The sequence below is a fragment of the Platalea leucorodia genome, assembly GCF_965183815.1.
Source record: "Platalea leucorodia genome assembly, chromosome: 1".
NCBI lineage: Eukaryota > Metazoa > Chordata > Aves > Pelecaniformes > Threskiornithidae > Platalea > Platalea leucorodia.
In genome coordinates this window covers 168,438,183-168,702,061 of record NC_138823.1, presented here as the reverse complement: position 1 = coordinate 168,702,061, position 263,879 = coordinate 168,438,183, and the positions used below count along the sequence as shown (strand labels likewise).

General features: G+C 66.6%; 20 protein-coding genes across 27 annotated transcripts; 14 read left to right on the top strand and 6 right to left on the bottom strand.

Moving 5' to 3' along the window:
* Window positions 1–15,632: 15,632 nt before the first annotated feature.
* On the top strand, window positions 15,633–38,839 carry LOC309598870 (uncharacterized protein). The gene is made up of 14 exons (XM_082329898.1): window positions 15,633–15,675; window positions 16,121–16,247; window positions 17,052–17,156; window positions 17,433–18,462; window positions 18,892–19,087; window positions 24,270–24,359; window positions 27,456–27,567; window positions 27,981–28,109; window positions 28,598–28,702; window positions 29,137–29,247; window positions 30,369–31,735; window positions 36,245–36,416; window positions 37,063–37,121; window positions 37,469–38,839. Exons 1-14 carry the CDS (start codon window positions 15,667–15,669, stop codon window positions 38,546–38,548), a joined length of 4,692 nt encoding a protein of 1,563 aa, XP_082186024.1. The 5' UTR covers window positions 15,633–15,666; the 3' UTR covers window positions 38,549–38,839.
* Window positions 38,840–43,416: 4,577 nt separating this feature from the next.
* On the bottom strand, window positions 43,417–77,577 carry LOC309598867 (SCO-spondin-like; the record flags this gene model as incomplete). Its single annotated transcript, XM_082329880.1, is given in 85 exon segments — window positions 43,417–43,439; window positions 43,529–43,679; window positions 43,788–43,918; window positions 44,055–44,115; window positions 44,230–44,325; window positions 44,413–44,621; window positions 44,782–44,946; window positions 45,032–45,078; window positions 45,183–45,328; window positions 45,636–45,763; window positions 45,911–46,084; window positions 46,192–46,394; window positions 46,498–46,636; window positions 46,898–47,014; window positions 47,114–47,275; window positions 47,358–47,630; window positions 47,840–47,886; window positions 47,974–48,089; window positions 48,733–48,863; window positions 49,239–49,335; window positions 49,535–49,632; window positions 49,832–49,878; window positions 49,958–50,110; window positions 50,607–50,847; window positions 51,739–51,870; window positions 52,393–52,560; window positions 53,089–53,298; window positions 54,185–54,226; window positions 54,795–54,919; window positions 55,709–55,891; window positions 57,368–57,620; window positions 57,717–57,884; window positions 58,010–58,101; window positions 58,187–58,312; window positions 58,430–58,556; window positions 58,855–59,034; window positions 59,626–59,790; window positions 60,133–60,309; window positions 60,370–60,498; window positions 61,590–61,681; window positions 61,767–61,932; window positions 62,034–62,195; window positions 62,330–62,471; window positions 62,559–62,686; window positions 62,778–62,996; window positions 63,114–63,224; window positions 63,324–63,378; window positions 63,474–63,633; window positions 63,703–63,853; window positions 63,941–64,126; window positions 64,237–64,377; window positions 64,480–64,632; window positions 65,410–65,623; window positions 65,725–65,816; window positions 65,920–66,042; window positions 66,152–66,388; window positions 66,517–66,690; window positions 66,771–67,001; window positions 67,195–67,595; window positions 67,703–67,796; window positions 68,263–68,412; window positions 68,628–68,737; window positions 68,846–68,973; window positions 69,095–69,297; window positions 69,389–69,523; window positions 69,601–69,857; window positions 69,935–70,029; window positions 70,282–70,462; window positions 71,391–71,643; window positions 72,585–72,750; window positions 72,841–73,062; window positions 73,198–73,370; window positions 73,466–73,592; window positions 73,723–73,861; window positions 74,047–74,287; window positions 75,103–75,265; window positions 75,342–75,464; window positions 75,573–75,658; window positions 75,798–75,956; window positions 76,079–76,181; window positions 76,431–76,595; window positions 76,598–76,875; window positions 76,992–77,074; window positions 77,207–77,419; window positions 77,498–77,577. Coding segments are annotated over 85 exon segments (12,897 nt in total).
* Window positions 77,578–80,358: 2,781 nt separating this feature from the next.
* On the top strand, window positions 80,359–82,955 carry ZNF467 (zinc finger protein 467; the record flags this gene model as incomplete). Its single annotated transcript, XM_082329868.1, has 4 exons — window positions 80,359–80,383; window positions 80,521–80,592; window positions 80,727–80,825; window positions 81,152–82,955. 4 exons carry the CDS (start codon window positions 80,359–80,361, stop codon window positions 82,543–82,545), a joined length of 1,590 nt encoding a protein of 529 aa, XP_082185994.1. The 3' UTR covers window positions 82,546–82,955.
* Window positions 82,956–87,554: 4,599 nt separating this feature from the next.
* LRRC61 (leucine rich repeat containing 61) lies at window positions 87,555–88,644 on the top strand. The gene has a single exon (XM_082311557.1). It carries the CDS (start codon window positions 87,565–87,567, stop codon window positions 88,381–88,383), a length of 819 nt encoding a protein of 272 aa, XP_082167683.1. The 5' UTR covers window positions 87,555–87,564; the 3' UTR covers window positions 88,384–88,644.
* A 408-nt stretch (window positions 88,645–89,052) lies between these two features.
* Window positions 89,053–90,906, bottom strand: RARRES2 (retinoic acid receptor responder 2). Its single transcript, XM_082311597.1, has 5 exons — window positions 90,569–90,906; window positions 90,006–90,110; window positions 89,696–89,800; window positions 89,473–89,610; window positions 89,053–89,192 (listed from the first exon to the last, which is right to left on the bottom strand). The coding sequence occupies exons 1-4, from the start codon at window positions 90,731–90,733 to the stop codon at window positions 89,497–89,499; spliced, it is 489 nt and encodes a 162-aa protein (XP_082167723.1). The 5' UTR covers window positions 90,734–90,906; the 3' UTR covers window positions 89,053–89,192; window positions 89,473–89,496.
* Window positions 90,907–92,788: 1,882 nt separating this feature from the next.
* On the top strand, window positions 92,789–101,482 carry LOC309590378 (uncharacterized protein). The gene is made up of 5 exons (XM_082311512.1): window positions 92,789–92,930; window positions 94,681–94,849; window positions 96,466–96,574; window positions 97,261–97,374; window positions 97,870–101,482. Exons 2-5 carry the CDS (start codon window positions 94,826–94,828, stop codon window positions 100,611–100,613), a joined length of 2,991 nt encoding a protein of 996 aa, XP_082167638.1. The 5' UTR covers window positions 92,789–92,930; window positions 94,681–94,825; the 3' UTR covers window positions 100,614–101,482.
* A 3,609-nt stretch (window positions 101,483–105,091) lies between these two features.
* On the top strand, window positions 105,092–108,836 carry LOC309590420 (uncharacterized protein). Its single transcript, XM_082311577.1, has 3 exons — window positions 105,092–105,136; window positions 106,090–106,909; window positions 107,688–108,836. The coding sequence occupies exons 2-3, from the start codon at window positions 106,125–106,127 to the stop codon at window positions 107,692–107,694; spliced, it is 792 nt and encodes a 263-aa protein (XP_082167703.1). The 5' UTR covers window positions 105,092–105,136; window positions 106,090–106,124; the 3' UTR covers window positions 107,695–108,836.
* Window positions 108,837–117,828: 8,992 nt separating this feature from the next.
* LOC309590401 (uncharacterized protein) lies at window positions 117,829–121,786 on the top strand. Its single transcript, XM_082311539.1, has 5 exons — window positions 117,829–117,947; window positions 118,391–118,517; window positions 119,220–119,333; window positions 119,773–119,877; window positions 120,212–121,786. The coding sequence occupies exons 1-5, from the start codon at window positions 117,930–117,932 to the stop codon at window positions 121,420–121,422; spliced, it is 1,575 nt and encodes a 524-aa protein (XP_082167665.1). The 5' UTR covers window positions 117,829–117,929; the 3' UTR covers window positions 121,423–121,786.
* A 2,724-nt stretch (window positions 121,787–124,510) lies between these two features.
* Window positions 124,511–130,391, top strand: LOC309590425 (uncharacterized protein). 2 transcript variants are annotated; one of them, XM_082311600.1, is made up of 5 exons: window positions 124,511–125,952; window positions 129,546–129,614; window positions 129,797–129,856; window positions 130,063–130,137; window positions 130,253–130,391. In XM_082311600.1, the coding sequence occupies exons 1-5, from the start codon at window positions 125,860–125,862 to the stop codon at window positions 130,385–130,387; spliced, it is 432 nt and encodes a 143-aa protein (XP_082167726.1). In that variant the 5' UTR covers window positions 124,511–125,859; the 3' UTR covers window positions 130,388–130,391. The 2 variants fall into 2 exon arrangements, with proteins under 2 accessions (XP_082167726.1, XP_082167725.1); XM_082311599.1 differs by having other exon boundaries at window positions 124,511–128,701.
* Window positions 130,392–139,298: 8,907 nt separating this feature from the next.
* On the top strand, window positions 139,299–147,499 carry LOC309590387 (uncharacterized protein). 2 transcript variants are annotated; one of them, XR_014228140.1, is made up of 7 exons: window positions 139,299–139,689; window positions 139,911–140,037; window positions 141,053–141,241; window positions 142,306–142,608; window positions 143,362–143,475; window positions 144,439–146,330; window positions 146,470–147,499. XR_014228140.1 is itself a non-coding variant. In XM_082311523.1 (6 exons), exons 1-6 carry the CDS (start codon window positions 139,426–139,428, stop codon window positions 145,554–145,556), a joined length of 2,115 nt encoding a protein of 704 aa, XP_082167649.1. In that variant the 5' UTR covers window positions 139,299–139,425; the 3' UTR covers window positions 145,557–147,499. The 2 variants fall into 2 exon arrangements, 1 of the variants encoding a protein (XP_082167649.1); XM_082311523.1 differs by having other exon boundaries at window positions 144,439–147,499.
* Window positions 147,500–149,230: 1,731 nt separating this feature from the next.
* Window positions 149,231–154,329, bottom strand: LOC309594876 (zinc finger protein 212-like). Of its 4 annotated transcripts, none has more exons than XM_082321278.1 (5): window positions 154,283–154,329; window positions 153,631–154,011; window positions 152,523–152,649; window positions 151,597–151,716; window positions 149,231–150,779 (listed from the first exon to the last, which is right to left on the bottom strand). In XM_082321278.1, the coding sequence occupies exons 1-5, from the start codon at window positions 154,304–154,306 to the stop codon at window positions 149,728–149,730; spliced, it is 1,704 nt and encodes a 567-aa protein (XP_082177404.1). In that variant the 5' UTR covers window positions 154,307–154,329; the 3' UTR covers window positions 149,231–149,727. The 4 variants fall into 4 exon arrangements, with proteins under 4 accessions (XP_082177404.1, XP_082177402.1, XP_082177403.1 ...); XM_082321276.1 differs by lacking the exons at window positions 153,631–154,011; window positions 154,283–154,329 and adding exons at window positions 152,832–153,330; window positions 153,424–153,623 and having other exon boundaries at window positions 152,099–152,649; XM_082321279.1 differs by having other exon boundaries at window positions 149,232–150,776.
* A 1,396-nt stretch (window positions 154,330–155,725) lies between these two features.
* LOC309594907 (zinc finger protein 783-like) lies at window positions 155,726–159,967 on the bottom strand. 2 transcript variants are annotated; one of them, XM_082321307.1, is made up of 6 exons: window positions 159,851–159,967; window positions 159,209–159,335; window positions 158,160–158,258; window positions 157,718–157,846; window positions 157,491–157,622; window positions 155,726–156,970 (listed from the first exon to the last, which is right to left on the bottom strand). In XM_082321307.1, exons 1-6 carry the CDS (start codon window positions 159,950–159,952, stop codon window positions 156,069–156,071), a joined length of 1,491 nt encoding a protein of 496 aa, XP_082177433.1. In that variant the 5' UTR covers window positions 159,953–159,967; the 3' UTR covers window positions 155,726–156,068. The 2 variants fall into 2 exon arrangements, with proteins under 2 accessions (XP_082177433.1, XP_082177434.1); XM_082321308.1 differs by having other exon boundaries at window positions 155,726–156,967.
* Window positions 159,968–180,530: 20,563 nt separating this feature from the next.
* On the top strand, window positions 180,531–187,209 carry LOC309588384 (uncharacterized protein). Of its 2 annotated transcripts, none has more exons than XM_082307611.1 (5): window positions 180,531–181,207; window positions 181,301–181,950; window positions 183,133–183,253; window positions 184,928–185,029; window positions 185,258–187,209. In XM_082307611.1, the coding sequence occupies exons 2-5, from the start codon at window positions 181,585–181,587 to the stop codon at window positions 185,788–185,790; spliced, it is 1,122 nt and encodes a 373-aa protein (XP_082163737.1). In that variant the 5' UTR covers window positions 180,531–181,207; window positions 181,301–181,584; the 3' UTR covers window positions 185,791–187,209. The 2 variants fall into 2 exon arrangements, with proteins under 2 accessions (XP_082163737.1, XP_082163738.1); XM_082307612.1 differs by having other exon boundaries at window positions 181,286–181,950.
* Window positions 187,210–194,711: 7,502 nt separating this feature from the next.
* Window positions 194,712–199,358, top strand: LOC309590810 (zinc finger protein 783-like; the record flags this gene model as incomplete). The annotated part of the gene is made up of 7 exons (XM_082312271.1): window positions 194,712–194,957; window positions 196,352–196,753; window positions 196,850–196,976; window positions 197,427–197,540; window positions 198,061–198,171; window positions 198,317–198,436; window positions 198,565–199,358. 7 exons carry the CDS (start codon window positions 194,712–194,714, stop codon window positions 199,293–199,295), a joined length of 1,851 nt encoding a protein of 616 aa, XP_082168397.1. The 3' UTR covers window positions 199,296–199,358.
* Window positions 199,359–201,223: 1,865 nt separating this feature from the next.
* LOC309589621 (uncharacterized protein) lies at window positions 201,224–207,494 on the bottom strand. Its single transcript, XM_082309978.1, has 5 exons — window positions 207,475–207,494; window positions 204,905–205,303; window positions 203,310–203,513; window positions 201,570–202,729; window positions 201,224–201,240 (listed from the first exon to the last, which is right to left on the bottom strand). Exons 2-4 carry the CDS (start codon window positions 205,290–205,292, stop codon window positions 201,702–201,704), a joined length of 1,620 nt encoding a protein of 539 aa, XP_082166104.1. The 5' UTR covers window positions 205,293–205,303; window positions 207,475–207,494; the 3' UTR covers window positions 201,224–201,240; window positions 201,570–201,701.
* A 2,550-nt stretch (window positions 207,495–210,044) lies between these two features.
* Window positions 210,045–213,016, bottom strand: LOC309600232 (tigger transposable element-derived protein 3-like). The gene is given in 3 exon segments (XM_082332355.1): window positions 210,045–212,326; window positions 212,328–212,518; window positions 212,801–213,016. Coding segments are annotated over 3 exon segments (2,154 nt in total). The 5' UTR covers window positions 212,835–213,016; the 3' UTR covers window positions 210,045–210,397.
* Window positions 213,017–213,481: 465 nt separating this feature from the next.
* Window positions 213,482–221,686, top strand: LOC309590815 (zinc finger protein 783-like). Its single transcript, XM_082312289.1, has 6 exons — window positions 213,482–213,589; window positions 213,788–214,186; window positions 214,830–214,956; window positions 216,702–216,815; window positions 217,702–217,812; window positions 219,503–221,686. Exons 1-6 carry the CDS (start codon window positions 213,566–213,568, stop codon window positions 220,420–220,422), a joined length of 1,695 nt encoding a protein of 564 aa, XP_082168415.1. The 5' UTR covers window positions 213,482–213,565; the 3' UTR covers window positions 220,423–221,686.
* A 6,550-nt stretch (window positions 221,687–228,236) lies between these two features.
* Window positions 228,237–236,160, top strand: LOC309589918 (zinc finger protein 783-like). Its single transcript, XM_082310637.1, has 6 exons — window positions 228,237–228,332; window positions 229,093–229,485; window positions 230,401–230,527; window positions 231,340–231,453; window positions 232,471–232,725; window positions 234,701–236,160. Exons 1-6 carry the CDS (start codon window positions 228,309–228,311, stop codon window positions 235,789–235,791), a joined length of 2,004 nt encoding a protein of 667 aa, XP_082166763.1. The 5' UTR covers window positions 228,237–228,308; the 3' UTR covers window positions 235,792–236,160.
* Window positions 236,161–241,299: 5,139 nt separating this feature from the next.
* Window positions 241,300–247,385, top strand: LOC309592071 (E3 ubiquitin-protein ligase TRIM7-like). The gene is made up of 7 exons (XM_082315150.1): window positions 241,300–241,709; window positions 243,542–243,628; window positions 244,008–244,238; window positions 244,618–244,640; window positions 244,957–245,072; window positions 245,390–245,422; window positions 246,581–247,385. Exons 1-7 carry the CDS (start codon window positions 241,302–241,304, stop codon window positions 247,090–247,092), a joined length of 1,410 nt encoding a protein of 469 aa, XP_082171276.1. The 5' UTR covers window positions 241,300–241,301; the 3' UTR covers window positions 247,093–247,385.
* Window positions 247,386–249,081: 1,696 nt separating this feature from the next.
* Window positions 249,082–263,536, top strand: CDC25A (cell division cycle 25A; the record flags this gene model as incomplete). The annotated part of the gene is made up of 16 exons (XM_082311224.1): window positions 249,082–249,316; window positions 251,874–251,959; window positions 254,007–254,061; window positions 254,789–254,824; window positions 254,965–255,001; window positions 255,391–255,492; window positions 256,209–256,325; window positions 257,224–257,358; window positions 258,018–258,092; window positions 258,758–258,907; window positions 259,987–260,079; window positions 260,469–260,531; window positions 260,631–260,729; window positions 261,461–261,591; window positions 261,981–262,092; window positions 263,396–263,536. The coding sequence occupies exons 1-16, from the start codon at window positions 249,165–249,167 to the stop codon at window positions 263,534–263,536; spliced, it is 1,584 nt and encodes a 527-aa protein (XP_082167350.1). The 5' UTR covers window positions 249,082–249,164.
* Window positions 263,537–263,879: the final 343 nt, after the last annotated feature.

Genomic DNA, 263,879 nt, shown 5'->3' with positions numbered 1-263,879 from the left:
TTCCTTTTCCTTTACCCTCTTTTACATGAGCCCTGGCCACCTGCAGTTTTCCCACAGCCTCCCAGTCACACCAGTCATCACGAGCCCGTTTATCTGAGAATGCGGGAGGTGAACTTGTTCCGTTTTTTTGTGATCAGTGATGCTACCTGCCGTCCTGCCGGCTACGCCCGTTTGTCACAGATGAGTGGTTGGGTCGCTCAAAGAATTACCGTCAAGGTAAATGTGATTTTAATGGAAATTTATAGAAGTGGGATTGAACCAAGTCAAAGGTACCTGTTAAAAATTCCCCTCGGGCTAAGTGAAACGCTCACTTCAGATGATTGTCTCAAGGGCGAAGGTCGGGCCTCAAGGAACGAGGGGCCCCGGAGTTCAGCCCCGGCCCTGTCGCCAGCTTCGCAAACTGAGGAGCTGGCATCCCTGCGAGGCATCCCGCTCCGAGGGAGGTAACTGGTACCGCTCTTTATAGGGTCGCGAGATGACTGACTTGAGGCATCAGTAAATTTCCATCCTGGCCACAATCGAGTCGGTAATTGCCGGAGGTCTCAAAAATTCCAGCGACGCTGGTACGGATCCACCCGTACCGATCCGCCCGTTACCACCCAGACAGGATTCGTTCCAAGGCTTTCACAGGGCGACTGGTTGTTCCTGGTGCGGTCGGCGCTGCTCCCACCTCGGCCACGCAAGAGTTCCTGGTACGTCAGGGGACGTTCAGCCGCCAAACTCGTTACGCAAAGGCCAAGTCTTGATGGGAATTCCTGAAATCGTAAAGCGGTGCAGGAGCGAGCGGGAAGATGCGCCACCAGGCATTTGTCACTAGCAGAGCCTTCGTGTCATCCGTGATAACCAGATTGTTTGACCGATGGAGCGCAAGGGCGCTCTGCCGTTCCCAGGGGACGCCGCCCGGCACCGCTGCTCGCAGCGGCTGCCCGCACGCTGTCTTCGGCAGCGCCTTCCCGTAGCTTTGTCCGTGCTGTTTCGCTGAAGTAACGCTTACGGCTGGGGAAACTCCGTCACGAATTTCGGAGGGCAATTTCTTCACGGGCACGTGAGATGGAACCTTAATCACCCTCTGCCCCCTGCGCGTTTATCTGTGTCACCGAGGGTTTTTGTCACCGTGTCTCCTGTGTCTTTTCAGGGTCTTCCCTGAGTGTGACGGGATAGCCAAGAGCCGCTTCTTTCCCGCTGTCCAAGTCTGGGGTTTTTCTTCCTCCGGGCTTTGCAGCCCCCAGAGCGAGCCCTTCTACTTTTGCGCAGTCTGGCGAGGTGTCCTTGCGACGTCAGCACCCAGCCGATGCATCGGGATCGCTCCCGCGAGGCGTCCAGCGCCGCGGGGCCCCTGGCTCTGCCTCGCGGCGGGCACCTGCACCGAGCGGGTGCCGCGGTGGCCCGCGACATCTCCGGCGCGCTCCCGGCAGGAGGGGGTGGCACATCCGTGCTCTGCATTCCCTTATTGGCATTCACGTCACGAAGTCTCATCTTCTGGGGAAAGCTAATTACACAAAGGTTAATTGAGATCTCGCCAGAGCGGGAGGCAGGGAGGTGTGATCTTTGGCCAAAAGTACCCGACAAAGAGTTTTGAAACAACTGAGTGCTTTTTCTTTCAATTGATCTATTTTGGTTGCTGGTTGCGACACTGTCCTCCTCTTCTTCTTCTCTGGCACCCCACGTGAAGCGGGCACACGGCTCGTAGCCCTGCGTGAGGCATGGTTTTCTCTGTCCTGAGAAGAGGGACGGCGTACCGCAGGCGTTGCCATCCCATACGTCTTCCTTGCTGCCGCGGCCGGTCCCACGGAGCGTTGTCCCCTGCCACGGCGATGGAGGCGCTGCCTGGGGTTTTTTTCCCCACAGATCAGGAGACGTCGGTACTGGGGAGTCCTAGTGGGTGTGGTTCCTGGGATGAGGTGTTGATGACGTTGATGTTGACATTGACGACGTTGATGATGGAGAAACAGTGTTGGTGCTGCCAGCATCCCTGGGCACCAGCAGCTTTGGTAACTGGGTTTTCTTAGGGAAAGCTGGAAGCTCGCTGCGGGAAGGCCTCCCCACGCCCCTCTGGGTCCGGTAGCAGAGGGCTGTGCAGCGTCCCCGGTAAACGGGAGGGGTACTGCCGGGGAAAACTAACAGTGGAATGCAGGGACCGTTTACCAAGGGCAACGTCACCGTCCATCTTCCATCCCCTCTGGGAATATTTGACCGGTCTTGCTAGTTTTTGTGTGACGGCGGTTGCTTTGTGCTGCAGCTGCCGTAGGGACGCAGGCGCACGCCTCGGCCTGTTGCGGCTGCCTGGGGAGGTGTGGGATCCGCGAGGGCCCTGAGGACGCGAACTGGCGCGCGGACACCGGGGTCGTGCGCCGGAGAGGGTCCGTGCATCGCCTGCTGTCTCAAAGTAAACGCGAGCGTCTCCTTTCAGCATCTCCTCAGCAGGCCGCTGCTGCCGTCGCCCTGGTCCGTCCTGCGCAGGATGCGACCCTGCCCCGGCGTCTGACAGACCAGCGTGGCTCCAACCCCTCCCTGAGCTCGGCAGCCTGGCCTGCCCCGGTCAGGATGGATTTCTCCCACCGCCGCTGCAGGCACCAGCCTGGTGACGGTCTGGTTTTTCAGCGTATTATAAAATCAGAGGAAATGTCCTTTCCAGACATTTCCAGCCTGCGGGTCCTCTGGGTGACAAACGCTCTGCAAAATGGCTGTCCAGAGACCTGGCTCCGCGCGCACCAGGAGATGCCTTTGGGCAGGCCACCTCCAGCCTCTCCTTTTCCTTCAGTGCTTGGTTCACAGTGGAGTAATTGCCGTAATTCTTAGCACTAAGAAAGCGTAGACCCAGAAGTCTGTGTCCTTAAGGGTATTAAGAAGAGGATGATGGACACTCTGCAGTGTCTTAAACTCCTCCAGCTCTTCCAGCTCTGGTCTCATTCCAGAAATATAATTGGGAAAATGTCTCCCGGCCTCATGTATTCATTCCAAATGGCAAAGAAAGAAAAAAGCGAGTTTTGGACTTTTCATGATTTTTTTGAGTCATGAAGCACAAACGAGCGTTCGTGTCCGAGCAAGCCCCCCTTTGCACTCCCGCACTCCCCGGCCCCTCCGCGCCTGACCAGCTCTCGGCCTGGTTACCGGCGGCCGAACCACGTGTACGCCCGGCACGTTGCGGGACGGCGGCACAACTAGGGCATCCCAAAAAAAGCCACCTGGGGCCACGGCGCGTGTCGCGCTCGGAGGTGGCACAGAAAGCGGCGAGAGGGGAAGTGTCTGTGTAATAACCGGCACAAATCACCAGCGGCCCCCGCCGAGCGCCGGCCTGGAAACGCTCCTGCCGTGCCACTGCGGTGCTGAGCACCGGCTCCTCCTGGTCCGGCTGCCCCAGTTCCTCCCGAAGCTTTCTCGCCCTGCCTAACAGCTCCGGAGCAGGGGGTCACAAGCAGATGGGGAGACATGAGGCTGCCTGCGAAACCGAGGGGGGGTCGCTCCTTCTCGGTGACATCATACAAGTGTGAACGCTTGCAATATGTCTCTTTATGCTCGATGCAATCCTTCTGCCTGCTGGGTCTTGAATTCCTCGTACCCCCAGTGCACTGAAGCAGTGCTAGAAACTGAGAAAAATAAAAATCCCCAATTCACGCCTTCGGGATGCCGGAGTGCAGACGCGTGGGGGTCGGCAGGGGTGGTGCGGGTGACGGCTGGAGGACCAGGGTTTCCAGGCCATAGCGCATCTGCCAGCCCCCAGGAAGCTCCCGTTCCCCCGGGAGCGGAGCGCGGGGTGGCTGGTGTGAAGTAGGGCAGCATATGGACCGTGGACCTGCCGGGAGCCGCAGCGGTTCCCTACGCGGTGGTGGTGCGGCGTGCTGCCGTCCCGGGCGAGCACGGCTGTTGTAACCGGCGCCCCGCTGTTCAATGGTCGATGGGGACTCTGGACCCCTACGGGGCTGTGCGCTGTGTGTGGCTACAGGATGACAGCGGGGGTACTGCCGGTTGTCACCGAGTGTCTCCTCCGGGTGTCCCTGCAAGGGGCTGCCTGTCCAGGTCTCTCCGAGCACCCGTCTGTGGGCGAGGAGGTCTCAGGGGTGCTGGGGGTCAGTGCCCAGTGGGACGCAGCCCGTCCCCGCTCCACTCGCTGCTGCCCACCCACTGTCCCCCCCCGGCTCCCTCGGGAACGCCGCGCTCTGTCCTGGAGGTCCCTTCGTCCAGCGCTGGCTTGTGTTTGCGGTGGGCTCGGCCCTCTGGCCTTGGGAGACGCTCCTCTGCTCCAGCAGCACCGAACGGGGGCTCGTCTGCCTGTCTGTCTGTCTGTCCCTGCCCTGGTCAGTGTGTCCAGCCCCGTCACGCTGCTCTGCTGACCTGGGCATCCAAAGGGTCCCGGGCACCGTGGGGAGGGGGCCGTGCCCAGGACCCCCACGGCAGAGGCAGCCGGTGCCAAGCGTGGGCAGCGCCGGGCACCGGGCACCGTGGGCCGGGGCTCTGCGGCAGCGCGGGCACGGCGCCCGTGGGGAGCAGCGTGCTGAGGCGCGTCCCTCGGGGGGACCCCGACCCCCCGGGCCCCCCGGGACTCGTCGGGGCAGGAGGAGCCGGGTGAGGGGGCCCTGGCCACCCTGGCGGCCGGTGGGTGGCCGGACCCGGCGGGGGCTGGCGAGGGTCCCTGTGCCGCTGCCGGGGCCCGGCCCTGGGGGGTCTGCAGCCGGTGCTCTGGGCTGCGCGAGCACCGGCGTTGCACGTAATCGAGAAAACCCTCCAGAGGGAAGAGGAAAAGTCCGGTTTGGCGCACCGACGCTGCAGGGCGCTCGGCGGACGTTCCGCAGATCAAGCGCGCCTTCATGCAAACCGGTGGCACGTTCATCGGGGTGCGTGATTAGTATAAACCCGCCCCAATCCTTGGTCGGTGATTGGCATTTCACACCCTCCTGGTTGACTGTATTTAAATGAGTCTCGCTTGCTATGCAAATCAGCACACATGCTCCTCTCGGCGGGGGGGAATTTTTGGTCCGGAATCGAGTCGGCGGTCGCGATCGCCCCTCACCGCATTTAACTTTCCCCCAGTTCCTGCAGTTTTATCCGACTGCGGCTTCGCTGGCCGCCGTCCAGCCTCTGGCGCCGAGATGTTCCCTTTTATCGCTCCGGTAGCTCTCCTTCAAGGCTGCAGCCGTTGGTTTGCCACGGTTCGTTACTTCGACGAGCACTTCCAGATCTCTTCGCTCCCCCCAGAATGCCTTTCCCGAGGCACAGGTGGTTCAGAGCTTTGCTAACTGGAAAATTCCTCTTTCTGCAGGACATCATTCCCCCCCTTTGGAAGTTTCAAATATCATTATTTGATACTTCCATATTCCCGGAGTGTCATTATTATTCTCACAAACAAAGTTCATATTATTGCCTGTTTTAAGCATCCAGTTATCATCAAAACTATAACTATGATCATGATTATCATCATAAAGCTTCGTACCAGACTTGCCCGCCATCCCGTTACAGACCATCCTCCCAGATGTTGTAAAATTTTATTTATCCAATTCATTTCCTCAGATTCCCGTAATTCCCCGCTACTCTTTGCCACGTTCCTCATTTTGTCAGTTTGAGGCCGTAGACCTTGAGTTACGTTAGGGATACGTGCGCAGCAATGTTCCGAACCCAGCGTGAGATATCCGCACAGTCCGTGTTCTCGAGCTAACCGTAAATCCAAAGCAAATCCATTTTGCATCGCCGTTGCCGAGCTGGCTCGTGCTTGCTTGTTCACTGCCAACAACCCTCGCTCCGTAGCGTTCGCTCAGGTTTTGGCTTGCCGCGTTAGGTTGGCTAACGTCACCCGACTCTCGCAGGCCATTGCACCCGCGGCGAAGAACGTCTGGAGCCCCGTCCTACTCTGCCCGCGGTTCTCGGCTGCCACGGTTCCTCTCTCTCCCTCTTTGTCTTTCCCCACCAGCCGGCACTTAAAGGACTATTCCTCCGTAAAGGACATAAGGTAGGTGCCCCCACAGCGACCTGGTGATCTGGTATGTTCGCTGGTAATCGGTCAGTCCGCATTCCATCGCTCAAGACTCATACGGCGCGTCCTGGTGCGGGTAAAGCCACGGCGTGGCACGGGACGTTTCCTGCGAATCCTACACCCAAATTAGTGCAGTTACACACCCAAATTAGTGCAGTTACACGCCTGAGAGCAATCCCGTTCAGAGGGAAAATGTCCTGGCTTAGGGTGAGGACTCCTTGGTAGCTGCTTGCCTCTGGCGATCCTATTTCTCCTTTCTGTTCAAAACACCAAGGGTTATCATTTACATATTTCCATTTGTCTCCTAATGCTCTATTCCACTCTGGAGGGGGAAGGCCTTTCGTAGCGTGTTCTCTGGCCCGGTTGCCCAGCGTGGCTAGGCAAGTGGCGCTGGAGTTGGTTATCGCTCCCCCCTCAGCTGGTTCGGATTTCGGCAGTAACACTGGTTACATTCTGAAGTCTACCAAACCCTTGAATCAGTCTTAAAATTGTATTATCCTCTACCCCTTCGTTTCCCTCCCAAATGATAAGCAAGATCACACAAATTAAGGGAATTTTGGTTTCCGTATTACAGTCAAAAGAAAGAATAATGTGATAGTTACTACAAAACCTGTCCGTCCTTGGGGCCACTCTAATGCAGTCTACGCTAAACCTTGTTTCCAAGTGCAGTCCATGAACTTACCTTTTTAATCTGAAGACCTAATGGCTTGCCCATAATCGGGGTAACCGCCCGTTGATCTGGTTCCTCTGCTTTCTTCAACCCGGATCAGCGAAGCCGAGGTCCAGCCCCGTGCGGTTGCGCCGCAGCGCGTGTCGGCGGCAGTACCTGGCCTGCTCCCTCCCACCCCTCTGTCAACGGTTCGTCGCTCCGGGCACCAAGGTAGACCTGGTCCCCGGCTTGAAGGTGCGCACGCACGTGCCCAATCTAAGAGGAGCTCTTAGCTGCAAATACCTGTTGACAGAAAACAGTATTTTCCCTAGAGAAATCACATACTTTTTCAAGTATCCTTCTCCTAAGATTGTTACAGATCCTGGCTTTTGATTAGTCGCTTGGTACGGTCTACCGTACCACACTTCAAAAGGCCTGAGCTTTGCCCTAGATTTGGAGTTATTCTAATTCTCAGGAGAGCTAGCGGCAACCCCTCCGCCCATTTCAGCGGAGTCTCCTGACAAGTCTTGCCCAGCTGGCTCTTTAGGGATTGATTCATCCTTTCTACCTGTCCGCTCGACGGAGGTCTCCAGGGAGTCCGTGAATCCCACCCAACAGCTAAAACTAGCTGATTCCTGAATCGCCTTAGCAACAAAACGCAGTCCCTCGCTGACGACGAGCCTGTAGGAATACCGAATGTAGGTACGACTGCCTTTAGTAATACTCTGCTAACTTCCCTGGCCTTGTCGGTTCGGCAGGGAAAAGCTTCTGGCCATCCTGAAAAAGCGTCCACTAACACCAGTAAACACCAGTACCCATTTTGTCGGGGGAGCTCCGAAAAATCTGTTTGCCAATAATCTCCGGGAGCGTTCCCTTTTTTAATTTGTCCTGGGGATGGTCGTGGCTGGATTTGTGGGTTATTCTTCTGACATGGTTCACATTTCTCCACGATGCTTTCAGCCACTCCTCTCATCCCAACACCCAGCATTTGTCATCTCGTCTTACCTACGGAGTTTCTGCTCCCCGGTGGGTACTCCTGTGTCCCCTTCCATCGTTTCCCGTAGCACAGGGTTTGGGGCTGTTCCCCCCTTCTCTTCTGTGCTCCACCACCCTGAATCATTCTGTGCAGCTTTTAACGGTTCCGCCAGGTGCTTTTCTTGTTATATTCAGGAGCTCCCTTTAATTCTCGATATTTGTTGGGTAGCGTTAGTAAAACCTGTCCTTCTGCAGCCCGCCTCGTGGCCCGGTCGGCTCGTCGATTCCCCAGAATCTCCGGGGGATGTCCTTGTTGATGCGCTTCGCAGTGCATTATGGACACGTCTTTTGGTAGCCAAATTACCTTAAGGAGTTTCTGAATGAGTTCCCCGTGCTTAACGGGAGAACCCTGTGATGTTGAGAGTCCTCGCTCTTCCAAAGAGCACCGTGAGCACGTACTATCCCAAACACGACTTTAGAATCTGTCCAAATATTCACTCTTTTTCCTTCTGATGGCTCCAAGGCCCTAATTAGAGCTACCAACTCGGCTTTTTGTGCCGAAGAACTTGACGGGAGCGATCTAGCTTCTCTCTCAAAGTCCTGAGTCACCCCGGCGTATCTGGCTTTTCGAGTCCCATTTTCTACGAAGCTGCTACCAGCCACAAAAATATTCCTATCTGGATCTGGAATAGGGGTATCGCTCGGGTCTGTTCAGCTGGAGCACACCTCTTCGGTTGTCTGGAGGCAATCGTGGGCTTGCTCCTCGTCTCCTGGGGCTGGTAATAAGGTCGCCGGATTTAATGGGGGAGCTACTCAAAGTTCCACGTCATCTTGTTCCAATAGCACAGCTTGATATTTCATCACACGGCTAGGAGACAGCCCCTGTTCTTCCAAAGCTGTGGTACCTGCGTGGGGCACGAAGACTGCCATCTTTTGACCCAGAGTTGGTCTTTGCGCCTCCTGAATAAGAAGAACAGTGGCCGCAACTGCTCTTAAACACGGCGGCCGTCCTTGGCTGGCGCCGTCCAATTGTTTGGAGAAATATCCAGGACCCCGCCTTTTGGCTCAAAACTCCTAAGGCCACACGGAGCCTTTCACGAACACGCAGTTCGAAAGGTTTTTCTCAGTTTGGCAACGCCAAGGCGGGGGCAGCCATCAGGGTCTGTGCCAGGCGGACGAAAGCACCCCGACATTCTGCTGCCCGTCCTCGGAGCTCTCCTGCGCCTTTGGTGGCTTCACGTCAGGCTTTGGCCCTAAGTCCGAAATTGGCAATCCGCAGGCGACACCACCCGGCCGTTCCCAGGAAGGCGCGGATGCTCCCGTCCATTCCGTTCGGGAATTTGGCAAACAGCGGCCTCCCCTCGGCCCAAGGCCCCTCTGCCCCGGCGGCGGTGAACCCCCGGGAGGTTACAGCCTGTGGAGCCACCTGAGCTTCCCTTTTAGACGCCCGCTATCCGGCGGCACCTAGAAACTTCCAAAGATTGATTGGCAATAACACGGATTTCTCTCGGGTCTCTGCTCCCAGAAGGATATCATAGAATCATGGAATTGTTAAGGTTGGAAAAGACCCTGAAGATCCTCGAGTCCAACCGTTAACCCAGCGCTGCCAAGGCCACCACTAAACCATGGCCCCAAGCACCACATCTCCCCGGCTTTTCAATCCCCCCAGGGATGGGGACTCAACCACCTCCCCGGGCAGCCTGCGCCAGTGCCTATCATCCACATACTGAAGCAAGGCGGCTTCTGGATTTTCCTGTTGCCATCCTTCTAGTTCTTCGGCAAGCTGATTTCCAAAGATTCTCATTGAATTTCCAATTTCTTTGGAAATTCTCATTTGTTCTTCATGACATCAAATTACCCCAAACTACCTGTATATCTCACCAGTCCGGATCATGAGCCTCCATTATCGTTTCCACAACCTTGACCGTTTTATCCGCGTCCTCCCTGTGAGTCCCTGCCGTTGCCTTCCACGCTCCCAAACCTGCCGTGGATAACGGGGCCCTCACGCGTACTGGATTGCCGTCCACCCTACCGCTTCTCCCAAAGCTCCCTGCCGCGCCGCTCCCCCTGCCTTGCTCCGTCAGCCACCGGGCCGACAAATCTTCCTCTCCATCTTCACTTTCCTCCTCCAGAGCTTCTCGCAACTTCTTACATCTTTTTCCGATACTACAAGCCGAACAACATCACTTTGGTACCTTTCCATCTCCTTCTTTCTCCGATGCCAACGCAGTAGCATCTTTAGCAATCCAGCCGCAGGCTCTTCTACTGTCGTAATCGTTCCTCAGCCCGAAAAACACGTCACCACGGGCACACCGTCCCATTTACCCTCCCGTCTGCAGAGCGGCATAAGTTGCAAAATGGTGTTATAATTCAGAGTTCCATTTTTAGGCCATTTCTCCCAATCTTCCAAAATATAGAAAGGCCACCGCTGATTACAATACATAATTACTTTTATTTTAGTCAGGGGGTCACCACCAAATCTCTTCCAATCATTTAAAATACATCCTAATGGTGAATTCGTGGTGATTCCGCCTTGGTAGATGACAAGTTACCCATTTCATAACACCCACACAACAAGATGTCTTTTACGATCACAAAAACACCTAGGAGTACTCCGCAACCCAATCCTCGTGCTCCGGTTGTCACCGTAATATCGCACGGGGATAACCCGGGATATTCGGCTTCACGAGACCCTCACGTAAATACTCCACCGATCCGTACCGCGAGCGGATACGAGTTACTCGGGGAGTGAACCCAAAATAAATTGGCAACGTCTTAGTTTTGGGTGTCCGCTAGGTACTCACCGCCCGCCGGGGGATCGCAAGACGGGAGTCCCCGAGGAAAGGCCTCCGGTGCGGCCGGAGCCCGACCCGCGATTCCCTCCGACTGCGGCTTCGCTGGCCGCCGTCCAGCCTCTGGCGCCGAGATGTTCCCTTTTATCGCTCCGGTAGCTCTCCTTCAAGGCTGCAGCCGTTGGTTTGCCACGGTTCGTTACTTAGACGAGCACTTCCAGATCTCTTCGCTCCCCCCCGAATGCCTTTCCCGAGGCACAGGTGGTTCAGAGCTTTGCTAACTGGAGAATTCCTCTTTCTGCAGGACATCACCGAGACCCCCAGGGCTGTCCTGCAGCCCGGGCACCCCATAACGCCCCCCGGCACCCCATAGCACCCCCCGGCACCCCATAGCACCCCCCGGCACCCCAGGACCCCCCCTGCGCTGGCAGTCCCAGCCCCCCCGGCCCCACAGCCCCTGCCCGGTGCCCGGCGTGGGCGGCCCGAGCCGGGCTGGCGCTGGGTGTTTTTGCAGGAGCCGGTGACCTTCGAGGCCGTGGCCGTCTGCTTCTCGGCGGAGGAGTGGAGGGGGCGGTGGGGTGGCAGAAGGGTTCCACAAGGAGCTGATGATGGAGAGCTGCCGGCTGATCGCATCCCTGGGTAAGAGTGCCCCGTCCTGTCCCATCCCATCCCACCCCATCCCCATCCCATCCCATCCCATCCCATCCCCATCCCATCCCATCCCATCCCACCCCATCCCCATCCCATCCCATCCCATCCCACCCCATCCCCATCCCATCCCATCCCAATCCCATCCCATCCCCATCCCATCCCCATCCCATCCCATCCCCATCCCGGGGGCAGGGGGATGCCGTGTGCCCCACATCCAGCCACCCCCTCACCCAGCCCACAGCCCCTCCTGGAGCCGGGACTGCGGGAAGGAGCTGGAGGCTGGCGGGGACAGAGCAGGGATGGTGGCGGTGGCCAGGGGGACAAGGTGTGGCAGGGACGTGGCAGACGGGGGTGGCAGGGGGGCACGGAGGGGGCCTGGGCCCGGCAGGGGCTGCCCCATGGCTCTCCCCTGCCCTGGGCACCCCCTGTGCCGAGCACGAGGCACCCGGCGTCTCCCCAAGGCGTCCGAGCGAGCGGGACGGCGCCGGGGCAGGGGCTGGTGCAGGCGGTGCGGCCGCCCGTGGGGGCTGCAGGGGGTCCGGCTGCTGCGCCGGGGCCACGGGGCGGAGGGGATCCCCCACCATGGACCACGGACCCCAGGGACGGGGAGAGCTCTGTGCCACGGCTCCCGGGACAGGGAGAGCTGTGTGCCGTGGATGCCGGGACAGGGAGAGCTGTGTGCCATGGATCAAGGGACGGGGAGAGCTGTGTGCCACGGATCCAGGGATCGGGAGAGCTGTGTGCCACGGATCCCGGGACAGGGAGAGCTGTGTGCCACGGATCCAGGGATCGGGAGAGCTGTGTGCCACGGATCCCGGGACAGGGAGAGCTGTGTGCCATGGATGCCGGGACAGGGAGAGCTGTGTGCCGCGGATCCAGGGATCGGGAGAGCTGTGTGCCACGGATCCCGGGACAGGGAGAGCTGTGTGCCACGGATCCAGGGATCGGGAGAGCTGTGTGCCACGGCTCCCGGGACAGGGAGAGCTGTGTGCCATGGATCAAGGGATGGGGAGAGCTGTGTGCCATGGATCCAGGGATCGGGAGAGCTGTGTGCCACGGATCCCGGGACAGGGAGAGCTGTGTGCCATGGATGCCGGGACAGGGAGAGCTGTGTGCCGCGGATCCCACGGACACGGGGGAGGCTCTGCCAGGTCCCTCCAGCCCGGATGGGGAAGGCCAGGGCTGCCTGGTCGTGGGCTGGGGATTCCCGAAGCCCAGGCAGAGGCGCAGCCCCACGCTGCCCGTGCCCGGCACGTGAAGCCCTCCTGACCCAGCAGCGCCGGCTCCCCAGGGCTGCCCCGCGCCGCGGGGAACGGGCCGTGGCACCCCGGCACAGGGTAGGTCAGGGATTCGGGGCTTCCCCGTCCTTGCCCAGCACCTCCCAGCTCCTTAGCAGGGCTTTCCCCACTGGAGGACCCTCCTTTTCCCACCCCTCAGCGGTCGGCCCCGCGGGCAGCACCGTCCCTTGCCTCGGGGTGGCACAGGCCACTGGTTCACCCAGGACGCCGCCGGTGGATGCCATTCTCTCCTGGGACGGGCCGGTGGATGCTCGTTCCTCCCGGGACGCACCAGTGGATGCTCGTTCCCGGCACAACCTGCCTGGCACAGCCCCTGGCTGCCGGCGGTGCGGCTGGGCAGGGTTCCCCCCGCGAGCGCTGGAGGGGGGGTCCCTCCCTGGTGGCAGTCGCACCCACCGAGGGGGCAGAGGAGCGGGGCCAAACCCCGCTCTGCCCGGAGACGTTCCCACCCGCATTTCCCCCAGGTCTGGGGCGTGCTCCGAGGGGAGCTCCGGGAGTCACCCCCCGGCTCCTCTCCCCAGGGCATTCCCGGGCCGCGACTGACAGCGAAGCACCGACGGGGCCGGAGCCCGGTCCCGCACCAGCGGCGTGAGACCCTGCGGGAGCCAGCGTGGTTCGGGGCCCGGGGCCCAGGGAGCTGGGGAGCCCGTGGGGCACGGGGGCACGGAGGCACGGGCTTCGGCTGGAGAGCGGCCTCGAGGGCCGTGCCACCCTGGCACAGCGGCCAGCGCATGCCAGGCGCGACGGCAGAGCCTCCCCTGCCACGGGGACCCGCCGCGACCCCAGCGTCTGCCCGCAGCTCCCCGCTTCTCGTGGGGGACGGCACAGGGGCCGCCGCCATCCGCAGCCAGGACACGCCGACCCCAGGGCAGGCCCTGACGAGGAGGGGATGGCCGGCGATGGCAGAGCGGTGCGCGGGCACACGGACCCCTGCCCCGAGCTGCCGCATGGGGGGTCCGGATGGAGCCCCTGGGCCCTGGCCGGTCCCCTCCGTCCCCCCAGGCGGGCAGGAGCTGCCGGCCAGCCCGGGGCTCACCGCGCGCTCCCGGGGCCGGCTGCTCGCTCCTGCCGGTGCCCAGCGCCAATGCTCCCCAAAATGGGGCTGATGCTGCCCGTGCCCGGTGCTCCCCACAGCCGGGGCTGATGCTCCCGGTGCCCGGGGCCGATGCTCCCCATGATTCCCGGGGTCTGCGGCTGCCGGTGCCCGGGGCTGATGCTTCCCGTGCCCAAGGCTCCCCCTGACTGGTGCCGATGCTCCCCATACCCGGTGCTCCCCATAGCCGGGGCTGATACTCCCAGTACCCGGGGCTAATGCTCCCGGTGCCCAGTGCTCCCCATGACCAGTGCCGATGCTCCCGGTGCCTGGAGCTCCCCATAGCCAGGACTAATGCTCCCAGTGCCTGGTACTGGTGCTCCTCGTGATTCCCAGTGCTCAGGGCTGCCGGTGCCCAGGGCTGATGCCCCCAGTGCCCGGTGCTCCCCACAGCTGGGACTGATGCTCCCGGTGCCCGGTGCTCCCAAAGACCGGTGCCGATGCTCCTGGTGTACGGGGCTCCCAGTGCCCGGGGCTGATGCTCCCTGCAATTCCCAGTAACCAGGGCTGATGCTCCCCACCATTCCCGGTGCCCGGGGCCGATGCTCCCGGTACCCAGTGCTGATGCTCCCCGTGATCCTCGGTGCCCGGGGCTGCCAGTACCCAGGGCTGATGCCCCCCGCCATCCCCGGTGCCCGGTGCCGGTGCCCCCGCCATCCCCGTTGCTGATGCTCCCGGTGCCTGGCGTCGATGGCCCCGGTGCTGGTGCCCCCCGCCACCCCGACGCTCGGTGTTGATGCCCCCGGTGCCGATGCTCCCCGCCATCCCCGGTGCCAATGCCCCGGTGCCCGGTGCTGATGCTCCCCGTGATTCCCGGTGTCTGGGGCTGACAGTGCCCAGTGTCGATACCCCTGGTGCCCGGTGCTGATGCTCCCCGCCATCCCCGGTGCCGATGCCCCGGTACCCGGTGCCGGTGCCCCCCGCCATCCCTGGTGCTGATGCCCCCGGTGCCAGTGCCCCCACCATCCCCGGTGCCGATGCTCCTGGTGCCCGGTGCCGATGCCCCCGGTGCCGATGCTCCCCGCCATCCCCACTGCTGATGCCCCAGTGCCCGGTGCCGGTGCCCCCCGCCATCCCCGGTGCCCGGTGCCGATGCCCCCGGTGCCGATGCTCCCCGCCATCCCCGCTGCTGATGCCCCAGTGCCCGGTGCCGGTGCCCCCCACCATCCCCGGTGCCGATGATCCTGGTGCCCGGTGCTGATGCTTCCCACCATCCCCGCTGCTGATGCCCCGGTACCCGGTGCCGGTGCCCCCCGCCATCCCTGGTGCTGATGCCCCCGGTGCCAGTGCCCCCACCATCCCCGGTGCCGATGCCCCGGTGCCCGGTGCCGATGCTCCCCGCCATCCCCGCTGCTGATGCCCCAGTGCCCGGTGCCGGTGCCCCCCACCATCCCCGGTGCCGATGATCCTGGTGCCCGGTGCTGATGCTTCCCACCATCCCCGCTGCTGATGCCCCGGTACCCGGTGCCGGTGCCCCCCGCCATCCCTGGTGCTGATGCCCCCGGTGCCAGTGCCCCCACCATCCCCGGTGCCGATGCCCCGGTGCCCGGTGCCGATGCTCCCCGCCATCCCCGCTGCTGATGCCCCGGTGCCCGGTGCCGATGCTCCCCGCCATCCCCGCTGCTGATGCCCCGGTGCCTGGCGTCGATGGCCCCGGTGCTGGTGCCCCCCGCCACCCCGACGCTCGGTGTTGATGCCCCCGGTGCCGATGCTCCCCGCCATCCCCGGTGCCGATGCCCCGGTGCCCGGTGCTGATGCTCCCCGTGATTCCCGGTGTCTGGGGCTGACAGTGCCCAGTGTCGATACCCCTGGTGCCCGGTGCCGGTGCCCCCCGCCATCCCCGGTGCCGATGCCCTGGTGCCCGGTGCTGATGCTCCCCGCCGCCCCCGCTGCTGATGCCCCGGTGCCCGGTGCCGGTGCCCCCCGCCATCCCCGGTGCCCGGTGCCGATGCTCCCCGCCATCCCCGCTGCTGATGCCCCGGTGCCCGGTGCCGGTGCCCCCCGCCATCCCCGCTGCTGATGCCCCGGTGCCCGGTGCCGGTGCCCCCCGCCATCCCCGGTGCCCGGTGCCGATGCTCCCCGCCATCCCCGCTGCTGATGCCCCGGTGCCCGGTGCCGGTGCCCCCCGCCGCGGTCCCGCCCCCGCCGTCCCCTTCCGGGCCCGCCCCGGCCGCGGCTCGGCCGGCGCCATTCGGGCGCTCCGTGCGGGGCCGTTCCGGGAAGCCGCCGCGGCCCGGGCAGCGATGCAGCCGGTAAGGCCGAGCGGGGCCGGGCGGGGGGCGGTCCCGGTGCCGGTGCCGGTGCCGGTGCCGGTGCCGGTCGCGGTCCCCCGGGCTGCTCCTGAGGCCCGCCGGCCCCGCGGCTCTTGGTCCCGGCGTGCGGGGTCCCGGGCAGCCCCCGGCGCCGGCAGGGAGCGGCCGTGCGGGCACCGAGACCCCGCAGCCGCCGGCGGCCCCGGAGCCCGGTGTCCCGGCGGGGGCTGCGTGCGGCCCCGGCGCTCCGGTCCCGGGCATCGCCCCTCGCCCCGCCGCGGGGGGAACCGGCCCCTCGGGCCCGGGCCTGCCGGGCCCGGCCGGGGTCACCGCAGCCCGGGGGCCCCCGCGCCGGGGCGCTTCGGGAGCCAGGGGCGAGGGGGGGGCGAGCGCGGGGCCAGCGCTGCCGGCTCCCCCGGGCCTCAGCCCCCGCTCCGCTCCGCAGGGCGCGGTGACGTTCGAGGACGTGGCCGTCTACTTCTCCCCCGAGGAGTGGGTAGAGCTGGCGGCCTGGCAGCGGGAGCTCTACCAGGAGGTGATGATGGCCAACTATGACCTGGTTGCCAGCCTGGGTAAGGGTGCGCCCTCGGGGAGCCCGGGCACGCAGCCGGCAGCGCCGCCGGGCTGGGAGCACGTCCCGAGGCTGAGCCGGGGGTCCCGAGGCTGAGCCGGGGGTCCTGAGGCTGAGCCAGGGGTCCGGAGGCTCAGCCGAGGGGTCCGGAAGCTCAGCCGAGGGGTCCGGAGGCTCAGCCGAGGGGTCCCGAAGCTCAGCCAGGGGTCCCGAGGCTGAGCCAGGGGGTCCGGAGGCTCAGCCGAGGGGTCCCGAAGCTCAGCCAGGGGGTCCCGAAGCTCAGCCGGGGGGTCTGGAGGCTCAGCCGGAGGGTCTGGAGGCTTGGCCAGGGGTCCGGAGGCTCAGCCAGGGAGGTCCGGAGGCTCAGCCGGGGGGTCCCAAAGCTCAGCCAGGGGTCCCGAGGCTGAGCCGGGGGGGTCCAGAGGCTCGGCCGGGGGGTCCTGAGGCTGAGCCGGGGGGTCTGCAGCCCGAGCCCCTCCGGCCGGCCGCAGGTGGGCAGAGCCCGACCTGCCGTCTCTCCCCGCAGCGCGGGGCTGCAGCGCGCCCGCTGCCCTCTCCGGGTTTGCCGAGTCCGTCCCCGGTGCGTGAGAAATAACGGCTCCAGGTGCCCCAGCCCCGCTGCTCCCCACCCCGGGGCGCCCCGGTTCGCTGCCACGACCGCGGCTCCCGAGGGCCCTGAACGCGGCAACCCCTTGGCCCCGCCGCTCCCGCAGCCGGCGTCCCCCAGGCACGTCCCCGCGGCCCCGGTGACGGCGGCGCTCCTCGGGCGGCTCCGGGGATGCTGAGGTTTCTCTCTCCCGCACAGGCCCCGAGTTCAAGCTCATCTACAAAATGGAGCCCGCGGAGGAGCCGCGCGGGGGGATCCCCTACGGCGGGGAGAACGGCGGAGCTCCTGACGCCTCTGGCACCTGTGAGTGACCGCGGGGACACCGGGCTGCGAAACTGGTGCCGGTTTAGTAACTTAGGGGTCCCCATACGGGGCCCAGTCTGACATCCTCGCTGGCTGGGTGCGGGGGTCCCACCTCGCGCCCCGGGCCCGGTCGTCCCGTGGGCGCTGCAGGGGCGAGGGGAGGCTGCGGCGGGCGAGGGGCTGGTGCCGCGGGCACGGGGACTGTCGTGGGTCCGTGCTGGCGGTGCCCCCGCGCCGGGACTGCCCCCGCCATGGCCGCGCTCCTGTTCCCGACAGCTGCCTGGGGCGCGACGGCCGGTGAGGACCTGTCTGAGGACGACAACCGGGGACGCTGGGTCCCGTGCGCGTCGCCGGCCGGGGCGACCGAGGAGTTGGGGTGCCCCAGGCTCTGCTCCGGCTGGTGCGACGCGGAGCCGGGGGTCTGGGCCGGGGACGCCCCCCCGGCGCTGCCGGGGTGGGAGCGGGGGGAGCAGCCGCTGGAGGTGCCCGGGGCGGGGGGCGAGGGGCTGCTCATCTGCGGCACCTGCGGGCAGAGCTTCGAGGACAGGGCCGGGCTGAGCGCGCACCAGGGCGAGCACCTGCGCCCGGCGCCCACCTACCAGTGCGGCGCCTGTGGCAAGGCGTTCCGCCACCGCTGCAACCTCCTGACGCACAAGAAGCACCGGGGCCGGCGCCGGCACGCCTGCACGGAGTGCAGCAGGACCTTCTGCTTGAAAGGCGACCTGCTGCGGCACCGGGCGAGCCACGGCGGCGAGGGCGGCTACACCTGCCCGCTCTGCGGGGACGGCTTCCGCCACAAGCGCGACCTGCAGGCGCACCGCAAGGAGCACGCCGGCGACGCGCGCCGCAAGTGCCCCGAGTGCGAGAAACGCTTCGAGGACGAGGCCAGCCTGAGCCGGCACCGGGCCACCCACTGCGGGGAGCGACCCTTCCTCTGCGGGCGCTGCAACCGCAGCTTCAGCTGGAAGGAGAGCCTGATCATCCACCAGCGCAGCCACGCGCAGGAGCGCTCCCACAAGTGCCCCGACTGCGGCCGCGGCTTCAGCCGCAGCGGCAACCTGCTGGTGCACCAGCGCGTGCACACGGGCGAGCGGCCCTTCGCCTGCCCCCAGTGCGACAAGGCCTTCTGCAACAAGGCCAACCTCATCACGCACAAGAAGCTCCACCGGCGCTACAAGACCTTCGCCTGCGCCCAGTGCCGGCTGGGCTTCAGCTCCAAGAGCAAGCTGCTGCTGCACCAGCGGGCGCACGGAGAGGGGGAGCGGGGGGCCCTCGGGGCAGGGGACGGCCCGGCGGGCTGCCAGCAGTAGCTGCGGCCGCTCTCGAGCGCGGGACGGGGCTGATCCCCCCGCGGAGGGGCCCGGGGGCTGCGGCGGGACGGGGGGGCCTCATCCTGCCCCCACGGGACGTGACTTTGCCTGTGCCCGTCGCCTCCTCCCCGGGGCTTGGCCCGGTGCACCTCCAGGACCCGTGAGCCCTGCGCTCCGCACCCCTTCAGACCTCAGAAAAACCCTCCAGGGCGCTTCCCGGTTCTCCCAGTCCCACCAGTGCCTTGCCCCTGCGTGGGGGGGTGTCTCCTTGTCGTCCGTGTTTAAAGCCAGGAGAGAGCGATGCGAGCGTGGGCGCTGGCCTCGTGCAGCGGAACGGAGGGGCCTCATCCTGCGCTGGGGGAGGCAGCCCCAGGGCTCGGAGCCTCTCCCCGCTGCGCAGCGTTTGGCCCTCGGTCTTCCCGCAGAGGGGTGCTGGGGGACGAACAGCACCCTGACTCCCACCCCGACCCGCTCCCCCGGGCGGGCTCGGGGCTCGGAGGGACGGGGCAGCTCCTGGGAGGTCCCTGCGGGGACACGGCTGTCCCCGTGCGGGTGTCCCCGGGGGAGCTGTTTCTGCCCCGTAGCCCTGCCGAAGCGGGGGACGGCCGGCGGGCAGCCGGGGTGGGAGCGGGGAGGGGGCCGTGGGGCTGCGAGCGGGACCCCCGGGCTCTGCTCCCCCGTCCGGTCTCCTGCCGGGGAGCGGAGGGGGGCCGTGGTTGAGGCGGTGAAGTGGGCAGAGCTGGTAGCGTGGCGGAGGGGCTGTGTCGGGCCCCGAGGGGCTGTGTCGGGAGCCCAGGGGCCGGTGGCCTCGCTGGGTGAGGGGCTTCCCGCCCCCCGCAGCACTGCAGGACCCAGTGGGCCGGGGGCGCCGCCGGCGGTGCCGTCTCCCGCGGCGGTCACCGCGCCAGGCCGCTCTCGAGGGCGAGGACGTCTGCGTGTTGGGAAGGCGGCTGCGCGCGGCCGGAGCGCTGGGGGTCCCCTTGCCGGGCAGGGGGGAGGTGGGGGTCTGGCAGGGCGATGGACGCAGGAGAAGCGCCCGGCGTAGGGTGTCGCGAGCGTCCCCCCGTTCCTCGGGCGCCGCAATCCCCCCAGCTGCCGACGCGCCAGGCTCCCGGTGGGACCAGGGCACCCCGCTGCCCCGCCGGGACCCGCCGCCGCCTTCTGAACCGCTCTGGACCTTGGTTTGAAATGGGGGGCAGTGCCGGGGAGCAGGGACCACTCCTCCCAGTTCTAGGGAGCGTGGCCACCCAGTTGGGCTCGTGGCCGGTGGCTTTTCCCTCGAGCGCTACGCAGCACCGGTTCCCCTGTCCCCGGGTAAGCGTAGGGCTCCGTCGGTGCGTTTTGAGTCACGGAGCACCACGTTGTCAGTGTTTTCTCATGGTTTAATAAATCCCTTTTGCAGAAGCGTGACTGTGGGTTTGGGCGAGCGGCCGCCGGTGCCACGGCAGCGCCCTGCGAGCGGCGCGGCCGGGAGCGAGAGGAGCCGGGCGGGGGGCGGCTGCAGGTGGGGAAGGAGCGGCTCCTGGCTGGGGGTGCAGGGGAGGAGGGTTGCTCTCCTCCTCCTCCTCCTCCTCCGGTGCAGGACCGCTCAGCCCAGCCTTACCCGCTCCATGCCCTGGCATTGCCCAGGGACCCCCAAATGTGCCCGTTCCCGGGGGACTCGCTGCGGTTGGACTGAACGGTCGTCGTAGGTCCCTTCCAGCTGAAATGTCCCGTTCCGTTCCCTGTTAATTACGGCCTCGAAGGCGAGGTGCATCGGAGAGAAGCTGCAGCAACCAGTGCTCGCACTGGGGTGACCCCCTGCCCAGGTGGGGCAAGTGCTGGCCCCGCGAGCCCCTGCGCTCGCCCGCTCCCGCCCCGGGAGCCCTGCGGTGGCCGTCTGTGCCCCGGGCTTCTGCGCTGCCGCTCGGGGTCACGTCGGCCCTGCTCCCGTCCTCCTCCCCTCTCCCCCCCAGGGCCGATGGCAGGGGCCGGGGGTGGGAATAAACGGGTCCATGCTGCAGTTGGCACCCGCCCGCCGCCGTTGGCACCAGCTTTCCCCCCGCTGTGGGGCGGCCTCTGGGAGCTGCTGGTGCGGAGAGCTGGGAACGGCCGAGGCCAGCGGGTCGGGGGGTTATCGAAGCCTTGCCAGGAATCAAAATCAGTCTGGGGGGCTGCCCTGGGGGTCCGACCTGCCAGGGCCGCGGGTGCCAGCACGGATGCTCGACCCCCCGCCAGCTGGACAATGCTTCGAAAAGGTAAATATTTCAGAAACGCTCGGCGGAGGAGAGGGCGGCGGGCCGCAGCGGCGGCAGGGCTCCAGCGCCTCGCAGCCCGAGCCGGGGCCCGCGGGCGTCTGCTGCCTGCGAGGAGGAGGAGGAGGCGCACGTGGCGTCAGAGGGCACGCCGGGGCCCGCGGCTCCCGTCCCGCGGCGAGGCTGACCGTGGCTGCGGTGCACAGGGCCGCCCTGTCCCGGCACAGCCCCGGCGCCGTTCCCAGGGACGCCGTCGGGGCCGAGGTCTGGAGCCGGCTGCGTCCCTGCCGCCCTGCGGCACCCGCGCCCGGGGATGGGTGGCACCCGCGCCCGGGCCTCGCTGGAGGCTGCTCCCGGTGCTGGGGGACTTCCCGTGGCGCCGCGGGAGGGACGGGGCGCCTGCACCAGCCCGAACGCTGCGGGGACCCCGCTCAGGCCACGGCATGCCTGAGTTAGCAGAGTCAGCGGGTGGCTGGGGACAGACAGACAGACACCCGAGGGGCTGGTGCCTGGTGGGAGCTGGGAGGGGGAGCAGCCGCCCGCGGGACACCCCGCTCCGCCGCCCCCCGAGCTGCCTCTCCAGGAGCGGGCGCAGGTCCCCGGGGGATTCCCCCTGCCCTGGGCACGGAGCCGCCGGGGCTGAGCCGGGTCCCGTCCTGGCACCCGACACCAGAATTTCCTTTGGTTACTGGGGGTGGAATAATGGACAACGGCAGAAACGCGAAGCCGACGCTGGACTCTGCCGGGGCTGTGAGGCCCCAGCCATGAACTGGCGGGCGCTGGACCTGCACCCCGGCACTGCCAGGGGCTGCGGGGCCCCGGCTGGGGACGGGCACGAGCCTGGAGCCGCTGCCAGCACGGGCCGGTCACCCGGGTGCCCCCCGTGGTTTGGGGGTGCTGGGGGAGAAGCCGGTTAATCGTCCTCACGCAGCCCCGCCGCCCCGAAGCCGCTCGCCCTCGGCGCCGGGCTCCGGGTGCCGACACCTCTGGGCAGCGCAGCTCCCGCATCCCCCTCGCCGTCCCCTCGGCCGCGCGCTGCCTGCGCTGGGGAGGGTGTCCCCGTCCCTGCAGCCCGTCCCCGGACTGGAGAAGCCGAGAAGAGCGGCAGGAGCCGGGGCTCCCCGGGAGCAGGCAGGGAGAGGGGATGAGGAGGAGGCCGGGCTGCGACGCCGAGAGCCAGGTCCTGGGGCTGGCAGGGGTGGGAGCAGAAGGGACGGCGTGCCAGGGCGGCGCGGTGATGCGTGGCGGCGTGGAGCGGCACCGGAGCGGGCAGGGAGCTGGCACACCCCGTGCTGTGCCAGGTGTGGCCCTGGCCCCGCTTTTGTGAGAGCTGAAGCTCACGAAACCTGGCTCGCTGGCACGGTGGCTCGCTCAGTGCCGGGATTCAAACGCCGGCAGCCTGTGGGAGGCGAAGGCTCCGCCACGTTCGGCATCACAGCATCGACGGGACGGGCACCCTCCACCTCGGGTCCTGCTCCTGTCTCCGCAGCAGTGGCCGCCGTTTCCCCTCTGCGGCCCCTTGCCAGAGCCCCCGGCTGCTCCGGAGGCCGCCCCGGCCCCAGCGCCAGGCCGAGGGGCGCAGAGGGAGGCAGAGCAGCGGCGGGGTTTAGGGGGCTCGGGGTGTCGGACACGGCGCCCTGCTCCGGGCTGGTCCCCGCTGCTCCGAGCGCCGCATCCTGCGCTCCTGCCCCCCGGCTCACCCGCCCCTGCCCTGCACCCCTGCCCCGCAGCCCTGCCCCGCACCCCTGCCCCATCGAGGCTGTCCCCAGCCCCGCTGCCGGGCGGGTGGCAGGCCGGCGGCGCGTCCCCCTCGTCCCCTCGCACGGCAGATCTCTCCCTCTGCCCTCGCCGGCACCCAGACCCAGCACCCCCCGACCCTGCGCCCTGCACCCCTTCCCACCAGCTCCGGCGCGGCGTGGCTTCCCCGGCGGCCTCCCCCAGCCGCTCCATCGCACCCGCGTCCCCGTGTCCCCGCGTCCCCTCATCCCACTGCAGTTCATCACCCGCTGCCTCCTCTGCGAGCTGACGTGCGTTACCGTTACGACTGCTTATCGCACACAAGTGTATTGCAGTCCCGGTAACACAGCCTGCGCCCGGTGGCGCTGGCTGCTCCGGGCTGCGCCGCCCCTGCCACGGCCACCCCAGCCCTGGGGGGACAGGGGGGACCCTGGGCTGGGCTCAGCAGCCCACCTGCACCCGCTCTGGACCAGGGTTCACCAGAGCATCCCGGCCTGGGGGGACCGGAGCATCCTGGTGGGCACCAGGGCATCCTGGGACACCGGAGCATGCCGGACTGGGGATACTGGAGCATCCCAGCGGGCACCAGAGCATCCCAGAGGGCACTGGAGCATCCTGGCCCGGGGACACCAGAGCATCTCGGGGGACAGTGGAGCATCCCAGCCTGGGGACACCGGAGTATCCCAGAGGGCACTGGAGCCTGGGGGGCACTGGAGCATCCCGCGGGACACTGGAGCATTCCGGGGGGCACTGGAGCATCCCAGAGGGCACTGGAGCATCCCAGCCCAGGGGCACTGGAGCATCCCGGGGGACACTGGAGCATGCTGGGGGGCACAAGAGCATCCTGTCCTGGGGACACTGAAGCATCCCAGGGGGCACTGGAGCATACTGGGGGTGACACTGGAGCACCCCGGGGGGGGCACTGGAGCATCCCAGGGCCAGGGGCCACCGGAGCAGCCTGGGGCTGCCACAGCAGCCCGGGGGGGCACTGGAGCATCCCGTCCTGGGGACACCGGAGCATCCCGGGGGGGCACTGGAGCATCCCAGGGCCAGGAGCACACCGGAGCAGCCCGGGCACACCGGAGCAGCCTGAGGCCAGGGGCCACCGGAGCAGCCCGGGGCGGGGGGGGGCACTGGAGCACCCCGGGGCCACCGGAGCACCCGGCCTGGGGCCACCAGAGCACCCAGACACACCAGAGCACCCCGGGGCCACCAGAGCATCCTGGCCTGGGGCCACCAGAGCACCCAGACACACCGGAGCACCTGAGCACACCGGAGCACCCCAGCACACCAGAGCACCCGGACACCCCGGCACACCGGAGCACCCGGGCACACTGGAGCACCCGGGCACCCGAGCGCACCGGAGCACCAGGGCACACCGGAGCACCTGGGCACACCAGAGCACCCCGGGGCCACTGGAGCATCCTGGCCTGGGGCCACCAGAGCACCCAGACACACCGGAGCACCTGAGCACACCAGAGCACCCTAGCACACCAGAGCACCCGGACACCCGGGCACACCGGAGCAGCCTGAGGCCAGGGGCCACCGGAGCAGCCCGGGGCAGGGGGGGGGCACTGGAGCACCCCGGGGCCACCGGAGCACCCGGCCTGGGGCCACTGGAGCACCCCAGCACACCGTAGCACCCAGACACACCAGAGCACCCAAACACCCCGGAGCACCCCGGCACACTGGAGCACCCCGGCACACCCCAGCACACCGGAGCACCCTGGCACACCGGCACACCCGGGCACACCCGGGCACCCCGGAGCAGCCGGGCGCACCGGAGCCCCCCGGTGCCGGGCCGCCGCGGGCGGCCCCCCCCCTCCCGGCAGGCAGCGGGGCGGGAGCCCTTTGTCTGCCGGCCCCGCCCCCCGCTCCGCGCGGCCGCGGCCATCGGCGCCGGGACCCTGCGAGCGCCGCCGGTGAGAGCGGGGCGGGGGGGGGGGGGCCGAGCGCCCCCCCGGCCCTGCGGCCCCCGAACCGAGCCCCAGCGCTGGGGGGGGGGGGGGGGGCTCGGCCCGGGCGGGGGTCGGGGGGCGTCGCCGCGGCAGGGCCCGGGGCGGCGGGGGGAGCGGCGAGCACCCCGCGCCCTGCCGCCGCCCCCCGCGGGACGGACCCCGGCTGCCGTCGGGGCGCCGGGCGCGGCCGGCGTCGTCCTGAAGCGTCCGCCGTGGGACCGGGAGGAGCCGCCCCGGGAGACCGGCGCGACGCTCGCCACCGGGCCGCTCTTGGCGAGGGGTGGCCTCTTGCCCGGCTCGGCTGGGCCGGGGCCCGGTGCGAGCCAACGCTTCCAGCCGCAGCCTCGCCGTGCCGCCTCCTTCCCCCGCCGAGCCCCGGACCGCAGCGATGCCACGATGGGCGCGGGGTCCGTGGGCGCAGGGGCTGTGCCATGGGCACGGGGCCAGCGTGGGCGCAGGGGCTGTGCCATGGATGCAGGGGCTGTGCCATGGGCACGGGGCCGGCGTGGGCGCAGGGGCTGTGCCATGGATGCAGGGGCTGTGCCATGGGCACGGGGCCAGCGTGGGCGCAGGGGCTGTGCCATGGATGCAGGGGCTGTGCCATGGGCACGGGGCCGGCGTGGGCGCAGGGGCTGTGCCATGGATGCAGGGGCTGTGCCATGGGCATGGGGACGGCATGGGCACGGGGCCGGCGTGGGCGCAGGGGCTGTGCCATGGATGCAGGGGCTGTGCCATGGGCATGGGGCCGGTGTGGGTGCAGGGGCTGTGCCATGGATGCAGGGGCTGTGCCATGGATGCAGGCGCTGTGCCATGGATGCAGGGGCTGTGCCATGGATGCAGGGGCTGTGCCATGGGCACGGGGCCGGCGTGGGTGCAGGGGCTGTGCCATGGATGCAGGGGCTGTGCCATGGATGCAGGGGCCGGCGTGGGCGCAGGGGCTGTGCCATGGATGCAGGGGCTGTGCCATGGGCATGGGGCCGGTGTGGGCACGGGGCCGGCGTGGGCGCAGGGGCTGTGCCATGGATGCAGGGGCCGGCGTGGGCGCAGGGGCTGTGCCATGGATGCAGGGGCTGTGCCATGGGCATGGGGCCGGTGTGGGTGCAGGGGCTGTGCCATGGATGCAGGCGCTGTGCCATGGATGCAGGGGCTGTGCCATGGATGCAGGGGCTGTGCCATGGGCACGGGGCCGGCGTGGGTGCAGGGGCTGTGCCATGGATGCAGGCGCTGTGCCATGGATGCAGGGGCCGGCGTGGGCGCAGGGGCTGTGCCATGGGCATGGGGCCGGTGTGGGTGCAGGGGCTGTGCCATGGATGCAGGGGCTGTGCCATGGGCATGGGGACGGTGTGGGCACGGGGCCGGCGTGGGCGCAGGGGCTGTGCCATGGATGCAGGGCCAGCACGGGTGCAGGGCCGGCGTGGGCGCAGGGGCCATGCCTTGGGCGCAGGGGCTGTGCCATGGATGCAGGGGCTGTGCCATGGGCACGGGGCCGGCGTGGGCATGGGGCCAGCGTGGGCGCAGGGGCTGTGCCATGGATGCAGGGGCTGTGCCATGGGCATGGGGCCGGCATGGGCACGGGGCCGGTGTGGGCGCAGGGGCTGTGCCATGGGCACGGGGCCGGCGTGGGCACGGGGCCGGTGTGGGCGCAGGGGCTGTGCCATGGATGCAGGCGCTGTGCCATGGGCATGGGGCCGGCGTGGGCACGGGGCCGGTGTGGGCGCAGGGGCTGTGCCATGGGCATGGGGCCGGCATGGGCACGGGGCCGGTGTGGGTGCAGGGGCTGTGCCATGGATGCAGGGGCTGTGCCATGGGCATGGGGCCGGCGTGGGCACGGGGCCGGTGTGGGTGCAGGGGGCTGTGCCATGGATGCAGGGGCTGTGCCATGGGCACGGGGCCGGTGTGGGTGCAGGGGCTGTGCCATGGATGCAGGGGCTGTGCCATGGATGCAGGGGCTGTGCCATGGATGCAGGGCCGGCATGGGCGCAGGGGCCATGCCTTGGGCGCAGGGGCTGTGCCATGGGCACGGGGCCGGCATGGGCACGGGGCCGGCATGGGTGCAGGGCCAGCGTGGGTGCAGGGCCAGCGTGGGTGCAGGACTGGCGTGGGTCACCCTCCCCGGGGCCCAGGAGCGGGGATGGGACGGGACGGGGAGTTGTGGGTTTGTGGTTTAGAGGGTGCCGGTTTCAGGGAGCTGCGTGGGCTCCAGCCGGCTCCTGCCGAAGCTCAGCCGAAATTCCCTGGCCGGGGGCACAGCGGGGTGGGGCAAACCCCAGGGGCAAACCTCTCCCGTTCAGAAACAACCCAACCCCGAGCACCCTGCCCCATCCAGCCCCGGGCACCCTCCGCACCCTCCTGGCCCCCGGCGCTCGTGGGGGTCCCTCAGTGGGACCCCGTCCCGCCGAGCAGGGTGTCCTTGGAGTGGGCAGGCCAGCGCGGGCAGGAGGAGGAGGAGGAGGGCAGCCAGCTGCTCCCGATGCCGCCGGTGCCTTTGGCACGACGCCTGCGTTGGCCTGGCGTGGCAGCCAGCGGCAGAGGGGGCTGCGCGGGCGGCTGCGGGTCCCGGGGGCTGGAAACAAGCGGCCGGTGCCGGGGCTGCCCCCCGTCCCTCCTGGCAGCGGCGCTGGGTCCGACGCTTGCCCCAGAGCGTGAGCAGAGCGTGGCTGGGTCGATGCCCGGCTTTGTCCCAGGGCTGGTCCCAGTGGCTCGGGGCACCAGCGCCGGTCCCAGGCCGCGGGGCCGTGTTCGTGCAGGCAGCACGTACCCCGTACCGCTGCCGCCGCTGCCGGGCTGGAAGGAGCGGCTGTGGCGGCAATTTGGGTGATGATGGGGTGCGCTGGCACCGTCCCGTGCCGCCCTGCGCTGCGGAGCCCCCACGACGTCCTCGGCCCCGCTGCTGGCAGCGGCTTCCCGGGGTGGACGTGAGGTGCTGGGGGTCTGGGGAAGGGATGGAGCGGGGGAATCGGCACAGCCCGGCCGTGCCGGAGCGGGGAGCCCAGAGGTCAGCGCCCGTGGGTCTGCGGGGAGCGGCGGGGCTGGAAGGAGACTTTCCCGTCCCTGGGGCAGGTTCTTCTGGAGGGAGCGCTGGGACCCCCGGCGATGGAGCGAGAGGAGAAGCCGTTTGGGGGGGACCCGCAGCACGCGAGGCTCCGGGGGACGCCCGACACCTGCGGCACAGGTGAGGCTGCCGAAAGCTCCGGCTGGGACCCGGCTGCCCTGGCACCACGGGGGCTTCGCAGCCCCTGCCAGGCCCTGGGACCCCCGGGGCTGAGCTGCCGCGTCCTGCGGCGCCGAGCAGGGCGCTGGCGTGGGGGATGCTGTGCCCAGCGCCGGACCCCGGGATGGTTTCGGCCGGGCCAGGGTCCCGCTGGGCAGCAGGGAGGGACTGGGGCAGTTGCTGCCCGCGGCTGGGTGGGGGTCCGTAGCTCAATCCCCTGCTTTCCCCCCGTAGTGCCCGCAGGGGAGGGATCGTGCCCCGTGCCCGGCTGCAGACGGAGCGTGGAGCCCGTGGCGGCACCGCTCGCAGCCGCCGGTGCGATGCCGGGCTGCCCGCGCTGCCCAGGAACCCGAGAGCAGCTTTGTCTTCCTCAGGAACGGGCTGGGCCGGCGCGAAGCACGAGGTCGTGGTGAAAACGGAGCTGGAGGATGAGTCCTACATCGGCTGTCCCCAGGATGCCACCGTCCCCAGTGTCCCCAGTGTCCCCAGCGCCCCCAGCACTGGTGAGCGTGGTGGGCGGCTGGGGGAGGGCTGGGAGCTCAGCGGGACCCGCAGGGGATGGAGTCCCCTGTCCCGTACCGGGGATGGAGTCCCCTGTCCCGTACCGACGGCTCCGGGTGACATCCGTGCGGGAGCATGGGAAAGGCCATTGCACCGGGGAGCTTTGCTGGGACAGTGCATGCCCAGTGCTGTTCGGTAACTGGGAATTCCCTTCTGGAGGAAAAGGAGCGGTTCCTTGTCTTGCGTAACCAATGTTTAATAACTCCGGGTGTTTCGGATCCCCGCGGTTCCGTGGCTGGGGCACCCCGTGTTTCCCTGGGGATTAGGCGTCCCTGCACGGGGAGACGCCCAGTGGCTGCAGGGAGCTCCTGGGAACCTGGGATTAAAGAGCAAGGAGCCGGATCCGGAGCCGGTGCAGGCAGAGCGCGGGGACGTCCCCAAGCGCTCGGTCCGTCCCGAGCCGGACGCACGGTGTGCCTTCCCTCCCCAGGCATCAAAGCGGAGGTCGTCGTTAAAAGCGAGCCGGAGGACGAGGCGTACGGCGGGTTCTGCCCCGGCCCCCAGGACGGGGACGTGCCCCACCACCCCGCTGCCTGTGAGTGGGGCTGGGGGCCGGGGGCAGCGGGGGGCCGCGGCCGGGGGGGCCGGACGCTTTGCAGGCTGCTGGCGGTGCGGGCACCGGCCGGGCACGGGGGCGTGGAAGAGCCGCCCCCCCCGATCCCCAGCTGCCGCCCGCCCGCACGGTCGCTTCATCCCTTGGTGCCCGCTCCGCCATGGGGGTGCTGCTGCCTGCTCTGCCTGCCTGTAAATGCTGCCTGTCGGGGCCGTCAGAGGCGGCCATCCCGTGCCAGCCGGGGCATGGTGACACTGTCCCGTGCCACCCAGGGGATGGCGAGGCTCCGCGGGAGCCCCAGGAGAGCCCAGCGCTGCCCTCCCTGCCGCTGGTGCTGCCAGCTGGGCTCCAAAGCCCGGCCGCGGTTCCCCTGGCCCTGCCCGCGCCTGCCGCAGCACCGCACGCTCTGCCTGCAGGCGACGCCAAGCCCGAGATCATCGTGAAGGTGGAGCCGGAGGAGGCGTCGTTCATCGGCTGCCCCCCAGGTCTGGGTGACCCGGGAGCTCCCGGCCACCGCGGCGGCGCAGGTGAGCACCGGAGCGGCTCCGGGGGGTCCGGCGGGGCGGGGGGAGGCCTGGGGGGGTCTCCCTGCCAGCCCCAGCTGGAACTCAGCCGTGAACTGGCTGTGGGTGCGGGGAGGCGATGGGCAGGCGGAGGCGGCTGTGCGGGTCCCACCGGTGCCTCATGGGTCCCACCGGTGCCCCGCAGGTGCCACCGCAGCCACCCAGCCACGGGAGCAAGGCCTGCGCCACCGGTGAGCTTGGGGCAGCCTCGCCGCTGGCTTTCAGTGGTCAGGGGAGTCTCCAGGGGCTGGGGCTGTACCCGACAGCGCTCCCACGGCCCCTGCAGACCCCGTCCCTCTCCCAGCCGCATCCCAAACCCGGCAGAAAGCCGCAGGGAGGGTCCCCCGGTGCCGCTGCCAGCCGTCCGGGTGAGCTGCTCGTCGTGCGGGCGCCAGCAGAGCTTTGCACTGCTCTTCTGCCTGTCCAGGCCGCCTCGGCAGCCAGACATCGGTGCACGGTTTGCACGTGTTGCACGAGGGGTCCGAGCACCTCCCCGGGGTCCCTGGGAGCGACGCCGTCCCTGCTGCCGGCGGCGCTGGGGGCGGCAGCCTGCCGTCCCCTACCCCGAGCTCCCGAAACGCACCCGCGGCTGCGAATCCCCCAGGGCTTTGCATCGGTCCCCAGCCTCCTCCGTCAGGAAATCCCAGCGCCGCAGCCCCGGCCCCGTGCTGGCCTCGCCGTCCTCGCTGCTGCCGCTCACCGTGTGCCGGTGCCGCCGGCTCGGGGGCTCTCCTCCTCCCGGGGCTCCGGCGGCACCTCCCGCCGCAGCAAAGGGACTCGGGCTGACGCTGGGGGGGGTCTCGGCAGTTTTGGCTTTGGAGGAGCGATGGCACATGGCACCTTTGGGTGCTCTGGGACCCGGCGGTGGGTCGGAGGGAGGTGTGGGACCCGGCTGGGTGCCAAGGACGGGGCGGCTTCATCCAGCTCCTCCATCACCCAGACGCGCTCGGACGCCTTAACCCAGCCCCGGAGCCAGGACCCTGCGGCTCCCCGCCAGCCTCGCCGCAGTGCCAGGGAGCCGGGTCGGAGCTCCGCAGCAGCCTCGGTGCGGCGAGGTGACAGCGGGGCTCCCCTTCTCTTGGCAGACGGCGATGGTGAGCGGTGTCCCAAGGAGGAGCCCGAGGAGGTGAAACCGGAGGCGGCTGAGCTGGAGAAGAGCCTGGGGGCTGCCTCGAGGGGCTCCCTCGGGCCCCGGCCCCGCGTCAGCCAGTGGACGGTGCGGCAGGCGCAGGGCGCCGTGGCCGAGCTCCGGCGCAGCCCGGCAATGCCCGAGGGGCCGCGGGCCACCCCCGAGCCGCGGGGGCTCGGCCTGGAGAAGGGCACGGCTCCGCTGGCACCGGCGAGCGACGCTGGGCAGAAACCCCCCTCTGCCTGCGGGGCGGGCAGCGCCATGACTCCCGGCGCCGAGCCGGCGCGGCGTCCCCGCAGCCACGCGGCCGAGCGTCCCTTCGCCTGCAGCGAGTGTGGGAAGAGCTTCCAGCACCGGGGGAACCTCATCACCCACCTGCGGGTGCACACGGGGGAGAAGCCCTTCGCCTGCACCGTCTGCGGCAAGAGCTTCAGCCAGAAGGGCGACCTGATGCGGCACCAGCGCATCCACACCGGCGAGAAGCCGTTCGAGTGCACCGTCTGCGGCAAGAGCTTCTGCTCCAAGCAGACCTTCGTCCTGCACCAGCGCATCCACACCGGCGAGAAGCCCTTCGCCTGCACCGAGTGCGGCAAGAGCTTCAACCGCAAGGCCAACTTCATCACCCACCAGAAGATCCACCGCGGCGAGCGCCCCTTCATCTGCGCCGAGTGCGGCAAGGGCTTCTGCGCCAAGAAGACCTTCATCCTCCATCAGAAGATCCACATCGGCGACCGGCCCTTCGGCTGCTCCGAGTGCGGCAAGAGCTTCAGCCGCAACGGCGACCTGACGCGGCACCAGCGCATCCACACCGGCGAGCGCCCCTTCGCCTGCGCCGACTGCGGCAAGTGCTTCAGCCACAACGGCGAGCTGATCAAGCACCAGCGCATCCACACCGGCGAGAAGCCCTTCACCTGCACCGAGTGCGGCAAGAGCTTCAACCGCAAGGGCACCCTCATCACCCACCAGCGCATCCACACCGGCGAGCGCCCCTTCGTCTGCCCCGAGTGTGGCAAGACCTTCAACCTGAAGACCACGCTGATGAAGCACAAGCGCATCCACACGGGCGAGCGGCCCTTCACCTGCCTGGAGTGCGGGAAGAGCTTCAAGTACAAGGGCAACCTCCGGACCCACCACCTCACCCACACGGTGGAGCGGGTCTACCCCTGCACCGAGTGCGGCAAGATCTTCAGCCACAAGAAGGAGCTGACGGTGCACCAGGGCGCGCACACGGAGGAGAGGATCCTCTCCTGCTACCGGGAGGGAGAGTCCTTCAACCCCTTCCTCCCCGTGCACCCGCTCCTCCTCTCCTGCGCCCAGCTCCCGGTGCCGCTTGAAGCCTTGTCCAAGTACAAGTAGAGGGCTGGCAGCGGCGGGGAGAGCCCGGTGCCCTGCCCGTGGCACGTCCCTTGGCGGGAGCGGCGACAGGAGGAGCGATGCCAGCGCTGGAGACTTAGACCTGCGGCGGCGGATTGGGGCCGGTGGTTTCCCCGGCTGTCGGGCGCCGTGGTGGAGGTGCCGGCTGGGGATGCCGCCGGCTTTCGGCGGCGCTGGAGGAGCTGCCCCGCTCTGGCTGGGGCCAGCGGCCACGACACGCGGTCGGGCTGGGACCTGGAGCGAGCGGACCGGTGCTCTGGCATCGCGCCGGCACTGGGTCACGGGGGGCTTTGTCGTCCCCCGCCCGAGAGTCACCGTCTCGCTTGCTGTTTGGAAACCTTTTAAAAGCAAATCGCAAGGGGTGGATGCGAGGACGGGGTCACCTCGCCCCTCCCCGGGCACAGCCCTTTGCCGCGGCGCGCTCCCTGCGGGACGGCTGACCCCGGCTCCGGGACGGCTCAGCACCCCCGGTCGCTTCCCACGCCTCCCACCGCCGTTTCCCGAGCCGCGGGTTTGGGATCCTTCCTTCCCCGGCGCCTGCTGCGCCCCCGGGTTTCTGGCTCCGGCCGGTGCATCCCCCGGGGCTGGCACCGCTCCCGGCCGCCCCTCGCCCTGCGCCCGCCGACACTGCGAAACGGCCGAGAAAAACCTTTTCCTTTTGGCAGCCCCGGCCCCAGCGCAGCTCCCGAAGCTCTGTTTCATTCTCCTGGGAATTACGGAGCCCATCAGCTCCCCTGTCGGCATCTCCAGCACGGGCTGGTCGGAAGGGACCTTCCCCGGCCCCGCGATCCTGGCGCGGGGCAGCAAACGCATTCGCGCCTGGGGAAGGGGCTCTGAGGAAAGATGGGGCTTTTACAGCCTGGGCGAAGGGGCTGCGGGGCCGGGGGCCACGGGTTGTTCCCGGCAAACCTCTTCCCGTGGCCGGTGGCCGGGGGTTCTGCGAGGGGGAATTTTGGAGGGGCCGTGGCAGCGAGAGGCCCTGGGGGCTCCCCAGCAGCCTCGCCGCCTTGCCCTGCGGCTCGAGGCGACGAGCACTTCCTTGCCTCAGTTTCCCCACCTGTAAAATGGGTATTCACCACTTGCTGTTGCCACCTCCCTGGGCAGTGGGAGGGTTAACCCCTTCCTGACCATGCAGAGCCCCGGGGGACGGCGAGTGCTGGGCCGGGGGCCGTCACCGCCGCTGGGGACCGGGGGGGGCTTAGATGGCGCGTGAGAATCCCCCCAGCGAGCCCGGGAGATGCGGCGGGCGAGGACCCCCTCTATTTATAGCCCCACTCTTCTCTTTTCTAATCTAGAAACTAATAAAAAGTGAAACCCAACGTGAGCGAGCCCCTTTGCCTGGCGCAATTTGCTGCTCGTTTTTTCTGCTCGCCGTCCCTCGCCGTGGGAGCTGCGGGACCCCTCGTCCCTCCTTGCCGGGGGGTTCCTGCCGCCTCCGCCTCGCCCCGGCACCCAGCATCTGGCTACCGGTGACCGTCTCGGGAGTCGGTGCGGATGGAGGGCGAGCGCTGGGCGGCCAAAAAGCGTCGCCCTCAGGGCGTGCGGTAGGGACCGGCTTCGGGCTGCCCTGGTCCCGAGGAGGCAAGCGCTGCCGAGACCGGTGCCGAGCTGGCCAGCTCCGCCGGACGCCTGCGGCAGCGTTGGTGAAACCAAAAGCTTGTGTTCTGGTGAGCTTCCTACAGCAGGCAGCGCCCACACCTTTGTACAAGCTTTTGGGACGGAGGGTGCGGGTGACCCAGGCGCCCACGCGTGGGGGTTTGCCTGCGGGTGCCGGGGCTGCCCCACCGAAGCCCGCCGCCACCACAGCAGCTTCCTCCAGGACACGAGGGCTCCGCTCTCCCGCGCCGCCTGAGCTCCGCTGCGTCGCCGGCGCTGGCCGCGCTGCCGGCGCCGCGCGGTGCCCGAGGGCCGTGCGGGAGGCCGTGCCGGGGGTCCGGTGCGCCGACCCCCGCCTGCCCTTCGCTGTTCCCTCCCTTGCGCATCCGCTGCCCGGTCGTGCCGAGTTATCCGTCGTGGTTCAACGCCGGCCGGCAACGCTGCAGCGCCCGGCCGCTCGCTGATGGGATGGCGGAGACCTGGAGGGGTGAAACTGAGAAACTCGCGGGCTGAGGTAAAAACAGTTGAATAAGTGAAAAGAAATAATAATGAAGGATAAAATTGTAAGGAAAAGAGAAAAGAAAATTAACGGAGAGGAAAACAGAGCCCAAGGCAACCGGGGATGCAAGTGGACGGAATGGCTCGGGCCAGGCTGTCCCCTGGCTCGGAGGGCCCGGCCGTGCCCCCCCGGCTCCGGGTGCCCCCACCCGCTCGCAAGAAGCCCCCCCTCCCCCCCCCAGGGGTGACCCCCCTGTGCTGCCGCCCAAGCCACAGCAGGGCACCCGCATCCCCATGGGTGGGTCTGGGGGGGCACCCGCATCCCTGCAGCTGAATGTGGGGGGGCACCCACATCCCCGTGGGTGGGGGCATGGGGGGCACCCGCATCCCTGTGGGTGGGGATGTGGGGGGCACCTGCATCCCCATGGGTGGGTCTGGGGGGGCACCCGCATCCCCGTGGGTGGGATGGATGGGGCCACTGAGGGGGATCTGCATCCCTGGGGGGCGGTCTGGGGGGGCACCCCCATGGGTGGGTCTGGGGAGGCACCCGCATCCCTGCAGCTGAACGTGGGGGGGCACCCACATCCCCGTGGGTGGGGGCATGGGGGCACCCGCATCCCTGTGGGTGGGGGTGTGGGGGGCACCTGCATCCCCATGGGTGGGTCTGGGGGGCCACCTGCATCCCTGCAACTGAATGTGGGGGGGCACCCGCATCCCCGTGGGTGGGGGCATGGGGGGCACCGGAATCCCCATTGATGGGATGGATGAGGTCACTGGGGGGATCTGCATCCCCGTGGGTGGGTCTGGGGGGGCACCCGCGTCCCCATGGGTGGGATGGATGAGGGGGGCACCCGCATCCCTGTGGGTGGGGTCGGGGGGGGGGGGAACGGACCCCATCCCTGCGGGTGGGGGGGGGCACCCGCATCCCCATGGGGGGGGGGGGGGGCACCGGCACCTCCGCGGCTGGGGGGATGGGGGGGAGCCTGCGTCCCCGAGCCCGGCCCAGCAGAGCCCAGCCCAGCCGAGCCGAGCCGAGCCGAGCCCGGCCCCGGGCCCGGACTACACCTCCCGCCCCGCACCGCGGCCTCCGGGGCGGGCGCAGGCGGCGGCTCCGGGGCCGCCGTTGTGGCTGCCCGCGGCCCGGGCGGGCGGCGCGGCCCCGGCGCAGGTAGGGGCGGGGGGCGGCGGGCCCGCGGCACGGGGATGGGCGCTGCCCCCGGGGGCTCCCCGGGCCCCCCCCGCCACCCGCGCCCCCCGGTGCCCGGCCACCCCCGTCTCGCCACAGCCCCCCCACCGCTCCACCCCCCCCCCGGGATCGGGCCCTGCCAGCGCTGACCCCGGGGCCGGTGCTCGGACCCCCCCCCCACCCCGCGCTCCATCCCCCTGCGCTTCTTGGCTACCGGCAGCCGGTTTGGAGCATCCAAAAATGCCGTTTTTCCTTGCCGTTTCTCGCCGTTGCGCCCAGCCGGCGGCTCCGCGGGCAGCGCCGGTTGGGTCGGTGCCGTTACCGGCAGCGTTAAGGCCCCGGGGTGGAAGGGACGCGGCTGCGGGCAGGTGAGTGAGCTCCGGCCCCGGATTTATTAACCGAAATATTGCACCTGGCAGGGCCCGGCTGTCGCCGCTGCGCCGGTGCGGCTGCTCGCAGGACGGCATCTCCCGTGGCAGCCGGGGCATCCCACCTCTATCTTCCCGGATAAATATTTCTGCACGTCTCCGTCTGCCCGCCGACAGCCGGCGGCACGCCGGGCCCCGGGCTGCTGCGGCAAGGTGGGGTCAGGCACCGGCGCTCGCGGTGAACCTGGCCCTGCTCTGCCCTCGCCGAGGCTGTGCAGAGCCCCAGCCGCGGCAGCCGGCGCGCTCCCCAGCTCCGGGGACGCCGTGGGCCGGGATTTCCGTGGTTGGTGCCCCGGCGCGGCGGTGGCAAAGCGCCCGCGGGAGCGGCCGGGCTGGGGGTCCGGTTGCTGCGGGGCGGCGTGGGAGAGAAGCGCTTTGAGACCCGGCGTGGTGCAGGGTGCTCCCGTTGCTGCCCGCTGAGCCGCACCACGGGCAGGAGCGGGCAGGAGCGGGCCTGCTGCCAGGCCTCGTGCCGAGCCTCGTGTGGCGGTGGCGGTGCCGTGCCCTGCCCCGGCGCAGGTCCCTGCTCTGGCACAAGCCGGGGAGGCTGCCCGCCAGCTGCCGGCTCTGCCCCCTCGCCCCGCTGGGGTGGCCCCTGCCCGGGGACCGGCCGAGCCAGCCCCCCCGTGCCACGGTGGCCCCGCCGTGCCGCCTGCCCGTGCCGCCCGCCGCCCTCGCCCTTCCCTTGCGCAGGATGCTCCGAGCTCTCCCGGCGCTGCCCTCGGGATACCGGTGCTGTTGTGCCGGCAGGATTTCGGCAGAGGCGTGCTGAGCCGGGCGCACTTCTCGCTGCAGATGTCGGTGACGTTCGAGGACGTGGCCGTCTACTTCTCCCCCGAGGAGTGGGCAGAGCTGGCAGCCTGGCAGCGCCGGCTCTACCGGGAGGTGATGCTGGAGAACTACCAGGCGGTCGCCTCGCTGGGTGAGGGCTCTCTCCGGCGCCGCTGGCTGGGGTCGAGCCGGGATTCACCTCTTTAACTGAGCCGGAGCCTTGGAAAGCGAAAATCCGGCTGTCACCATTGCTGCCCGGTTGTGATGGCAGGGGCTGCCCGGCCGGGCGGGATGGGGTGGGATGGGATGGAATGGGATGGGATGGGGTGAGATGGGATGGGGTGGGGCGGGATGGGGATGGGGATGGGACGGAGGGAGTGGAATGGACTGTTTCAGCTGGGAGGGACCTACAAGGATCCTCCAGCCCGGCTGCCCGACCAGCTCAGGGCTGGCCAAGGTAGAGCGCGTCATTGACGGCATCGCCCAAACGCCTCTCAAATGCTGCCAGGCTCGGGGCATCGGCCCCCGCCCCAGGAAGCCTCTCGGGGCTCCGACCGCCCTCTCGGCAAAGAATCGCTCCTCCTGCCCGGTCCAAACCCGCCGCGGGGCAGCTTTGGGCCGTCCCCGGGCGCCCCGTCTGCGGGAGAGCGGAGCGGGTGACGGGTGCGGGGAGAGGAGGCTGCGGCGCGGGGAAGGGGAGGCCGAAGGCGAAGCCGTGGAGGGGTGATGCCGGCGGGGCCGGTGCCGCCGTCCCGGCAGCGCGGGAGAGCGGGTGCTTCTCTCTCTGCCCCGGACAGGCTGGACCGCTGTCAAGCCGGAGATCATCTGCAAGATGGAGCGAGAAGAGACGCCATGCGTGCCAGGCCCACCCCGGGCGCGGCGGAGGCGCCGGAGCCCTGTGCCAGGCGGGTACCGGGGGGCTGCGGCGGGGGGCGGGGGGTTCAAGCAGCACCATCCCCTTGGCCCCAGATGCTCCGTGCCCTGGCGCTGCCCGGTGAGCTCTGTCCGTCTGTCCGTCTGCCGTCCCGCGGCGTGGGGAGCTGCCGCGTCCTTCGGCCGGGAGGGGCGGGGGGCTGGCGGGGTGCCGGTGCCGCTCGCGCCCGTCCCGTCCCCAGCGGTGACCCCGGCCTCTGCTCCCCAGCAGCCGGCGGCCCCGGGACGCAGCGGGAGGCCGGGGGGGTCCCCGAGGGGCTGCCGGCACCCACCGCCCCGCTCCCGGGGACGCCGGAGCGGGGCAGGAGGCGGCGGGGGGTCTCGGCCCGCGGCCGGCCGGGCAGGAGCAGGGGGGGCCCGTCGGGACGCCCCCGCCTCCGCCCGCCCCCGGCGCCCCGGCCGCTGGAGAAGCCCCCCCCGACGTGCCCCGAGTGCGACAAGAGCTTCAAGAGCCAGACGGCGTTGGCCATCCACGAGCGGAGCCACACGGGCGAGCGGCCCTTCGGCTGCCCCCGCTGTGGGAAGGGCTTCCCCTCCAAGGGGGACCTCAAACGCCACCAGAAGACCCACGCGGGGAAGCCGGACCCCGCTCGCCCCAGTGCCGGCCCAGGCCTCCCGGCCAAGCCGCTGCCGGCCCGGCTCCCCCGCGGCCCCCTGGCCCCCAGGAGACCCCACGCCTGCGCCGAGTGCGGGAAGAGCTTCGGCAAGAGCCGGGACCTGAAGAAGCACCAGCAGACGCACACGGCGGCGCGGCCCTTCTCCTGCCCGCAGTGCGGCCGCCGCTTTCGGCTGAAGCAGATCCTGGCGTCGCACCAGAAGGTGCACGGCGGGGAGAAGCCCTTCGGTTGCGCCGACTGCGGCAAGCGCTTCGGCCAGAAGCATCACCTGCTGAGCCACCGGCGCGTGCACACCGGCGAGAAGCCCTTCGCCTGCGGCCACTGCGGCCACCGCTTCAGCCAGAAGCACCACCTGGTCAGCCACCAGCGCATCCACACCGGCGAGCGTCCCTTCGCCTGCGCCCGCTGCCCCAAGGCCTTCAGGGACAAGAAGACCCTCACCGTCCACCAGCGCGTCCACACCGGCGAGAAGCCCTACAAGTGCGGCGAGTGCGGCAAGACCTGTAGCCAGAAGCAGCACCTGAAGAGCCACCAGCGGGTGCACCGGGGCTCGCCGGCGGGCGGCCGGTGGGAGGTGGGGGGCCTGTCGCCGGTGGGCGTGTGGGCGGAGGCCAAGCCTTTCCAGTGCGGCAGCTGCGAGAAGCGGTTTCGGGACGAGGGGATCATGCTGGCTCACCAGCGCACCCACGGCATCCCCAGCCCGCGGCCGCCGCCGCAGCCCGGCACCCCCTGAAAGTGCCGCCGAGGGGCCCGCGGGGCGCCGGGGGCTGCGGGGTGTCGCCCACAGCACCGACCTCCGGCTCCGCCGGAGCAGCCACGCACGAGCCGGGAGGGAGCGGTGGTCGCGGCATCCTCGCCGGCGCAGGTGGATCCTTGGCTGCTCCCCGGGAGCCGGCGTCGGGCTCCTCGGTCGGGGGGTTCCTCATCGGTGCCGTGCCGGGCCCCGCGGTGCCGGCAGCTGCCGCGGGTGCAGGACGGGCTGCCAGGGCGGGGGAAATGCGATAAGCGCGTCCCAGCGCAGTCAGAATGGTTTACGGGAGAGAGGGGAAGGTGCCGCTTTGGTTTTCCACCCGGAGAGTGAATAAAAAGCTGCTCGATGCCAACGATAAGCAGTGAGCCCCGCGGCAGCGTGGCGTGTGCCGGGGTTGGGGCCGGCGTCCCCTTGCTCGTCCCTACGAAGCCCCTTCCCCAGCCTGTTCCCCGGGACGCGGCGAGAGGCGGGGGTCTGCGGGGGTCTCCGGTGGGCGGCCGGGGGCGAAGCAGCGGCCCCAGGGAGCCGGAGGGACCTCGGCTCGGCTCGGTGCGAGGTGCCACCCGTACCGGGGCCACCGGAGCTCGCCGGACCCCGCTGCTCTCCCCATCACCTTTTTTAACATTTTTTTTGTTTTTTCAGTCGGCACAGGAGCACGAATTCACTTGGCAGACGGGGATGGCCGGGGGTCCATCCCCTGCCCGACGTCGACCCGTCCCCGGGGCCCGAGGCTTTCCCGGACGCCGTCTCCCTCCCGCGGGTCTCGGCTCCCCCAGACATGGTCGGGCTGAGCGGCCTCGGCTGCATCACCCATGCGAGCCCACCCTCCCCGCGGCCACCTCGGCCCCCCCCGATGGCTACCCAAAACCGCGCTTGCCCCAGGCTCGGCCCCAACCGGTCCCCGCTCGCCGCGAGGGGAATCCCCTCCGGTTGGAGGTACGGCACGAGCGAGAAGCGGAGCAGGACCTGGGATTACTGGGCAGGTCTAGAAGGTCCATGCCAACGGCGAGGCCGCGGGGCCAGTGATCCCCCCAGCCCACTCGCCACCGGCAGCAGCCGCCCCTCTGCGCCGGGGGCTGCGTGACGCCTGCGGGCCCCTGCGGGCTCTTTACTGCCCGGCTCGCTGCAGCCCGCGCCGGGGGCTCAGTGCAAGACGGCAGCGCCGTGGCCCCATCGCTCCCGGCAGCGCAGGCCGTCACCGCCGCCGTCACCGCCAAACCCACCTTGGCCCGTTGTAACGGTGCTGCCTCGGGGGAGCGAGCGATTCCTTCTTTCCAGAACCATCCCATCCCTACAGCCCAGCCCAGCCCTACAGCCCCAGCCCTACAGCCCCAGCCCTACACCCACCCCTACAGCCCCACACCTACAGCCCCACACCTACACCCACCCCTACACCCATCCCTACAGCCCACCCCTACACCCACCCCTACAGCCCCAGCCCTACAGCCCCACCCCTACACCCACCCCTACACCCACCCCTACAGCCCCACCCCTACAGCCCCACCCCTACACCCACCCCTACACCCAGCCCTACAGCCCCACCCCTACACCCACCCCTACAGCCCACCCCTACACCCATCCCTACAGCCCCACACCTACACCCATCCCTACACCCACCCCTACAGCCCCACCCCTACAGCCCCAGCCCTACAGCCCCAGCCCTACACCCACCCCTACACCCATCCCTACAGCCCACCCCTACAGCCCCACCCCTACACCCACCCCTACACCCACCCCTACACCCATCCCTACAGCCCCATCCCTACAGCCCCACCCCTACACCCACCCCTACACCCACCCCTACAGCCCCACCCCTACACCCACCCCTACACCCACCCCTACACCCACCCCTACACCCATCCCTACAGCCCCACCCCTACACCCACCCCTACAGCCCATCCCTACACCCACCCCTACACCCATCCCTACAGCCCCACCCCTACACCCCCACCCCTACACCCATCCCTACACCCATCCCTACAGCCCCACCCCTACACCCCCACCCCTACACCCACCCCTACACCCACCCCTACAGCCCCACCCCTACACCCACCCCTACAGCCCATCCCTACACCCACCCCTACACCCATCCCTACAGCCCCACCCCTACACCCCCACCCCTACACCCATCCCTACACCCATCCCTACAGCCCCACCCCTACACCCCCACCCCTACAGCCCACCCCTACACCCACCCCTACACCCATCCCTACAGCCCCACCCCTACACCCACCCCTACACCCATCCCTACACCCACCCCTACAGCCCATCCCTACACCCATCCCTACAACCCCACCCCTACACCCCCACCCCTACACCCACCCCTACACCCAGCCCTACACCCATCCCTACAGCCCCACCCCTACACCCAGCCCTACACCCACCCCTACACCCACCCCTACACCCATCCCTACAGCCCACCCCTACACCCCCACCCCTACACCCACCCCTACACCCACCCCTACAGCCCACCCCTACACCCACCCCTACACCCACCCCTACAGCCCATCCCTACACCCATCCCTACAACCCCACCCCTACACCCCCACCCCTACACCCACCCCTACACCCATCCCTACACCCATCCCTACAGCCCACCCCTACACCCACCCCTACACCCACCCCTACAGCCCCACCCCTACACCCACCCCTACACCCACCCCTACACCCAGCCCTACAGCCCCACCCCTACACCCACCCCTACACCCACCCCTACAGCCCCACCCCTACACCCACCCCTACACCCACCCCTACAGCCCCACCCCTACACCCACCCCTACACCCACCCCTACACCCATCCCTACACCCATCCCTACAGCCCACCCCTACACCCACCCCTACACCCACCCCTACAGCCCCACCCCTACACCCCCATCCCTACAGCCCCACCCCTACACCCATCCCTACACCCATCCCTACAGCCCCACCCCTACACCCCCACCCCTACACCCACCCCTACAGCCCCACCCCTACACCCACCCCTACACCCACCCCTACAGCCCCACCCCTACACCCACCCCTACACCCACCCCTACACCCACCCCTACACCCATCCCTACAGCCCCACCCCTACACCCCCACCCCTACACCCATCCCTACACCCATCCCTACAGCCCCACCCCTACAGCCCCACCCCTACACCCACCCCTACAGCCCCACCCCTACACCCACCCCTACACCCAGCCCTACACCCATCCCTACAGCCCCACCCCTACACCCACCCCTACACCCATCCCTACACCCACCCCTACAGCCCATCCCTACACCCACCCCTACACCCCCACCCCTACACCCCCACCCCTACACCCCCACCCCTACACCCACCCCTACACCCATCCCTACACCCATCCCTACAGCCCCACCCCTACACCCACCCCTACACCCACCCCTACACCCACCCCTACACCCCCACCCCTACACCCACCCCTACTCCCATCCCACCCCTACACCCTCCCCCTGGGAGCCCAGGGGCCCCTCAGGCCCCGTAGTTTGGGTCCAAACCCCGCAGGTTCATGGCCACTGCTGAGCTCTGTCCGTCCATCTGTCTGTCCCTCTCCCCTGGCACAGCTCACGCACCCGCCGGCCGGTCCCGGCCCCCGGCGCTGCCCCTGGCAAGTGGCCAGGCTCTGTGGCCAGCTCATCACCATCGCTCCCCTTCCCACCCCCAAGCCCCGCGCTGCTCCAAGAACCAAATCCTGTTAAAACCCCACAGCTTTAATGGTAACGGCAGCCTCGTGCCGCCGTGCTCTGCCCGGCATCCCCGGAGAGCCGCCGGCCCGGTGGGCCAGGCTTTGGGAGGCAGCGGGACGTGGGGCAGCCCCGGCCGTGGGTCTGCCGTGGGGCGGCTGCTCCTCGGAGACACCCGCACGCCGGGGCTGGGGCCGGGGCTGCTGCGGCCCCTCGGCCCCCTCGGCCCCGGGCTGGCGGATCAGGCCCTCCCCGGGCCCCCGGTTCCCCCCAAGACCCTCCCGTCCCTCCCGGTGTCCCCCTCTGTCCCCCCAGTCCATCCCCAGTCCCTCCCCAGTTCCCCCTGGTCCCCCCCGAGCCCTTCCCAGTCCCCCCCGGTCCACCTTGAGCCCTTCCCCAGCCCTCCTCGGTCCCCCCCGAGACCCTCCCGGTCCCTCTCCAGTCCCTCTCGGTCTCCCCGAGCCCTCCCCAGTCCCTTCACGGTCCCTCCCAGTGTCCCCCTCCGTCCCCCCAGTCCCTCCCCATCCCCCCCAGTCCATCCCCATTCCCTCCCCTGTTCCCTCCGTCCCTCCTTATCCCTCCCAAGCTCTCCCAGGTCCCCCCAAGCCCCCCCCTGTCCCCTCCGTCCCCCCAGATCCCTCCCCGGTCCCTCCCCAGTTCCCCCCCAGTCCGTCCTGGTCCCCCCCGAGCCCTTCCCCGTCCCCCCGGTTCCCCCGAGCCCTTCCCCATCCCTCCTCAGTCCCCCCTGAGACCCTCCCGGTCCCTCCCTGGTCCCTCTCGGTCTCCCCTGAGCCCTTCCCAGTCCCTTCATGGTCCCTCCTGATGTCCCCCTCTGTCCCCCCAATCCCTCCCCGTCCCCCCCAGTCCCTCCCTGTCCCCCCCAATCCCTCCATGGTCCCTCTTCAGTTCCCCCTGGTCCCCTGAGCTCTCCCAGGACCCCCCAAGCCCTTCCCCATCCCTCCCCAGTTCCCCCTGGTCCCCCCCGTCCACCTGAGCCCTCCCCGGTCCCCCCCGATCCCCCCAGCACCTCCCCGGTCCCCCCCAGTGCCCCCCCATCCCACCGGTGCCAGAGGCGGGGGCTGTTCCCGCAGGTTTATTGCAGACCGGGACAGGGCCGGGAGCACCGGAGCATCCCGGGGGAGAGCGTCCAGCCGGGGGGATCCTCAGCGCCGGGAGAAATCCCCGCCTGCGGGAGAGGGGGTCAGGGGGCTCGGGGGGCTGCACCCCCCCGCCGGGCGGGGGGCTGGGGTCCTGCCCCCCCGGATCCCCGCTCACCCTGGCAGCTGCTGCACTGGCAGCTGTGGATGACGGGCAACACCACGGGCTTGACTCGCCCGTCGGGGCACGGCAGGCGCAGGACGCGGACGGGGCTGCCGGGGTCCAGGCGGTAGCTGCAGCACTCGCAGAGGCTCTGCAGGTACGGCTCCTGCCGAGGGACGCGTGGGTGCTGGGGGGGCCAAACCGGGGAGACTCCCCCTGCTCCTGCCCCCCAGACCCACGGCCGGGCCCAGCCGAGCCCCCCGGCGCCGCTGACCTCGGGGGTGACGGTGGTGCGGGAGCGGCAGCGGCCGGCGCAGTAGCTGACCTCGACGGCGGGCAGGACGCAGGGGCCCTTGGCGATGGTGCGCAGCTCGGTGAAGCGCCGGCACATGGAGGACGGCTCCTCTGCAAGGGGGGGACGCGGCGGTGGGGCTGCCCACGCCGCCCGCGCCACCACGACGCCTTGCCCCAGCAGCGCGTGGGGCCAGGCCGTGGGGTCCCGGTGGGCGCTCAGCCCCACCGTGGGCCGCGGGGACCTTACCCAGCCACTCCTCCCGGCAGACGGGGCAGCAGCTGCCCGGCTCCCGCACCTTCACCGCGCCCTGCCGAGACGGTGGCCTCAGCCCCCTGCCCCTGCGGGCCCCCTCACCACAAAAGCACCCTGCCCACGGGCACCCCCTGCCCACGTGCCCCCCTTCCCCACGAGCGCCCCAGACCTCGGGGCAGGCGAGGGGGGCGCAGCCGGCGGTGCAGGCAGCCTGCCCGTCCACGCAGCGGCACGTCTCGCACTCCTCCTGCCACTCGCTGCCAGCCTGGCCAGGGAGGGGGGACAGGGCTCAGCCCGGCCGGGGGGGTGCAGTGGGGCACCCCCGGCACGAGGGACCCCCGGTACCGCTCACCTGGTGGAGCCGCCCCCGGTGCCGGCACTCGCAGAGGGCGGCCGGGACGCAGTGGCCGGTGCTGTTGCGGTAGCGGCCGGGCTGGCAGGCGCAGCCGGGGGCCAGGGGGCCACTGCAGTTGCGTGGTGGCTCGCCGAAGGTGTCCTGGCAGCTCCGCTCACAGCCGGCCGGCGCGTCGGGGCCCTGCCAGTGCTCACCCGCGGGACAGGCTGCGTGTGGCACAGGGCATGGCACTGTCACCATCACCGGCACAGTACGGGATGCAGGGGTGGCTGCCTCGGCCCCAGGCTGGGGCTGGCACCCTGCGGGTGACAGCTCTGTCCCCTCCCTTGCCACCCCCTGGGGTCGAGGGCCGGCGAGGGGACTCACGGCAGTCGGGGAGGCTGCAGGGGGTCCGGCGGGTGGGGGGCCCCAGGCACTCTGCCCCCTCGTACTGGCGCTGCCGGAGCGGGTGCCGGCGGGAGAGCCGCTCGCCCGTCCCGCACGTCACCGAGCAGGGGGACCAGGGCGACCATGGGGACCACAGGCAGTCCACTGCGGGGGGGGCGAGACGTGGCGGCTGTGGCACGGGGACCACGGCACGGGGCGGGGGCCGGGGCTGGGGCCGGGGGTCTCTCACCGTTGCAGTCCTCCTGGGAGCAGTTGAAGGCGCCGCGGATGCAGACACTGCAGAGAGAGAGAAGGGGGGGATCGGCACCCAGCCGGCCCCCGGCTCGGCCACCCGCGCGGGGTGAGGGTCCCCGGGGCGATGCCGGGGCCGCGGCACCCACCAGCTGTTGCAGCGGAGCTGGAGGCGGCTGCCCGGCGGGTGCTCCTGCTGCTGCTGCGCCCGCGAGAGGTTGTGGGCCCCGGGCAGGGCGGGGGGCAGCCGGCAGCGGCACAGCTCGGGGGGGACACAGGCCCCGTCCTGCAGCACCTGGGGGGCACCCAGGGTGTCCGGGGACCCCCCACCTGCGCCAGGCCCCTCCCGGCCCCCCAGGACCCCCCACCCAGGAGGGGTTTCCTGGGGGAGGCAAGGAGCAGCGTGGCCGGTGGCAGCAGGGTCCCCAGGGTGGAGGTGGGGTCCCCAGGGTGGGTGTTGGGTGTCGGTGGGGTCCCTGGGGTGGCAGCGGGGTCCCCAAGGTGGCCAGGGGCAGCAGGGTCCCCGGGGTGGCAGTGGGGTCCCCGGGGTGGCAGCGGGGTCCCCGGGGGCTGTGGGGGGGCTGAGGGGGGCACAGCCATACCTGGCCAGGCGGGCAGGCGCAGCCGGGCTGGCAGCTCTCCGGCACGCACCGCGTCCCCGGGCGGAGGTGGGCGCAGGCGCGGGGGCAGGCGTTGGCGCAGTCCCCGTACACCTGCCCGCCGGGGCACTCTGCGGGGCGAGGAGGGGGCGGCTGCGGCACGACCCCCCCAGCCCCGGCCGAGTACCTGCCGTCGTGCCGTGGCTCAGCCGGCAAAGCCGCAGCTCCCTGGCTCCCCAAGGGCCCCCACTCCCCCAAACCTGGCTGGGCCCCCCTACCCGGCGAGCAGTTGCGGGCGTTGCAGACACGGAGCAGCAGCAGCGGCAGGAGGGGGCACGGCTCCTCCTGGCTCCCTGGGCCCGGCAGCAGCTCCCGGTGCCGCTCGGAGGTGCCGCCGCCGCAGCTGGCGCTGCAGGGGCTCCATGGGGACCAGGGGCTCAGCCGGCAGCCGGCTGCGGGGGGAGCGCGGGCTCAGCGCCATCCTGCTGTCCCACCATCCCACCATCCTGCCATGCCACCATCCCACCGGCCCACCACCCACCACCATGGCGGTGCTCACCGGGACACAGCTGCGGGTTGCACTCAGCCGTCTCCTCCGTGCCAGCAGCACCGCAGGGCACCCCGCCGGGGCTCTCCTGGCAGTCGCGGTGCCGGGAGGTGTTGCCGCCGCCGCAGCTGCGGGAGCAGGGCCCCCATGGGGACCAGGGCCCGTAGGAGGGACATGCTGCGGCTGGACAGGCGAAGGTCCCGTTCCCACAGGTGCTGCACCGGGAGTGACGCCGGCATCAGCACCCTGCCCAGGGGCTCTGCCACGCGGCACAGCTGTGCCCGTCCTGCCGCCGCGTCCCCCCGCCATGGCACCCACCAGTTGTGGCACTCCAGCTCGGCCGCCTGCCCCGGCCGGAGCTCCCGGCTGCTGTTGGCGACGGGCAGCCCGCAGCGGCACTCGGTGATGGCCACGCATGCCCCGTCCTGCAGCAGCTGCCCCGGGGGGCACCGGCACCCTGTGGGGGCAGAGAGGAGCAGGACTGCACCCGTGGGTGCTGCGGGTGGTCCCGAGCCCCCGGCGGGCAGCGGGGGCTCTGCCGCGGGGATGCACGGAGCGGGGCATGGGTGCACCGGTGTGCCACGGGGCAGCCGGTGCCAGTGCCGCGGGGCAGAGGGGGTGTCACGGCGGCGATGGGGGGTGTGGGGCAGGGGGCTGTGCTATGGGGCGGGGGGCTGCAGGCAGCTGGGGGGGACGGGCAGCGGTGCGGGGCACGTACCAGGCCGGCAGGGCCCCTGCAGGCACTCGACGTGGGGCCAGAGGTCGGCGCAGGCGCGGGGGCAGCCGTTGGCGCAGGACGCGGTGAAGGCCCGTCCCCGCTCCTCGCACGCCTCCCCTGGGCACCGGGCCGGGTGTCGGGGTGCAGCGGGGGCACGACGCCCACCCCGACCCCCCCAGTGCGCGGGGGTGCCCGGGGTGCCGGGGCGGGGGTTACCTGGGCAGACGGCGGCGTTGCAGCTCTCAGTCTGGGAGTGGGCGCCGCGGCACTGCTGGCTGCCCGCCGGGTGCCGGGGCTGGCGCTGGCGCAGGCGGTAGCCCCCGCTGCAGGGGTCCTGGCAGGGTCCCCAGGGACCCCAGGGGCTCCAGAGGCAGGGGTCTGCGGGAGGCGGGTGTCACCGGCCCCGCGGGGACGCCTCCGTCCCGGCACGGTGCCCACAGCATCTGCAGCCCCCCGGTACCTTGGCAGACGTTGGGGTCCGGGCAGAGCCGCTCTTGCTGCAGCTCGGCCGAGCAGGCGGCCCCATCGCCGGCCCAGGGCAGCCCGGTCTGGGGGTCCAGGCAGGTTCGGTAGCGATGCTGCACCGCGGCCAGGGCCGAGACCCCCGCCGGCGTCCCCTCCACCGTCCCCGGCTGGGCCAGCAGCTGGGCGAGGGTGCCGGGGCCAAGCGTGGGCAGGGGCAGGCAGGGGCCGCAGGGCGTCCACTCCGACCAGGGGCTCAGCGGCAGCAGCCCTGGGGGGACACGGAGCCGCTGGGGACCCCCCGGGACGCCCCAGCCGGAGGGACGGGGAGGGGGCAACCCCCACCCGTGTGGGGCGGGCAGGGGCAGAGCGGGGTCCCCACCCCACGGGGGGATGCAGGGGGTCCCTGGGCGGAGGGAAAGGGCCGGGGAGGTGGGGCCGAGGGCGGGGGGCTCTGCGGGGCCGGGGGTCCGCGCTCACCCTGGCAGCCCTCGCCGCTGCACCGCAGGGTCCCGTTCTGGCACAGGCTGGGAGGAGAACAGCGGGTGAGCCGCCTCCGCCCCGGCGCTGCCCCCGGCCCCCCACGCGTGGGGCTGCCCCCCGGCCCCGCTCACCACTGCTTGCAGCCCAGGAGCACGGTGTCGCCGGCAGCCAGGGTCTGGGGGCCGCCGGGGTGCAGGCAGCCGCACTGCGTGGGGGGCACGCAGCCCCCAGCCTGCTCCAGCAGCCCCTGCGGGACGGGGGCCATGAGGGGGGCACGGGGGGACTGGGGAACGGGTGCCCCCCCCTGCAGCCCCCGCCCCTCCTGCCTCTTCGGTGGCAGCTGGACGTGGGCACCCGCGTCTCGCCACGGCCCCGCGGGCTGCAGGCTCTCCTGCCCCCAGCCCATCCCCATCTCCTCCCATCCCATCCCATCCCATCCCATCCCATCGCATCCCCATCCCCATCCCATCCCATCGCATCCCCATCCCCATCCCATCCCATCCCATCCCCATCCCATCCCCATCCCATCCCATCGCATCCCCATCCCATCCCCATCCCATCCCATCCCATCCCCATCCCATCCCCATCCCATCCCATCGCATCCCCATCCCATCCCCATCCCATCCCATCGCATCCCATCGCATCCCCATCCCCTCCCATCTCCTCCCATCCCCATCCCACCCCATCCCATCCCATCCCCATCCCCGTCCCATCCCCATCCCATCCCCATCCCATCCCATCCCCATCCCCGTCCCATCCCCATCCCATCCCATCCCAACCCCATCCCATCCCATCCCATCCCATCTCATCCCACCCCATCCCGTCCCACTCCATCCCCAGGAACCCCCTCCCCGGTGCCGCAGCCCCTGCCCACCCCTGCCCGCTCTTGCCTGCGGGCAGGCGCAGCCGGGCAGGCAGGGGGGCGGCTGCGGGCAGAGCTCAGGGTGCTGCCGGCCGGAGCAGAGCCGGGCGCAGGGGGGGCCGCAGGGGTGGTACTGGAAGGGGGGGGCACAGCTGCCCTCTGCGGGCAGGGGGTCAGGCAGGAGCCCCCCACGGGCAGGGGCACCGCAGGCAGCGCCTGGGACAGGCAGGGGCAGGCAGACCTGCACGGGACAGGCAGGGCAGGCAGGCATGGGGACAGGCAGGGGGAGCCCAGTGAGGGCATGGGGACAGGCAGGAGCAGGCAGGAAGGCCACAGGATGGGCAGGGACAAGGCAGGGAGCGCTCAGGATGGGCGAGGACACGCCAGTGAACGCACAGGATGGGCAGGGCGCGGGCAGGGTGCAGGCAGGGAGCCGGGAAGGGCCGGGGCACCCCGCCGGAGCGCTGGGGACGGGCAGGGCGCAGGCAGCGGGCGCGCGGGGATGGGCAGGACGCCGGCAGCCCCCTCGCTCACCCGAGCACCCCGAGGTGTCGCAGTGGCGGCTCTGCACGTCCAGCCCGGCGCAGCTGGCGGGGCCCTGCCGGTGCCGGTGCCGGTGCTGCCACGGGGCCTGGCAGGAGCAGGGGCTCCAGGGGCTCCAGGGGCTCCAGGGGCAGGCGGCTGCGGCGGGCAGGGAGGGGGTGACGGCGGGCAGGGACCCCACCGAGCCCCCCGCCGCGCCCCGGCACCTCACCTGGGCAGGGGCGCAGGTAACACGCCGACACCTCCCGGCGTGTGCCGTTGCTGGGGCCGGGGCCGCAGGCAGGGCCGGGGGTCGGGCAGGGGCAGGCAGCCTCCCGGGCGGCCAGGCCGGTGCCGCAGGAGCGGGAGCAGGGGCTCCAGGGGCCCCAGGCGCAGCCCCCCGACCCTGGGGGGGACACGGCACGTTACGGGGGACGCGGCACCCCAAAGCCACCGCCGCAGTGCCCGGGGTCCCCTCCATCCCACGGGGCTTGGGGGTCCCGGGGGGTTTGCACCGGCCTCTCCGGCTTTGGGGGGTCACACGGTCCCGGCACCCACGGGGACGCCGGTGCCTCCCCCGGCGCGGCAGCAGGGTGGCCACTCACCGGCACAGGGGACGTCGTGGCACTGGGTGCCCTCGGGGGTGCAGGTGCTGTGGGGGGACACGGTGGGTGGGTGGGTGGGGTGGGGGGGGAGCAGGCGGGCCCCGGCCCCCCGGCCCCGGCACTGACCATCGCCGGCACTCGCCCTGCGGCCAGCTCTCGCCCAGGCGCCGCTCGCCGCCGGCCTGCGGGCAGAGGGGCGGGCAGGGCCCCGCCGCGCAGCCCCGGCTCTGCTCCTCCGGGCCCCCGCACTCGCCAGCCCCCGTCTCCGCGGTGGGGGTCCTGGGGGGACACGGGGGTCACCCACGGCACGGGGGGCCTGCGGGAGCAGGGCCCGCCTGGCACCCGTGGGCGTCACAGCAGCTCCCGCCCCGCAGCCCGTCCCCAAGTGCCGTGTGTCCCCCAGGTGCCGAGTGTCCCCTGGGTGCCATGTCCCCTGGGTGCCATGTGTCCCCTGGGTGCCATGTCCCCCCCCACCAGGTGCCATGTGTCCCCTGAGTGCGACATGTCCCCCCTGGGTGCCATGTCCCCCGGGTGCCACATGTGTCCCCTGGGTGCCCTGTGTCCTGCAGGTGCCATGTCCCCTAGGGGCTGTGTCCCCTCCTGTAGCCCCCCCCCAGGTGCCACGTGTGTCCCCCGGGTGCCATGTCCCCTGGGTGCCGTGTGTCCCCCCACCAAGTGCCGTGTGTCCCCCCGGGTGCCGTGTCCCCTGGGTGCCATGTGTCCGCCCGCCGGGTGCCATGTCCCCTGGGTGCCGCGTCCCCGTGCGCGGTGTCACCTGAAGCGGGCCTGCTGCCCGTCCCCGCAGGTGACGCTGCAGGGCGCCCAGCGGCTCCAGCGGCTCCACTGGCAGGGGGGCGGGGGGCAGCCCCCGCGGCTGCAGCGCAGGCGGCCCCCGGCGCAGCTGCAGTTGTTGCAGCCGTCGCGGTGGCGGCTCCCCGGCACCCAGCCGTGCCCCGCCGCGTCCGTGCACTCGCAGTGGCTGGGGGGCACGCAGCCCCCGTCCTGCTCCAGGGTGCCTGCGGGGACGGGGGGCTCGGGCACAGGCGCAGGGCTGGCACCCCCGGGGCGCACGCGCGTGCGAGCATGCGTGTGCATGCGTGTGCATGCTGTGCCCAGTCACCCTTGGCCTGCTGCAGCCAGCCCCGTGCGGGCAGCTCAGCGCGCCGGCAGCTCTGCCTCTGCTTGCGGTGCATTCCCGGCACTGCATGCGTTTGCAGTGCACGGGCAGCTCTGCATTCCCAGCACTGCGTGCGTTTGCAGTGCACGGGCAGCTCTGCATTCCCAGCACTGCGTGCGTTTGCAGTGCACAGGCAGCTCCGCCTGTCAGCATGTTTGCAGTGCACAGGCAGCTCTGCAAGCGTTGGCAGTGCATTCCTGGCACCGCGTGAGGTTGCAGTGCACGCACAGCTCTGCCTCTGCTTGCAGTGTGTCCCCAGCACTGCAAGTGTCTGCAGTGCACAGGCAGCTCTGCGTTTGCAGTGCATTCCCAGCACTGGATGCAGTGGCAGTGCATGCACAGTGCTGCCTGCCAGCGTGTTTGCAGTGCACAGGCGGCTCTGCAGGCATTGGCAGTGCATTCCCAGCACTGCAAGCGCTTGCAGTGCACGGGCAGCTCTGCGTTTGCAGCGCGTTCCCAGCACTGGACGCAGCTGCAGCACACGGACGGCTCTGCCTGTCGGCGTGTTTGCAGTGCACGCACACCTCTGCCCGCTTGCAGTGCAGGGGCAGCTCTGCCCGCGAGCGCTGGCAGTGCATCCCCACGCCGCCGGCGCTTGCAGCGCAGGCAGGGCCGTGCCCGCGAGCACGGCACCGGTGCAGCTCCCCGGTGCATTCGGTCGATGCCCGCAGCAGGGCCCCCCTCGGGCAGCCCCGGCCCTGGGGACCCCCGCGCCGAGGGCAGGACTCACCGTCGGGGCAGCGGCAGCCGGGCTGGCAGCGCTCCTCCTGCCCGCAGGCCAGGCCCTCCTGCAGGTCCCGGCAGTGCCGCGGGCAGCGGTTGGCACAGGCCACCAGCGCCATGCCGGGCGGGCAGCGCTCCCCTGGCAGACCCGGCCGTCAGCCCCCGCCAGCGCCGTCGTGGCTCCCCAAAGCCCCCCGAGCCTGCCCAAGCCCCCCCAAAGCCCCCTGTAGCCCCCTGAGCCCCCCCATGTCCCCCTGCAGCCCCCCTGAGCCCCCCAAGCCCTCCACAGCCCCCTGCAGCCCCCCATGCCCCCCTTCAGCCCCCTGAGCCCCCCAAAGCCCCCCATGTCCCCCCATGTCCGCCTGCAGCCCCCCAATCCCCCCGTGCCCCCCCATGTCCCCCTGCAGCTCCCCAAGCCCCTGCAGCCCCCCTGCAGCCCCCCACAGTCCCCCATGCCCCCCTGCCGCCCCCCGAGTCCCCCAAGCCCCCTGAGTCCCCCATAGCCCCCCAAGCCCCCCAAGGCCCCCCACAGCCCCTGCAGCCCCCCAAGCCCTCCACAACTCCCCGAGCCCCCCACGTCCCCCTGCACCCCCCATGTCCCCCTGCAGCCCCCCATCACCCCTGCAGCCCCCCGCGCCCCCCCGCGCCCCCCGCGCGGTACCGCAGGGCCGGGGGTTGCAGAGGCGCAGGTGGTGCCGCTCGCCGGGGCAGGGCCGCCCCCCGTTTTTCGGGGGGGGTCGGGTGCAGGAGCGGCTGCGGACGGCGCGGCCCCCCCCGCAGGTCCGGTCACACCGCGACCAGGGGCCCCAGGCCGACCAGGCGCCGTCCACTGCCGCGCCGTGGGGCGTCAAATGGGGGGCACCGCCCGGACCCCACCACGCCGCCCCCCAAGTCCCCCAGAGCCCCCCAGCCCCACATGCTGCCCCCCAATCAGCCCCCTGAGCCCTCCCCAGACCCCAACCAGTCCCCTTCACCCCCCAACCAGCCTCCCCAAGCCCCCATGCTGCCCCAAATCAGCCCCACAGGCCCCCTTCGCCCCCCAACCAGCCCTCCCCAACCAGTCCCCCTCGCCCCCCAACCAGCCCCCCCAAGCCCTCCATGCTGCCCCATAGCCCCCCAACCAGCCTCCCAACCCCCCAACCAGCCCCCCAAGCCCCCCATGCTGCCCCCCAACCAGACCCCCAGACCCCCTTTGCCCCCCAACCAGCCCCCCCAAGCCCTCCATGCTGCCCCACAGTCCCACAGCCCCCCAACCAGACCCCCAGCCCCCCAACCAGTCCCCTGAGCCCCCCAACCAGCCCCCCAATCCCCCCATTCTGCCCCCCAACCGGCCCCCCCGGCCCCCCTCGCCCCCCACCCTTGCAGGCCCGCAGGCTGCAGAAGCGGCGCTGGGCGTTGGCGCTGCGGATGCCGGGGCACCAGCGGCCCCCCGGGCCGGGGGGGGTGTACGCGCGCAGGCGGAGCTGCAGCCCCCCGCCGCAGCTGCGGGAGCAGCCGCCCCACGGCCCCCACGGCGTCCAGCGGCAGTCCCGGCCGGCGCAGGCCTCGTCCGCGCAGGGGGACGCGGCTGTGGGGACACCGGGGGTGGCGACGGCGGCACCCGCAGCCCCCAGAGCCCGGGCGGGGGGCAGAGGGACCCCCCCAGCCCCCCCATGCAGTGGGGCAGGGACCCCCCCATAGCTCCCCATGCAGAGGGGCACGTTCCCCCCCCCATAGTCCCCCATGCAGTGGGGCAGGGACCCCCCCATCCCTGCACAGTGGGGCAGGGACCCCCCCCCCCATAGCCCCGCTGCGCAGTGGGGCAGGACCCCCCATAGCCCCACCTGCACAGTGGGGCAGGGACCCCCCCAAAGCCCCCCAGGCAGTGGGGCAGGTTTCCCCCCGTAGCCCCCCATGCAGTGGGGCAGGCCCCCCATAGCCCCACCTGTGCAGTGGGGCAGGTTCCCCCCCCGATAGCTCCCCATGCAGTGGGGCAGGGACCCCCCCATAGCCCCACCTGCACAGTGGGGCAGGGACCCCCCCAAAGCCCCCAGGCAGTGGGGCAGGTTCCCCCGCCGTAGCCCCCCAGGCAGTGGGGCAGGGCCCCCCATAGCCCCACCTGCGCAGTGGGGCAGGTTCCCCTCCCCATAGCTCCCCATGCAGTGGGGCAGGGCCCCCCATAGCCCCACCTGCGCAGTGGGGCAGGTTGCAGGGCCGCCGCTGGACGCTCTCCCCGCCGCAGCCCCCAGCCCCGCTGCAGGAGCGGCTGCGGCTCTTGGTGGCCGGAGCCTCGGGGCGGGTGCAGGTCTGGGAGCAGGGGGTCCAGGGGGACCAGGGGCCGAAACCCTCCTCTTCCTCGACGCCTGGCCCGGGACGAAGGCTCCGGGCTCAGCCAGGGGCGCGGGGTCCCCCCGTATCCCAGAGACCCTGGGGCCGGGGGTCCTGAGGCAGCGTCCCCCCCACGCAGCCTGTACCTGGGGCGGTGGGGCCGGGCTCCGGCGTGGGGACGGTCACCGCTGCGGGGGGAGAGCAAAGGCGGTGACACCCCCGCACCCCCTGGCCCCCGCTGGGCTGGGGCGGTGGGACCCACAGCCCCGTGGGGCAGAGGGGATGGGGCTGGGACCCACGGCAGGGGGGACAGGGATGGGACTGGGACCCACGGCAGGGGGGACAGGGATGGGGCTGGGACCCATGGCAGGGCCAAGAGGATGAAGGCTGGGACCCATGGCAGAGGGGACAGGAATGGGACTGGGACCCACGGCAGGGGGGACAGGGATGGGGCTGGGACCCATGGTGTGACACGAGGATGGGGCTGGGACCCATGGCAGAGGGAACAGGAATGGGGCTGGGACCCATGGCAGGGCCAAGGGGACAGGGATGGGGCTGGGACCCACAGTGTGACATGAGGATGGGGCTGCGACCCACGGCAGGGGGGACAGGGATGGGGCTGGGACCCATGGCAGAGGGGCCGGGACTGAGGCTGGGACCCATGGCAGAGGGGCCGTGACCCATGGCAGGACACGGGGATGGGGCTGCGACCCACGGCACTGGGGCCGTGACCCACGGCCGCGGGCGCTGACCCACCGGGGCAGTCGGGGCTCTGGCAGAACTTGCTGTCGGTGAGGGGCCCGGCGCAGCCGCGGCCCCCGTTGGCGGGCGGGGGGCTGGCGCAGCCGCGCCGTCGGGTCATCAGCCCCAAGCCCCCGCAGCTGGGCGAGCAGGGGCTCCAGGGGCCCCAGGGCCCCAAACCCCCGTCCCGCCGGCAGCCCGGCTCCGAGCAGCGCAGGCGGCCGTGCAGGCAGGTGCTGGGGCAGGGGCGGCGTCAGGCAGCGCCGCGGGGCAGGGTGACAACGGGTGGTGGGGAAGGGCCGCGAGTGGTGGGGAAGGGCAGCGGGGTGATGGGGAAGGGCAGTGGGGTACGTGGTGGTGGGGAAGGATAGCGGGGTGCCTGGTGCTGGGGACGGGCAGTGGGGTGGTGGGGAAGGGCAGCGGGGTGATGGGTGGTGGGGAAGGGCAATGGGGTGGTGGGGAAGGGCAGAGGGGTGCAGGGTGCTGGGGAAGGACAGCAGGGTGCCAGGCGGTGGGGAAGGGTGGTGGGGTGCTGGGGAAGGGCCGTGGGAGGATGGGGAAGGGCAGTGAGGTGCAGGATGATGGGGAAGGGCCGCGGGTGCTGGGGATGGGCACTGGGGTGGTGGGGAAGGGCAGTGGGGTACGTGGTGGTGGGGAAGGATAGCAGGATGCCAGGCGGTGGGGAAGGGCAGTGGGGTGCTGGGTGCTGGGGAAGGGCAGCAGGGCACAAGGTGGTGGGGAAGGGCAGTGGGGTGCAGGATGATGGGGAAGGGCTGTGGGTGCTGGGGACGGGCAGTGGGGTGCTGGGTGGTGGGGAAGGGCAGCAGGGCACACGGTGGTGGGGAAGGGCCGTGGGTGCTGGGTGGTGGGGAAGGGCCGCGGGTGGTGGGGAGGGGCCGCGGGCACAGGGGCGGGCGCGGGGCGCTCACCAGTTGCCGCAGGCCGCCTGGATGGTGGTGCCCGGGGGCAGCTCCTGGCCCGGGGCGAGGCCGGGGGCGGTGGGGCCGGGGGCGCCGGGGCCGGGGGGGGCGGCCCAGCCCTCTTGCAGCTCCCGCAGCAGCTCCGCCGTCAGCAGGCAGGGGCAATCCTGCGTGCAGCCGCCATCGCGCCCGCTGCGCCGGGGCGCCCACGGACCCGGGGGGCACCCACAGACATGGAGAGCACCCATGGACCCGGGGGCACCCATGGACCCCGGGAGCACCCACCAACCCCCGGAGCACCCATGGAGCTGGGGGGCACCCATGGATCCGGGGGCACCCATGGACCCCGGGAGCACCCACCAACCCCAGGAGCACCCATGGACCCGGGGGGCACCCATGGATCTGGGGGCACCCATGGACCCCAGGAGCACCCCAGGACCCCAGGAGCACCCACAGACCCCCGGGGGCACCCACCACCCCCAGGAGTACCCATGGCCCTGGGGACCCCCCCCAGCTCCAAGAAGCACCCACTACCCTGGAGAGCACCCATGGACCCCCGGAGCACCCATGGACCCCCGGAGCACCCACGGACCCAGCCAGCACCCACCACCCCAAGAAGACCCCACTGCCCCAGGGAGCACCCATGGACCCGGGGAGCACCCCCCACCCCGGGGAACCCCCATGGCCCCCGGGACCCCCCCCAGCCCCAAGGGCACCCATGGCCCCACGGAGACCCCATGGACCCGGGGAGCACCCCCACCCCCGGGAGCACCCCCCACCACCCTTGGCCGCGGGGGTCCGGGGCGGCACCGCGGGGCGGGGGCTCACCGCGAGGCAGGCGCCGCGGTGCAGGTAGGTGCCGGGGGGGCAGTGGCACCCCTCCTGGCAGCCCCCCGCCACGCAGCCCACCCGCCCGGCCAGGTGGGCGCAGCTGTAGGGGCACCCCTCGTCCTGCCGGCACTCGCGGTACAGCCGCCCCGCCGGGCAGCCCGCCTCTGCGCCAGCACCGGGGCTCAGCACCGCGCCGGGGCGGGGGGCAGGCTATGGGGCAGGGGTGTGGGGCAGGGCGGGGGGCCGGCACTCACCCCGGCACACCTGGGTGTTGCAGATCTGGCTCTGCAGGCCCAGCCCCGGGCACGGCGGCCGGTGGCACTGCCGCCGGCGCAGCCGCTCGCCCCCGCCGCAGGAGACGCTGCAGGGCCCCCACGGGGACCACGCGCCCCACGGCGCCTCTGCGGGCACGGGTGGGAGAGCGGGATGGCACCGGGGGCTGCCGGCTCTGCCGGCGATGCACCAGCGCCGACGCCAGCCCTGACACCCAGAGCCCCTGGGAAAAGGGCCCCGGGGGGATCCGCTGCGCCCCACCGCATCGCCCACACTGCACCGCATGGCGCCATGTGGCACTGCCGGCCACCCGCGTCACCCCCTGCTCCGCACGGCACTGCACGGCACAGCGCTGTGCCAGCGCCGCGTCGCCCTGCCGGGAGCCCCCCCGGCGCAGCGGGCACCCCGGGACCCCCACCCAACTCCAGCGCCTCCGCGGTACCTGGGCAGGGCTCCGTGCCGCACACCATGGCCCCGGCCGTGCAGGTGCTGCAAGAGAGGCGGGGGTCAGCGGGGGGGACGCCGGCGGGACCCCTGGGCAGGGCCCGGCGGCCGCATCCGCACCAGTTGTTGCAGGCGTCGAGGGCGGCGGTGTCGCCGGGCCGGTAGAGGCGGCCGCGGTGGTAGCACAGGCAGTGCCCGGGCGGCACGCAGCTCTGGTTCTGCAGCAGGAGCCCGGCCGGGCAGGCGCAGCCGTCGTGGCAAAGCGCGGCACACTCCACGCCTGCGCCCAGGTCCAGGCAGAGCCGCGGGCAGGGCCCCCCGCCGCGCTGGCACTCCTCCGCCGTCCGGTAGACCATGTCCCCCGGGCACCGTGCTGCAAGGAGAGCCACCGGTTGTCTGCCGCCGGTGCTGCTGGGCAGCGGGGCCGGGCATCGGCCATCACCGGCGCTGCCCAGCACGGGGCACCCACCTCGGCAGGGCTGGGTGCTGCAGTCCCGTGTCTGGACATGGGGGCCGGCGCAGTCGGGGCCCCCGTGTGCCGGTGGGGCGCAGGCCCGGTGCCGCCTCTGCTCGCCAGAGCCGCAGGGAGCGGAGCACTCGGACCAGGGCGTCCAGGCGCTCCAGCCGGTGCTGGGCTCTGCCAGGGACAGACAGACACGTGGCACTTGAGCCACCACGGCACTGGGTGTGGGGGTCCCTGGGCCAGCACCGGCACAGCCCCCGCCACCGCCGGTGCTGTCGTGGGGCTCGGTGGGTGCTTACCGGTGCCGCAGGGCTCATGGCACTCCCGCACCTCCCGGGCCTCCCCGGCGCAGGGGTCTCCGCCGGCAGCTGCCGCGGGGTTGGAGGGCGACCTGCGGGAAGGCACCGCGTGGCCGCCCCATCCGTGGGGCACCGCCGCCCCGGTGCCGTGGGGCAGGGTCCCCCCCGGCCCCGCACCTGAACCTCTCCTGCGTCCCCATGCCGCAGCCACCGTCACAGCGGGTCCAGGGCGACCAGGCGGACCAGCCGCAGGCCACGGCGCAGGCCACATCCTCGCACGTCACCGTCCCGTCCTGGCACACACTGGGGACGGGCACCGGGCTCAGCCGTGGCGATGGGCGCAGGACACCCCCGGCGAGCCCGGCCTGCGGGCAGCGCCGGGGTGCAGGCAGGGCGCGGGGTCACGGTGTCGGCGCTCACCACCGGCGGCAGCCCCGCATGAAGACCTCGCCGGGCAGCCGCTGCTCCCCGGGCAGGTGGCACCGGCACCGGCTGGCGTTGACGCAGCCGCCGTCCTGCAGGTACAGCCCCGGCGGGCACCGGCAGCCTGCCCGGTGGCGTGCCCTCAGCACCGGCGGCACCGGCACCGGCCCCCCATGCCGCCCCCAGCCCCGGCACTCACCGTCCTGGCAGGGGCTCGGGCAGGAGCCGTTGGTGCCGAGGTCCCCGCAGGTCGGGGGGCAGGGGGGCACCCGCGCCCCCTCGCAGCCCCCCGCCCGCACAAACACCATCGGGGGGCCGCAGGCTGGGGGGGGGCACGGGGTGCTCAGGGACGGGGCGCTCCCCCCGGCACCCCGCTGCCGGCTGCCTGCGCCCCGGCATGGGGTCCCCCCGTCCCCCCGTACCTGGGGGGTCCCCGCAGGGCTGCAGGTTGCAGGGCTGGTTCTGGAGGGGCCTCCCCGGGCAGGGCGGCCCCCCGTTTTTTGGGGGGGGGTCGCTGCAGCTCCGCTCCCGGCTCCGCACGCCCCCCCCGCACTCGGCATCGCAGGGGGACCAGGACCCCCAGGGCGCCCAGCTGCCGGGCACTTGGGGAGAGCGGGGGGCAAGGGGGGGCACGGGCACCCCCTCACCCGTCCTGCCCCATTGCTCCGCCATGGGACCCCTGCCACCCCCCCACCCTGGGCACGGGCCCCCAGGCCCCCCGCCATTGGGGACCCCCTGCCATTGGGGACCCCCCCGCCATTGGGGACCCCCCGTTGGCCTGGGGATGGGAGGGTCCCAGCCCGTGATGGGGGTCCAGCCTGTGATGGGGGTCCCAGCTTGGGATGGGGGTCCTGTCTCCGGGGTGGGGCGGTCCTGGCTCATTATGGGGGTCCCAGGCCATGATGGGGGTCCCAGCTCAGGATGGGGGTACCAGCTCCGGGAGGGGGGTTCTGGCTCATTATGGGGGTCCCAGCCTGGGATGAGGTCCTGGCCCAGGATGGGGGTCCCAGCCCATGGGGGGTCCTGGACCATGATGGGGGTCCCAGCTTGGAATAGGGGTCCTGGCTCCGGGGGAGGGGGGGGGATGTCCCAGCTCATTATGGGGGTCCCAGCCCAGGATGGGGTCCTGGTCCACGGGGGTCCCGGCCCATGGGGGTTCCCGGCCCACGGGGGTCCCGGCTGGGAGCGGGTACCTGGGCAGGCGCGGAGGAAGCAGGCACGGGTGTCGAGGCGGGGGCGGGCGCAGCCCCCCCCGGGCAGGGCCCCCCGCAGCAGCGCCCGCCGCCGCAGGGTGACCCCCAGCCCGCAGGAGCGGCTGCAGGGACCCCAGCCGCCCCACGGGGACAGGACGCAGTCGGCTGGGGGGGAGACGGGGGTCAGGGCTGCCCTGGGGGGGCCCCACAACCCCGGGGGTCCCTGGCCCCCATCCTCGGACCCCCCCACCCTTCGTGACCCCCGGCCTTGGTGACCCCAGCCTGGGACCCCCAACCTTCATCCTCCCAGCGTTGTTGCCCCCCAGCCTCGGCCCCCCAACCTCGGTGCCCCCCAGCCACCTCGATCCCCCCCAGCATTGCTGCCCCCCAACCCCAAAGCCCCCCGGGCAGGGCAGGCAAGTGGTGGGATGCCGCAGGGCCGGGGGGGCCAGGGGCAGACACCCCGAGACGGGGGGGTCCCCATCGCCGTCCCCCCACCCCGCCTACCGCAGTCGCTCTCGTCGGAGCCGTCGGGGCAGTCGGGGCGCAGGTCGCAGCGCTTTTCGGGGGGCAGGCAGCCCCCGCCGCCGCAGGGGAACTGCTTGGGGGCGCAGGCGGGGGGGACCCCGGCCGGGGGGCTGGCGGAGGCGGGGGGGCCGCCTGCGGAGCGGGCAGGGAGTGGGGCTCAGGGGCAGGGTTGGGGGGGTCCCCGCAGCCGTGGGGGTCCCGGGGGTCCCGGCTCACCGCAGTCGCTCTCGTCGGAGCCGTCGGGGCAGTCCTGGCGCCCGTCGCAGAGCAGGGCCGCATCCAGGCAGCCCAGCGCCCCGCAGGGCACCCGGCCCCCCGGGCAGAGCAGCCGGGGCAGGGCTGGCCCTGGGGAGTCGGGGGGACCCCCGTGTGTGGGGCTGAGCGCGGCACCCGGCCCACGGCACCCCTCAACCCACGGCACCCCTCAACCCACAGCACCCCAGCCCCACAGCATCCCAGCCCTACAGCACCCTCAACCCCACAGCACCCCAACCCCACAGCACCCCAGCCCCACAGCATCCCAGCCCTACAGCACCCTCAACCCCACAGCACCCCAACCCCAACCCATGGCACCCCAACCCCACAGCACCCCAACCCCACAGCATCCCAACCCCACAGCATCCCAGCCCTACAGCACCCTCAACCCCAAAGCACCCCAACCCATGGCACACCAACCCAGGGTGCCCCAACCCCACAGCACCCCAGCCCCACAGCACCCCAGACCCCACGGCATCCCAGATGCCACAGCACCCCCAAACCCATGGCACCCAGCCCATGGCACCCCAGACCCCACAGCACCCCCAAACCTATGGCACCCCCAGCCCCGCAGCACCCCTAAACCCACAGCACCCCAACCCCACAGCACCCAGTCCATAGCACCCCTGGCCCCACAACACCCCCAACCCTATGGCGCCCTGATCCCACAGCACCCCCAGCCCCACAGCCCCCTTGGCCCCGGGTCACCCCCAGCCCCACAGCAGCGAGCCGGGGTGCTGCCCCCCCCGTTGCCCCACGGACACCCACGTCCCACCCCACTCCCCGGGGTGCCCCGTCACGTCCTCGCCCCCCACGCCCCGGGAACCCCTCACCTGGGGGGCTCGGAGACAGGACCCCCGTCGGAGCCAGGGAGGGCGGTGCCGTGGCCCGGGGGGGCACTGGCAGGGGTCCAGCAGAGGGTGGCCCCCCGGGGGGGCCGGTGCCCGTTGGCAGGGTGCTGGGGGGTGGCAAGGTGGCGGGGGGGCCCAGGCGTGCCAGGCCGGCCGGCGCTGGCTCCGTGCCCCCCGGCACCACGGGGCTGGTGGCCCCGGCTTGGGGAGGGCCCTCGGCCGCGGTGGGGGGCTCGGTGCCCTCGGTGCGCAGCCGGGTGCCCGCCCCGGGGGACACCTGCACCGGCACAGACAGCCGTCACCCACTGTCGCTCCCCATCCCCCCCCCACCCCCCAGCCCCCCGGGGCTCACCGTGGCGGGGGGCACCGATGGCAGCTGGGCGGTCGGCACCAGGACGCCGGCTGCCGCAGGGGCCATGGGGCTGGAAGAGGCAGAGCCGGCGATTAGGTGTCACCCACCCCGACACCCCGGCTGCCGCGGGACCCCCACCCTCCCGGCACCGGTACCTGGCGCTGCCGGGGGCCTCGCAGCCGGCCTCATCGGTGCCGTCGGGGCAGTCGGTCACACCATCGCACCTCTGGGATGCCGGGAGGCAGCTGCCGGAGACCGGGCAGGCGAAGCGGGATGGGGGGCACGGCCCGGGTGCCAGGGGGGTCACCGGGGGGGCCAGGCCTGCATGGGGTGGGCAGCGGTGTCAAGGGTGGCCCCCCACGGTGCCGGACCCACGGTGGTGCCGGCCACCTCCCCATGGCACCAGACCCCGCGTTGCTCACCGCAGGGCAGCTCATCCGAGAGGTCGCCGCAGTCGTCGACGCCGTCGCACAGGGCCCCGCCGGGACCCCCGGGGACGCAGCCCCCGTTCCCGCACCGGAACTCCCCCGTGCCGCAGGGGCGCTGGCTTGGTGTCACCGCCATTGTCACCGTCGCCACCGGCGCTGTCACCGGCACCACTGGCACCGTCGCCGGCACGGCCCCGGGCTGGGCAGGGGGCACTTTGGGGAGAGGGCAGTGGTGGGCAGGAGAAGGGGTCCCATGGGGGTGAGGGGGGTCCCCCCTTGCCCCCCCGTACCTGGGGGGCAGCCCAGCAGCTCGGCGCGCAGGACGATGCGGTTGTGGAAGTCCCGGGGGAGGATGCGGACGTGCCGTGCCTGCACCATGCGGCCCAGCAGCCGCACCGCCGGCGTGCCGGCATCCCAGTTACCCTGGAAGAGCTGTGGGGGGACAGGCAGGGGTGTGCAGGCAGGGACGGGCGGAGGGGGGTGCCAGCCCCGCGCACCCCCCAGCGCCCACCCGCGCACCTTGGCCTGGGGCTGGCCGCCGGCGGTGACCTCGCGGTAGCGGTGCCAGCGGGCGCCATCGGCGCTGAACTGCAGCAGGAAGGCGGTGACGAAGGCATCGGAGGAGCCGGCTCCCTGCACCACCACCCCTGCCAGGGGACAGCGCGGCACGTGTCGGCACTGCCACCGCCGGTGACGGCCGGGGCTCTGGACGGGCAGTGCCTGCGGACGGGCACCCACCGGTGATGTTGGTGGGCTCCAGCAGGTCCAGCTGCAGGAAGGGGGGCTCGGAGAGCAGCGCCGGGTAGGCATCGTCCGGGGGGGCCCAGCCCCGCAGCTCCTGCCCGGGGTCGCCGCCGTGCAGGCGGGCAGCGCGGGCAGGGGTCCCCGCCTGCTCCGAGGAGGCGGCGAAGCTGCCGTCGGGCAGCGAGGCGATGCCCAGCGGGCGGTAGCAGGGATCTGCCAGGACGGAGGGCGCGGGGTCGGGGGGGGCCGGCGGGGTGCAGCCCCTGCTCCCCGGCTGCCTGCACCCTGCCTGCAGCCGGCAGCCCCGCGGTGAGGGGGGGTCTCGCTTACCACCGAGGGGAGGCAGCGGGAAGGTGAGGAGGGGGCTGCCGGGGGCCTCTGCCGGCGCGGCAGAGGGAGGCTCCGTCGTCGGCACGGGGGGCACGGCCGTCCCGTTGTCACCTGCAGCGGGGACAGCCATGGTGCAGCCGGTGCTGGGGCAGCCCCCATGCCGTGGGGACCGGACCCCCCCCGCCGCAGCACCCGCTCCCCCCGACTCACCCGCCGGGCTGCAGTAGCAGCAGGAGTCCCCGTGGCCCTCCACCAGCACTTGGCCCTGCGAGACGTCACCGTCACCATCACCAGCACCGGCAGCAGCAGGGAGGGGTCCCCTTGTCCCCCCGGGGATGCCCCAGCACCCCCAGCCCTCACCTGGGGGCAGCCAGCGGGGCGGTGCGGGCAGTAGGGCGAGCACCGGACGGCCAGGCTGGGCAGGCACTGGCAGACATGGCAGGGCCCCACGCGCCAGCGCTCCCCTGGGGCTCGCCGCCGGCCCTGCTGCTGGCACTGCCGGCACGGCGCCGTCTGGCACCTGTGGGAGAAGGGAGGTCGGCGGGGAGCCCACCCAGCTGCTCGCCACCCCCCGCGCCCGCCGCCTCACCTGCGGGCCTTGCGGTAGATGCCGCGGCAGTGCCGGCCGCCGCCGCGGCGGCTGGGGTTGGTGGGGCTGCGGAAGGACCACTGGACGCTCTGGGTGCCGCAGGGCCCCGGGCACTCGCCCCACGCTGACCACGCTGACCAGCCGCAGTGCACTGCCAGCATGGGGGGCACCGGGTTAGCGGGGGTCCCGCCAGGCCCTGCCTGCCATCGCGGTGCTGCCGGCGCGTGCCAGGACCTACCGGTGCAGTCGGGGTTTTGGCGGCAGCGCCGCAGTTGCCCGTCCAGGCAGATGCAGAGGCGGCAGTTCACCTTCACCAGCTGCCCCGGCCGGTACCGCAGCCCCCCGGCCTGGCAGGGGCACTCCCGCGGGTGCACGCACCGGCCGCTGCCGGCGTCCAGCACCAGCCGCGCCGGGCACCAGCACCCTGCCGGGCGGGCGAGCAGCTGGGTGGGTGCGCCGCCGCCGGCCCCTCGCCCACCCCAAGGCCGGGGGTCTCTCAGGGTCCCCGCAGCCCCCTGGTCCCCCCCACCTCACCTGGGCTGCAGGGCCGGTCCTGCCGGCACTCGACGCCGGCGGCGAGCTCGGTGCAGGATGCGGGGCAGGGGGCGCAGGGCCGGGGCCGCAGCCCCCCTGGGCAGGTGGAGGCGTTGGGGCAGCCCCCCGGCTCGCAGGCGCCTGGGGAGGGAGGAGGGGGTCAGACCCCCGCAGCCCACCCGCCCCGCTGGGACCCCCGCAGCCCCGCCAGCCCCTGGAGCCCCCCGCCCCACCGGCACCCACCCATCTGGAAGGCGGCGGGGTCCCCCCCGGGCAGCTCGGCGCAGGGGCGGCCGCCGTTCTGGGGGGGCCGGCAGTCCCGCCGCCGCAGCCGCACCCCGCCGCAGCCCCCCGTGCAGTTGGACCAGGTCGCCCACTCGCTCCAGGCGCCGTCCACTGCGGGCGGAGGGAGAGGCGTGAGGGTGGGCACCCCCTGCCCATACCCCCTACCCGCACCCCCCGGCTCCCCCACCCATGGGACCCCCCAGCCCCCCGGTACTGCTGGCCAAGGGACGCCCCAAATCCCCCCGGCAGTCCCGGGGGTGGGAACCCCAAATCCCCAAAATCACCCCGGCCATGGGACCCCTTGGGCAGCCCCAACCACGGGAACCCCCAAATCCCCCCAGCTGTGGGAACCCCCACATCACTGCGGCCACGGAAATCCCCAGACCCCCCCCGGGCAGAACTTTGGGGTGATCTGGGGGAGTATTGGGGTACTCTACAGAGATATTTGGGTTCTCCAGGGGATAATGGGGTCCTAGAGGGGGTTATTGGGGTGCCCCGGGGGTATGGGGGTGTCCCAAAGGGGACTGGGGTGATCTAGAGGGGTATTGGGATGCTATAGGGGAGTACTGAGGTGTCCCTGGGGGGTACTGGGGACTCCCATGGGAACCCCGAAACTCCCCAGGCACCCTGGCCATGGGAACCCCCATGGGAACCCCCAAATCCCCGGGCAGCCCCAGCTGTGGGAACCCCCAGATCCCATTGAAAGCCTCAGCCACAGGGACCCCCAAATCCCCCAGGCGCCCCAACCATGGGAACCCCCATGGGACACCCCAAATCCCCTGGGCAGCCTCAGCCACAGGGACCCCCAAATCCCCCAGGCGCCCCAGCCACGGGGTCCCCCGTGCCAGCCCCCCGGCTCCCTCGGTCCCCGCCGGCAGCCCTGCTCACCGGGACAGGCGATGCTGAAGCACTGCCGCTCCTGCGCAGCCTGCCCGCGGCACCGGTGCAGGACGCCAGGCCGGCGCTGGTGGCAGCCCCGGACGCGCCGCTGCAGGCCGGGGCCGCAGGAGCGGGTGCAGGCGCCCCAGGGCCCCCAGGGCCCCCAGACCCCGCAGTCCCACTCGTCCCCCCCGGCCCCGCAGTCCGGCACCCCGTCGCACACCTGCGGCACCGGGGCAATGCTGAGCCGGGGTGGGGGCGGCAGCGCCGCAGGGACCCCGCGGCAGCACCGGGAGGGGCGGGGGTCCCCCGTGGCCCCTGTACCTGCTGGAAGGCGACACACTCGCCCCCACCGCAGGCGTATTCGGCGCAGGGACCCCCCGTCCGGTTGCTGCCGCCAGCAGGGACGTGGCTCTCTGCGGAGGGGACACAGGGTGGCCACGGTGGGGTGGCCACCCCTAGCCGCGACCCCCAGCGCTGCCCTCCGCCACCCCCCTCCCGTCACGGGGAGCCCCTCACCACAAGCCAGCTCATCCTCGCCGCGGGGACAGTTGGTGGCACCGTCGCAGACCCTCGACATGTTCAGGCACACGCCGTCGTCGCAGGCAAAGTGCCCCGGGCACGGTGGGATGGCAGTAGAGCCTGCGCCGGGGCCAGGGCACCATCAGGCGGGACGCCGCGGGGGTCCCCCGAGAGCATCCCGCCGCGCCGGTGGGCAGGGGGGCAGCGGGGGGACCCCGCCGTGGCTCACCGCAGTGGTCGGTGCTCTCGTCGGAGCGGTCGCGGCAGTGGGGGACGCCGTCGCAGAGGTGGTCGTAGGGGACGCAGTCGGTGCCGTGGGTGCAGGGGAAGCGGCCGGGCTCGCAGCCGGCGGCGCAGCCCAGCTCGTCGCTGCCGTCGGGGCAGTCGGCCTCGCCGTCGCAGAGCCAGCCCCGCGGCACGCACTCCCCGCTGCCGCAGGCAAAGGCGTAGGGGCCGCACACCGGCGCTGGGGGCGGTGGGTCACCATGGGGTGCCCGGCCGGGTGGTCCCCATCGCACCCCCATCCCCACCGGCTGCCATCCTGGCGCAGAGCCGGGTGCTCCCGGCAAGACCCCCGGCACCGCCACCCCTCACCTGCCGAGCCGTTGGTGGGTGTGGTGAGCACGGCAGCGGGCAGTGCCGCCGCGCACCCCGCCGGGCTCTCGTCCCAGCCGTCCCGGCAGTCGCGGACACCATCGCAGACTGTGGCCTCGTCAATGCAGGAGCCGTCGGGGCAGGGGAGCTGCCCGGGGGCGCAGGTCACCCGTTCTGGTGGGGGACGGTGCCATGGGGCGATGCCGCCGCAGGCAGGGGGTCCCGGCGGGGGGCTCAGCCCCGCTGCCTCTCACCTGGGCAGAAAGCCTCGTCGGTGCCGTTGGCACAGTCGCGGTTGCCGTCGCAGACAGCAGCCGGGGGCAGGCACCGGGCGTCAGGACACTGGAAGTGGCCGGGGGGGCAGACGCAGCCGTGCTCGTCGCTGAAGTCGCCGCAGTCATCGCGGCCGTCGCAGCGGTGTGGGTACGGCACGCACCGGCCCACCGCACAGCGGAACTCGCCCGCCTCGCAGCTCGGGCTGCAGCCTGCGGTGGCAGCGGCAGTCAGGGACCCCCGCCGTGGGGCACAGACCCCCAGGGATGGGGGGCTCAGGCCCCCTCGCCATGGGGCACAGCCCGCCTGCAGCCCAGTCCTGCACCCCACTGCTCCGGGACCCAGGACCCCCGCAATGCCCCCCACCTCCCCGGGGACCCCGGGCGCAGCCGCGGGGCCACTCGCCTGCCTCATCCGAGTCGTCGGCGAAGCCGCAGTCCAGCTCCCCGTCGCAGACGCGTTCCGGGGGGAGGCAGCGGCCGCTGGCGCAGCCGAACTCGGGGGGGGCGCAGGCCGGGGGCGGGCAGCCGCCCTCGTCGGAGCCGTCGGGGCAGTCGGGCACGCCGTCGCAGCGGGCGGCCCAGGCCAGGCACCGCCCGTCGGCGCAGCGGTGCTGGTGCGGGGCGCAGCGCGGGGCGCAGAGCTCGTCCGAGCCGTCCCCGCAGTCCTCCTCGTTGTCGCAGAGCCAGGCGCCCGGCACGCAGCGCCCGTCGGCACGGCAGGCGAACTCCCACTCGGCGCAACGCGGCTCAGCCGGGCAGGGCTCCGGTGAAGGCGGGCAATGCCACCGGCCCGCCGCGCACGTGCTGCGGGGACGGCGATGGCTCAGCCCCAGGGTGCTCCCTGCCGTCCTGGCTGCCGGTGGGTGCCAGATGGCTGCACCGGCCCAGTGCCGTGCCAGGCGGGGACTCACCAGTTCTTGCAGCCCTGCTGCACCGTGGCACCGGCCGGGAAGGCGAAGCCGTCCCAGAAGCACGGGCACTCGGCGGGCTCGATGCAGCCACCCTCTGCCAGCGGGGAGGGCAGGAGGCATCGGACCGCGGTGACCCGGCCCCGGCACGCGGCCGAGCCAGATCGAGCCAGGCTGAGCCGGGCTGAGCCACCGGCACCCAAAGCTGGGTCAGACCCCGCAGCACGGAGCGGAGCCGTGGGCCGGAGGGGGTCGGGGCAGGGTGGGCGCGGAGCCCCACGGCCGGGAGGGGGGAGTCGGGTGCGAGCTCAGCATGGGGCGGCCCCACATCAGCCCCACACTGGCCCCACGCCAGCCCCACACCACCCAGCACCAGCCCCACATCAGCCCCAAGCCGGCCCCATGCCACACAGCGCTAGCCCCACTCCAGCTCCATGCCAGCCCCACACCAGCCCCACACCAGCCCCACGTCATCCCCATGTCATCCCCATGCCAGCCCCACCCCAGCCCCACACCACCCCACACCAGCCCCACGCCAACCCCGCGCCGTCGCCAAGCCTCACCGTGCAGGACCCTCCCCGGGGGGCAGAAGCAGCCCTCCAGGCAGGACAGCCCCCGGCAGTGCTCGGGGGGCTCCCGGCCGAGGCCGCGGCAGGTTGGGGGGCAGGGGGGGCCGCAGGCGCTGTACTCCAGCCCCCGGTCGCACTGCAGGGCTGGAGACAGGGGGATCGGGCTGGGCAGGGACCCCCCTGCCCCACAGCCGCCAGGCCCCGCTCCCTCCCCACAGCCCCACAGTGGGGTCCTGCCCCCCCCCAGCCCCATCGCTCGTCTGGATCAGCCATGGGACCCAACCTGGCCCCCGCCCGGACCCCCCTGGGCTCCCCCCAGCCTCGACCGGGCGCCCAGCGGGACGGGGACGGCGACTCACGGCACAGCTCCTGGCTCCTCCAGCGGATGTGGATGCCGCGCCGGCCGCACTCCTCGGCGTAGGTGGCGATGGCCGTGCACAGGCACTCGCAGTCCCCCCCGGAGTCGCAGCTGCCGGCAACGCGTGGCGGGCGGGCGCCGGGTTTGGTGGCGTGGGGGTGGCGGGACCCCCTTGCCCTGCCTTGGGGACCCCCTGCCCGCTGCCGGCCCCGCACTTACCCGCAGGCATCGAAGACGCACCAGTCGTAGAAGCGCTGGCACGGCACCGCGTCGTGGCACGGCGCGAAGAGCCGCTGCCGGAGGATGCTGCAGCGCCGGCGGGCCCATGGCGCGCGGTGGGGGCTCTCCTGCGGACCGGTGCTGCCGTCAGACGCCGTCCCTCGGCCAGCCGGACGCCGGGGCTGCCCCCCGGCCTGCCTCCCGCCACCGTCCCCGCAGCCGTCCCCGGTTCCCCGTCCCCATCCGTACGGTGCAGGGGTGCAGAGCATCGGCACTGTCAACCTCGGGGCAGAGCAGGCTGAGGCGCCAGGAGTTGCCGAAGAGGTCGGCGGTGGGCTCCAGCACCCCTTGCCGGCTGGCGAAATCGTTCTCGGCGTCGCCATCGAAGTTGCCGCAGAGCCCGGCCACGCGGCCCCGGTGCTGCGGCTCCAGCCGGACGTACACCCGCGTGCCTGGGACGGCACGGCACGGCGCTCGGCACCGGCGGCCCCCCACGGCACAGCTGGCCCGGGGACCCCGCCGAGCCCTCCCGGCGGGTCTCACCTCCGTCCCAGAGCACCGCCAGCCCCAGGCGGGAGAGGAGGAGGAGGAAGAGGCCGGCGCGCTCCAGCGTCAGCCCGGTCCCGCTGTAGACTTTGGGGGGGCGAACCGAGACCCCGTTCACCGTCACGTCCCTCCCTGCTGGGACAGGCCGGGCTGTCAGGGGCGGTGACCCCCGGCACGTCCCCGTCCCCGTGGGCCCCCCGTCCCCTCACCCCGCAGCATGTGCACCACGGTGTTGCCCATCACCACCACCACCGACTTGGTGCAGGTGACGCCGCTGGTGCCGCAGGGGACGTTCTCGGCGGTGACGGCGAAGAGGCCGGCGGTCTCACGCACCAGCAGGTACTCGCAGTCCCCCGGGAAGGAGAAGGCTCGCCCATCGAACGTGACGTAGTGGGGGTCCCCCGTGGCCACGCAGGTCCCTGCGCACTCCTCCCGGCCGCAGTGCCAGTGCTGCCGCCGGCACACGCTGCGGGGGACGGAGCTGAGCGCCGGCACGGCCACAGCACCCTCGGCGTCACCGGGAGGGCTTGGGGGGGGTCTCACCAGGTGTTGCAGTCCCGGACGATGGTGTCGTTGGGCCGGTACAGCCGCCCGCCGTGGTGGCAGGGACACTCCTCCGGGGACACGCAGCGCCCGTCCTGCCGGTGCGAGACCCCCCGGTGAGCCGGGGCCGGGGGGAAACGGGGCTGCCGGCCCCCCAGGGCATGGGGGGCTCTGGGCAGGCACCGAGAGGGGCTGGGACCTCCCAGCGCCCCTCACCAGCCACCTCAGCCACAGCCCTGATGCCCTAAGTCCCCTGGACCCCCAGCCCCCTGGTCCCCCCGGCTCTGGCTCCCCTGGCCCCCAGTTTCCTCTGCCCCCTGGGGCCCCCCCAGGAGGGGGTCACCCACCAGGAAGAGGGTGCCGGGGGGGCAGACGCAGCCATCGGCGATGCCGGCGCAGGTGCCGTTGGGCTCGGCACTGTCGCAGCGGCGCAGGCAGGACCCCGGGGCATGAACCAGCCCCCCAGGGCAGAGGGCGACCGCGGGGCAGGGGGCTTCGGTGCAGCGCCAGGACCCACCGGTGCAGATGCTGCGGGGACAGGAACGGTGAGGGCAGCCCCCCGGCAACCCCGGCCAGGGAGCCCCCCGCCCAGCCGGCCCCACGCCAGGATCCCCGCATGCCCATTGCCCATCCCATCCCCATCCCATTCCAGTCCCCATTCCATCCCAATCCCCATCTCATCCCATCACATCCCATCCCATCCCCATTCCATCCCAATCCCCATCTCATCCCATCACATCCCATCCCATCCCCATCCCATCCCCATCCCCACTCCACCCCATCCCATCCCCATCCCCATCCCATCCCATCCCATCCCATCCCATCCCATCCCCATCCCCATCCCCATCCCCACTCCACCCCATCCCATCCCCATCCCCATCCCATCCCATCCCACCCCATCCCATCCCCATCCCCATCCCATCCCATCCCATCCCATCCCATCCCCATCCCCATCCCCATCCCCACTCCACCCCATCCCATCCCCATCCCCATCCCATCCCATCCCATCCCATCCCCATCCCCATCCCCATCCCCATCCCATCCCCATCCCCATCCCATCCCATCCCATCTCATCCCATCCCATCCCATCCCATCCCATCCCCATCCCCATCCCATCCCATCCCATCCCACACAAAGTCCCCTCCCCAGGAGGGGTCCCCTGGGCTCTCCGGGGTCCACGCCACCGCCCTGGGGCTGGGTCCCCCCCCCAGCGGCACCAGTGGGGCCGGGCTCTTCGTCGGTGGCACCGGCGCCCCGCGGCAGGGACGTTCAATGAAAGCCGCCTATCCCGCGGTGCCGTCCCAAACGGGCCATAGGGGGATTTCATCAGACATCTCCCGCCATCGCCACGTCCCGCAGCACTGGATCGGTGTCCCTTGTCCTGCCTGGCTCCTGCTGCCCCCCGCGTCCCCTGCCCCGGCCCTGCCACCCCCCGAGCACTGGCTGGGCCACGCACCAGGCGTTGCAGCCCCGGCGGATCTGGCTGCCAGGAGGGTAGAGCCCGGTGCCGTGGCGGCAGGGGCAGGAGCCCGGCGGGACGCACTGCCCGCCCTCAGCCAGCACCAGCCCGGCGGGGCAGTTGCAGCCGGGGACGCAGAGCCCATCCAGGTCAGGGCAGGAGCCGGCCCCGTCCTGGTGCAGGTCGGCGCAGGTCCGGCCGCAGGGACGGCCGCACTCTAGGTACAGCTGCCCCCCACCGCACGGCACGCCTGCGGGGACGGACACGGGGACGTCACCGACAGTGGCATCCCTGCCCTGCCCTGCCCTGCCCCGCTGCCTGCACCCCAGCACCCGGCCCTCCCCGCTGGCCCCTGGCAGGTGCGGCAGCATCCCTAACCCATCCCAACCCATCGGATCTATCCCGTCCTCCCCATTCTGTCCCATCCCGTCGCATCCCATCGCATCCTGCCCTATCCCATCCTGTCCTGTCCCATCCATCCCATCTCATCCCATCCCATTCCATCCATCCTATCCCATACCCTCTTGTCCCATCCCATCCATCCCATCACATCCCATCCTGCCTCATCCCATCCTGTCCTGCCCCACCCCATCCATCATGTCCCATCCTACTCCATCCACCTCATTCCATCCATCCTGTATCATTCCATCCATCCCGTATCATTCCATCCATCCCATGACATCCACCCCATCCTCATCCTCATCCCACCCCATCCCACCCCATCTCATCCCCATCCCTGTCCCACCTCATCCCATCACACTCCATCCCACCCCGTCCCATCTCCATCCCCATTCCATCCCACCTCACCCCCATCCCATCCCTTCCCCATCCTCATCCCACCTCATCCCATCCCACCCCATCCCATCCCATCCGACTTCATCCCATCCCATCTCATCCCATCCCATCTCATCCCACCCCATCCCATCCTTATCGCATCCCGTCCCATCCCATCCCACCCCATCCCATCTCCATCCCATCTCCATCCCCATTCCATCCCACCTCATCCCCATCCCATCCCTTCCCCATCCTCATCCCACTTCATCCCATCCCCCCCCATCCCATCCCCTCCCATCCCATCCCATCCCACCCCATCTCATCCCACCCCATCTCATCCCCATCCCATCCCACCCCATCCCATCCCGTCCCTTCCCCATCCCATCCCATCCCATCCCTCCCGCCCCTGCCCCGCACCGCAGAAGCTCTGGTTCCTCCAGGAGAGCTCCGCTCCCTCCTGCCCGCACTGCCGGGCGTAGGCAGCCAGCACGGGGCACAGGCAGCGCTGCCCGCCCCGGCAGGCGCAGGCATCCTGCAGGCAGAGCTGGAGGAAGGGCTCCGGCTCCACGACCTGGTGGCAGGGCTGGGGGCGGGAGGGGCACGTCGGGCCGCGGCAATCGGCACCGGGCACCGGGCATGCCGCGGCCCAGCCGGGGCGGGGGCCATTCGGTACCTGGAAGGCAGGGCCGTGCAGGACGGCGCAGGCGGCCTCGGCGAGCTCCCGCCTCCCGGCAAAGGCACCGCAGGGATCGAGGGGGAAGGGGGCGAGCGCGGGGCAGTCGCTGGACACCCGGTACTTGTTGGCAAAGGCGGTGACGCCGGTCTCCACATCACCTGCCGGCGTGGTGAACTCGTCCTGCTGGTTCCAGTTGTAGGTGCCGCAGAGACCCCGCACCTGCCGCACCGGGACACGGCTCAGGACGGGCCCCACGGGACCCCCGGCGCCAGGGTGCATCCCGACGGATCCCAGCCTGGCTCTGCCACCGGGCACCACCACCGCGGCGCGGCGCAGCCGGAGACGGAGGCTCACCTTGTTGGCGAAGGCAGGCTGGAGGGTGATGTAGGCGGTGGGGGTCTCCAGCCCCCAGAGGACGTGGGCCCCGAAGGTCTGGAGCAGCAGGAAGGAGGAGGACACCCGGCGGACGCTCAGCTCGGCACCAGCGAAGGGCAGCGTCACCTCCCGCCCGTCCACCGTCACCTCGCCTGCGCCGGGAGAGCGGGGGGACATCAGGGCGCAGCCACGGGGCTGGCACCCACCAGCACCCCAGCGGGGTGCGGGGATGGTCCCCGCGGGTCACCTGTGCCGCGGAGGCGGACGGAGTTGCGGCGGGTGCTGACGGAGAGGGACCGGAGGCAGCCGAGGGGCTGGGGGCCATCGCAAGGCTCGTGCTTAGCCGTGATCAGCAGCTGCCCCTCCACGAAGTCCTGGGGGGCAGAGACCCCGCTGAGCCCCCGCACCGGCCTCCCCCGTGGCAGAGACCCCCCCGGGGCATGTCCCCACCGCCCCGGCCACCACCGTGGCCACCATCCCAGCCACCGCGGCGGCCAACCTCACCTGCACCAGGGTGTAGGCGCAGGCGCCCAGGAAGGAGAAGCGCCGGCGGTCGAAGGTGATGTAGTGGCGGCCCCCCAGCACCACGCACTCCCCCGGGCACCGGTCCTGGCTGCAGAGCCAACGCCCGCCCTGGCACGTGCTGCGGGCACAGGAGGGGACGCCGGGCTCGCCGGAGGGACACGCCATGGCCACCGGGCCTCCTGCCATGCCAAAAACTGGGGTGCCATGGGCGTCGTGCCCATCCGTAGGGTTTGTTCCCCGGCGGGTGCGGGGACCCCAGCCCGGCGGTGCAGGATCTGGCCCCAGCGCCCCAGCATTGCTCACCAGTGGTTGCAGCGCTGGCGGATGCTCTGGCCCGGGGCGTAGCGCTGGCGGCGGTGGTGGCAGGGGCAGGCGCTCGGGGGGACGCAGAGCCCCCCGTCCTGGTAGAGCCCCGGCGCACACTCGCAGCCGCCGGCGCAGTCCTCGTGGCACGGCCCCTCCTCGGCGCTGCCCACGGCCGCGCAGCTGGCGGGGCAGGAGGAGACGCAGTCCGAGAACCGCTTCCCCGCACCGCACCGCCGCTCTGCCGGGACAGACGCCGCGCTCAGCACCGGCGGGCTCTGCACCAGTGGGCACAGCACCAGCAGGCACAGCACCACCATGCATGACTGAGGGGTGCACGCACGAGCCTTTGGGGTGCACGCAACCGAGGGGTGCAATCAGGAACCTTTGGGGTGCACAGGACTGAGGGGTGCATGCACGAGCCTTTGGGGTGCACGGGAGCAAGGGGTGCAAGCAGAAACCTTTGGGGTGCACAGGACCGAGGGATGCACGTGCAAGCCTTTGGGGTGCACACGACTGAGGAGTGCAAGCAGAAATCTTTGGTGTGCACGCAGTTGAGGGGTGCAAGTAGAAACCATTGGGGTGCACAGGACCGACGGGTGCACGCACAGGTAATTCGGGGGCATGCGACCAAGGGGTGCAAGCAGGAACCTTTGGGGTGCACAGGGCAGATGGGTGCACGCACGAGCCTTTGGGGTGCATGCAACTGAGGGGTGCAGGCAGAAACCTTTGGGGTGCGCGTGACTGACGGTGCATGCACAAGAAATTGCGGTGCATGCAATTGAGGGGTGCATGCAACTGAGGGGTGCACACGCGAGCCTTTGGGGTGCACAGGACTGAGGGGTGCACGCACAAGCAATTGGGGTGCACATGACCAATGGGTGCACACACAAGAAATCGGGGTGCACGCAATCGAGGGGTGCACGCAGCTGAGGGGTGCAAGCAGAAACCTTTGGGGTGACGTGACTGAGGGGTGCGTGCACAAGCCACCGGGGTGCTCAGCGCGGCGGGGGCAGCAGCGAGGGGCTCGGTGGTGGACCCCCCCCGGGTCCCTACCGCAGAAGCCCGGCCGGCGCCATTTGATGTAGGTTTGGCGGCGGGCGCAGTCCCGCACGTAGGCGGCGAAGGTGTCGCAGACGGCGGGAGGTGGCGAGGGCCCGGCGTCCCCCTCCCGGCACAGCACCTCCAGGCACGCCGCGTAAAAGCCACCGGGGTCGACCTGGCAGAGGGGTGGTGGGTGAGGGCGGCAGTACCGGCACCCCCGGCACCCCCCGGACCCCCGGGTGCCAGCTCACCTCGCCGTGGCACTGGTGGAAGGGCTCGGCCAGCAGCTTCCCGCAGACGGCCTCGGCCGCCCGCTGCACCGCGTCGCCTGCCGCGCAGCCGGGGCCGAGCTCCGCCGCGTCCCTGCAGGCGGGCTGAGCCCGGGGGGGGACCTCAGAGCCGGGGTGACCCCCTAGGGACCCCCAGCTGGACACGGGGGTCGGCAGCCCCAGCCCCGCCAGTGCCCGGCTTTGCCCTGGTACCTCCGAGCTGGTGTCTGGGATCTTCCAGGAGTTGCCAAAGCTGGCAGCAAAGGGGGCCACGTCCCCCCCCGGCTGCAGGAGGTCATCTGGGGGCACAGGGAGGGCCGGGGCAGGCGGGGGGATGAGGCACATGGCCCCGGCACACGGCCTCGGCAAGGCTGCCCCCGCATCGCGTCTCCCCCAGCGTGGGGATGGCGGTGGCATCGCCGGCGAGGTGACGCTTACCAGCAGGGTCATCGTTGTAGGGGCCGCAGAGCCCCCGCGTGCCGCCCCGCAGCTCGGTGCTGACCATCACAGTGACCGCCTGGCGCCCGTCCGAGGTCACCCGCACGCCCAGCCCGCTCGCCACGGCCACCCAGTCGCCCAGCCACGTGACGCTGATCCCTGCCGGCACCGCACCGGGCGGCTCAGCATGGCACAGGGATGGGGATGGGATGGGGACGGGATGGGGACGCAGGACCCTGGGATCGGTGGCAGTGGGGTACAGAGCATCCTGCCACCCTCACCGTTGTGCAGGTATGGCTGTCCCTCTGGCACCGCCACGCCATTCACGGAGATGTTTCGGCCCCGGGCCGCCACCGTGTCCATCCCAAAGGTCATGTGCAGTGCCTGCGGCGGCGCGGCATCAGCCAGGGCTGGGGCTGGCAGCCTGCAGTGTGCCGGGGCCGCCAGGACCTCCCCAGGTGCTGGCAGCCATGGATGCCCGGGAGCACCACAGCCACACCACGAAGCTGTGACGTGCCGTGGGGACAGAGCGATGGCCCCCGCTGCCCCCAGAGCCACTGCCCATGGCGGGAGCAAAGACCCCGGCCAGGCTCCTCCCACCCACGAACACCCCACCGCGGTGGCGGACGGTACCCGGGGATTGCCGGCAGCGATGGAGACGGCCCAGGTGCCATCGGCGGCGGCGGCCAGGCTGTAGGTGCACTCGCCGGAGAAGTGGAAGTGCGTCCCATCGAAGGTGCGGTAGCGGGATCCCGCCCAGGCGAGGCAGTCGGCCGAGGGCCCCCGGTGCCGCAGGGACATGGCAGGCGACGGCCGCGGGGACGCCACTCCTGCGGCGGGGAGGTGATGCCGCTCAGCAAACGCCCCCATGGGACCCCCCACGTCCCCCCCGGGCCCCCAGACCCACCAGCGAGGGGCAGGCGGGTGCAGGCGAGGCAGGGCGCGGCGGAGCCGTTCCTCCAGCTGTGCCCCCAGGGGTGCCGGCAGCACTCGGCCAGGCTCATGGCGGAGAGGTTGCGGCTGCCGGCGGCGTCCTGGCACTGCCACGTGCCGTAGCAGCGCCCCAGCGAGCCTTCGCCTGCGGCACAGGGATGCGCCTCGTCTCCGCCAGTGAGCACCGGGCGCCTCAAAGGCTGGGTGCGGGGTAGCGGGAATGGCACGGCGGTGCCACCGTGCCTCGATGCCCGTCCCTACCTTCGGTGCAGTGGGGCCCGCTCCAGCCCTGGCAGCAGGCACGCACCGTGCGGTTCCACACCACCGGCCGCATCTCCGGGGGCCTGCGGGGCGTGGGGAGCCCCGGTGTCAGGGGGTGCCGGGGATGCGCGGTGCGGGGATGGGTGGCCCCTTCATGCCTCACCGCCCCGGTGTCACCCCCGTGCCGTGCGCTGCACGTCCGCCCCGGTGCTCACTTGTAGATGTAGCAGAGTGGGGTGCCGGAGCCGGGCTGGGTGTCGCGGTGGGGCTCGCCATGGTCCCCGCCGTAGGCCTGGCGCATGCGGTCCCGGTCGATCTGCCAGCCCGCCAGGCTGTAGTGGTAGAGGCTGGCGCAGGGCACCACGTCCTCGCGCCGCGGCGTCACCTCCTCCTCCGCCGTCACCTGCACCGTCCGCTCGCACCACCGCCTGCCACGGCACCCTGTCACCCACGGCACCGACACCCATCCCAGCACCCATCCTGCTCTCCTGGCACAGAGCGCTCACCCGGTAGCCGCTTCTGCCGTGGCCACCCAGAGCAGCAAGGAGGCCAGCACCCAGCCGGGCACCCGCGGCACCACGGCCATGCCGCACCACACCGCGCTGCACCGGCCACCTTGGCAGAGGAGGAGCTGCGTTACCGGTGGAGCAGACCCTGTGGGCGTCACCGTGGCCGGGGGGTCCCCACGGCACCAGAGGTGCCGTGGGGACCCCCCCGGCCACGGCGACGCCGGCATGTGCCATGGGGACAGGGGTACCCTCTTACCCGGTGCCACCCAGACCCCGGCTCTGTCCCGGCTGGCTCCGGCACTGCCACCGCCCCCCCCAGCCGTGGGTTTTATGGGGTGGCACCGGCCGGCGGGGGCCATCTGTGGGGCCGGCGATTGGGCCCAGCTGCCGGCCCCCGCCAGCGCCCCGTCTCCAGGGCGAAGGCCTCAGGACTGCACCGGGGGGAGCCGGAGCCGGATCCTGCATCCGGCACATCTTGGGATTAGGGATTAGGGCTCCCGGCCCCTCCGCGGCACAGACGGACCAGGATACGGCCTGGCTGTGCCCCCCCCCCCCCCGACACGGATGTGCCGTGACCCCCACGTCCTGGTCCTGCTCGTCCCCCCCAGGAACGGCCGGGGGGACCCAGGGCCACCGCCACCCCCCGGGAAAGGGACCCCCACGCCCACCCGCAGCGCCAGGGCCACCCCACAGCCCCCCCAGGGCATCGCCATGTCCCCCTGTGTCCCCAGCTCCCTGTCCCATGTCTCCCTGTGTGTCCCCCGCCTCCATCCCCGCGGCCGTGTCACCCCATGTCCCCATCCTGTGTCCCCTTATGTGCCCCCATCCCCACGGCTGTGTCCCCCCATGTCCCCACACCCGCCTCCATCCCACGGCCATGTCCCCATCCCTGTCCCATATCCCCCCTCATGTCCCCTTGTGCCCCCATCCCCACGGCTGTGTCCCCTCATGTCCCCACACCCGCCTCTATCCCCATGGCTGTGTCCCCCTATGTCCCCATCCCCATGTCCTCTGTCCCCCCATGTCCCCATCTCCCTGTCCCGTGTCCCCCCCCGTGTCCCCCTGCCTGCCCCCATCCCCACGGCTGTGTCCCCCCATGTCTCTCCCTCTCCATGTCCCCCCATGTCCCGTGTCCCTGTGTCCCCCCTCTCCTGTGTCCCCCCTTCTCCCCTCATGTCTCTCCCACTGCGTGTTCCCCCATGTCCCCGTGTCCCCACTCTCCCGTGTCCCCCCGTGTGTCCCCGTGTCCCCGGCTCCCTGTCCCATGCCCCCGTGTCCCCACTCTCCTGTGTCCCCCCATGTCCCGTGTCCCTGTGTCCCCACTCTCCTGTGTCCCCTGTGTCCCCGTTTCCCTGTCCTGTGTCCCCGTGTCCCGTGTCCCTGTGTCCCCACTCTCCCGTGTCCCCCCGTGTCGCCCCGTGTCCCCCCATGTCCCGTGTCCCTGTGTCCCCACTCTCCCGTGTCCCCCCGTGTCGCCCCGTGTCCCCCCATGTCCCGTGTCCCTGTGTCCCCACTCTCCCGTGTCCCCCCGCGTGTCCCCATGTCCCCACTCTCCCGTGCCCCCGTGTCCCCCCGTGTCCCCCCTCTCCCGTGTCCCCCCCGTCCCGGTCCCCACGCCGTGCCCGTGTCCCCGTCTCAGCGGACCCCGCGGCGGGGGGGGGGGGGGGGGGGGGGGCCAGGACCGGCCCCGGTCCCCGGGGGGGTCACGGCTCGGGGCGGGGGGGCCGGGGGCCGCCGGGAGGCGCAGGGTCCCGCTGCCGCTCCCGGTGCCGGTGCCGATCCCGGGGGCGGGGGGGGAGCGGGGCGGGCGGGGGCGGGGGGACCGGCGGCCACCGCGGGTGAGGCGGAGCCCGGCGGCGGCGGCGGCGGCGGAGCGGGAGCGGGAGCGGGCGCAGGTAGGGGCGGCGGGGGGCGGCCCCCGCCCCGGGGCCACGGCGACGGGCGGCACCGGCACCGGCACCGGGACCCCGGGGGGGACGGGGGGGAGGGGGAGGCGGGGGGGGGCAGGAAGGGAGGGGGGAACCGGGAACCGGGGGGGCGGGACAGGATGGGGGGGGGCCGGGAAGCGCAGGGCGGGGCGGGCACTGGGAGGCACTGGGAGGCACTGGGAGGCACTGGGGGGGCTGTGAGCGGCGCGGGGGGACACCCCCCCACCGGTGCCGGCGGTGGGCGACCCCCGGGGCCGCCCGCGGGGCAGGGACCGGCCGCCCCTCCTCGCCGGGGGCTCGGGGCTGCCTGGGGACCCCCGCCCGGCCCCTGCCCGCCCCCTGCCCGCTGCTGGGGACCCCCACCCATCCCCTGCCCGCCCCCTGCCCGCTGCTGGGGACCCCCACCCAACCCCTGCCCGCCCCCTGCCGGGGACCCCCGACCCCCACCCAACCCCTGCCCGGCCCCTGCCCGCCCCCTGCCCGCTGCTGGGGACCCCCACCCAACCCCCGCCCGCCCCCTGCCCGCTGCTGGGGACCCCCGACCCCCACCCAACCCCTGCCCAGCCCCTGCCCACTGCTGGGGACCCCCGACCCCCACCCAACCCCTGCCCAGCCCCTGCCCACTGCTGGGGACCCCCGACCCCCACCCAACCCCTGCCTGCTGCTGGGACCCCCGACCCCCACCCCCCACCCGCCCCCTGCCCGCTGCTGGGGACCCCCACCCAACCCCTGCCCAGCCCCTGCCTGCTGCTGGGGACCCCCACCCAACCCCTGCCCGCCCCCTGCCCGCTGCTGGGGACCCCCACCCAACCCCTGCCCACCCCCCTGCCTGCTGCTGGGGACCCCGGGCCCCGGCTGGGTGGGGGCTCCCCGGTGGAGCCCCCCAGGACCCTCGCCGTTTCCCCCCACCCACAGCGCCAGAGCCGCGCCATGAGGGAGAGCTTCGACGCCTCAGGTACGCGCCCGCCGCTCCCGGGGGTCTCGGCTCCGCTCCCGCCGTGCCGGGGGCCGGGACCACCCGCAGCCCCGGGGTGGGCAGGGGGAGGCACCGGGCGCCGCGGCGGGGGCTCAGCCCGGTCCCCTCCCGTGCAGGTTCCCCCGTGGCCAAGCCGGAGCCGATCCCGCTGGCGGAGGAGATGGAGGCGCCCAGCTGCGACGGCTCAGGTGGGTGCCAGGGTGGTCCTGCCCGTCCCCCTGCCCGTCCCCCTGCCCCCGGGGGTCTCCCGGGGTCCCCGCAGGGCGAGGGGCCGTCCCGGAGCCGGGGGGGGACCCTGGCTTTGCCCCCTTTGCCTTCCCAGCGCGGCTGGTGGTCCCCAAGGCGGAGGCCGTCCCCGAGGGCGACGGAGAGGAGCTGGGGGCTGCGGGGGAGCCGGGGGGCCTGGAGCACGGCTGCTCAGGTGAGGGCACGCACCGGCACGCGGCACACCCGCCGGCCGGCATGGCACAGCCACGCCGCGCACCCGGAGCTCCGGCCACAGCCCCCCAGCTGCTGGGCACGCTGGGGGCACGCGGTGCCGGTCGCTCCGTCCCCAATGGCGGTGCCGGTGCCGCTCGTCCCTAGCGTGGGGTGCGCCGAGAGGTGCCGCGCGTGCCGGGGGGAGCGTGCGCATCCCCAGCGCCCGCCGTCTGTGCCCCGCAGAGGACTGGCTGGTGAGGAAGGTGAAGGTGGAGGAGGAGTACGAGGAGTGGCCGGCCAGCCCCGCCGCCGAAGCCCTGCTGGCAGGGCAGCCCCTGGCCGGTGCCTTCCCCTGTGCCGCCGGCGCGCCGGACTGCATCGGCGCCTGTAAGCCGGAGCAGCCGTGCCCGGAGGAGCTGGGCTACGGTGGGCTGCCTGCCTTTGCCCTGCCGCCCTGGCCACTACTGGGCCAGAGCACGGCCGGTGCCGGCACTGGCGCCGGCAGCTGCGAGCGCTGCTTCCAGGCGCGGCTCGGCTTGCGGCTGCCGGCAGGCGAACCCCAGCCCTGCGGGGGCTGCGGGACCCCAGCCCCCCCGCGCCCCTTCGCCTGCGCCCAGTGCGGGAAGGGCTTCGGGAAGAAGGCGCACCTGACCCGGCACCTGCGGGTGCACACGGGCGAGCGGCCCTTCCCCTGCGGCCAGTGCGGCCGCCGCTTCCGCCAGAAGATCCACCTGCGCTCCCACCAGAAGACGCACACGGGCGAGCGGCCCTTCCCCTGCCCCGAGTGCGGCCGCCGCTTCCGCAAGAAAACCCACCTGGTACGGCACCAGCGCACCCACACCGGCGAGCGGCCCTTCCCCTGCGCCCGCTGCGGCCGCCGCTTCGCCCACAAGCAGCATCTCCTCCGGCACCAGCAGCTGCACGCCGAGCCGGCGCCGGGGGACGGGGACGGGGTGCTCCCCGCCGAGCAAAAGCCCTTCCCCTGCCCCGAGTGCGGGAAGAGCTTCAGCTGGAAGAAGAACCTGGCGTCCCACCGCCGGCTGCACCGGGAGGGACGGCCCTTCGCCTGCGCCGAGTGCGGCCGCGGCTTCAGCGACAAGCGGCACCTGACGGCGCATCTGCGGGGGCACATGGGGCTGAAGCCCTACGCCTGCCCCCACTGCGAGAAGACCTTCAGCCACAAGCCCAACCTGACCACGCACCAGCGCACCCACACCGGCGAGCGGCCCTTCGCCTGCCCGCACTGCGCCCGCGGCTTCGCCCACAACCAGCACCTGCTGCGGCACCTGCGGGTGCACACCGGCGAGCGCCCCTTCGCCTGCCCCCAGTGCGGCCGCTGCTTCAGCTCCCGCCCCAACCTCATCGCCCACGCCAAGGCGCACGCCGGCGCCCGGCCCTTCGCCTGCGAGCAGTGCGGCCGCGGCTTCAGCCGAAAGTCCCACCTGGCCCGGCACCAGGCGGTGCACACCGGCACCCGGCCCCACGCCTGCGCCCAGTGCGGGAAGCGCTTCAGCTCCAAGACCAACCTGGTGCGGCACCAGGCGGTGCACACCGGCCACCGGCCCTACATCTGCACCCAGTGCGGCAAGAGGTTCAGCCGCAAAACCCATCTACTGCGCCACGAGCGCACCCACACCACTGCCACCATCGCCGCCGCCGCCGCGCCCCAGCAGAGCTGGCCGGCCCCCAACGCACCGGCCCCGGCCACCCTCTGCCCCTGAGTGCCGGGGGCTGAGCACTGGGACGTGCCGGGGGCCCCGGCGGCTCCCGGTGATGCTCGTGTCCGCGGCACCCTCTGGCGGGCTGGGGACCCTCGCTCGGGGCTTGCTGCCGGCTCCTGCCTGCAGTCCCCAGCCCTGCCTGCGGCCCCTTGGCCAGGCAGGGTCCTCCTGTGCCCTTGTGCCAAACGGCCGGCTCCAGCGCCGTTCTCCCGCTGCCCACCGCAGACGTGGCACGGAGAGCGGCTTCCGCAGGTGCCGGTGGCGACATGGCCGGTGGCCGCTGGAAAAACTTTGGCTCTGAAACGGCCTTAAAAACCTGCGAGCGAGGGCTGGCCCGCGCCAGGCTCTGCGCTGGGCCGGCACGGGGGGAGCCGGGGCGCGGGGGAGCCCTGTCCCCAGGAGAGGGGCGGTCTCCCCGCGGCGGTGCCGGTCGGCTGGGCTGCGTGTGGGGTGCTGTGGGGCAGAGGGGCGCCGACCCAGCCAGGGCCAGCGGGCACCGCCGCGGTAGGAGCGAACCAAAACTGCCAATAAACTGACTTTTGTCGCACTTTCCTGAGGGCATCTCGGAGCCGAGCCATGGGGGCAGGAACAGCGGCGTGGGGTGGCAGAGCCACGGTGCCACCGGCCCAGAGCCGGTGCCGGGAGGCTGCTCGGGGACCGAAGCAGCCGGTGCCAGTGCCCAGCTCCTGCAGCGCTGGCGGCCAGTGGGAGCCCCTTGCCGGGGCCGCGGGTCCTGGCCCCATGGCACGAAGGAGCCCAGCGCGGCAGAGCCCCGGCAGCCGCAGCCCCCGGGAGCGGCTCTGACCATCAGGGAAGGCTGAGAGGCAGCGGGGACGCGGCGAGAGCCTTGCAGGCGTGCCGAGGCTGGCAGCCGGTGGCAGGCAGAGCAGGAGGCTCCAGTGCCAGGTGGGTGCAGGCAGGTGAAGGCAGCAGGGGTCCCAGCCGGGGGTCGGGGTCACCTCTGCCTTCCCGTCGTGATGGTGTGCACCCAGAGTGATGGCTTGGTGGCACTCGGCCAACCATCAGGGAAAGGACGGCTTCGGCGGGGACGCGGTCACCTCCTGGGGACATGGGAGGGCTGGCTCTGCTGTCCGGCCACGCCCGGCGCTGCGGCAGGGGCTTGGAGTCACCCTGTCTGCCTTTGGGGACTGGGGACATCCCCGGGGATACTGGTCACCGTGGGGCTGCGGGCACGGCCATGGCACGGGGACGTCCCCAGGGACACCAGTCACCACGGGGCTGCGGGCATGGTGATGTCCCTGGGGACACTGGTCACCACGGGGCTGCGGGCACGGCCACGGCACGGTGATGTTCCTGGCGACACCGGTCACCACGGGGCTGCGGGCATGGTGATGTCCCTGGGGACACCGGTCACCGTGGGGCTGCGGGCACAGCCATGGCACGGGGACGTCCCCGGGGACACTGGTCACCGCAGGGCTGTGGGCACGGCCATGGCACGGGGACGTCCCTGGGGACACCGGTCACCACGGGGCTGCAGGCATGGTGATGTCCCTGGGGACACTGGTCACCGCGGGGCTGTGGGCACGGCCGTTGCCCCGGCAGAGGCAGAGCCACGCTGCCTGCGGGTGCCCGGTGGCCGCCGCAGCCGCCCCGCGCCGGCTCTGCCCTCACCGCGCTCCCCGGGCCGCTCCCGGCAGCGGGCTCTGAGCTCCCCCCCGGCGCCCGGCCCACCAGCGCGGCACCGCGCTGGCGAGAGGTGTGGGGCCTGGAGCACATGCCAGCTGTTTGTCCTGCTGTCTGGCTGTCCGTCTGCCCATCAGCGCATCTCTCCATCCCTCTGTCCCATCCATCAGTCCAGCTTTCCATCCCTCCGTCCGTCTGTCCATCTGTCCATCCTCTCATTCGCCCCTCCATCCACCCGTCTGTCCATCCGTCCCTCATCCATCTCTATCTGTCCGTCCACCCGTCTGTCTGTCCATCCGTCCATCCCTCCACCCGTCCCTCCCTCCCTCCCTCCATCTGGCTCTGTCCACCCGTCCGTCCGCCCCTCCCACTGTCCGTCCATCCCTGCCCTGGCAGCGGCGGCGCTGGACCCCACGGCCCGGGCGTCGCAGGCGCGGGGCCTCTCGGTGAGTGTGAGTGTGCGAGTGTGCGAGTGTGAGTGTGCGTGTGCGTGTGTGAGTGTGCATGTGTGAGTGTGGGTGTGCGTGTGTGAGTGTGCGTGTGTGAGTGTGTGAGTGTGCGTGTGTGAGTGTGCGTGTGTGAGTGTGTGAGTGTGCGTGTGTGAGTGTGCGAGTGTGAGTGTGTGAGTGTGCGAGTGTGAGTGTGTGAGTGTGTGAGTGTGAGTGTGAGTGTGTGAGTGTGAGAGTGCGTGTGTGAGAGTGTGTGAGTGTGAGTGTGCGAGTGTGAGTGTGAGTGTGTGAGTGTGAGTGTGCGTGTGTGAGTGTGAGTGTGAGTGTGAGTGTGAGTGTGCGTGTGTGAGTGTGCGTGTGTGAGTGTGCGTGTGTGAGTGCGAGTGTGCGTGTGCGAGTGTGCGTGTGTGAGTGTGCGTGTGTGAGTGTGCGTGTGTGAGTGCGAGTGTGCGTGTGCGAGTGTGCGTGTGTGAGTGTGGGTGTGTGAGTGTGGGTGTGTGAGTGTGCGAGTGTGAGTGTGGGTGTGCGTGTGTGAGTGTGCGTGTGCGAGTGTGCGTGTGCGAGTGTGAGTGTGCGTGTGTGAGTGTGCGTGTGTGAGTGTGTGAGTGTGCGTGTGTGAGTGTGAGTGTGCGTGTGTGAGTGTGCGAGTGTGCGTGTGTGAGTGTGAGTGTGCGTGTGTGAGTGTGCGTGTGTGTGAGTGTGCATGTGTGAGTGTGTGAGTGTGCGTGTGTGAGTGTGCGTGTGTGAGTGTGCGAGTGTGCGTGTGTGAGTGTGAGTGTGCGTGTGCGAATGTGCGTGTGCGAGTGTGGGTGTGCGAGTGTGTGTGTGCGTGTGTGAGTGTGCGTGTGTGGGCGTGGGCTGGGGTCGGCTCTTCTCCCTCATGCGCCCATGCGTGTGCATGCGTAAGTGTGTGTGCATGCATGCGTAAGCGTGTGCATCTGCACGCATCTGTTGAGGTGTGCCCTTGTCCCGCGCACGCGTGTCCGTGCGGGTGCGGGTGCGAAGCCGGCCGTGCCCCGGCGATGTGCTCACAGCCCAGCAAGCCAAGCGTCTCCTGGGCTGCATCCCCCGCAGCGTGGGCAGCGGGGCGAGGGAGGGGATTCTGCCCCTCTGCCCCCTCTGGGGAGACCCCCTGGAGCCCCGCGTCCAGCTCGGGGGTCCTCAGCACGGGAAGGACACGGAGCTGTGGGAGCGGGGCCAGGGGAGGCCACCGAAATGCTCCGAGGGTGGCCCAGCTCTGCTGTGAGGGCAGGCTGAGAGCTGGGGGGGCTCAGTCTGGGGAGGAGGGGGCTGCGGGGAGACCTCACTGCGGCCTTGCCGTGCTTAAGGGGGGCCGACAAGAAAGGGGGGGACAGGCTTTTTAGCAGGGCCTGCACGACAGGACACGGGGGAATGGGTTTAAACTAAAGGAGGGGAGATTCAGACTGGATATAAGGAAGAAATTGTTTATGCTGAGGGTGGTGAGGCACTGGCCCAGGTTGCCCAGAGCGGTGGGAGATGCCCCATCCCTGGACACGCTCACGGCCAGGCTGGCCGGGGCTCCGAGCACCCCGCTCTGGTTGCAGATGTCCCCACCCGTGGCGGGGGTGGCGCTGGGCGGCCTGGAAAGGTCCCTCCCGGCCCAGAGCCTCCTCTGGTTCCCTGCAGAAAGATGGGGCAGACGGTGGCCCCGCAGCGGCCCCGCAGGCCCTGGGGCAGGGGGCCACCACGGGCCCCTGGGGGCTCCTTCGGGCCGGGGCGGCGGGGCCGGGGTGCACACGTGTGTGTGTGTGCGTGCACGTGTGTCTGTGCATGTGCGTGTGCGTGCATCTGCATGCGTATTTGTGCATGTTTGCAGGTGTGTGCCTGTGCATGCGTGTGCGTCTGTGCATGCCTGTGCATGCGTGTGCATGCCTCTGTGCATGCCTGTGCATGTGTGTGCATGCCTCTGTGCATGTGTGCATGCCTGTGCATGCGTGTGCATGTGTCTGTGCGTATGTGTGCATGTCTCTGTGCATGTGTGTGCACGTCTGCATGCGCCTGTGCATGTCTGTGTGCATGTGTGCGTGCATGCCTGTGCATGTGTGTGCATCTCTCTATGCATGTATGCACGTCTGCATGTGTCCGTGCACGTGTGCGCGTGCACGTGCCTGTGTCCGTGCATATGTGCATACGCATGCATGTGCATGTGTGCATGCGTGTGCACGTGCCTGTACCTGTCTGCATATGTCTGCGCATGCACGCGCACGTCTGCACGCGCACGTGCATGCGTGTGCATGTGTGCATGTGCGTGTGCACGCGTGCCCGTGCCTGCGCGCGGGTGCCGGTGCCGTGACGCCCCCCCCCCCGCCCCCCCACGTGCGTGCACGCGGCGGCCCCACGCGTGCCCGTGCCCCGGTGCGGGGAAGGGGAGGGGGCGGGGCGACCGCTCGTCTCCATGGCAACGGGGGGGGCGGGGCCGCGGGGGCCGCCGGGAGCCGCCGTGCGGTGAGTGCGGGCGGGGGGCGGGGGGCTCCCCACGGGCTCTGGGCCCCACGCGGGTCCCCGCACCCCCGGGTCCCCCCCGCGGGTGTCCCCCCCACCCCAGGGCCCCCCACTCGTGTCCCCCCACCCCAGGGCCCCCCACGGGTGTCCCCCCCACCAGAGTCCCCCCCCCACGTGTCCCTGCACCCCCAGGACCCCCCACGGGTGTCCCCCCACCCCAGGAACCCCCATGGGTGACCCCACGCGTGTCCCCCCCACCCCATGCCCCCCCCGACCCCCCCACGAGTGTCCCCCCCCACATATCCCCCCCCCAGCCCCCCCGGGTGAGCCGTGCCCACACCCCACCGGTGCCCCCCCCCCCCCCCAGCCGTGTTCCCGGGGGGGCCACGCCGCTGCCCCCCGGCAGGGCCCGACCCCCGCCCGCCTCCCCCGCAGCCGCAGCGCGGATCGGGCCCGCGGCGGGATGGAGGGGCGCGGGGCGGCGGCGGCGGCGGCGGCGGCGGAGGAGGAGGAGGAGGAGGAGGCGGCGGGGGTGCGGATCACCCCCCAGCTGCTGAAGGCCAGCACCGGGGAGTTCGCCCTGGAGTCCATCCTGCTGCTGCGGCTGCGCGGCCGCGGCATCGCCCACCTGGGCTGCCTGGGCGACTGCGCCAACCTGGAGTGGCTGGACCTCTCCGGCAACGCCATCGCCCAGCTGGGCCCGCTGGCCGCCCTCCAGTCCCTCGCCGTCCTCAACCTCTCCCGCAACCGCGTCGCCAGCCTGGAGCCCCTCGGCTCCTGCCGCAACCTCCAGAGCCTCAACCTCGCCGGCAACCGGCTGGGCAGCCTGCAGCAGCTGCGCTGCCTGACGGGGCTGCGGCGCCTGGAGAGCCTGCGCCTGCGCGACCCGCTCGCCCGCCTCGCCAACCCGCTCTGCGCCGCCCCGGCTTACCGCGCCGCCTTGGCCGACATGTTCCCCGGCCTCAAAGCCATCGACGGCGAGCGGGTATCCGGTCGCGGCAGCGAGCTCTACCAGCTCTGCCGGGATCTCGACAGCTCGTTGGGGCGCGGCGGCGGCGGCGGTGCCGGTACCGAGCCGCCCCGCGCGGCTCAGCCCTGGGTGGAGGCGGGTTTTTGGGAGCCGCGGCCGCCGCGGCGCAGCTCCATCATGGAGGAGGCCTACAAGCAGTTCGGGGAGGTGCTGCAGGAGTGCCGGGAGCTGAGCCGTCGCGCCGACGACACCATCGCCCAGGCGGAGCGGGCGCTGAGCGGCCGCCCCGACCCCAACTCCTACGTCTTCTGAGCTGCAAGACCCCCCCGGTCCCGGGAGAGGAGACCCCCCAACGCCACCGCCATCCTGGCCCGGCCTCGCCAGAGCGATGCCGGAGGAGCCACGGGGAACCCGGCCTCGCCTGCGGGCTGGGGGGCTGCCGGAGCCCCGCGCCGTGCCGGAGCGGTACCCTACGGGGCTGGGGGGGTCCCGGGGTGCTCCGTCACCCGGGGGGGACTGCGGGGCCGGGCAATGGGGGCTCCCTGTGCCCTGCAGAGCCGCGGCGGGAGCAGAGCCGCCCTTCGTGGAGTTTTGGAGCCATCCCTGAGCTCTCCGGCCCGGAGGAGAGACTGCGGGGCTGGGGAGGCTGCAGGCGGGGACCGGGGACGTCGCGGGGACCGGGGACGTCGCGGGGCGGAGCAGTAAAGGCGCTGTCCTCCGAGATCCCTCTCTGCTGCGTCGTCCTGCGCCCCGAGCAGCTGGGGAGGGACTTGGCTCTACCCATTGCTCTGCCTGGACCCGCCGAGTCCCCGTCCCTCCGCCTGGGCTGGGGACGACGGGCAGGGGGTGACGCACCCAGGGCCGGCGGGGGAGCTGGCAGGGAGCCCCCACGGCCGGAGGGAGCCGGGGCTGAGCCCACCCCGGGCCCCCCACCCGCAGCGATCCCCGGTGGGAATAACGGCGGTGACAGCGGGAGCCAGAGCCGGGGTTTACTGGTGAGCTGGGGGGCAGGCGGGGGGGCACGTCCGGGACCGTCCTTCGGTGACGCGGTGCTGGGGGGCGGCAAGCGGGGCGGCCGGGGCGGTTCCCCGTGGCAGCGTCCGTCTCCTGGGGCTGGCGGCCTGGAGAGGGGACATGGGGAGGGGCTGGCTGCGGGAGGAACCCCCGCACACGCGTGTGCGCGCACACACGTGCATCTCCCCATGACCTCGTCCCTGTCCCCGTGTCCTGCGGGATTTCTCCTGGCCAAGGACAGTCCCCGGCTCCTGGGGGGGATCCCAGTCTGGCTCCGCTCTTACTGGGGGAGCGTCCACGTCCCAGCCAGCGCTGGGGGATGCCGGAGCGCTGCCGGCAGGAGAGGGCTGCATCCCCCCGCCCGGCCCCGCCGTCCCCGGCACCTACCGCGGGGGGACGCGGGGACGTCCCCTAGGCTGGCAGCCCCTTGGAGAAGGCGAACATGCCGGGGAGGTAGAGCGCGTCCGACGCCTTGCCGGCCTCCTCCACCGCCCGGCACTCCGCCTCGTCTCGCTGTTTGATCTCCTGCGGGGCAGAGCACGCGGGCTGGCACCCACCGCGGCCCGGTGGCCGGCGGGGACCCGTGCCGGTGCCGGGGGGGACAGCTCACCTTCACCGCCAGGTGATGGCTGGGGCCGCAGTTCTGGTACTTGTCCAGCACCTTGGGGACATCGCCGCTGTCGAACTTGTAGCAAGCCAGGCAGGTCGGCTTCCTCTGGGGGAGAGCACGGCGTGTCACCGCCCGGCCCCCGGCGACCCCCGGCGGCTCCCCACCAGCTCACCGCCCCGCCAGGCCCGGGGACGGCCTCGCCGCTGCCAGGAGCCGGCGTCCCCTCCGCGGCACAGGCGGAGGGACGGGGGGATCCGGGGGAGGCTGAGGTGCCCCGGTGGGGGGACGCCGGCCGGCAGCCCCGGCTCACCCGGTTCTCCAGGGTCCTGCAGTTCTGCCGCTGCGGTGTCCTCTTCCTGCAGGCCGTCTGCGCCAGGGTGACCCGCAGCTGGACGAAGGTCCCCGAGGGGTCCTCCTGGGGGGAGAGGGGGACAGCCGGGCGGCGCGGGCAGGGGGCCGCGGGGCACAGCGGGGAGGGGGCAGAGGGACCCCGACCCCTCACGGCCCCGGGGTAAACCCAGCTACAAGGAGGCTCCCCCCACGGGCGAGCGGGCCCGCACCGGGGGGTCCCCGGAGCCCCCAGCGCCTCCCGAGGAACGGGCACGTCCGAGCTGCCGCCGTCGGCGCTCCCGGCTACGCCGGGCTGGCCGGACACCAGCAGCCACTCGCCCCGCGGCCGGCCGTGGCACGGTTAATGAGTAGCTGAGCTCTGCCAGCCCCTGCCTGCGTGCCCCCGAGCCTGTGCCAGTGGGTCCGGCCCCACACCCGCCGTCCCCTCCCTCCGTGGCACCCCGACCCCCTCCGCGCCGACGCCGGGCCGGGGGCTCGGCCGCCATCTCGCCCCTCCCCGTGGCGGCCGCCCCCCGCGCTCACCCGCTCGACAGCCCCTTCCACCGCCTGCTCCTTGAAGAGAAAATGCACGTTGCTGCGGCCGTGGAAATACTCCAGCACCTCCTTCACCACCCGCCGCTGAAGCGGGGACGGGCTGGCGGCGGCCAGGGCCACCAAGCCCAGGCAGAGGGCTAACGGGAACCTCATCCCTGCGGCGGGGGGCTGCCGGGGCTGCCTGACCCCAGAGAGCCTCGCCGATCGACCCGCTGCTGGTTTTGGTCTTTCATTAACCGATTTCCTGGGAACTGCCCCTCTTTCCGCCCCCGGGCCGGCCCCGCAGGCTGCTTGCGCGGCCTCCGCTCCGGCACGGCCCCTCCGGCACGGCCACGGGGAGGAGGGGCTGGACATGGCTACGCCGGCGGCCGGCCGGCACGGGTGCCAACGGGGGGGACGCTGGCGTCGCCCCGGGGAAACGCCGGGCTCGCCTGCAGCCTCGTGCCCACCGGCATCAGGCGCCGAGGGGCCGGGGGGCTCGTGCCAGAGGCAAAAGAGCTGCTCGAGCTCGGTGCCGGCAGCCAAACGTCGCCGCGGCAGGCAGGGGCCTGGCGGCGGCCGCTGCCCTGCCCTGACACAGGGCCCGGCGGCGTGGTGGGCAGGGAGCCGCCGCAGCCGTGGGGCCTGGCTCTGCCCCGGCCGGGGCCATGGAGCCTGCACGGCACAGCCAGGCTGCCCCCAGATGCGCAAGGAGCCACGGCAGGCGAAAGGAGGACGGCAGCCGGTGCCCCGGGGGTGCCGGCAGCGCCGGGCACAGGGCGTTCATAGAATCACAGAATGGTTTGGGATGGAAGGGACCTTTCCAGGCCACCCAGTCCCACCCCCGCCATGGGCAGGGACATCTTCACCCAGATCAGGGTGCTCAGAGCCCCGTCCAGCCTGGCCTTGGATGTGTCCAGGGATGGGGCATCTCCCACCGCTCTGGGCAACCTGGGCCAGTGTCTCACCACCCTCAGCACAAACAATTTCTTCCTTATATCCAGTCTGAATCTCCCCTCCTTTAGTTTAAACCCATTCCCCCTTGTCCTGTCGCTACAGGCCCTGCTAAAAAGCCTGTCCCCCCCTTTCTTGTCGGCCCCCTTTAAGCACGGCAAGGCCGCAGTGAGGTCTCCCCGCAGCCCCCTCCTCCCCAGGCTGAGCACCCCCAGCTCTCAGCCTGCCCTCACAGCAGAGCTGGGCCACCCTCGGAGCATTTCGGTGGCCTCCCCTGGCCCCGCTCCCACAGCTCCATGTCCTTCCCGTGCTGAGGACCCCCGAGCTGGACGCGGGGCTCCAGGGGGTCTCCCCAGAGGGGGCAGAGGGGCAGAATCCCCCCCCTCGCCCCGCTGCCCACGCTGCGGGGGATGCAGCCCAGGAGACACTTGGCTTGCTGGGCGGCCAGCGCACATTGCCGGCCCGTGGCCAGCTTTCCATCCCCCAGCACCCCCAAGTCCTTCTCGGCAGGGCTGCTCTCCACCCCCCCATCCCCCAGCCTGTGCTGACACCGGGGGCTGCCCCCACCCAGGGGCAGGACCCTGCCCTTGGCCTTGTTGACCCCCATGAGGGTCACCCAGGCCCCCCTCTCCAGCCGGCCCAGGTCCCTCTGGGTGCCACCCCGTCCCTCAGGCGTGTGAACTGCACCGCTCAGCTCGGTGCCATCTGCAAAGGGGGGTTCGCACCCTCCCGCTCCCCCCGCGGCTCCGTCCCCCCGGGCCAGTGCCCGGTGCCGCGGCGGGGGCGAGGCTCCCCGGGAGCGGGAGGTGGGCGCTGCCGGGTGCCGGGAGGACGAACGCCCCCAAAACAAGCCGACAAAGCGCGGCGGCGGCCCGGGGCGGGCCAGGAGCAGCGGCCGGGGCGAGGAGGAGGAGGAGGAGGAGGAGGAGGAGGAGGAGGAGGAAGAGGAAGAAGGCCGGGCCCAGGGCCCCGCACCGAGCAGGGCCTCCCGCCCGCGGGGCTGCAGGGCCGGGCCCCGGGGCAGGCACAGGCCCCCCGGGCAAGGCGGGGGGGGACCCAGCGGGGGCTCCGCCGGGAGAGGCAGCGGCTCCGGCCCCTCCCGGTACCGGTAAGGCGGGGAACGGCGGCGGGGGGAACGCTCTGGCCCGCCCCGGGCGCTCTCTATGATGGCACCGGTGGGCGCTCTGGCAACGCGCCGGCGGCTCGGTGGTGCGGCAGGGGGCGCTCGAGCCGGGCCTACGGGTGCCGCCGCGGGCCACGCCCGCTGACCCGGAAGTGCTTTCGCCGAGCGGCGGGCGCGGCCCCTTCCTCCCGCTGCCGGGCGCCCGCCTGCCGGCCTCGCCGCCGCCACGACGTCACCGCCGCCACGACGTCACCGCCGCCACGACGTCATCGCGTGGCGGGACATCGGCAGCCCGTGAGTTTCCCCGCGGGAGGCGGCGCCGGGGCCTGGCCGGCGGCGGGCGGGTCGCTACGGCAACGCGCGGCCTGGCCCGGGGGGAGGCCGGGGGCCGCGGTGAGGGGCCGGGCCCGGGGCGGGGGGGTTTGTCCCCGGTAAAACCGTTCGCCGGGGCGTTAGGAACGGGATCGGGGCGGGAGAACCGACGGAGGCGGCGGAGAAGCGAGGAGCGGCCGGGTCGTCCCGCCCCGGTGCCGCCGGGAAGCGCTGCGGTGCGCCCGCCGCCTCGCCCGCCGCCAGGCCGACGTCGTGCCCGAGACCCGCTGAGCCCGGCGCGGGCTCCGGCCTCCGCCGCCGTGCCCGGCGTTTCGTCACCGCCGCGGGTGTCCTGGCCTCGCCGATCGGCACCGCGGCATCGGCACCGCGGCCCAGCCGGCACCGGCGCTCGGAGCCGCGCTCCGGATTTTCCCGGCGTGCCGCCGGCCTCCGCGGCTGCCACCCCGCAGGCAGCCCCGCGCCCGCCCGCAGCCTCCCGGGCTGTAAACGGACCCGGGGCCGGGGGAGGTTTGCCCGGCGTTGGATCAGAGTTGCCCCGCCGTCGCTGTTTCCCACCCTCCTGCCCCGGCGCTGCCCCGGTGCCGGTTCCTCCCTCCGAGGGGCTGGGGGGTTCGCGGCCCTGCCCGCACCCCTGCCGCCTTCTGCCCGCTGCTGCGGCGAGCCTCGGGGGATTCGCCCCCGCACGCCGCTCCTGCCTCGCCTTGGCCGCGCCGGGTCCGTGGCGGCGCTGGGGAGCGACGCGGCTCGGTTGAGCCATACGCAGAGCGCTGGCGGGGCGGCTCGCCGGGACTGAGCCGGCCACCGGCTCGTCAGCGCTTGGTGGGGGTTAGCGATCGGGGGGTAACGGCGCCCGCCGTGGCGCAGAGCTGCAGCCCTGCTGCTGCGGCGGCCCCCCGGGACACCGGTGGGTGTCCGCACCGCAGGGTCCCGAGCCTCCGAATGCGGCACGCTGCCGGGGAGGGCTGGCATCCCAGCCGGCTCCCACACGGCACAGCTCCGCAGCCTGCGCTCCTCTTGCCAGCCGGATTCCAAAAATAGTTCTAATTAAGCCCAGGCGTTTGTCAGGGCGGCCCGATCGCTGCCGGGGTTTTTAAAGGGCGACGCGGGGCTCACACGGGGCCGGGGGGCTCGTCTCCGAAGCGTGGTCGCTGCGTTAGCCCCCTCCTCGGGGCGCCCTGTCCCGCCTGGGGTGCTCGGAGAGGGGGGAACAGACCCGAAAGGGCGGGCGAGGCATTCCTTTCTGACCAAAACTGGGCAGAAGGCGTTTTACCGGTTGATCTCAGACCAGGTTTTGGGGAGGGAGGCGGCTCGGAGCCGGGCCGGGCAACCCTCGCGTCCCCGTGGCACGGGAGCTGGCAGAGCTGCGCCGTTGCCCGCTGGCTGCGGCAGGGCGAGGCCGCGCCGGGGCTGGTTCCCGCCTGCCGGGAGCTGTAGTTCCCCAGCCCCGCGGCCGCCAGCAGCACTCGGCGTGCAGTGACAGGCCTCTCGGCGTGGACTACAAATCCCAGTAGCGCTGCCTGCGCCGCTTTACTGTAAACAGAATGAATCCGGGCCAGACCCCGGGGTCATCGCCTTCCTCTCCCCGAAAATAACTCGGAGGAGGAGGAGGGATACGGACGCCAGCGGAGCCTCTCCCGAGGCGGCCGGGCTCCTCCAGCGCTGCCTCTCGGCTTTCCCCGCTCACCGGCTCCCCTCTCTCTCGCTCTCCCAGGGACCCGCAGCAGCCATTTGGAGGAAGTCGGGGAAGATCGGAGCCCGCGACCGTGGCGGAAGGCGGAGGGGAAGGACAGCCGCCGCCCCGCGCTCTCCCCGGAGCCGATGTCCTCTCCCCTCGCCGGGCGGCCCCGAGGGGAGCCATGTCTGCAGGGGGAGCGCCCCAGGTACGCGCGGGGCAGGGGGGGCACGGCTCTGTCCCCGGGGGAAGGGGCTGGAGCGGGGCCAGCTCCGACCGCGTCCCTCTGCGGCAGAGCGGAGCGCGCTGCCGGGGCGGTGGGGAGGAAGCCCTGCTCCATTTGCACACCGCGACATTTTGGGGGGGGCTGTTGGGGTTTTCCCGGGGGCTGGGAGCTCCTCTGGTGGTTTTCTTCGCGTAGTTTAGAAACACGGGTGCGCGGGGGCCGCGCAAGCCCCCTGCGGGGCTTTTTCTTTTAAATTGGCGCTTCTTAAAGTTCCGGCAGCCGTCAGAGCGCGGGCCGGGCTCCGTGTCGTCTGCCATCTGCTCTCCTTGCGCTCCTGCCAAGCTACGGAGGAGTTTTGAGGGAATAAGAGAGGAATCCCGGGGAGAGAAGACGGGTGGATTGGGTGTCGAGCTTCCCAGGAGAAGCTGCTCTGGCTCCTTCCAGAGGTTTCCTCCTCCAGTCCAGGTGCTGGCTGGGGTGGGAGAGGGGCTGGGGGATCACCCCCAGCGAGGGATCCGCTTGGGAAAGGAGTGATCTCGTTAGAGGGGGTGGTGAGTGTGGGGCTTCAGCCCTCAGCCAGCTCCGCTCCAGGGTTTCTGCTCTTGCTGGTGGGGAAACTGAGGCACGGAGGGGAAGCGGCTTTCCTGTGCCGAAACAAGCCGGTGGCAAAGCAGGAGGCGTCACCCCGAGCCCCTGCCCTCCCACGCCTCTGCCTGCCTGCTCTGCCTGTACCTCCCCATGCTGGCTCCTTTCCTGGAGGTCCCGCTGAGCCAGGACCCCTCGAGCTCTCAGGTTCAGGTTCAGCGGGGTGCGGGGGCTTTCTGAGGGCCCAGCTGTTCAGAGCGGTGTGGCCGGCCTGTCCCCCCCGGGCACGGTGCACGCCTCGCCGTGGGGCAGGTCCTGGCAGTGGCCCAAGGGTGTCAGGCACCGATTCGAAAGCCCACTGCCCGTCACGGAGTCACAGCGTCGTTTCTGGTTGGAAAAGAGCTTTGAGATCCTCGAGTCCAACCGCTAACCCAGCGCTGCCAAGGCCACCACTAACCCATGTCCCTAAGCACCACATCTCCCCGGCTTTTCAATCCCCCCGGGGATGGGGACTCAGCCCCTGCCCTGGGCAGCCTGGGCCAGGGCCTGGCAGCCCTTTGGGGAAGGGATTGTTCCTAACACCCACCCCAACCCTGCCCTGGCACAGCTTGAGGCCGTTCCCTCTCGCCCCAGCGCTTGTTCCTGGGGAGCAGAGACCGACCACCCCGGCTCCAGCCTCCTTTCAGGCCGTTGCAGAGAGCGATGAGGGCTCCCCTCAGCCTCCTCTTCTCCAGGCTGAGCCCCCCCAGCTCCCCCAGCCGCTCCTCCCCAGCCTTGTGCTCCAGCCCCTGCCCCAGCCTCGCTGCCCTGCTCTGGCCACGCTCCAGCCCCTCCATGGCCGCCTTGGGGTGCGGGGCCCAGCGCTGAGCACAGCACTCGAGGGGCGGCCTCACCAGTGCCCAGCGCAGGGGCACCATCCCTGCCCCGCTCCTGCTGGCCAAAAAACCCAAAGAACCAAACCCCAAAAAAGCGATGGCGATCCGCTGAAGTACTTCTCCTCTCTCCTGGACCAGGCTGCCCACGCCCTGAACCTGCTCCCTTACCCCAGGCTGAGCGAGGTGCCGAGAGCCGGACACGAGCTGGATGCTGTCGGCGCGGAGATCCCGTCCGACCCCTGCACAGGTGAGCGCCGGCGCCGGCGAGCGGGCGGCACCGCGCCGGGCAGGCAGTGCCGGTGTGGGAGGGGGGGATGTGGATGCGCTTGTGTGTTCTCCGGAGTACAGGCGGTCCTGCGGTTACGCCAAGTCCAACTGACTGCCGGCAACAGTCTCGTCTTGACCGGGGTGGGGGGGTGCAGGGGGTGACACAAAGATCGTATGTAAATGTATGCAAATGAGGCACCGCTGGGATGAATCCCCAGCCCGAAGCTGGAGGCCGCCGCTCTGCCGGCCCAGCTCCTCTCCTAAAGATGGAGCCTTCTCGTCTGCTTGGGAGGCGCGGGTTGGAATTAATGGCATTTTTGCGGTAGCCTTTGAAACGGGATGATCAAAGCGCTGGGTGGGATGGAGGGGTGCGCGGGTGAGCCCGCCAAAGGCTGCGGGAAGAGTCGTTTTTCCGAGGAACGGCGCTCCTTCCCACCTTTCGCCTTGCTGGCAGGAGGGAGCCTGGTGCTGGTGTTGCCTTTTATCTTTAATTACACTTCAGGCAGCAGAAGCTTAAAATAGATGAAAGCGATGCCCCCAGGCTTCGTTAAGTTTAGCTTATTTGTGAATTAACGCAGGCATCTCCCGCGTAACGACGTCTGTGCCGAACGCGTGTTTTGCAGCGTGACACAGTTCACGGTGACCAGCTCTTATCCCTTCAACCAGGCTACAGATTTTTCAAGCCCGGTGGTTTGTTCGGTATCAAACAGTCGGAGGAGCCGTACGCCGAAGGCCAGCAGATGCAGGAGGAGAGCAAGATCCTCGTGAGCCCCTGCGCGGGTAGGTGCTCCGCGCGCCCCGCCGGAGGCGGTGGGAGCGGTGGGAAACCCGGCTTTGGGGGGGATGTTCCTCTTGTGGGCAAAGGCCGTTTTGGGCCAGTTTGCAGCCATTTTGGGCCAGTTTGCAGCCATTTTGGGCCAGTTTGCGGCTGTTTCAGGCCAGTTTGCGGCCATTTCGGGCCAGTTTGCGGCTGTTTCAGGCCGGTTTGCAGCCATTTTGGGCCAGTTTGCAGCCATTTCAGGCCACTTAATGGCAAGTTTTTGCTATCGCTGCTGCTGCCAGCGCCACTTTCGGCGAGTCGGGGGGGGGCGGGCTCTGGGCAGGGCTCTGATCCCGCTGATTCTTCAGGGTGTGATAAACGGCAGTGATTTAGGTAGCCCTGGGAGGAGCAGGGAGTTGGACTCGATGGTCCTCATGGGTCCCTTCCAACTTGAGATATTCTGTGATTCTGTGAGAGACTCTGACAGTAACGGCTTGAATCTTTTTGAAATCCAGTTGAGCCCGGTCGAGTGAATAAAGTGGAGCAGCCCGAGGAGAAGCCGGGGGCAGCTGCCGGCTCCCTGGAGCTGTATCCCGCTGCCGCCAGCAGTTCCAGCCGCTGGTTTCACGGTGGGCAGCGTGCGCCCGAGCGGGCGGGCATGGAGAGAGACGGCGCCGCCGGCCTCAGCCCGCTCTCCAGCCGGGTGGCCTGCTGGGTGCCGCAGCTCGGCGCCGGCCCTTTCCGCTGCGCCCAGTGCGGGAAAGGTTTCCGGCAGAAGCAAAGCCTCATCACGCACGAAAGGATCCACACCGGAGAGAAACCCTACAGGTGCGGGGACTGCGGGAAGAGCTTCAGCCAGCGGCCCAACCTCCTGACCCACCGGCGGGTGCACACCGGGGAGCGCCCCTTCCCCTGCGCCCAGTGCGGCAAGAGCTTCAGCCAGAAAGCCAACCTCCTGGCCCACCAGCGCATCCACGCTGCCGGGGAGAAGGCGCTGGCGGGGGGCGAGCAGGAGGACGGCGCTTCCGGCAAGCCGAAGCTGCGATCGCAGCAGCGGAGTTACCAGGAGGACACCCCCTTCGTCTGCCCCGAGTGCGGGAAGAGCTTCAGGCAGAAGCCCAACCTCATCACCCACCGGAGGATCCACACCGGCGAGCGGCCCTTCACCTGCTTCCTCTGCGGCAGGAGCTTCAACCAGAAGACCAACCTGGTCACCCACTACCGGGTGCACACCGGGGAGCGCCCCTTCGCCTGCACCCAGTGCGGCAAGCGCTTCACCCAGAAGACCAACCTGGTGACGCACCAGAGCACCCACACAGACCTCCGTCCCTACCCCTGCGGGCAGTGCCAGAAGTGCTTCAAGGACAAGGTCTCCCTCAAAGCCCACCAGAAGACCCACGCCCCGCGCCAGCGCCGCTGCCCGGGCCGCAGCCCTGCCGCCGGCCTGCCCTACGGGGCTGCGCCCACCCTGCTGCAGCCCGGGGGTCCCGAGCAAGAGCCCCCCTTCAGCCCCATGCCGCCGCTGCCCGTTCAGAAGATCCCCGAGGGCCAAGAGCTGTACTCGTGCTCGGAGAAGAGCTTTCCCCCGAAGGAGCCGCTCCTGCCGCCCCAGCAAGCCCCCCTGGGCGAGCAGGCCTTCCCCTGCGTCCAGTGCGGGGAGGGCTTTTGCCAGAAGGTGACTCTGCTCCGGCCGCAGCACAGCCCCGCCGCCGAGGCTCCCGGCGGCTGCGCGGCGGCCTTCAGCCACGGCCCGCACCTCCTGGGGCACCTCGGGGTGCAGCCGGTCCTGGGGGAAGCGACCGCCCCAGCTCCCCCGGCCGCCGGCGCGGAGAAGCCCTTCATCTGTAACCAGTGCGGCAACAGCTTCGGCCTCTGGCTCTCCCTCGTGGCCCACCAGAAGACCCACGCCGGCCAGAAGCCCTACCCGTGCCCTGAGCACGAGAAGAGCTCCGGCGACGAGCTCTCCCCCAAAGCTGCGCAGGAGAAGCAGGCGGAGGGGAGAGCCTGGGTCTGCCCCGAGTGCGGGAGAAGCTTCGCCCAGTACGAGCGCTTGGTAAAGCACCGGCAAAACCACCGGGGCAGAGGGCCCTACCGCTGCGACGTCTGCGGCAAGCGGTTCAGCCTGAAGACCAACCTGGTGACCCACCAGCGCATCCACACCGGCGAGCGGCCCTTCACCTGCGGCGTCTGTGGCCGCCGCTTCAACCAGAAGGGGAACCTGGTCACCCACTACCGCACCCACACCGGCGAGCGCCCCTTCGCCTGCACCCAGTGCGGCAAGCGCTTCGCCCAGAAGCCCAACCTCATCGCCCACCAGAAGACGCACACCGGCCGGCAGCCCTTCACCTGCCTGGAGTGTCCCAAGCGCTTCAAGAGCAAACTCTCCCTGCGCGTCCACCAGCGCGTGCACGCGGCGGAGAGACCCCAGAGCGAGCCGGGCCAGGCCGCCGGCCTGCAGAGCCACCCCGGGAGCCCCTATCCCTGCTCCCTCTGCGGGGAGACCTTCGAGGAGCACGGGGAGCTGCAGCTGCACCGGCAGGGCCACGCCGGGGAGCGGCCGCACGCCTGCGCCGAGTGCGGGAAGCGATTCCGGCAGAAGGTGAATCTGGCCGTTCACCAGAGGACCCACACCGGCGAGCGGCCGTTCCGCTGCGCCGAGTGCGGGAAGGGCTTCAGCCAGAAGGCTCACCTCCTCCGGCACCGCAGGACGCACGCCGGCGGCATCCCGCCCTCCTGCTGCGAGGGGACCTGCCCGGCGCACCCGGAGGAGCCGGACGCCCGCGACGCTCCCTTGGGAAAGGGCTCCGAGCCCCCCGGCATGCTGCTGCCCCCCTGCTCCCGCGGTGCCGCTCACGGATCGCTGGCTCGGGAGGAGCTTCGGCCGGCAGCGCAGCCCCCCAACCGCCCGGAGAGCCCCTCCGGGGCGGCAGACATCCTCCTGCAGCTGATGCAGGAGGAGCACCACCTCGGCTCCGGCTCCCAGCACCCGCAGGAGGGGCCGGCGGGGCAGTGCCCCTGCAAGTGCACCGAGGGAGGGGAAGGCTTGAGCCCGAAGCCGCCCAGCCTGCCGCCGCAGTGCTGCTGCGCCGACTGCGTGAGCCAGCGGCAGCTGCTCCTGAAGCCCCAGCCCGACTGCCGTGCGGAGCTCTGGTGCAAGTACGGTGCCTGCGGCAGAAGCTTTGAGGAGAAACGAGTCCTGAGAGTGCCTGAGAGAGCGCACGGCGAAGAGAAACCCTCGCCGTGCCCCAGCTGCTTGTAACGCCTGCGCGGGCTGCCGAAACCTGCGCCGGGCGAGGGACCGGACCTCGTCGCTCTTGCACTAAAAGGCACCAAACCTAAAGAGGCGGCGGCTCGCGCCGGGGGCCGCTCGCTGACCAAACGAGGACAGTGCCGAGGGAGAGCCTCAAGCCGGGACTCGCGGTGCCCACCGGGACACGGCGGCGGTGGGGACTCGGGAGAAGCGTGGTGGATTTGGGAACTCGGAGGCCCCTACGGGCGGGCGTCGGAGGGGTGGCGCAGGAGGCGGACTCGGCCGAGCTCTCCGTCTCGCCAGTGTACCAAATCCGTAGTGGGGATGGAGCCGAGGAGCAGCGACAGGACCCTGGAGCCGCAGCGTTTGCTCCCGCTGGGGCTGCACGGACCGGAGGGAGCGGGAAGAGCTCGGGACGTGGGATCTATCGGCTTAAAAACCGCTTCCGTCGTGCAGCCGGCCCGGCAGCGGCACGTCCGCCTGCTCCTGCCTCCGGGTTCCGCTGGGCAACGCACGGACCCGGAGCCGGCCCTGGGGCAGAGCGGGGCCTCCGTGGGCCAAGAGCTTCTCCCAGAACCCTCCATCCCCTCTCTTCCCGACTGGATGTCGTTCCGCAAGGATGCGTTTGGGATGGAACGGCTTTGCCAGGCGGGAGGAGCGAGCGGCGGGAGGCAGGGAGAGCTGGGGGGAGGCGCCGGGGCCCTCCTGCCTCGCAGGTGACCTCCTGCCAACGCTCCCCGGCCAACGGCGCAGGATCCGGCCTCTGGCTTCCCTGGGAGAGCGCTGGGAAAACGGGAAACAGCCGGGAAAACGGCCTGGAATCGTCTCGGCTCACCTCTGCTTCCAAAAGGGACCCGGGAGAAGCCTCTCCTCCGTCCCGGAGGGGCCGCGCAGGGTGACGGGGGGGTGGGGAAGGGGGGGGTGTAGCTTGTGCTTCTCTGCTTGCTCTGTGGATAATCTTTCTGACTAGCACCTCTTTCTGGTACGCGATTAACTTCTGCCTGGGCGACCCCGACGCGCCGGGGCAGCGGCAGCGGCCGTAGGCTGCCGGAGCCTTTGCGCTAGCTCGTGGTGGTGGTGTCTGCCCGTTTCCCTGCCGGCGCGGCGCCCCGGCTGCCGCAGAGGCACCGGTGGCTTGCTGGGGCATGCCTGCCGTCTCCGCTTCCCCGTCGGTGCGGCAGAGCCCGTGGCAGCGGGAGGCGAAGCTGGGGAGCCGCTTCGTCAGGCGTCCGGGGAAGGGAATGGGAACCGCGCGCCTGAAAGCCGGTCTCGCTTTGAAGCGTGCTTCAGCCGAAAGGGGAAACGAATCTCGCCTGCCGCGTCGGAGGGGAACCGTCGTCCCGTCGCCGCCCTCCCGCGCGCCGGCAGCCGCCCGGTCCTCGGCCCCAGCTGCGGCGCAGGAGCCGCATCTCGCGGTGCCGGCGGCTGCGAGCGTCGGGCAAAGACCTTCCTTGAAATCACAGGGGATGGATGGTGTCACCGCAGCCCGGCTCGGTGCCGCGCCGCTCGCCGCCAGCGCCCAGCTACCGCTGTGGGTTTTGGGGTGCATCCCAAGGGGCGTAGCCTAAGGAGAGGCTTTGGCACCTGCCGGGAGCCGGGGCGGCAGCTGAGGGGACACCGGGACGGTCACGACTGGAGCTTTGCCGGGGTGAGGCAACGAAGCAGCTGGGTGGGAGCTGCCTGGCAGCAGGGTCCTGGCACCCGAAATCCGGCAGGCTGGGCCCCGGCCCCCCCCGCCCGCAGGCAGACGCGCCGCCCTCCTCCCCCCGCTCCGCTCCAGCAGCATTTCAGGTCCTTGCAATTCTATTTTTTTGAGGTTATTTAAAATAAAAGCTTTCTCACAGCAGGCTCCTGGCTCCTCCGTCCCGGGAAGCGTCGGGGCCGTACTGCGGAAGGAGCCCGGCCAGGCGGGGACAGCGGGGTCTCCTTAAGCTTAATCTTAAAGCTTAAATCTAGGCCTGAGTTTAGGCTGAGGCGAAGGCGGGTGAATTTCTGGCTGGGCCTTGGGCTCTTCCCGACCTCCAGGGCTAAAGCCGCATCCCTGGGCTCTCTCCTTCCCTGGCGGAGCCGGCGGCGGCGTGGCACCTGCGGCTTGGCATGCGTGCCAGGGCCAGCCGCCGGCTGCGGCACCAGAAGGTGACGGCAGGGACGGCGTCGCAGGCGCCATGGATGCGGTGCCAGAGGAGCCACGGTGCCAGAGGAGCCGCCGTGCCGGGCAGCCCCAGCCGCGGCGCCGGTTGTTGGTCCCCGCGTCCGCTTTGCTCCTCTCGTTTTGTCGCAGTTCAATTTACGGTCGTGCTGCTGGCAAAGCCGCTTGCCGAAGCGCTCCTGGTTTTTCCATCTGGTAGCAAAAAACCTCTCAGAGGAACGGGGAAAACGTGCAGGATTGTCCGCAAAACCGGTGACTTGCAGCGCTTCCTAGGGCGGGGGGGCCAAATCCCGGCTGCTCCGGGGCTCGTGCTCGGCTCCTTCCCTCGGCGCGGCTCTGGCCGCCAGACGAGCCGGCCCTGGCACCGCAGCAGGCTTCGATCGGTGCGGGCCCTGCTCCGCCGCGTCCCCCGGCTCGCGGAGCTGCTGCCCTCCGTAACCCCGCCGTGGTGGGCAGCGGCTCTGCCCCGCAGCTGCCAGCCCCCAGCCCGGCTCGCCGGGACCACCAGCGCGGCCAAGGGACCGGGACCGGCGCTGGGCCCGGTTTTCCCTCCTACGGCGGGGCCGGGCGCCGGGGGAGCCGATCGGAGGGCGTCAGGCCTCTGTCGTGCAACCGCAGCCGAGGCTCTGGGGGTTGGGGGGCATCCAGCTTCGTTACCGGTAACGTCCGCTGACGAACCCCTCCAGGGAGGAATCCTTTGGCAGAGAGGCGCCGGCCCCGGGCTCCCCTCGCCCCCAAACACCTCAAAGCTCCTCCCGGCCCAAACCTTCCCGGGAGCAGCCGTTCTGGGGGGAAGCCATGGGCCGGAGACACCCGCAGCCCACGGCGCTGCCCAGCCCTGCGCCCTGCCACCCAGGAGGCGTTTGCCAGGAGCTGCGCCTGGCCGTGCCGCTCACCGCGCTCCGGTGGGGACGTGGAGCCGAGGCGGCCTCCTGCCGTCCCCCCGCCACCGCTCGGGGACAGGCGTCCCCTGTCCCGGCCCCCGGCAGCCCCCGGTCCCGCCACCTCCGCCAGAAAGGGAGCGACACCAGCGTCATGGCTTCCCAGCCGCGTCCTGGCCGTCCCCGCACCGCAACGTTGCCCCTGGCCAGCTCCAGCACTCCTGGTCCCGGTCCCCTTGGGAAGGGGACAACAGCCAGCTCCCGGCTTCGGCTTCGGCGCTGGGAAGGCAGGCGCGGACGGGGCCGGTGTCTTGCCATCGCCTGGCCCCGGCACAGCAGGTCTGGGCAACGGAGCGATAGCAATCTCTGCCGAACAGCATCCCAGCCGAGCGCCGGCAAGCTGCGGCCTGCGGAGAGCTGCTGCGCCCGGCACGGCTGGCGGGTGCCCAGGGCTGTCCCCGGCCGTGCCGCGCTGCCTATGCCGGGCCCGGCGCCCTCCAACGCGCTCTGCCACCACCGAACCTCTCCAGGACACTGGGGGCTGCGAGCGCCGGCGTTGGTTACGGCCTGGAGGTGCTTGTGGCACGCACGAGCTCCCGGCGGTGCCGGCTGGGGTTGCCGCGGGACCACAACGGGCAGAAAGGCCTCGTCCCCGGCCGCGGTGGGAGCTCAGGACCGGCACGGCCCCCGGGGTGGGCACTGCACGGCCCACGGTACCCGGCAAGGGCGGCCCCGGCGCTGTGCGTGGTGGGCTCCGCACCGCAGCACCCGCTGCCGTCGCAACCAGCCCGTGGCTCAGCCGGGGCGGCTCGGGGAGCGGTGGCACGGGCGGCTCTGTGCCGGGGCCACCGTCACATCCGCTGTGCTGCAACCAAAACGCAGCCCGGGGTTGCCGAGGCCGGCCGGCGGCTCTCGCTCCGGCACTGCCTGGCCGCAGCTCCCGTGTCAGGTCGCCCGCCGGCACGGGCTGTGTGGCCGGCGCACGGGGCCTGGCAGAAGCCGCCGCTCCCTCGCAGGCCGGGGTGATTCGGCACCACCGGGGTGATTCGGCACTGCTGGGGCGTCCCGGTGCCGGTGCCGGAGCCGGCCCCGACCCATGGCACTGGGCAACCTCGCCGCCTGCCGGAGTCGCCCGCGGGCTCGGAGCTGGGGGACACCCAGGTCCCACCGGGGGTGGGGGGGCCCCGGGGCCGGGCCCCACTTGCCCTGGGGCAAACACACGCCGGGGCCACTGTGCGGCCCCCCCCCCCCCCGGCGCGCCCCCCCCCCCCGCCCCCCGCCGTTCCCGGTCCCCCCGGTTTTGGGGCGATCCGGGCCGGATCCCGGCCCCGGGCCGGGCTGAGGTTGCCACGGGCCGGCGGGCGATCGCCCTGCGGGGGGTCCGGTCGCCCCCGGGGCGGAGCCGCCGCAAGGCCGGGGCGAGGGGCGCGGCGGGCCCGGTGCGTCAGGCGGGCGGGGCCGGCGGGAGGCGGCGGCGGCGGCGGCGGCGGCTCCTCGGGCAGGTCAGCACCGGGCGGGGGGAACCGGGGGAACCGGGGCGGGGGGGAGCGGGGCCGGGGACCCCCCCACGCCGCGCCCCGGGCAGCCCCTGCCCGGCCCCGCGGCGGCTGCGGCCCGGCCCGGCCCCGCCCGCCCAGGAAGCGCCGCGGGAGCCGCCCGGCGGGGATGCGCCGAGGGGGCCGGGGCCGGGGCCGGGGCCGGGGCCGGCCGGGCCCAGCGCGACGCGACCGGACGGGAGCGGGGGGGCCCCCGGCGCCCGGTGCAGGGGAGGGCGGCTCGGCCCCGCTCGGCTCCGCTCGGAACCGCTCGGCCCCGTTCGGCTGGGCTCGGCTGGGCTCGGCCCCGCTCGGCTGGGCTCGGCTCCGCTCGGAACCGCTCGGCCCGGCTCGGCCCCGCTCGACTGGGCTCGGCCCCACTCGGCTGGGCTGGGCTCGGCTCGGCTCGGCCGCATTCGGCTGGGCTCGGCCCCGCTCGGGCCGGTTCGGCTCCGCTCGGCCTGGTTCGGCCCCTCTCGGCCGCGCTCGGCGCCTCTCGGCTCGGCTGGGCTCGGCCCCGCTCGGCCCGGCCCGGCGCAGCCCGCCTCCCTCCCGGGGCCGCAGCGTGGGGTCCCCCGGGCCCCCCAACCCCGGGCCCGGCCCCGGCGGCCAAAGCCGCCCCCCAGCCCCGCTCAGCGCCCCGGGGCAGCTGCCCACACCCTGCCTGCGCTCGGCAGGCAGCTGCCCGCCAGCCCGGCACGTGGCCGCGTGCCCGCCGCGGTCGAGGCCGAGCCCCGACACCTCCGGGGCTCCCCAGGCCGCGCCGCCGCAGCCCCCGCGGGGGAGCCCCCGGTGCCGCCGGGGCGGGGGACGCGGCGGGTGGGAGCTCCGGAGGGGGTCGGCGGTGCCGGCACGCCCCAGTCCGACCAGTTTCCCGGAGGCGCCGGGAGCTGCAGCCCTTCCCTGTCTGCGCTCCCCAGGGATGCGGGCGCCGTGAGCCGGGCAGCGGGCGCCCATGACGGACCTGGCTTCGCCCGCGGGCGAGAACCCCTTCGCCTTCCCGGGCGGCGAGGAGGGCCTGGGGGATGAGAAGGCGCTGGTGATCCACAGCCAGGCGGAGGAGGAGGCGGAGAAGGAGTTCAAGTGCATCCTCTGCGGGGAATGCTTCGGCCAGCAGCCCAGCCTCGCCCGGCACCAGAAGCACCACGCCGGGGAACGCGCCTTCATCTGCGCCGAGTGCGGCAAAGCCTTCAGCCTCAAGCACAACCTCATCATCCACCAGCGCATCCACACCGGGGAGCGTCCCTACCAGTGCGGCGTCTGCCAGAAGAGCTTCAGCCTCAAGCAGAACCTGCTCACCCACCAGCGCATCCACAGCGGCGAGAAGCCCTTCTCCTGCCAGCGCTGCGGGAAGCGCTTCCGCGAGCAGCGCTTCCTCCTCAACCACCAGCGCACCCACGCCGAGGACCGGCCCGGCACCGCCGCCGAGGTCCGGCCCGGCGGCAGCCGCTCGCCGGAGCCGCATGAGGCAGCCGGCGGCCCCTTCGCCTGCGCCCGGTGCGGGAAGGGCTTCGGCTGCCGGAGCAGCCTGGCCGCGCACCAGCGCAGCCACGGCGGCGAGCGGCCCTTCGCCTGCCCCGACTGCGGCAAGACCTTCAGCCAAAAGGGCTCCCTGAAGATCCACCGGCGCACCCACGCCGGCGAGACCCCCTTCGCCTGCGCCCAGTGCGGCGAGAGCTTCGCCCAGAAGGCCGACCTCACCGCGCACCAGAGCACCCACGGGGCCGAGGCCGCCCTCACGTGAGACCCCCCCGCGCCTCGGCGCCCCCTCCGCTCCCACCGCGGGGCCCGGCGGTGCCCGCGCCGCCCCCCGCCTTCGGGGCTGCCCCGCCGGGGCTCTCCCGCTGTGGCCCCCCGAGCCGGTTCCCCCCCAGGTGGCGCGGGAGCACCCGGCGCCGTGCTCGCGCTCCCTCCTGCGACGGGGGATTCTCTCCCGGGGGAGCTGGGGGTCCCTAGACGCTTCCCTGGGGTTTTGGGGCACGGGGCAGCCCCGTCGGCACTGCATGGGGAGCCGCCGGCACGCCCGCTCGGGGCACACAGCCCAGCCCGGCCACGCACGTAGCCGTGCCCGGCGTGACGGGGCGCCAGCAGCCCCACCTTGGCCTGGGAACCCTCCGGGCCGTGCTCCTCACCCGCTTCCGGCCCCTCGGCCTCCTGCTGGGGTTTTTCTCCTGACGGTCACGAGGCCGATCCCGCCAGCGCCGGGAGCCTCGGGCCCTCCCGTCCCCCGCGCCGGCAGGAGCCTCGTGCAGCCCGCATGGTTCCCGGGGAGCCCTTCCTCCCCTTCGCCCCGTGCCGTGGCGGCGCAGCCTCCTGCCGCAGCTTAAACCCCCTGGGCTGGGGCAAGAGACCATGGAGGAGGAGGAGGGAGGTTTCCCCAGGGCATCCCCACGCGTCCCCCTGCCCTGCCCTGCCCGGCGCGGCTGCAGTCCGGCATGGTGAATCCGCTCGCCTTCCCCACGTGGCCAGCGTGCCGGGTGCCGGCGCGGGGTAACCTCTGCTGTGCTTGCTCGCCCAGGGAATGACGGCTGCGAATGCCAGAGCGGAGCCAGATCTCAGCAGCCGCCGGCCACACGCCGCGTTTCACGGGGAAGGAGCCGCACCGCCACGCTGCCGGGGAGAGGGGCGTGAAGAGGAGGAGGCAGCGGCTCGCCCCAGCTGCGCAGAGCCCCCGCCGGCACAGAAATCGCACGAAATAAAGATAAAATAAAACACAAAGCTCGAGGGTGGAGACTGCTTCCCCACCGGCGGCAGCTCCGGCGCAGAGGAGGGACTGCGGCGAGGCGGGGGGCTGCACCCCGCTGCGGCGAGGCAGAGAGCCCCAGGCCAGGCAGCGCAGAGGTCCCGGCGTGGTGCCGGCGGCGAGGAGCCAAAGGACAACGCAGAGGCGGCGGGGAGCACCCGGCCAGGAAGGTGCGGGGTTGGGGCGGCAGGGCGGACCGCGAGGACCCGGCTGGTGGGAAGGCTCCACTCCGGAGATGTGCCGGCGCCGAACCGTGACCAAGAGCCAGAGCCTGGCTGGGAGAGGTGAGCCGCAGCCGGGACGGGCAAACTGCCCTGCTCTGCCGTGCCAGGCACGAGCGGCTGCAGGTGGGGACCGGCGTGTGGCACGGTCCCAGCTCCTGGTGACGGGAATGTCCCGGCCGCTGCCGAATCCTGAGGGAGCTTGGCCGGGGCTCCCTCCCGCAGCCCCCCCCGCGCCCTCGCATCACCCCTCCTGCGACGCCGTGGGCCAGCCGCGGGCTCCAGGGCGAGCGTCCGGGGCGAGCGTCCCCGCGGGGGGGACGTGTGGCACTTTGTGACACCCCGGCCTTCGCCCCGCGCCGGCGGCAGCGCCGCCCATCCCCGGGCAGGACGCTCCACGTGGGTAATAACAAACCGGAGCAGCAGGAATGCGTTTTCCAAACCCAGGGATGTTTTTCCCCAAACGCGTTGCTCCGCACAGGGCTGTCTCGGCATCGGCCACCAGCCGGGCTCGGCCCCGGCAGCTGCGGGTTGCCGGCCGGCGCTGCGCTGCCCACGAGCTTCCCCTCGGCTCTGGTACCCTCGGACGAGACATGAAGCCCCGTGCGGGTGCCTGCCCAGGGACCCCCGCGCTGCCCCGTCCCCCCGCCGCTTCCTTTGCCGCTGCTGTGTGGAAATGCCGGTACGTCGATGTGTATCATTAAACGAATTAAGCCTGGAAAATCCCGCGTCTCCGTCTCACGGGGAGCTCGGGGAGCCCCTCCAGGTCCCTGCACCCCCAGGGGCACCCCGTCCCCGGGCTGGGTGTGCGGAGCAGAGCTGGGGGAGCCGCGCCGGCCCTCCCGCCGGTGCTCTAACCCAGCCGGGGTCTCCTGGAGAGCAAATGCAAACACGGGAACGCGTATTTAGCAAAACACCCAAGTTATATTCCGTGTTCGTGGTTCACGCTGTGCTGTCAAGCCGGGCACCGCGTTTGAGCGAAGGCTCTGGGTGTTTCACGGTGGCGGGGGCCTGGGGAGCCGCTGCAGCCTCTGCTCGGGCGCATCGAGGCCGCTCCTTGCCGAGGACGGAGCTGCTCGGACAGCGGCGTGGCCAGGTCCGCACCGCCGGCTGCTGGCGAGCGACGGGCCGCGTGGCCTCGCTCTGCGAGGCACCGGCTCCATGTGGCTCCCTCCTCTCCGGCACGGCTCGGGGGGTTTCTCTCTCATGAGTGGGTGTTTGAGCCTTGTGCCGGCCGCAGCGGGGTTTGCTCCCACCTCCCCCTTGCTTTTCTGCGCTCTCCAGGCTGCCGAAGGCCCCGCGTCGCTGGCGGGACGGTGGCGGAGCAGGACCCCTGCTCGCCCTCCCCAGCGAGCCCCTGGCAGGCACCCGCCCCAGCCTCTCCTGCCCGGCTCACTGGCTGCCGCTGCCGCAGGCTCGGCTGGATCCTGTGCCAGGGATCGGCAGAGCGGGTGCCACGCCTCCGCCATCCCAAGGGAGGGACGTAACTGGGATGAGCAGTGGCCAGGAGCAGGGAAACCCCCGCGCAAGCCGGTCACCAGCCTGGGGACCGCTCCACGGGCTCAGGCCGGGCGTGCTGGCCAGCGCGGTGAGCCTGGGCTGTGCCGCAAGCTCAGCCATCCCCGCCGCACCCTGCCGCGGGTGCTGCCGGCCCGGAGCACCCAGGGAATCCTTCCTGTGCTTGGCACTGCCCGGAGAACCGCTCGTCGCTGGCATTTCGAGAACGTGCTGGAGAGGGTGCCGGCACGGATCACACAGCGGGCACGGGGTGTTTGCCGCTGGTGTGGGGAGTGTGGATGAAGCTCTGCTGCCGGCGCATGGGCTGCGGCGGGCACGAGGCTTCCTTTGCGGCACATACCGGTGCCCTACGGTTGTCTCTGCCCCACAAACCCCGGCAGCACGGTCGCCGTCCTGGCACGGCCGCAGCCCGGCGCCTCCCGTCTCTTCCCTGTCCCTCGTCGCCGCCGGGCTCTGCCCCTGCCGCCCTCGCCGCTTTCATGGCGGTGGTTCCCCTTTGCAGCCGCCTGCGCAGAGCACCCACGCTGCCGGCGGGGAAAATCACCAGCGGCACGGGGCCCCCGCGCAGCACCGGCACCCCGGGTTGCGCACGTGGGCGGGGGGCAGCCCCGTGTCCTGGCGTCCCTGGCGTCCCCAGGGTCTCTGGTTCTCTGGGACCGTGTGGCCCTCGATCTCTGGAGCTGCAGGATCCTTGGGATCCCTTAGTTCCCGGATCCCTTGGTCTCTGAGGTCCCTGCGTCCTCACGTCCCAGGTCCCGATGTCCCTGACACCTGGTGTCCCGACATTCTGACATCCCCGTGTCCCAGCCCTGCTGTTCCCTGCGCCCACACTGAACGTTGCGGCTCCGCTCCGGGGGCTCCGCAGCCGGTGCCGCCCTCCCCGGGACCAGGGACGATGCCAGCATGTCCTGGTCCCTTCGAGCATCCCGGAGGCAGCCACGTCCCCGCGGCAGGTCCCAGCGAGCCGAGGAGGCGGGGGCGGCCGCGGAGAGGCCGGCCGGGTGGGTCACGCCTGGGCGGCTGGGAACGGGGCAGCATCCCCCAGCTGCAGGAGTCACAAACATCCGAGACCCCAGGGAGGTTTCAGGGGAAAACCCCGCTGTCACAGACCGGGATGCCACCGCCCCGGCTCAGCCGCGCTGAGGTCCCGTGCGTGGGCAAGGTCTCGCTTTCTCCTTCCCACGCGCTTTGTTGCCAGTAACGGGGCCCGAAACTCGGCCTCTTCCCCCCACGGCTGCGCGGTTCAGTGCTTTTGCTGCACCTGGCCGGGGCACCCGCGTCCTGCCACGCCAGCGGCGCCGGAGGCCCCCCAGAGCGCGGGGACACGCAAGACCCCGCGTACGGAGAGCGGCACCCGGGGACCCCAGGGGTACCCGAGGCTGAGGACGTCTCCTCCGCGCTGGGAAACGGCTCCCTTGGGGAGAGGTCAGCCAGCGAGCCAGCCACCATGCCGGCGGCTGCCCGGCAGAGCCATGCTGCCGCGGCACAGTGCAGAGCCGCTCGCCCCCCGGGGACATGCGGGACCCCCCTTCCCATGGGAAGCTTGGCCCCTCCTGGGCTGCTGTTTCCACCCTTCCTGCTTCCCACTGCCCCAAACGGCTCCCGAAGCGAAGGCAGGACCTGGGAGCAGCCCCCGCCGGCACCAGGCACGGCACCGAGCGTCCCTCCCGCAGGGCGGCATCCCGGAGCAGCCCGTCCCTTGGGGTACGGCTCCGAGGACAGCGGGGCTGCGGTGGCCTCGGCCAGCCCGGGCTGCGCCCAGGAGCTGCTGCGGCCTGTGCCGGGCCATGGCTGGGGCCGGCACCTGCGGCAGCACCGGGAGCGCTGCACGGGCGCCGACAGTGTGCAGAGGTACTGGGAGCGCTGCACGGGCACCAACAGTGTGCAGAGGTACTGGGAGCGCTGCACAGGTGCTGATGGTGGCATGCAGAGGTACCGGGAGCACTACACAGGCACCGACAGTGTGCAGAGGTACCGGGAGTGCTGCACAGGCACCAACAGTGGCATGCAGAGGTACCGGGAGTGCTGCACGGGTGCCGATGGTGTGCAGAGGTACCAGGAACGCTGCACAGGCATCGACAGCGGCATGCAGAGGTACCGGGAGCACTGCACAGGCACCGACGGTGGCATGCAGAGGTACCGGGAGCGCTGCACGGGTGCTGACGGCGGCATGCAGAGGTACCGGGAGCGCTGCACGGGCGCCGACAGCAGCATGCAGAGGTACCGGGAGTGCTGCACAGGCACCGACAGTGTGCAGAGGTACCGGGAGCGCTGCACAGGCACCAACGGTGGCATGCAGAGGTACCGGGAGCGCTGCACGGGTGCCGACGGCGGCATGCAGAGGTACTGGGAGCAAGCGAGGACTCCACGGCACAGCGGTCCTGCCCGCCCCACAGCTTTTGTTTCTAACCGTAGTGTCAGACGTGTGGCCACAGGCTGGAGGTCTGTGGTCGAGGCAGGGGGTCACCAGACGGGGTGAAGCGAGGGGCAGGCAGGAAGGGGGTGGCTTCCCCCTGTCTGCAGCAGGCTCCGGCTCTGCCCTGCCATGGGGAGGAGCCGGTGCCACGAAGGGTCCGTGTGCTGCCCCAGCTGCAGCACGAGGGCTTTGCTACAGGCTGCCACTGCCATCGCCGTGCACGGGCACTTCCCGGTGGCTCCAAGAGCCTCCAAGGGGACACGGTCTCTGCCAGCCCCCAGCTCTCTGCCTGCTTGCCCAGGAAGGAGCCTGAGCCCCGGGCCAAGCCTTGCTCCCACGGGCAGAGCCAGACCCCGTCCGGCCTCGCTCCGTGTGCCGGCAGGGAGGCACCAGGAGAAGGGATGAGCTCTGCGGCTGCAGCGGTACTCCTGCCTCGGCGCTGGCTCCAGCCAGGCAGCGCAAAGGCACCGGGCTGGAGGGGCAGGGGAGGGAGACGTGCGAGGCTTTATGCTGGCTGGAAGGTTTTTTGGGGGGAGGAAGGGAGCCCAGGCGTGCCCGGGCAGCCAGAAGAGCCGTGCAGGGAGGGAGCTGGTTTCTCCCTGACGAACAGCACAAAGCCGCTGCGGTGCCTGTTTTGCAGGCAGGACGACCTGGGGGGGAGCAGGCTGTGCCAGAGAGCGCTTCAAGGGTGCCTGGAGGACGTTACCGGTGTCCCCAGCCCCTGCGGACACCCCAGGGACCTGGCGCAGGCAGCCCCGCGGTGCTGACGGCAGTCGCGTACGGCCGCTTTTGTCCGTGCGGCGTGGCCGTGGCCGTCCCGCGCGCTCCCATTCCCACGCTGCCGGGGGACGGCGGGGGCTCGGGGATGAGGCTCCTCCTGGCTGGGAAGAGTGGGGCAGGGAAAAGCGGCACCGGGAACACCCTCCTCGGAGAACAGCGTGCTCAAGTCCAAGCTTGTGACCGAGCCGGTGACCATGAGCTGTGTGCAAGCGCGAGGGCGCTGCGACGGCGAGGACATCACGGTCATTGACACGGACGATATTTTTGATCCAAGAGCTGCCGCCAGTGAAGCGTACAAAGAAATCACTCGTTGCGTCAGGCTGTCCTCCCCGGGCCCCCACGTGCTGCTGCTGGTAACCGAGCTGGGACGATTCACCGAGGAGGACCAGGAGGCCAGGCAGAGACCGCAGGACAGTTTTAGAGTCGATGGTTTGAGGCACACAATCGTCTTACTCACCCACGAAGAAGACCTGGTGCGGTCGCTGCACGATTACCTGCGGTATTGCGGCAACGGAGCGCTCCAGGACCTGATCCTGCGGTGCGGGAGCAGGTACTGCGGCTTCAACAGTTGGCACCGAACGGGAGCAGCGGGTCGCCAAGCTGATGGGGACGGTCTGCCGCGTGGTGCGGGAGAACCGGGGCAAGTGGGGCAGCAACCACGCAGACCCGGAGCCCAGCTCAACGGAGAGGTGGAATAGCACGTGGGGAGGTACAAAGCAGAGAGGAAAACGAGGGAGCGGTGCAGAGCTCCGCCACGCAGGGTAATTGTGGGTTGCGGGATAATTCTCTTTGTCCTTGCTCTGCTTTCCCTGATTTGCCTTATTTTGTGGTAGCGATGAATCACGGAGTCACAGGAATCATAGAATCATAGAATCGTTAAGGTTGGAAAAGACCTTTAAGATCCTCGAGTCCAACCGCTAACCCCGCGCTGCCAAGGCCACCACTAACCCATGTCCCCAAGCACCACATCTCCCCGTCTTTTCAATCCCCCCAGGGATGGGGACTCAGCCCCTGCCCGGGGCAGCCTGGGCCAGGGCCTGGCAGCCCTTTGGGGAAGGGATTGTTCCTAACACCCACCCCAACCCTGCCCTGGCGCAGCTTGAGGCCGTTCCCTCTCGTCCCAGCGCTTGTTCCTGGGGAGCAGAGACCGACCCCCCCGGCTCCAGCCTCCTTTCAGGCCGTTGCAGAGAGCGATGAGGGCTCCCCTCAGCCTCCTCTTCTCCAGGCTGAGCGCTCCCAGCTCTCCCAGCCTCTCCCCATCCGTCCGATGCTTCCATGCCCCAGTCGTCTTCGCAGCCCTTCGCTGGACCCGCTCCAGCGCGTCCACGTCCGTCTGGTGCACGCAGCGCTCTGCTCCACGGACACGTGCCTCTCTCCAGCCCAGGGACTCCTCGGGGAATTACCACGCATTTCCACGGGAGATTACCAACTGAAATACTCCAAACCCACCGTTCCTGGCCTGGCACCATCCTACCACCACGCGCAGCCCCGGGCGCCCCGATTTACTGCTGTGCGTGCACCCCTCTTGGAGAAGCCGCCGGAGGCTTGCTTGTCATCTGTGATGGAGACACAAGGGCTGGTCGGGAAGGGAGAGGAGAGATGGGGGAAGCCCTTCGCCGCCGGCCAGGCACGCGAGGGCAGCTGTGGGAGCTGCGCTGTTCCTCGGGCCAAAGCGGTGCCTGCCCCGGGGCTCGGCGTGGGACCTGTCACCCTTCCCCAGCAGCCGGTGTCCCTCGGGGAGCTGCAGCTGGGGTCAGCCAGGCGGAGGACGATTTGTTTTCCTCCCCGGGGTCGGTGAGACGAGGGAAGAGCCGCGCAGACGGCCTGGGCGCTCTGGCAGGGCCTTTGCATCGATGCCTGTGGCACCGGGGTCTCTCCTTGCTGTCTCAGGGCTCTCGGCTCTGCCCCGCAGTGCTGGTGCCAGGGGTACGGGCACGGGAGACGACAGCGATCCCGTCCCAGCTCCAGGCCAGCTCATCCAGGTGTCCTGTGCAATGCAGTTTCATTACAGCGACCTCGCCAGAGCCAGAGACGCCTTGAGGATCAGCACAAGGCTCCACAGAGCATCGGCAAAGCACCAGGGTAGAAGAGGGGGGGTCCTTCCGGAGGGATCCGCCGCAGTGGGCAAGTGATGGGGCTGTGCGGGGCCGTGGCTGGGGCCAGCACCCGCGGCGGCTGCGGGAACAGCACTGGGGGTGCTTGATGCCCGCGCTGGAGATGCCTCCTGAGCCGGGGAAAGTCTCAGCGGGAAACCAGCCCAGGGCGTGAGCCCTCTGCCAAAGGTCCCATGAGCAGGCTTTCCCCGTGGCTGCAGCGAGCTCCGGGCACTGCAGATAACGAAGCTCAGGGCAGGCGAAGGGAAGCGCAGACACCCTCGGCTTTTGCCCAAAGGGCAGCTCCCCTTCCTCACCCCCCGGGCCATCCTCTCCAAGCAGCCCGCACGCCCCGGTCCTCCGGGAGGGTGCCCAGGGCCCTGAGGAGCGGGGACTGATCGGCCTCCGCCTGAGCCTCCCGCGGCTCAGCATCACGGTGAAAAACAGTCGCATGAGGAACCAGCTGCAGCCCTTGTCGCCACGGGAAAATCGCCGTCGTAAAACTGACAGACAGAACAAACCGTAATTAAAACAAAAAGCTGGGCGAGCATTGCATTTCCAAATCCTGCAAGATATGGTCGGGCCTGAAGTGGTCGGGCAGTTGGACTAGATGGTCGTTGTAGGGCCCTTCCAACGGAACTGCTCTGCTCTGTTCTGCTCTCCTCTGTTCTAGTCTATTTCTATTCTATTTTCCTTTCTGCAAAATAAGCAAAGAATTAAAAATGGCTTAAATGAAGTATGTGAAAGACTCATGTGACAAGTTTAGAGGAAAATAGCTTTAAAAACTTCATTGGAGTTAAAATAAAGGAATTTCCTTCTAAAAAAACATTCAGGCAGGACAGAGAACTGCTTTTTCATTCTTTTGACCCAGGTATTCGCAGGGTGCAGATAACCACGAGAAGTTAATGTTCCTTTAATGAGCCGGTGTGTACTACCAGTACAGACAAACTTGAAAACGAGGAGTTCATTAAACCACCATTATGGAAATGCAATCAAGATTTCCATCTCTGTTGCCTTTCGGTTCTCATTTGGAAAGAAATATTGGCCAAGGCAATATTCCTTATTCATGAAGATCATAGCCCACACCCTAAAAGCAGGTATAACAATACTTTTTTTTCCCCCTTTGGAGTAACAGCAGCAGAATTTAAAATAATTTACCAAAGGCACCTGTGTGCTTTGTTGCGGACTTTGACTTTTGCAGCTTCTGATGGTTATGGTTTTTCTTCTCCAGAAACAGCGGCTGGAGTTTAACCGTCACCCGTGAAGTGCAGCAGGACGCGTTAGAGAGAATGTGCGTGGGAAGAGATTACTCTGAATTGCAAATCAGCTGTGCCGAACAAACAGCTTTGTATTGGCTGTCACAGAGGCGCTGGTGCTGCTCTCGAACAGCAGAAATGGCACAACAATCACAGAAATGGGCAAGCACGGAAAAATATCACCTCCTCCCTAGGGGCTGTGTTTTACTTGGGTAATTCTGTGGCTGAGGCCAACTGGGTGAGGGGCAGCGAGGCTCAGGGCCGGGTCCTGCCCTGGGGGCACAGCAACCCCAGGCACCGCTGCAGGCGTGGGGAGGAGCGGCTGGGAGCTGCCCGGCGGGAAAGGGCCTGGGGGTGCTGGTCGACAGCCGCTGGACACGAGCCAGCAGTGTGCCCAGGTGGCCAAGAGGGCCAGTGGCACCCTGGCTTGTGTCAGGAACGGTGTGGCCAGCAGGAGCGGGGCAGGGATCGTCCACCTGCGCTGGGCACTGGTGAGGCCGCCCCTCGAGTGCTGTGCTCAGCGCTGGGCCCCGCACCCCAAGGCGGCCATGGAGGGGCTGGAGCGTGGCCAGAGCAGGGCAGCGAGGCTGGGGCAGGGGCTGGAGCCCAAGGCTGGGGAGGAGCGGCTGGGGGAGCTGGGGGGGCTCAGCCTGGAGAAGAGGAGGCTGAGGGGAGCCCTCATCGCTCTCTGCAACGGCCTGAAAGGAGGCTGGAGCCGGGGGGGTCGGTCTCTGCTCCCCAGGAACAAGCGATGGGACGAGAGGGAACGGCCTCAAGCTGCGCCAGGGCAGGGTTGGGGTGGGTGTTAGGAACAATCCCTTCCCCAAAGGGCTGCCAGGCCCTGGCCCAGGCTGCCCCGGGCAGGGGCTGAGTCCCCATCCCTGGGGGGATTGAAAAGCTGGGGAGATGTGGTGCTTGGGGACATGGGTTAGTGGTGGCCTTGGCAGCGCTGGGTTAGCGGTTGGACTCGAGGATCTGAAAGGTCTTTTCCAACCCAAACCATTCTGTGATTCCGTGATTCCCTCAGGCCCAGCCTTCTTAACTGCTGACAGCGGCTGCACGTCCTCTGCCGCGCCACCCTTTGCCGCATTGCTGGCGTACCTCCAACACGCGGTGAGCAGCTGTATCGCGCGTCACTTGCTCTATCACCACTGTTCCTGGTGTTACTGCTCGCACAATTCCTGCTATTTTACTGCATTTTGTTTCGATTCTGAGACTCCGCTGCCCTCAGCCCGCGCCTCTCCTCACCTCTGCCCCTCCGATTCCCCCCATGGCGGCGGGAGGGGGAGGGCGGGGCTCGGCTGCGATGACGCCAGGGCACCGGTACCGGCCGCCATCGCTATGTAATCAGCAATTAACGAACTGGGGGGCGCGGCCAGGGTGGGGAGGCCACACCGGAAGCCCCGCCCACCAACGCCCTCCAGATGGACCAATGGCGGCGCGGCTGGCGATCACGTGAATGTGTGGGTAGGCGCTCAAAATGGCGGCGCCGATATCACGTGGGGCGAGCCCCCGCCCCCTTCGGACGGCCACACTTCCGGTTCGGCCTCGGTCACTTCCGGGAGTGGGTGGAGCTCCGGCCGGAAGTGCGTGGGGCACCGCGTTACGCGGCCTACTTCCGGCACGCAGCCTGCGGCCGGCGGCCGCACCGGAAGCGCCACTCCGAGGCCCGGCGGGGACCGGGCCCCCCCCACCCCCAGCCCCGGCGGGGAGCGGGGCCTCCCCCGGGCGCCATGGCGGGGCGGATGCAGGTAGGAGCCGGGCCCCACCGCAGGGCGGCCCGGGCCGCCCTCCCCGGGGCGCTTCCCCCTCAGCAGCCGCCATCATGGCGCTCGCTGGACCCCCCCCGCCCCGGTGCCATTCCCCAGCCCTCCCCCCCCGCGCCGGTGCCCCCTCAGCCGTCGCCACCGTGCCGCTCTTTCGGCAGCCGGCGGGCGGGGGCGGTGGGCCCGGCCACGCGGCCTCATCACCGGCCGCCCTGAGAAGCGACCCGAGCCCCAGGCAGCGGCTGGCCGAGATGTCGCTCTCTCAAGATCCATCATCCCCCCCGTGGGGACGTTGGGGCGCGAAATCTCACGTTCCGGTAGCTCTCCCGGGGGCGGAAATAGCGGTGGGAAAATCAAACCTGTAGGAAACGCTTCCCGCCCCGCGGGCTTCCCCGCGCAAGCCAGGGCGCGATCCGTCTGTGTGGCAGGAGCCGGTGACCTTCGAGGACGTCGCCGTCTACCTGAGCCGCGCGGAGTGGGACGCCATCGCGGAGGGGCAGAGGGAGCTGTACCGCGGCGTCATGCTGGACAACTACGAGCTCTTGACGTCGCTGGGTAAGCCCCCGGTTTTCACTCCAAGGGGCGCGGCAGGGGCGGGGGGCTTCCGGCACGTTTGGATCCATCGGAGCCGCGCTGCTTCTGGCGCTTTGAGGGGATCAGCGCGGTTTGAACCGGGGACGCGGGGTTGGGAGAACTGCTCCCAGCCCCCGCAGTCCTGGCGGGGGTTTAGTGCTGGAAAAATGCAGGATTTGGGTCTCTTTGAGCTGATGGCCGCCTCCGAAATGTAACGGCAGGCGAGGTGCGGGGGAGCGGGGCCATCCGCGGACAGCAGAGCTCCCTGAACCAGCGGGGGCCCTTCAGGGGACTTGCCCGCTGCCGGCAGGACAGGGCGGAGGCCTCTGATTGCCCGCGTGACGAGTCCGAGCCGGGCGCCTGGGAGGACGCCCCAGCCCCAGGAGCTGCTCCTAGGATGGGCCGCAGATAGCCCCTCGCTGGGGAGGCCCGCCGGCGGCGCTGGGAGCTGGTTCCCGTGCTCCCATCAGGCCTCTGCCCTCGTCCTTGTGAGTAAGGGAATCTCTGGCAGCGGCTCCGACGTCTGTCTTGCTTTTTTCCACGTTTCAGTGGTGTTTCTGCTTGGGCTCTCCGGTCGCGGTGAAGTGCGGCTTGGGGTGTCGCCGAGAAGCCCTTTCCTTTCTCCCGTTAACAGTTTGTTCCTGCAGTTTGTGTTAGAACAACGTGCTCTGCTCCATCCCCCAGGTTACCCAGGCCCCAAACCCGACATTTTATACCGGCTGGAGTGCGGGGAAGCGCCATGGATCTGCATGCCGCAGAGCCCGACAGGGCGGGATGGGCCCAACAGCCTCTCGCCAGGTGAGCGGGAACAATCCAAGCCCCGTAGGAGCGCTTACCTCCACGGGGAGGGGTGGCACCTTCCAAAGGCCGCTGGGCTCCTCTGTCGCCGTGACCAGCTCGTCTCTGGCCTTCCTGTCCAAATCCCTCCCCTCCTCGCTGCCTCTTTTGAGGCGTCTCCCCGGTTTGCCTCTGGCCCCGCAGCCCTCCCCGCGCAGGGCAGCAGCGACGTCGAAGGGAAGCGGAGCTTGCCTGTCTCCCCGCGCAAAGGCGGCAGCTCCGCAGAGACGTTGCTGCTCTGCTGCTGCTCGTCCCCCTCGTCCCACGGAGAATCCTCCCCGTGAGCAGCGTTGGGGTTTTCTGGCCGCTGGCGGTGGACGGGGCTTCCTCCAGCCCCGTGGCTGCGGAGCAGAAGGGCTTCCCCCGCCGGGAAGGTGACGTCCGTCTGGTTTCCCTGCAGGACACAACGGGGACGTGAGCTGGCTGGAGGAGCCTCCCTCGGGCTGGTGGCCTGGCGCTGGCGGGCACCGCGTGCCGGAGGAGAGGCCGCAGACCCCCTGCCACGGTGAGTCCTGGTCCCCCCCTTCCTCACCACCAGCCTCCGGAGCAAAGCCCGAGCCCCGGCCCTGTCCCCAGCCGACGCTGCCGCACCCGGTCATCGCTGCCGGGGCAGGCAGATCCCCGGCAGATCCCCGGGCGGGGCGCGACTCTCCTGGCCGTCCAGGCGGAGGTCGGGGACACGGAGCCCCCCTGAACTGGGGAGACCAGCTCTTCCTCGCTGGAGAGAGGGGAGGCCGTCAGCATCTCCCCCGTCCCTTCAGCACCGTCCCCCTCTCCCCGTCCCCTCGCCAAGCCCCAGCCAGGACGAAGGTAACCTCTTCCCAACGCTCTCTCGGCAGGGGGACGGTGTGTGCAGTGGCGTCTGCGCTCCAGCAGGCTGCTGAGCAAGTTCAAGTCTCTCGGGGGTGGGAGCGAGTTGCCGGCAGAGGTGGCCGGCAGAGGAGTGGGGCCGGCGGAGAGCCGAGAGCAGGCACGGCCGGCCTCGTGGCCTGGGAAGGAAGGAGCAGCAGCGGATACACGAGGTGTCACGGCAAACGTAACCCAAAGTGGAGGATTCCCACTTCATCCAGCGATGGAGCAGCAGAAGGAAAAGGCAGATCCTCGGGAGCGTCTGCGTGGTGACCCTACGGAGAGCTTCCAAAGGAGTCCCCAGAAAAGCCGGCGCAGCCTGGGAGAAGCGCCGTTTCCCCAGGGGAATGGGGAACTGTCTGTCGAGGCTCTGAACGAGGTCATTTGGAAAGACCACTGTTACTGCGCGATGAGCGAGACGCAGCTCTCGCGTTGCACCCCGCGTCCGTGTCCTCTGAGAGACCATGACTACTGCAGAAACCGCGGGGCTGGCGTCTCGGCGCTCATGGACCACGAGTACTGTCATGCGCGAAGGATTCGTTATTGGGGCGGAGTTAAGAAAATCGCTCGTCTTACGGGTAAGGCTCGGGCCGTGTTTCGCAGGCTGGCAAAGCGGAAATCGCAAATAGGGCGAATCCTCCGGAAAGCCAAGCAAATCGTGTGGCGTTACAAGCTTCACGCCAACAAGAGGCTGGAGTTTCCTCGGTGTTCCTCTAGTGCCGGCTGTCTGTCCGTCACCCCCGTCCCTCCTGCTAAGGCGGAAGACCACACCACCAAGAGAACGCGTGGGGTGTTTTGTCCTCCGGCGAAGCGGGAGGCCGTGCCCGCCCTGCCTCCGAACCAGGGCGGCTCCCGAGGGCGGACGTCAGCAGCGCTTCGCGCCCCCGCCGCGTCTTTCAAACCCTCGCCCTCAAACGCGGAGGTGCCGAGGAAAGCGCCGCGCCCCGAGGCGTCCGTACGCCGCGAGGCGCCGAGGGCGGAGCTGATCCAGGGCCCTGACGCTAAGCAAAACATTGATGGGTGCGAATTCGTTAACTTGAGACGCGAACTCATGAATTTGGATCACGCGTCGCTGCATAACGCCTATAAAATAGTGATGCGGACCGTCAACCACGTGCTCAGCTCCATAAGCCAGAACTTGGAGGTCAGTGGCTTGCCTCAGTGTAAGGAGCTCTGGCCCATCATTCAGACAGACAGCTGATCGGCAGCAGGACCATGGAATCGCTTCCGTTGGAAAAGATCTTTAGGATCAAGTCCAACTGTTCGGCAGAAGGATGGCAGCGGGCAGCAGCGGCTCTTCCATCGGCCGAGGTGAATGGCTGGGACCTTCCTCCCTGCGGCAAAACGGGCTGAAGCCATTGGAGAGAAGAAACGCCGAGAAAGGCGGCGCACGGAGGCGGATTAGTGGGTATAAAACACAGCGTGCGGCACCTGCTGGGAAAACTGGGATTGTCTGGGAGGCTGCGGGGAGAAGGCCCAGGGAAAGGGAAGGATCGGTGCGGGTAAAGGAGGAAGCTTGGGAAAACGGAGCGAAGGCCGAGCAGGCAGCGGGTCGCTCGTTTTCTGGCCGGGCTGTGCCTGATCGCCGCGGTCTTTATTCTCATTAAATTATTTTAAATTATTGCCCGTGGTGTCACGCTCTGGTCCTTCCGCCCCCGCGCGGGCTGCGCTCGCGAGCGAAGGAGCAGCCGCTCTGCGGGCCCAGGCGGGGAGGAACCCCGGGGCCTTTGGGGCACGGAGCTTGGCCGCCGTTAGTGCCAGGCTCTGCCCGGTGCAGGCAGTGCGCCCGGCTCCCTGGGTTTTCCCACTATTAATTGAAGCAGAAAGACATTTTTCGGGTGCAATATTAAAGGGGGATTTTGGTTTTTGATGAGATGTTGCAGCTATCACTTACAAAAGCAGGCGAGGGCGGACTGGGCAGAACCCTGCAGTGTTCTCTTTCTAAAACTACTGAAAAAAAGCACCGTTCGGCAGATCTCGGCAATGGGGACGCCGCTGGGGCTGCCAGCTGGAGACCGGGCCCTGACCGGGAGGGAAGCTCCCTGTGTTCAACCACGGGAGGTGCCAGGAGGAATTGGTGGATGTGCGGGACGCCGGCGAGGGAAGCGGCGGCAGCCGCAGGCGGTGCTGGCCGGGCTTCGCTGGGAGATTGCTGGTATCAGACAAGGCAAATTTGGGTGTAAGCGTAGCAAAACTGGGATGAATTTGTAACATTTTCTATTGGGAATGGTGTGGCCAGCAGGAGCAGGGAGGTGATGGTGCCCCTGCGCTGGGCACTGGTGAGGCCGCCCCTCGAATGCTGTGCTCAGCGCTGGGCCCCGCACCCCAAGGCGGCCATGGAGGGGCTGGAGCGTGGCCAGAGCAGGGCAGCGAGGCTGGGGCAGGGGCTGGAGCACAAGGCTGGGGAGGAGCGGCTGGGGGAGCTGGGGGGGCTCAGCCTGGAGAAGAGGAGGCTGAGGGGAGCCCTCCTCGCTCTCTGCAACGGCCTGAAAGGAGGCTGGAGCCGGGGGGGTCGGTCTCTGCTCCCCAGGAACAAGCGATGGGACGAGAGGGAACGGCCTCAAGCTGCGCCAGGGCAGGGTTGGGTTGGGTATTAGGAAAAACTCCTTCCCCAAAGGGCTGTCAGGCCCTGGCCCAGGCTGCCCAGGGCAGGGGCTGAGTCCCCATCCCTGGGGGGATTGAAAAGCCGGGGAGATGTGGTGCTTGGGGACATGGGTTAGTGGTGGCCTTGGCAGTGCTGGGTTAGCGGTTGGACTTGATGATCTAAAAGGGCTTTTCCAACCTCAATTTTGTGAATGGGAAAAAATAACAAAGGGTGGCACTGTTATTTCAGTGGGGACGAGGCTGGTAAAGGGGGAGAACCCAGAAGGGGAGAAGGGAATAGCAAAGCTGGGGGTAAGGAATGCTGCCGTGAGTGCCATTTGGGAATTATCCCTCATATTATAATTGGGTATTATTATAATACTGTCCTTAATTATAATTAGGCAATTGCTCCTAGCACAGGCACAGGAACACCTGGAGGTGCCGCCCACCAAGCCTGCCTCTCCCCAGCCGACTTGAACCCATATCCTCCGGTTGGGTGGCGATTTCATGGCATTACAGCGCTGAGAGGTGTCCCCAAGCACCACATCTCCCCGGCTTTTCAATCCCCCAGGGATGGGGACTCAGCCCCTGCCCGGGGCAGCCTGGGCCAGGGCCTGGCAGCCCTTTGGGGAAGGGATTGTTCCTAACACCCACCCCAACCCTGCCCTGGCGCAGCTTGAGGCCGTTCCCTCTCGCCCCATCGCTTGTTCCTGGGGAGCAGAGACCGACCCCCCCGGCTCCAGCCTCCTTTCAGGCCGTTGCAGAGAGCGATGAGGGCTCCCCTCAGCCTCCTCTTCTCCAGGCTGAGCCCCCCCAGCTCCCCCAGCCGCTCCTCAGGCCGCCGGGTTGCTCCTGGGGAGCTGCCGGGGCCCCGCAGCCCCGCCCGGGTGTCGATGGCATCGCCAGCTCCGCCCGTCGCAGCACCGGGCAGGCGACCCAGGCTGAGAGCCAGCGGCCGGGCCCGACCGGGGAGCCCCATTAACGGTGCGAGACCCCGGGAGCTGCCGAGCCCCCGCAGCTCGCGAAGGGCGGGAAGCGCGGGGCCGCGCCGCGGGCCCTGGCGCCGCCGCAGGGACGGGGCGGGGGGGACGGGGACGCCCCCGGTGCCGCCTTCGCCCGGCGGCCGGAGCGTGGCGGGACGGAGCCGCCGGGCCGGCCGGGAGCGGGAGCCCGGAGGCGACAGCGGCTGACGGGAGGGCGGACGCGGCCGGGCCCGGGCCCGGGCCCCTCCGCCGCCGGTGCCCCCGGGGCCGGGCCGGGCCGTGACCCCCGCCGCCCAATGGCAGAGCGTCCCCGAGGTCACGTGAGGCGCTGCGCCAATCACGGCGGGGCCTGGGGGGCCCGAGAGTGGCCGCCACAAAATGGCGCCGCCGGTGAGAGTAGCCAATCGCGCGGCCGGCGCGTGTCACGTGGGGGCGGGCCGGCGCGTGGGCTTCTGGGAGTGTGGCACACTTCCGGGTCAGGAGAGCGCGGCGTGCTTCAGGCGGAGCTTCTCGCCGGAAGTGCGACAGCGGATGTTTACGCGAGGGGACACGCCCCTTCCGCCGCTGTTGCCGTGGTAACGCGGGACGCGGCCTCCTGCTTCCGCGTCGCCCCGCGGCCGCCGCTCCCCGTTCCCCGCCCCGGGGCCGCCCACGGGGCCGGGGCGGGCGCTGGGCCCGGCGGGAGCTGGCGGCGGAGCGGGGCCGGGCCCGCGGCGGCGGAGGGGCCCGCGGCGCCCGCTCGGTGGGAGCCGGCGGCCTCCGGGCTCCCTGAGCCGCAGGGGTGCCGCGGACGAGGGGTTCGGCCGCGTACAAATCGCCCTCGGGGATATTCGCAAGCGGCGATTTTAACAGCAGTGTATGGAAGTGGGGTTTAGCGGCGGGCGAGGGCAAGGTTCGCTCTAGGAAACGAGAGGAAGAGAGAGAGGGAGGGACAGAAAGGGGAGATGGAGCCCGAGGAAAATGCACGGAGGGAAGGGGCCCCCCCGCCCCGTCGGGGGCTCGGCACGGCCCCCGCGCCCTCAGCTCCCTCCAGCGAGGAGCCTCGCTGCGGCTGCACCCACCCTGGCCACCGGCCGGCTCAGCGGTTCGCGGCCGAGGATTATACAGGGCTAACGGTGCTTTCAGGCTTGTCTGCAGCAAGGAGAGAATCACAAAAATTCAGCAGTAACTGATCGTGAACTGATCTCGCGTCTACAAAGTGATGAAATGAGGTTTGCTATAACATTTGAGTCGATTCACACGCGCACGCCAGGCCTAAATACTCGCGCTATGCGCAGTTAAAGGCACCAGCAAAAATTCCCCGCCCGGTTTAGGGAAATACTCGCTGCAAATGGCTGTCCCAACGGGCGAAAGTCGAACCTCGAGGAGCGCCGGAGATCGGGCGAAGGTTGACCCTCGAGGAGCGTGGAACGCCGGAGATCGGGCGAAACTCGAACCTCAAGGAGTGAGGAGCGCCAGAGATCAGGCGAAAGTCGACCCTCGAGGAGCGCCGGAGCTCAGCTCATGCAAACTTAAGCGCCGCAGCTCCGAGAGGCGTCCTGCTCGGAGGCAGGTGCTGGTGCAGCCCCCTGCAGCCCAGGAGAGCTGGAAGGGTCTCCCGTGGCGCCGCCGTTTACAGAGTCGCGAGCTGATTGACTTCAGGCGTCAGTGAATTTCCCTTCTGCTTTCAGAGCCTGTGTTGAAGCTCACTGAAGTTCTCCAAAATGCCAGTGGCGCTGGTGCAGCTCCTCCCGAGCTCCAGCCCAGGTACGAGAGGCCCCAAGGCTGCCGGGGCTGCCTCCCTGGGACAGACGGGGCTGCCCCCGCCGCAGCCACGTAGGAGTTTTGGTACGGTCAAGGGACGCTCCACCGCCAAACTCAAAACGCAAAGGCCAAGTGTTGTCGGGAGCTACTGAGATCGTAAAGCGGCTTCGCTTCCCGTGCTCTGCCAGGTGCAAAAGAGGAAAGGGAGGGGATGCACCACCGCAGAGGGGGACGCCGCGGCGGAGGGAGCTGTACCGGGGCGTCACGGGGGACGGTGAGCAGCTCTTGACGTCCCCGGGTAACGGGCAGAGCCGGCGCCCAGGCGCGGGATGGCGGCAGCGGGGGCTTCCCGCGTGTTTGAACCTGTCGGGACTGCGCTGGAAGGGCTGCTGGGCCCGTTATGGACAGCTCGTGGCTACCAGGTTGGGGTTTCAGGTGGCTCGTGGCTACCGGGTTGGGGTTTCAGGTGGCTCATGGCTACTGGGCTGGGGTTTCAGGTGGCTCATGGCTACAGGTTCTGCTCCCAGCAGCCCGGGGGAGTTTTGTGCTGGGAAAACGCAGGGTCTGGGTCTCTCTGAGCTGACGGCCGCCTCTGAAAACGTCCCTGCGGGTGAGCTGCCTGCCCTGGGCGCCCGGGCAGCGATGCCGCTCCGCTCTGCGAGAGGCGCCCGTGTCCTGGGGCTTGGGGTTTTTTGTTCCTCCACCTTAATTGGAAATGGAAGAAGCAAAGGTATAACGGGGCAGGAGGGAACCCGTGGGCACGGGAGAGCTGTTGGGGCTGAAACGGGAAAACCGGGCGGGAGCGCTGGCGTAAACCCTGCTGCGGCGCGCACGCGTCACGGGCGGAGGGGCGCGGACGTGACCGACCGCGCAGGCAGGCACACGCAAAGGTGTCGCCCTGGTTCACGCGTCACCAACCTGTTTTGTCTCCTTTATTCCCTCTCCCCTCTGTTTTCCCGTCCTTTCCCCCGCTCAGCATCCCCCGATAAATCTCGCGCCATCTCCAAACACCCTCGGTGCCGGTAACCCCCGTCGGTGCCGTCTCGGCGGGGCCGTCGTCCCCTTCGGTAGCCCCGGGAATCGCTGAATTGGGGCGCTCCCTTCGCACTGATGAGGCGACGGTGTTCCTCCGCCCGTCTTTGTTCCTCTGCCCCTTCGATCGGAGAATCATAGAATCCTTTGGGTTGGAAAAGACCTTTAAGATCACTGGTGACCGGCCGCCGGCTGGGTTTAACTCCGTTCACCACAACTCTTTGGGCCCGGCCATCCGGACAGTTGTACCCAGCGAAGCGTACGCCCATCCAAGCCCTGAGCAGCCGGTTTCTCCAGGAGAATGCTGTGGGAAACGGTGTCAAAGGCTTTACCGAAGCCCAGGCAGACAACGCCCACAGCCTTCCCCTCCTCCACCAAGCGGGTCGCCTTGTCACGGAAGGATTAGAATCGTAAAACCTAACAGTAAATATTTCTGGAAATGGGAAAATCTGGGTGATGAGGAGTGCCAGGCCGGGAAAGCCTGGGTACAATCACCCGGCTGCAGCTGCAAACCTCTGCGTGACCCAAAACTCAAAGTCCTAAATCCGAATGAGGTCAGGAGAGAGGTGCCCAGGGTCCCAGCCCTCCTGGGGGCTACCTCATGCCGAGGAAACGTCCCTCGGCACGGACAAGGGCTGGACCGATGGGGTAGGCGCGAATGACGTGGGACAACGTGCCTGCAGATCGAGAGACGCTCTCCTAGAGTTTGGGAAGCAGAGAGATGCTCTACAGACGTCAGCGCTCTTTATCTGAATAAATAATTATATCCAAGTACTTTTGCCGGCAGAAAATAGGGAGAGGGAGCAGGGCAGGGCCTGGAAGCTTGAGTGGGACGTGACGCTTCGGTGGGTTTGCGGCAGAAGGAGGAACTGGCCACGGAGGGAGTTTTTTGGAGCAATGATGGTTTCTCTGTATCTTGAAGCCCCCAGACTTAGGCTGGAGACCCGCGTTTTGCCAGGGCCCGGCTGTTACGCTCGCTTCTCCCGTGAGAGGGTGGAATACGTGGGCTGATGTTGGACTGGAAGTTGGATTCAGGGGTTGGCTAGTTGTTCCGGCATTAGTCTGCAAATCCGGATGCTAGGCCTCGACTACGAAGAACCAAGAATAATTCTGGAAATCACTTCCTTTGCTCGCCTGTCTGTAAACGCTCTGACGCCTCCGAGCTTTGGATTAAAGTGGCACGTGAGCAATCAAATCTCCTTTTCTGAGGCAGCTGAACACGCTGCAGCCTCCTTTTTATCAGCGAGGCAGATGATTATCCCGATAATCAGGAAATATGTGGTTTCTCCCTACAAATAGCCTTCGATCTAACGCAACGAGCCCTCCGGGCTCCGGGGTTTTTCTGATTTATTTCCCCGGTTCGGCAGTGTCGCGCCCCGGGGCCGGTGCCCGTGTTTTCCGGCTGGTCTCTCGGCGGCCCTCCTGACGCAGGCTTCTCTGTAACCGCTTTGCTGGATTTCGTGCTTGCCTTTAGTGAAGGCACACTTCCTAAAGATCCCGTGTCTCCCGTGTGCGGTTCCTCCACAGCTGAATTCTTTTTTCTCTCTTTAATCCCCCTTGCTGGCACTCCATTCCGCCTGTAGCACTCGCATCCCAGCACCGGCAAGCGCAGCGCGGTTTTTTGGGGAGCTCGGGGCTCCCCTGGCCCCTGGAGCAGCTCCGCGCCCGAGACCCTGATGCCTGGGATTGCAGATGGGATGAAGAGGTGGGGAGAGGAAGAGGAGGGGCCCCAAGACACCAGTTCTGGGGCGATGCTTCCTCCAACCCGTCCCAACCCAAACTTTGGGACAGCAGAGGGGTCTCTGCCCCGTCCCTTGTCCAGAAGCGACGGCGCTGCCCGCACCCGCCCGTCCCTCCGGCCCCACCGAGCTCCCTTGCTCTCCCCGGCGTCCTGCGGCGACAGCTCGCTCCGATCGACCGCGGCGGCCGCCCCGCAGCAGCCGCCGCCGCTGACATCAGGGGCCAAGGTCCAGGCAGGAGAGCACACGGCGGCACCGGGACAGCCTGAGCCGGGCGGCCGTGCCCCCGCGCAACACCATGAGGCTGTGGCTGCTCTGCGGCTTCGCTGCCGCCGTGGCCCTCGTGGCTGTGGCCGGAGCCGACCGCGGCGACTCGAAGAAGGTCGCCCGGGGGAGAGAGGTTGGTCGTGTGCGGAGGGGGGTTAAAGCTGGGGAATAACAGGGCCGGGAGCGGGGAGACCGTGGGGAGAGCACCACGGGGAGGGGGAAACCTCCCCTGGCACGGCACAGCATGGCACGGCTCGGCATGGCGTGGCACGGCTCTGGCACCACAGGAAGCAAACCTTGTCCCCAGGGGACACCGGCTGCTCCGTCACCAGCACCCCGTGCCTGCCAAATCCCGGGCGAGCGGCTTTGCCACCCTCCCTATTCCCTGTGCCGCTCTGGGCGCCGGTGGGGCTGAGGACGGGCTCGGGGCACCGAGGTCTGGCCGAGCCCTTCACCCCCAAGGGCCACCGCAGCGGCAGGGCTGCGCTCTGCGGGCGCCGTGGGGGCCGTGTGCTCTGCCAGGGCCCCTCGGGCAGCCGCGGCGCTTGCACAACCGGCAAACATTTCATCGGGGGTGGCGAGGGGCTGAGCAGGGGAGGAGGGAGGCGGCGGCAGAGGCAGGTGGTCCGGGTGCCGCGCGGGGGGACAGGGGGCTGCAGCCCGGGACGGTGGCTTCACCATGCCGACGGAAAGCAAGGGAAGGGCCAGGGACAGGGAAGGAGGGTGGGAGCAGGTCGTTTCCAAAATACAGCCCAAAACATGGCCAGGGATCGGGTGCCTGAGCGGGGACGGAGCTGGGGAGGGCCTGGGCACCGCCAGGCACAGGGTCCCCATCCCAAGGTGCTCCCTGCCCGCACTTCCCTGCCCACAGCTCCCTGCCCGCACCCCTACCACCCAGCCCGGACTTGGGGACGCTTAGAGGGACCCTGGGCGGCAGCGGGCTCCGGCAGAGCTGGTAACGACCCTTCCCTCCACAGGGGACGAGCGGCGGGGGCCGGCGCCGGCCCCACAGACCCTGCTCCGGGTGCTTCTCCGTCCTGAGCGAGGTGAGCCGGCAGCGCCGGGCCGTGGCCATACCACACCACCGAGGCGGCCGCCGCGGGGGCCGGGGGAAGCGGTGTGTGGGGAGAGGAGGAAACTCGGTGCCGCCAACTCCTCGGTGTCACCCCGACGGTGTCCGACGGCCCCACGGCACCGGCCGCTCCTGCACCCATGTCTCTCCCCGCAGGAGTCACGGTCGATGTCCGGGCGCGCCGGCGAGGACGATGATGTTCAGCTGGGCAAGCGGGTGCGTACGGAGCCGGTGGCGGAGGGTGAAAGGTCCGGAGGTGCCGCATCGTGCCAGGCGGTGCCGGCCCCAGCGCCAGAGCTGCGGGGGGGGTCACCCGAGGCAGCCCTGCCCGCAGGCAGCCCCGGCCATGTGTCCCCCCGGGACGGGCTGGCCCCTGGCCCCATCGCCCTGGGCGTGGTGTGACGCTGTGCTTGCTCCCGCAGGAGAGAGCCAGGAGGGAGGACAAGGAACCGGCGCAGCCCGCGGGACACCGCGGCAGCGTCCTGCTGCCACGACAGGTAATGGCGGAGCCCCGGCAGGACCCCGGCCCCGTCTGCTGGCAGCAGTGAGCCTCGGGGACGGGGACCCCGGCCATCGCGGGCCCCCCCCAGCAGACCCCGCTGTGTCTTGCAGGAGGCGCTGAGCGCCCGGACGGCGCGGCGAGGAGCGGTGTCGGCGGCCAGGCACAGCGCTGTGCCAGGAGAGAGCCGGGGGCCCAGCCGCCCCCAGGCTGTGCCGTGGGCTCCGGCCGCCCCCTCCCAGCCCTGAGGCAGCCGGGGGGGCCTGGGCCCCCCCCAGTGCAGAAGTGAGCCTCTGCCCGTGCCAGCTCAGCCCCGCTGCCCCCCGTGCACCCCCAAAGTGCTTCTCGGGGCAGCTCCCCGCCCGCTTTGCCAAGCCACCAAATAAAGCCGACGAGCCGGAGAGAGTGGGTGCGTTTGGCGGGGGGACAGACGGCGGGTGACCCTCGGACGGGGCAACCCTGGTGCTCCCACGCCGGGAGGATCCCCTCCCGCTCGGCCCCTGCTCACACACCTCCTTCCCCCCGGCCGGCGCTGCCTGCCCCTGCCCGCAGCCGGCCCTGCCTCCAAAACCCGGCCCCACGCACAGCACCCGGCCGGCAGCACGCTGGCCTCCGCAGGTTTCTTGCTTTGGCCGGGCGGAGAAGGGCAGGGAGCCCGGTGCCCTGCCTAATTAGCGTTAATGAAGACGATAACCAGAAGCAAACGGGCGCAGCTGCACCGGTAGATGGGCTACCGGGCAACGGTGGCAACCCAGACTTCACAGCCGATCAGGCTGTAACGGGGCGGGGGACATGCAGGGGCAAGGGAGCGCTGTGTGTCCTGTCCGTGTGTCCTGTCCGTGTGTCTGGAACACGAGCTCAGCTTCGCTGCTGGTTGAACCCCCGACGGGGAAGGTGGCAGCTGCGTCCCCCAGCTGGAGCAGAGACCCTGGGTGCCCGGGCACCAGGCTGGGCTCCAGTGGCTGGGATGGAGGGTCCTGACTGGGGAAACTGGGGAGAGTGGCTTCTGACATCCCTTACAGGCCATACTGGGCGTTACTGGTCTGTGCTGGCCTCCAACAGCCAGGCAGGAGGGTCCTGGCTGGGGCTGCTGGAGGCGGCGGCTCCTGATGTCCCTTAAGGGCGGCCATGGGGCCGTTGGCTCCGACCCATCCCGTCCCCGTCCCCGTCCCCGTCCCCCACCATGGGCAGCCGCGGGGCGCAGCACGGTGGTGGCGGTGACGGGGGGGACACCGTCAGCCCGAGGGGATGCTTGGGAAAGGTCACCGCGTCACTTGGCAGCGAGGGCTCGGCGCTGACGTGCCAGGCAGCGAGCGGGCTCGGTGCCGGCACAGGGATGGCGGCGGCTCGGCGGTGCTTGCAGCCCCTCTCCTGCCTCGGCCCCACGAGCACCGCTTCACGGCACGGCGGCGATGGGCTGCCCGAGCCAAGAAGCTGCCTGGCACGGGCGGTGGGACGCGTCGGGGTCCGTCCGCTCCGACGAGCGCCGCGTGCCCCGGGCGGGAGCACGGCACGGGCAGGCTTGCTGCCAGCCGCGAGGGGCCAAGCTGCGGGACCCACACGGTTGCGGGCAGGAGCCTGCTCAGCCCGTCCCCTGCCCCGCAGCCCGGGGACCGACCCGGCTGAGCCGTGTGGCGCTTCCCAGCCCTCCCCAGCGCCCACCGGGGCCAGCGGCCGCAGGAGCCACGGGGAGGAGACAGCGGCAGCGTCACCATCACCGTTTTAATGCAGGGATTGGGGTGGGGGGGACACCACGGACACCGATGGGGGCTGGGGGGCCGAACGCCACAGCAGCAAGCGTAGGGTGCGGGAGGTGTCCCCCCGGGAAGGCTGGGCTCCGCCGAGCGGCCAGGACCAGGGCCGGCTCCTCCGGCGTGGCCAGCAAGATGGCTCAGCCACCCCCTCCCCAGCTGGGGCCAGATCCTGCTGCGAGCAGCCCCTCCGCCCGGGCTCCAGCGTGGTGCCACAGGGATGCTGCAGTGTGGGAAGCCACGAGGGCTCAGCACCGCGCAGGAGCCAACACGGCGCTGGGACCGGTCACGGTGCCGCAATGTGGCTTGACCGCCCTCCGGGCCCAGCGGCCAGCGGCGAGGGGGGCCTGGCGGTGGGGCGGACAGGCGGCGGGGACAATGGCGAGGTGGGCGCCGGCCCAGCTGGGGGGCTCGGGGCGCCGGTGGGCCGCCCGCAGCGATGCCAGCTTGTCGGCGAAGCGGAGCAGGCTGAAGAGCAGCGGCCGCGCCAGGGCAGCGGGGCCGCGCAGCCGGCGGGTGCTCTCCATCTGCAGCGGAGCGGGGGCCGGCGGCAGGCCCGGCACCACCGGCAGCACGGTCTGCAGGAAGGCGACGGCGTCGGCGCCCTCCGCCCCCTCGGGCAGCCCCAGGCTGTTGTGCCGGGACTGGATCTCCAGCGCCCGACACCGTCCCTCCAGCCGCCGGACGGCATGGCGGAGGCGCCGGCGGCCGCGGGCGAGGGCGGCCATCTCCTGCGCCCGGTCCCGCTCCAGCCGCTCCAGGCGGCTCCGCACGCCCCACACCTCCCGGCGCACTGAGCGCAGGTCCCGGCACAGCCGCTCCAGCTCCTCCGCCAAGACGGCGCAGACCCGGCTCACGTCCACCCACGGGTCCTGGGCCTCGCCGGGGGGCTCCCGCGGGGCCAGGGGACTCCCCCCGGCGCGCCTCTTCTTGGGCGAGCTCGCCCCACCGCAGCCGCCGGGACACACGCCGGAGCCCGGTGGGGACGCGGCGCCCGCCGGCCCCGCTGCCAGCCAAAGGGTGGGAGCTCAGCCCCTGCCCCGGCGCCGCCAGCCCCCTCCCACGCCGCCCCCCAGCCCGGCCCCGGCCCCCCGGTACCTTCTGCAAAGGGTCTTTTGGTCGCCGTCCCCGCGGCGGGGGGACGAGCGGGTGGGCGCATGCCGATGGCAGGGCGGGCGTCCCCCGGTGTGGCGGTGCCACGTGCCCCCGATGCTCGGGTCTCGGCGAGGCTGCCGGGGGGCACCGCCGGCACCAGCGCCCCTGGGAAGTGGCACAGGCACCGGTCAGTGGGGGCAGCCCCCCGAAATCCCCCCGCCCGGCAGCGCTGCCCGTCCCTGGGTGCTGGCAGAGGGCCCCACGCGCGTCCCCAGCCCCAGGGGACGAGGGGCCACCGCTCCCGCCGGGGCCTGGCCATCGCTCCGCTCTGTGCCACAGGGCATGCAGGAGAGGGGACGTGCGGCCATGGTGCCGTCCCTGCCTGGCGCTGAGCCCCCGCTGCCGCCTCCGGTGCCACCCACCTGCTGCGGAGGGGCTGCGGCCCCCGGTGCCCGGTCCTGCGGTGCTGCCGGCAGCCGCTGGCCGGGCCAGGGTGGGCGCAGGGGCGGCGATGTCCCGCAGGCAGTCGAGCAGCTCTCGCAGGGGGCTCTGCCCCGCGCTCCCGGCTGGCGAGACCCCACGGCGTCACCCCGAGGTGCGACAGGCAGAGGGGACCCGCCGCCCCCCCAGGCAGCACAAGGGGACCCCCAGGGACCGGACCCCCAGGGATGCCCGGGGGGACTGGAACCCCCCAAGGATGCTCCCCAAAACCCAGACCCCCCCAGGTATTCCCAAGGGAATGCCCCCCAGATTCCCTGCAGGGATGCCCCCCAAAGCCCAGACCCCCCAGGGAAGCCCCTGCTCTCCAGGGGCGGCACTCCCCACCCAGGACCCTGGCACTCAGCACCCCCACCCACGTCCTCGCGTGCCCCTGGGCCTCGCTGGGGGGCTCTGAGCTCCCAGGGAGGAGGCACGTGCCCCCCGGGGACAGTGGGTCGGGCTGTGCAGGAGGGGACGTTCCCCCCCGCAGGGACCGAATCCTGCCCCAGCGTCCCACTGCGCGGCCCCTGCCCCGGCACTGGGTCCCCCAGGGCTGCCCGAGACCCCCTGCGACCCCCCAAAACCCCCTGGGACCCCCCGAGACTCCCCGGGACCCCCCGGGACCTCACCAGCCGGCGGCGCGGGGCTGCAGCAGAGCCCACCATCCCAGCCCGCAGCCCAGGCTGCTGCCTCCCCGCTGGCGGAGGAGATGCCGCCCGTGGAGCTGGGGGGCCTGGCACCATCCCCAGTTTGCGGGCAGCGGTGGGCAGCGGCTGCCGGCGACTCGGCTCGCGAGGGGCCGGGGTGGGCGGCCGGGCCTGCGGGGCGCGCTCAGGGCAAAAGCCAACGGGACCCGGCTCATCCCACCCTCGCGCCCGAGACCCCCCGGCACAGCCCAGGAGCCGCAGCGAGCACCAAGCGCTGTGTGCCCGGCACCCGCCCCGGCTTGTTGGGCTCAGCACCGGCACCCCGAGTCCTGCTGCCACCCCAGGGTGCAGAGCACATCCCTGGCACCCGCTGCCGAGGCACACGGGGTGGTACCCGAACCGCAGCGCCAGCGAGCGCGGGGTCCAGGCAGCTCCCTCCCGCTGCCTCCATGGAGACCGGAGACCAGCGCCCAGCCCCGTCGTGCCGTGCCATGCCATACTGCGCCGTGCCATGCCATACTGTGCCGTGCCTTGCTGTGCCATGCCATGCCATGCTATGCTGCAAGGTGCCATGCCATGCCGTGCTGTGGTGCGTGCACAGTACCACGCCATGGCATGCGCTCAATGCCGTGCCGTGCCTTGACACGCTGCACGGTACAATGCCATGCCGTGCCAAGGCGTGGTATGATGCCGTGCCACACCTCTGAGCGAGCGTCCCCCCGGCAGAGACTGGTGACCGCCGGGCTCTCCCCGCTGCCTCTCCCCGGGGACACGGGAGCCGCTCGCCGGGGGGCCGCGGGGGCCAGGCCCCCTCACCGGCAGCTCCTCCAGGCACCTCTCCAGGCTGCGGAGCGGGCAGCTCTCCACCGGCGCTGCCGTTATAACTGCGAAAACAAATTCCAGTCCCCGGCCCCCCGAGCAGCCGGGCGGCCCTGGACACAGCCGGGAGCAGGGGCCAGGGGGATGCCCAGATTCCCGGTACCGGACACCCGCACCCCTTCACCCCCACGCTGGGGTCCCCAGCCCCGTGGCTCACCCGCTGCACGCACCGTCCCCAGCTCCGCCGCGGGGCTCTGCCAGCCGCCGGCTCCCGGTGCGGCCCAGCTCCGTGGGGACCGGGGTCTGCCAGGGGGCTCGTCCTGCAGGCAGGCGGGCCGGCCCCGGGGACACCCCCGCTCTGCGGCGACGCCTGTGCCGGCATTAGGAGAAACCCCTGCTCGGTGCTGGGTGCTCCCAGGGTGCTGACGCCGGACCCCTGGGGGGTGCAGCCCCCACCCTGCCATCGCTCAGCGCTTGGCTGCCCCGGACCCCATGCACCGCTGGGACGCAGCCACATCCCTGCCGGCGCTGCCTGGGCTGGCGGGGGCTGCAAGGTGGCTTTGCCCCCCTCACCCTCGCGTCCCCACCGTCACACGCTGCCAGGCACCACGGCAGAGCCCCTGCGTCCCCGGTGCCCAGCAGGGCAGGACCGGGCTCTCGCCCACCCAGCACAGCCCCGGCGCTCACCATCTGCACCCGTCTGCTCAGAGCCCGCTGCCATGTCCTCGCTGCCGGCGGCACTTGGCTCCGTGCCGGCCTTGGGGCCACCAAAGAGAAACTCGGGGATCTCCTTCACCAACCGCACCAGGGCGCCGAGGGCCGGGCTGCCGGGGGGCCCTGGGGACGGGGGAGGTGGGGGTGCCGGGAAGGGCAGCCCCCCCCGGCGCCGGGCGCCGAGCTCTCCCCGGCCCGAGGAGCGGGACCCCCGCGCCATCCCCGCTCCAGCTGGGACGAGCACCGTGGCAGGGCCCTACCGAGGGAGGCCAGCAGCTGGGATGTCCCCTCCGTCACCTCCCGGTGCAGCTCCCGCTGCCATTCCTCCAGCAGCTCCCACTCCTCCGCCGAGAACCGGACCGCCACGTCCTCGAACGTCACCGGCGCCTGCGGGGAAGTGACCGGGGGTAAAAACTCCACGTGCCTGTGGGGAACGGGGATGTGCTCACTGATGCTGTGGGGACGCGCCGGGGGTCTGGGGAGCGGAGCCCGTGGGTGCTGGGTACAGGACGAAGCCGCCATCCCCAGGAGCCCCCGAGCCCCTCGCGGAGCCGTGCCAGGCGACGGCAGGACCCCCGGCCAGGCCTCAGGTGTGCGGGGACGGCGGGTGCGAGCAGCCGTGCCAGCTCCGGCTGGGAAAGGGCGTGCTGCTGCGCCCGTCCCGTGCGGGCAGGGAGGCCAGCACGCTTCCCGGCACGCTTCCCAGCACGCTTGCTGACAGGTCCCTGCACGCTTCACGCTCCGTCGGGGAGGACGTGAGATAACCTGCCCTGACACCCTGGTATTTGCAGCGGGAGTCACTCCGTCCCACCTCTCCCTCCCCGCGCTGGCTGGGCGGGGGCCCAACGCCACGCGCGATGGTCGCTCCCGGCTCTGTGCCACTGTGCCCGTCCCGCTGACACCAACCGTGCAGGGATTTGCCAAGACAACCTTGCGCTGAGCGGTGCCGGAGGGAGCCAGTTCGCAGCCCCCCCCGTGGCATTTCCCCCGTCCCGCTCCCAGCCCCTGTCCCCACAGCCCCCCGTCCCCATGGCCCCCCGTCCCCGCGGCCTCCGAGCGGGAGGCATGCGTGGCTGTGGGTGAAGACGGGCTTTGCCGCTGGCCCCCCCGGCAGCTCGCCCCTCCAGCACGGCAAAACCAGGCTTAAACCCCTCCGGGCCGGGGAGGGGACCCCTCGGGGGGCTGGGGCTCCCCTGCAGCTCCTCGGGTCCACGGGGGACAGAGGTGACACCGAGCAGCTCCGGTCGCACGCCCCGGCCAGTCCGCGCCCTGCGCCGAGCAGGGGGGTGAGGATCGCCCCCCAGGTCACAGCAGCCCCCCAAATTCGGGGCTGCCCCCCCTGCTTTGCTGGCCCGAGGTTGTGGCCAGCCCGGCAGCACCCAGGGGCCTGTGGGAGCGTTCGGGCCCCGTCCACGGGGGGCCACGGTCCCGCCGTGCCCAGGGCCACCCTGGTGGGACGGTGACCCCCGGGGACGGGCAGCCATGGGCAGCACCGGCAGGGCCCCGTCCCCGCGCCACCGGCCAGACCCTCACCCAAAACTGCTCCGGGGGTGCTCCCCTCCCCGGTGCTCCCCATCCCAGTGCTCCCCTCCCTGGTGCTCCCCCATCCCAGTGCTCTCCCCATCCCGGTGCTCCCCCATCCCAGTGCTCCCCCATCCCAGTGCTCTCCCCATCCCGGTGCTCCCCTCCCCAGTGCTCCCCATCCCAGTGCTCCCCATCCCGGTGCTCCCCATCCTGGTGCTCCCTCCCCATCCCGGTGCTCCCCATCCTGGTGCTCCCTCCCCATCCCGGTGCTCCCCCATCCCGGTGCTCCCCTCCCCGGTGCTCCCTCCCCATCCCGGTGCTCCCCATCCTGGTGCTCCCTCCCCATCCCGGTGCTCCCCATCCCGGTGCTCCCCATCCCGGTGCTCCCCATCCCGGTGCTCCCTCCCCATCCCGGTGCTCCCCATCCCGGTGCTCCCTCCCCATCCCGGTGCTCCCCATCCCGGTGCTCCCTCCCCATCCCGGTGCTCCCTCCCCATCCCGGTGCTCCCCATCCTGGTGCTCCCCTCCCCATCCCGGTGCTCCCCTCCCCGGTGCTCCCCATCCCGGTGCTCCCCATCCTGGTGCTCCCCTCCACATCCCGGTGCTCCCCTCCCCATCCCGGTGCTCCCCATCCCGGTGCTCCCTCCCCATCCCGCTGCCCTCCCGGTCCCACCTGCCGATTCGCGGCCATGGCTCAGCTGCGCGGCTCCGGTCCCCGCTCCGGGACGGCGGGCAGCGGCGGAGCAGCCCCGCTCCCGGTTCCCTGCTCCCGGTTCCCGGCGGAGCAGGGCTGGAGCTGCCGCCCGCCCCCCGCCCGGCTCGGAGCGGGACCGCCGCGCCCGCAGCCCCGGCCCGGTGCCCCCGCTCCGCCCCGCGGCGGGGCCGGGGCCGGGGGGGCTCACCCTGACCCGGGGCAAAGCCCCCGGCCCGGGGGGGCCCCGCAGCGGCGGGGGGGCTCGGGCCGGTCCCGCGGGGCTGGGGGTGCGGGGGCACCGGGTGCGGGGGTCGGTGGCACCGGGGGGTCCGGGGGGGTCAATGGGGTGCGGGGGTCGGTGGCACCGGGGGGTCCGGGGGTGTCAATGGGGTGCGGGGGTCGGGGGCACCGGGGGTCCGGGGGGGTCAATGGGGTCCGGGATCGGTGGCACCGGGGGTCCGGGGGGGTCAATGGGGTGCGGGGGTCGGTGGCAGCGGGGGTCCGGGGGGGTCAATGAGGTGCGGGGGTCGGGGGCACCGGGGGGTCCGGGGGGGTCAATGGGGTGCGGGGGTCGGTGGCACCGGGGGGTCCGGGGGGGTCAATGGGGTGCGGGGGTCGGTGGCACCGGGGGGTCCGGGGGGGTCAATGGGGTGCGGGGGTCGGTGGCACCGGGGGGTCCGGGGGGGTCAATGGGGTGCGGGGGTCGGTGGCACCGGGGGTCCGGGGGGGTCAATGGGGTGCGGGGGTCGGTGGCACCGGGGGGTCCGGGGGGGTCAATGGGGTGCGGGGGTCGGTGGCAGCGGGGGTCCGGGGGGGTCAATGGGGTGCGGGGGTCGGTGGCACCGGGGGACCGGGATCAGTAGCACCGGGGGACGGGGGCAGTCAATGGGGTCCGGGATCGGTGGCACCGGGGGTCCGGTACCGCCACGGGGGCGATGGCCCCGCCCCGCCCCGCCTCCTCCTCCCGGCCGCCAGGGGGCGCCCCGCCCCGCAGGCCCCGCCCCTCCCGGCGTCACGTCCTGGCGGCCCGGCGGGCGGCGCTGCCGCGGGGCGCGCGGGGCCGGTGGCGGCCATGTCCCGCCGGGGCCCCGCTCAGGTGAGGGCCGCGGCAGGGCCCGGGGGGCGCAGGGGCCCGCAGGGGCCCGCGGGCCGGGGCCGGGGCCGGGGCCGGGGCCGCGGCTGCCCGGGGCCCAGCGCCAGTACGGGCCCCGACGGCCGCCGAGCCCGGAGCCTGGGGAGGGGGAGTCCCACGGGGGAGCCGGTCCCGGGGATGGGGAGGGCACCCCGGGGGAGGTGGGGCTGGGGGTCCCCCAAGGCTGCCGGTCCTGGGGGATGGCGAGGGTCCCCCTGGTCCCCCGGGGGAGGTGGGGGTCTCCCGGGGGTGCCGGCCCCGGGGGCTGGGGGGTCTCCCGGGGCTCTGGGGGGTGGAGCAGGGGGGCAGCCAGGCTCTGGCAGAGCCCCTGGGGGCTGCGGGGCCCCTTGGGGGTGCCCAGGGCCGCCCCCGCTGCCCTTCACCCCCTCCCCAGGACTCGGGCACCCCCCGGCGCAGGGCGGCGCAGGCCATGGGGCCGCGGGCGGCGGCGGGGCGGCAGGCGAAGGCCCAGCAGCTGCAGGAGCTACAGAGCCGGACGGAGAGGGCCGAGCAGAGGCTGCTGGCCTGCGAGAACCTGGTCGGGGAGCTGGGCAGCAACCTGGCCGCGCTGGGCAGCCTCCTGCAGGACTACGGGCACCTCCAGCAGCGGCTGGACAACGTGGAGAACCTGCTGAAGAACAGGAACTTCTGGATCCTGCGGCTGCCCCCTGGCTCCCGGGGCGAGGTCCCCAAGGTGAGGGCGCCCGGCCTGGCCCCTGGAAGCACCAGTGCCACCGCCGTGGCTGCGGAGGGGGTTAGGAAACGCCAGAGCGATTTTAGGAAGGGGCTTGGGTGGCTGAGCGCCTGCGAGTCCTGCCCTGAGCTCCGGCAACCGAAGCCAAGCTTGCACGCACGTGGTTTCCAGGTAGCTAACCGCGCCAGAAGTCACCGAGGGCGTAACGCTTGTGATTCCAGGTACCGGTCACGTTCGATGACATTTCCGTGTACTTCAACGAGCAGGAGTGGGAGAGGCTGGACCGCTGGCAGAAGGATCTGTACAGGGCTGTGATGAGGGGGAACTACGAGATGCTGATCTCCCTGGGTAAGGCACGGGGTTTGCGCCTCCGGATGAGCGTCTCTCGCGGGTGGGCTGGAGCGCTTCCCACCGCAGCCCGGTTCGCTGGGGCAGGACGCCTGTAGCTGGCAGAACCTCTCCTGGGCAGTCAGACCCACGCGTTTTCCCCTCCTTCCCGCTTCGAAAACGATAAACGATGTAAGAGAGATCTGTAGAAAATAATAGCAGCAGTAGTAACACGAACAAGACCCGTTATAAAAGGTACCCACATGAGATGCCGTTCCTAACGACTGTGTAAGCGGGCTCCAGGGTCAGGGAACCATCCTCATCTTCCAGCGCAGTCCAGGATCTGGGTGAGGTCTGATAGTTGCATCTTGAACGAGTTCTTGTTTTCTGTCTATTTAGCTCTATTTAGGAAAGCAACGGGGACGTTTCCGCGTACCTCGGTAAAGAACTGACCGAACCCTGCTCGGCCTTTCCAAGGGCACCCGAGACGTTCTTGCCTGATTTAGGCTGTAAGATGCTCCCCGCCAAAAGCCGTTTCTCAAGCGTGACAAGCAACGCGCTGGCCTGTGCAGCTCCTGAAGCTGAGGCTTCGCTTTTCTCAGTGGTATTTTGTAGAAACAGAACAAGGCTGTTCCTCTCGTGGTCCCTCTGACTACAGAGCGGGAAGTTTTCTGCCCCTACCCCAGACCCATAGCTCAGAGGAGTTGCTCTTCAAGTCACTGCTAAAGTTGAAATGTGAGGAAAATGTTAAAGACAAAGCCTTTCCTTCCACTTTGAGATTTTAGTTCGTGTTCTGATATTTAGATTCTCTCTGTACTTGAGCTACAGCTGTGCTCACGGGCGGATCCTGCCGCAGGGCCGAGAAAGCAGCACCGCCTTTCCGGTTAGAGCACGGATAACGTGTTTGTGTCTGTCTGCGCTGCCGGCTCGCTCCGGGGTTAGGGGGAGAAGGGTCACTTTGAGAGTTCAACAGACTAAACGTGCAGCCAGTCCCTAACAAAACCGGCTGTCCTCCGCTCCTCTGCCCCGCGAGCAGACTATGCCGTCTCCAAGCCTGACGTCCTCTCCTGGATCGAGAGGGATGAGGAGCTCTGCGCCAAAGACGGTCGGGAGCCCCCGCGGGCAGGAACCGGAGCAGGCGAGGAGCCCCCGCCGCCAGCAGAGGAGCTGGACCAGAGGGAAGAGGCGCTGGGAGAAGACGAAGTCCCCATGGAAGCTGACACAGGTAAGGGAGGGGGTGCCAGGAGGAGGTGGCCGTGCCTGTCTCAGCTTTGTCAGGAGGTCTCCCAGCCGCGTCTTTGTTAGAAAGGAGCTGCGCTGAGGGTCTGTTGACTCTCTTGACTAAACCTCCACAGCGTACCTTGAATCTGTCTTCCAAGAGGAAAGTTTAAGCTTGGACAGATGAATCCCGTGGAGAAAACCAGACAAAGCCTGGCAGGAGGGGCTGGGCTGGAGTCTGAAGCGGTGGGACAGACCTCTTGTGATCCCTTCCAGTCCTGTTTCAGTGCAATTCGGCAATCCTTCTTCACCTGATTGCATGCATGAGCCCTAGGGCTTCCAAAGACGCTCCTGCTTGCCTTGGTGAGAGAGGAGACGTGGTGGGAAGTGAGGAATCTGGGAGCCTGCAGTGGGCGGAGGAGGCTGGAGCAGCTCTGCTAGCGCTGGGGGGAGCAGAAGCCGTCAGGATTGCCTTGGGGCACGGCATGGGAGAGCCGGAAAAATCAATTGTTAAGAGTGCGAGGGCTGGGCCAGAAAGGCAGGAGGTGCTGGAAAGGGACAGGCAGACCCTGACAGAGCTGAGGGAAGAAGAAACACGCGGGCAGAGCTGTGGTCGGGAGCTCTGTCCTGCCCAACTGAGGGGCTGGGGGTGACGGAAGCCCCGGGAGAGGCTGGGGGCAGAGGGCAGGGCAGGCGCTGTCCTTCGGGGAGCGTTACCCAGAAACGAAACGAGCCCCAAATGTCTGTTTGGGGGTTGGTTTATCGAGTGATCCTGGGAAGCGAGGAAAAAGATGTGTAGACGGAGGCTCTCCATCTCCTTTGTGATTTTAGTTCATGTTCTGTACTTAGATTCTCTCTGTACTTGAGCTACAGCTGTGCTCACGGGCGGATTCCTGAGAAAGCAGCACGAGCTTTCTCGTTAGAGCACGGATCACGTATTTGTGTCTGTCTGCGCTGCCGGCTCGCTCCGGGGTTAGGGGGAGAAGGGTCACTTTGAGAGTTCGACAGACTAAACGTGCAGCCAGTCCCTAACAAAACCCTCTGTCCTCCGCTCCTCTGCCCCGCGAGCAGACTATGCCGTCTCCAAGCCTGACGTCCTCTCCTGGATCGAGAGGGATGAGGAGCTCTGCGCCAAAGACGGTCGGGAGCCCCCGCGGGCAGCTACCAGAGCAGGTGAGGAGCCCCTGCAAACAGGCGTCCGAGATGGTCCCGAGTCAGAAGGTCCGGAGTCCCCGCAGACACAGAGCGGAGACGGTCCCGAGTCCCCGCAGACAGGCGTCCCAGACAGTCCGGAGTCCCTGCAGACACCAGAAGAGATGGACCAGAAGGAAGAGGCTTTGGGAGAAGATAAGGTCCCTGTGGAAGCTGACACAGGTGGGTTCCGCGGGTGCCAGGAGGACTTGCTTCCCCAGGCCATTCCTGTCGCAGCTCTCTCGGGTGTCCCAGCAGTGTCCCTGGGAGAGGGCCTGGCAGGTCACCCTGCTTAAGAGAAGCATCACCAGGGAAAAGCAGAAGCCTTGGGGCGCGTTGTCAAGGTGCTGCCAGGGAAAGCGGGAGGGGTTCGAGGGCCCGAACAGGAGGTGACGTGGGAATACTAGCTGTGGAGTTGGTGGGTGGGTTCAGGAGGGATGAGGTTGCTCTGCAGAGGTGACAGCGTGCGGCACCTTGGTGTTTTTGCTCCCAGCCCTCCCTCTGCTTTTGGTCCTTATGTGTGGCTTCGCTCCAGTTCCTTCTAATGCCTCACGTGCTTTCCATAGAATCACAGAATCGTTTAGGTTGGAAAAGAGCTTTAAGATCCTCGAGTCCAACCACTAACCCAGCGCTGCCAAGGCCACCACTAACCCATGTCCCCAAGCACCACATCTCCCCGGCTTTTCAATCCCCCCAGGGATGGGGACTCAGCCCCTGCCCGGGGCAGCCTGGGCCAGGGCCTGGCAGCCCTTTGGGGAAGGGATTGTTCCTAATATCCAACCTAAACCTGTCCTGGTGCAACGTGTCATGGCTTCTTGAGCCACAGCTTTCTCTGGCTCTTCTGCACGCTGCCAACACGTCTCTGTTAGCATCACGCCGAAGCAGGAAGATGTGAGCTCTCCGCAGGTGTTTAAAATTGCTCTTTTCTGGAAACAGAGCTCCCCATCCTGGTGATGAACGTCACGTCCTTGAGCGCACGAAAAGAGGCGCTGCGCAGGAAGGATCAGCCGGAGACAGAGATTGGAGAGGAGCGGGCTGAGTCCAGCACCAGTGAGTAACCCCGTGCAGGGGAGACACGGGGCCCTGCAGGCAGAAAGCAGCTCCCAGCTCGCCAGCGTGCTTGAAATGGGGAGGGAGAAGAAAGTTTCAGACCCCTTTTTTATCACCAAGCACGGGAGGGGGCTGGTATTGGGCGTTTCAGCCCTATCCCCTCTGCGGAAAGAGCAGCAGTCCAGTTGGGGTTCCTTCGGTCAGAAATCGGGGCGAGCAGCAAGCAGCAGCACGCTTCCCTCCTCCAGCTCTGCCGCGTTACGGTGGAGCTGGCCTTGAGCTCAGGTTGCCTAACGCTTCCCGTCGCCCACCCCTCTTCCCCGTGCCAGAAGCGGAGGGCGCAGGGGGTGTGGGAAGGGGGGCAGCCGTCTGCGGACACCCTCCGTCCCGGCCCTGAAGCTTTGCCAAGCTAATACACAGAGCGCTTTCCTCTTCCAGGGACTCTGTTTCTGGCACTGGTGTGCAGAGTTAAACGGCACGGGTTCTGGCCACGGCTTACACCGGCTGAATGGCCTGGCTGCCGCGGGGGTGTGGAGAGTTCACCACAGCCCTCACGGGAGCCGGTTTGCCAGCGTTTGGCGTTTGCCGGCACTCCCGAGCTGAAGTGCTGAAGTACTGCAGGCTCTTCAGCGATGTTTTTTCCCCGCTACGTCTCGTGGCTGTTGTTGGTGTCGGGGTTTTAGAGGTGGATCCCTTTGCGCCACCGGCCCCGGTGGCCCCGCAGCAAACCGCAGCCTGGTTCTTCCTGGGAGCAAAAGAGATCTGCCCCCCCGAGACCGCGCTGGCTGCTCAGGGCGTGCGGGCAGGACGCTGCGGTGGCACCCGCACCTCTCCAGACTGCGCTCGCAGATTTGTTGGTAGCTCCTTTACTGCTAAAAGCCTGCCCGGTGCTTCGGGACTTAGCCACAAGCTGGGTTTGTCCTGGGAGCGTGAATGACCAACGCCGCTGTTGTTCCGTTTCAGAGGAAGGCTTCTTACTGGGAAATGAAACGGTGTGTGAAGGGGCTTCTCCTCCTGACAAGGTCAAGGTGAAGGAAGAGGAACCCGAGGCACTGCAAGAGGTTTCCGCACCCTCTCCCGGCCCAGAGATCCAGAAGTGCCCCAAAAGCGAGCAGGCCAAGGCCAAGAGCAAGAAGAAGCCGAGCAGGTGCACGAACAGCAGGCTGCTGATGGGCAACTGCCGGCGCGGCTACGTGCGGGAGTGGTCGCACCCCTGCACCGAGTGCGGGAAGCGTTTCCGTCTGAAAATCAACCTCATCATCCACCAGCGGAGCCACGCCAAAGAGGGACCCTACGAATGCACGATGTGCGAGATCAGCTTCGCCGACAAAAGCCGCCTGGACCTTCACCAGAGCATCCACATCAAAGACAGGGCCTTTGGGGCCAAGGTCTGGGGGAACGTCCACCCGGAGCTGAGGATCCGGCCGAGGAGGAAGTTCTGCGAGGTTTTCTGCGAAGGCGCCCACAGCCTGGGCAGCAGGACGTACGCTGGGGGGCCCTGGCTGGGCCAGGCCAAGGACGAGGCGGACAGGGCGAGACTGTCCAGCGCGTGCTTCTCCCGACAGCAGGATCCCAAGGCTCGTAGGAAGCCTGTGCCGCAGTGCAATCTGTGCAAAAAGATTTTCTCTTGCTCCTCTTCCCTTCAGCGGCACCTGCGGACCCACTCGGGGGACAGGCCGTATTGCTGCACCGCCTGCAAGAAATGCTTCACCCGCAAAACTCACCTCTTGCGCCACGAGAAAATACACGCCCGCCAGAAAGGCCTGGCTGCGTTCCGCAAGCCCGCGGCGGCCCAGCCCGTGACCCTCGCGCCAGCGCCCCAGCAGCCCCAGCCGCAGGCAGCCCCGGAGGCGCCCGCGGGCGGGAACGTTCCTCGCTCACCAGCCCAGGCGTCCGAGAGAAACGTTAGCCACGCGGCCGCCGCAGCCACAGCGGTTCCAGCAAACGAGTTCCCGGTCGCTCCTGCGGAACTCGGATCGCCAGACGAGAACTGCCACGTCCACGGCTGGGGCGGGAGAGCCGTCCAGCCTGTGGTCAGGCTGGGAAACAGGGCAGTGGTTTCGGGGTTGATGGAGAAATGACACCAGGAGGGATCCGAGCTGCTGGTGTCCCTGGAGAGAAAAACGTGGGAGCGTTGATTTTGCACATGGCAGGGCACTGGGGTTGTGAATCATCTGTCCACTGGATTTTAGGAGCTTCCCTGAATTGTAGAAGGAATCAAAAGCTTGGATACCACCACAGAGAGCAAATTACAGCAGCCTCCGGTGAGCCACAATGCTTTACCATTCCTGACTCTTGTGTCTGCTGGCTGAGGCACAGAATTTCCCCAAGCTGACCTTCCCGGGCGATGACCGGGTACGTCCGCGGCCCAGCGGGAGGAATTGCAAACAGCAGCTGGGGTCAGCCAGTGCCTGACGCTGGAGCTGATCCCTCGCGTTTGGAAATACAATTGCGCAGCAAAGAGGACAGAGAAGGGGATCGAGCTGGCGAGCCAGGCGGGATTCCCGAGGAGCTCTTCACTTCACTGACAAAGTTTCCTGACCAAGACGCCGGATGAAGAGAGCGTGGCATCTCCGAGACCCCATCGCGTCCTGGCCACGCTTGTCCGATAACCCAGCCTGGTGAGGAAACCCTCGATCAGGCTGGGAACGCCCGAGTGTTGCACTGGAAGATACGTAGAACGAATCAAACCACAATATTTTCTGCTTGCGAGGGTGCTGCAGGTGTTTCTGCGGTCCCAGCGGCACTCCTTCCTTCAACAAGGCCAGCCCGCGGCAGCCGGGAGCGCCCAGGAGAGTTAATTCCCTCAGGACCAGCCTGCACAGATGGAGGGTCACTTTAGAAATACTTCACGGGTAAGATGGCCCCCGCGCGGCAGCGAGGAGCCCTCCTCGGCGCTCGGGCGTGCCGGCTCTTGCACGGGAGCGGCCCCTCGGCTCGGCCCTGCTGCCGAAGGAAGCCCCCGTTCCCCAAACTGCAGGTGGTCTCCTTTAGTCACGTGCAAAATCCCGCCGGAACTGATCCTATGGAAGAGTAGTTCTGCTAGCTACCTCAGACGTCTTGTGGAGCGAGACCTGCCGCGAGGCAGACGGGTACCGGGAGGCCGGTAAGCGATGAAGGCCAGGCCAGCTGCGGCTCCGGCGCCCCCAGGAACCACTTGAGCCGCGCGTGTCCACGGCCGGAGCCCTGCGTGCGTCGCTGGGAAGCACGGATCATGTACAGAGCGAGGAAACGGGGCCGGGGGCATCGCCGTGCAGGCCCAACGGAGCGGTCGTTAGGACTCCAGAGTTGATTTTTCTGGGTTTTATTTTTTTCATTGAGTTGTTTGATGTAATTGTTTGACGTCACTAAGTCTCCCTCGCCGGGCAGGGAGTGTGGGGAACCAGTTTGCTAATCGGAATTTTTTCATTCCTGGCCGCTCAGGAGGGCTGACGAGCTGCAGGGGAGGCTGCTGCGGGCAGCGCGCTGCGGGCGCCGAGGAAATGCCTGTGCCGCGTCCTGGTGTAATCCTCGGCGCCGAGCCGCGCCCTGCCCCGTCCTTGGGGACGCACACAACGTCCCGCTGCTGCTACAGCCGTCCCCTGGGATGGCGGAGTGTGCCCCGACTGTAGCGGTCGCCAGGAGGGGGTGACGGTGGCAGACGGGGCCGGTGCTGCCCGCGGCCGAGCCCTGGCTGCTGCCTTGCGGCGGTGCGGTGAGGGTGGGCGCAGCAGCGAGCCGTGCTCTGGCCTGGGCTCCGGCACAGCACGGCGGCACGGGCTGTACTGACCCACCTGGTTATCCCTGCCCAGGTAGAGATCCCAGTAACCCCCAGTTGATCCCAGTGGCAGGGGATGAGTCAGCTGGTGTGCCGGTACTGCCGGGGGGCAGTACCGCCCAGGCCAGCGCGGGTGGCGTGGAGGGGCCGGCCTCTCCCCCGGGGTAACTGCCCCAAGCGGGGCATTTCTTCTAACGGTGTTGTGACTGGGACCAGCGTTTCCTATGAAATCCCAGCTCCCTTTCTCAGGCTACGGAATCAATAAAGTATTTGTCTGTACATCTGCCCGGTTTGGGGGGGGCTGCGCTGGCACCCTCCTGCCCTGCCTGGGGAGGAGTAACCGGGATCGGCGCAGGCAGAGCGAGGCCGGGGTGGCTCCAGCCTGGAGGGGCCCACGGGGGTCACAGCTCGGGCACCCGGTTCTGCGCGCCATGGCGGGCCAAGAGCCCCGGGAATGGCCCAAGGGCGACTGTGGGGAAGGCGGGGGCTGTTGCCGCTGGGCTGGGAGGGCAGCGGGGGCCAGGGGAGCCCCGAGAGCGGGGCTGTGCCTGGGGCAGCTGCTGCAGGAGGCTCCGCAGCCTCCAGAGAGCCCGGGCCTGGCCTCTGTGCTCCCTCCCGTCGCCCCAGGGAGCCCCCGAGCTGCCTCTGGTTGCACAGGGCTGTGCGAGGGGATGCTCTGGCCCTTTGCCGCTATCCCAGTCCTCACTGGACACCCTCTAATACGTCCCAGTCCCTTGCACTGGGCCCAGCACCCTGGTGTGTGCCCCGGCGCCAGGCAGAGGGGCAGGATCCTGCCCAGGCCGCCGGGGCCCCCCAGCTCCTGCCGCCCACCGGGCTGCACTGCCTGCGCTTCACATGGCTGCCGAAGCCGCGGCGGTGCCCTCCATGGATATGGCCGTCGGGACCGCAGCCCACGGCAGCAGCCATGCTGCGTGAGGGTGGAGCTGCAGGCAGGGGTGTCCCTGGGGTGGTGTCACCCACCACTGTGCCCCGGGGTGTCACCATCGCCCTGGGTGCCCCCTGAACTTGTCACCCAGGCACCCCAGGGATGCCATCGTCACCCCCGGCTGGGCACCCCGCGCGCCAAAGCAAGGGGACGTGAGCGCTGCCTGCGCCCCGGGGTGCCGCTGCCTGCGAGCACTGCCCCCGGGGAGCCCCAGGGCCGGGGCGGTTCCACCGGGGCGCCGAGGCTGCTGTGCCCCGCAGAGCCGCGCCGGGCGCTCCCACGCAGGGACGAACGCAGCGGGCGCGGGGGGGCTGAGCCCTGGGGACACCCCGACCCCGGGCCTTGCCACTGCCCCACGCCAGCCCAGCCCCACCACGGTGGTTGCCACACAGGGACTGTGGCCAGGGAACCGAGCCGCAGGAGGATGAGCGGCCAAGGGGACCAGGGAAGGGCTGGCAATGGAGTGGCCCTGGCTGCCACGGGCAGGGCTGCAGGCAGGGCTGCAGGCAGGGCTGGAGGCGGGAGGGAGGTATCGCTGTCCTGCCAACGCGCTCTCGGCACTGCCAAGGAGTCCCACGGAGCCCCGATCCCGCAAAGTGGGGCTGCGGGAGCCTACGTTCCCATGGGGCAGCTCCGTGTTCCCATCAGGCAGCTCGGCATCGCCGTGGGGCGTCTCGCCATTGCCATGGGGCGGCTCAGCATTGCCGTGGGGCGGCTGCGCGTTCCTGCCCTCGCGGCTGAGAAAGCAGCAGCCCCATCCTTCTCCTCCCCGGGCCTGACGTGCAGCCCAGGGCCCCGGCACGCTCAGCCTCCTGGTTTGCATTAATGGCGAGGCCTCATCCCCAGGGCGCCCAGCATCGCCGTCGCAGGCGACAGGAAGCAGCAGGCGACGGCAGGGACGCGGGGCGGCCGCCCGTGGCGTGCTGAACGGGAGCCGCGCGCCTGACCGCGCCCACGGGAGAGGCGTACGCTGTAACACCCACACCCGCGGCTCCCTTTGCCGGGTGGAGCCGGCGCGGTGCCAGCCCCTCACCGACACCCCAGAGCGCAAGAGGAGACCACGTCAAGCCCAGTCCTTTATCCAAGTCTCGTCCCTGCTGCCCAGCCACAGCGGCCCCTCCTCGGGCCACCCAACGCCCCCTCCACACTGGTAGTGTTTAAATAACCCTGAGTTCAACCGCTCCGCTCCCCGCTCCGCCGGGCCCCTCACAGCTGCTCCTCCGCCGGATCCCCCTTCCACGGGGCAGAGGCACAACCCGGCTCGGGCCCGGCCGCCAAACCTCCTCCGCCGCCGCTTGGGCCAGTCTCTTCGCCCCCCCCGTGCGTCTCCCTGCCCGCGCAGCACATCAGCCTGCTTCCATCCTCCTCCTCCTCCTGGAGACCCCGGCGGCGCAGAGCCCCGCGGCGGTGCAGAGAGCCCCGCGGCGTTGCGGAGAGCCCCCGCGGCGGTGCGTCACCAGCGGCCTGGTGCGTCCCGTCGTCGCAGGCTGCTGCACCTCTGCGGAGCAGCCTGGAGAAACGCTGCCCCTTCCCTTCTCCAGCCCTGGCGCTAGGGATTATCCTGGGTCAAAGCTTTGCAGGGGCTGGTCTCCCGGTCGTGGTTCGGCAAGCTGACTGCAGGAGAGCTGGCAACGGCGTGGACCTTTTGGTGGTGGTTCAGAGATTGCCGGTGCCGGAAACTCTTGCTGCAGCCGTTGCACTGGAAGGGCCGCTGCTGGGTGTGCCGGCGCTGGTGCTCCTCCAGCGACGCTTTCTGGGGGAAGCTCTCAGCGCACTCGATGCAGCGGTAGAGCCGTTCCCCGGCGGCGCTGGCCCGCGCGGGCCGGCCCGCCCACCCGCCCCGCAGCTGCACCCCGTGGATGCGCTGGTGCTTCTGGAGGTGGTGCTTCTGGATGAAGCCCTTGCCGCAGGCGGGGCAGCGGTAGGGACGCTCCCCGGTGTGGATGCGGTAGTGCTTGTTGAGGTTGGACTTCTCGTTGAAGCTCTTCCCGCAGGCAGGGCACTGGAAGGGACGCTCGCCCGTGTGCAGGCGCTGGTGCCGCAGCAGCGCGGCGTGGTGGGCCAGGCTCTTCCCGCAGGCCGTGCAGATGAAGGAGCCATTGCTCTTCCTCACCTGGCTCTGCTGCCGCGCCAGGAGGTTGCGCTTCAGCCGGACGCTCTTCCAGCCCGGCGGGAGCGCGAGGGGCTCTTCCCCCGCGGCGCAGGGACGAAGCTCCTCCGAGCCGGGCTGCGACGAGGCCGCCTCTGCGGTGGTGTCTTCTCCCAGCGCCATTCCCTGGGGCAGGGCGAACGGCTGGTCAGTCCCCACGCCGAGCACGTGCTCTGTTGGGAAGGGCAAGCCCGGGGCAGGGTGAGCTTCCACCGGCACCACCACGGGCTTAAATTCGGGCTGGGCAATCCCGTGTTTGCAGAACTCCCCTAAGCCCTCTCCTGCTGCCTTCTCGTCCACGCCAGCGTGGCTCTCCCAGGGCGCCGGCTGCTCCCGGCCCAGGGGAGCCTCCTCTTCCAGTCGCGCTGAGGGTACCTGCGGCAGAGCCAGGATTTCAGAGCCTTCCTCCTGGGGCTGCTGCTCTTCTGTCTTGATCACGATCTTCTCACCTGCTGAGAGACAGCAATTCATCCCCGGCAAGGAAAGCTCTCCCGTGCCCGCGGCCCCGGTGTGGGAGCAGGAGCTGAGCTTCCCCTACTGCACCTCGGGGAGACGAACCAGAAATGGCGTCGTTAGGAAGGGAGCAGGGGGGTTTTACCGAGAGCAAAGCGGGAGAAGGACACAGGAGGTGGAGGGCGTGTTGGCACCTCCTGGGGGGTTCTGGGTATTCTGTTGGACCTCGGGGACATTTGACGGACTGACAATGCAATACTCGTAAAGAAACCGAAACAGAGGAACTGTGGAGGCTGCAGAGTCCCCTGTCCTGGAAGGGACTTTGTCAGGAATGGCAGAGTTTAGGTGGGTGAATCTGGGGAAAAGGATCTAACGCAAAACCTTCCAGGAGCAGGAGGGACAATCTGCCCGCAGGCGTACGGCCGCAGAGCCGCCCTCGCGCTAAGCCTTGCCCCAGGGCTCCCTGTTTTCCACTCTTTTTGGCAAGGGGGCTCTTCTGGGCTTAAAGATTTGGTCTTAAAAGTTTTAAGGAGGCCCCAATCACGTGGCTTAAATTCCCAACAGCTTCTGCCCCCACGCAAGACTGGAACCGCTCCCAGCAGGGACGTGATCGGTTCCACTGGCCCCGTCCCCATCGGGAGCGGCAGGGGCACTGCCGCGGGCAGGCTCCAAAGCCCCTCGCTTTGTGGGCAGGCAGCAGCGGCGCGCGGGCAGCAGCAGAGCAGCGCGCCCGGCACAGACCCTGCCCAGCCCGGGCGTCTCGTTAGCGCTCGTTCTCAGCCTTCGCTGCCGAGCCGAGCGGCCGCTGTCACTCACCGCCGCCAAGGTGCTCCAACACCGCTCCCTTCTCCGGCAGCCCGTGGGTCCTCGTACCCAAATCGTCCCCGTCCTCGGCCGGCGGCAGCAGAGCGGGTTTGGAGCTGGCGTCCCCGGGCCCTGGGAAGGAGGAAGCGGCAGTACGAAGCGCTGACGCTGAGGAGCAGCACCGGTTCCCCTCGATAAAGGGCTGCTCTCGCACGGCCCGAGCTGCGCGGTGCCCGGAGGGGCCTGGGCTCCCAGAGCAGCGGCTCAGGTTTCCCAGGACCATCAGAGCAAGCAGGCTGGTGTCAGCCAGCCCAGGCAAACGATTTCAGTTACCCCAGGAAGAAGCGACTGTCGGGCACTCATCAGCCTTTTAAAATTTCAACCCAAAATAATTAGTGCTAAAATTTAGGACTGTCCGCAGCAAATCCCCACAGGGTGGGATATGTACAGCCTGCGTCCTGGCAAAAAAATGGCGCAGGAACACGGGTTGCAGGACACAGCATGGGCACGTCACCTGAAATCCCCACCACGTGCTGTCCTGAGCGCGCGGGGAGGGCTCTCCTCTGCTCCCGCAGACGCTGGGCCGAGTCCCCGGACTCCGGCGGACGCCCGCTCTTCCCGCAGTGCTCCTGCTCACGGGGGCAAAGCCTCGCAGGGCAAGTCAGGGCTGACAGAGGGCCAAATCCTGGCAGTGTCTGAGTGCCCCCACTGCTGTGTTGGCAAGGCGAGGCGTTCTTCGGATGCACAGGGTGAGCAGGAAGCACAGTTGTCACCCATAACCAAGGGGCACCAAACCTTAAATGCGTAAAGGCGTCACCTCTTACTGCCTGTTCTCCCCCGAACGCCCAGACAACACAGCAGCCCGCAAGCGGCCGTAAGCTGGATTCACCCCAGGGGATGACAGCGTGTCTGACGCGGGAGCAGAGACCGATCCTCACCAAGAGAGACCACAGCCTCATAATTCCCCTTCGTCGCGATTCTGTAGAGCTCCTTCTGCCGGCTCTCCGCGCTCCCCCACTCCTGCTCCGGCAAACTGGCCGCGTCATCCTCGCACGCCGCTGGCACCTGAAAGCGCAGGAGGCACCGCCTTGGCGCTTGCCCACCTCGTCCGTTCCCCCAGGCCCCGCCGCTTCCCCAGGAAAGCAGACTGCGGTGCGACGCAGTGCGGGTCCCCAGCTCCGATGGAAAGGAGCCGCGTCACGGCCTGAACCCAGGGAACCATTCCAAAATGGCAGAGCGAGGCTCACTTGTTTCCCCACACGCACACAACCGGGACCGGTTCACAAGCGCCTCTCATTCCCTTGATCCACACTGGCAGCCTGAAGCAGCCGGGTGAGCAGTAACCCCCTTCACCATCCCACCAGTGAGGGACCAGCAGGCCCCACCAAAGCTGGAAATGCTCGGGGGCGGTTGTTCTGCTCCTCCTCTTCACTGGGGACAGGGAGGAGCGGGACGTCTCTGACTGCTGCCTTGGCGTGTCGGCTCTCGCAGTGGAGCACCTGAGGGGCCGCGTCCGTGCTGCTCCACGCAGCTCCCGAGAGCCGATGCCGCAGCTCTCCAGCCGCACGGTGGCCTGGGGCACATCTCCATTACCTTGGGCACGTCCCCGTTAGCTGAGGCTCGTCCCCGTTACCCTGGGCACATCCCTGTTACCTTGGGGACATCCCTGTTACCCTGGGGACATCCCTCCTGGCTGGGGTTCGTCTCCATTCATCACCTTGGGCACGTCCCCATCACCTTGGGCACCTTCCCGTTACCTTGGGCACATCTCTGTTAGCTGGGGCTTGTCACCGTGGGCACATCCCCGTTACCTGGCGCTGTCCCTGTCACCATGGGCACATCCCCATTACCTGGGGCACATCCCCGTTACCTTGGGCACATCCCATTAGCAGGGGCTCGTCCCCGTGGGCACGTCCCCGTTAGCTGGGGCTCATCCCCGTTACCTTGGGCACGCTCCCGTTAGCAGGGGCTATTCCCGTTTGTCACCATGGGCACATCCCCGTTAGCTGGGGCTCGTCCCCGTTACCCGGGGCTCATCCCCGTTACCTTGGGCTCGTCTCCGCCGGTGCCCGGGCCGGGCCTGGGTGCCCAGCGGCTGCGGTGCTGGAGCTGCCGCTCGACGTGCTCCAGCCGCCGCGAGTTCTCCCGCAGCAGGGCGGCCAGGGCGGCCCACTTGCGCTCCAGCCGGCTGCCGAAGTCCAGCACCGCCTTCTCCAGCCCGGTCACCTTCTTCTCCGCCGTCTCCGCTCTCCCCTCCAGGCTCAGCAGCCTCAGGGCCTGCGACTCCACCTTCCTCTCCACCGCCTGCACCGCCGCCACCACCGTCCACAGCGAGATCTCGGGCACCGCCGGCGGCTTCTCCCCCTCGGGGCCGTGGGGCTGCGGCGGGAGCGGCTGCCAGGCCTCGGGCCCCCACTCGGGCTCCTGCTGCGGGGAGGAGAGGGGCGCTGAGGGGGCGCCCGGGGCCGGGGCCCGGCGGGGCCGCGGTACCGGTCCCTCCCTCCCCTCACAGCGGCGCGGGGCCGGGCCGGGCCCGCCGCTCCCAGCGCGGCGCCGCGGGCTGAGGCCGAGGCTCTGCGGCAGCGGGGCCGGGGCCGCCCGCCGGCCGGTGCCCGGGGCGGCGGGGGCCGAGGGGAGCCGAGGGGAGCCCCGGGGGCCGCGGGGAGCCCCCGCCGCCGCCGCCGCCCGCCCCCGGTACCTGCGCGGGGCCCCAGCGGGCCATGGCCGCCCGCGCCGCCGCCGCCGCCCCGCCACAGCGCCCCCTGGCGGCCCGCCCGCGGCACCGCCCCGCGCCCCGCCCCGGTGCCCCCGCAGCCCCCGGCCCCGTCCCGTCCCGTCCCATCCCAATCCCCCTCTCATCCCCTCCCATCCCATCCCCATCCCCACCCCAGTCCCCATTCCACCCCAATCCCCATCCCATCCCAGTCCCCATTCCATCCCAATCCCCATCTCATCCCCTCCCATCCCATCCCCATCCCCACCCCAGTCCCCATTCCACCCCAATCCCCATCCCATCTCATCCCCATTGCCCTCCCATCCCGTCCCATCCCAACCCCGTCCCGTCCCATCCCATCCCCATCACCTCCCCATCCCCATCTCGTCCCATCCCCATCCCATTCCATCCCAATCCCCATCTCATCCCATCCCATCCCATCCCCATGCCCTCCCATCCCGTCCCATCCCATCCTCATCCCATCCCCATCTCGTCCCATCCCATCCCCATCCCATTCCAGTCCCCATTCCATTCCAATCCCCATTCCATCCCAATCCCCATCTCATCCCAATCCCCATGCCCTCCCCATCCCATCCCCTCCCATCCCACCCCCATCCCCTCCCAATCCCCACCCCATCCCAGTCCTCATTCCATCCCATCCCCATCCCACCCCCATCCCCTCCCAATCCCCATCCCATCCCAGTCCCCATTCCATCCCAATCCCCATCTCATCCCATCCCCGTGCCCTCCCATCCCATCCCAACCCCGTCCCATCCCCATCCCGTTCCCATTCCCATCCCTTCCCATCCCCATCCCCTCCCAATCCCCATCTCATCCCCATGCCCTCCCGTCCCATCCCATCCCCATTCCATCCCAATCCCCATCTCATCCCCATGCCCTCCCGTCCCATCCCCATTCCATCCCAATCCCCATCTCATCCCCATGCCCTCCCCATCCCATCCCCTCCCATCCCGTCCTCATCCCCTCCCAATCCCCATCCCATCCCAGTCCTCATTCCATCCCAATCCCCATCTCATCCCATCCCCATCTCATCCCATCCCCATCTCATCCCATCCCATCCCAACCCCATCCTATCCCATCTCAGCCCCATCCCGTTCCCATCCCCATGCCCTCCCCTCCCATCCCCATCCCCATCTCATCCCAGCCCCATCCCATCCCATCCTGTCCCCATTCCATCCCAATCCCCATCGCATCCCATCCCATCCCAATCCCCATCTCATCCCCATCCCCATCCCCACACCAGGACCGCGGGTCCTGCCCGTTACTCCATGCCTGGTGCTCCTCCAGCCTCACTCCCCCATTCCATCCCACCAGGAGGACCCCACCAGCGTTCCCGGTGGATGCAGCCCGCCCCCCTCCCCGGAGCCGGAGGAAGCCACGTTCAGCCACGGGAAGCATCCCGATTTCTACAGCATCTATTGGCGCTCTCCAGAAAAGGGAAGAGTCTTCCGCCACAGCAGCAGCAGCGCCCGCTCCCAGCATCCCACCCGCCCCACCGGCGCTCGGGAAGGAGCGACCGGCGCACCGAGGGTCGGCACGGGCGGCGCTGGGCGCCCTCCATCCCCGCGGCGGGGCAGGAGGAGCTGGGCGCCACCACCCATGCTCCAGCTTTCACCCTACCCGCTGGCGCCGGCGGTCAAGGAGGGCGAGAGAAGATCCGACAGCGTCCTCCTGTCCCCGGGAGGAAACCTCCCGGCTTCCCACCCCCTCTCCTGCTACACTTCCCGCTCCCCGCATCCCCGTCGGCGCTTTAAACTGGTGCCGGTGGCACGGGGAGCTGGTCCCCGCAGGGGTACGGCCTCTCCTGCCGCACGTGGATCCTCTGGTGCACGTTCAGGTGGTAGTGGCGCTTGAAAGTCTTCTGGCACACGCCGCACTGGTAGGGCCGCTCGCCCGTGTGGGTCTGGTGGTGGCGGACAAAGTCAGAGACCCAGGTGAAGCTCCTGTTGCAGCAGGGGCAGAGGATGAGGTGGTGGTTAGTGTGTCGGCGCTGGTGCAGGATCAGAAAGCTCTGGCTGGAGAAGTTCTCCATGCATTCGTTGCACGTATACATCATTTTCCCAGGTGATAGCGGGTATCTGTTGGGGCCGGGCTTCCCCCACACGGTGCCGCAGTCCCGGCTCGGGGCTCGGGGCTGGGAGGCAGGGCACGGCGCCCGGCTGGAGCACTCCTCCGCCTCCGAGGGCTCGCAGAACCCTTTGGCCGCCCGGGCCTGCAGGTGACGCCGCATTTTCTTCTTGGACATGAAGCTCCGGTCGCAGTGCGCGCAGACGTAGGGCACCCAGTTGCTGTGGCTCCACTGGTGGATGACGAGGTTGATCTTCAGCAGAAAGTTTTTCCTGCAGACGGGGCAGGAGTAGAATTTCTCCCGGGTGGAGTTCCGCTGGCAGGCTGCCGTCCGGCCCACGCAGGAGCCCTCCACCGGCTCTCCCGGGGAGGCGACCGCGCAGCTGGGATCCGCCTGCGCCGTTGCTCTGCAGACGTCTGGTATCGTCGCCTTCCCTGGCTCCTCCGCTCCCGGACCCTGGCCACTGTTCCCTGAATCTTTCACGTCCTCTTCCGGACCCTTCGAGGGCGTTTCAGGCACTGCCGGCTTCTCCACAGCGACCTCCTCTTGCGGTACCTCCGTGGGGATCCCCACCTCGGCATCTACTGGAAATTTTTCAGAACCCAAACATCGCTCTTCCAACGCGGTTTTGAGGACAAGGCATGAACAGCAAGAGCCTTTCCTCCCGCCTCACCTCCCGCGCCCTCCCCAGCCAGCAGCCAGCGCGAGCCCCAGCCCCGTTCTCCCCTTCTCGCTCAGCCTCTGCACACCCGGACTGCCACAGCTCGTCCCCACGACACCCCGGGGGCGGTTCGAGATGACAAACGTCACTTAGGTGGGATGGGGGGAGCCTAACAGACACACGGGGGCTCGTCCTTCCAAGCAAACTGACCGGGTGGGCTGGTTCGCACCGTGCCGTGCCTCGTCCTTTACGGTTTCAAGGCTGGCAACAGGATTTACTGCCAGAACCCTTTCTTGGCCTGTCTGAAGCGTGTAAAACCCTGCCCTGAAAGCCCCAGGCTCAGAGAGAGCCTCGCATGAACCTCCTGTGGCTCTCTGAGCGTGCCGGCGCGCCCCCAGGCCGCCGGCCCCACCACGGAGGGATGAAGGGCTCTGTCCCAGTACCTGCTGCGGGGGAAGGCGATGGAGACCGGTTCAGATTCACCGCTTCACAACACACGGAGAGAGGGCAGGACGGGGACGGGGTTGGCTGGCTGAGATCCGCAGGGACAGCGGGGGCTTCGTGAGGGACGTGCGCTGCGAAGGCAAGAGGAGCGATGACGACCCTGGGTGAGATGCAGCCAGGCGGGGCCCAGGAGCCCTCGCGGCAGCTGGGTTTGCCAGCCACTCACGTGCGCTGCAGGTCGCTGTGACCGCCAGGCTCCTGCTTTCCTCCGGGTCCCTGCAGTTCCCCTCGCGAGACTCCTTTGTCTTCATCTCCAGCAGACCATCATCGCTCACGCAGCTCGGGCGGTCCGGCTCTGGGGAGGAGAAGGGCGCTCGGCGTTACCGGCAGCCAGCTGGGAGCTCAGAGGAGCAAGCGCAGGGGTGGGCGTCCCCCGCTCCCCGGCCCCCGGGGCATCAGGAGCCCTGCAGCATGCTGCTGGGCCAGGGGAGGGCTTCCAGGCTATCGACGCGTCCCAGCACGTTCCCTGTGTCCTCTCCCAGCACAGACCGTGCCCAGCCATCGCGGGAGACACCTCAATCCCTGCGGCTGAGGGCAGGGACTGCAATCATCCCGGTAAGCGGCCAGGAGCCAGGATCCTGGCACAGAAGAAACCCGGTGTCACGCACCTACGGCTGGCTCCGGGGCCGTGTCCGACTCCGCCGGCGTGCACAGCTCTTCTCCTCTTTCAATCCGAGATAAGAGTTCGGGCTTGGATAGGGCACAGTCTGTGCAAGAGCAAGACAGGCATCAGAGGCGAGATGCGACAGCGTCTTTGCGGGGGCACCCAACACAGAGCCAGTCCCGGCCCAGAAAAACTTCATCTCCAACCGGGGCAGTCAGTGCCGGCACACGGGGAGTTACGGACACAGACAGGGAGCCGCAGGCAGCGCTTCTAGGGGGGGACCTGAAAAGCCCCCTCCGGCACGTCTGACACCAGAAAATGCACCCGGCTCTGCGGGGGGGAAATCCCTGCTCCTCGGGCTGCGCTTGCAGGGGAGCCCCAGGGCAAGAGGGGGCAGCCCTGGCGGGGAAGCCCAGGCCCCCGCTCCATCGTCTGAGCACTGGAAAGCATTAATTACGAGGACGAGGCCCTGGCTGGGCTAAGCGGGGTGCCAGAGAATCACTTAGGATGGAAAAGACCTTTAAGATCATCGAGTCCAAGCAGACGTTTTTGGAAAGCTTGTTTCCAGCTGCGAGGGCCACACGTTCGAAAATCCAGCCAGAATCACCCCAAAGGCTGCCCCGCGAGATCCTCTCCCCTGCCTAGCTCTCCCACCGCGACGAGGCAGCGCGACCAGCCTCGGTCCCCACGCCAGGACAAACGGGTGGCACATCCGCCACGCCGACAGGAGACCACACGAGGATCTAGACAGACTTGGAAGAGGGAATTTCTGTGATGAAAAGAGGGAATTTCTGTGATGAAAAGAGGGAATTTCTGTGAAGACAACCCAGAGAGCTCAGTGTACCTGTTCTCTACGAGGAGGAGACACCCAGCACTTACTACCCGCTCCTGCGTGTACCTGCGCCCTCCGACCACTGCCGGAGGGGACAGGGATTTGAGAGGATCATTTGAGGGCTGGAGATCGCAGTGAAACGCGGAGAGGCAGAAAAGTAACCCCGAGAGAGCTCCCCGGGCAGCGACGGTGGCTGCCAAACCAGCGCAAACGGAGCCTACACAGGGACACCAGCATCTCGTAGTTGCCCTCCATCACGCTCCTGTACAGCTCCTTCTGCCCGTCGTCCAGGCTCTCCCACTCCTGCCTGCTGAAGTGCACCGCCACGTCCTCAAAAGTCACCAGCACCTGGGAGCGCGGGGGCTGGGCTGTGGGAGGGGGCGGCTCCCCCCGGACAGCCCCCAGCCCCTCAGACATCACCCCCCAGCCCTCCCAGGGCCCAGAAAGCGGCTCCCCAAAAGCCCCCACGAGCAGTTCCCTCCCAGCTCCCCCGAGCTCCCAGCCCCACCAGCACCCCACTGGATTCACCCGCAGCCCCCTAAAAGCCCCCTCAGCCCCCCCAAACCCCTCCCAGCCCCTCGACGGCCCCACAAGCGAGCCCCCGGCTCCCTCCCAGCCTCCCGGCAGCCCCTCGGCGTCCCCCCAGCCCCCGAGCGCCCCTCAGCCCCACGACGGCCCCGTGACTGACCCCCCAGTCCACTTCCAGCCCCCGTCGCCCCCCAACAGCCCCCTTCGTGGCCCCATGGCTCGCTCCCAGCCCCACAATGGCTCCACAGGCGACTCCCCCCCCCCCCGGCCCCGGGCTCACCCCTGCCCCAAGCGACCCCCCCGGCTGATCCCGCGCCCCCCGGCCCGCTCCGTACCGCGGGCAGCCGCAGCCCCCAGGGGGGCCCGTCCCGCAGCGCCGCCTCCGCCCGCTCCAACCGCCGCTCCAGGACCTCGAGGCGGCCGCGGAGCTCCGCCATGGCCCCCGCCGCGGCCGCGGGAACGGGCAGCGCCTGGGCAGGGCCTGGGCCTGGGCCTGGGCAGGGCCCGGCCCGCCCTCCCGCCGCCAGGAGGAGCGCCACCCCGCGCCCGCCCCGCCGCACAGCGCCCCCTGCCGGCCAGGCGGTGCCGCCCACCGCCTCCCCCGGTGTCGCGGCGGGGCGGGCTCTCCCCGCTGGCCGCCGCGCCGCCCCGGGGAGAGCCCGGAGGATTTCGTCCCGGCCGGCTGGCTCCTTTTTCAAACCGACCGCTTCTCGGTGATTGATAGCTGTCAATCACTCCCGCGGCGCTGCGGACCGCCGGCCGGTAAGGGGGCGCTGTTGCGAGAGGTGGCGAGCGGGGCGCCCCCTAGCGGCTAGGGGGTGCGGTTCAGGAGGCGGGGCCGGTTACGGCGCGGCGGGGCCGGAGCGGCGGCGGTGAGCGGGGCCGGTCCCGGTGTAGCAGGGCCCGGGCGGGAGGGGAGCCCGGTCCCGGTGCGGCGGGGCCCCGGCGGGAGGGGAGCCCGGTCCCGGTGTAGCAGGGCCCGGGCGGGAGGGGAGCCCGGTCCCGGTGCGGCGGGGCCCCGGCGGGAGGGGAGCCCGGTCCCGGTGTGCGGGGCCCCGGCGGGAGGGGAGCCCGGTCCCGGTGCGGCGGGGCCCGGCGGGAGGGGAGCCCGGTCCCGGTGCGGCGGGGCCCGGGCGGGAGGGGAGCCCGGTCCCGGTGCGGCGGGGCCCAGCGGGAGGGGAGCCCGGTCCCGGTGTGCGGGCCCCGGCGGGAGGGGAGCCCGGTCCCGGTGCGGCGGGGCCCCGGCGGGAGGGGAGCCCGGTCCCGGTGTGCGGGGCCCCGGCGGGAGGGGAGCCCGGTCCCGGTGTGCGGGGCCCCGGCGGGAGGGGAGCCCGGTCCCGGTGTGCGTGGCCCCGGGCGCGGCGGCGTGGCCCGGTCCGGTCCTGAGCCGGTTGCCTCCCGCGCCGCAGCAGCGAGCGGCCCCGGAGGCCGCGCAGCGAGCGGGAATGGAGTCCCCGCACTCGACGAGCTTCTGCTTCCCCGCCGCTCCCCCGCCGGCACCGGTGAAAGCCCCGAGCCCCAGCGGCACCAGCATCTCGCTGTGGACGGTGGTGGCGGCCGTGCAGGCGGTGGAGCAGAGCGTGGACGCCCACGCCTCGCGGTTGCTCAACCTGGAACGCCGGACGGTGACCACCGAGAAGAAGTACTTTGACTGCGAGAAAACGGTGGTGGATTTCGGGAACCAGCTGGAGAGCAAGCTGGCCGTGCTGGGCACCCTCATCCAGGAGTACGGGCAGCTCCAGCGGCGCCTGGAGAACATGGAGAACCTGCTGAAGAACAGGAACTTCTGGATCCTGCAGCTGCCCCCCGGGGGCGAGCTCCCCAAGGTGACAAATGGCTCTGGTGGGGGGACACGGGGGGTGGCCGGGGCCGGCGTTGCTCGCCCGCGCTCCGACGCACCTCGCCTTCGCCCGGCGGCGTCTCCCGCGAGGCCTGAATCCCGCGGGAACGGCGCGGCTGGAGTCGCCTGCCGCACGTAGGCGTCAGGTGGCTCAGGTGGGTGTTTCGGTCCAGCCGTATCTTGCTGCAGGAGCCAGGTCGTGGCATTTTGCCCTAAATGCTGGGTTCTTTCCCCAGAGAGGGGCCCACAAACTGCCCGCGGGACGGGACCGGGCTCTGCCCAGGGGAAGCGTGAACATTGTGGAATTCACAGTTCCTTCTCCCGGAATTAGCGCGTTAAACCGAGGAGCCGAGAGGAGCTGAGCCGTGTCTCTCTCTGTGCCGCAGGAATGCCCCAGGGCGGGACTTTTTTTTTCTGTTTTCAGTACTTGATACACAGCAGCAGTAAGAAGTAGAAAGGAGGACGTTTCCCGGGGACGAGGACGTTTCCCGGGGATCAGGATGTTTCCCAGGGACGAGGATGGTTCCCGGGGACGAGGATGGTTCCCAGGGACGAGGATGTTTCTCGGGGAACGAGGATGTTTCCCAGGGATGAGGACATTTCCCAGGGATGAGGATGGTTTCCGGGGACGAGGATGTTTCTCGGGGAAGGAGGATGGTTCCCAGGGATGCGGATGGTTCCCGGGGACGAGGATGGTTCCCAGGGAACAAGGACATTTCCCAGGGATGAGGATGGTTCCTGGGGACGAGGATGTTTCCCGGGGAACGAGAATGTTTCCCGGGGATGAGGATGGTTCCTGGGGACGAGGATGGTTCCCAGGGATGAGGGTGTTTCCTAGGGATGTGTCCTCGGCTCCAGGTGCCAGCCCCGGTGCCAAGTGTCTCACTTTCACAATTCCAGGCCCCAGTAGCCTTCGAAAGCGCCACCGCTTACTTTTCCACGCAAGAGTGGGAGCATCTGGAGGAATGGCAGAGGGAGCTGTACAAAAACGTGCTGCGAGGGAAGAGCGAGTCTCTGATCTCTCTGGGTAAGCATCGCCATCTCAGTCGGTTATCGCCGCTCCCGGACTGGCCCCGTTTTGGGGACGTTTTCCCACACCTGGGAAGCAGATTTGCGGAAATGCGGAGAAGTCGGTGCCCGTCGCTGTGCACGCGTCACGTCCAGTCCCGCCGTCTCCAGCGCTCGCTGGGTGCGGGCGCTGGCCGCAGTTGACTCGGTGTCGCAGCCCGCTCCCTGCGGTGCCCGGTGCCGGCGCAGCCTGCAGGCCCCTTCCCTCGGCTTGGGGGGTTTTTTTTTTGGCCGGCAGAGGCAGGAGCCGCCGTCTCCCGGCGCGCTGTGCGGAGGGCTCTCCGTGCTGCCCGGCGGTGCGTTGTGGCCGACGGAGCCAGTTTGGGGAGCGTGGCTGAGTGTGTTCCTCCCCGCGGACGCAGCGGGCATTTTGATGCGGCACGGAAACCTTCGTATCTCTGTTCCTCCACAGATTACGCAATCTCCAAACCTGAGCTCCTGTCCCGGCTTCAGAGAGGAGAAACGCCCTGCCATGAGGATAAGGCGGCCTCCAGAGAGATTCCAGCAGAACCAAGCACAGGCAAGGGATGAATTAGTACTTTATTCTCGGCTGTAACGTTTGCGTGGTGTTGTCACCAGAGGACGTCACGAGGCGATAGTCCTGACTTGCTGCGGAGGGAGCTCCTCCCATCTCAGGAGAAGCGGGTTCAGAGGGAGCAACAGAGCATTAGGAAAAAACCTAACGGGTTTGCTCTTCCCCACTAGCAGAGTCTCTGCTCTTCAGACTTGACACGAACGGCCAGGACAGCAGAGAAGGAGCGCAGTGCCCGACGGGACAGGAAAGCCTGCAGGGAAGAACAATGCTGGCTGAAGCCGGAGCCGGTGAGCGTTGTTCTGGAAGGGCGTGCTTGGACACACGGGCAGGGAGGACGCGCTCCTGAAACGGCGGGTGAAGGGGAAACCGCTGCTCCACAGGGCGGAGTAAAGTTCCCAGAAGCAGGAACGGGAGATGCTGGAGAGAGGCTGTAGGGTAGCTGGCAGCAAACCTCCTGGGTGAAGGAAGAGCCGAGCGGTGCTGTGCTAACCAGTAAAGAAGTTTCCTCTCTCCATCAACAGACTACGGCATTCCAGAGCCGAGCTTTGTGGGCGTCGTGAAGCAAGAGGAGGAGCTGTGTGCGGAGGAGCGGGGAGCCACGGAGGATGCAGAGTTTACCGAGCTCAGCGTGGGTGAGTTCCGAGCAATCCCACAGTGTGCTGTGCAGCTGAAGATGCAGGGGAATTCCCGACGTTCCTGCTGTGCGACAGCGTATGCCGAGATGCGGGGACTGAGGAGAGGCAGGCGGGGCAGCGGGGAAAGGGCGAGAGCCTCGCTGAGGTTAGGAAAGTGGGCAGAAAGTGTACAGATCGTTTTACTAGGAGGAAGATTAAAGTGCTGAGTAGATAAGACACCGCAGGTGAGGAGACAGGCGTCCCTGAAATAAACCAAACAGAATACAAGGAATCATGAGGAATGAAGTCAAGAACAATTCTCAAGGTCTTCTCCAAAGACGATGTTACGCCAAAGTATCTGGGGAACTGAGTGGTTTGCTCACTCAGTCTTGAAAGAAACGCAGTAGGCAGGGACGCGGTCCAGAGCAGGGCAGCGAGGTGCAGAGCTTCCGCATCGGGAGAGGCTGAACGCAGCAGGACTCCTCAGGCTGAGGAAGTGTGGCGGAGAGGGGGATGCAGCACGGGTCTGTGCCGGGGGCGCAGCGGGAGCTGAGGGAATGAACCTTCGCTCTTCCTCGCCCTCCGAGATCCAGGGAGCACCCAGTGAAACGAGCAGGTGTTTGCTGTAAGCCAAGCAGGGCAACGTCTGTTATCGTACGTGTGCAAGCCGTGGAACCCACTGCCACAGGGCACAGCAAAGGCTGACAGCAAAGCGGGCTTCGAAGGGGGCTGGGCAAATTCCTGGGTGGAATGTCACCTCCGGCTCCCATCCTGCTGCAGGGAGGCTGTCCCCAGCGTTCAGCAAGGCCGTGGCTGATGAAGAGCTTGGCTCTTCCCTGCAGCCTCTGGGCTTCTCCGCACCCGGCCCAGAACGCTCTTCTCCCTCTTGTGGGTCCTGTCTCGCGTCCTCCAGAGCCCATCCGCTGCTCCTCTCCTGGAGCTGCTTCTGCTCGGTGGCTGCATCCTCAGAAGAGGGAGCTGTGCCTCGATGGCTGCCTGGAGGTTAGGGAAGCCACTGGTGAGCTGGGACGGCTCTGTTATTCCCAGTACCAATGTAATATTTGCCCGATTAGCAGACCGTCCCCAGCTCACCAGTCACCTCCTCACCCTGAGTCCTGGTCTCTGCTTATTCTCCTTGTGCCACCTCAGAGGTGTCAGTGGGGCTTGCTCCGTTTTTGATGGTATTTGCCCTGCTGCGACTAAATCTTAGATGCTTTTTCTCATGCCCCTCCTGTAGCCTCCGCATGTTGTCACCTCTCCGCTGGCTGTCACTGCACAGCACTAGTGAACTGGGAATGACACTCTCCAGACAGGAGACCAACCCCCTCACGCTGCCGACAGCTTTCAAAATGGTCGTGTCTTGGCAGTTTCCATCCTTGACCTTCGGCTGGTTTTCCACTGATGGGTCAGATTCGTATCCGGGTCAACTCAAATTCAGTGTTCAGGTGGGAATGAGAGTCAGGAGAAAGTCTGAGACAGGTTAAGCGTGAATAGCAAACCTAGCTCGGAGATGAAAAGCAATGAACCCTCAGAGAAAATGTACTTGGACTGCCTCAGTGAGGACTACAGAGGAGGCTTCCTCGTTACACACGTATCCTGAGCAGTAGCAGGCACGTCTCGAGTCAAACCAGCCAGTGTTTGCGGGTCCCCTTTCAGGAAGGGGGCTACACGTGTGGGTCACCGCGTCCTGGGAGCAGAGGGAGGGTGGATCTCGCGGATGAGCTGGTGCGCTCTGCAGAGTGAGAAACGCCGAGTCACTGGTGTGGGGCGGAGGCAGGCGTGCTGACGAGGGAAGCAAAGGGCTGCCCCAGGTCCACGAGATCTTAGCGCTTAGAAGGAAGACGGCTGGAGATGATTTTGGAAGCTGCTGAACTATGCTATCTTGGAAGGCAGCGCTTCCCTCTGCCCCTCCCTCACGGCTGCTCAGCCAGCTGAACGGGAAGCCTTCCTCTGCTTTGCACTCGCATTCTGCCTTTTAGTCTTTCGGCTCGCTGTTGGTCTGTGAGCACAGCTGCCTTTCACGCTCGCTGTGGAAGACAGGCCTGTTTGATTCACGGGCGGCGGGGGGAAGGAGCGGGGGGATTCCCGAAGCTCTCGCATCTCACGCCAGTCAATGTCCCCTTTGTTGTTCTTGTCAGTTCCAGCAGATGAGGTGATCACGTTCAAAATAGAGCAGCTGGACTCTGAGGAATGCCCCCAAAGCTCAGAGCCCCCCGCAACTTTAACCAGGGAGTCGGAGGAGCTGGTTTTCCAGGGTCCCAGCGAGGCGCTGCCCTTTGATAGTCAGTACAGCTCTCCCGTGCAGCAGGGCAACCAGAGCGTGAGCAGGCTGGTGCCATCCACTCCGGGGGAAGAGGATCTCGGCGAAAGCAACGCTGTCGTGTTCTATGTGCAAAACTGTCCCAAGAAGAAACCTCACTCGTGTACTGCGTGTGGGAAGGGCTTCTGTCTCAAGAAGATGCTGGTGACTCACCAGGAGAGCCATGGCACACAGCGCAGCAGTGAGCATGCTGAAGATGAGGAGGGCTTCCTCCGTCAGCAGCACTGGCAGACCCACGGGGAAGACGGGACCCACGTGGAAGACAGGACCCACGGGGAAGACAGGACCCACGTGGCCACGGAGAGGTTCAAGCAGAACCAGAATGCAAAAGCCCACGCCAGCGTCCCGGCCACGGACAAGGTGTACGGCAATCCCAGGTGCGTGAAAAGCGTCAACACTAATGGCAACTGCAAGCCAAGCCAGAGGAGCCACCCGCGGGGGAGGCCTTACAGGTGCGACAAGTGTCAGGAGTGCTTCTCCCAAAAGAAAACACTCATCATCCACCGGCGTATGCACTCGGGCCGGAGCGGAGGGGTCCTTTGGTGCTCTTACTGTGGGAAGACCTTCAGCCACCCCTCCACTCTGATCCGGCATCAGAGGATCCACACGGGGGAGAGGCCTTACCAATGCAACGAGTGCCCGAAGCGCTTCACCCAGAAGCAGCACCTCCTCCAGCACGAGAAGATCCACCTGCGCGAGAGGAACTGCGTGGTCACGCACAGCGCGAGGAAGGCACCACTACACAGCTGCTAGGCTGTGCGGGCTCACGCAGCCTACAGCCCCCGGAGGAGGGAGGAGAGGAGAGTCTCTGCTGCTCAGCGTTAAAGGCTCTCTGACAATTTATCCCAAAGATCCAAGGAAAGTAGAATTAGGATCCACCCTGGCACCCCTTTCTTCATGGTATGCCGCAGTACCTCATAGTCTGCCCAAAAATCTCTCCAGAATAAAAGTGTTTTGGGGCTCTTCAAGTTCGAGTCAGTTGTTTGAACTGCTTCCAGCGAGGCTGAGTTTGTTGAAGCTCTCCTTCGCCTGGAGTTTCCCTGGCTGCTCCCCTTGACAAAGTTCCGTTGTCCTCAGTTTCACGGGCGAGTTTGAGTTGCGCATTCGCAAAAGACTCCTGGCAACTAAACACACGCACGGGGCGAGGCCTCGCTGACGGCTCGCGCAGGTGCCCCCCTTGGCAAGGAGGGGCCGGCAGTCGGTTCCCAGCTCTCTCCGTGCCTCGGCACAGGCCAAGTGATGTTTTCACTGCCGCTTCTGCTTAGGAAGCTAGCTGGAAAAGATAGGTTCAGTTCCTTCTCTAGAGCTTGAAATCAGTTTGCCGTAAATGATGATGACAGGGCCGCGTTCTGCTTGGGGTTCTTCTGATGTGCGCTGGAACGTGCTCCGCCGGAGACTCGGTTTGCGCTGCAGTAACTGCGGGGAATTTGCTCCGTTGTCGGTCACCTCTGAGCACACCCGAAGGAGGTGGCATCGCCCAGACCCCTTCTCATACCTCTGCGAGGCCCCCGGTGGAACTGAATGGGGAAACCACTTGTAAGCCTCTACTCCCAGGCTGAAGTGAGTGTTGGGATGACTTTCTGCTGACTGCCTGGACATTAACACTTACTTTCTTTGTATTTTGTTATTGCCTTTATCTCCCTCTCCTCCTGCTAGCTGGGGGTACGGATGTTTTTTGTTCTTGGGGATCAGCTTTCATCATATCCCAAACCGTTAAGAAAAAAATCCCAGCATCTGAAACGTGTTTAGCAAATTGCCCAAATACGTAGTGCAACTTCAGGGCTGGCGTTGCTGCCTGACCTGTTTTAAACCTGCTGCTTGTTCTCCTCATCACTAATTGGGCTTTAGAAACCCCTGTGTCGCTTCCTGGTCCCAAAGCGGCTGCCAAGGGGAGGGTGCCGGTGGCTGGCTCATCCCCTCGGAGACGGAGATGTTCCTCTTGCTCCCGCTGGCTGCTGTGGCAGATGTTTTAGTCTGGAAACTGCTTTGGCCAAGGCGTGAGGTCTCTTTCCAGGTTCTTGCTGTTCATTGGCGCCTGCCCTGCCAGCAGTGTGAGACAGGAGCGCTCCGGCGCCTGCTTCGGCCCGGCCAGCTCAGAGCTCTGGGCTGTTTAAGCTAATCTGATTCTTGCCGGGAGCAGATCGGGGTGAGCCTGTGTGAACCCGCTCTGAACCCGCGCTGTGGGAGCTGGCACAGAGCCGCGCGTGCCGAAGCGTCTTCAACCACTGCAGGTGTTTGCCCGGTGACCAACTGTCGGCCGCCTTTTCTCATCCCGGTGCTGCTGAGGTCTCGCGGCTCCTGACGTGTCTGTAGTAGGTCTGTGTGTGGTGAGCCCCTCTCTGTGCGCGCATCCATTTTTTTTCCAAATAAGAAATCTGTGAGGACGGAGGGTGTCGTCTTTTGTCACTTCTCGGTGTTCAGCGGCCACTTGCTACCATCAAGCAGTGAACGTGGACCGTTTTTTTCTCCACCGTTTGATGTGCTGAAGGAGAGTCTCTTGGCAGCTGGCGGTACGGGGCATTTGATACCCAGGCAAACAGTCTGGGTCTTGTCCGATACGCAGGTAAATTAATCGGTTCTCCAGTGGTTTCCTGCTGACTCCAGTTAAACCGCTTCTTTATGTTTTACACTCTTGTTCCTTAGACTGTGAGCCTTCAGGACAGGGAACTTGTTTCTATCTGTTTGTAACATGCCAGTTAAATGTGCAGGAGTAGACACTCGATTTTTAATAACAACCACATTAAACTTGAGTGGATTAAAGTTGTGAAGTTCTAAGTGCTGCATTTTTTTTGGTCTATTTTTTTTAAATCACTCTACCTGCTGGTAAATGGCAGTTTGTAGTATCGGACCTTACCGATGGAGAGACAAAAGTCTCCCTTGAATTGGAAAAAGAATGGAGCGGGTTTCATTGTTTTTTTTAATATTGCAGTGGAACCTGAGCAGGAGCATTGTTTTCCGTGTGTGTGCCTGAGAATCGAACAGAGCCTGAATGGTCAGAGCGTCTAAAAAAAAAAAAAATAGGATGTAAATAAGCTCACTGTCCAGTTCTCATCCTGCAGGGAGGTCACATCGATCCTGCTGCCAGCGAAAAGTTTTCCGCAACCGCCGCGTTGCAGTTGGTATCAGTTTAGCGCACTCAGTTGAGTCGAGGAAGGGCAGGATGTGCTCTGGGATAAAGATGCGAAGATGCTGCCGCATAAAGCAGCGGAGGGGCACTTGTCACCGATCCCCCTGGGACCAGAACATCCCGAGTCTCAGTTAGGATCGCTTCGGCAGCGCTCGTTCGTTATTCTACAATAAGAATATTTTAGGTGCCTTTTCTGGGCTGTTTCTGCCTCTTACAAAAGGCCAATAACAAGAAACATCGAAGTCCTGCCACATTGCATTCTCCTCCCCGTTGCACTATTGTCGTCTATGTTCTAAGGCTGACCTCCTACCACTTCATTATCGTTAGACGTTTTAGTTTTAACCATTAGTGAAAGAAAAAACGAAGAAGCTGTCGTGTTCACATCTGAGAGATGTCCCTGCAGCCACGACCGTAAAAGAATCGGTGTCCGGATAGCGAAAAGATGGGCGTTTTAGAAGTACGAGCTGGGGAGGGTTACGCCATCTCAACAGCGCTGTCCTATTTTTACTGGAAGACGTCGTATGTTAACCGCTGCCTGAGCATCAGAAGTGCTTGACGTGCTCCTGTTTCATCACTTCATGATACTGCCTTTGATAATACAGATGAAGCAGTATTTTGCACAGTGAGTCATAGTTTCCCTGTCCTAGCCCAGCTCCCCTGTATTTCAGAGACAAATATGTATATTTATAACAAATCACAGAGCTATTTTGAGATTAGCACTGCTTAAATTGCAAAAATTCAACCCAGAATCCAAGAAGAAATGTCGAGTGACATAGAAACACACTGCTCTTCTAAGACCAAGAGAAAGAAGAGAAATCCTCCCCTTGCGCAGGTAGAGGGATGCTTACAGGAAAGAGCAGAAGCTACAGGGGAAGGCAAGAGAAGATGTGGTGATGGGGAGGGAGGGAGTATTTTGGGAGCGCAAGGTCTCCTGCACCCGCCCTGAGATGCATCGTGAAGTCTCCGCACCTTCCATGAACAAGTGCTGAGCTTTTGTCGTCCTTGGGTAGCGCTTCTCTGTGCGCAACTTTTTTCTGAGCCTCCGTTACTGGGGCTGCTACAGCTCAGGCTGGAGCAGGACAGCAGCCTCCACTGCAAAGCCAGATGTCCAGGCTGAGGTGTTCTTCACAAAAGAAGGCAAAGACGTGTGCAGAAAAACAGAAAAAAAACCCCAAAGCTGACCCAGGTGCACCCAGGACAGCAACGTCTTATTGGATTCTCAAGTTCTGGCAAATGCAAGCTGTTTTGCTTAAAAGCAGCTCCAGCTTTTGTTTGTTCATTTTGCAAGTACTTGCTGCTGTTAGAGCAACTCCAAGTTTTTTATTGCTTTATGACTTCAGGTTTTTGTTTATAAAAGCCTCTTTGTGTCTTACCAGGTAGAGGCAGGAATTCTTTGCGTCCCATGGAACGCTGCGTTTCAGAGAGGTACACGAGCTCTCCTGCATCCAGCTCCTTACCTAACGATTAAATGCAAGACAAGAAGAATACGTGTAAGTACGGAGAAGCCCTGCCGTCCTCTGGCAGCCTGGCTCTCCCCGCAGGTCTGTCCCTCGCCAAGAGGACCACAACCATGCACATGTCGCGATAATCCTGGGATGGGCCTGGTCCTTTCCGAACACTGGAGGGGAAGTCTTCTGCTCCAGCCTCAGCATGGCTCTGATCTCTATGGCTATGAGAGGATCCCTGATCCCTCACAGATCTGAGGGGATGCTGCACCCTCACAGCTCTGAGGGGACCCTGATCCCTCACAGATCTGAGAGGATCCCAATCCCTCACAGCTCTGCAGGGATCCTGAGCTCCCATAGCTCTCAGGGGACCCTGATCCCTCATGGCTCTGAGAGGATCCCCAGTCCCTCACAGCTCAGAGGGGACCTCGATCCCCCCGGCTCAGAGGATCCTCAGTCCCTCCTGGCTCTGAGACGATCCCCGGTCCCTCACGGCTCAGAGGGAACACTGATCCCTCACGGCTCTGAGAGGATCCCCAGTCCCTCACGGCTCTGAGGGGCCCTCGATCCCCCCCGGCTCTGAGAGGATCCTGAGCTCCCTCATGGCTCAGAGGGAACCCTGATCCCTCTTGGCTCTGAGAGGATCCCCAGTCCCTCACGGCTCTGAGAAGATTCCTCGTCCCTCGTGGCTCAGAGAGAACCCCAATCCCTCCTGGCTCTGAGAGGATCCCGGATCCCTCACGGCTCTGAGAGGATCCCCGGTCCCTCATGGCTCTGAGAAGATTCCTCGTCCCTCGTGGCTCAGAGAGAACCCCAATCCCTCCTGGCTCTGAGAGGATCCCGGATCCCTCACGGCTCTGAGAGGATCCCCGGTCCCTCATGGCTCTGAGAAGATTCCTCGTCCCTCGTGGCTCAGAGAGAACCCCAATCCCTCCTGGCTCTGAGAGGATCCCTGGTCCCTCACAGCTCAGAGGGGACCTCAGTCCCCCCCGGCTCAGAGAAGATTCCTCATCCCTCGTCCCTCCCTGATCCCTCACGGCTCTGAGAGGATCCCCAGTCCATCATGGCTCTGAGAGGATCCTGAGCTCCCTCATGGCTCAGAGGGAACCCTGATCCCTCTTGGCTCTGAGGGGACCCTGATCTCCACCGGTTCTGAGAGGATCCCCAGTCCCTCACAGCTCTGAGGGGACCCTGATCCCTGCTGGCTCTGAGGGGATCCCTGGTCCCTCCCAGCTCTCAGAGGACCCCCGGTCTCCCCCGGCTCTGAGAGGATCCGCGGTCCCTCACGGCTCTGAGGGGCCCCCGATCCCCGCGGCTCTGAGAGGATCCTGAGCTCCCTCACAGCTCTGAGGGAACCCTGATCCCTGCCGGCTCTGCGGGGACCCCCGGTCCCTCCCGCCTCAGAGGGGCCCCCGATCCCTCCCCGGCTCCTCGGTCCCCGCGGCCCCCGCGCCCGCCCCGGGCCCTCCCGCCGGGGGGCGCCGCAGTGCGCGGCGCGGGGCGGCGGCAGGGGGCGCTGCGGGGCCGGCGGCGGAGCGCGGCGGCGGCGGGGCCGGCGGGCCGGTGGCGGCGGCGGCGGCGGCCATGGCCGGTCCCCGGGCCGGGCGAGCGGAGGCGGAGGCGGTGGCGGCGCGGCTGCTCCGCCTGGAGGCCCGCCTGGCGCGGGCGGAGCGGCAGCTGCGGGCCGCGCTGGCTCTGCGCGGCCGCCTCCAGGCGCTGGAGCGGCGGCTGGAGAACGGCGGCGGCGGGGCCCCTCGGATGTCGGCGAGGCGTGGGGCGGCCGGCGGCGGCCGGGAGGCAGCGCGGCCTCCGGCAGCGCGGGTACCGGTGAACCTGGAGGACGTGTGGGTGCACTTCAGCGAGCGGGAGTGGCGGGCGCTGCGCGGCTGGCAGCGGGCCCTGCGCCGCGCCGTCATGAGGAGCAACCACCGCATGCTGCTCTCCCTCGGTGAGCGCCGGCCGCTGCCCTCGGCCTCGAGGCGAGCGGGCGTGCGGCGATGGCGGGCGTGTGGCGATGGCGGGCGTGTGGCGACGGCGGGCATGTGGCGATGGCGGGCGTGTGGCGACGGCGGGCGTGCGGCGACGGCGGGCGTGCGGCGAGGGGTCGGAGCGGGAGACGGGCAGGCGACGGGTCCCCGCCGTCCGTCCCGTCCGTCCCGCGCCGGCGGGACCCCCGGCTGCGCCTCACCTCACGCCTCCCGCAGAGCCCGACGCTTCCAGACGCGATGCCTGGGCCCGGTCGGAGGATGGGAACCAGACGTGCGCTCGGCGCTGCGAGGATGGGGACGGGAGAGGGGATCCTGCGGAGACCGGCACCGGTGAGTGGCTTCAGGACGACCGCTGAAAACCCGGCAGCCGGGCTCTTTTTGGGACATCGCCCTCTCTCCGCGGCGCTTGCCGTGTTGAGCGTGGTCTTCCAAACTTGGCCGTTGGGCATCTCATCCCTCCCAGGCTTAACCAGGTCGCTACATCAAACCACCCTTTTTCCCTCTCCCGCTTGCCGAGCTGCCTGCGGTTGCCTGTGTCAAACCCTTGCCGTTAGGCCGTGCCTGCGTTGCCGGCCAGAGCGGGATGACGTTCCGCTTTCCAGCCCGAAGGCTGGCTGTCAGGAGGACTTTCTGTTCTGTGTGCACAGGCGTACACGCTGTAGGTTCTTTTACACACGCGCGAAGTGTTCCTCTAATTCATTGTGTTAGAGGGTTAAAGGTAACGTGCAGAGCGGTAGCCCGTCTGTTTTTCCTTATATATTTAATTTTTTTTTTCTTTTTCCAAAAAGGTTCATTCATAATTCTCACTAGTGCTTTTCTGATGGGTTAGAAGCGGTGTGTGTTTTACCGAGAGCGACTTAAAAGGGAACGGCATAGCTCTGGCAGAGCCGAAAGAGAAACAGAACTCGAGAACGAGAACTCAAGTGGTGCTCTCCTCTCCCGGGGCTATGTAGGGAGTGTTTTCATTTGCTGATGGGCACCGCAACAAAATGGACATTACACTTGCATGAAACTTTTGTGTTTCTGAAGCTCAAATATCCGCTGAGGGTTTTGTGACAAATATTTTAGATCTGTTTAAGAGACCTTGGTCAGCGAGAACTAGAACTGGAGTGAGGTTTTCTCTAGAATGTGAGCTAGACCAGAGCTGCTGTGCCTGGGACGGGATGGGAATCAGAATTAATTTTGTGTATGGAATTAAAATAACATTGGTTCCTATTAACAGAAGACAGCATAATCCATATTAAGCAAGAGGACGAGTTGTGCGCTGCAGATCAGCAGGAGGGGGAGGCTGGAGAAGCTCCTGAAGAGCCCTGCCCGGGTGAGTAACTGCATAGCTCGGAGGGAAAATGAAACAGAGGAATTAAATTCCAGGTGTTTTTTTTTCCCACCTCTTCTTGTGTATTCCAAATCTTTTATAAAAAGCTCACGAGTTTTGAACAGGCTTGCCACCAGTCCCGACGGGTAAGGGCTGGTATTCCATCTTTCCCTTCTCACGGCCATTTTGGAGTTTGCCGAGTACGTGGCTGGTTTTCATCCCAGCAGGGCAGTGGGGAATAGGGAATGTTTCATTCTCCCATAAATTCCTTACTTGGCTTCCCTCAAGTTGATAGCTCGAAGCTGGTTAAATATCTAGCGCAAAGCGGGCCATTAGTCGCTTTTTTGGGGCCGATGGGTTAACTTGGAGGAGGCAGAAATCGGTGCCGGAGTGAGGTCTGTGGTTGGTGCCATCGGCTGCACGGGGCTGCGCCTGCGTGGAGGAGTCGGAGGGGAATCGGAGCGGCTGTGACAGCTCCTCAGCTCCACATCCCCTGCAGCCTTCTCTTGCAGGGGCCGCGGTGCCTCTCCTCCTCCGTATCCAGTGGCTTCAGGTTGCCTTTTCCCTCCTCCCTTCTCATCTGTGGTTTTTCTGTACGCGAGCGAGCGTGCCGACTCCTTGGTGGTGCTGTTGCCGTAACAGGTGGTAGCCGGGGAGGCCGCGCAGCCCAGGGACCTGTTTCTTGCCTTCTCACTTGGTGGTACCTCTTTGCGTTACAAATAAAGTATTCCGCTTCGGAGCTTGGCTGTCCGTACGCTTTACAAAGGGTAGCAGCTCTATCTGTTGGCTCCGCTGTAATTTTACTTGGCTTCCAGAGCACGTAGCCAACTGGGATTTGTAGACCTTTCCATCAGGTTTCGTTAAGAAACTGGGCTCATGGGAGCTGGTGTAAAATCTAGGATTGGCTTGGGGGAAAACAAGAGCCCTTGTGAAATCCTGAGCTTACGCTCTTATGATACACTTGCCTTGAATTTTCTCCTTTAGCAGAGCAAGCGTTGTATGAGCCTGAGGCTTCAAGTCAGGCCCAGAAGGGCAAGGAGGCGTATGCCAGGGAGCTGCCGGGCGCAGAGGGCGAGGACCTCCCGAGAGACCCGGACACAGGTGAGGATTCCCTGGCAGAAACTCCCGCTGCCGGAATCACCCCTCGGGTGGCTCTTCGTGTCGTGCCTTCCCTGAGGCTTTGTTCAGCACTTTTCTTATCTTTGTGAATTCCCGAATCTTCCGTGCTTTGCATCTTTCCCCAGTGTTTCTCAGTTGTGTAAATTCTCCCCCATGAACAGGATTTCAGACTTATGCAACTGATGTTCTGTCATGGATTAAACAAGAGGAGGAGCCACGCTGCCCTGAACGACAAGACTTGGAGAAAGAAGAAGTCTCTACAAGTCCAAGCACGGGTCAGTAATGGATTTCAGCTGAGATTTCTGGAACAGTAAATCTAATTTAAAGCATTTTTTTATACTATATTAAATGTCACGACCTTATAATGTAAGCCGTGAAAGAGCTGGAACAAACCTCAGCCTGCTAGTTAATATTTGTTCACAAAAATTTCAGATTCTGTCAGCTGAAGGGGCTCCTTCCTCCTTCAGCTGGCCTAAAACTGTCGTAGGCGCTGTCTTGGGTTTCTGTTTAGGCAAGCACAGTGGGGTGCTCAGGCCTTACAGGTCAGGTTTGTACTTCCAGCTGGCTTGACGGTGTCTAAACCTGGTACCGATGAACGTGGAGCCCTGGCTTCCCGCTCCCAAGCAGGAGAGCCATCCTGCAGCAAAAGAGAAGGCAGCTTTAATGCAAAACAATTTTAGGACGTGCTGTTTGGAGACGTACACGCTAACGTTCATTCGGAGGAGTTTTTGTACAGAGCGCGCTTGGGGTACGGGTCACGCTTGGGGTGGAGTTAATAGAGGGAGATTCATCTTTGGATCGAGGCTTAACCTCAGGGAACGGGCGTGCAGTTTGGGTGGGGATATTAATTAATACAACCTCCTGGGCCACAACCCGGGACCGCTCAGCGTAGCTCTCAAGTGGGTCACTGAGGAGGGGGTGCGGAGGAATATCCTGCGTAGAAATCGGTTGGTAGCCTGGAATTCCTTCCCTTCACGTGTGTTATTTAAACATTCATGAGCACGTGATGAAGTTCCTATAGAGTAAATCAAGGGATAAACTCTCGGTATGCTGGGAACTGCCGACGTGAATGGTTTTGCCCCGCAGAAAAAGGTTGTCCAGGATATTGCCCTGGTGCAAGGCTGGATCAGCTCCACCTGACTCCTTCCCAAGGGAAAGCTGTTCCAGCTGCTCCGAGAGAGCTCGCAGGGTGGGCTCCCCAGCCGACTCTGTTCCAGACCTTCCAGTCTGTGCTTACCCGTAACCTGAGTTACTGGGGTGAGAGGACATGCTTAGACAATTACCGTAGAGCAACCGCTGCCTTTTACGTTCACGCTTTAGCTTGGCCTGTGGTAACACGTTTGTGTGCTGATGTCCTAGTACGCAGCCAGAGAAATAAGAGCTCAGGATGTTTACGCGGTGCGGGTAGCTTTGGACTTACCTGGCTGGCGTTGCGGAGAGATCCGTGGTCCTTCACGATGCTCGGTGGCAGCTCTCAGATGTCGGAAGGGTCACGGGTCTTAGGGGACAGAAAAATCTCAGAGCGTTAGAAAGCTGGGCTGAAGAGCACTGGTGAAAATAATCAGGAAAATGAAACACTGGATATTTGTCGCAGGAAACAGTAATTACAGAAAGAGGGAATTTGCGGGTCAGCAGAACAGTTTTGTCCAGTGGCAAATCTAGAGCTGTGCCTAAGCAGCTAAGGCGCCAGGTGCCTTTTTGGGTTGGATTATCGAGAATCGTAAGTGTTTTGCAGGGAAAGCAGGGGAGGCGTCTAGGGGAGAGGCAGTCTGACTGACAGCCCTCAGTCTGGGCATGCCTCTGCATCGAGCCGGAGCTCTGCCTCTCTGGGGATCACTTGTAAGGGGCGAGAGCCTTCCTCTCCGCTCGGCGCTGCTCCAAGCTCTCTGAACCGAGACACGGCACGAGGGCGTCTCCCCGCAGAAGCCCAGCCTGCGGAGACAACGGTTCGCGTAGCAGAAGGGGTGCACCCCTGCTGAGCTGGCTTCGGTGCCTCGGCTCGGACCCTTGCTTCTCTAGGTGCTCGCTGGAGTGTCCGGAGGGCGGCTGAGAGCGCGGAGGTGCGACGGTGTCCGCTCTGGCAGGGAACTCGGGCCTCACGCTTCAGGCGTCTGAATGCGAGGGTGAAGATGAAACCGCATTCGCGAATTTTCCCCTAGATTTAAAAAAATAATTGCAAAAAAGACCTTTTGTTTTCCTGGAGGTTTTGTTTCAGTGGAACGCTAGTACTCGCTCTTCCCCGCGGTATGAAAGCCTCCCACCTTAGTTACTTTGTCTTTCCATTAGCGTGACATGGCTGCAGATTTGGAGGGATATTCTTAATTGAAAGACTCTGAAATCTGTCTGTTTCAGTGCCCGATGAAAACACAAAGAGGGACCCTCCGGCAGATTGCTTTGAAAGCACGGTGTCTGACTTGGAGGTACCGGGAAGACCTGGAGAGAAGTTTTCCAAGGATCCCAGCCCCGGAGTGACGTGGGACAGTCAGTGGAATTCAGAAACGATGGAAACAAACACCACCAGGAACAGCCTTCAGGGTGACAATCGGTACGACCAAGGGTTTGGTGAGCACTTAGATCTCTTTAGCACTCAGGAAAACAGTGTCGGAAAGGGACCGTGCGCGTACAACAAATGCGAGAGAAACTCCAGCCAGCAGGAACATCTCCAGACTCCCCAGGGAGCCCGAGAAGGGGAGGCGTTTGCAGGCCCCACGTGTGAGAAGAGTCTCGGCGAAAGGGCTCTCCATCTGCTGCACTCGCAGCCGTGCGCTCCGGGTGAGAAAGGCGTCGGGCAGGGGGCTGCTCCCGCCTGCTGCGAGGGGCTGCCCGCGGGGCCGCAGCCGGTGCCCCGCACCGAGCGCCGACAAAACCCTGCGGGCGGGACCGGGCTTCGTGACCGCAGCGGCCTCGGCGTGGAGGAGCCGCCGCCTGCGGAAAGCGAGGAGAGCTTCCCTGCGGAACAGCCGTTAGCCAGCCCCTGCTGGGATCACCCGCAGGACAAGCCGGAGGCCTGCAGCAGGTGCCGGCGGCACTCGGCGCCCCGGGGCAGCCCAGCAAGCCAGCAGCAGAGCCAGGGCAGGGGCAAGTCCTACATTTGCAGCGACTGTGGGAAAAGCTTCATTTGCCATTCGTGGCTCGTTAGACACCAGATGACTCACACGGGAGAGAGGCCCTACAAATGCTCCGAGTGCGACAAAAGCTACAGGAGAAAGGATTACCTCCTGAACCACCAGCGCCGGCACTCGGGAGAGGGGCTCTTCCAGTGCCCCCTCTGCAGGAAGAGGTTTGTGCTCAGGAGGAGTTTCATGAAGCATCAGGAAAGTCACATGCAAGAAACACACCTGACGTTGGCGGGTTGGCCCTGCACGGAGATCAGGGGGTCTGTGCTGCACTCCGTGTAGAAAATCCCGTCCAGCCGGGGGTTTCGCAGCCCGCTTGGCCGTTGCCCGTGCTGGGCGGGAGGGAGGGCCGTGGCAGGATCTCCCAGCTCTGTGCCGGACCCTGGCGGGAGGAGAGGGCTGTCCAACAGCCGTCCCGAGCCCCCTCCCCGGCAAAAGGGGAAGGTCGGGGGGTTATTTTCCACAGGCGGTGTTGCAATGGGCCGCAGAGCTGTTTGACAGCTTTCACCGGTGCCTGTAGCTGTTGGGGCCGTGTTGGAGCTCTGTAGGAAGTCTGCGGTGCTCGGAGTTACTGCTAGCCATGAATCCGTGCGGGAGAGAAATCGCATCGACACACGGGAACAGTTTGTAACGCTTCAGGCTGGAGAGCATCCGAAACGCTGTCCCTCGGCTGCTGAGAGTCCGGAGTCCAGGGACTGCGCCGAAAACGAGTTAAAGTTAGTGATTGTCCCCCGAACAAGTGAGACGGTGTGAGGAAACACCCACTTCGTGTGAAACGCTTTGAGAAAGGAAGCGTTGACCCTGTGGCTGGCTGAAAGCAGCCTCTTCCGGAAGCGGCGAGTAGAGGGGAGCAGAGCCTGAGAGGCAGCTCGTTCCCGCAGGGAAACCACGGAGCTCCCGGGGCTCCGTGCCGCTGAACCCCGGGAGAGGATTCCCCAAGGCTGGCGTCCTCGCCCACAGTTGTAAAATGACCGGGAAGCCTGGAATAGGATTTTCATTTTTCATAGCCTTAAAGTTGTGTTGCACTTACTTGACCACGTTGTTACAGGTCTTCTGTGTTTGTTCAATTTTCTGAATCCTATGAAACCGGAAAATTTAGATGCTCGTTAAACATTCTCCTTCAGAACCTGTGGTTTTGCTCATATTCCGTGTCTCTCAAGGGGGAGAGCGCTGTTGGGAGTCTGACGCGTCGTGACGTTGCAAGGACGCGATTCGTTCCTTTTAGTAATAAAGAGAGTCCGGGTGTATCGCCTGTCACCTTGTCGATGGCGTTGAGCCTTGTGGGAAAAAAAATACAGAAGCGGCAGCGCTGGCGGGGTCGGGCGAGAGCCGGCGTTGGTGGAGCGCTCCTTCGCCGGCAGCCGGTTGTGGGAAATTTTGTTAAACAGCCTTTTTACGTGCGTGTTTCTTGTTAAGATGCTTTTTTTTGTGGGTTAGAAATTTCTCTCTTTTTTTTTTTTTTTAATTAAAGTCGTTAGGGAAATGCCGTGGGTCCCTCTGGAGGGGGCGGAGGAAAGATGAGCGAGGTTGAAGCAAGAGCTCTGGGCCTGCTGCCCCCCAAGCCCCGTTTTCAAGGCAAATCTCTGCTTTCTGTGGAAATAGCCAACACCGGGCAGGGCTGGGGCTCGGCCCCGCCGTCAGCCCGCCCTCCAGGCGGGGGGGACCCCGAGCGTGCCCCCGTCCCCGGGCCGCATCCCCCTTCCCGCCGCTCGCTGCGTGAGGAGGCCCCGGGCCTGCGCCCCGCTCCTTCTGCGGGCGGCCGGACGCGGGGCTTCGCCGCCTCCCGGGAGCCGCCCGCTGCGTTCGGCGCCTCCCCGCCCGCTCCCCCCGGCCCCGCCGCGGCGGGAGGCGCCTCAGCCCCGGCCGCCGCCGCTCCGCCGTCGCTATGACAACGAGAAACCGCGGGCTCGTAACCCCCGCCTCCCTGCCCGTGAGGTCACGCTTCTCTCCTCCAATCGGCGTCCCGTTTCTTTGCGCGGTGGCCAATTGGAATGAAACGACTCCGTGGAGGCCGCGCCTCACGCGCGTGATTGGCTGTCGTGGGGCAGCGCGCCCCCAACGGGAGGGCGGGGACAAACGGCGGCCGGCCAATGGCGGGGGGAAGCGGTCCGGCCCACCCCGCCCCGGGCTGGCTGCGCGTGGCGGCCGGCGCCCCGTCCGATTGGCTGCTGCCCGGGCGAGGGGCGGGGCGTGGCGCCGCGGAGGAAGATGGCGGCGGCGGTGAGCGGCCCGCGGCGGTCGGGGCCTCCCTCCGGGGCGCGGGGGCCCTGAGGGGAGGCCCGCGCCCCCCGCCTCGGCGCTGGTGGTGTGCGGGGGAACGGCCGCACCGGGGGGCCGCGGGAGAGGCCCGGGGCCGGGGCGGGGGAGACCTGCGTCCCCCCGCGGTGCCGCGGCCGCCGGAGCGGGCTTTGCCGGCCGCCGTGGGCCGTGTCCCGCCTCCCCCGGGCGGGCGGCAGGGGCGCGTTCCCGCGGGGCCCGGGGCTGCCCCGCAGCACGGCGGGGGGGGGCCGCTGGTGCGGGTGTCCCCCGGCGGCCGTGGAGCTCGGGGGCAGGGTGTGACAGGCACCCGGGGGCGGCAGCAGGGCCGCCGCCGCTCCCCGAGCCCTGTTTTCCTCCGGTGCCAGCCTGGCAGAGACGGGGCGTCGGCCCCGGGGGAGATAACCACCGCCTGCCGCCCCGCCGGGCGCTGCGGGCGGGCGGGCGGAGGGTGGGACCCGCAGTAGGGCTCCGGGTTGGCAGAGTCCCGCATCCGCTACCGGAACGGGTCACGAACGGTGCGCGCTCCCCGCAGCCTACGGGAGGGTGAGGGTAGTTGCTAGATCCGGGTTATGTTTGTTTCCAGAAACCTTCCCCGTGTGCTCCGCAGAGCTTGTTCCCTTGCGGGGTTCTTTGTGCGGGTGCGCGCCCTGGCGATTTCTATCCTCGTCCTTTTCTAGCGGTGCCTCTTTGTGGTTTTCTCCTCTTTCCAATGCGCCTGTCCAAAGATCTCCTCCCCGACCGACATCCCCACGACGCGCCGCCTCCAGCGCGCAGCCGATACGATGGGGAAGCCCTTGTTCGGACCCCACCTATAAACCCAAGTCTTCAGTTTTTTGGAAGTTATTTGGCTGTCGCCCTTGTCTTGCTGCCTTCTGAATAACTGTATAACCAGCTTTGTTGTGGAGCATGGGAGGATTCCTCATGGATACGCAAATTAATGAAGGGCGTATGTATATGTATACATAGCGGGAGTTACTTTAAATGTAAATCTGCATAGGAATGGTCCATTAAGCTGATTTTAAAGCTTTTTGCCTTCCAGATCGTATGCTGCCGCTTTGAAGCGGGGAAGCAGCGTGCTGTGAAAGGGGACCCGGCTCCTCCTCGCCGTGGGCCGCAGACCTCAGCGGCGGTGAGCTCCGCGTCTCTGGCGGTGAAGCTCAGCACCGTGTTTCACTTCTTTGTGACCTCGGCCCTTTCTGTCTTTCAAAACCATGTTTTTTCTTGAGAAGTTTAGGCCCGTTTAGTACTGAAGTTGATTAGAAACGCTTTAAACCCTCCTCCTGGCGCGTTATTTTTGGATTTGTTCCTGTTTCTCATTTTACAATGGTTTATTGCTCGGCGCTGAACTGTCAAAACGCCACCAGCGGGGTGTACAAGAACAGTTCTGTTACTTTCTACGGTTTTCCTTTACAAAATCAACCTCTCTTGAAGCAGTGGATTCACAACATGGGCCGGGACATGGGAACTCCTTCCAGGCATCAGCGACTGTGTTCGAAGCATTTTGAGGACAGTTCTTTTGAAATTGACCCCTTAAAAATTAGGAAAAACAGACGTCTGCTGAAAGAAGCTGTTCCCAAAAAATTCATTTTGGGTGAAGACGGAAACTGGCTCGTTGGCACGCCCCGAAGTTTCTGTGGTGGGATAAGTAATAAAACTCGAAAACGAATACGGAATCCTGAGCACTCGAGGGTAATTAAGAGGTTTGCTATTGTATTTCCTTCCCTTAAATTAAAGGAAGATTTGCATGTAAAGCATTTCAAGGAAGCAGCAGTAGGTGAAACATGCTACATGGCCGTAAAACGTTGCCAGCGAGGCAGCGGGTTTCGTTTTTCTCCCTGGTATTGCAGAGCGTGGAGGCGGCGCTGGGAGGTCGGTGACTGGGGAAATTCAAGGCCTCTTGGTGCTCCCGTTCCAATTTTGTGCCGAAATGTTAGGGAGAAAAATCTGCTGTTTGTTGGCAACGCAGTCCCGCTTTGTGCCGTAAAACGGGTTCGCTCCCCGCAGACCTGTATTGGGACGCAACAGTCCTCGTGCTCGGAAAAATTGCCCTTAGAGTCACCGAGATGATTTGTTGGTGGCACAGTGCCCGTGGTGTGGGTGGTCGGGGCTGAGACCACGGCTTAACTTCCGCTCAGCCTTCTCCCCTCTGTATTTAATTTGGATTGTGATCCCATCTAGCGACAAATGAATGAAACTGAATTATTTCTCTTGGCGGGGGATTTGTACAGTTGGGTTTATACGTGGTGCGAGCTGCAAAACACCCGAACCAGTGAGACGGGCATTAGGTTAAAAGGCAAATCAAAGCGTATTCAAAGGCAAGCACGTACAAACGTGGTACTCTGTAGATATAAAGTCCAGATACAAAACATGCAGACAGTATGTACATATACAGCACAAAAGATGCGGGATTCATCTCTCAGTGTTTGTAGGACTTAATTTTTTGTTTGTGTTAGAACTCTCACAGCCAGATCTGGCAGACCCTGGCACTTATTTAAAATATTTATCCATTTATCAACTTATTTAAAATATTTTATCGGGGCTTATTTAAAATACGCTCTGGAATATTTTCTGTTGTTCAGTGAAAGGCAGAGCCAAGTTCTCTGATGGGGCTGGGTGTCGATGGTGACCACAGATAATTTTGGTTTTTTACAACTAGTTTTTGACCCAGTCATTACAGAAAGTCATTGTTTCAGCTGAGTCCCATTATTTTTAAGTCATTTTACTCATTCTGAGCTACGTACAGAAACAGCAGCAAAAGATTCCTGTATAAAGTCCTTAATTAGTGACCGCTTGTTTAATAATGTTTGAAAAAGAGGATTTCAAGGATGTACGACTCGCCAATGGCGTTGACTATCGAACGCTTTGGTTTAGGTCGCTGGGACATTTGACAGTGCTGCAGCGCGTGAGGGGAAGGACTTGGAAGACTGGCAGAAAGAACTTCACAAGAAAGTGATAAAGGAGAATTACGAATCTTTAACCACGTTGGGTAAAGGTGAGTTTTCCCTTTCTAACATGTCTATGCTGTTTCTGGCCTGGCTCTTGTCTAACAGTCACTCCTCAAATCCCTCGGTTTCTGGCGAATTATTCTTTAGATACTTCTGAATCTTTGTGAGAGACGATAAGCTCCACAGCCTTTTCTTTATAAAGATTGAAGGACGGTCGCTTTTCTGACGCCTCCACGACTGCTGCCTCCTTGCGCTCTGCATCAACAGGCGCTCAGTCTGTGCGTGTAGGTCGCACCTTCTCTGCGTGATACGGCTGGAATAACAGAGAGTGGGAGGCCCTCCCCGGTCGAGGGGATCTCTGAGCGTGCCCCCCCGATGCACGTGCCAGTTAAAAGAAAGAGCAAAGGTCCAGATACAGGAGCTGCGGTGACGTACGGTATCGTGAATCCTGTGGACTTGTTAATTATAGTTAAGTAGTGAATGTTTTCATCATCCCCCAAATCCTGATGTACGTTTGGTTTTGTGATTCGCTGAAGAGTGTTGAACTGTTTTGGTGCAGAAATAGTTAAATAACATGAATGATGCCCTAGAAAGTGAAGAAGTCTCATTGGTTGGTTTCAAGTGCCCAACTCAACGTTTGTTTGAAGTCGTTGGTTTTTTAAATTTGCAGGTGTGAGCCCTCACTGGCTCCTCAACTTTCAGGTAATTCCTTGGATCAATAGAAGAAGAACCTGCTGGGATTAAGGGCTAAAAGCGCTTTTGCTTGTCCTCCGGACTGGAGGAACAGAAGCGCTGGGAACCCCAGGAGCCGCAGGTGTCACGTACTCTAGTTTGCGCTTTGTGACGCTCCTCCGTTCTGAGGAAGCTTCAGCTGAGAAGCGCTGATCCAGCCTACCCTCATTCTGTTGCTGCTTCTGCACTTTCAAATTTGACGTTTTGTGGAATAATGAGACAACGTAATTCCACTTTTTTTTTTTTTATTCTTTACATACCTTCTATTTTTTACAGCAGAGGAGCTAGAGTCTGCAGACAGCTGCCTCTGTTTTGTGCAGCTCTGGTCTGTTAAAAAAGTATGTGCTGTGCCTTGCATGAGGAGGGATTGGCTGGGGGAAAATACGTTCACGTATCAGAAAGGTGGTTAGGACTGAACCATAAATACCGCACCGGACAGCTGAATTACGCTTTTATGGCTGTAATCAATTTGAGACCTTCCACTTCTGAACATTTAACTTTTCAACCTTTTGGATATAATTTCTGGAGTATTTTAAAAATTGGAAAACAGATATTGCTCACCTGCTTCCCAGCCACCCTCTCCAGATGCCAGAGCAGCTGCATTTGCTGGTACCTTCTCGTTGGACCTTTCCCCAGAGTAAAAGAGACAGCGCAGGTATTTGCTAGAAAACAGCATCACAAAGTCTTTTCTTATAGTTCTAGGAACAACTAGAAAATTGTTGTTCTTCCAGAAAGCAAAAGGCAGTATTTTTAATGTAAATTAACAAAAATGAGTCATGTTACCAAAAAAAGGGCATAAGTAAACTACAGGGCTCAGAGAGGTGAAGTGAACAGGCTGACAAAAAGCTGTCTTCGGCACTGGTCTTTGTGCAACGTATCCTTTGTCCGCATCGATGCAATTAAAGTAGGTTAGGAAATATCTTTGTAATAATGGAAAAAAATCAGAGGAAAATAATAACCGTCACTTCCATGTTCTGTTCCTTGTGCAGACCATCCTGTTCCCAAAAGCAAAATCCAGGCAAGAGAAGCGCTGCATGTCAAGGATCAGCAGGATTGTGAGGAAAGGGAGATTCCCGCAAATCTTAGCGCAGGTGCGTGGTGCTCTGAGACGCATCAGAAATTAAATTGGCAACACATTGAAACTGCACGGGCCTGTGGGATTAGAGGGAGGGGGGATTCTAGTGCATCCCTGCTTTTTTTACCCAAAACTTCTTTTGTTTGTACGGATGTAGCCACAGTGAGTCGGGAATTTTTGTTATTTGGAGATTGATGTTCTAGCACGTCAGATAAAGGGAGCGTTTGGAATCTTTCCGTTCCAGGCTGCGGCAGTTTTGTGATCGGATCCGAGTTGCAGAGTCACACAAAGAGTGCAGAAAACGCAGAACTGCGTGGATCGTTCTCAGGAGGATCCCGAGACCTGACTTGCCAAATTTCGGACAAGGGGGTGACATCCGAGAGTCATCAGAATTCCGCAACAGATCAGGCAAATCCAACGGGACGCAGAAGAGGTAGCAGCTCTCGTGAGGAAGGAGAATCTAAGGAATTCAAAGAGGTCCTTTTCTATCAACAAACCCATGCAGGAGAAAGACTGTACCTCTGTACAGAATGTCAGAAGACTTTTAAATTGAAAATTGGACTTCTAAAACATAAGCAAATCCACACCAAAAAGAATCCGGGCTCGTCGTACATATGCACAGACTGCGGTAAAAGCTTCGGTCGCCACGCAGACTTGATTCGCCACCAGAGAACTCACACGGGGGAGAGGCCTTACAAGTGCACGGAATGTGAAAAAAGTTTTATGGAGAAACCGAGACTCACTAATCACTTGCGAACGCATAACATATACATGTAGTGGGTGCGCCAGAAGCTGTCCTGGGATAGATTTTCCGTTCAGTTATCAAAAAATCCCTCTCCATCGGGAGATGATGGCTTATAGTCACGTATCGATTATAGGGGAAGCTTTAGGATAAGACGGTTTTACTAAACTGAATCAAGTTCAAGCACAAAAAGTATCTGGTTGGTACCAGCCTCACAGTCATTGATTAGTAGCTGATTTTAATTAGCGGCTAGATGATTCATATCTGGGAGGAGGGGTTGCCTAGAGCAGCACTGACTGTACCAAAAGCGTTATTAAAAACCTCTTCTGGCGCACCAAAGGGCGCGTGCTAGGGAATGCTTGGATTAATGCGGAAAAACGCTGGGAGTTTTTCAGGTAGGAGAAGACTGAGAAAACGTCGTGATCAGAACGGGATCGTCCGCAGAGCTGCACGCAGGAAATGGAGCTTCTGAGAGCGGGGGTTAAGTGAACGGTTGGGTTTGATGTAAAAATAGCAACCAAAAAAAAAAAAAGTTCAGCAGTTACAGTCGTAGGACGGCAGCGGTGGCAGTGAACGCGCTGTCACGTGGCAATGATGACCGGAATCGGTTGCTTCAAACATCTCTTTACGGGGGGCGAGATGCCGATTTAATTTCCGAGCTTCTGGAAAAGAGCACGGGCGTATTCTTAACGTCTGTGCAAAGTACAGGTAACGTTACTCGGTAAACGAAAAAGAAAGCGGTGGCTTCAGCTGCGGGGACAGGATCAGCAGGCGGGAGGGGAGTCCTGCAGAGACGGCGTTCGTAGATCGCGCCTCTTCTCTCCCCAGGCTGCTGATCCTCAGCATTTTTGCTTATTCCAGTTGAGCGCAAAGAGCGAAAAAGCCGTGTTAGCTCCAGCTCAGGCACCTGCTTTGCAGCGAGCCCGTGAGGGACGTCGACGTCCTCAGCTTCCGTGCGGAGCAGCAGAGTGAGAAACGGCTGGTGCTGCGGGGGTTCGGTGGCTTCTGAAGGGGACTGGGGGAATACGCTGGGCCCGAGGGATCCCTGCCCATCCCAAATGTGGGAGTAATGGCCAGAAAACTTTTATCACTGGCTTCTCGTTATTTCCTTCTCATAATCGCCTTGGGATCAGCTTTTCTTTTAGTCTTCTGCCACGCAGCTTAATGCCTTCGTGGTCACGCGTACGCTGTCTGCTCCTGAATGAGGATTCTTTGGAGCGAGGCGATTCCTTGTGGAGCAAATCCTACCCAGACTGCGGTTCCCTCTGTGAAACGGTGGCAGAACACCTGGAATAGCAGGGCTTGTGGTCGCACGCCTGCAGCGGTTGGTTCAGGAGCTGCTGGAAGTAAATCCGGGATGACACCTCGCGTAGGAAGCTCTGCCTCCTTCCCCCGCTTGCAAGCACGGAGCTAAGTCGCTTAAATCTGAAACTCTGTATGCACCAAAATACAGATAATCACCCTGTTTGGAGACAGAGATTAAATGGAGTTCGAGACGGAAAGCCGCGTGGGCAGTGTGGCCGTCTGAAACGGCGACGGTGTGTGGTGTTTCACTTGCTCAAAACGCTGAGCGAATCTTAAGCAACAAAATTAAGCAAAAATGTTGAAGAGGTTCAGTAATAAAACTGGGTGAGAAGCACTGAAAGATCAGCTCCTCGGGTCCGTGCTCTTGTTTGAGCAGGAGAAGTTCAGGTGTGCAGGGGAGATCCGGAGTCAGACCGTACTGAAATGGCGGATCCTGAGAAACGAGCGACGGAAGCAGCGGGAAGAGACGCTTTATCTATGATTTGGTAAAAACTTTTGTGTCGGTTTTCTTTCGCCTGTAAGCAGGAGGGCTCCGGGGCGGCAGGCGGGTTTCTCCCAGCGTCCCGACCCTCTCGCCTGAAGCTCGGAGCGCACGCGGAGAGAAACGCGACTTCTTCCAGCGTCTCACTGCGCCGGCCCGGTGGGATGTTCTCTGCTCGGGATATAAAAAGTGCAGAGACGTTAATGCGGAGATCCAGCTTAAAAAATGATAAGTGTTGTTGGGTTTGTTCCTAATACGGATGCGATTTCCCATTCCACTGATGCTGGTAGGAATTTTGCCTTGGTTGAGCCTTGGCTTAGCCCAGAATGATTAAACAAATAGTTGATGCGTGAGAGTAATCGTTCCCTCCACGCGTTGCTGTTATACTGTTACAAACTTCAAAAATAGTTCTTTCTGAAGCTATATTTAAACATTGTGTTTCCAGTCTCCATGGAAAAAAATAACACTACAACGTAAAATGTGAAGGATTTTTGCCCTGCACTAAGGGATGTGAAACGTGAACGCGCAGAGGTTGCTCGGGGCGTTTCTGCCCTTCGGTATCACGGAGCGATTCACGGCAGAGCGCAGCGGCCCGTTCGCAGGAAGACCCGAGCCGTACGATGCCCTCCCGTGCGGCCGCTTCTACAGCGCATCTCTTCGGGTATCTTCTGTCACGATGCAGCGTTGTCCCCCTTGTCACCGGACCTAAATCACCTGCGCAATGAACGTGCTGCTTAAATTGTAAAAAAAAAAAAAAAAAAAGAGGATAAGGTAAGCATCAGAAAGCGCAGGGAGATAAACGATTATCTTAGCAATTAGCTTAGGCTGAGGGAGAACAGGACAAACTTGACTGAAGTGGGGTAAAAATCGGGTAGTCCTTTAGCGCGGCGTCTGCTGGGGTCGGTGGGAAGCTGAGGTGGGAAGCGAGTGGAAGGGGTGTAGAAAGTCGCCGTTCCTTGCCCCAGTCTTTTCCCAGGAGCAGGCGCAGGAATCGGGAATCACGAGATTCTCCCAGTTCCTCTCCGGGAAACTTTAATTCTCTTGTAGCGGACAGAGTAAGAGTTTTTCATAGACTGTGTTATTTAATAAGAAACCTAAGCTGAGAATCCGTGTACTTGCCTTGAGAAACAACATCCATGCGCTGGGAAATAGAAGCGACTGCATCAACTCTTGGGTTTGTGCAGTCAGAGGAAAAAATGTCAGACCTTTGGCAAGACAGGCTTTCTTTGAAGAGAATTTCCAACACATTTATTTATTTATTTATTTATTTTTAAAAGCTTTAGGTCATGTTTAATCTGCCCATGTAAAGCTCGCCTCGCTGTGTGCCACCTTGTCAGAATAAAGCGTTTTTAGTTTTGAGAGCCCTTACGTCCTCTGAGCGGTAGGAGCAAGGTCAGGACGTAGCGCGTCGTGCTTTTCTCTCCCTTCTGGTTTCATTACGCTTTACGGATTGCCGCCTGAAGTGCCCTCTCCCATTCTGTTCTCTTCGGTTTGCAAATTCAGAGAGGTCGGGCGTTTCATGCTGAGTGTTGATAAAAGATTATTTCTTTTTAAAGTTTCTCTGCATCTCTCTCTCTCTGCTTACCCCTTTAGACGAAGGGCCTCATCTCACGGGTTCGATGGGTGCTGCCGTGATGCAAATAAACACAAAACGACAGAAGCTGAGGTCTTGTAGAAGCGCTTTCTGGGAAGAGATTGTCTTCCCTTCTCGATGTGGCTTTTTAGTGAAAGCAGTCAAAAAAAGAACCCCTTTTCCAGAAAGCTCCATCTGCTTTTGTGGGGGTTTGGCCTTATCTTGTTTATTGCGCAGAATTCCCATCCTGCCCCATCCCCGAGGGGAGCTGGGCTGTGCCCACGCGCTGCATACCCCAGGCGCTTCCCGTTGCCCCAGTTTGGAGGCAGAACTGGAAATGGTTTTGCGGAGGGTGCCTGGGAGACGTCGAGTGAAGCCGGGAAGCGGCGGGTTCAAAGCGAAGGGAAGGCGATGGTTCTTCACGCAGCGTTGGTTACGCTGGTGACCTCTGTGCAGCGAGTTGCTGCAGGTGCAGGGACTTAACGCTGGTTCAGAATCAGCTGGATAAATTCCCAGAAGAAAAAAAAAAATGGATAGAAACTCTTAAATAGAGAGATGCCACTTCTGGCTCAGGGTGTCCCTGGGCTGCAGGGTGGCGGAGAGGCTTCAGCGTGAGTACTGCACCCTCACCGGGGTCTTAGGCCCTTCCTAGGCGAGGCCTTAGCTGCTCCTGGGACAGGTCTGAGCCCAGCTGGACCTTGGGCCTGACCTGCTGCCGCTGGCCTTGTGGGGCTACGGCCTCCTGGGATCTTCCAGGCGCCTGCGGAGGGACGTCGGGGAGAGGACGCGGGGAGCGAGCGGCGGCGTGGACGGGCTGCGTGGGTGCAGCGTCCGCCTCGAGGGAGCCCCGGGTCCGTGGCAGCGAGCGGGCAGCTCTTGAGCTGTCAGTGCCAAAATGGGCGAAACTCACCCAGTCCTGGAGACGCTCGGGGTGCTCCAGCGTGGGACGTGGCATCACGGACCTGGCGTCACAGCCCCGGCATCCTGCACCGCTGCCAGCCCTCCAAGAGAATGCGTCCTCCCGGGCCGGGGTGCCTCTCGGTCCCCGCAGAGGGGACGATTCCTCTGTCTCCCGAGCGCTGGATCCCGCGGGATGCTCCTGGCCCCAGCACCCCTCGCTCCTCCTGAGGGGCAAAGCCACGGCATCAGACCACGCTTTTCATTCCCACCGCCGCAAAGAGCGGGGTCTTTAGCAAAAGCTGTTCTGGGTGATCAAAGCTTCCCCCAGGAGTACTTGGCGTTCCCGGGGAAATGTTACCCGCGGGGTAAGAGAGATTTGAAAAATCTCAGGGATAAAACAAGCAAACCCTGCCTGAGCTGACGCCAGCTGGATCCATGGCCGAGAAGAAGAAACCCCCAGGTCCCAGGAGTTGTTTTACATTTCTTCCCAGTGGCCCCAGCACGGGAATTCCTGGTCCGCTCCAGCAGCGGACGAGCACGGGCTCAGTGCCGGCTCCGAGCGCAGCGAGTCTCCGACCCGGGTGAGCCATCGTGGGCAGCGCTGCCTGCTGCTGCCTGGCTCTTGATTTAACCTGCCGTTTTATACGGCGCAGGAGCAGCCGTAACCTCAAATCTCACCAAAACCACGTGCCAGCGAGAGGTCTCGTGGGAGGAGAGGCTAAAACGCGGGGCTCGCTACCCCGGGCATGGGGTGCTGGGTGCCCCAGCCCCCTGCGCTGTCCAGGCAGCCTTTTTGGTCCTGTGCCCTCCCGGCGGCGGTGGCTTTGCATGGCGGGTGTACCAAAACACGGCAGGGAGAGCTCAGAGGGGACGCGAGAGACGCAAACCCGCTGCAGGCGGGGAGGGATTTCAGCAGCCCCCAGGGACCAGCAGCGGCGACGCAGCGGGTCCCTCCTCTCACCCATCACCGAAAGGGCTTGGTTTCGTACCCTGGTCTCCGAGGGTCACCGATCCTGAGCAGCTCGGAGCAGGTTTTATGGAGACATGGTGTTTTTTATAACCAAAACTGCTGCTGGCCACGGTGCCCGTGTGGGTCCCTCCTGTCTCCTGTACATGGAGGTGTCAGTTTTGCATGCGTTCATCACCGCGCCTGCTCCCCACGAGCACGGACCTGCGGCACGGCACTGGTGAGAAGGTGGGAGAGCGGCCGGTCCCTGTCCCCAGCCGGCAGGGACAGCCGTGCCCTTCGGCAGGAGCTGGCTCCTTCCCACCCGGAGCTGCTGGGTGTGAGGGGATGGCAGGGAGTAAAAAAAATACAGCAAGCTGCCATTATTTGCTGGTTTCCCAAAGAAACAGGGCTTTCGTGACTGTGCCGCGTCTGTCTGCTGGTCCCCGCCACCAAACGCTGTCCCCTGGAGCCCTCCCGGACCCCACGGTCGTGTCGGAGGTGCTGGGTGCCGAGCTCCGGGCGTGGGGATGCAGACGAATCCCGGCGCCTTTGGGACCGGGGTGGAGAGGGCAGCGCTGGAGGGGCGGCAGCTCTGCGCGCCTGAGCTGGTTTTTTTTTTATTTTGCCACAGACCACAGGTTTTTTTTATTTTCCCACCTCCTCCCCTTAATTGCACAGAGAGAACGAGCTCCCCAAAAAAGCTGCTTAAGCCGTTCCCTTTGGGGTCCCCGTCCCGCCTCCCCCAGCTCTGGGAGCTCCCCGGCGCCCGTGGGGCATCACCAGCTGCCCACCAGCTTGCGCCTGGGGCTGAGTCCGTACCCCCGCTCCCAGGGGACGACCTCGTCCCCCAGCCCGGGGCAGGAGCCGGAGAGCCCTCATCCTGCCCGGGGCACCGGTGGGTGCCAACTGCCCCGGCTCGGCCGCAGGGACCGGGAGGGCAGCGGCTGTGGGAGCCCCCGGGGTGCTGGGCCGTGGGGCAGCGGTGCGGGGGCTTTGGGGGGCTCCGGGTGCCCCAGCTGGGGGACGTGGCGCTGGAGGGGAGCGGGAGTGATGGCATCCTCCAGCGAAATGGCTGCTCGGGCTCCCGTGACGCCTGCTCAGCCCGTTAACCCTTCTTGTCCCGCTGCCCTCTCTGCCCGGAGGCTGGGGCCATCCCGGTCCGTGTCCGGCAGAGGGGAGCCCCCGCTGCGGCCCACCCGTACGACCCCTGGAGCACCGAGGTGCCGGAGGAGCTTTTCCCGGCAGGTTTCCGTGAAGGCAGGACCGTAACGCTTTTCCCTGGTCTCCACCGGCACCAGCCCCCGGCGCTGTTAGACCGAAGGGTCCTGGGGTTGGGGTGAGCGCACAAGGGGGTCCCCCAAGCCCCGTACATCCCCGCACGTGGGTCTCCCACCCGTCCCTGGCCAGGATGGGGGTCCCGGTGTGGGTGGCCGGGTCCCCTCCCCACACCAGGCGCTCGCCCCGCGGCCCAGGCTCCCGGCCCTCCGGTGTCACCGGGTGTTCACTGGAGGGAGAAGAGGGGGCCCAGCAGCACAGCGCAAGGGCGGGCGGGGAGACACCCCCTTCCCCAGCCCCGACCTGCCGCCTGCGGGGCCGCGAGCCTGGGGGCGGCGGGGATGCGGTGCCCGGCTGAGCGGGGCAGCCCGGGGGTTTGGGCTCAGGGCTCCCACTGGGCTCGGTGCTGGTGCCAATACTGGTGCTGGGGCCGGGGCCAGGGCTCAGTGCTGGTACTGGTGCTGATACTGGTGCTGATGCAGATACTGGTGCCGGTGCTGGTGCCAGTGCCGATCCTGAGACCATCACCGATGCCAATGCTGGTGCTGTGGCTTTGTGCTGGTACCAGTGCCAGTGCCGATGCTGACACTGGTCCCAGTGCTGATACTGGTGCCAGCACTCAGTGCTGATGCCAGTGCCGATACCAGTGCTGATGTCAATCCTGACACTGGTGCAGATGCCAATACCAGTGCCAGGGCTCAGTGCCAATACTGGTGCCGGTGCCAATGCTGATACGGGTGCCGGCACTTGGTACTGATAGTGGTGCCAGTGCTCATATTGGTGCCAACAGCTGTGCCAGTGCTAATACCAGTGCCAATACCAGTGCTGATGTCGATCCCAACACTGGTGCTGGTGCCAATACTGGTGCTGGGGCTCGGTGCCAGTGCCCACGCCAGTGCCGATGCACATGCCAGTGCTTATACCAGTGCTGGTGCTGATACTGGTGCCAGGAATCAGTGCTCATACTGGTGCCAGCACCCATACCAGTGCTGATGCCCGTGTCGGTGCTAATACCAGTGCCGATACCAGTGCCAGGGCTCGGTGCTGCTACCGGTGCTGGTGCCCATACCGGTGCCGATGCCTGTGCCAGCGCTTACACCACTGCCAGGGCTTGGTTGCCAGTGCTGATACCTGTGCCAGTGCCCATACCAGTGCTGATGCCCATGCCAGTGCCAATACCAGTGCCGATACCAGTGCTGATGTCGATCCTGACACTGGTGCTGATGGCAATACTGGTGTTGGGGCTCGGTGCTGGTGCTGATACAGGTGCCAGGGCTTGGTGCTGATACTGGTGCCGGTGCCCACACCAGTGCTGATGCCCATGCTGGTGCTTATACCAGTGCTGGGGCTCAGTGCCGGTGCTGATACCGGTGCCAGTGCCCATACCGGTGCCAATGCCAATGCTGGTACCGGTGCCATGGCTCGGTGCTGGTGCCGATGCCGGTGCTGGTGCCCGTGCCAGTGCCAGTGGTGGTGGTGGGGTGGCTGGGGCTGCTGGTGCCAGTGGCAGGGCTCAGGGCCGGTGCCGGGGCAGCCGGTGCTGCCAGTGCCACCAGTGGTGGCAGGGTGGCCGGGGCTGCCAGTGCCAGGGCTTGGTGCCGGTGCCGGCAGCGGTGGCGGTGCCAGTGCTGGTGCCAGTGGCAGTGGCAGTGCCAGGGCTCGGAGCTGGTGCCGGTGGCAGTACCAGCGCAGCCGGGGCTGCCGGTGGTGGTGGCGGTGCCAGGGCTCGGTGCTGGTGGCAGTACCGGTGGCAGGGCGGCCGGGGCTGTTGGTGGCGGTGCCAGGGCTCGGTGCTGGTGCCGTTGGTGGTGGTGGGGCAGCCGGGGCTGCCGGTGCCAGGGCTTGGTGCCGGTGGCGGTGGCAGTACCAGCAGCGGCGGGGCGGCCAGGGCTGCCGGTGGCGGTGCCAGGGCTCCGTGCTGGTGCCATTGGTGGTGGTGGGGCAGCTGGGGCTGCCGGTGCCAGGGCTTGGTGCCGGTGGCGGTGGCAGTACCGGTGGTGGCGGGGCGGCCGGGGCTGCCGGCGGCGGTGGCGGGTGGCGGTGCCAGGGCTCGGTGCCTGTGGCAGTACCGGCGGTGGTGGGGCAGCTGGGGCTGCCGGTGGCGGTGGCAGGGCTCGGTGCCGGTGCCGTTGGTGGTGGTGGGGCGGCCGGGGCTGCCGCTGCCAGGGCTTGGTGCCAGTGGCGGTGGCAGTACCGGCAGCGGCGGGGCGGCCAGGGCTGCCGGTGGCGGTGCCAGGGCTCCGTGCCGGTGCCATTGGTGGTGGCGGGGCGGCCGGGGCTGCCGGCGGCGGTGGCGGTGGCGGTGCCAGGGCTCGGTGCCGGTGGCGGTGCCAGGGCTCGGTGCCGGTGCCGGTGGCAGTACCGGCGGCGGCGGTGGCGGCGGGCGGCCGGGGCTGCCGGTACCGGTAGGCGGCAGTGCTCCGCGCTCGGCGCCGCTCCCCCCGCCCGCTGCCGCCAAGCCCGGAGGAGGCGGATGCAATTCCCCGGCTGCCCCTGGCTCCTCGGCGGGGCGGCGGGGCCCGGCCCGCAGCGCGCAGGCACCGACAGCGGCCCCGGCCCCGGCCCCGGCCCCGCTCCCGGCCCCGGCCCCGGCCCCGGCGCGGCGGCGGGCGGCAGCGCGGCCCCGCTCCGCTCCGCGCTCTCCCCGCCGCGGCCCGGCCCCAGCCGCCGGGGCCCGGCCCAGCTCCGCGGGGCCATGGCCGAGTGGGCGCCCGCCCAGGTAAGCGCGGCCCGGCCCGGCCCGGCCCGGGGCACCGGCACCGGGCACCGGCACCGCAGGCGGAGCCGCCCCTGCCCGCGCCCGCCGGCCGCTCCCCGCCGCCGCCCGGGGCCGGGCCGGGACCCCCGCGGTGCCCCCCGGGCCCCCAGCGGCACCCCCAGCCCGCGGAGCCCCCGCGCCCTCCAGCCCCGGGCTGCCCCCGGGGACCTGACCCGGGCTGCTCCCGCCGCCCCCGGGGTGTCCCCGGGCACCGCTGCCCCGGGATGTCCCCTGCCCCCGGGATGCTCCGGTGCCCCCGGGATGCCTCTGGTGCCCGGGGATGTCCCTGTGCCCCCGGGACGCTCCGCACCTCTGCCCTGGGATGCCCCGGGATGGCCCTGTGCCCCGGGATGCTCCGCACCTCTGCCCTGGGATGTCCCCGGGCACCTCTGCCCCGGGATGTCCTCTGCCCCCGGGATGCTCCGGTGCCCCAGGCTATCCCTGGGCATCTCTGACCCGGGATGTCCCCTGCCCCCGGGATGCTCCGGTGCCCCCGGGATGCTCCACACCTCTGCCCCGAGATGTCCCCAGGCACCTGGGATGTCCCCGGGCACCGCTGCCCCGGGATGTCCTCTGCCCCCGGGATGCTCCACACCTCTGCCCCGGGATGCCCTGGGCACCCCTGACCTGGGTGCCCGTGTGTCCCCGGGCTGTCCCCGGGCACCCCTGGTCCAGGCTGCTCCCTGCCCACCCGGCCCCGTCCTGCTGCCGGGGCGGCTCCTGCCTGGGCAGGCCCAGGGAAGCCCCCGCAAGGGCTGGGGGTGCAGGGTGCTGGGGAGGAGATTGCTGCCCGCACGGCACGGTGACCTGCCCGCTGCTGGCCGGTGTCCCCTGGGGACTCTGTGGCCACCGTGGCCGCACTGCCATCCCTCCCCAGCCCGCTGGCCGAGAGGGACGCATCCTGCCCAGCAGCGCTGGCGGACCCTCCTTGGCTGCCCCTCACCGTGCCCTCCGGCCTGTCTGCCCTGTCCCCTTCCGGAGCTCAGCCCGGGCCCCAGCAGCTCCTTCCTCGCCTGGGCAGCGCCGACCGCTCCAGGGGCCAAATCCTGCCGGGCCGAGCCGTTAGCAGGGGCAGCCGGGGGTGGGCATGGCGGCGGCTGTAGGGCAGGTCCCCAGTGGTGCCCGGGGCTGGCAGGGCCCTTCCCACGGCGCGGGCAGGCAGGACAAGGGCAGGGCTGCCGGCCTTGGGTGGGTGGGTGGCGGTGGGCATCGCACGTGGGGGTCCCTGGTGGGGCGCTGGGGGTGGCGGCGGGCAGCGGTGGCCAGCGGTGCCTGCCGCGGGGCCGGGGCTCCGGGCGCGACCCAGGGGGAGCAACCGTGGGCCTCCTCCCACCCGCGCCCTCCCCACGGCCCAGGTGCAGGAGTGGAACGTGGAGGCCCCCCACCTGATGCCGCTGCAGCCGCCGCTGCTGCCGGAGCGGGCGCACGTGCGGGAGGCGCAGCTCCACTCCGCCGAGGCCTCGCTCTGGACCGTGGTGGCCACGGTGCAGGCGATGGAGAGGAAGATCGACCTCCTCGCCACCCGCCTGCTCAGCCTGGAGGGTCGGTCCGGCACGGCTGAGAAGAAGCTCCTGGACTGCGAGAAGACGGCCATGGAGTTCGGGAACCAGCTGGAGAGCAAGTGGGCCGTGCTGGGCACCCTCATCCAGGAGTACGGGCTGCTCCAGCGGCGCCTGGAGAACGTGGAGAACCTGCTGAAGAACAGGAACTTCTGGGTGCTGCGGCTGCCCCCCGGCCCCCGGGGCGAGGTCCCCAAGGTAACGGCTCCCGGGGGGCTGCGGGCCGGGCGGGGGGAAGCCTCGGCTCCCCCGGGGAGCGGGCGCCGCTGAGCCGCTGGGGACTTGTCCCTGCAGGTGCCGGTGACGTTTGTTGACATTGCCGTCTACTTCTCGGCGGAGGAGTGGAAGAATTTGGAGGAGTGGCAGAAAGAGCTGTACAATAACCTGGTGAAGGAGAACTATGAGTCTTTGATCTCCCTGGGTAAACATCCCTTTTCGCCCCTTTCCCGGCAGGCCGGGGTGATGGCCGCGTCTCCCCGGAGGGTCCCCGACGTGGGTGCCCTGGTGCCTCGTGAGCGGTCGGTGGCGGCACACGCCGTGGCCCCGGGGCCTCCCGTTTCGGAGGGAAGCCTCTGCGGCTCGTGCTGTGGGGACAGGATGATGTGCCGTGCCGTGCCGTGCCGTGCCGTGCCGGTGCCGTCGCGTGGGGCAGTCCGGGGAGCTGGAGCGGGTCCTCGTCTCCCAAAAGCGATGGCCTGAGCGTCTGTGCCGCACAGGCCTCCGGCACGGAGGTCCTGCCGAATTTAGGCAGCTTCTCCGCCAGGAGAGATGCCAGGGCCTGGCAGCCCTGTGCGTCCCCCCACCTCGGTGACGGGGGGTCGGGCAGGCGCAGCCCCGCCGCCGGTGCCAGCCGCGCTCTCTCCCCGCACAGACGGTGCCCTCTCCAGAAGCGAGGCGCAGCCCCGCAGCGAGCGCGGCGAGGGACCCTGCGTCCCCGAGCAGAGGGAGCTGGAGCAGAGGGAGCTGCCGCCGGACGCCTGCGCGGGTGAGGCACCGGCCGGGAGCCAGGGCAGTGCCGGGTCCCCCCCGGCCCCACCGTCTCCCACCCCTGCTCCTGCCCCAGCAGTCCCAGCCCCGCAGGGAGCAGTTCTGAAGGCAGAGCCGGGCTCTGGTCCCCCTGCATGACCGGGGGCCACCGTCAGTCACCCGGGAAAATGCCCCATGGCTGATGTGCCGGGCGTCTTGGGCATCCATCGCTGGGAGATCCCTGCATCCCCCACTGCCACCACGCCATGTCAGAGCCCGTGGGCTGTCCCACAGCCACCCGTCCCCGTGGGCTGTGCCGCAGTCACCCGCCCCCAAGGGCTGTGCCACTGTCACCCGTCCCCATGGGCTCTCCCACAGTCACCCGTCCCCACATCTGCCCCGGGGGGGGTGTTTGATGCCCCATAACTGCTGTGGGACGGGGACGTCCCTCACGGTCAGAGCCCGGGGATGGTGCGTTGGCCGTGGGCCGTGCCAGGCAGCCGCAGCCTGGTGCCGGCTAAGTCTCTCCTTGAAAACAGAGTCGCTGATCTCCACCTCCGACATCCTGTCCCGGATCAAGCAGGAGGTGGCCTTTGTCGGGGAGCAGCAGTTTGCGGAGGACCGGGGGATGCCGGCGGACCCCTGTGCAGGTGAGCCCCGGGCTGTGCCGCTCGCCCACCGGCTGCCCAACCCCGGCAGCAGCCGCTGTCTTTTGGAGCCATTGCCTCCTCCAGCCTGGCCGGTGCAGGATGGGGCCCCGCTCGGCTGAGTCCCCGTCCCCGTCCCCCCCTGCAGGCGCGGACGCCCTGATCACAGCGCACGACTTCTTGTCGTGGATCAAGCAGGAGGAAGAGCCCTGCGTCCGCGAGCCCTGGGAGCTGCCGGAGAGGGAGATGCTGACGGGTCCTGGTCCCGGTGAGCGATGCTGAGCCCGGCCCCATGGGGCTGGGGGGGGGGGAGCACCCACCCAGGCCGGGCTGTGGCTTGGGGACGTCCCCAGTGTCCCCAGCAGGGACTGACCAGAGCCTTTCCCTCCCCTGCAGCCGGCGAGGGGCTGCTGGTGAAGACGGAGGAGCGGTGCCCCCACGCCGAGCCCCCCGAGGAGGTGGGCTTGCCGGGCGCCTCCGGGGAGCTGCTCTTCCCCGGTGCGGGCTTCGGGAGCCCCGAGGGACAGGCAGCGGCGGCGGCGGCGGCGGTGGCTCTACCAGCACAGCACAGACTGGGCAAAGCCCCGGGTTCGGAGCCGGGGCCGGGGGCCGAGGCAGCTGGGGTCCCCACCGCGACACCGGGACCCGCCGAGGAGCGGCCGCACAGCTGTGCCGAGTGCGGGAAGAGCTTCAGCGGGAAGAAGAGCCTGCGGATCCACCAGCGGAGCCACGCGGCCGAGCGGCCCTACCCCTGCGCCGAGTGCGGCAAGAGCTTCAACTGCCACTCGGGGCTGGTGCGGCACCAGATGATCCACCGCGGCGAGCGGCCCTACAAGTGCACCGAGTGCGGCAAGTGCTACAGCCGCAAGGAGCATCTGCAGAACCACCAGCGGCTGCACACGGGCGAGCGGCCCTTCGCCTGCACCGCCTGCGGCAAGAGCTTCATCCGCAAGCAGAACCTGCTCAAGCACCAGCGCATCCACACCGGCGAGCGGCCCTACCAGTGCCCGGCCTGCGGCCGCAGCTTCCGCTACAAGGAGTCCCTCAAGGACCACCAGCGGGTCCACGGGGCCGAGGCGGGCCCCCCGCCGCTGCCCCCCTCCGGCATCTTGCCCCCCGGGGACTAGGGGCCGCCCCGCCGCGGACTGACACCCCCCCGGGACGGGGGCAGGCGCCGGCCATGCAGCTTCCTACCAAATACAGGTGCCCGGCCGGGGCGGGGGGCACGGGGAGCCCCGGGGGGGGCCTTGCACCCCCAGGTCCCCCCAGCCGGGGCCAGCCCCTGCCACGGACAGACGCTCTTCGGCCCCCACCGCTCCCCCCACCAGACAATCTCGCTGCACAGGGTGGGGAGCAGCCCCCCGCCACGTCCCCCCGCCGCCACCCCCGCCTGCCGCTCTGCTCCCCAGCCCCCGCCGCTTATTTTTACTGCCCCCGCCCCGCGCCGTCCCGCTCTGTACAGTGCTCGGGGTGTAGTTTTGTATGGACCATGCGATATGGAATAAAGTCATGCTGGGCTGCAGCGCCTTCGTCCCCCCGGCCCCCCCCCAGCTCCCCCGGGTCCTGCGGCCGCACGCCGGCCCCATCCCCGGGGTCCTGCACCCGGGAAGGCAGCGGGGATGGGGAAGGGGGTGGGAATCGCGGCACAGCACGGGGCGTGGGGCAGTGGGAACGGCAGCGCCGTGGAGCTGAGGGGTGTGGGGGCTGCCAGGGGTCCCGGTGTCACCGGCTGCGGTGGCCTTGTGCTGGCAGGGCTGTGCAGAGACCCCCAGAGCTGCACCCATGGGTGAAACCCTGCAGGGAGAGGGAAGGACAGGCACCGATGCTCCAAGGTGTGCAGGCACGCGTGTGCACATCAAACCCTTGTCAAAACCCTTTCTAGCCTCGCCAATTCCCAACATTTCGCATTTTTTCCTGCCTTTCCCCAAAACTCATGGGCAGCAGGGTGGCCAAGCCCTCCCCGGGGCACGGAGCCTGCGTCCCCACACCCCTCTGCAAACCATTTCACCAATCACACACAAACGGACGGCGCCGGCAGCAGCACAGGCAGCCTCCCGCGTGTCCTGCCTTCACTTAAACCAGCTGAACCCCCCCCCGCCAGCTCCTGCCCGCTGTCACCGAACCGGACCCAGGTCCCTCCTACCCTTGATTTGGGTCTGTAAGCCCAACATGGGCTGCAGCCGGAGGGGGAGGCAGGGTGTGCGGGGCCGGAGCTCCCCGGGGACCCTGGACACTCCCTGGGGACCCTGCCCGCTGCCCAGGGGACCACAAGTGCTGGCCCCGAGCTGTGCCCGCTGCCCCAGAACCACGCAGGCAGCCGAGGCACGGACAACACAGCCCGAGGCTGCGGGTCCTGTTCCCCTCAGCCCTGGTCCCAGGGTGCTGGGCTCCCCCAAATGAGTGGGGTGAAGCTTGGTGCTGAGCCTGGGGTCGTTTGCTCCATGGGCTTGCCCCGCGCAGCCCGTACCGGGCTGCGCGGGGCAAGCCCATGGAGCAAACGACCTCGTATCGCAGAATAGGGCAGGCCAGCGCGGCAGCGTGCCGGCAGCACCGGGGATTTTGAGCGGGGAGGAACCACAGGCAAGCGGCAAATTAGCAGCATGACACAGCAACCGAGCAGCGCTGGCACAAGCGAGCAGGGACCGAGGCGGCGGAAGAGGCACGGGAACTTCCCCGAGGCTCCGCGGGGAGCCTCAGCACCCCCCCGGGGAGGAGGATGGAGGGAAAGGGGCTGCCTTCGCGAGGGCAGGATTAATCCGCGGGTGTCCAACGCTCGCCACGGTGGGCATCGCTGCCGGCTCAGCACGGCGCGGCCGACGGCGGGCAGCATGGACTCCCCTCGCCGCGCCGCCCCAGCACCGAGTCCACACACAGAGACCTTTTTTTCTGTTTTTTGGGGATTTTTTTTTAACAGAAGTTTATGGTTATATGCAAATTAGGTCATTAAATGATTTGCATAAAATGTTCGCACATCAGCGACTAAGTGTTCCTAACTCCCCACCCCCCGAAGGTAGTAATCCTACTCGACTAGCGCTGTCACACAGCCCCGCTGACGCCCGCGCACGCCCACGCCTCCCCGCTCGCCCACGCGCGCCCCACCGGCCACGCTGGCGGGCCCTGCCCCGGGCTGCCCGCGCAGGCAGAGGCAGAGCCGTGGGCGCAGGCAGGCCTCCCGGGCGCTCGCGCGCTTTACGCGCGCTTGTGTTATCGCCGCCTCCCTCCCCAGGCGTTCGCGTGTGCCCAGCACGCTCCCAGCGCAGGGCAGGCGTGCGCAGCGCCGGCCGCCCGCGCCCCCTTGTACCTTCCCCGCGCTCGCGGGGGCCCGGGCGCGCCGGCGGGGCAGGCGCTAACCTCGTTGGCGGCCGCACGCTCGCGCACGCCTCCCGCGCTCCCGCGCACACGCACCGTTCCCCCACGCGCACGCCCCTCTGTCCATGGCCGGGCACCCACCGCGTGGCCGGAGCCCTGCGCGCAGGCGCCGGGAGGGACGCAGGCACACCATGTCCTTCGCGGGACAGCGTCCCTGCCCGTCCCTAGCTGTTGGTGAGGAAGAGCCGTCTGTGTCTGGAGGCAGAGCCGCGCGGCCGGCCCCGACGCCGGCCCCGGCCCCGGTTCCCAAAGGGGCTTCGGCTGGGCACGGCGGTCTCTCCCCAGCTGGCGGTCCCGGCCTGCGGCTCGGGGAAGCTGGGCTCGGCTTTGGGCTGCTCGAGGAGCGGGCTGGGGTCCGGCCGCGGCTCGGCCGGCGGCGCCTGGCTCTGCCGGGCGCTGGCCCTCTCCTGGCGCAGGTAGCGCAGCTCGTCGCGGATGTCCGTCAGGACGCCCAGCAGGCGAAACTGGAGCTCGCGGTCGCGGGCCCTCTCCTCGCGCTGGGTGGCCCGCTCCTCCTGCCACATGGCCAGCTCCTGGTGGTACAGCTGGTCCCACTGCTCCTCCAGGTCCAGCAGGTGATGGATGTTAGTCCTCCAGCTCTCCCGCCGGTCCTCCCGCAGGCGGGAGCAGCCCAGGCCGCGGGGCGGGCCGGGGGCGGCGGGGGCGTCCCCCGGGGGGGAGGCGGAGGAGGGCAGCGACTCCTCGGTCAGGGCCCCGTGCAGCGGGGAGCGGGCCGGGGGCTCCTCCTCCGCCGTCGGCTTCTCCCAGGTGGGCCCCATCAGTACCCTGGGCAAAGCGCCCATCTCCGGGCCCGGGCCCCCCGCCTGCTCCTCGGGGTGCGAGGAGTCGAGCCCGCGGCCCAAGGGGGGCAGGTCGGACACCCCCTCGTGGCCCCAGTCCGAGTGAGCGTCCACGGGGTTGAGAGGGTCCTCGGGCAGGGAGGTGACGGAGCCCTGGGAGCTGCACCTGCGGATCAGCATGGCCTGGCGGGACAGTTTCATGTCTTCCTCCGCAGACATGGGGGCCTCGGGCCCCGGCTGCATCCCCACGGCCCCGCCGTGGCCCCTCTCCACCTCCCGGCCTTCCCGTTCCTCCTCCTCTGACATGGAGGCGTAGGAGACGAGGGACTCGTTTCGCAGGGACGGGGAAATGGCTGACATGTCCGGAGTCCGCAGCTCCGGTCCCGACTCAGCTGGAAGAGAAGAGAAGCCCTCCGGTGAGCCCCAGCCGCTGCCCCTGCCCCCTGCCCCTCTCCGACACACGGACGTCCCCCTCACGGACATCCCTGCGGGACACAGCAGGCCAACGTGCCCCGTCCGTGCAGTCCTCACCCCTACTTGCCTCGCACGCCCCTCGTCCCCCCTCAGTGAGTTCCCCAGGCCCCTGGGTGACACAGGGATGGCCACGGCCTTTGCCTTCCCTTGGATTTGCCGCCTTCTCCTGCCACCGCACAACCCTCAGCGGTTACGAAACTGTGCTCCGAGTTCTTGGTTACGCATCCGCAGCCCTTTGGGACTCACAGACCGGGAGACAATGGCACAGGCTGGGAAGGCGCAGGGAAGCGTCTCCGATCAGGGTGTCCCCCGCAGTGCCACCCCCAGCGCCGTGCCGAGGGCTGCAGCCAGCCCCGCCAGCAGCAAGACGCCGCGCCGGGACTGGGCTCTCGGTGCAAAAAACCACTGCAACTTTTTACCAGCCACCACGCTCCCAGCAGATCTCCGTCCAGACCCTGCGCCCTCCCTCCGCCGCCTAAAGCCCCGCAGCAGCCTTACCCGAACTGCTCTGTCCTTCCCCTCGGCTGTACTCGCAGATGACGGAGGGGTCGGGGCTCTGCACCGCCAGCCGGGGCACGGCGGAGCCCTCCACGTCCGGCAGGGACGAGGGCTGCCCGTTGGTGTCGATGTAGATGCTGGGGTGGCTGACGCCGGGCTGCAGGTGCATGAAGGACTGCTTGGTCGCGCCAGGGAAAAACAGATCTGCGGGGAGAGAGAGCATCCAGCCTCAGCCGCTGCGACGACAGCGCCGGCGGCTCACGTGCCCCCGCGGAAGGGCGGATGGGGCTCCCCAGAAGAAGGGTCCCGCGGGAATCTGCCGGGGAGCGACGCTGTGCGGGGGACACGGTTGCACGGAGGCGCAGACGCTCCTCCTGCAAGGCCGGCCCGTGCGATCGCTCGCCCTCACCCCCTCCAGGACCATTCTGAACTCGCCCAGCCCCGAGGGGGTTGGCATCCCCTAAATGTCCCGCAGGACTTCTTCCTCCAGCCCAGAGCTTTTCTGCTTTGCAGCAAGCCGGGCGTCTGGTTCAGAGACAGCCCGAGCACGAACCGAGTCAAATGAGACCCAGGCCACCTACCCATCCCCACGGGAACCTGCCGGGCTGAGCCAAAATCAAAGAGCAGAGGCAGGAGCAGGGACAACTAACCCTGGTGTCCTCTGGGGACGCAAAGAAGCCGGACACATCCCCTTTGTGGAAATGAAAGGGCAGGGGGGGTATTTGCCTCCCGGCCAGTAACAAAGCCCAGCCGGGGCGCACCCGCGGGCCCAGCCCAGCACTACTGCAAGACGGATGTCGGGTCTTTCGCCAACATCTTCCCCCCGAGCATCTCTTGGGCGTTTGAGCTAAAGAGGCGTTACCCGAGAGCAGGACCGGCAAGAGGGCTCTGCGCTCTGCGGGAGGCTGAGACATGGGCTTGCTCTGCAGGCAACAGAGGGGTCAGAGGCACAGCCCCATCGAGAAGGCACGGCCCGCCCAGGGACCCGCAGGCTTCCCCCGGCCACGCGCGGCGCCCGGGCGCAAGATGCTGCGGGAGGACGGTGCGACTTTGCACTGAGGCAGCTGCTCCCGCTCCCTCTGACCTCGGCTAACCACGCGGGACACTGACCCTGACAGGAACGGGGGAAATAAAATCCCATCCCATCTTTTACCGGCTGCTTTTAGACGGTATCCAGCAAGGCCAGGCATAGGGTCAAATTAAAGAAAGAAAAAAAAGACAGAAAAGACCTGCTCCCACAAAGTCTGAGATATTCCCGTTGATCCCAGGTTATTTCCACAGTGGATTTTTAATTCCAGCGCACGCAGTTTCCAGCCCTGCTGGTCTGCTACTCAGACAGGACAGGACCACGGCCCTGCCGGATGCCGTCATCCCGACACAAACCGCGTACGAGAGCAAAACCCCAAAGTCTCCTTCCGCGATCCACGCCGCACCGGCTAGCACGGAACGTGAACGCTCGGCAGACCCCGGAGCTCGGGGGGACCGCGGCCTGGTGACGTTATCAGGCCGGACATCATCGGAGAGCGCAGGTGGGGACGCAGCACAGGACTCTGCTACTCCAACTCTCCTCTCCCCAGAGAACCACCACAACTGACCTGGGTCCAAGATGATTTCGGGCTCCGAGTCGTGGCTGGCCTGCAAGAAGGTGGAAGCCACCATCTTCTCCAGGGGCGTGAGGCGCGGCTTGTGGAGGGGCCCGCCGGCGCGGTTCATGGGCAGGTGCTTCTTGGAGGTGATCTTTTTCTTGACGTCCAACCGCAGGTCGCGCCACTTGTGCTTGAGGTCGTCGATGGAGCGTTCGGTGTAGCCCAGGAAGTTGACGCGGCTTTGGATTTGGGTCCAGAGCTGCTTCCGCCGCACGGGGTGAGCCCGCAGGGCTTCAGACCCATACAGGGCGCTGAAATGCCGGACCACATTCCAGACCAGCGTCTCAGTCTCGTCATTGGAGAAGTTGGCCTTCCTCTTCCGGCCAGACGCTGGCATCGCCTGCGAGGCTGCGGCAGAGGTGGAAGGGGCACAATTGAACCTCGGTCCCCACTCCTCTCTGTCAGCTCCTGGGGGGAACATGGGGCTGCGGGAGCCCGAGGGAGCCGCGGAGGAGGGAGCCGAAGCAAGAGCCCCCGAGGCATCCATGGCAGGGGAGGCTTGGGCCGGGGAGGATCTAAAGAGCCGCTTCGGCACACCACGCGGCAGGGGGGCACCTCATCCCCTCGCCCCGGCTCGAGAGCACCTGGGAGGGGAGAAAAGGAAAGGGCAGCGGTGGGTGGCGGCAGTGCGGGGTGACGGCGAGGGCCCCCGGCCCTCTCCAACCAGAGGCACCCGGGGGCCCCCGGCCAGCTACCACGGGGGCCGCAGAGAGGGTCGTGGTCGCGGTGCGAGCATTGGGACCGCGACAGAGGCGGCGGTGAGGGTCACGACACGCACCTCAGGGCCGTGGCGAGTGCCTCAGGGCTGTGCAGAGGGTGACAAGAAGCACCTCGGGGCCAGGCTGAGGGCGACGGGGAGCCCTCAAGGCCACAGCGAGGGCCTCGTGGCCACGTTGACAGCAGGGGCGAGTGCCTCCAGGACGCAGCCTTGGCAAGCACCCGACAGCCGCGGCAAGAGCCACAGCAACAACTTCAGGGCCACGGCCATCGCCTCTGGGCCACAGTGAGCACCACAGCGAGGGACCTGGCCATGGTCAGCACCTCAGGTCCACAGCAAGGGCCTCCGTGATGGCAAGCACCTCAGTGCTGCAGCAAGGGCCACGGCCATGATGAAAGCACCAGGGGTGCGGCACGGGGCCTCAGGGCCATGGTGAAGGCCTCGGCCACGGCGAGCACTTCAGGATCCCAGCAACGGCCTCAGGGCCACGGCACAGACCTCGGCCGTAGCACAGGTCGCGGGGCCATGGCAAAGGCCTTGGCCATGGTGAGCATCTCAAGGCCATGGCGAAGACCTTGGCTATGATGCAGACCTTGGCAAAGGTCTTGGCCATGGTGAGACCCTCAGGACCCCAGTGAGGACCTCAGGTTGCCAGTGAGGACCTTGGGGCCATGGTGAAGTCCTTGGCCATGGCAAGCGCCTCAACACCATGGCAAAGACATTAGCAAAAGCCTTGGCCATGGTGAAGACCTCAAGATCCCAGTCAGGGCCTTGGGCCCATGGCGAAGACTGTGGCCACGGCAAGCGCTTCAAGGCTGTCACAAAGACCTTGGCAAAGGCCTTGGCCATGGCGAACACCTCAAGCTTCCGTTGAGGGCCTTGGAGCCATGGCAAAGACCGTGACCATGGCGAGTGCTTCAAGGCGATGGCGAAGGCCTTGGCCGTGGTGAACACCTCAAGTTCCCATTGAGGGCCTCAGGGTCATGGTGAAAACCATGGCCATGGTGAGTGCTTCAAGGCCATGGCGAAAGCCTTGGCCATGGCGAACATCTCAAGCTCTCAAAACGGCCCTCAGGCCATAGCAAAGACCAAGACCATGGCGAGTGCTTCAAGGCCACAGTGAAGACCTTGCCAAAGGCCTTGGCCATGGTGAACACCTCAAGCTCCCGGTGAGGGCCTTGGGGCCATGGCAAAGACCAAGACCATGGCAAGTGCTTCAAGGCCATGCTGAAGACCTTGGCCATGGTGAACACCTCAAGCTCCTGTCGGGTGCCTCAAGACCCTGGCAAAGACCGTGGCCGCGGTGCAGGTCCCGGGCCCCACAGTCAGCACCCGAAGGCCACGCCGTGAGCCCGGGCCAGGCTCTCGACCCCGGCGCGCCCCAAGCGCCAGGGCGCAGGCCCCGATCCCCTCAGCCCCCCGGCGCCATGGCAAAGCCCTCGACCGCCCTCAGCATCTCCAGGCCCCGCCGAGACCCCTCCGGCGGCCACCTCAAGGCCTCGCACCCTCACCCTCCCTCCCCGCGGTGCCACGGCCTCTCCCCGCTCAGCGGCGGGGCTGCCCCGAGGGCGGGGGGGGGGCGACCGGTTACCGGCTGCACCCCCAGGGCAGGGCCGGGGCCTTCAGCGGGCGGCTTTTGTTCGCGCTTCCGCCGGGCACCGGGGACAAAGGGGCCGGGGCCGGTGCCTGCCCCCGGGAGGAGGCGGGGGGGGGGAGCCGGGGGCAGGCACCGGCCGCGGCCGCAGGCCTTTCCCCCCCCCCCCCCCCCCAGCACCCCCCGGGGCAGGGCGGCGGCGCCTACCTGTGCCGGGACGGGCGTGCGAAGGGGAGGGGGGGGGGGAGCGGGGGACGGCGGCGGAGGGGCCGGGCTCGGAGGGGGGCTCAGCTCCGGCGGCGGCGGCGGGTAATGGCTCCCGCCTCGGCGGAACTCGCCTTCATTTCCTCCGCCTCCGAGCGGCGCGGCGCGGCGCGGCGCGGGCCCTGCGCGCGCCCGCCCTTGGGCGCCCCCTGGCGGCACCGCCGCGGAGCCGCGGCGCGAAGGGACGCGCGGGGGAGATGGGGGGGGGGGCGGGAACCACGCATCCCCCCCCCCCCCCCCGCACCCCCCCGCACCGCGCTCCGGGACACGCGTGCACCCCCGCCGCCGTGCACCCCCGCCGCCGTGCACCCCCGCCGGGCGCTTCCCTCCGCGCCCCGGCCCCGCACCCCCCGCCCCCGGCGGCCGCTTGCACACCCGTGATTGCGCATCCCCGCGGGGATCCCGCGGCGTGCCCCGGCCCTGCACCCCCACCCCCCGCCCCCCCGGGGTGCTGCTTGCACCCCGGTAATTGTGCATCCCGCTGGGAGCTTTCCCGCGCACCCCCTCTCTGCATCCCGGGGTGCCCCTTCCTCTGCACACCGACGCCCCCACGCTGTCCCCGCACCCCCGGGGCAGCCCCGTGCACCCCCGTGATTGTGCGGCCCCCGTGGCCACCCCTGGGGACCCCTTGCACCTCCTTCTTTTGCACCCCGATGTCCACACCCGCGGTACTCACTGCCCCTGCACCCCCGGCGGAGCCCCGCGCACCCCCGTGACTGTGCGGCCCTGTGGGCACCCCCCGTGCACCCCGTCCCTGCACGCCCCGGGGCGCTGCTTGCACCCCCGTGACTGTGCATCCCGGTGGGCACTTCCCTGCTTGCCCCTGGGTGCCCCTTGCACTCCCTCCCTTTGCACCCCGATGTCCCCACCCATGGTACTGGTCCCTGCACCCCCATGATTACGCATCCCCGTGGGCACCCTCCCGTGCATCCCATCCCTGCACCGCTCCCCGCTGGGTGCCGTTTGCACCCCGGTGATCGTGCATTCCTGTGGGCTCTTCTCTGTGCACCCCCTCCCTGCAGCCCCCCCCCGATGCCGCTTGCACCCCCGTGATTGTGCGTCCCGGTGGCTAGTTCCCTGTGCGCCCCTGGGTGCCCCTTGCACCCCCTTCCTTTGCACCCCGATGCCCTTTGCACCCTGATGCCCCCACCTGCGGTACAAACTGCCCCTGCACCCACGGGGGAGCCCTGGGCACCCGTGTTGCACATCCTGATGGGCACCTGGGTGCACCCTGCCTCCGCACCCCTGGGCTGCCCCTTGCACCCCGTGCCCATGCAGGCCACCGGGCACCGTTCGGTGCAGCCTGCCCTGTGCACCCCCGGGAGCGCCCTCTCCCCGGTTTGCTCCGGCAGGCATCTGGGTGCCCCCTGCACCCAGATAGGCACGTCCCGGTGCACCCTGCTCATTGCACTCTCTGCCCTGTGCACCCTGATGGTGCTCAGTGCCTCATACACCCCCGCGGGTGCTCCTTGCACCCGGACGGCCACCCCGTGCATCCCCGCAGGCAACCCCCTGGCAAACTTACCCAGCACCCCAACAGGTCCCTGGGTGCCCCCTGTCCCATGCAATGGGTGCCCCTTGCACCCCCTGCCCCCTTCACCCCAACCCACACCCGGGTGCCCCTCGCACACACCGCTCGCTGCGTCCCAATGGGCCCCCCGATGGACCCCCACCCTGCACACCCCAACGAGCACCCCTTGCGTGTCCTTCCCAGGTGTGTCCCAACCCCCCCCCGTGCCGCCCCCGGGCACCGCCGCTCGGGCCCTGGTCCTGGCCGGGGTCCCCTCCGCAGGGGCGGCTGCAAGGGCTGGGTGCAGAGCACCCCTGGGTGCCACGCTGCTGTGGGGACACGTCTGTCCCCACCGCAGGCTATGGGTTGGCCTGGCGGGTTCCAGCCGCCGCTGGTTCTCTGCGCACACGCAGGGGGTTGTCCCCATGCCCCGTCCTGCCTTGGGGACCCCGGTGTGGCAGGGGATGGCAGCGGTCACCGTGCCAGGGACAGGGTGCCCGGAGGCGCCTCTGAGGGCGCACGGCCCCACGTACACAGCGGGGCTGTGCAGGGGACCCTCGGGTGCACGTGGGTCGTCCGCCAGGTCCCCGCCGCCCGTGGGTGCTGCCCGTGGCCCTGGTACCCGGGTGGGGACGGCGCGCATCGGGGTGCCACGGGGGCCCAGGAGCAGGCGCAGTGGCCCCAGGCCAGGGCGGGGGAGGGGAAGGGGAGGTCTGGGGCGGCCCCACTGCTCCCGGCAGCCCTGGGGGAGCGCGGGGGCTCTGCCCGGCTCATGGCGGGGCTGGATGTGACGTTAAAATATGACAACCACCACCCGTGCTGCGCTTTGCTCCATTCTGCCTTTTTAATGCCTGTTGCAAACCGCCGGGCACCGCACGATGACAGCAGCCAGTGGCACCCGGTCCCCCCGAGCCCCCACGGGAAGGAGCCACTGCCCCCGGCACAGGGTCACCTCAGCACCACCCCACGTACCCCCCCAGCAAACACAACTACCCCACTCAGGGCAAATCCCCCCCGGGGGCAGCTCCACGACAGCTCCCGCCGGCTGCAGAAGCCACCCCCTGGGAGAAGGTTTCGGCAGCGGGTTTGTGCCTCCAGAGCTGCCACCGCCAGCCCCCGGCACTGCCCCGATGGGTGGCACCCAGAGCGCGGCAGCTCCGCAGCCCCCGTGCACGGTGCTCCCCGCCGGGCACCCGCTTTGCCCCCGCGCCAGTCGGACCCACAGCAAACCCCACGGCACAACTCAGCTGGCACTGCCGCAGCAGCCGGTGGCCAGGCCAGTCCGGTGACAGCCCCCATGAGCACCCGTCCCGGTCACGGGCACGAGCGGGTCCAGGCATGCGCTGGCCACTCCGCTCACTGCTTGGGAGGGGCGTCCCCGGCGAGGGCTCGCCCGGCGCTGGCCGACACCATGTGCAACACATCCTCCAGCTCATAGAACGCCTGGAAGAGGTCCGGCGAGGTGGCCCGGCACTCCAGGTACCGCCGCAGCGTGGCCAGGCTCCCCCAGACCTCCCACTCCGAGGGGCAGGGCTGCACCACCGCCGGCTCTCCTGTGTCCTCGCCCTCCGCTGTCCCCTCATCCCTGTCTGCCTCCCTGTCGTGCTCCAGCTCCTCGTCCATCAGCGCGCGGCGCTCCCGCTGCTCCTGGCTGAGCGGGCTGGGCGCCAGGGTGAGCACCGGGGCCTCGGCGCAGGCGTCGGGGCTGAAGCCAGCGGCACGGAAGCAGCTGGCGATGAGCCCCAGCCGCACGTTGCCCCAGGCTTGCGCCAGCATGTGCAGGGCATCCAGGAGGGTCGGCTGCCCTGCACCACGCTCCGCCGGCAGCCACCTCAGCAACCGGCGCCGGTAGTGGCCCTTGAGGTCACCGATGATGCCGCGGTCCAGGGGCTGGGCCAGGGCAGTGGCCGGCGGGACAAAGACCATCCTGACGTTGGAAAGCTGGAGGTAGGGGTGTGCCTCGTGCTTGGTGAGGAGGAGGAGGACGCTCTTCCCCTGCCGCTGCATCCCCTCGTTGAACTCCTGCAGCCACTCGGCAAAGAGGGGGGCGGTCATGGCGGCCAGGCTGCCGGCACGGTAGCTCCAGGGCATCTGCCCCAGGTTGACCCCCTGCAGGCAGCGGGGCCGGGGGCTCTCCCCTACCGCCCGCAGCGGGACCTTCTCCGAGCCGTCGGCGTTGGTGCAGAGCAGGAGCGTCAGCCGGTCGCCGGCACCCTCGCCCTTGCTGGGGGAGCTGGCCGGGAGGAGGACCCCTGTCTCCCCGCAGGCGTAGATCTCGGAGAGCGCGTAGCTGCGGAGGAGACTGGGCAGCACCGTGCCGGCCCAGTGCTCGGCCGTGGGCTGCTCCGCGTCCCCTTTCTCTGCCGGTGGCTTCTTGAAGGTGAGGTTGTGGCGCGTCCCGAAGCGAGCCAGCCAGCCGCCACTGGGCTCCGGGTCGGGCCGGCCCAGCGCCTCGGCGAGGTGTTTGGCCTTGAGCTGGAGGAGCGGGCCGCTGACGGGCAGGTCGGCGGCGCGGGCGCCTTCCACCCAGCGCAGCAGGGCGGCCTCGAGGGCCGCGTCCTTCCCCTCCCGCTTGCGTTTGCGCTCAGGGTCGCCGTTGCGGTGCCACTCGTTCAGGATCCGCTCCTTGTTCTTGATGATGCGGCAGATCTGGGGCTGCGACACCCCGAAGCGCTTGGCCAGCTCGCTCTGCGACACCTTGGGGCCCTCCAGCATCTCCAGCACCCGCACCTTCTCCGTCAGCGACAGCTCCTTCCGCTCCTTCCGGGGTGCCGCCGTCCCCTCCGCCGTCCCCGGGGAGCGGCCGGCACACGGGGCTGGGCGGCAGGGGCTGCCCGCGGCAGGGGACCCGGCCCCCAGCCCCGCCGGCTCGGCGAAGCCTCTCCCGCAGCGGCCGCAGGTGTAGGCGCGCTCCCCGCCGTGCGCCAGCCGGTGCCGCACCAGGTCCGGCTTCTGCCCAAAGCCTCGGCCGCACTCGGTGCATTCGAGCGGCGGCTCCGCCGGCCGGCAGCGGCGGCTCTCGAAGGCAGGCGGCGGGGGGATGAACCCCCCGTTACCGGCACCAGCATTCGGCTCCGGCTCGGGGACGCCGCAGTAGCTGCAGCCCCGCTCCCGCGGCGGGACGGGGAAGTCGCCGGGGCCGGTGCGGCGGGTCGGGGGGGATCCGGGCGGCGGGGTCACCCCCTCCTCGCTCTTCACCTCCTTCCCCAGCCAGTCCCCTGCGGAGACGGGAGCGCGTTGGGGAGCGACCCCCTCACCGGGAACCCCGCGGGGCCGACCCCTCCAGCTCGGCAGGCTTCGGCCCGTCACCCCAGCCCGGTCCCAGCCGGTTCCCTGTGTCCCGCTCACCCTGGGAGGGGCCGGTGGGCCCCGTGCGCGGCCGGGGGCTCTGGTGCTCCCCGTAGCGCCCGGCCGCCGCTGCCGCCTCCTCCCCTCGCTCCACCTCGGCCAGGATGTCGGGTTTGGTGACGGCGTAACCTGTCATGGAGACAAGAGGAGGGACAGCCGGTGATGCCGCCGGTGATGCCACCGGTGATGCCACCGCACGGCACCACGGCAGCCGGTCGTGATGGGCCTGGGCTGGCGTTGCCCCGCCACGGCTCCCCGATGGGGACAGGGACACCGGCAGTCCCGCGGTGACCCCGCAGCCGCCTGCTCCCGCCACCCGCCGTGCCGGTGCCGCCGGTGCCGATGACCGGCTGCTCTGATGCACGACCGGCAGCGCCAGGGCTGGTACCGGGCAGGACCCGCCTGCCTCACCCAGGGCGACGGGGTGCTCCCGGTCCTCCTTCATGGCACCGGCACCGTCCCGGCTCCTCGGGGAGACGCGGCGGCTGCTCTCGGTGCCGCTCCCGCTGCTGCTCCCGGCGAGGCCTCGCCTGCGGGAGGGCCGGTGGCGGTTGAAGGATGCGCGGCAGCGGGATGACGGCGCACGGCCGGCCCGGGGGGGGACGGGGCACCGGCGGCGCCCGCCTGTGGAGAGCGGCCGGTGCCGGTGCCGCCGAGCCCCGGTGGGCCGCGGTGCCGCCCCGGTGCCGCTGCCGGCGCCGTACCTGGGCCGGGCCGCGTCCCCGCCCGCCCGGTGGGGCCCGGCCGTGCCCGGTGCAGCCCCGGCTGCGCCGCCCCCGCCCCGCGCGGCCCCGCTGCCGCCGGCGGGAGCGCGCCTGCCGCCCCGCCCCCGCGCCCGCCGCCCCGCCCCGCCGCGCTCCGCTCCGCCCCGCCATTGGGCCGCCGCCAGCGGGCTCCGCGCGGATTGGCCGAGCCGCCGGCCAATCAGCGCGGGGCCGGGGGATGCGGCGGCGGCTGCTGCCCCGGCGCGGTCCCGCCCGCTCCGCGGTCCGCCCGCCGCTAGGTGTCGCTGCGGCGCCGCCCGCCGCCGCCGCCGCTCCCAGCGTGCGCCGCGCTCTCGGCATGGCCGCTCTGCCCCGCCGCTGCTGAGAGGCGCCGGGCCCCCGCCGCCGCCGCCGCCCCGCTCCGCCCCGCTCCGCCGCCGCCCCCGCCGCCCCCGCCGCCCCCCGCAGGGCCATGGCCGACTGGGCCCCCGCTCAGGTAAGCGCTGCCGCCGCCATTTTCCCACCCTTCCCCCCCCCCCCCGCCGGCCGCCGCCCCCCGGGCCTGGCCCCGTCTCCCGCCTCCCGGGCCTGAGGGCTCGCAGCGCCGGTGCGGGCCTGTCCCGTCTCCCCCACGGAACCCCGTTCACCCCGCAGCCGGGCGGCGGAGCCCACGGCCCTGTCTGTGCCCCCGCAGGAGCTGGAGTGGGACATGGAGCCGCAGGAGCTGGCCCTGGAGCAGCCCCTGCCCGCCCCCGAGCAGGGCCCCGGCGGGGAGGCCGAGCTACCGGCCGCCGAGATCTCCCTGACGCTGGTCACCGAGATCCAGGCCGTGGACAGGAAGGTGGACGCCCAGGCCGCCCAGTTGATGAACCTGGAGGGGAGGATGAGGATGGCGGAAACCAAGCTGATCGGCTGCGAGAAAACGGCGGTGGAATTCGGGAACCAGCTGGAGAGCAAGTGGACCGCGCTGGGCACCCTCATCCAGGAGTACGGGCAGCTCCAGCGGCGCCTGGAGAACATGGAGAACCTGCTGAAGAACAGGAACTTCTGGATCCTGCGGCTGCCCCCGGGGGCGAAGGGGGAAGTCCCCAAGGTAACGGTCCTCTGCTCCGCGTCTTCGAAACGAGGTTGTTCCGCACGTACGCTGCGCTCGCAGCCCCGTTTCAGGGCAGCCGCCGTGCTGAGCGGGACGCGGCTTCCCTGCAGCGCTCTCTTTCCTCTAGCGCTCGGCGAGAGGCGCCAGCACAGGTCCCTTTGCGTTAATTGCGTGCCGCTCGTTACAGACGCGTGATCCTCGCCAAAGCGCGTCGCCCGCTCTGCGCGGGTCGCAGACTCCTTAGCGTGGCCGGAGCCGTGTTTGAGTCACGCAGCATTGGTGTGGCTCAGCCCCGTCTGCCTGCCTGGGTTTGGCAACGCGTGCCCGGTTCCTCTTCAGAGGCAGAACCACGTCAAAAACAAAGTGGGAAAAGGGTCTGCGTCGGGCGCTGGGCGCGAGACATCGTCTGCAGCGTGAGAGGGCTGGGAGGGGGCAGGGGCGGGCAGGTGACGAGGGAGAGCCCCGTCGTGTCCCTCGCAGGCAGGGGGGAAGCTGCCCGAGCCAGGCGCGGGGGAAGGAGCGGGCGTTGCTGCATGGAACTGTCCTGTGCGGTGCTCGAGGGGTTTGAAGGAGAAAACGTCCCTGGCTGTTTTCTTCAACAAGAAGCAAAACGCCTGAGCGTGTGACGATTCAATTGCAGGTCCCCGTGGCGTTCAACGATGCTTCGTTTAACTTCTCCGAGGAGGAGTGGAAAAGCTTGAACGAGTGGCAGAAGGAGCTGTACAGGCATATCATGAAAGGCAACTACGAGGCCGTCATCTCGATGGGTAAAGACGGGCTGGGGTTTGCCCTGAGCCTTCTGATGCGCCAGGTTTTCCCAGGGCCTGGCGGGTGGAAGCACCACCGTGCCTGGCAGGATCGGGGAGGGTGTGCTGGTCCGGGAACGCGTTACGCCGGCTTTCGACAGCAGCCCTGGCAGTTAGTTCAGTCCTCCCCAGTGCAGTGTAGCGGTGGCTGGACGTCATGAGCATCGCTGCAGTGACCGCGTCTCTGTGGCCGGTGGGAGCTGAGCGGGCACCTGGGTCGTGAGGAGGAGGGGAAGCGAGGGGACCCTCAAGCCAAGCAAAGATGGGGAAGAGGGGAGTTTTCTTTGTCACGCCAAGGTCCACAGATCCACTGCGCTGGGTGCATCAGCCTGCTCGCCGCTTAGGGCAGCAGAGGGGTGCCCGGCCTCTGAGGTTCCTTCCAGGCCTTTCTGTGGGCGATCAGTCCTTCCGCTGCAGAGCCTTCCGTAAGGCAGGAGAGCGAGGTTCGTCAGCTGCCTGCCTTGGTGCTCTGTCTGACCCCAGCCTCAGCCCGGGGAACGTTTTTTTGCGCAAGCTGTTGCGGTGTCTGCCCCTGTATCGCCAGGGGTAGAGCTGGGGAGAAGCAGCCGGCGAAGGCAAGCTCTGCCTTCTGCTTTCCCCTCCGGCAGCTCAGGGCAGCGCCTTCGCAGCTGAACGAACGTGCTCCGCTCGCTCCTTCCAGTCCCGGCTGCGGGGATTCCCTCTGGGGGACGCGCTGCCTTCGCGAGCACCTACGCGTGTTCGAGAAGTGGCCTCGCCTTGGCTGGACGTCCGCGTGCAGTGGTGGGAGCGCAGACGCCGTCCCTGGTGGACGGGCGTCTCCCCCCTGTGCGGCTGTGCAGGCTCACCTGCCATCCGACTCTGGGTGAGCCAGGCCTTTTGTCCTTTTATTTTTTTTTCCTTTCTTCCTTTATTCTTTTTGGACAGAGGTCGTCTGCAGTCCCTGTGTGTAAGGGAAAAAGGTGAAGGATAAATACGGGCCCCCATTCTCCTGTTTAAAAACCAGTCCCGCGTCCTACTCTAGGGGCGCAGGAGCGTAACAGTCCCGCTGAAGGGGATCTGTGGATCTGAGCCTGGAGCTTAGAAAAATGTATCTGTGCTTCATCTGAAGGTTTCCTTTGAGTAACGAGGTTTAGGGGTTTGGCCCTCATATAAGGCGAACGGATCCACCAGAGCAGCGGTGGAAATTAATACCCAGCGACTCACACTTGTTTGGAAATGAAGTTTTCCGCTCTCCGCCCTAGGAGAGGTTGCGATTGTCCCCTTTCCCCCGCCAAAATCCGCAAGCAGCCTGTGACTCGGACGAGTAGGACGGAGCGGTCCTGGCTGGAGGGATCCGCATGGGGAGGGCACTTCCCCTGCTGCCGCTGGCTGACAGCTCTGGTGCTGTCCCCGAGCTGAAGTCCCCATTGTAATGGATCCGCGGACCTTAGCAGAGAGGAGAAGAAAGGAAGCCTGGAGGTAAGCACAGATGCATTTTCTTATTCTCCTCCTCACGCTGCAGGCTGGGAGGTGCTCCTCACCGGAGCAGGGTGTGCTCCTGCAGTCCGCTCATGTTCCCAGGGCCCAGCCAAGGTGAGCGGTGCAGATGTGTGAGAGCATCTTCTTAAGCCTCTCTTTCCATTACCCGTCATCCCCAGCAGCGAAGGAAGGTTGGTGGGCGAAGGTTTGAGAGTCTCTCTCCTGCGAGGGCAAAGGAAATGTTCTGATCCTCTTTTTACCTGCAGATGCTGCCATTTCGAAGCCTGACCTCCTGTCACGGATCGAGCAAGGAGAGGATCCCAACGCGGAGGATCAGGATGACTCTGAGGGAGGAGAAACCCCTACAGACCCCAGCACCGGTGAGCCTTACGGTTCTAAGGACTCGGTGGGGAGGTGGAAAGCAGACACGTGGCTGCCACCGCCCGCGCGCGCTCTTCCGCTTGCCTCTGCTGTTGAGTTTTGCCAGCTCTGTCCTGGGGTACATGGTCGACAGCCACCTGAACACGAGCCAGCAGTGTGCCCAGGTGGCCAAGAGGGCCAGTGGCATCCTGGCTTGTATCAGGAACGGTGTGGCCAGCAGGAGCAGGGAGGTGATGGTGCCCCTGCGCTGGGCACTGGTGAGGCCGCCCCTCGAATGCTGTGCTCAGCGCTGGGCCCCGCACCCCAAGGCGGCCATGGAGGGGCTGGAGCGTGGCCAGAGCAGGGCAGCGAGGCTGGGGCTGGGGAGGAGCGGCTGGGGGAGCTGGGGGGGCTCAGCCTGGAGAAGAGGAGGCTGAGGGGAGCCCTCATCGCTCTCTGCAACGGCCTGAAAGGAGGCTGGAGCCGGGGGGGTCGGTCTCTGCTCCCCAGGAACAAGCGCTGGGACGAGAGGGAACGGCCTCAAGCTGCGCCAGGGCAGGGTTGGGGTGGGTGTTAGGAACAATCCCTTCCCCAAAGGGCTGTCAGGCCCTGGCCCAGGCTGCCCCGGGCAGGGGCTGAGTCCCCATCCCTGGGGGGATTGAAAAGCCGGGGAGATGTGGTGCTTGGGGACATGGGTTAGTGGTGGCCTTGGCAGCGCTGGGTTAGCGGTTGGACTCGAGGATCTTAAGGGTCTTTTCCAACCTTAACGATTCTATGATTCTATGATTCTATGCCTTTGCTTTCCTAGTCAGCTCTCACCCGATGCAGCCATCTCTCCCGAAATCCTCTGTAAAGCAGCTGGGAGGCGTGAGCGTAAACTCCTGTCGTTCTTTCTCCTGTGAACAGAGTTTTCCTTTCCTGGTCCCGATGACAGCTCGTGGAGTAAATACGAAGAGACTCTGGCTGAAAGCCACGAGGGCTCTGAGGAAGAGGAAAGCATGGAGGTCCCCAGTACATGTGAGTTAGAAGCGCAGAGCTTCGCCCAGCGCTGCGCAGAGGGGGAGAGAGGTGGGCTCAGGCTCTTGGCGCTGGCCGGGGATCGCCGGGGGGAGATCCTGCCTTCGCCGTGGTCTCCGCCGGGCTCGCCTCAAGGGTCAGCGTGGGCGCTGGACGGCAGCCGAGGCAGAAGGATGGCAGACGCGCTGAAGAAGCTGCGGTACACGAGCAGCAGGCTGTCAAAGCAGCTGCGGGCTGGCTCGGGGGTGCGGATCACCTGTACGGTGTCGCATCACTCGGCAAGGTAGCGTGTTTGGCCAGCCTCGAAGCAGAGATGAGCGGGAGCGGGCAAGCTTCGATGGCGTTAGCAACAAAGCTCTTAGAAGTCTTTTCCACGAGTGTGTAAAGTGATATTTTTCACAGCTTTCTCTGTCAGCCAAACGTGAGGCTTCTTGTGGCGCAGCGAAAGGGGTGTCCTTGTCACCGCCCCGTCGCTCCAGCTCCCTGCTTTGGAGCACGGGGACACGTGAGCCGCTTTGGGAAGCGTCCCTTGCGAGGATGTGCTTTTGGCTTCCCGGTCTCCTTCTCAGAAGCAGCTCAACTGTTCTGGCTGATGCTTTTCCAGACTTTCAGCCTGATGCAAACAAAGCGGCCTGTTTTCAAGCCGCACCGTTAGATGTCTGGCAAAGTGACAGGCAGATGAAGAGCCCTGCGATAGGGAGTGCTGAGTGGTCTTCTCTGGGCACGCAAACGCTTGGCACAGCTTTACCTTCTCACGTTCTGCAGAAACCTGTGGTTTTTTCAGCCCTCTTCTCCACATCCCCAGATCCTCTGGGCTCTTTTCATCCTCCATTTGCCAGGGTCCTTGGTGGTTGCTTGGAGTTGCCACTTATACCATGGGAGATCCTTTGGCCCCAGGCACTGTACAAGCCCAGAAAGAAAAGAGGTTTTATTCCCCTTCCCTCAATTTTTTTTGCCTTTATCCTGAACCACATGTTCTGAGAGGCCTGTTCTGTGTTCAGCGCTGGGTCCCTCACCCCAAGAAGGACACGGAGGGGCTGGAGCGTGGCCAGAGCAGGGCAGCGAGGCTGGGGCAGGGGCTGGAGCACAAGGCTGGGGAGGAGCGGCTGGGGGAGCTGGGGGGGCTCAGCCTGGAGAAGAGGAGGCTGAGGGGAGCCCTCCTCGCTCTCTGCAACGGCCTGAAAGGAGGCTGGAGCCGGGGGGGTCGGTCTCTGCTCCCCAGGAACAAGCGCTGGGACGAGAGGGAACGGCCTCAAGCTGCGCCAGGGCAGGGTTGGGGTGGGTGTTAGGAACAATCCCTTCCCCAAAGGGCTGCCAGGCCCTGGCCCAGGCTGCCCCGGGCAGGGGCTGAGTCCCCATCCCTGGGGGGATTGAAAAGCCGGGGAGATGTGGTGCTTGGGGACGTGGTTTAGTGGTGGCCTTGGCAGCGCTGGCTTAATGGTTGGACTTGAGGGTCTCAAAGCTCTTTTCCAACCTAAACAATTCTGTGATTCTAAGTCAAAATGCTTTGGCTTTGTCTGTGCTCCAGTACTGCTTAGGTAGCTCCCAGATGGGACTTGCAACCCCGTAGTGCCGGGTACTGTCCTGAGTGTGCAAAGCAGAGACCACCTCTGCCCCGAGAGAATTGCGGTCTAACTAACGAGGCAGTTGTTATCTCAAAGAAATGACATGAATGTCTCTGCTCTGCCAGATGAACAGCAGTGTGATGAGGAAGGTCCCGAAAGCCTTGAGCTTCCTAGCTCGCTGGCAGGAAAGTGGGAAGAGGTTTTCTCAAGCCCAGAGGAAGAGATGAAGCCAAGCAGCAAGGGCCGTAGCGGATCCACCCCGCAGCAGAGAACCGCAACAGGCAACGGGCTGAGGCGCTCCGCTCGCCGCGGGAGAGACTTGGCCAAGAAGGACGCTGCTGAGGACGTGGCCGCCGAAGAGGGGCCGTACATCTGCTGCGAGTGTGGGGAGAGCTTCCTGGACAAGCAGCTCTTTGCCACCCATCAGAAAGCGCACGCCAGCGAGGAAGCCTGCACTTCCCTGGAGCACGGAGAAAGCTTCAGGCAGAAATCCAAAACAACCCCTACAAAAGCCCAGGGGCCCTCCCGCTCCAAACCGGCCAAGCGCCCCGATGGGGAGAAGAGCTCTGGTTTCAAGTACGGCTTTGTCAGGCGCCAGGTGAACAACATGGTGGAGAGGCCGTACACCTGCTCCCAGTGCAAGGAGAGCTTCAGCCTGGAAGTGAGCCTTATCTTGCACCAGAAGCTCCATACGGGGAAGGGCGACGGGCCGCTGACGTGCACCTACTGCGGGAAGGACTTCCGAGACCTCTCCAAAGCCATCCGCCATCAGCGCATCCACACCGGGGAGAGGCCGTACCAGTGCACCGAGTGCGGGAAGAGCTTCATCCGGCGGGACCACCTGCTCAAGCACTGGCGCGTCCACACCGGTGAGACCCCCTACCAGTGTCCCGTCTGCGGGAAGCACTTCCGCTACAAAGAGTCTCTGAATTGTCACCAGAAAATCCACTCCCGCAACCCCCGGCCCATGGAGGATTCGCAGCACAACCTGGAGTCGGCAACTCAAACCGGCCATTTCTGCGTGAAAAAAGAAACTAAGCAGTAGCGCTGCGGTGGGAGGCCGGGGCAGAAGGGCTCGCGGTGACGATAACGGTCTAGCAGGTGGACGTGCAGCATGATGGGAGGTGAACTTGTATCGCAGCTAATCCATGTGGTCATGCTACAAAGCCCGCTTTGTTGAAGCATCAAAGGAATTCCTCTTAAAAACTCTGATCGGACGGCCTAGGCACCTCTTCGACCCCGCGGGGTTCTGTGGGACTTCCATAGCGGCGTAGGCCTCATACTAGTTGTCCCCTACGCAGGTTTGGATTTTGCCTGTAGAGAATAATCCCGAGCGATTCTCTGGGGTCCGTATTTAGCAGGTGTTTCCCCACCTATCTTTGTGCATATTCAGGAGTGACAAGCTTTCGCTTTCTTTTTTCCACTCGTTTCACCGCAAGGCTGGAAGCGCGAGGGAGGGAGGGAAGGAAGGAAGGTGCCATTCCCAGGCAACCGGCCGCCCGCTCCCGTTGCGTTGCCGCACCTCGAACGGCAGCCCCGTGCTGCGAGGCCGGGGCTGGGATGAAGGGAAGAGAGGCGAGGCAGAAACCGTGGTTAGGGGCACGACGCAGGATTTGTCGAAGGCAAAAAAAGCGGAGAGGAGAGAGCGGCAAAGAGCAAGATGAGAAAAAGTAGGTGCAGGAGGAAAGGACGGGCAGGAGAAGGGGCTGAGGACATTGGAGCAGGAGGAGTCGGGAAGGGCAGTGTGTGGAGGCGGTCGGGTAACTCACCCGAGGAGGACGCGTCTCTGTTCTTTTGAAGGATGTTACTGGCACCAGCCGGGCTGTGCTTTCCCTCTGGCCCAAGGGAACGGAGCCGCTGGTCCGTCACACGAACTCCTGTCAATGAAGGCGATTTTATTATTATTTTTTAACTGGGTTTGGTCTCACACTCAGGTAAGTCAGACGAGTGAAAGCAACTTCTCCTAACCCCTGTAAAGAGCTGTTTGGTTTTTAGTTAATCTAGAAGTAGTATATTATTATTATTATTATTATTAATTATTATTATTATTATTATTATTATAATACTACAAGGAAATGTGTGGCACTATATTTCACAGTTGATCTAAAACTCTTAAATGTATGAGCTAACTGACCGGAGTTTTTCAGACGTCTGTGTAAATATTGGTTGAGTTCTCGGAGCTAATCGGTGTTGTTCCTGAGGTGGCTGTAAGTGGTGTCTCTTCCGCTGTGTATCGTCAGCTGCTGGTTCGTGATCGTGTTTTGTAATAACTTTTGTAAAGTCTGTCAATACAGTGTTTCCATTCTGAAGCCCGTGTCGGGTGAGTGATCGCAGCCCCGGTCCCCTCGCTGGCCTCCGTGTTTCGTCCTTGCTCGCCCCTCTCCTGCGCTGACGCCTGACGCGCCCTTGCCCAGCACCCGGCTGTTATTTATTAGCGTTTTCCAGGTAATTTGCAGAACTGGTGAACTGCGCAAGCCCGGCGGGCTCTGCTCAGGTCTGTTACTGTCCGCGCTGAGCATCCGGGGAGCCAGAGCCGGCAAGCGAGGCTGCTCGGCGCAGCTCTGGGGCTGCTGTGGTTGGTGTCCGGTGTTCGGGGCTCGCGTTTTTAAGCTTTGCATCCAGCCGTAGCGGCAGCAGAGAAAGACTTCGGTTTTATGTGAGGATAATGTCACAGCTCCGGGAGCTGATCTGCGCCACGCACAAATAGGGCTGCCGCAGTGGCCGAGGAGTCGCCGGCCGCAGCCAGGCGCTGCTGCGGGGTAGAGCCGGGACAGTCCCGTGCCAGAAGCGCCGGCGCGTGCGGCTGCGGTGCTGCCCTGCGCCGCAGAGCTGGGATGTCGTGGACTGGCCCTCCAGCACTGACTGTGGCCCGCTGCGGCGGGCGAGAAGAGCCCCGGCGTGCTCTGCCGAGGGTCTGGCCACCAGCGCTGCGGGTTCGTCTCTCGCCAGATGGGGTGGCCTGGCCCCGTGGCGTCCCGGTGGAGCCGGAAGGACCTTGGCACGCGGGGCCGGGCTCGCTCCTGCCCGCTGCCCGTCGGAGCCACCAAGCCGGGCCGCGCTGGATTTGCATCGCCGCTTCCTCGCTCGCACGTACCCAAACTCTTTGTACCGGGGCTCCCAATAAACTGTTCCTGCCAGGCCTGGCCCCGCCGGGCAGCGCCCCGTTTTCTCTCGCTGCGCCGGGGCCTCGCGCGTCCCGGGGAACGCGGTGCCGGCTGCCGGGGCTGAGCCGTGGGGCTGGCGGGGGGGCAGCGGGTGCCCCGCGGTGTCCCAGGAGGGTCCTGCCCTTCCCCAGCAGCGCCTCCCCCAGCGCTGTGCCCGCCTGGGCTTCGCCCCCTCATCGCACCCTGGGGGTGCCGGGGGGTCCCCTCTCTCCTGGGGTGTTGGCAGAGGGGAGACTGGCGCAGCCCGAGGCACCAGCATCCCGGGCTGCTCCTGGGTCTCTGCCCCGGGACCTCGGCCGTGCCCGTGTCCCCAGCCGTCCCCGTGTCCCCTCTGCCACCTTCCCCCTGCTCCCCCCGTCCCGGTGACCTGGTCTGCAGCTCTGCAGTGGTGGCCGCGGCTGCAGCAATGGGTCCCAAGCCCTGGGGCTGGTGGAAGCTCCCATTTCTCCTCCGTTCCCATCCTGGAGCGGGCACAGGGCAACCGCCCGGCTCCTGCTCCCCTCTGCCGCGGTAAGGAGCTGCCGGCTGTGCCGGGGTGCCCAGGCGATGCCGCACACAGGGTGCTGGGGGGGGTGTGTTGCCCCTCCAGGCACTCTTCCTTGCCGGAGCCCGGCACAGGGGTCGGTCCCCTCTCCCAGCCCTGCCCGCGGTGCAGCCTGGCCTCCGCCGGAGCCCCCCAGAGCCCTGGCAGAGCCCACGGGGTTTTTCTGGCTCGGCACCAAATGTGGGACGTGGACAGGGCCCATGGGGCCTCTCCGTGGGTCGGAGCCAGCGCGGGGACGTGGCACTCGCAGCCCATGGGTCCCCGGCCTCATTGCCAGGCTGAGACCGGAGGGTGCCGGGGCTCCTCAGGCGGCCCAAGCCGTGCCGGGTGACCCTGACCGAATCCCCGCCGCGCTCTCTGGGGCTGGGGCTGCCCCGCGTGGGGAGGGAGAAGGGGCGAGCGCGCGGGACGGCTCGCGGCGGGGGGAAAAGCACCGCGCTGGAGCCGGCAGCCCGAGCGCAGGGCGGCCACCAGCGGCACCGAGGCCGAGCGCGGCTCCTGGTACCAGCACACGGAGACACCATACGTACACACGTATGTTTTTGTGGCGTATGCACGCGCTGTGCGCATATACATACTCATACGTACGTGGCCGGCAGCACAGGTCACGGACACGCAGCGCTCACGCGGACACAGCACCAGTGGCCGCATCCTGATCCCTCTCTGGCTGATCATGATGCAGATCCGCTAGCGGGAAATAAATATACACCATAAATATAGATCATAAATATAGATCATAAATATACACCATAAATATAGATCATAAATATACACGGGGACCCTGTGCACCGCGTGGGTCCCTCCCGCAGCTGGGCCCAGGCACTCCCTCTGCCCAGTAGCTGCCGCTGGATCCCAGTCTCCCCAGTTGCACTGGGATGGACAAGGCCCGGGGTGGTGACGCTCCCTGTCCCAAAGCTGCTCCCGCTGTCCCCTCCTGACGGTGTCACCCCGGCGGGGGCTGCGGCTCCCTGGGACCCAGACGGGGGGGCCAGGCGCGCCTCCCCCAGACGCCCCCGCGCCCCCCGTGCCGGCATCGCAGCGGCGACGGGATGCGGCCTCATCCCGTCCCCCTCGTCCCCTCCCTTTTTCCGCACTCCAAAGGGTTTCCTGCCCTTCCCCGTGTTCCGTGTCGCCAACTTCCCCCCATTGTCACCCCGTGCCGGGGGTCCCCAAGGTCAGGAGCGGGCGCGAGGCCGAGTGCCGGGGGCTGCTGCCACGCACGGGGCCCTGCCGGGGCTGAGCGCGGGAGCGGCTGCACCAGGGCGGGAGGGGATGGGATGGGACGGGATGGGATGGGGTGGGGATGGGACAGGGTGGGATGGGATGGGGATTGGGAGGGGAGGGGAGGGGAGGGGATGGGATGGGATGGGACAGGAGGGGATGGGACGGGAGGGGAGGGGATGGGATGGGATGAGGATGGGATGGGATGGGACGGGACAGGACAGGACAGGAGGGGATGGGACGGGAGGGGAGGGGATGGGATGGGATGGGATGGGACAGGAGGGGATGGGACGGGAGGGGAGGGGATGGGATGAGGATGGGATGGGATGGGACGGGACAGGACGGGACAGGAGGGGATGGGACGGGAGGGGAGGGGATGGGATGGGACAAGGTGCGATGGGATGGGATGGGGATTAGGATGGGATGGGATGGGACGGGATGGGATGGGACAGGACGGGAGGGGATGGGATGGGATGAGGATGCGATGGGATGCGATGGGATGGGATGAGGATGGGATGGGGTGGGGTGGGATGGGATGGGACAGGACGGGAGGGGAGGGGAGGGGATGGGATGGGATGGGATGGGATGGGATGGGATGGGGTGGGGTGGGGTGGGATGGGATAGGACGGGACAGGACGGGAGGGGAGGGGAGGGGATGGGGTGGGGACGGGATGGGACGGGACGGGACGGGACAGGAGGGGTCGGGCCGGGATGAGCAGACAGGGCTGGGGCGGGCCCGGGCCGGATGGGACAGGAGAGGCGGGGCCGGGCCGGGAGCGTCCGGTCGGGCCGGGATGGGTCCGGTGGGGCCGCGATGGGTCCGGCCGGGCCGGGTCGGGTCCGGTGGGGCCCGGCGGGGCGGTGCCGCCCCGGCAGCCCCGGTCCCGGGGGGGGGGGGCGGTTTCCATGGCGACACCGCCCTCCGGCCGCCATTTCAGGGGCCCGCGGGGCCGCGGGGGGGGGGGGGGGGCCGGCAGGGGGCGCCCGCGCCAGCCCCGCCCCCGGCCATGGCGGCGCCCGACGGTGCGGGCGGGGGGGGGCAGCTCCCGCTGTCCCCGGGGCCCCCCCGGGCCCCCCGTCCTCCCCCCGGGCCCTGCAGGGCCTCCCCCGTCACACCGGCCTCCCCCGGTGCCTGCCCAGTTCCCTCCAGTCTCTCCCCGCTCGCTCCCCCCAGTCAGCCCAGTCCCTCGGGCCCCGCGTTACTCCCGCCCCCCCCAGTCCGTCCAGAGCCTTCCCAGTTACCCCTCACCCCCCTCCCCCAGTTTCCTCAGCCCCTCCTCAGTCCTCCCCAGTTCCCCTGCCATCCCCACCAGTCACCCCCAGTCCTTCCCCAGTCACCCCTCAGTCCTCCCAGTCATCCCGGGAACAGCCCCAGTTCCCCTGCCATCCCCACCAGTCACCCCCAGTCCTTCCCCAGTCACCCCTCAGTCCTCCCAGTCATCCCGGGAACAGCCCCAGTTCCCCTGCCATCCCCACCAGTCATTCCCAGTCCTTCCCCAGTCACCCCTCAGTCCTCCCAGTCATCCCGGGAACAGCCCCAGTTCCCCTGCCATCCCCACCAGTCACCCCCAGTCCTTCCCCAGTCACCCCTCAGTCCTCCCAGTCATCCCGGGAACAGCCCCAGTTCCCCTGCCATCCCCACCAGTCATTCCCAGTCCTTCCTCAGTCACTCCCAGTCCTTCCCCAGTTCACCCAGCCCCTCTGGTCACTCCAGTCCCTCTCCAGTCACTCCCAGTCTCTCCCCAGTTGCCTCCAGTCCTTCCCCAGTCACCCCTCAGTCCTCACTCTCAGCCCAGCTACCCCAGGAACAGCCCCAGTTCCCCCCAGTTCCCCGCAGCCCCCCCAGTCCTCCCTGTCAGCCCAGTTACCCCTGGGGCTGCTCCTATTACTCCCAGTCCTTCCACAGTTCCCCCAGCCCCTCCAGTCACCCCCAGTCTCTCCCCAGTTGCCCCCAGTCCTTCCCCAGTCACCCCTCAGTCCTCCCCATCAGCCCAGTTATCCCGGGAACAGCCCCAGGTTCCCCCAGTTACCCGCAGCCCCTCCCCAGTTCCCCCCAGTCCTCCCTGTCAGCCCAGTTACTCCTGGGGCTGCCCCAGTCACTCCCAGTCCCTCTCCAGTCACTCCCAGTCTCTCCCCAGTCCTTCCCCACTCACCCCTCAGTCCTCCCTGTCAGCCCAGTTACCCCTGGGGCTGCTCCAGTTACTCCCAGTCCTTCCCCAGTCCCCCCAGCCCCTCCAGTCAACCCAGTCCCTCTCCAGTCACCCCCAGTCTCTCCTCAGTTGCCTCCAGTCCTTCCCCAGTCACCCCCCAGTCCTCCCCATCAGCCCAGTTACCCCAGGAACAGCCCCAGTTCCCCCCAGTCTCTCCCCAGTCCTCCCTGTCAGCCCAGTTACCCCTGGGGCTGCCCTAGTTGCTCCCAGGCCCTCCCCAGTTACCTCCAGCCCCTTCCCAGTTCCTCCTAGCTCCTTCCCAATTGCTCCCAGCACCTCCCCGGTTGCCCCAGTCCTTCCCCAGTTCCCCCAGCCTCTCCAGTTCCCCCAGTCCCTCCCCAGTTACCTGCAGCCCCTCCCCAGTTCTCCCCAGTCCTCCCTGTCAGCCCAGTTAACCCTGGGGCTGCCCCAATTACTCCCAGCCCCTTTCCAGTCACCCCCAGTCTCTCCCCAGTTGCCCCCAATCCTTCCCCAGTTCCCCCCAGTCCCTTCGCAGTTCCTCCCCAGTCACCCCAAGCCACTCCCCAGTTCCCCCCAGTCTCTCCCCAGTCCTCCCTGTCAGCCCAGTTACCCCTGGGGCTGTCCCAGTTACTCCCAGTGCTTCCCCAGTTCCCCCAGCCCCTCCAGTTCCCCCCAGTCTCTCCCCAGTTGCCCCCCTTACTCCCCAGTTCCCCCCAGCCCCTCCAGTTCACCCCAGTCCCTCTCCAGTCACCCCAGTCTCTCCTCAGTTCCCCCAGCCCCTCCAGTTCTCCCAAGCCCCTCCCCAGTTCCCCCCAGTCTCTCCCCAGTCCTCCCTGTCAGCCCAGTTACCCCTGGGGCTGCCCTAGCTACTCCCAGTCCTTCCCCACTTCCCCCAGCCCCTCCAGTCCCCCCAGTCCCTCCCCAGTCGCCCCAAGCCCCTCTCCAGTTCCCCCCAGTCATTCCCCAGATCCTCCAGCCCCTCCGGTCACCCCAGTTCCCCCCAGTCCCTCTCCAGTTCCCCCAGTCCCTCTCCAGTCACCCCAGCCCCTCCCCAGTTCTCCCAGCCCCTCCCCAGTTCCTCCCAGTCCCTCCCCAGATCCCCCCAGTGTCTCCCCAGTTCCCCCCAGTTGCTCTCCAGTTCCTCCCAGTGTCTCCCCAGTGCTCCCCAGTTGCCCCCCGTTCCCTCACCCCCCGCTCATCCCGTCCTCCGCCCCCCCCACCCCCCCCGGTCCCCCCGTTCCTCCCGCAGCCCCGCCCCGCGCGGGGGCCCCAGGGGCCCGATCCCGCCCCCCCCCGCTGGGTTCCCGGCGGGTTCCCGGCGGGGCGGGGGCGGCGGCGGTGGCGGGGCCGGGCGGTGCCGGCGGGGGGGGGGGCCCCGACGGTGCGCGGCGGCGGGGCGGTGATGCCGTCGGTGCGACAGGGGGCGCTGCGCTGGCGACGGACGCCCCGCTCCGCCCCGCCCGGCGCGGCCCCCGGCGCGGCCCGCGCGGTGCCGGCGGCCCGCCCGCCCCCTGCCGGCTCGGCGGGGCAGCGGCGGGGCCGGAGCGCCCAGCGCGGAGCGGCGGAGCCGGGACCCGGAGCCGCGCTCGGTCTCTCGCCGCCGCCCCCCCCCCCCGCCGCCGCCGCCGCCGCCTCTCCTCCCCCGGCCGGGCCGGGCCGCGCCCCGCCCCGCCGCGCCGCCCCGCCGCGCCCCCGCCCCGCCGCCGCCCCGCCGCGCCGCGCCGCCCCGGGCCCAGCCCGATGCCCGGCGGCGGGCGGAGGTGAAGGAGCGAGCGGGCGCTGGATCCTCCCGGCCGCGGCCCCCGGGGCCCCGGGCAGGGAACAAAGGGCCATGGCCGAGGGGGCTCCCGCTCAGGTAAGGGCGCCCGCCGCGCCCCGCCCGCCCGCCCGCCCGCCGCGGGTCGCGGCCCGGCCCGCCGCCGCTCGCCCGGCTCCCGCGGGCCGCACGTCGGGGCGGGCCGCGCCGTCGGGGCCGCGGCGGGCGGCGGCGGGGCGGGCGGCGGGGCGGGAGGCCGGCGGGGGCTGTCAGGGCGCGGGGCCGCGGCCGCCCCCCGGGGGGACGGGCGAGGGACGCGCCGGGCCGGCGGCGGCGCGGGCAGCCCCGGGGGGGCGGCGCGCCCGGGCCGGGCCTCCGCGGCCGGCGGCGCCCGAGCTGCCGTCGGGGGCCGGGCCTGCCCGTCCCGCTGCGCCCCCGGCGGCCGGGCCCTGCGGGCCGGGGAGGGCCCCCCCCGCCGCCCCGGTGACAGCCCCGCCGCCCCCCCCCCGCCCGCCGTGACACCGCCCGCTCCCCGCGGCGACGGGGCGGCCTGGCCCTGACAGCGCCCGCCGGCCCCCGGGGCGTCCCCTCCCCTCCCCGTGCCCGTGGCGACCGGGCTCGGCTCTCCCGTGTCACCTCCCGTCCCCGCGGTGTCGGGGCACCCCCCCCCCCCCCCCCCCGGGACCCCCCCGGGGCCGCCGCCGTAAGCAGCTTAGCGGGGTCAGCGCCCAGCGGCGACACGGGGACGTCCCCGCCGCCCCGGGCCCTGCGGTGGCCCCCGTCCCGGGGGTCCCCATCGCCCCGGGGGTGTCGTGTCCCCCCCCGCCGCGCCGTGACCCCGGCACCCCTCTGCCCGCAGGCGCCAGAGCCGGTGCTGCAGCCGCGCTGCCCCTCGCCCCTCCGGCCGCCGGCCGGCCCCGAGCGCACCTCGGAGCGGGAGACGCAGACGGCCGAGCTGTCCCTGACGGTGGTGGCGGCCGTGCAGGCGGTGGAGAGGAAGGTGGACTCCCATTCCACCCGCCTGCTCGACCTGGAGGGGCGGACGGGGATGGCGGAGAAGAAGCTGATCGACTGCGAGAAGACGGCGGCGGAGCTGGGGAACCAGCTGGAGAGCAAGTGCGCGGCGCTGGGCACCCTCATCCAGGAGTACGGGCTGCTCCAGCGGCGCCTGGAGAACATGGAGAACCTGCTGAAGAACAGGAACTTCTGGATCCTGCGGCTGCCCCCGGGCAGGAAGGGGGAAGTCCCCAAGGTAACGGTGTCCTGGGGTGCGGGAGCCCGGGTCTGCGCCCCGAAACGCTCGTGGAGGGCAGGACGGGGGGGAGAGGCGGTGGGAGAGCGGGGACGGCCCTGGCGCAGGTGAGTCGCTCGCCGTCGGGACCTGGCGAGAGCAGGGCTACCCCTCGCACCTTCCCGGCGCCTCCCTGGCCGGGGCCCGCCTGCGGTGGGGGACGGCCCCGAGGGCAGCGGCCCCCCGTACTCAGGCCCGAGGTTTCAGTTCTGCTTCGCCACGCTGGGCCGGAGAGAGCGGCGCGGGTCTGGAAGAGCGGGCTTTGCACCCTGGCACCCCGTTAGCGCAGTCGGGGAGCAGAAGCCGAACACAGCCCGGCTCGCGCATCCTGAATTTATCCTTAGAAATTATTACTTGGCAGACAGGCTTAAAAGTGCAGCCTGCTCCCGGCCAACTTGCACGCAATAACTAACGATAACTGGGAGCCCTTCGGGCCCCGGTAGAGTTTTCCTTCGAGTTCGGGGGTAATTGAATCTGGGTTTTTACGTCAGCTCATCAATAGAGATGAGGTCTGGCCCTTGCGCCCGATTTTTATCTCCTTGATGCTGCCTCCAGGCGGGCGCAAGCCCGGTCTCCTCTGGAGAGTCGTCCCTGCCGGTGCGGGGACCGAGAGGAGGAGGTCGGTGTCGTTTGGGGACATCACGCTCTGGGTTCATCACCGGGAACCGGCCGTTTGGCTGAGACCTTTAATCACATAGAAATACGTGCCCAGGAGTTGGTTTAGATAGAAAAACCAACTTGTTGATGGCCGTGAAGTAGCTGAAGCCTCGCCGTGTGCGAGTGGGAGCGAGCTGCCGCTGCCGGCAGCCAGAGATAACGCGCCGGGCTCCTGGAGAGCGAGGCGGCCGCCTGAACCCGAGCTGCTTGTGGTTGCAGGTGCCGGTGACGTTTGACGACGTGTCCGTCTACTTCAACAACAAGGAATGGGAGAAGCTGGAGGAGTGGCAGAAGGAGCTGTACAAGAACGTGATGAAGGGGAACTATGAGTCGCTGATCTCCCTGGGTAAATACGGGGTGTCCTCGCTCCGGTGAAAGGCAGGTTCCCTGGGGCTCCTGGCTGCCCGCAGGCCTGGGCGTCTTCCGAGTCCTCCTCGGAGATCCCCTTGAGACCCAAATGTCCCATTTTAAATGGAGACTTAGAACCACAGGAGGATGGTTCTAGCCTGGGTAAGGGCATCTCGCCGGCAATGGCCGGGTGTTCCCGGCTCGGGGCGCGGTGCTGTCCTGGCTGGGTGGGGGCCACCTGCGGGCAGGTGGGCTGGAGACCTGAGGCTCCTTCCAGCCAGAGCGACTCAGTGAAAAACCAGCAGCTTCCCCGTGGCTGTTGGAGGGGCTTCCCTTCATCTTCTGGGTCGGCAGCGGGTACCAGCCCATGCACCCCTTCAGAGGACGCTTTTGCAGAGTGAAAAGTTGTCCGATGCAGTCTTAGCTGCGCTCCTTTGGGGCATTTCCTACTGAAGCTGCAGGAGAAATTCTGGCTCTGCTGGGGCCAGAGGTGAAACGCTTTTGGCTTCAGGAGAGCCAGGAGTTTGCTTGAGAAGTTCTAAAACCCTGCCAGAAAAGCGTACAGGTTGGGTTTCTTCTCGAAGGCAGTTCCTCTGTGCGTGTGGCACCTCAGCCCCTGCCTCCGTGAATCTCCTCTGCCCGTCCAGGGAGCCTGGCCTGCCTGCAGCACCAGGCTTTTCTGCCTGCAGACCCTTTGTGGATGCTCCTGAGTGTCTTCACGTGTCCCCGCAGGCGCTGGGGAGAGGTGGAAGCAGCTATTAGGATTGCCTGTGCAGTAATCCCTTCCTCCATCCCTCTGTCTCTCAACAGACTATGCAATTTCCAAACCTGGTGTTTTGTCTCAGATCGAGCAAGGAGAGGAATCGCGGGTCAGGAATGAGCAGGACTTGGAGGAGAGCGAGATCATTACCGATGCCACCGCAGGTGAGACGGCAGCTTCGCGCGAGGGGAGCCCTAGGTTGCCTTCAGAGGAGCTGCTCGCCCCGAGGCTAAAGCGAGTGGTGCTGAGAGCCGTGCCGAGGAGGTTATGGGGAGGAGCCTTGCGTACGAGCGGGAAAGGTTTGACTGATGAGAGATTTGATGTCCAGGTACAGCTCAACGTACAAACCAGGGCAAGCGGAGCCCGGAGAGTTGGGCACTAGGAGCCGTCAGCAAGGGAAACATCTGCAACCAGCTCAGCTCCTCCGGGAGCCGGCGTGCCCGGCAAGAAAGGAGAATCGGGTGCCATTGGGAAACCCCATCCACCCGAGGGAGCCGTAGCCTTCCCAAAAAATGCTCTCCACCCTCTCTGGTTGTGGGGATGGTGCCTGGGTTCATCCTCGGAGCATCCCCCCGGTGCCCCATCCTGCACGCAGGGGCCCGGGGTGCTGAGGTGTTTCTCCAAGGGCAGGGCTGGGCTGGGAGCAGGGCACCAGGGACCCCGAGTCCCGGCGCGACTCCCGCTTGGAGATAAGGGGGGAGATAAGGAGGTGTCCTAGAAGAGACGGTGCCAGCTCTGCTGCTGGTCTCTGGTCCCGGGCTGTGGATGTGGGGTCGCTCCGACCCCCTGCCCACGCTCTTGGTCACGAGGATCTTGAAGTTAAATTGAGGCCAACGGGAAGAGAAAAATCATCAGCTGCCCACAGGGAGCTGCCGGCTCAGTGCTGCAGCCAGGGAATGTGGGGTGGCAGAGGGGTGCTGAGCTGCAGGCGCTGAGCCCCCAGGCTGGGCGGAGGGAGTCCCCTGTGCCTGCAGAGGATCCCAGGCGAGAGGCGGGAGCGTGGCAGGGATGGTTGAAGGGCAGGGGCTGAAGGGAGAGCAGAAGAGGCCGAGCGAACGAAACTCCTCTGCAGGATCAGCAGTCAGAGCTGGTCCGCGGGGAGCCGGCAGGGATTGTTGCGAGCGGTTTCTTCATCCTGGCTCCCAGGAATGACGGCGAGCGGGAATCTCTCTTTGCTGCAGCTGGCATAAGGGTTGTGATCAAAACGGAGGAGCTCCTTCCTGAAGACAGCCCCGAAAACCCTGAGCTGCATGGGATGTCGGGGCAGTCGGAGGGGAGCTTCCAGAGTCCAGACGAGGAGGCAGCCTGCGAGAGCCCCTACGGCTCCGTCTCCCCTCCGAGGGAACTCCCAGGAACCAGCCTGGGTGACTCGTCCGAATACGTAGCTGACTTCAACGAGATCCAGAGAGTCATCGTTCACCACGGGAGCTGCACAGGTGAGATGCTTGGCACGCAGCTCTGCGGCACGTGGCACGTGGTGGGGCTGGAGGCCCAGGAGAGGCTGTGGGAGGTCAGGCAAGGGTGGGGAAAGGGTTGGATGAAAGAGAAGGGGTAAATCCCCCCAGAACCAGCACCAGAAGGAAAGTTTCTGGCTGCCGCCACCCCAAGAGCAGCTGCGGTGAGACCTCAGGCCGGGAGAAGGAGGCAGCCCACACGTGGTGGACATCAGAGCGTGGTCACTGAGGGCACCTGCCCCGCTCCAGAGAGGAGCGAGCAGCGGCTCAGTCCTCCGCGGGTGGGAGAAGCCCTTGTTACACACAGGGACCAAGGGAATCCGTGTCCCAGGCAGCACTTTATGAGAGCCCCAGTGAGCCCCCGCTGCCAAAATCCCGCCGTTGCAGAGGGCAGAACGGCGATCGAGGACTCCCACCCTGGTGTTAGTCGTGCGGAGGAACGGTGTAAGCTGCTCGGGTGCTTACACACCAGACTTTGCTGGAGGAACATTGCGGGGTCCTGCACATCGACCAGCGTGGGGATCACTCGGGGCAGGTCTGGAGGATGGGGACAAGGGTGGCCGGGGGTCCGTGACATGTGAGCTGCTGGGAGGGAAGGGTGCGGTGAGGTTAGTGGAGAGACGAGAAGATGGCACTGTGTAGAAGTCCACTGGCTGAGCAGCAGATACAGCCCGGGTCCTACAGACGTGCTTCGAGGGCGAGAGATGGGAGAGCGGGGAGATGGGCTGTTGGGAACGGTGGGTTTCCTGCCTTCTGACGGCTTTGCGATGGTGTAACGCCAACCGAGAAAGAGAGAGTTGGGTTCTTGACGTCCACCTCAACTCCGTCTTGTGGATCCTGTGGCCTCATGGTTTTCTGAAGGAAACCAGTTAAGCCGCCAGTGGGGCTGGAGCCGATCCTCATCCGAGAGCCAGCGCCTCGGCTGACGCGTGGGGCCCTGGCTGGTGGGGCTGAGCAGGAGCTGCGGCAACGCTCTGACCGGGGTGCGGGTGCCGGTGGCCAGCGCTTGAGCAGCGACGGCCCCTGGGTCTGCATAGGGGAAGCTCCTTGCTGCGAGGAGGTGGGGAGGAGGACTTGGGAATGTGGGTTTTCCCCACTGACCCCTCTGTCAGAGAGGAGAGGGTCGCAGCTTTGATAGATCCTGTGCCCGTCGGCTGCCTCTTCTTGGGAAAATGTGGCTGCTCTTCCTGGAAAAGCACATAGGCCTGGCTCAAAGTCCAGCGCGGGGTGACGTGCGAGGCATCCACCGTGGGCCTTTCCTCGGGGCACACTGGCTGCACGTGTCCCCGATAGGGCCGGTGTCACCAAACAAAAACACCAGGTCACCTCTGGCGTCGGTGACGCAAGGGGGGAGCTGGACACGCAGATGTCTGTCCCACCGCTGTTTGCCTCTGGGAAGGAGGGGGGGTCTCTGGCTGCGCCCCGTCGCAGTGAGGCCGAAGGAAGGGGACGGTCCCAGGCTGGGCACGTTGTCTCGGGAGCGGAGCTGGAGCCCGGCAGCCCCGCGCTGTGTTTCCGTCGAGCGGTGCCGTGCCGGGTGTGGGGAGCGTTGTTGTAGCCCAGCGAAACGGCAGCAGATGGAGCTGCTCTGAAATCGCTCTGCCGCCCGAGTCCTTGCAAACCGATGGTGCTGTTATCCCCCTGTCTCGCAGCATCATGAAATTGCAAAATCTTTTGGCAGGCAGGTCTCACTGCACCCTCCGAAGGAGCCTGTCCAGGGGGCAGTTTGTCTGTCCTGCCTGTCCGGGGGGCGCAGGCTCGCCTTGCCGCTGCGCGAGGACGTGCCCCGTCCCAGGGCGTGGGGCTCCGGCCTGGAGCCAGCTCACGTCTGGGCGGTCAGGCAGGCGCAAACAGCTGCAGGAGCCTGTGCAGATGGTTCTGTAGCAGCCCCCAGGTGCATAAAAGGCCACCCCGTCCCACCCGATGACCCTAACGCTGTTCCGTTTTTTCCCCGCAGAGGACGGGATCGTGATCAAGACAGAGGAGGAGGAGGAGGACGACCCCGACACCCTGGAGCCGTGCGCCATGTTCTCGGGCAGGACCGAGCCGCCGGCGTTCCCCAGCCACGAGGCCGGGCTGGGCTGCGAGGCGCAGTGCAGCTCCAAAACGCAGCCCAGGAGCCTGGCGGCCGCCCGCGTGGGGAAGCCCCCCGCCTGCGAGAGGGACTCCGGGGAGATGAAGCCGGCCACCGCCCAGCAGCGGAACCGGACGAGGGAGAGACCCTACATCTGCCCCGAGTGCGGGAAGAGCTTCATGCTCAAGATCAACTTCATGATCCACCAGCGCAACCACCTCAAGGAAGGGCCCTACGAGTGCCACGACTGCGACCTCAGCTTCCGCAACAAGCAGCAGTTCCTGCTGCACCAGCGCAGCCACACGCGCCGGGGCGTGGGGGTCCCCCGGCGCCCCGAGCACGGCCTCAAGCCCCAGCCGCGGCCCCCGCCCCCGGGGAAGCCCTACAAGTGCTCCGAGTGCGAGAGCAGCTTCAGCCACAAGTCGAGCCTCAGCAAACACCAGATCACCCACGTTGGGGAGCGGCCCTTCACCTGCGGCGAGTGCCGGCGGAGCTTCCGCTTGCAGATCAGCCTCATCATGCACCAGAGGATCCACGCCGGCAAGAGCGAGATGGCCTTCCTCTGCCCCCAGTGCGGGAAGAACTTCACCCGGCCCTCCCACCTCCTGCGGCACCAGCGGACTCACACCGGCGAGCGGCCCTACCAGTGCAGCCAGTGCGAGAAGACCTTCAGCGAGAAGTCCAAGCTCACCAACCATTACCGCATCCACACCCGGGAGCGCCCGCACGCCTGCGCCGTCTGCGGGAAGGGTTTCATTCGCAAGCACCACCTCCTGGAGCACCAGCGCATCCACACGGGCGAGCGGCCCTACCACTGCACCGAGTGCGGCAAGAACTTCACCCAGAAGCATCACCTCCTGGAGCACCAGCGGGCGCACACCGGCGAGCGGCCCTACCCCTGCACCGAGTGCACCAAGTGCTTCCGCTACAAGCAGTCCCTCAAGTACCACCTGAGGACGCACATGGGAGAGTGAGGGGCTGCCGACGGCTTCCTCTCCCTCCCCTCCCTCCCTTCATCCATCCCTCCAGCCCTCCTCCTCCTCCTCCTCCGCTCATCCTCCCTCCCTCCCTCCATCCCTCCCCCCCCCCAGCTCAGGGCATGGACATCAAGGAAGCTTTGTGTGGTAGCGCCGCTGGTCTGGTGGAGACGGCTAGGCTGATTGGAAATAAATTAATTAATTAAAGCAAGCAACGCGCGGCAAAATTAAAAGATTATATATATATAAAATTAACAGAAGCAGCTGATTTAGGGGGCATCCTCACCATCAGAAAAAAGCAAACAAACCAACAACAAAAGAAACCTGTACAGGGTGTTTTGCCGGAGTAGGACTCTTAACTGCTTTTTAAATCTACTGTTTGTTTTTTTAATAAATGTGGAGGAACTTTTTATTTGATAAGCAAACTTAGGATCGCCAAGATTTTTTTTTTTTTTTTTTTTTTTTTTTAAATGCTCTGTAGGCTGATTCTGGCACAGTCACTTTTGTCCAGGGGCTCTGCAGAGGCGCTGCCTCGTCCCAGCTTTCCGGGCTGGACGCGACAGCCGCTCAGCAGCGCGTGGCGACAAGGAGCTCCCGGCCAGGGGGAGGTGAGTAATAAATAGATCCAGATGACGAGGAAGTTCTCCGTGTGTCTAGATTGGAAGCGCTGGTAGGTGCCTGCCCGGCTCTCGGGGCTGTGATGCACTCATGAATTATACAATAGAATAAAATACTAGTTGCAGTAAAAGAACCTTTTTCTGGTAGGACCCCATCAGCAAGGCTCCTCCAAACACTCATTTCTAGCGCTTAATCCTTCTGCAGCGGCAGACGCCTCTCCGGCGAGCGGCGACCCCGGGCGCCCGGCCCTCCCGCCGCTACGAGAGCTGCACCGAAGGCATCGCCGGCCGGCGCGAAACACGGGAGCGGTTTGTAGACGCGGGTCTTGCCGCGGGGTGCTGTGGGGTCACGATGTACCTGTGCGCAAGACCTTGACGTGTTTTAACTGCTCTTCTGCTCTCTTTGAAACGCACTGCGGCGAGCGGGCTGCCCTTGCCGGTGGCACCGACCGCGCGCTCCCCAGCGGCGGGAGCAGCGGGACTCCTGCCCCAGCTCGGGGCTGCCTGCGGGAGACCTCCCGGTCCCAGGTACCCGCTGCCGGGGTCCCTCGCCACGCGGCCGTGGCTGTAGTCGCGGTGGGTGGGACACGGGTCAGTCTCCTTGCTGTTGGTTTGAGCTCCCGTCTCCAGCGGCTCGGTTCTCCGTGGTCCCGGCTCGTCCTCGTCGCAGCTCCCGTAGCTGGGCTGTGGCTGGGTGAGGTGCACCCGAAGGGCCGGGCCGTGGCCGGAGCGGTGACGCCAGCTTCCCGGTGCACACTGGGCTCCTGGCCGACGGGTGCTGTGGGGAAGGCGGTGTCAGATCTCATGTTGGACAGTGGCATCAATAAACAGAGCAATGATGGGATAAGTTGTCGGGACCTGTTAATGCCTTTGCAGAACCGAAGTCCTCGCTGCAGGACTTCCCATGTGTATGAACCCCTCCTAAATTTGTAATTTACAGCCTCTTCTGCACTAGAAAGTGCGTGGAGCTGCTGGGAGCTGCCGGCTGGTCACCGCCGCGGAGAGAAGCGTTTCGGGGCTGCCAGGGCAGGCTCCAGCCAAGGTTCCTGCGTTCCCACTGCCGGGGTGATGCTTGAAACTCCCTGGGAACAGTTTGGGGTTTCAGATTGTGGCATGCAGTCTGACGTGGCTTAAACATCCTGCGACGGGGCTGATGTCCCGGGAGGGAGGTGCTGGTGTGGGACAGGAGGGCCTGGCTGCCCCTCGGCAGCTTCCCTGCATCCCCCTCATCAGGACTAAATGCAATTAAGGGGGATAAAGAAATTAAAAGCAGAACTGACTCTGCTTCTCAGCAGCTCGTGTTCATGCTGGCAGAGCTACGGACCTGGCGCTGTCCTTTTTTCTTCCTAAAAATGGACGGATTCTGCTTTTTTCTGGCAAAGCAGCCACTTAGGTGCCCATACTAGCGAAGGGGGCCTGGCTGCCCCTCCGCAGTGCTGGGAGCCCTGGGGACGGGCAGCCCCCTCCTTGCCTCAGCGTGGCCAGGCTGGCGGCCCCCACGCTCGGTGCCGCTGGGCCCCGCGCAGCGACTGCTCTCGCGCTGCTCCTCGCCGGCCGCGTCAGTCGCTGGACACGGCCAGGATTTAACAACATCCTGGTGACCTTCAGCGCCTCGAGTGTCAACAGCCTGTCTGCAGCCGCAGCTCCCACACCGGGGCGGGGGGGACGCAGCCATGGCGGGCCCCGGCAGAGGTGGCGGTGCTGCAGGGCACAAATCTGAGGGCGGCACGTGCCGCGAGCAGCCTCGCCGCCCCGCGAGTTGTCTACAGGTGATCAGCACCCTCCGCTTAATTGCGGGCGGGTTCGTTTGGGGAGTGCTGAACGCTGCACAGCCCTCAGCTAAAACACTGCTCAACTATGGGGGTTAATGGCACCGTCCCGCAGCAGGACCGACTCTTCGAGGGCTCATGTCCCCGCAGGTTTGGCCCCATCACGTTCACCCAGCCCTCCCTGGCCCAGGGTGCTGGGAGAGCTGGACGTGGCTGCAGCCAGAAGGCAGCAGCCCTGGGGACAGGGGACGAGCAGGAGCCACCGCCATCCCCGCTTGGGTGTGAGGTGGGCAGCGTACCCTCCGGCAGCACCCCAGCGCCGCCCGCGCCGCAGCCCAGAGGCTCTGGCCAAGCAGGGAAACCACGCTGTCACCTCAGGATGCTGCAACGACGGTGAACAGGGGGCTGAAAGCATTGTGCCGACCCCACCGCGGCTGCCGGCATGGGACCGACCGTGGTGGGGAAGCAGGCAGCGGGGCGGCAGGGGCTTTTGGCAGGGCACAGCCCATGGCAGGGCAGTAACCACCAGGGGAGGGAGGGTTATTCGACTGCTTTATTGCCAGGGACAGCGCAGCTGCCAGCAGCACGTCAGGGATGCGCGGTGCCCCCGAAACCGCTGGGGTCGCTCCTTGGGCCCCGGCTGGCAGCGCAGCAGGGTGGCAGAGGAGCAGAGCCGAGGGCTGCACACGGGGGCTTGGTTTTGGGCACCCACCACGCAGGGGCTGAGCCCACCGGCAGCAGCGCAGAGGGGACGTGCCCCCGCAGCCTGCAGATGCCTGAAGGGGCTTGGGGGGCTACCGGGGGCCCTCTTCTCTTCCCTACGCACTGCTGCTGCCCTCTGGGTGTTTTGGGGCTGGGGCAAAAGCAAAGGAGACATTGGGAGAGCCACCGGCGGCCATGGGGTGCAGGGATGGAAGCCGGAGCCCCCCTGCCCTGGGGCGGCCGCTCGGTTTGGTGGGATTTCAGGCGTGTAGGAAGGGGCCAGCAGCACACAGCGAGGCCACCGGCCCCGGGGAAGCAGCTCATGGACCGGATTACGCTCGGCTCCCGCATGTCACAGCTGCCGCGCTGACACAATCCCTTAAACTGCATTAACCCCCAAACCCAGCGAGTGGGAAGCAGCTCCCGCCAGCGTGAGGCCTCGGGAAGGATCCTGCTCTGCACCCCCAACCTGCCCGCAACGGCCCGAGCCGGGGCGCAGCTCCCCAGCGCTCCCAGGCACGTTTCAGCTTATAAACGATTAAATTTATTTAAGCAGCCAGAGCAGCCGAGGCGGCTGGCAGCACTGTGCTGAAGCGTGCCGGCTTGCAGCCCTGGGTGCCCAGGAGGGCTCCGACTGCTCCGACTGCAGCATCCCTTTTTTAAACAATTTATAAAGCAGAGAGGGTGAAAACCCAGCGGCAGGCTCCAGGCTGGGTGTCCCGCGGGGTTCAAGGGGCCTCCCCATCCGGGAGCTGCTGGGCGGTGTTGCTGGAGGGCACGGGCCGGCAGCGGGGTCTGGGAGCAGGGACCGTCTCCCCACCCCGCTGCACCCCACGGCCCGTGCTGGCTCTTGCACCAATGTCCCGGCGCAGGGTGGGATGAAGGCTCACGCTCACACGTGCACCAGCCCTCCCTGGGCCGCGGCCGCCGGCTGCCGGCATCATCCCCGCTCTCGTGGGCTGCCCACGGCCACGCACGCGTGCAGATGCGGGCACACGCACCACACGCAGCGGGGCCCTGGGCTTCCCTGCTCGTTCCTCCCCCGTTTGCACATGCACACACACACACACAACACCAAATATGTGTCTGGAGACACGCACACGCAGACATGTGCACCCATACATGTGCACACACATGCATGCATGCACACAGACACATGGCCATGCACAAATGTGCAGCTGCACGTGTACCAAACCATTCACGCTTGCACATGCACACACACAAGCATGCACACACCACGCACATGCACACAGCACACACACAGGCAAACAGATGCACACGGACACACGTACACCCAGACGTGCCTGTGCGCACACGCGTGCACGTACACACGCATGCAGACATGCACGCACATCCGCGCATGCGCACACCAACGTGTAGACTCGTACCCACACGCACAGATACATGTACACCCACAGGTCCGCACACACACAACATCCACGTGTACGCAGATGCACGTGCGTGCATACACATACATACGTGCACATGCCAATGCAAAGGCACGCAAGTATGCACACACAGACACGCACGCACCGACACACATGGCCACACATACGCGTGTGCATGCACCCATATATGCACGTGTGTGCACACACACATATATGCACAGATGCACTGACATACATGCACATGCCAACACACATGCATACATTCATGCACGCAAATACACATACACACTCATGCACACACGAATGCAAAGGCACACATGCACGCACATATGTGCACACACCAACGCGCAAGCACACTTGCATGCCTACGTGCACACGGCTGCACACGTGCACACACACATGCGCGCGCCAACACACATGCACACGCTGCATGCATACACACGCGTATGCACGTGCCAGCACACCTATAGACACACAGAAGCATAGAATGGTTTGGGTTGGAAAAGACCTTTAAGATCCTCGAGTCCAACCGCTAACCAGGCGCTGCCAAGGCCACCACTAACCCATGTCCCCAAGCACCACATCTCCCCGGCTTTTCAATCCCCCCAGGGATGGGGACTCAGCCCCTGCCCGGGGCAGCCTGGGCCAGGGCCTGGCAGCCCTTTGGGGAAGGGATTGTTCCTAACACCCACCCCAACCCTGCCCTGGCGCAGCTTGAGGCCGTTCCCTCTCGTCCCATCGCTTGTTCCTGGGGAGCAGAGACCGACCCCCCCGGCTCCAGCCTCCTTTCAGGCCGTTGCAGAGAGCGAGGAGGGCTCCCCTCAGCCTCCTCTTCTCCAGGCTGAGCCCCCCCAGCTCCCCCAGCCGCCCCTCCCCAGCCTTGTGCCCCGGACGTGCACACGCCTGCACGCACACGCGTGTGCAGGGACACGCGTGCCCCCCGACACAACGGCAGGCCGGGTGCCCCGCAGCCCTGCCCGCAGCCCTGCCCCGCCCCGCGGCCGTTCCGGGAAGCGCCGTTCCCCGCTATCATGGCGCGGGCCGTGCTGGCCCTGGGCGACAGCCTGCAGGCCGAGGCCACTTGCCCCATCTGCCTGGAGCTCTTCACCGACCCCGTCATCACCGAGTGCGGCCACAACTTCTGCGGCCCCTGCATGGCGGCGGTGCTGGGGGCCCCGCCGCGCCCCGCCGCCTGCCCGCAGTGCCGCGCTGCCGTGGCCCCCGGCTCCCTGCGGCCCAACCGGTCGCTGGGCGCCGTGGCCGGGCTGGCGGAGGCCCTGGGGGAGGAGGTGCGGCGGCCCCGCTGCCCGGCCCACGGCGAGGCCCTGTGGCTCTTCTGCGAGAGCTGCCGCTGCCCGCTCTGCGCCCGCTGCCGGGAGGAGCCCCCGCACCGCCGGCACCGCGCCCGCCCGGCCGAGGAGGCGGCCCAGCAGCTGCGGGTAGGGGTGCGGGGGGGGAGCGGGGGGCGGGCTGCGCCCCTGCCCCCGCCCTCGGGGCGCGGGCCGGGGTCCCTTCTCAGCCTGGAAATGGGTCCCCTCCTGGCATGGGCTGGGGTCCCCTCTAGGGACAGAGCTGGGGTTCCTCCAGGGCACAGGCTGGGGTCCCCTCCAGGTGTGGATCGGGGTCCCCTCTGGGCACAGGTCGGGGTCCCCTCTGGGCACGGGCTGGGGTCCCCTCCAGGTGTGGATCGGGGTCCCCTCTGGGCACAGGTCGGGGTCTCCTCCGGGCACAGGCTGGGGTCCCTTCCTGGCATGGGCTGGGGTCTCCTCCGGGCATGGGCTGGGGTCCCCTCTAAGCATGGATCTTGGTCCTCTCCATGCATGGGCTGGGGTCCTCTCCGGGCACAAGTCAGGGTCCCCTCTGGGCATGGGCTGGGGTCCCCTCCAGGCACAGAGCTGGGGTCCCTTCCTGGCACAGGCTGGGGTCCCCTCTAGGCACGGATCTGGGTCCCCTCCTGGCATGGGCTGGGGTCTGCTCCAGGCACAAAGCTGGGGTTCCTCCAAGGCATAGGTTGGGGTCCCCTCCAGGTGTGGATCTGGATCCCCTCCAGGCATGGGCTGGGGTCCCCTCGGGGCACACATCTGGGGTCCCTTCCAGGTGCAAATCTGGGGTCCCCACCAGGAACAGGTTGGGGTCCCCTCTAGGCATGGATCTGGGTCCCCTCTAGGCATGGGCTGGGGTCCCCTCTAGGCACGGGCTGGGGTCCTGTCGGGGCAGAGGTCAGGGTCCCCTCTGGGCATGGGCTGGGGTCCCCTCGGGGGACAGGTTGGGGTCCGCTTGGGGCAGAGGTCAGGGTCCCCTCCTGGCAGGGGCTGGGGTCCCTTCCAGGCACAGGTCGGGGTCCCCTCTGGGCATGGATCTGGGTCCGCTCTGCACATGGGCTGGGGTCCCCTCTGAGCACGCGCTGGGGTCCCCCTCCATTCATGGGCTGGGGTCCCTTCAGGGCGCAGGTCAGGGTCCCCTTGGGGCACAGGTTAGGGGTCCCTGTCCAGCCACGGATTTGGGTCCCCATCCAGCTGCTGGCTGGGGTCCCTGTCTGGTTACGGGTTTGGTGTCCCCGTCTGGGTACGGTTTGGGGTCCCCATCTGGCCGCGGGCTGGGGTCCCGTATCCCCACCACCCTGCTGGGGCTGCTGGTTCTCCCGTGGCTCTCACTGCCCGTCGCCTCCCCGCAGCCCGCGCAGGTCCCTCTCGCTCCTCACCCCTCCGCGGCCCCGCGAGGTCCCCGTGCCCCATGCGTCCCCAGCCAGGGACAGGGCTGGGGCTGCAGCTACAGGGGACATGGTCTCCCCCCGAGGTGTAGGCTGGGGTCCCCCCCCCAGCAGCTCGCTCTGCCGCGGAAGAGCATGAGGGTTTTTTTTTAATACTCCAGCAAATTTATGGAGTGCGTCCGAGACGCAGCGCTGCTGTCACTGCAGACCTCTTCCCACAAATCCCACTTCCAACACCAAAAGTTGTTTTTCCTAATTAAAAAAAAAAAGCAAAAACAAACAAACCACAAACTTCAGGGTTTCCACATGAAGCTATTCCAGCAATGTTTCTGGCCAAAGCGGCTGCGCGTGGGCATCTCCCTAGCCTGTCTCTAAGGCGTGCTCGGAGAGAGGTGGGTGCTGGCCCCGAGCGCTTCCCTTCCCCAGAGAGCTGAGCCCAAAACCCACCCCGCTGACCCCTCCCCGCAGGGGCTGTTTGGTGACATCGTCTCACTCCGGCAAATGTAACCCCAAAATCACCAAAAACGCTTTTTTTTTTTTGTTTGTTTTCCCCCCTTCCAGGAGACACTCAAGAACAACCTGGTTTTTCTACAAAAAGAGAAAGAAGAATTTAAGCCCGAAGGAGAAAAGAAAAGCGATGGCCTGCTGGTAGGCGTTTCTCTCTCCATGCGCACGCCATGCCCCCCTGCCGACCTATCCGTCTTCACGGGCGCGTCCCATCTTTCCCTCTCCCCACATATATTTATCTCCTTTTCCGTAACAACACTATTTTCTCTCTCCCTCTCTGTCCATCCCATATATCCTTCTTCCATCCTGCTCTCATTCAGACTCCGCTGTTATCTTGGGTCCATCAACATCCACGCTTGCCACCCCTCTCCTCCCTCCACCCTTCCAGCTTTTCCTCCCCAAAAACTCTTCTTTTCCCCATGATCCTTGCCCGCCTCTTTGCAGCACCGGGTCCCCGTGCCTGCGCGGAGGCTCCCGGAGGACGGGATGGCTCAGGGGCCTCCACGCGGGTGCCTTGCAGGGGGAGGTGGCCTCGGAGCGGCAGAGGCTGCGGGACACCTTCAAGCAGCTGCAGCAGTTCCTGCGGGAGCAGGAGGGCGTCCTGCTGGCCCAGCTCGACCGGGCACACGGGGAGCTCACCAAGGAGCGCCACGAATACGTCTCCAGCGTTTCGGAGAGGAAATCGCTGCTGGACACGCTGATTGCGGAGATAGAGAAGAAACGTGACCAGCCGGTGGTCGAATTCCTTATGGTGAGGCTGCATTGCCCACCCGGGCGCTGTGACCCCCGGCAAGGCTGGGGACACCCACCCGGCCCCCCCGCATCCCGGTGCCCGTGCAGCCCAGAGCCGGGGAGCGAAGGGCAGCACGGTGCCGGCCGGCGTGCCAGCGGCCAGGCTGTGACGCCGCGGCGCGTGGTGTGGCTGGTGTGAGTCTGGGCCTGCAGTGTGAGCTGAGGGGAGGCAAGGATTTGGTGAGCGAGTCACCGGAGAGTCCCCAGGAGACCGGTGTCACCCCCCAATCCCCATCACCCTGCTTCGCGCAGCAGGGGAGCGACTGTAACTCACCGCCCCGGGGAGCGGGGTCCTTCTCGGCAGTGCCAGAGCTGACCTGGTGTTTTCTCTCTTCCAGGATGTTGGCAAAATCCTGAGCAGGTATGAAACGGGCTCAGCGTCGCTCTCCTCCCGCACGGCTCTTCTGGGTGGTTTGGAAACGCTGCAGGCGGCCGAGCAGCAGCAGCTGGAGGGGAGATGGCTTTGCTCTGCTGAGTAGTTGGGATTTAATGGGATGTTACCGAGAACCAGAGGCTGTTGCAGCCCTGTTAAAGACGGGGTTCCCGTGCCAATAGCTGGGACACAGCTCCCCTGAGTTCTGTTGCTGTAGGGGATTGTCCCCCTGTTTCCCTCCTGGCCCTGGGTGCTGGCTGACTGCTGGGGTCTGAGCTCCTCTCCGTGTTGTTTCCCCCTTCAGCTGCGAGGCGGCGAAGGCCCCGATCCCAGAGCCGGTTTCCCCAGAGCTGCAGAGGACCGTTAAGAGCCTCTCCGAGACGAGCCAGCTGGTCGTGGGTGCGGTGGACAAGTTCAAAGGTAAAGCAAAGACACGGTGAGCGATGCCTGGCTGTGGAGCCGGTGTCCGGACCGCAGGCGGGTGTGCTGCTGCCCCAGGGCACCGGGCACTGCTATCCCCGCGCTGTGCAGTGGGAGATCCTCACCGCCCGCGGCCTCTGCCTGGGGCTTGGGAGCAAAACACGCCTGCTCCAGCCGGGACCCGTCTCCGAGGTGGGCTTTGCTGGAGCCCAGGGAGCTGGGGAGCAGGCTCCACGTCAGGCTTGCTGTCCTGATGGGGAGGAGGAAGGATGCCCCAAGAGGAGAGGGACTCATGCATCTTCCTTTCCTTCCTCTAGTGAACCTGCTGAGCGAAGTGGACAGAGAAAGAGGTAAGTTTCTGGAGCTGATGGGCACAAATAAGGAAGAAAAGCTTTCCAGAATGAGTTTCCTTATGTCCTTGGGGCAGAGATGGGCTCACACCACGACATCTAAATTCATGGTCTGTCTGAAACCAGGTCCCTTTGCTTTGACCAGGCCTGCTATAAAAATCCAGGTCTGTCCCCATGCCAGGCAGCGCCCAGTGACACCATCCTCTCCCGCCAAACAAGGGCTGGGGCAGCGCGAGGCCCTTGGCTTCACTGTCTCTGGAGAGTTTATTCTTATGCCGTGATGTGTAAGACTGTGACTAGTTAAGCAAAGGGGCCGTACGCATTTTGAGCTGGCTTTTAGGCACAGATCGGAAATGCCTTTGTGGGTGCTCGGGGTCCACACAGTCCTGGCAGCATCGCAGGGCTCGGGGCTGGCTGGAGCTGTTTGTGCTGAGGCCAGTCTCTGCCCTCTCGCTTTTCGGGATGAAAGTGTGCCTCAGTTTCCCCCACACTGTGGTCCCCGCCGTGAACCGGGGCCCTGGAGGAGCGGGTTTAGCAGAGGGGCTGGGGTGGTGGCACTGCGCGGTGACACCTCTGTGGCCTTGTGGGACGGCCGCGGGATGGCAGCAGAACATCCCACATGAATGGGCGGCTCCGGCTCTGCAGTGAGATTGCCTGGTTACTCGGCGGAGCGGGGTTAGGAGCTGGTTTTCCCTTTGGTGAGCATTCGTCCCCCTTGTCACTGGAGCAGGGACTGGCCTGGCACCACTGCTGCCTTGCAGGCAATGCTTCCTCACACTCCGGGGATATGTTGCTGCCCCACACCCAGCCTGCTTGCAGCCCCATCGCACTTAGACCAAGCAATATCCAGCACAGGATTAGCAAAGCAGGTTTAGCAAAGTCCATTGTGTCCATCCCCTGTGTGTGGGGATGCTGCCTGGCTCGGTCCTGCTTCAGGGAGCGCTGCTTCGCCCATGGGTCCTGGCGTGGAGGGCAGCGAGTGCCCCGTGCCCTGTGTCCCGTGCCACCTGAGGGGACCACGGGTGTTGTGTGTGCGCTCGCGGGGCACGAGTGCCTGCTGTGCTCACAGGACACGTCCCAGCCCTGTGGAAGAGGAGGGAGAGGTGCTGGTCCGCTCCTCAGCGGGCAATGGACTGACGTTTCTCTCTCGTGCATTAGTGAAGGTGACGCTGGACCCAGAGACAGCAGGCCCGTACCTGATCCTCTCGAAGGACTGCAAAACCGTGCGGCTGGGAGACGGACAGCAAAGCCTCCCCGACACCCCCAAGAGATTCACGGGCAGCCCCAGCATCCTGGGCTCCCAGGGGTTCACGGCCGGGAGGCATTACTGGGAGCTGGAGGTAGGGGCCGGGGACAGCTGGGCTGTGGGGGTGGCTGTGGAGTCTGTGCGGAGGAAGGACTCGCTCAGCATGGCGATGGGGAAGATCTGGGCCCTGCGGCGGGACTGGAATCTCCAGTACACGGCCCTTCACATGCCCCCCGCCCCGCTGGCACTGGAGGAAGAGCCCCGGCGGATCAGAGTCCACCTGGACTACGAAGCGGGCCAGGTGACCTTCTACAATGCAGAGAACATGATGCAGATCTTGCAGTTCAAGGCCTCCTTCACCGAGAAGGTCTTCCCATACTTTTGGCTCTGGTCAGAAGAAACCTACATCCAGCTGTGTGCCTGATGGGGTCGGACACCTTCTGGTCCCCTGCCCTGTGCCCTTGGCTAGCTGAGCAGGCAAGAGGCGTGAGAATGACGCAGCATCACGTTGCAAACTCACTGCAGCTCTGCCTGGGCTGGATCCCCTCTGCATGTTGCTGCATCTCCTCTTGCCAAGTCCTTTGGAGCATTAAAGATGTGTTGTCCTGCCCGGGGGTGTCTGCACGCTGGTGTCCTGGCCAGATCTCACAGTGGTGGTGTCTCACCTCTCCCTGCAGGCACTGAGGACACACACACATACACAGGAGAGAGACTGGGAAGATGCTCTGATTGCTCGTGCTGGTCTTTGGCAGCGCTGCATGGCTTGCTTTGGCTCAGTGTGGTCTGCTGTGTTGTGGGCAGCATGGGGATGCAGCCACCCCACACCCAGGAACTCGGGGTGGAGCCACGGAGGTGCTAATAGTGGTGGTAACTGCTCACGTAAACCTGTAAAAACTTGCGTGAAAGGAAAATGTTCAGGGAGGGGACGGCGCCGACCGGAGAGCTGGAGTGAGGGCACAGCCCCAGCCTCGCCAGGCTGGAAGAGCAGCAGTGATGGGGGGTGTGATGGGGAGATCTGTGAGATTCTGGGTGGTCAGAGAGGGAGCAAATGCCGTGTTGTCTAATCCAGGAACCAGGAGGATCCTGTGAATCTGGTGGGTGGCAGGATGCAGGCAGAGGAACATGGGTCATGTCCTGGAGGTGTGGGATCCCCTGCCCAGGCCTTTACGTCTCTGTGTCACACGGAGAACGCTGAACCCAACGTGATCAGCCTCGCAGCCGGAGACAGCGGCCTCTGAAACGCCACAGGGAGATCCGGCAGAGCGCATCTGCCAAGGACCCGGCTCGACAGCAGAGATCTGCAAACCCTTACGTGAGGAGAAGAGGCACGACCTGCTGGAGCCACGCCGCCTGTCCCGAGTGCTTCACTGTATCACGCTCTTTCTCCAGCTGTAAAATGGGACTGTCTGTTTTGGAGCTGGGACTGCTCCCCCCTGCGCCTGCAGCATCCACAACGGGGCAGGCCTGAGGGACGCGCCACGCCAGGAGTCCCCTCCTTTCCACAGCGCGGCCATTGCTGCCTCGGTCCTGCTCCCCGACCGTCAGCAGGGGACAGGGCTGGGAAAAGGCAAGGTGGGGCAACGGGTCCTCCGAAAAGCTGGGCGTGTGTCCATTTTTAAGGCAAATAGCAGCACCTGGGTAAATATCACAGTTCTTGCAGGTGGAGGACACCAGCGAGGTCTGCAGGGGTTATTTGGGACGGCCCAATTGCGCCTGCTGTCTGCACCACCCCGCGGGCTGACGGGGGCATGCAGTGCGCTCAAGTCTCTCTTCTCCCACTCTAGTTTCACAAGTGCCATCGCTCCACGAGGTCTCGGCGCTGCAGGGACACGCGCTGGCTTCTTAATTTCACGCCGCCGCTCACCAAACACCTCACAAAAGCGGCCGCCGGTGATGCCGCTCGTTTAAAGATCTCGTTTGAGGAGAAATGATGCGGGAAGGGTTCCTCGGCTCACCGAGGCACAGTTAGTTACCTGCTGAGTTTATGCCCTTTTTCCCCCCCTCATCTTTCCCCGTTTTAACCGCTTCCCCTCAGGCCCAGGGGGGATAAAAGGGAGACAGCCGGAGATGTGGCGGCAAAGCGGGCACTTCAGTGAAGCGGGGACTACATTTCCCAGCATGCAACGCCGAGGCGGGCAACGTAACCCGCCCGGGCGTTGCATGCTGGGAAATGTAGTCCCCCTTTGGCGCTCATCCACGCTACTTGAGGCGTCCCCATTGGCTGGCTTCTCTATTGGGCGGGAGCGACGTCAAGCAACAGTTGGAGGCGGGGAATGAGGCGGCCGCCGCCGTTCTTACTGGTCAGAACGAGGGCGGTGGGCGGGGAGATTTGAGGAAAAACACCCGCCCCTTTCAAACGTCGCGCAAAGGAGGGTTTTGATTGGCGGAGGGGGAGTTTGGCGCCAGCTTCGGAGCGGGCGACGGGTAGCGGCTGGGGTCAAAGCCGTACGGGCCGCGCTGACAGGAGGACGGGAGGGCTCAGCTCTGCTCGGCTCCATGGATCCCACACCGGTCTCTTCCTACCGCCGCCGCCTCCTCCTTCTCTCCCCGGCTTCCCCCGCTTCACCCGCCGTGGTCAAGTCTCTTTTTCCCGCCGATCTCTCGCCGGTCTCCGACCTCCGCCTCACCATGGAGCAGCTGGGACGCGGGTCAGTCAAAGCGGGGGCCCCTTCTGCTGAGCGCCGGGGCATCCCCCGCTTCCTCCTCAGGGCCTCTACCCCCAAAAAACCCCAAAGGCGAGGCCTTGAGGGCCCGTTCCCCCCGCTTCTTCCCTCCCGGCCCCGAAGCGAGGCCTGCGGGAGCTCCGCGCCATGCGAGGCCTCAAGGGCCTCTTCTCCCCGACTCCGGCCCCGAAGCGAGGCCTGGGGGAGCTCTTCTCCTCCCCCTATTTAAAAAAAAAAATTCTCCTTCTTTTCCATCCACCGCAATGGAGCCTTAAAGAACTTTTCTCCTACCCCTCCCCCCCCCCCCCCGGAGGCCTGAAGGAGCTCCTGTACCTCTGCCTCCCCCCCACCCCAAGGCCTCGGGGAACTCTTCTCCTCCCCTGCCCCCCCATTTCAGAAGCAAGGCCTCCAGGACCTCATCTCCCCTCACCCCCCGCAAAAAGCGAGGCCTCGTGGATCTCTTCTCCCTCCCCACCCCCCGAATCGAGGCCTTGAGGAGCTCTTCTCTTAATCTCCTTCTTCCCCCCAGAAGTGAGGCCTCGAGGTCCTCACCCCCCGTTCTCTCCTTCCAAACGCCCCCCCTCCCTTAAAACTGAGGCCTCGGGGACCTCTTCTCCTATCCTTCCCCCCGCAAAAAGTGAGGCCTCGAGGAGCTGTTTCTCCTCGCCCCCCCCCCCAAACCGAGGCCTCGAGGAGTTTTTCCTATGCCCCCCTTGCAAAACCGAGGCTTCCACGAGTCCCTTGCCCCCCCCCCCCCCCCTTTCCTGATGCTTCCACCCCTGCAGAGCTCTCCCCCTCCCTCCTGCTGCTCGGGGGCCCCCCCTCCCACCAAATAGCCCCCTTCTCTGCTGCCCCTTTCTCCCTAGGGAGCCCCGAGGCTGGGCCTTCCCCCGCTCTGCCCCACGGGAGCCCCTGCTCCCCTGCCCACATGCGGTCGGTTCCTGCGCTGTGGGCCATTTCCCACTGCAGCGTCCCACCATGTGCCACCATCTTCCCCCGGTTCTGCTCTGGGCATCCACCTCGCTCCTGTGCCTGGCCCCAGGACTGGGTGCTTTCACCTCTCCCACAAATTAATGCCGGTATCTTTGTGTCCGTCCTTCCTGCCTTCCACGCCGCGTTAGCTGCATCATCTCAGCCCCTTCTTTCTCCCCATGTGCACCCGCACCCTGTTCCTGCCCACCCCTCTTCTCTTTGCTGTTTCACATATGGAAAATGCTGCAGTCCTGGGGCTCTGCCGCTTCTCTCTCCCCATAACCGTGCAGTTGCTCAATCCAATTTTGCTGTTACTAGTCTCTAACTCCTTCATCTTGTTATTTCTACAGTAACCTTTAGTTAAGTTTGTCTCTTGTATGGCTCCTGTTTTGCCCTGGCTTACTCTCTGGTCCTGATGGCCCTCCTGGTATTTGTCCTTTGTGTGCTGTTTTTATATTGTTCTCATTTCTGTAATCACCTGCTTTCTGTATGATCCTTCCCTCCTTCAGATTCCTGGAATTCCTGTAAACGATTCGCACCAGTCACCAGTCCCCTCCACGTTCATTATGCTGTCCTTTGAGTTTGTAGCCCTAGCTTGCGCCCTGGCGCATTTTTTTAATTAACCCATGTGATGGAGGAGCCACGCTTAAGTAGCTTTTCCCTTATTTAAGGTAATATAGAGGAGGGCTACATATGATATGCATACCTCTGTGTGTTGAAGCCGCCGTGACCCCTGCCCATGTATGAAACGAGTGCGTGCCTGATGCGGCTCAGCAGTGGGGCAGGAGAGCTTGCTTGGAGGTTCCCTGCCTGCTCGCAGAGCAGCGTTTGTACTTGCACAGGCATCAGGTCAGGGGCTGGTGTTAATCAGTCGGGCTCTGGATGCCTCCAGCCCCTTCTACAGAGTGATTTAGACTGGTCTGATGGTTATGTGAGCGGAGAAGAATTGGCTTAGTTGTAAGACAAAATTTGAGAGCTAACTACTTATAAAAATGAGTTTGAGTTAGAAGTTGGGTACTTTTTCTATGCAAAACAATAATTAAATGCGCGGCTGCCAAAGAGGGTTGCGGTCCCAAGAAGGATAATGGGGCTCTGATATAGGTGTTTCTAGAGAATGGTTTGGGAGGTGCTGATGTGATTCCAGGCACCAATATCCTACTGCACATTTAAAGAGTTTTTAGTCCTGAAGCTCTATGGCAAGGTCTGTCGCTTTGTTGTATTAGAACCTTCATTTGTGAAGGCACAAGCTCAGCACAGGCTCTAAAACATTTCAAAGAACCCCTCACGGTATGTCATGGAGAAAAGCTTGGTGATTTGGTGCAAGGTGACCAGAAAGGCTATCAGAACGATTGTCTTAAATGACACTCCCCGTCTCTGTTTCGGAAGCCTAACTTCTAATGTTACCAGCGCTGCATGTGCAGGTTTAAAAAACCAAAACCTGAAGCTGGCGTGGCCGATGACAAAGGTTTCAGGTTACGTTACCTGTGCTGTATATCTGCCTTCAGGCACTCCTGTACTGTATTTCTTGCTTCGATCAGCATTTGAAACAAATACCTAACTTCCTTTACAGTCAGCACGAAAACGCTGAGCAAGATCTGGGAAACAAGAATACTAACGGTTTACAAAGAACGGTGTCATCGGAATCAACAGACTCAGGTACGGCTTTCTCAGTTAATAAATAACAAGGAAGAAATGAAAGGCATCGTGTCTTTACGTGGCTTCCACTGCAAGCAGTTTGGATAAAGAACTAATGCTGCCTGCCTGCAATCCCTGCAGCCACTTCTCATTCTCACGCTCTTGGAAGGAGGCAGGCAGGCAAACCATCACTCACCAAGCTTCTGCAGTTCGTGGTTTGGATTGTGGGTGGGTTTGTTTTTTTCTTGCTTTAATTGTCCTGGAGTACATTCGCAGCAGAACTAGCATGAAGGAAAAACTGGTTCTGCCTCCACAGGGGGACTCTGGCAGAGATGGCTTTTTCCTTTTTTCTTAGGATGGCTGTTAGACGTGGTTGCTGACCTGTCATGCTTTGTACTCCAGCATGATGTTTATCACTGCCATTTTCTGATTGCCTTGATGTTCTGCTCTGTACATGGCAGTAGGTCAACACCTTATCGGGAGTCTATCAGCCTTTCTTGCAGTAGAGACGGCTGAAGATGAAGGCTGCTGAAGATAGCCCAAGATAGGCTTCGCTGGTGGATTGGATTCCCACCATTCTCTGGTCAGGGGTGTCTTGCAGATATTGGCTTGGGAGCGTTTATAGTTGCGTGTTGGGGCTGTGGTCTGGAAAACTGGGAGATAGTGTTTCGTTCTTCATTGTTAGGATCCGTTGCATATCTGCGTTCGGCTCTGAATGGGGCCGGTTGGAGTTTCCGCCCTTTGGAGGGCGGTAACTTTGATGAAAGCAAGTTGTCACCATGTGGTTTCTCTCTTTAAACCCAAACTGTGCTGACCTGCTCTGCACGCTCAAATCAAGGCTGTTGAGGAGGGTTTGCCTTGTGGCTTGAGGGGTTTGTTTTTTTTTTTTTTGGTGGCTTTTTGTTAACATGAGCTGATTGTTTATCTGAAACCTGGGGAGCTGCATCTTAGTTCTGATACTTGGCCAGAAGTATTTTTTTTTTTTGTTCAGATGAGATGTTTTATAAGTGAAAATGAAATAAGCTATTACCCCATAACTTGTGGAATCAGGGAAGCTTCCGATACTTCATTGATCCAGCCCAGCGATGGAAATCAGTGTCTCCATCTGAATTTATGCACCAGTCTGACTGTGCATGGTGCTTTCAGCCTTCAAAGGAACTTTATGAACCGCTAAAATGCGTGTATAGCTCGTAAACCACAGAGTGGGATAGAATAACCAAGCTTGCTAAATCTCCACTTTCTTCTTGTCTTTTTTTTCTTTTTTTTCTTTTTTTCCTGTCTCCAAAGCAGGCCTTAAGTGCTTCCAAAACACTCGTGATTAAGGTTTCTGCTGTGCCGAGACCACTACCTGTCATCTTAGTCAAATTAAGTCTTTGTAGTTGTTTGTTTAGATCACAGTCGCTGAAGTAGCAACAAGTCTTGTTATGATGGCATAGTGCGTGTTCTGGTAAGCTGTCGGCCGATCCCTAGGGCTTGTGACTACTACCGTAATGCAAAAACTCCTTGGGGAATCTGTGTTCAAGTAAGCTTCGTATTTGACTGTACTTAAATGCTATGTAGCTGTAATGTTTCACTTGGTTTGCGCTTATGGGGCGCTTGCTGTTATTTCCAGTACACTAGCATGCGTTAAGAAGGGCCTTTTGACTACTTTTTTTTGGAACGACCCCAGAATTTCTTCCTACGAAGAGGTGTAACTAAAAACACGGCTTAAAACACCCTAAAGGACTAAGTTGTTTATTAAGGTGTGTGTGAGAGAATAAGCCAAGAGTATTCCATGTTATGTGGCAGCGCTCTCTTCTATATGACATCCTAGGCAGGGCTAGGGGTGCTTTTTTTAATTACTCCTATTTTTCCCCAAGCACCAACACCTGATTATCTATGGCCAAAACCAACGGTATGGAGTATCTGTAACTTATTTACTCCTACGCTAAGGTGAGGCTGCAGATGGGACTTTCCACATTAGGTTGCTGTCTGAGCTCAGGGTCTTTCTGAGGAAATCTGTAGCAGTGTCCAATGCTTCGTGTTTCCTAGATAATACACGGTAGAAAACGCTGTCTCTCCTCTGCAGGTTGTGCTTTGGATTCGCCTGGTCCTGCAACCTCAAGCGATATCATGGAGGAAACGTATGTAACCATATGCTAAGCCTGACTTTGGCATTTCACGTTGCACCGTTAACAAACGTAGGCTAATGAGAGGCTTGAGGTGGCTTTCCCTTTGCTGGCACGTGGGCAGTGGGCTCTTCTCTCTTAACCGTCTGGAGGCGTGTGCTGCAGTGCTCCGCAGCTGGAGATGCAAGGCTCTGTCGTGTCTGTGTCCCAGAGCACTTAAGTCTTGGGTCTGAGTGAATGTGTTGTACAACCAGTCTGTTTGAGCGTGACATTGGCACCTTGCCGGGAGCCTGAGGCTGCACCAAATTGTTGCAGTTTTCACTCAGCACTTAAATTATAATTGATGCTTGTATATGCCTTAACTGATACCAAGCGGTTGCTCTTAGCTTTGAATTTGCTGCTCTCAATTAGATTATTTTTCTTTTCCTAATCTTCTGTCCCCAGGGATGGGGGACGGATGCCCTTGGTCTCTGATTGACTGGGCTCTTCTTCCTTTAACCTAGCTTCTTGTCTAAACAATGCTGAAAAGAATTTAAGGAAAGGAGGGGGAGAAGGAGTCTAGCTAGTGTTTCAAAAACTAGGATGGGATAAGCTGGCTATAAATAGCTTTCTCAAAAGACAAAGTGTCATCAAGAAGCATGCTGGCTTCTGCTTAGCATGCCACTCCACCACTTAAATACAAGGTTGATTTTTCGTGCACTATCCCTCGGTGCTAACTGCGGGGCATCTCACTTGCTTTTAGGTTTGAGAAAGCAATTCTTGAATCCAGCAGACTGAAGTAAGTATTCTTCTATTTTCACTTCTTTGTCAGTGACTGTTGTAGCTTACGGAGTTTTATGGGGGGGGAGCGAGTTCTACTCATGTTACTGTCTTTTAAAATAAAATGTTGAAATAAATCTTGGTTCTTTTTCGTTGTAGCACTCGAATGCCTTTCAGAAGAATACATTCGCTGCCAGTAAGTGCGGGTGGTATTGGTGTTGTATAAATGTTAAAGGATTTAGGGTGTTAAGTGTTTTTAGTTGGATACGTTCCATAACTTGTTAATTTTCTGTCTCCAAGAACAGCTGCTGTGGTACTTAATGAAAACTGTCAAAATTACAGCTTGTAAACGCCAAATCTCATTGAAGTTAGCGTGAAACTGCAGTGATGTGGCCTTGTCACTAATGCAGTTGAAGCGTTTTGGTACCTGTACCGAGATGTCGGCACAAAAGACATAGTACACAGTTTGCACCAATTTGCAGTCAGAGCCCTTGCAGCCTTTATTAACCCGTTTTCCTTAAAATGTAGTTGTGCAAAGGCTATATTGCGCAATACTGAACTGGCACTTTTGTACGAACGTTGTAGCAAAGCCTCCTGGGATGCAGTCCTGCTCTGAAGAGAAACCATTCCGATTCTCTGGATAGCGATGCTTTTCAACTATTGGAACAAGAAGAAAACAAGGAGAACGTAAGTGTTGCTTTCTGTAGTTCAGACGTTACAAAGTTTTGCGTAGCTTATCTTAGGGGGACTTGCAGCGAAGTGTGACAGCACTGATTATAGCGCCTGCAAACTGATTATAGGTTAATAAAAACTTGGAAGACTTTGATTGCGCAGCTCTACCTGCGTGCTACCGAACCTGACTCCTCTTAGGCTGTGGCAAGGGAAAATGTATCCATACTGCTAGCTTTAGAGAGCTACGAGGGGTGCCTCCAGAAAGCCGTTTGGATAGATCGCCTCCTCTCGTTCCCCTGCTGGCATGGGGGGCCCTGCTTCCTCACAGCACAAATGTCCTTTTCCTACCTGGTCTGGAAGGCCTTGCTGCTGGAAATCCCGTCGGTAGGACTCCAACAGGTCTCCGCAGAAGAGCGGGTGTCAGGAGACAGCCTTGGCTGCCTTTAGCAATGATTTCTTTTGCCGAGAAGTTGACTGACGAAAGAAATAGAAAAGCCTTAAGCCTGTAGGTGATATCAAGAGGATAAAAGCTTGGTTATGTTAAATGAATCGCTATTGTAACATCTTTAATTTGAAAACATTCGCCTTCAGACTATTCCTGTTGGCAGCAGGGAACTTAAATCTAAAACGTCAGGTAGTTTTAAAAAAAAAATGAACAGAGAAAATGATCCTAGCAACTTACACAGTTTGTAGTTTTGGTAAAATGATCACTTTGCTCCTCTTGAATTCAGGAATCGTTTGAGTTTAAGAAGCCAACCAAACCAGCTTCTCGTAGCTCTGTGCATGTCCATTCCCGTGATGGCAGAGGTGTTCCTGGACCAAGGCAGAATTCATCTCCAGCTCAGCTGGTAAGTAATAGAGTGTTCTTTGCAACTAATTCTCACCTAATCCTCTGCATACCTGCTGTCTGGGAGGAAGAAAAATTGCATCAGGATTCTAAGACAGTGCTGTTAATCACCGCTATTCATGTGCCAAATAGAAAAACTCATCTATCTGCCAGATAAGAAAACTCTGCTCGTGTATGGCTCGTGAGATGGTCAGAAGTTTGAAACATGGATTGTTCTGTAGTCTGTGAAAGATTAGTCAATACAGAGCGGAGGTTATGCCGCAGCGAGTCCAGGGAGTGCGGGCAGCGATGTGGAATAGAGGGAGCTCGTTTGAAATGGTTTTCACTCTCAGTAAAGTAGATATTTATATTGGGGCAGATGCATTTGGGATAGCGAAGCCAACTGTAGATGCACCTGAATCTTATGCCCAGACATGACAGGCAGGAAGAAAATACTACCTTTTTCATATTCTATTGCTTAGAAAAAGCAACTGAAAGAACACGATGGGTCCTTGCACAGAAACCGAGCTGCAGGGGCTAAGTCTTGTCTCTGCTCCTTGAATCTGGTAGTCCTTCATCCTGCTTCGTACTCTTGATCTTGTTCTTATCAGCTGCCGAGTTTATATTAATTCTTGTTCCTATTGACACCACCCGCTTCTCTCCTTTGTGCCTTCGCTGGATAGCTTCTTCCAGAGAAGAGGGTTATTGCTTAACGAGGCTAATGAAGGACTCTGCCGTTGTAAGGATCAAAGAAAAGTATTGGAACTCGGTTTGGGGTTTGCTCACATCAGTGTACTCAAGGTGGTGGAATAACCACCGTGTTTTCTGTAGTGCGGTGAGAGGCATGGCATCATCTCTGTGGTTACGGCGCCCTGCAGTAAAGAGGAGGAATGTTGTTAGAGCTAACTGTCTTGTCACAGTGTCCCACTGGTGGAATGCCCACGGGTGAACAGGAGAACTACAGGCCAGCTTTCCTGCAGCACTCTTCTCTGACTTCCTCTGAAAGTGGAGATGATGATGGATTCCTAGAGCTGCTCGATGAGCAAGATTTGAAGGTATGTGCAAAGGAAACACGATGGACACTGCAAGATCAGCTCTGCCTGCTGTTAAGAGTCTGCCAGCGCTATGTGTCGGTTGTGCACGCGTGTCCTAGCAGAAGTCAGTGGGGAAAGTCAAACTGCAAAAAGCCAGGTGCCAGGGAATCCTCAAAGATGAGTTATCCTCATCGTTTTCAACTCTTGCGTTTCAGTGCCTCTATCTTATACGTGCTCTTTCCTAGTGCAGGTGACGGGATTTACGTGGGGTGCGAACAGCAGTTCGTCCGAGAATTGCTGCTGTTCCTGTTGGCAGATGAGAATTGCGTTACTGGGGAGAATTATTTGAACAGTTGGCATTTTCCTTTAGCAACTTGCTGAAAGAGCTAGAGGTGGTATTTGCTTTCAAGCTGCTTAAATAGAAGCCTGTTTCTAACTGAATTTGAAATGCTTAAAGCTTTGGAGGAACATCATTGTTAATCAATCAATGAATTGATGTAACTTACGTTCTCCAACGTGTCCCAACTCGGTTCCGTTATTTCATTGAGTACTGGACTAGTAATTGAGTTGAATTCCTAATTCAGCTGCCAGAGCAGTTTTCAACTGGAATGTTTGCCTGAGATATTTACAGTCTCTGCCCACGGTGAAATAGATGAGAATGACCTTTCTTTTTCCCTCAGAACGATGAGGAGATGCCATCTGATGTGGCAAGCCTCTGGACTGCACCACTAGTCATGAGGAAAACAGACAATCGGGTGAGTGTTCTGGCAGAGCACAACAGAACAGAGGTGGGGACTTTGTTCTGGCAGCCGTTTTCACTACTGGGACAAGCGATCGCACTGTGTCCCTAATAACAACAAACCAAGACGTGGCATAAACCCCCTCCAGTATTCTGTTATCTCTGAAGCCTGTTTCCCTGGAAGACTGTCAGTGCGAAACAATGCTCGTTGTGTGCAAATGTAGGCATTAACTTTCTTTTTACAAAAACACTTCATAAATGCAGGGAGATCTTGACTTCCCTTATCAGATGCTTGGGGACCTATCTTGAATACGTTTGGCACAGACTTACCTGGAGTGCCTGTAGCCCTATCTTCTGATAACAGACTGCGAAGGGAGTTTACGCTCCAGCAAAAAGCTCCTTAATCTGCTGATAGATTGTCTGCTAATTGAGATAAAGCACTCTGCTAGCGCATCGTATTGCTTATGGTGCTCCCGGCTCACCCAGTCCACACAGCAAGAAACAAGTGTTACTGGAAATGCAGGTCCTGAGTTTAGACGACCCTGCTGCCATCCCGCTGCTGCTGTGCAGCAGCAGTGTCTGGTACAAGGCAAAGTTTGTAATAGTCCGAAAGTCTGAGGCTTGCTTAGTTTCTAATCTCAGTCTTTGCTGGGCAACTCTAACTTCTCTCCTTCCTCGTAGGCCAAACGATGCCGGTTGTTTGGCTCTTCATCTCTGCCCAGTGGTGTAGGAAGAACCACCCAGAAGAGGATGGAGAGGTCGCAGGAAGAGAATTCTCCAGGGAAAAGCAAGAAGAGGAAAAGCCTGCCTGGAACACCTGAGGATGCAACGGTTGGTGGCTTGGCACCTGATGTTGTAACAGAGAATTGATTAGGAGAGGATCAAATATAGGTGTCGAGTTTATGAAGGTTAATGAGAGAGCTTTTTTGGGTGAATTGAATAATAATAATAATAATAGAATAATAGAATGGTTTGGGTTGGAAGGGACCTTTAAAGATCATCTAGTCCAACCCCCTGCAGTAAGTAGAGACATCCTCAACCAGATCAGGTTGCCCAGAGCCCCGTCCAACCTGGCCTTGAATGTCCCCAGGGATGGGGCATCTCCCACCTCTCTGAGCAACCTGTGCCAGTGTTTCACCACCCTCATTGTAAAAGATTTCTTCCTTATATTTAGCCTGAATCTGCCTTCTTTTAGTTTAAAACCATTACCCTTTGTCTTATCGCAACAGGCCATACTAAAAAAATCATCACATTTAAGTTTTAATATTAAACTGGGATGCTAACTGAGAAAAGTAGTCACTCTGGGTTCTCTCCCAGTAGTTAATAGAATATCAGGCTTCTAGGTGGAGATTTATGTCCCATACTGGCTGTGTGACCACTGTGACTATGGAAAGAGTCTACAGAAACCCAGCCTTTAGGAAAATGCCTAAAATCAGGTGGCTGAACCTGTGCTGGAGTGCATGTCTTAGGCTGGCCTTTTTCTGGGCGGGAGCAAGGTGTTACCCTCTAATTAGGATCCCTTACACTTAATTTAGAAAGGACATCTGTTCGAAGACAACTACAGGCAGTGTTCATTTGTTGAATCGCTCAGTAGTCAGCGGCTTTGATTAGAATTTGAGAAAACTTGGATCCCAAATCTACCTAAGAGTATTTGGACATGTACTTTTATGCAAATTACTTACTTTTATGCAAATTGCTGACCTAGCAAGCCTGCGTCCTCTGTGCATAGCGTAGGGGATTAGGGGAGCTGGCGCAGTAGTTGCGTGCTCTTGAGCCTGAGTTTTTTGCCTTAATCCAAAGGGGAATCTGGGGAGTCGTGGCTCAGGGCCTCAGAGTTTTCTGTTATGCTCTGGGGAAGGGGGTCTCTGCTGTCAGTGCTCGGCGTTGATCTCTAACCTGCGTTCCTCTAGAGTTTGAAGGTGGTAGGGACGCAATCCTCCACAGCAGAGATCGAAAGCATTTTGGACAGCGACCAGAGAGATCTTATCGGTGACTTCTCAAAGGTAATTCAAGCGATTTGTTTTAACGGTCTCTTTCGGTAGAGATGTCTCAAACCAGCCCGAGTAAAGCACTTCCCGTCTTTAAGAGTACTCATATTCAAATATGCAAATTCCTAGTAAAGGCTGTCGGTGAGAAGGGTGCTTTCATGCCTTAGACATGAAGTGATTCACTTGTGGTTATTCAAAAAGATGTACAAAATCCCTTCGGTACAGGAGCAAGAAATAAAATTCTGTCCCTGAATTTCAGAATTCTTAGTTTTAACTCTTGAGCTTTGCTGAAGAGATTCTTGACAACAAAGCATCCGCGTTATAAAATTAATTGCTGAGCACCGCGCTATCCTGGTGCGGCTCACACTCAGAATTCTGTCAGTTAAATGCTGTCTGTTTTCTAGGGTTATTTATTCCACACTGTCGATGGGAAGCATCAAGATTTAAAATATATCGACTCGGAAATGGTATGTGTTCCAGGGACAATAGAAGAATTCTTTACTGGGAGGAGGGGAGAAGCCAACACAAAAACATCTTGAAACAACTGAACTCCCCTTGTTTTGCAGATTGTGTCTGTTCTGACTGGGAAGTTTGCCAGCTTCATCAAGGAGTGCGTGATAATCGATTGTAGATACCCGTATGAGTATGAAGGAGGACACATCAAGGTATGTTGACCCCGTAGGAGCAAGGCGGAGTTGTCTGAAGTTGCAGACTGGGGTCACTTGGCACCACGTGGGGCTGCTCTTTACTAGGGAGTATCTGAGGCCGTGTGGATCTGTTAGAGCCGAGGTGCCCAAGTGCCCCCCTGGGGCCTGGGATCCTGTTACGCCTACGCACTGCCTGAATCTCGGGAGACTGAGCTCACACTTGGTTCATAAAGTGACTTTTCCCTCAAAGGAGGGAGCGTTCCGCTTTCCTTAAGCAGAGGAGGTGGCCTGTGTGACAAGCAGAGAAAGGGTTCCAGAGGATGATGTCAGACACTCGCTGTCCAGCATCCTGAGATCTAGGGAAGCTAAAATTAGAATACTAAACTTCGTTTAAACCACAGGCTTCAAAGAACAAGCGGTTGTGCAAAACGTAATTGGCCTTGAGGTTTGCTGCTTGAGCAAGCCGGCTGGCCCTCTCAAACACGACGGGATGGGAAGGGAAATCCAGCGAGCTACAACGTACAGCTGGTGAAATGGCCACCTGAAACAGGTCCGGGTCGCCCAGAGTCAGCCTTAGGCTATCTGTAACGTCCTGCTTGGGTTTGAAGCCGTGTTCCCAATGGCTGGAGAGGGTTGGCAGAACTCCTGGGAAGCGAAGATGAGGAGACAGCTTGCGAGGAAGTGGGGTGGGTTTGTGACTGTCCTCCTCCGCTCACCGTGTGGGCTCGGGCGTGACTCTGCCTTTCCAGGGTGCTGTAAACCTCCATATGGAAGAGGACGTGGAAGACTACTTGCTTAAGAAGCCAATCCAGCCATCAGAGAACAAACGAGTGATAATAGTGTTCCACTGCGAGTTTTCTTCAGAGCGGGGTCCTCGAATGTGAGTTATCCCGCGCACCCCTAGCTAAGAGCTTACTGCTGCGCCAGTCGAGAGCAAAGCTTTGGGGTGGCACCAGTCACTCCGCTGGCGTGCTGCTTAATAGGCAGTTTGTCATGAGCAGGTGTTGGTTGTCACCTCTGGCAAGGATGTGACACAACCCACGCTGCGAACGGCCGTGTTGAAGTTGGGCTGGCGTGCTGGAAGGCTTAGAGACGGAAAGGGAAAATCAGTTAGCCGCAGCTTTGCAGCCGGTGTGGCTTGTCAGCCTGTTCCCGATAGGGCAGCGGCCCGCTTCTGTAGGCCAAGGAATGGGAGGTTTGGCGTGAGCGCTGTTTTCGTGTGTCATTTGTCAAATGCAAGCTTTAATGCAGGATTTTTTCCTGCTACAGGTGCCGGTTTGTGCGAGAGCGGGACAGGCTGGGTAACGAATACCCCAACCTCCATTACCCAGAGCTCTATGTCCTGAAGGGGGGCTACAAGGACTTCTTCTTAAGATGCCGCGTAAGTAACGTTCTCTTAAATTCATCTCTTTTGCACTCAGAAGAAGAAATGATAAAGAAATACCCATGTATTCGTACTCAATCAGACTTCTCTTTGGAGCAGGGTGGGTTTTGCTGGGGTGGGTTTTCCTGCTCTGTTTCACAGTGGTCTCCTGGATGGAGAGCGGTGAAAACTGGGCAGCGAGGCTCTCTAAGCCGGTTCCGTACTTCAGAGCTGTCGTGCTGCCATAGCTGAAAGGTTTTTCCACTTGTCTCAAGAGGAAAACATAAAACTGGTTTCTGCCTTTTTATAACAACTAGGAGTTCAAAATGGCATTCGGAGAAGGACTTTAAGACTTCTCAGCCTGCAAGGACTAGGAGAGGAGAGAGGCTTGACAGGAATTGCCGTAGAACAAATGGAAACCTGGAGTCTCGTACTGTACTCAAATAGCAATATTGAAAAGCTTGAGTTTTGAGTTTTCAGCCTTTAATTCAGAAAAGGAAACTAAAAAATGCCCAGCACCTCTCTCGCCAGCATTGTGAGGATGCTGTTTCTCCTGTCACTGGGCTTCTGCTGCTTCAGCATTTCGGCAGCCGTGCTCTCTCTCCCGCTAGTTCCTCCTGCTGTTCTGACACAAACCAGCGGTGGCCTGGCCGTCGCTTTAGTCCCTCTCAGGCCCCGCACTTTAGAGTATCTCTTGGATTACCTTCCTCTTCTGTGACTTGGTGCGTTTTCAGAGAGACGGGAGCTCTTTGGCCTGTCTGTGGCCGGCTGGGGCTGGGCGCCGTGTCCCAGGGGGATGCTGGGTCTCCCAGCGCCTGGGCCGCCTCGGGGGCTGCCGGTGTTGATGGCGGTGAGTGCTGTCCTGCGTTTTTTTTGGCTCTCCCTGCGATCTGCTGGCTCCCCTGTGGCGTGGGCGCCTGGGTGTCCTCTCCCGAGGTGGGAGGACCGAGGGCCTCGAGGTGGCAGCATGGAACAGCCGACGGCAGCCTTCGGTGGCCTGGGCCGTGAGCCAGGGCTGGTCAGCCCGAGGGAGAGGTATTCCTCAAATCTGTGCTATTTCAGGGTGGATACCAGATAGACTGACTTCATGTATTGATGTCTGGTGGAAAATTTGGGGTGAGAGCTCTGTATACAGGGCTGAAAGTCCTGGCTGGCTTTGTTCACGACCCCCTGGTATGACGCTCCTGCTCAGGGTGGGGGTTCCAGTTCTGTTCGTGCCGGTGGTAGTTGTTCAAACGGCTGCTGCCAGGCTCTGTCGGTGAGTCTCGGAGATCACCGCTCCTGCGACACACTGAAATGAAACCAGCCTCTCTTTCCCCAGAGTTTCTGCGAGCCCCAGAGCTATCGCCCCATGCACCACGAGGACTTTAAAGAAGACTTGAAAAGGTTCCGCACCAAAAGCCGAACCTGGGCGGGTGAGAAGAGCAAAAGGGAACTGTACAGTCGCCTGAAGAAGCTCTAAGGGCTGAACTGAGCAAGCAAAGACTGCCCGTCGTGGGGGGAGGCTGCAGGGGGAGGGAGAGGTGCCCGCTCCTTGCTTGGGGCGCTCGGGTACCGGCTCTCTCCTCGTCTTACTGGGAACACCGCGGAACTTGCGGCCGCAGGCTTGAACCGAGCACCCTGGATGCTGGCTGGGAGCTGACTCTTCTGAATATTCTTGTTAGGCTGCTTCGTGGGAATGGCTTCTCCTGTTCCGACACCCACAAACTGCCCGACAGCCTGCCCCGGGAGGGGTGGGGAGAGGCTGTCGCGCGCCACGTACACGGGGCTTGGCTGGTGCGTGGTGTAAGCAGTGAGGGTATTTT

Excerpts from the sequence above, each read along its gene's own strand:
- LOC309598870 (XM_082329898.1), top strand. Across the intron at positions 16,248-17,051 it reads TGACCTGGTTGCCAGCCTGG|GCCCCGAGTTCAAGCTCATC; the intron begins GTAAGGGTGCGC and ends TCTCCCGCACAG. Across the intron at positions 29,248-30,368 it reads CGGCCACCGCGGCGGCGCAG|ACGGCGATGGTGAGCGGTGT; the intron begins GTGAGCACCGGA and ends TTCTCTTGGCAG.
- LRRC61 (XM_082311557.1), top strand. The coding sequence starts at position 87,565 with ATGGAGGGGCGCGGGGCGGCGGCGGCGGCGGCGGCGGCGGAGGAGGAG.
- RARRES2 (XM_082311597.1), bottom strand. The coding sequence starts at position 90,733 with ATGAGGTTCCCGTTAGCCCTCTGCCTGGGCTTGGTGGCCCTGGCCGCC. Across the intron at positions 89,801-90,005 it reads GCAGGACCCTGGAGAACCGG|AGGAAGCCGACCTGCCTGGC; the intron begins GTGAGCCGGGGC and ends GCTCTCCCCCAG. Across the intron at positions 89,611-89,695 it reads GCCATCACCTGGCGGTGAAG|GAGATCAAACAGCGAGACGA; the intron begins GTGAGCTGTCCC and ends TCTGCCCCGCAG.
- LOC309590378 (XM_082311512.1), top strand. The coding sequence starts at position 94,826 with ATGTCTGCAGGGGGAGCGCCCCAG. Across the intron at positions 94,850-96,465 it reads CTGCAGGGGGAGCGCCCCAG|GCTGCCCACGCCCTGAACCT; the intron begins GTACGCGCGGGG and ends CTCCTGGACCAG. Across the intron at positions 97,375-97,869 it reads CCTCGTGAGCCCCTGCGCGG|TTGAGCCCGGTCGAGTGAAT; the intron begins GTAGGTGCTCCG and ends TTTGAAATCCAG.
- LOC309590420 (XM_082311577.1), top strand. The coding sequence starts at position 106,125 with ATGACGGACCTGGCTTCGCCCGCGGGCGAGAACCCCTTCGCCTTCCCG.
- LOC309590401 (XM_082311539.1), top strand. Across the intron at positions 119,334-119,772 it reads GCCCAACAGCCTCTCGCCAG|GACACAACGGGGACGTGAGC; the intron begins GTGAGCGGGAAC and ends GTTTCCCTGCAG. Across the intron at positions 119,878-120,211 it reads GCCGCAGACCCCCTGCCACG|GGGGACGGTGTGTGCAGTGG; the intron begins GTGAGTCCTGGT and ends CTCTCTCGGCAG.
- LOC309590425 (XM_082311599.1), top strand. The coding sequence starts at position 128,600 with ATGAGGCTGTGGCTGCTCTGCGGCTTCGCTGCCGCCGTGGCCCTCGTG. Across the intron at positions 129,615-129,796 it reads GCTTCTCCGTCCTGAGCGAG|GAGTCACGGTCGATGTCCGG; the intron begins GTGAGCCGGCAG and ends CTCTCCCCGCAG. Across the intron at positions 129,857-130,062 it reads ATGTTCAGCTGGGCAAGCGG|GAGAGAGCCAGGAGGGAGGA; the intron begins GTGCGTACGGAG and ends TTGCTCCCGCAG.
- LOC309590387 (XM_082311523.1), top strand. The coding sequence starts at position 139,426 with ATGGGGCCGCGGGCGGCGGCGGGGCGGCAGGCGAAGGCCCAGCAGCTG. Across the intron at positions 140,038-141,052 it reads CGAGATGCTGATCTCCCTGG|ACTATGCCGTCTCCAAGCCT; the intron begins GTAAGGCACGGG and ends CCCCGCGAGCAG. Across the intron at positions 142,609-143,361 it reads CCCTGTGGAAGCTGACACAG|AGCTCCCCATCCTGGTGATG; the intron begins GTGGGTTCCGCG and ends TTCTGGAAACAG.
- LOC309594876 (XM_082321276.1), bottom strand. The coding sequence starts at position 152,881 with ATGAGAGGCGCTTGTGAACCGGTCCCGGTTGTGTGCGTGTGGGGAAAC. Across the intron at positions 151,717-152,098 it reads GCACGTGGTGGGGATTTCAG|GGCCCGGGGACGCCAGCTCC; the intron begins GTGACGTGCCCA and ends CCTCCTTCCCAG. Across the intron at positions 150,780-151,596 it reads GTTGGAGCACCTTGGCGGCG|CAGGTGAGAAGATCGTGATC; the intron begins GTGAGTGACAGC and ends GCTGTCTCTCAG.
- LOC309594907 (XM_082321307.1), bottom strand. The coding sequence starts at position 159,952 with ATGGCGGAGCTCCGCGGCCGCCTCGAGGTCCTGGAGCGGCGGTTGGAG. Across the intron at positions 157,847-158,159 it reads GGCCCCGGAGCCAGCCGTAG|AGCCGGACCGCCCGAGCTGC; the intron begins GTGCGTGACACC and ends TCTCCTCCCCAG. Across the intron at positions 156,971-157,490 it reads ATCGCCTTCCCCCGCAGCAG|TAGATGCCGAGGTGGGGATC; the intron begins GTACTGGGACAG and ends AAAAATTTCCAG.
- LOC309588384 (XM_082307611.1), top strand. The coding sequence starts at position 181,585 with ATGGTTTATTGCTCGGCGCTGAACTGTCAAAACGCCACCAGCGGGGTG. Across the intron at positions 183,254-184,927 it reads TTTAACCACGTTGGGTAAAG|ACCATCCTGTTCCCAAAAGC; the intron begins GTGAGTTTTCCC and ends TTCCTTGTGCAG. Across the intron at positions 185,030-185,257 it reads TCCCGCAAATCTTAGCGCAG|GCTGCGGCAGTTTTGTGATC; the intron begins GTGCGTGGTGCT and ends TTTCCGTTCCAG.
- LOC309589621 (XM_082309978.1), bottom strand. The coding sequence starts at position 205,292 with ATGCCAGCGTCTGGCCGGAAGAGGAAGGCCAACTTCTCCAATGACGAG. Across the intron at positions 203,514-204,904 it reads CGAAATCATCTTGGACCCAG|ATCTGTTTTTCCCTGGCGCG; the intron begins GTCAGTTGTGGT and ends CTCTCCCCGCAG. Across the intron at positions 202,730-203,309 it reads GGAAGGACAGAGCAGTTCGG|CTGAGTCGGGACCGGAGCTG; the intron begins GTAAGGCTGCTG and ends CTTCTCTTCCAG.
- LOC309590815 (XM_082312289.1), top strand. The coding sequence starts at position 213,566 with ATGGCCGACTGGGCCCCCGCTCAG. Across the intron at positions 213,590-213,787 it reads CCGACTGGGCCCCCGCTCAG|GAGCTGGAGTGGGACATGGA; the intron begins GTAAGCGCTGCC and ends GTGCCCCCGCAG. Across the intron at positions 217,813-219,502 it reads CATGGAGGTCCCCAGTACAT|ATGAACAGCAGTGTGATGAG; the intron begins GTGAGTTAGAAG and ends CTGCTCTGCCAG.
- LOC309589918 (XM_082310637.1), top strand. The coding sequence starts at position 228,309 with ATGGCCGAGGGGGCTCCCGCTCAG. Across the intron at positions 228,333-229,092 it reads CCGAGGGGGCTCCCGCTCAG|GCGCCAGAGCCGGTGCTGCA; the intron begins GTAAGGGCGCCC and ends CTCTGCCCGCAG. Across the intron at positions 232,726-234,700 it reads TCACCACGGGAGCTGCACAG|AGGACGGGATCGTGATCAAG; the intron begins GTGAGATGCTTG and ends TTTTCCCCGCAG.
- LOC309592071 (XM_082315150.1), top strand. The coding sequence starts at position 241,302 with ATGGCGCGGGCCGTGCTGGCCCTGGGCGACAGCCTGCAGGCCGAGGCC. Across the intron at positions 244,641-244,956 it reads GTTGGCAAAATCCTGAGCAG|CTGCGAGGCGGCGAAGGCCC; the intron begins GTATGAAACGGG and ends TTCCCCCTTCAG. Across the intron at positions 245,073-245,389 it reads TGCGGTGGACAAGTTCAAAG|TGAACCTGCTGAGCGAAGTG; the intron begins GTAAAGCAAAGA and ends TCCTTCCTCTAG.